Raw genomic sequence first — 288,358 nt, 5'->3', positions numbered from 1 at the left:
GCTGGATTCTCAGTTGTCATACAGTTATATATACATACATATATGCTAGTGCAGTCAAACTATGGCCGATAATATTGATAGTGGGTCTTTTTTATGATATATCGATAGCTTTCGATACTATTGCACCAAATTTGTTTCGCTTTTTTGATCCCTATTGAAACTAATTTTAGAACGTATGCATCTCAAGACAGATGATGATCCGTTTCTTTATTGAAAGGTATATATATACTTTCGGCTTCTCTAACTCCTCTTCGCCATCGAACACGGTTTTGTGCAAGAACTCTACTAGTTCATTTCAAGTCTTATTTGAAGACCTCATTTTCGCCTACGTTGAACTGCGCCAGGTGGCTCGTAGTCTGCCTACATTTCGTCCTATCTGTTAGAAGGGACTCCACCGCAGCGCTTGTTTGGCGATGTTATCTTCACTTTTTCTCTGAGTGTGACCGATCCATTTCGATTTTCTTCTGCAGATTTCAGTCGTCACATCGGATTGATTAGCCTTCCTCAGTAATTTAGTGTTAAATATATTTCGAAGTCAGAAAATTTGCATTATGCAACGTAAGCATCGACTAATTAACATGTGGAGACGCCTTGTGACACCTCTTGCGGTGACCTCTCACGTTGTACAACCGTATAGCAGAACGGACTTAACGTATGCATTGAAAGTTACTAAAACTACTAAACATTAAGTTGGGGAATAAGTTTATAGCGTTTTTATATTTTCTTTTATTTTACACCGATTTGTTTGCTGCTTCGCAAAGGGTAAGTATTTATTCGATAGAAGCCTTTGTGCTCTACAAAACTATGTTGTTGTATTTTTGAGCTATTTAATTTTTTATTAGTTTTGAGGTTTAGAGATGGAATACACAGGAGGCAAAAATCAACAATAACGTCAAGAGGTCAAAAGGCTACCGAAGCAGCGCGGGACATTTGCGATGTGTATGGCGAAAGTATCATCGGCGAGTCTACGGCACGGAAATGGCTTGTAAAGTTCAAAAATGGCGACTTTGACATCGATGATACGTCCCGCCGTGGAAGACCTTCTGAATTCGATGAACAACATCTTAAGTCACTTTTGAAGGAGAAGGGTCGGCAAACCAGTCGTGAATTGACGAAAAAAAACTGAGATCATAAAACGATTCTCAATCAATTTTGTTCAATGGTATTTAACGAAAAATTGGGAGCTTGGGTGCCTCACGAGCTCAAAGAACCACAGCGCTTTTTCTACCGCATCGTCAGGGGAGATAAGAAATGGTGCATATACAATAGTGTATAGGAAGCAAAGCAAGGAGTGGGTGGCTCAAAGAGATACGACAAAGCCAAGAGTCAAGCCGGATCTCATTCCAAAGAAGATCATGTGTTTGGGGGGCTGGAAGGGCATGTAGCACTGGGAAAAACTCGAAAAGAATGACACGGCCAACAACGAGCTCTACATTACCCATTTATGTACACCGCGTGAATGAGGTAAAACCATACCCCTTTACGCCAACATGTTGCAGAAGTCGTTCAAACCGCACTCAAAAAGCTCGAATGAAAGGTCGGATCTTGCATCGACCGATTTCCATATTTTCCGCTCCCTGTTAAGCCATATAAAAGGCGTTACCCTCGATAACAAAGAGATCTTTAAAAACTGGCTCAATAACTTCTTTGACACAAGACTAGGCGATTTTTGACGGAATGGGATCAATAAATTGGTCAATAACAACGGCGAATATATAATTGACTAATTTATTGATATAATTATTATTTTTTGTTCAAATGAAAGCCTTCGGTATGAATTTATTATCCACCCCATTACTTCGAATGTTGTTGATCTGCTACTGAATACTGCTTTCATGATTTTCGTTTTAAATTTTATTTTGACTGGTTTTAACTACTTTAAAAAAAACACTCCTCATTGAACGTGTTTTGAAAACCGATGAACAGCTGGTGAAGTTTGGAGTTATACTCGATGCATTGTTCTATGATAATACGGGTTCTAATGTGAATGGGTTATAAAAGTTAGTTATAAAATATCTCATTTCTTATTTGATAACATTTTTTATTCAAGGTGACGCGAAGTCAACTATGGCTGCTGCCGGGTTTGACAAGTAATTTGTTTCTATTCTTCCATCTTCAGTTGAGTCTGAACGAGTTTTCAGCAAGGCAGATTTAAGAGCTGTAAAACAGTTCGGTGCGAAAGAGCAAAGGAGTTGTTGCGCTTGCGCGAACGTGGCGAATTTCCTAACATTGTGTTTTCTGATGAAAAAAATTTCCCAATTGAGCAGTTCATAAACACTCAAAACGATCGTTTTTACTTGACCAAACGCTCATACGAGAATTTGAGCCTACGTATGGCCGCTCGAAGCAATTTCCCATCGCAAGTAATGGTTTGGGCCACAGTGACCGCTGATGGACGCTCTCCAATCGTTTTTATCAAGCCTGGTGTCAAAGTGAATGCGACTTATTATCGGGAAAATGTGTAAGAAGCTGCTTTAGAGCCGTGGACACGCAAATATTTCGGTCGTAGACCATGGACGTTCCAACAGGACTCGGCACCGTCTCATAAAGCTCGCATGAACCAAGAATGGTTAAGAAATCATGTTCCACACTTAATTTCGTCCACACAATCGCTTTCGAATTCGCCAGACGCAAATCCGATGGACTATTCCATCTGGTCCATTTTAGAGAGCAAAGTGAGGACTAAAAAATATGCCAGTATGGATGCGCTGAAAAAAGCGTTTATACGAGAATGGGCCAAAATACCTCAAGATCACATTCGTGCAGCATGAAACTCATTTTTTGACCGTTTGAAGGCTATGTAGGTAGGTAGGTAGGTAGGGTGGTTGTCGTGAGACACACTTAGACCTTCGGCAGGTCCATTGTGATACCACTGGAGCTTATCCTTACTCTACGTGTTCCCTTTCAAACCATCCGGTTGCTTTAATAAACGAGCAGAGCTTCGTTAGTTTTAGATGCGCTATGTCCGCTACATCGGTTAGAAATGCTGTATCGAGAGTGCGCAGCCTTCTCATAGCTAGGCTTTCACACTCACATAAAAGGTGTCTGACTGTTTCCTCTTCTTCTGTATTATGACAGCTTCTACAGAAATCGAAGTAAGGGAGTCCTAACCTTCTAGCGTGGCTGCCTATTAAGCAATGACCAGTTAATACACCTATCATTTTTCTTATAGATTCTCTGTTGAATCTTAGCAAGATCTTCGATCGACCGCTGTTCCAGTTCGGCCATGTCTGTCTGCTTAGTTCGCATGTTGTGAGGTTTTGCCAGATTGTATTTACCTTTTTGATGGTTTCCCTGCCTATAAGTAATTTACAAGTGGCTATAGGCATGGGTATCAGCGCCTTATCCGGTTCGAGATCGAGCGTTGTACCGGCTCTTGCAAGTTCATCCGCTTTACAATTTCCTGGAATGTCCCTGTGGCCTGGTACCCAGATAAGGTGCACCTTGTAGCACTTAGATACGTCATCTAGTAGTTTAAAACATTCTAGAACTGTTTTTGACGAGTGCGTTTTTGATTCCAGCGCTTTTATTGCTGCTTGACTGTCCGATTAAATGAAGATTTCATTTGTGGATAATACTCTCGTTTTTATTTCTTTAAGCCCCTCTTTTATGGCAGTGACTTCCGCCTGAAATACACTGCAATGATCAGGTAAGCGAAATGATTGGCGTACTCCGAGTTTGTCGGAGTAGACCCCTCCACCTACTTTATTATCCAGTTTTGAGCCATCTGTGTAGATGTTTAAGTCATTTATCTTAACAATGAGCCCGTTATCCCATTCCTCTTTGGAAGGAAATACTGTGACGAAGGATTTATTAAAATTAATGTCCTTGGTCCTACAGAAGGCTGAAGCCTATAGTCAAGGCAAAAGGTGATCATATCGAGCTAAAGTGAAAATATGTTAAAATTGTAATCATTTTTGAACAATTTTGTCTTTGAAATCAATAAAAACTAATTTCACACAAAAACGTTATGGTGTTTTAAAAAGTTCATATCGTTCACCCTGTATAAATGACCTGCGGACAAGCTTGAGGGCCGAATCTGTCAATGCGCTAATCTTTTTTTTAATAAATTTAAATGAGATTTGATTGACATAACTTTAATACATACGAATGTACAGACAAAAAATTAAATTGACATAGTCTATACATCGACTATTGAATACTATCGAAGGTCTCAACTATCGATAGTTTGACAGCTCTAATACATACGTGTACATATACATACAAATATGTGTATGGGTAATCGTGCAACACTTCATGAAAGGATAAAATGCTAATTATACTGTGCTTTGTGGCAAGAAAAGTGATTTGAGGCAGAAAAGGAATTAAGCAAATCGATTGCTGTAATGTCTAGGAAGGTACAAAAAGTAGCCAGTGTTTGCGCTTTACAAGTTTCACAAAAATTGTTTTTAAGTAGAGAAAATTGTTTTGTTCTTCTGCCTATTTGAAGACGCGTAGACGAATAGAGTTTGACGCAACTTTGACTAATATGTATGGGAGTTCTCCGAGTAGGATATATGCTGCTTCTTACTATTTTAAATATTACTCTGCATGCGGCGCTGGTGTCCAAGCATTTATAAAATTCCTGTTCATGACTAGGTAAAAATAAAAAATCTTTAAACAAAATTGGCTGCTTAGATAGCGCTTGTGTGGAGATATTTAGAAAAGTCGTATTTCGAACTTGCCACAATATGGGGCATGCCACGCGAACTTGCCACAAAATATGTATTGAAATTATGATCTTCCCATATACCATTACACATATTCCACTAACTCAAAATTCTCCACAAATTAAGTTTTATGTAAGACCTTAACAATTTTTCTGACTCATAAAAGTTTTATGGTGACTTTTTTAATAAGAATTAAAATGTTTGGCATACGAAAATAAAATTCTAAATAAAACTATTCATTTGCCATACGAGTATAAAGATTTTGATTTTTGTTTAAACAAATTTGTGAAATACTCAGGTTTTGAACAACAGTTGGTTTTTCATGAGGAGTTTTTTTATGGCCCAATCACACTTTGAGGTTTGCCCTTGCCTGCGGAGAGGTGACCGCTATTAGAAAGAACTTTTTCTATCCATTGTTGTCCGGGGTTTCAGGTTTGCGTACTTCCGAATCGTAGTCACGCACAAACCCATTGGGTTACGGTCCCTCCGGTAACTTATGTCTGCGAATGTTGCCTTTGTTACATATGACCAGATTTGTAGAGAAAATGAACCATAAAAGAATTTACGCTTTAATATTATTTTGTATTATTTGCGATTCTCTTTTAATTTCCATCAGTGTTCCATATCTACCAAAAATTCGTCTTTGTCACTGAAATAATTTAACTAAAGGGTTCCGCCGCAAATCTCGAATCAAAGTGTCACTTGTTTACAAGGCACACAAATTAAATTTTTTTGCTACGAATAACAATGACAGTAGTAAAAATGTGGCAACATCACGTAGGGCGTGTGGTGACGCAGTGAAGCAAACACCAAAAAAATAAAATAAAAAATAATAATAAATAAACCAAAACAAAGAAGAATGAGCGTTGGCATGTGCATGTTTTGGTGGGTGAGTATTTGGCTGGTTGACATGCGACAAAAGCTGAGTGTCATTCGACATGTTGATGTTATTACGCTGACATTAATGCATTAAATGGGATTACGTGCCCACAAACATAAAACGAGGGGTGATGAAAATTTGCAATAAGTCATAAAAATAACTCGAATAAAAAAAATATAGTATAATAAAAACAAAAGACAATAAAGCCATGAGTGGCGACAAAATAGCAACAAATGTGCATGTAAAAAAACAACAACACGCAGTGGGGGATAAGCAATAGAGCCCATACAAGCGCTTATGTATTTATATACTTATACATATACATCAACATAATACACGCATTTAAGCTAATGTAAAAGTAAAAACCTGCAACAGGAGGAGCAACGCCTTCTGTTGGGGTAAAACAGAATTAAAGAATTTCCCATATGCGCGCATGCAAATAAATACATAAATATATGTATGTATATGTAATGTAAATTTATATGGATATTGTAAATATATACATATTTACATATTTAAATCGAAATAAAATAGGCGTCACGTTATCGTCACATCACTCACGTCGTAAAACGCGCCGCTGGCAGCAAAACCTCAAAACAGTAACGGCAATACGGTAAACCTTTGCGGGGTATCAGTAAACAGCGGCATAAATTTACTGAAGCCGACAGAGTTAATATGGAGAAGAGAAGTGCAATTGCGTGATCTCAGCATCCATTTTTGAGGGGTTTGGTATGTAGATGTTTTGTAGGCATCACTGCGGTGAGACCGTATCACATTCTACAGCCACCTGCAACAACAATAGGCAATTACCTTCTCAGTTTGATTGTCTGCGTTTCCTTTGATCGTCAATTGGCTTTTTATTGAACACGAATAGGGATAAGATAACGTTTGCTTGTTGAATTCGGATAAGTTAAACGTTTCCGCTGAATTTTTTTTCAGCACATACTGGCATATAAAGATATAAATGTGTTGCGCTTATGCCTTCCCTATTGTATTTAACTTTTTCCCACTCGTCACGACTCCAAGCATGCAAAATAATAGGATTGTAAGTGTTTAATAACAAAAAATAAAACAAAAAAAATCCCAAAAGTAAGAAGAGTGCTTACGAGGTAATAAGTCGCATCATTGCACCCGCTAGTGTATATATAGCTTATTCGCAAAATGATACCCAGGTACACAGCATGGCATAAATGCGTTGTTTTTTCTCATATAAACGGGAGGGGATCACATCACTTTTAAAAGGTTGGATGCAATCATCCGAATGTAAAAGGTTTTAATGACCGTGTGACTGTTCGAAAATACTATTAGGTGCGCAACTAAGTTCCCGCCAACAGTGTATACTAACATAACCGAAATGTCACGAACCAAGCTTAGACATATGGTAAACAAACTGTTTCGATACATTAGTGATTTTATTTTGGTATAATATACTTTTGGTTTTGTGAAAATTTCTGACTTTGTGCCGAATAATCGTCATTTGCGGGAAGTGTTGATTTTCCGCTTTCATTTGAAAAAAAACGGCGGATGCTGCTTTAAGTGAAACGATGTACCGAAATTGGTTCGATCGCTTCAAAGACCGTGATTTTAATGTTGACGATCATCCGTGTGAAGGCCAAAAACCTTCCAAGACGCTGAATTGGAGGCATTGCTTAATGAGGATCCGTGTCAAACGCAACAAGAGCTTGCTTCAGTATTAGGAGTTACACGCCAATCCATTTCCAAGCGATTGCATACTTTGAGAATGATTCAGAAACTGAGGACTTGGGTTCCTTATGAGTTAAAACTAAGGTAAGTAGAACGTCGTTTTTTCGCCTGTGAACAACTGTTCCAGCGGAAAAAAAGGAAGGGTTTTCTTCATCGCATCGTGACGGGTGATGAAAAATGGATTCACTACAGCAATCCAAAGAAAAGAAAGTCATTCGTCATTCGTCGCCTCGGCCGAATATTCACGCTGCGAAGGTTATGAATTTGGTGGAACCAAGTTGGTGTTATTTATTATGAACTGTTAAAACCAAGTAAAACCATCACTGGGGATCGGTATCGACTTCAATTGATGCGATTGAGCCGAGCACTGCGCGAGAAGCGGCCGCAATATGCGGAGAGGTATGAAAAAGTGATAAAAAATAGTGAGAGAGGCTTTGACTGTCTATGTTAATAGATAGTAGCAGAGTTGCCACATATATAAATTCACACACATAGTCGTAGTAATAACAATCCTATTTCCATTTCGAACTTTCATTACGATTCCCATTAGCTATCCTCCATCTTTCTAAAATAGGATTGCTTTCCCGAATACCCTTCCGAATTTTATAAACGTCTGAAGAAGAGTTCATCTGAGAAAGAAACTTGAACGGCATCGACGAATAAGTTCTCATTGATCCTACGATCGAAAGACGGGCCGAATATTGGCAGGCCGAAGATTAAGGCTTTTTAGCTTTTTGGCTTTAAGGGCTTTTGTAGGTGACACTTTGGTCGAGATCTTTCCAAAATTGTATTAATAGTCTAATTTGGATCTTGTCTGAATATAAAAGTATAATATATTAGCTACGTAAAAAGAAATATTTTTACAGAAAACGAAGCCGGTAATTCGCTCTGAGGTCGAGGTATTTAAGATTTATCAAAGCACATTTCTCAAATCGAAAGAAATTTCTTTTTCAATTGTACATAAAATAAAGAACGAAACGCTAAATCTATGGCAAGACCGGTGGAGACGCGATACACGCGGCAGATGGACGGATAGGCTAATACAGCGGTCACTACATAATACAGCAGGATCTTCGGTGAAGTAAATTTTTATACAACCCAAATGGTTTCGGGGTACGGGCAGTTCCAGAAATAATTGTTAAAAATAAGGAAATGTAGCCGAAGATGACGCTGAACATTCCTTTTCCCAATGCACGCGTTGGGATCTGGACGCAGGTACATAAGCATAGACGTTGTAATGAGGAAGATGGAACGCCGCCCTGAAATAATGAGAAAGCGGGTCCAGAGTGGGCGATGGTTCCAAACGAGTGGGAGTTTTTAGTCTCCGGACATACCATTGCTGAAATGATGCATTAGGAATTTTGAACCTCTTCTTCCGCGAAAAAAAACACAAAAGCCGATTTTTTTTAAGTGATTTGAGAAGGTTTGAGAATATACCTCGGGATGGATGAAAAAGTGGGGGTAATACTCCTATAGTGAATCAAGTTTATAAGTAGATTTCTTACTCAGCCTGAACTAAAACGAACAAGAGGGTAAAAATACGACTACTTAACTTTCAGGTGAATGAGACCATAATGCATGTTTACATTATTTCATATGTACTTAGTTGTAGTAATAAGATTCTTATTTCCATTTCGAACTTCTCTTTCGATTCTCATTAGAAATCCTGCACCTTTCTAAAATAGGAATATTTTCCCGAATTCGTTTTCGAAACTCTAGAAACGTCTGAAGAAGAGTCCTTCTGAGAAGAAAACTTCAACGTCGCGTATGAACAAGTTCTCATGGATCCTGCAATCGAAAGACGGGCCGAATATTGCCATGCCGAAAATTAATACTCTCTATGGTGGGCTTTTGTTTTTAGTCCTGCCATAAGTTCTGTTACAAGTTAAGTCCGTTATAGTTATGAAATTACACTATTTATTATAATATTTTTAATGAAGTAAATATTAAAAAAAAAATGTAATTTTCATTCGAAATACTGATCATTTGCTTTTACACAAGCCTTCATACGATTAGGGCATTCAGCTATCGCAGCACGCACGGATTCGGATTGACGTCCCTGTTCAAACCAAAGCTCTCCAAATTTCTATGAGGTATTCGCCAGGCCATGTGCTCCAATTCTGACCACAAACTGTTGTCTAATGGATTCGGATCTGAGCTTCCAGACGGCAAATCTTCTGCGGCTATGAACCTAGAAATATTGTGTTTTAGCCACTGCTGAGTGTTTTTTGCCTTAGGGGCTGGTCCGAAATCTTGCTGGAAGATCCAACGCTCTCCATTGAGGAGAGAGTACTGCTCAACTGCTTCAACACCCCTTCTAAGACATCCGTCTGGTACACTTTTGTCACTTTTTCGTGGAAATGCAGAGATGTAACGACTTTAAAAGGCACTCCCCACCAAACTAACATGGAGGCTAGATGGTGGCCACGCTGATCCCACGGAACAATATGTTGTGCGTCTTTAGAAGTTTTTACATAGATTTTGTCATTTTGCTTATTCAATTTCAAGAGTGGAAATTTTATCATATCTAAAAAGAATATTTTCATGGCCCTCGAACGCGCGTCACCGAAGAAGCTGCTTGCATCTCTCGAGTCTAATTTCCTTCAAGCGTGTTTTGAAAAGGTGACCTTTTGAGGGACGGAAGGCTTTCATGTCAGCTCTTTCAGATTATTTCTAATTAGTCTTGATATGGATCTGGTCGATACTTTCATTTCCCTGGACATGATTTTCTGCTTTCTAAGGGGATTTCTGTGAATTCTTTCTTTGCAGCTTTTATGGCTGCACTGGTTCAAACCACTCGAGGGCGCCCACTTCGTTTTTTTCCTGTCACTTCAGAAGCTTGCGAACGATTAATCGTGCGGTAAACAATCATTCTCGAAGTATTAAGTTTTTTGAGTAATTCGTAAATCTCACTTGCTCTTTTACCACATTTATGTAATGTAATCACTGCAATGCGATTTTCCTTAGCTCCTCACTCCATTGTTAACAAGCGAAATTTGAAACGAATCTGAGTATAGTAATTTATGAGTAGACAAAGCATACGAACAAAAGCAAGCATAACGAAATTCTGCAAATTTGTTCTCGCCGTATGCATTCTAAAATGTGTCACATAATTTATGGCGAGTCTAAGTATATTCATCCAAGCAACGACGGAAGCGAGGGCATAATCGGGTATACGATTATGCTTTGTTGTGTGTAAATTTTTACAAAGTTTGATACTTGGATGTATGCTCTTCGTAAGAGAATAGAATGTATTTTCATAAAAAAAATCAAGAAATTTAAATGAGAAACGAATAAAGTGCTAAATGTCTAAATAACTGTCTTAGCTATAGTTATTTAACGCAGTGTAGAACTACCTACGTACGCTATGTAACTCTCAAGCTAAAAAAACTGAAAAATTTGAGAAATAAATATTTCAATAAGTTTAAGTTTTCTCACTCTATCACAGATAAAGATAAATATCTACATTTCTCTAGAGAACTTAAATCTTTAGATAGAAATTTAAAACGAAATTATATTCCTAAGTGCGAAGCGGACATTAAATTAAATCCTAGTTCCTTATGGCGATATGTTAAATTCAGGAAATCATACTCAAGTATTCCTTCTATTGTCTTCTATAACGAAACTCAAGCATATACTTCTATAGATGCAGCCAATCTTTTTGTTCAAATTTTCAAGTGGACTCTGATTAAATTCATGAATGTCACTCGCACACGAATTCCTCAATCAATTTTGGTTCGATAACTGTAATGCTTTGTGATGTTGAAGATGAAATTCGGCAACTCAAAACATCAAAAAAATCGAATACAGATGGGATATCTTCGTATCTTCTTAAAAACTACTCTGCAATCGCCTAACCACTTTTATTAATGAGATCTTGTGATTTAACACCTTGTGACTTTTTTCTTTGAGGCCACGTGAAAGAGAAGGTCTACGCCAACAGCCCAGGGTCGATTCAAGGCCTCAAAAATGGAATTCGTGAGGCTATCGAAGACATAGGGCAGCCACTTTGCAATTCGGTTATGGAAAATTTCACGAAAAGGATATTGTCCTGTAAGCGTGGTCGTGGTGATCATTTGCCTAATGCTATTTGCCACTATTAGTGGCATGCCTTCCTCTTTATAATGAAATAAACATACTATACGTTCATTTATATTGAAAAATAGGATTTTTCTTTGAACATCAAAGTAACACATCTTATTAAAAAGGTAGGTAGGTAGGTAAGATGGCAAGAGTACCCCAGGTACGCTACAAGTAGCACTTACGTGCCGTTTTGATACCATAAAGTGGACCACTACCTGTGAAAGGATTTAGGGAGGAGATAAAACCGTCTACAGCCATCCAGTGCTGTTGATGTAGCGGAGGAGAGAATAGATCCCTTTTCTGGATCTGGAGGATTTCATCAAGTCATCCCCAAAGGGGACGCCGAGGAATCTCAAGCGCCTAGCCGCCAAAGCCGGACATCTGCAGAGAAAGTGTTCCACAGTCTCTTTCTCTGTAGGATCCCCACAGCTTTTGCAATGGGGGTTGTACGGAATTCCAAGCTTCTCCGCGTGAGTGCCGATCACCCAGTGGCCCGTGATCACCGCAATGAGTTTGGAAATTGAGTGGCGGGGGGTTCCCATAAATTACACCATCTCAAAGAAGCTGGGAATACGTAACTACGAAGCAACAGCTTTGGAGGAGCATTTTGAAGGAAGCATTGACGCACCCGGCGTTGTAACGCTATGAAAGAAAGAAAGAAGAATCTCAAAGTATTATTCCGTACGTTGCGTTTATTCGACGGTTTTGTTCGGACTTTGATACATATACTATTAAGTAGTTATCTAAGTCCCTGGTGCGTTCGAAGTTAGAATACGCCGTCTTTATTTGAAGACCATAGTATGCTTGTCATATTAGTAGGCTTGAACGTGTCCAGAAAGCTTTTGTGCGTTATGCTTTGCGTTCTTTACATTTCACTTATCCAATTCCATCCTATAAAAGTCGGTGCTTGCCGATAAATCTAAAATCACTAGATTTTAAAAGGACTATTCTCTCAATTACTGTCCTTTTAGATTTAATAAATGTTGTTATTGACTCCCCATTGCTACTCGAGAAAGTCAATTTCAATATTAATCAGCGAAGTTTACGGAATCATAATTTTTTCTGGTTAGGGATGGTAAGAACTAATTATGCTTCGAATGCTCCGACTTCTAGAACTCTGGGAGATTTTAATTCGGTTTCAAATCATATTGGCCTGGATTTTTCTTCCACAAAGAACCGCTTCACATTGGTGAAATTGAAATTTGAAAAGGTCGAGCCAAGGAGCACCAGGAGATTTGGTGGCTGCTAAAACACTCAGGCTGAAGAGCCCATAGTCAAGGAGGGAAGGAGAAAAGTATCAGAGAAAGAGATAGGAAAGAATAGAGACAGAGATAGAGATAGTTAGTCCTGTGAGAATTTTCCAGATTCTTTGGCAAATCTGTAAATATCCTCCAGTTTTAGAGAACGAATATTACTCATTCTCATGACATCGGAACCAAATACTCGTAGTCGTGCTCTAGCAAAGGCAGGACACTCACAGAGAAAGTGCTCAGTGCTATCCGCCTCCTCCAAGCATGACAGGCATACCGGGTTCTCGATGATTCCAATGGTGGTCATATGCTGACCCCATGGGTTGTGTCCTGTAATAATGCCGACCATCAACCGAATATCTTTCCTTCTAAGTTTTAGTAGAAAGTTTGACAGTTTTCTGTTCGGACTTGTAACAAAACACTTTGCAGTTCTGCAGCGTTCTAGACCGGACCATCGTTCTTTATGTAGATTGCCTACATAATCACTGATCCAATTCTTGATTCCTGCGGGACTGATTCCGATTATTGGCTCTGGCCCCTGTGGGGGCACCGCTGATCCATGGTTGGCCAATTCGTCGGCAATTTCGTTTCCTTGAACACCGGAGTGTCCCGGAACCCATATAAGTGCAAGCCTGTTTTGTCTTGCGACAGAATTAAGCTTCTTCTTACATTCTTGAACAATCTTTGAGGTTTGCTTCGCGTTCTCCAGGGCCTTCAATGCAGCCGGACTATCACTGAAGACTCCAATCTGTTTCCCGCTCCATCTCGTCTCGATTATCCATTCGGCTACTTTAAGGATGGCAAAAACTTCCGTTTGGAGAACAGTTGCCATTCCCCCCATAGCATTGGTACTAAACGAATTGTTGAACTAAATTCTTAGTATCTATAATATTATCTAAAAATTTTCCTCTGTAAATTATAAGAAATGTTATCTTTTTCTTGTACTCATTACAACTGAAACTTTTTAATTATAAGTTTAATTTTACTTTGATTAATTTACTTAGCATTAATCTGTTTTCATAGTTTGTAAGAAATTCTGTATTTTTTAGACTATTAATTGAATAAATAAATAAATAAATTGCTTAACACGAAATATGAGCGTAATGCTCCTATTGCCCCCGTTGTAAGAGAATACAATGAGATCTCGAGCTCAATTCCGCTTGACTTTTCGGTATCTAAGAATGCATTTTATAAATTTCTAAACTCTTTTTTTAAATGTATTTATATAAATATCTGTAGTAATTTATGCTCATATTAGCTTTGGTGTGTTAAAACTATAGGTATGTTTTAAACTTGAAATAAACGAAATAAGAAATGAAAATAGCATACAACATTTTCGCTCTCGATTTGCTCCTCCAGTTCATCATTTCTTCGTAAGCGCAATTCGCCTTGCGTAATTCTGACTGTGCCAAAGAATTCCTGAGAATTTACCTGACAATTGTCCTTTCAAAGATTTGTAGTTTTTTCTTGTTTTTTCACTCAATATCCCTGTTTCGGCTATACTTTTATAGCATAAAACAGGTCGCACTACTGTTTTATACATTGCCGGCTTTCAAGGTTTCTTCATGAGTTTGGATTTGAATAGTTTTGTAGTTGATGCGAATGATTTATTAGCTGCTTGAATTCGTCGGCTGTTGTGCGAGTCGTTGTGTTATCTGCTGTCAGTTTGCAGCTAGGATATGTGAAAGTGTGCTTTCCAATATCAAATGCTTTTGGTAGTATGTTGTTTTTTAGTTTGAAGAGTCTAGGGAGCAGCATGCATTTGGGATTTTTTGTAATAAATCCAAAAAATAACCCATTTTTGAGTGTAAAAAAATGTTTTTTAAGATTTTATTTAATATCCTTAAGACCCGAAGCTTGCGACGTTTTCTCTAGATAAGTGGCATGCATCACTTTCCAAAAAATATTGGTTAAATTATCAACAACGAATTTCATCCTTGCAAACGCATTAAACACCTACAATTTGAAGCAATGACAATCGTATCATTTGCTATCATATAAAGAATACAGTAACTGCAGGAGCTGAAATTGTGTAACAATGTTTGAGAGTTGAAAAAACAAAAAGAGAGCAGGAAAAAAACAACAACAATGAAAATGAATGAAAAAAGACAAACGCAAACAGATGTGATATGGTATCAAAATTGATTTAAGTCACGAGTCGAAAGCAAAAACACAGTTTGCTCAAAAAAGAAAAACCCAAAATAAGAGTGTGGCGCAAAAAGTGGCAAATTGCCAACAAAAGTGTAGCCTTTGGGCACGTACGTACTTAGGTGTATATGTACAAATGTACATATATACTTATATATATGAACAGGCATAACCAAGTAGCTTCTGTTCGAAAAATACCCGACGGGAAGTTGGTAAAATGATTCGATTATTTATTGACCAATTTTATAGCGAACTTCGCAAAGAAGAAGCCAAAATGTTGCAATCAAGTTAGAACACTTACTATGAGAATATTTCAGGAATATAAAAGCCTATAAAGCCCTTACAACTCTTACACTTTGAGTTTAGGTTGAAATGTTTGCCCAGAGAGAGAGCACACTTGGATGAAAATCAAATGCATCCTTTGTGACGATGTCCCAAACTGCGAAGATACGATTTTTCCATACAAAATATATAATATCAACAACAGTTTATTTAAATCCGAGTACTTTTTCGCCAGAAATTGTGTACAGTGCAAGTATTGAGGCTTTCCATTTAAAAAGTAAATGTTTTAAAAATCAAAATAACTCTAAAAGTTTGAATAATATTAAAAAAAGAAAAACAGAAAATACATAATAAAAGCGTGCAACATAAAAATTGTTTTAACGATTATTTGCATTTTTGTTGACTCTTACAAATTTTACTACAGTGGCTCTGTTAACCAGCAGCGACATTCGCATCGATGCAGTTGTTGACGTCAATGGCGTCAATGCTTGTTTAAATTATTATCCGGCTTTGTTTTAGCAACTTTGGCGATTGTTGATATTCTACACATTTTTATAACTGTTGCTATCTCGCGCGTTTTCAATGGGTTTAGTGCGCTTGTAAGTATGCTTTACATGTACGAGTGAGTAATTTTTTCGATGTGTGAAATTCGCTGTGTATTTATTTTTTGTGTTGGCATTTGCTTGTATGTACAAGTGCTTTAGCCCTGCAGTGAATTCAAGTGGCATTCAACTGGTGGTTCTTGTTGAATCTGAAACTAGCTCGTATTATATGCGTTTTTATACAATTAGCAGGTGAGATTTATTAAATAAAAAAATGTCTATGATTTTTTCGGTTCTTTCTTGAAGGGTGTTATCGGTGTGCGGAAAATATCAAAAAGAAATATTAAAAAAAAAAAATATGTTAAAAAATGGTTATCGATATTCTGTAAATTATTATTAATTAAATATTGTAAATAGGAACGTAGTGCAACCTCATATAAATTAATTTTGTGTATATAAATTTCACGTAAATTATAAAAAATTTATTTGTTCCTTTTCTGTTTGTTATTATATTAATCTATCTACTTAAATTTATTTACTTAATCAAATTATAAATATAAACAAACCTTGTATTAGGCTGCTAAGAACTATGGCATTTGGGACAATTTATTTATTACTAGGAGGTTAAGCAAATAAAGTTAAGTCAAATAATGAATATATAAATAATAAATAAATACATATATATTAAAAATTATAATAAAAAATAGCACGTAGCAAAATTATAAAACCATTACATATGGACAAGTAATGACTACAGTGAACTCTCTCTTAAGCGAATACATAAAAGACTGAAAAATTTGCCCGCTTTTGGGAGCTGTCCGCTTGTGAGAAATGTGTAAAAAAAGTTATTAATATGTTATGGGGGATTGACCGCTCAAGAAAAAAATTTTAAAAAATTCTTAAGGAGGAGTCTTTTGGGAGACGGGACATTTGATTTTTTATGATTTTTAATTTCAATTCGTTTTTTATGAAAATGATTTTTCTTTAATAATAAAAGTTTCTTCTGTAAATAAGGAACCTAGTAATCCAAGGTTTAACATTTTGAATGTATAGTAATATATTACGTATATTTACTTGTTAATTTTAATTTGTGTTTTTTTTTGTTGTTTTTTAATATATTTCATTCTATAAATATGGCTCAACCTTCATATTTTGCACAAGGCTTCATAAAAATTTTCATCAAGATTTCAAATCAGAAATTAAAAAAAAATTAAGTGCGCAGTTTCAATCCCATTGAGGTAGTAGACTGGTGAAATACTAAATTAAATTTTTTTTTAAATAAAATGCGATCGTTTGGATTTTATGTACATATGTTATTATTGACATCAAATAGTATACGAAAACATGTTTTTTTACATATTTTTTTTTTGTAGTAGGGAGGCACCAAAGTATATGTATAATCGCGCCCAATTTTTTTTAAAACATGCGTTGATGCGGTTATGCTTAGGTTAGGTTATGGTGGTAGTCAGTCCTTACGACCAAGACCTGAGACCTTATAGGTCCGTTGTCATACGGGAGCCTTGTTTATTTGACTTCATGATACCATTTTGAGGCTCTTATGAAGCGCAGGATTGATCCCATCCCCACGCCAGACAGTTCTATAAGAGAATTAATAAAATGCTTACCTAGACAACCTGCTCTGATTTTAGCTTGGGCAGGACAATTGCAAAGAAAGTGCTCAACTATTTCTTCCTCATCTCTACAACTTCTACAATATTCGTGGGAGAATACTCCTGGTTTCAAGGAATGCCTGCCAAATATCCAATGACCGGTGACACAAGCCACGACTTTCGAGATATCATCTCTTCAGAGGCTAAGCAATTCCTTGGTTTTTTTCTTGTTTATTTGCGGCCATAGTAGCCCAGCTGTTATATATGAATCTTCATTTCTCCATAACCCATGGGCCTCTTGCTCTGCAGTTGCAGAGCAGTACCTTTTCTAGCTAGCTAGGCTTTACAGTTTCCCTGTGCCTCGGAACGCAAATAAGGCTGAACCTGAATACGACGTTAATGTCATTTAGGACTACCTGGCATTCATGTGCAAACTTTGATCTTAGTATAGCCGCATTCATTGATTTAATGGTCACCTGGCTATCCGAGAATATATTTATAGTCGTTTTTGTTACGGCGTGCGTATTTAGCCACTTCTTTTATAGCTAGAACCTCTGTCTGATAGACGCTGCAGTAGTCTGATAGTCGAACGGATAATTCCTTCGAAAATACTGCATAGCAAACCTTATCGTCTAGCTTGGAACCATCTGTATAAAAATTTAATTCCTCACGAGGCTATGAGAGGGCCTTGGTGCCTGCTACTCCCTTCTTGACGGTATACTCGTCCTGACGAGCTTGTCGAAGGTGAGTCTAGAAATAGAACAGTCTATTTCTTATTTGTGACTCTTCAGAACGTGCAAAATACAGGCGTGGCCCAGCCACAGATCTTTCCATAGCGCCATACTTTTGTGCCTAAGCGCCGAGGCGGCGGCCACGTGTTTCCTTACAAGATTTAGTGTAGGCAAATTGATTAGCACTTCCAGCGCTTTGTTCGGGGTAGTCCTTAAAGCACCAGAGATGCATAAAAAAGCTGTCCGTTGGACCTCACTCATGACTTAAGCGTAACTCGCCTTTTGAGCAGATGTCCACCACACAAGTATTCCATACATTAAGTTTGGCCTAACTGCCGAAGTATAGAGCCAATGTGTAACTCGAGGTGTTAACCACTCATTTAATACCGACCGCTTTTATGCAAGTATATAATGCAGCGTTGGATTTTTTTACTCTTTCCTTAACATGAGGTTTCCACGTGAGTTTTCTATCTAATATGAGCTCTAAGTACTTGACATTCTCTCTCAATGTAATCTCATCATCCTTAGCAACCAGCTGGGAGATTATAGGAAGCCTATGTTTCCTCAGTGATTCGCTATAAAGTCCCTTACTTTTAGTCCAGCTCCCAAGCGTGGCTATGTTAGATCGCAGATCGTCCATAAGGGTATTAGGATATTTACCTTAACATCAATTTCTAGATCATCTGCGTATGCAGCGACGTAGAAACCCCTCTCTCCAGGGTCAGCAATAGGGAGTTTATGGTCAAAATCGAGATGGGAGGGGAGAGGAAACTACCTTGAGGTGTGCCTCTGTCTGCTTAGAGTAGTGCTGCCTAATTTAGTCGTTTCCTTTCTTCTGACGAGTATAGCTTCTATCAGGGCAACAACGTGTGGTTCAACTCCAAAGTCTTCTAAATCATCTGTTATAGCGTTCGCCTTTATATTGTTGAAGGCAACCAAGGCAAACTATTTATTTGATACACCTTTTTCCACCAACCCGACCAGCGAGTGTAAGGCGGTTGTACATTTCCCCTTAGTGTAGGCATGCTGCGCCGAGGAGAATTTATTTGTTGGTATAACGCCCCGTATATACTCGCCCATTATTCTCTCTACAATCTTGAGGAGAAAAGACGTAAGAAAGAGTAAGTAAGTAAGAGGGTATGAAAGAGACTTTTGTTTCTCTCCAGCCTAGCGGAATGTGGCCCATGTTAAGGCAACTTCCAATGATAATTTGAATAAACCCGTGATGCGGCGATACAATAAATAAAAATAAATAAAGACAATTAAATTTTAAAATATTGCCTATTTATTTACTTATTTTTAATATCCATTATTTTTTTTTGTAACATTCATGGTAGTTAAGTAAATAAAACAAAAAAAATTAAAAATCTATTGAATTGTAAAATTTTGCCCATTCATTTATTTGGTTTTTAATTTCCATAATTGTTTTGTAAATGTTTTTTTAAATAAAAATATGGTTCATTCCTTAATATATTGAAGAAGATTTCAATCAGAATTTACAAAAAAATTTGGGCACACATTTTTATAGCCCCTTAAAACTTTTTTTTGAATTTGTTGGTTCAAAAATGAATGAAATTTTTTTTTATTATAACTACTATAATTGAGTAGAAAACTGGATACCCAAAAATTTTCTAAAAAATCTGAATAAAAAAAAAGAGGTTGTCTGTAAAGTCGATTTACTGACGATAGTTTAACGTGATAACGTCATAAGAAAATACTAATTGAATGGTTGCATTTTTCAAAAGAAAATTTTAATTTTATTTGTTTGATAGATATTTTGTATGGATATAGAGATTTTTCATAACATAATATACTTTAACATAACATAACATAACATAACATAACATAACATAACATAACATAACATAACATAACATAACATAACATAACATAACATAACGTCACATAACATAACATAACATAACATAACATAACATAACATAACATAACATAACATAACATAACATAACATAACATAACATAACATAACATAACATAACATAACATAACATCATAATAATCAATAAGAAGGTATATGCAAATACAAATAAGTGAATTTATATATGTACATACATATGCGCATATACATACACATATACGCTCACTTAAGTAGGAGAGAGCAAGATGTCGAACGTTGCCGTTCGTTTGCTTTGTTTGCTTTGTCGTTCGTTCCGCGCTTTCGCTTGCAGTTCATTCAAGGTAACGGCAATGAGCAAGGTAACGACATATGGGAAAGGTAACGGCAATGAGCAAGGTAACACTAATGAGCAAGGTAACGACACATTTTTTCGTGCGTGCAGCCTGTTAAATCGAATTATAAGACGTTATCACGTCAAAATGTAAACTTGCGTTCAAAGTTGACTGAATGTTTAAGAAAAGATTTCCTGATATCCATTTCTTTCTTATACACAACTTAATACATGCAAACATACATTCATACAAATTGATTGATACTGTCATTAATTTCATCCGCATTGAAAGTCAGACTGAATTTTTGAGTTCCTTGGATTTAATTTATCTCAACTCCCTTGAGACAAACAATATCGATGTAACATATTTTTAGAAGCGACTGTAAATGCCAAAGATATGACGAAATATCTAAAAAAACGTACCCTATACTCGGCAATAAATTTTGTTTTTTTTTTCTAAGCAGTTCTACCTAGAAAATAGCAGTATTTCCTTATAAGAAGTTTGCTGACTTCTAGCAAGCTTTAAATTACAGGAATTAGGGTAGTAGAAGCTGAGATTTTGGTTGGTAAGTGCGATGATTAAGGTCAATGAGCCACGAAGCAAAAAGAAAAAAAAAATTGAAGCTGAAGAAAAATAGAAACGAATTCAGTATTGCCTTGCGCCTTGCAAAAACTTAGTATTGTACAGGGGTTGTACGGCAGATTTGTTTGTATCTTCTGGGGTGGTATGGTTAAACTTGAATATTTCGAAAATTAGTAACTTTCATATTCTTCAGCTTGATTGTTTCTGGTAGGCAAATATGCAAAGTTACCCGTTTGGTAAGATTTAATAACAGAAATCTGGTTACTTGACTATCGTATTTACATTTCTGTATTCCTACTCAAAGTTTTCCGTTGTCCTTTAGGAGGTTATTTATCTGAAAAACCTTTTTAATCGCCTTTAAGGCCTGTATCTTTCAAAGCTCACATTCTCTACTTCTTTCTGTTTCTAAATTATATCTAATACACAAATCATTTCGATCGATGAATGTAATTGGCGTAACTCGTAAAAACAATCTGCCTCTCTGGCAGCGATTTTTTCGTAATAACATTAACTCTGGCCTAGAACTTTAATGCGTTTGCTCATTTCGGCGTTTCACTGCTGGGTTGTGTTTGTGTGTACTTGCATGAGTGCTGCATTGATAATTTCATAATTTGAAGGCGTTAACATGGAAAACATCATAAAGTAGCTGCATGCAAAAGTTCATTAAAAACAAAGAAAACCGAAATTAAATACAAACAAATTTTAATGAAATTATTTTATAAGCTTGTTTAAATATTTTCTTTCACTGAAGATATAATATTTTGTAATGTTATTTAATAACGATTTAATTTTAAAATATTTTTGTTTACTTTTCATATTGAAGCATGTAAAGTTGCATATAAATAGCGGGTATTTTTGTTTTTTTATTGATACCGGAGATTGGAAAAAAAAATATTTGCAGGTTAAATAAATATTTTTAAGATTATATTTTGTGTGAAAATTGTATTTGTATATCTTGTATAGTAATAATTAGTTTGCTATTATTGAGCAACACGCAAAACGGTACATTCCACTTGCAGGCAAACATTTAAATTTGCTTATGGATGCATTTATTTGGACCATTAATATTTTCATATTTCTTTCAACTAGGATAATAACCATAAATTATTGTTGCCGAAGATGGCATAAATTAAAAAAAAAAATCCTACAAACAGTGCAGATCGCAATTGCCGAGAATAGGTGATATTCATCACTTAACTGTGAAGAAAGAGGTAGAAGGCCCCTCGAAAGTTTTACTATGCACAATCGGAAATAACAAAACAATCTACTGTAGGCACACTTTTTTTTTGTCGGCACAGACAGCACTCAGACACACTTAAGCCCATTGTACTGCAGTCGAGTTCCCTTTTTAATTTTCTTTATATCTACTCGACCTCCGAAGAAATCGGAGTAGATATTGTGGTGCCAATGAGCCAAGGTGCTCGCTCTTTAATACATCAGTGCCAAAGATCCCAAACCTGATTCGAGCGAAGGCTTGGCAGACGCACTGAAAGTGGTCCGCCGTCTCATCCTCCTCACCACATGCTGTATAGAGTGCACTGTCTGAGATGCCCATGTGCTTTCCCTATAGAAAGTGGCTCGACATCAGTCCAACCGGACTGTTCTTAGTGACATGAGGAACTGCGACAGTCTGTCGGTCAGTTTTGTCCATCTGCAGCCTCCCTCAGCCTGCGAAGCTTGCTTATGGGTTAGAGTAACCCATTTGCTAACCGTGGCTCTGTTGACTGCAGAAGGGAGTGGCTGTGGTAGGTAAGTAGGTGAAATGTTCGAAGTACCACTCTGGCACTCCCAATGGTACCAAGGCGCCATTTTGATACCATTTTGAGACCTCCAACAGCCAAAATCTACAGCCAGCCAGAGTTGTTGATGTATTGGAGAAATTTAAAGAGATTTAGGTTGGCGCACTGCCCCAGGTTGTCGAAGAAAGGAGCGCCCAGTGACCTTAAGTGGCTAGCTGCTAAACACGAACATTCTTCTCCTCTGAAAGTTCTCCATAGCTTCTGTAATGGGGGTTAAATGGTAAACCTATTATAGTTTTTTCTCGTCTTTCCCATTGTTTAATGACCGGTAAACACAGCTAAGAGTTTGGTAATTGTATGGCGAAGAGTCTCCAGACCTTTCTGCAACCTGCGTCCATTCTACTGGGGCTAAAGGGTTTTGAACATAGCAAATGAAGAAATTAAGCTCCATCTTTTCTTTGCGTTCCTGAGAGATAAGTTGTGCGATTCTCCTTTAACAACAGTCAGGGAGATGCCGATGACTTATTAGGAGGTCTCTGAGACTAATTCAGTCGACCCCTCTCGGGCAAACTCATCAGCGATTTCATTTCACCCTATGTGCCTATGTTCTGGAACTCAGGTCACAGAAATGTTTCTTGCACACCCAAGAGATTTGATCTCCTCCTCACAGGAGTTTACTAATTTCGTTTTGCACCATGGCGTCATCAGAGACTTGATCGCGGTTCGACTGTCCGAAAAGTTGTTAAGATTTCCCTCGCTCCTACGTTTCTTAATCATTGTGGATGCCTGTAGGATCGCACATACTTCTGCCTGAAAAACAATAGCAGTATTCGGAAATTTTAAGGAAATAGATAAATTGGCTGATTTAGAGAAAGCCCCTGCTCCGACTCCCGATTGCATCTTGGAGTCGTCAGTGAAGACTGAGGTATGAAAGGATCATATTACTGATAGTACTGATATTACTGGACAACTTGCGCTAGGTTTTCATTGTGTCTCGGCTGCACCATATTTCTATTAATTTGTGGATCACTATGCAAGGAAATTTTGTGGATGTCACTGGAAAGTGGTGATCTGAGTTTGATAGCTGTGAGGTGGTGAAACCGAATACCGTCTCAAAAATTTTTCATCGCGCTATGGTTTTTATAAAATTTCATTCAAAATGTCTTAAGAATGAAATGGGAACAAACAGACGTGTGAAAAAAATTACAAATGACTATTTGTCTGGTCAAAAACATTCTTATCTAAAGTTGTTTAGACTTCTAGGACGGCTACTTGACTTGACGCTTTAGCCATCATAGCCGGTGCATTCCGCGCGATGTATATAAGGTTGAAGCTTTATTTTAACAACTGCTGTTAAATTTTGTGATACAAGTTTAGAATCCTTATCTGTGAATGGAATGAAACCAGTTTAGGATGAAAGTACTAGACTTACATAGTAAATCTCTCAAAATGAATTTTCGAAAAAGTGCAAAAAGCGGTTAAAATACTTAACTGAGCGAAATACCTATGTTAGTCATATACAGTGGAATTCCACGAGAAGTATTTTTCTAAAATATTTTAACCCATTAACTCTCTCAAAATAGGGCCATTTTGACACTTGTTTAGAGAAGTTTGAAAAACAACGCATTTCTAAGGTTGCTAGAGGGTTAAGGTGTTTCAAATATGATTTCCTGGAAAATTTCACTAGGGGTCTTCTCAGAACAAATTTGTATAAAAACAACATCAAATGCTACAGGAACTAAAATAGCAAATAGTTTCGCCATTTCGCCTTAAGATATGCAGTATTTTTTACTCTCTCTTTCACGCAGCTGCTACCTGTACTGGTAATTGCACTTTTAATGCCTTAAAAAGCGTTTGCTTGCTCTTAACTGATGGTTCAAAGTTTTTTGTGTCCGAATTTGCGTACCAGAGTTTCACACCGGTAGAAATTCGTGTTCTTTTGAAACGCTCCATGGACCGATATATTTTTCGACTACTTCATAAGTGTAAAAATGCAGATTTACTATGTCTCATCTATTGAAAAAAATTCTTATTCGGAAATCTGATCTCCATTTCAGTGTTTCTAAGTACGCTTTCATCCTTTTCGCGGCATGAGACCGAGCGTGGAAAATAATTCACAAAATAATACTATGGTCGTTTTTCATCAGTACTCTGCTCAAATGCCTTAATTTCATTTGGTACTGGTCCCAAGTGTTGGCTTCACTTGATTTTAATATAATAGCTCGTAATTTATCACACGCAGTTGGTCCCATTAAGCAAACTTTGAGGACATGCAAATTCGATTTGGCCAATATTGTAGAAAATGCCCAGGGTTTCCTTTACTTCATGATTTTATACGAATCGGATTATTGTAGTACAACCAGAAATGTAGATGTAAAAACTTGGTCTGTTGCAGTTTTTAAAATAACTACTCGCTAGCAAAGAATCGCCTTTCGACTTCATTCGTTCGGCAGTCATTGTCTTTGCTCTAAATCATTTTCATGGACACCTTTTGAACTGAATTTTGAGTCATTCTAATTGTTCTGCCAACTGTTTTTGCATTTGACATGAGTTTTTATCAATTAGTGCTTCGAATTCTGATTTTCAAATTTTCTACCATTCAGAAGCGTTCAAAATTTTCAGCTCAAATATTTTTAAATTAAAATATACTGCCTATAACTCCCTCTTCTTCTTTAAGGGGTTCCTGGGGTCTAGAATTTTCAAAAAATCGATTTTTTTCTAAAGCATAGGAGTTTAAGAATATGCTGTCAAATTTTTCGAAGGATATTCCCAGTATTTTCGATTCTACAGCCGTTTTAGCAGAAGACTTTGAACTCAAATATCTCAAATCAACTTTTTTCGGCCTGGTATTGTTAAAAAAAAAGTATTCAACCGAATCGTCTGAAATTTCAATATGTTGTTCACAACATGAATGGTTATCGTTTGTACTAGAATCATATTTGCATTTCAATTATTCCTTTTTTTTTATTAAAAACTGAAAAAACCTATTTTTAGAGTGTCAATTTTTTTTGTTTTTTTATTCAGGTACGGGACATAGCTATAGTCATACCGATTGAGAGAAAGATTCTGCGGATGATTTTTGGACCTTTGCACGTTGGCAACGGCGAATATCGCACACGATGGAACGATGAGCTGTATGAGCCTTACGACGACATAGACATAGCGCAGCGAATAAAGATCCAGCGGCTACGCTGGCTGGGTCATGTCGTCCGAATCGATACAAACGCTCCGTCTCTGAAAGTATTCGATGCGATACCAGCTGGTGGTGGTAGAGGAAGAGGAAGGCCTCCTTTGCGTTGGAAAGATCAGTTGGAGAAGGACTAGACTTCACTTGGTGTGTCCAACTGGCGCCGGTTAGCATGAGAAAGAAACGACCGCGCTTTGTTAAACTCGGCCAAAATCGCGTAAGCGGTTATCGAGCCAATTAAGAAGAAGAAGTACAGATTTCTACTCATCTGAATTCTACTGATCCCGGAAATCTTTCCTTTCCTCTTAATAACATCTAACCGCCAGACTGGCGGCACCGGCTTTTACGACGACTTTGTGACACCATTGTGGCGGCACCCGAAGGGTTAAAACTCGGAATTTATGGAAACGAATCTGCAATTATGCGTTATGAGAAGTACTGTTTTGATGTACGATTTCTTTGAACCAAAAAACCAACTATGAACCATATTTAGGATGAAAATTTTGACTAAAATTTGTTGAATTTTTTGTTAAATTTGCACAAAGTTTGATGGTTTTTGAAGGAGAATAAAATAAATTTTCACAAAAAAGTTTTTAAAATTGAATAAATTGTCAAAACCTGTCAGTTAGGCAGGTTCTGTAATGGACTTTGTTATGAATTTCATTGAAATTTTTGGGAAATCCCATTGAAATTCTCTCTGAGGTGAATTACAAAACTGGCCATTGAGTTCCAGCGCTATTTATATTAAGGCAGTGTATAGTGAATAAAAACTAGGATATTTTTGTGGTTGAAAAGATACTTTAGAGCAATTACCTTAAATGCTCAACGAAGTGTTTCATATTGTAGAGTTAAAAATAATTATCTGAAATTATAGATGAAATTATACAATAAATTAATAATTAATTTGCCTCTTACAAAAGCCACCTCTTTTGTCATATCGCACTTTTTAGCCTTTATCTGACTGTGACTGTACATTCAGCTCCCTTTCACTGACCTTTGCTGCCTTGCAGTGTAACATGCCTCTGCGCTCATATCACATATACATACTCACTGAATATATGTGTTTATGAAAGTATTGCGTTTGTTTGTTTTTACAGTTCAATAAATGAGTTAATTGCATGGTATGCATGAATAGATGCATCCCTGTAGGAAAATCCATAGATTTTGAATTGACAGTCTTATTGCAAATTGGACGTCTTGCTAACTAATTCGAAATCGTTTTTAAGACTTTTTAGATAAATTTTAATAGTATTTGATATGAAAATTGGAGTTCGCTCGCTATGCAAATTATTTTGTAAAGTTATCGTCTATTCTTAAAAACACAATTTAGTACAATCTTTGCACGAATATTTTGCAGAAGCAAAAGAAAATATTTTCTTAGGAAAATTATAGTAATTTTGAATTACAGTTTTTCTCAATACCTCCTGGGAGAAATACCATTTTGAACCTGGGAAAATTATGGTAACTTTTAGGAAAAATAAAATTTTTGGTGCGAATTTGCATAACTTTATTAATTTTAACTTATAGTGGCAGACTGAAGATTGAATGAAAAACATTTATAGATCGCAAAGAATGCAAGAAAAGTAATTTTTTGGCTTAGAAAATTTTGCTGGAAACAAATTAATTGTATACTTGTGCCCACTATTGCTTAAAAACATTGAAAATTTTTGTGAAATAGTTTTTTCAAACCACACAAATTTAATATTTTTCAGAGAGAACATAAAATATTTTTAAGTCGAAGTGTAGTTCTTCAAGTATTCTATTCTATTATATTTTAATATTTCTCGGATTTGAAAAAATAAGGGTCAAAATCAGCGACATATGTAAGAAATACAGAGTAAAAGGTTGCATAAAGATAAGGGCTACTAAATTCTATTAGAGACTCTTAAAGACATTACTAATGATAAATGTAAATTTATATGAGCTTTTTTTCGAATTATTCAGATCAACATGGGACCAAATTTTTTCAATATATATATAAAAAACCGTATGACGCTGTGAGCTTAGTAATGCCAAGCTATTTCCATCAGAGATAACTCCATCTAGCGAGGAGCCTGCGAGTAAAATGAAACCCTCTAGCTGCCGAAAAAATGTTCATCATATTTTTATTTATTTATTTTGAATAACAATTGTTCTTACTGACTACTTACAACAAAAGTATATTTAATAGAAAAAAATTAAGTTAAGGTAGTAGTCTGGCAACTTACACGTTTTTTGAGGCCATGTTTGGGAAATTTTTTGGAAGGGAAAATAAAATTCAATAGGTTTGATTTTCTGATATGTTATTAAAGGTATCAGAAGGTGTACAAACAAATTTTTTTTTGTTTTTAATGTTTTGATACTATTTTTGTACACTGCAGCAAGCGGCAAAAAAAAAGAGGTACAATGGCTGGCCGGCCTGATTTCGTCACTTGTGGTCATCTGAAACAGAAAAAACAAATTGCTTATTAGTCAGTGTGCTTGTCGTTCTGGCGGGTAGTAAGATCAAATGATTTTGACAAAAAATAACAAAATGGCGGACTTCGTAAGAAAATTGCCTGTTTTTAAGTGAAAATCGGATTAAAAAATGGAAAGTTAGGGACGAAATAAATTAAATCTACTACCCGCCAGAACTATTGATGTGTAGAAAAACATATCTAAACTTCAGCTCAATCCGTTAGATAGAAAATTTGTTTTCACGACGGCCATCCGGAAAAACGTTGTTGTGAGATAAACGCGTTTAAAGTTTTAGCAATTGATTATTTATAGCGCGCGCAAGTACGAGCCGCTCTCATGTATTATATGTGCTATAATTTCATCAATATTTCGAATTTCGGTCTAAAATTTGTACAGTATATTACCAATATATTGCACTTTCAAAATATGTAAAAAACCAAAATTCGAAATTTTCAAAATAAGTTACCAGACTACTACCTTAAATTACAATTATTCTTACTCGCTACATATCACAATAATATGCTTATCAAAAAGTAAAATTATCATATAATAAACGGTTTAATTGAGAAGAAAAACATAGCTTAGGGAAAGCGGTGGTCTAGAATCTTCAAAAAATCATTTTTTTGATATTTATTGTAAGATACTATTACGATATTAAGGATTTAAGGATTTAAGAATATTCCCTGTATTTTCGATTCTATAGCCGTTTTAGCAGGTAGAGTCAGATTCGTCACGCGGTGACATCAATGGTCTCATTATCCACACTCAAAACTTTAAACTGAAAACTTTTTTTTTCGGTCTGGTACTGTTAAAAAAAAAAAACTATTCAGCCGAATCGTCTATCGCCCGTACCGGAGTTATATTAATATTTCATATTTTTTTGATTAAAAAACCGAATAAGAAACCTGGGTTTTAGAGTGTGAAATTTAAAACCGCGCCATTTTGTCAATTTTTTTTTATTCTAGCACGCGACAGTCATACAGTCATACTGATTAATAATTTTTTGGGTTTTTGTGTTTCAGATAAATAGAAAAGCCCAAATGGACAACACCGTCCAGGTAAAATTTTTCGGGAGGGTCAACTTCAGCGCCATTTTTTAAATTATTATGATTAAAAAAAAAATTTTGTTTTCATTTTTGTATGTAAAAGAAGAAGAATTTAAATATCGTTTTTCATTTTTTTTATTGTAAAAAAAATCTTGAAAATACCCTAAATTTTCAAGCTCTACACCAAGGGTTCCTAAATAGAATTTGAGATCTCATTGACTTCAAGAAGAGAACGAGCATCAGGAGCATTGCAGGCATAATTTGTTCTGAAAACCTTCAAATGGAGCAGATGTTTATTACGCAAAGACCTCGTAGGGACCGAAAAGTTAATCATTTCTAGAAGAGAGGAACAGTCCCTCCCTGATAAACTTAGGCAGAAAAGATAGCGACAAAAACAATATTCTACTTTCTAGCTGTTTAAGATTAATTAGAAGCATGCGAAATTTATATGACGGACAGAATTAGAGGAATTTAGGGAAGAGACAGCATATATGCGAATTTCAGCATCTTTGAAAGAATTTGGAAATTTTTGAAGAACATTTAAGCTAGAAATCGCTAGGGGACAAAAGGTCTATGCGTGGCTTATTGCCAACCAGGATAACCTAATGCAGCTACAACCCTTACTTTTAAAACTAGCACTAATCCAAATGGGTCGTAAGCTTACTTTGTGTATTTGTTTTGTTGAAAAATCATTGTCTTAATGACAATTTCAGCAAGCAAGTCTGATTGCATATATGCAGTGTAGGCCAAAGGAACCGAGCAGGCGAAGATTACGTAAAGGCATTCTACGAGCAGACAATCACAAAGTTTTGATTTTTGGGTTATTTTAAAGAAGAAAGTCCATATTTATATTTTTAAAATAGTTTCAACTCTGAAATCAGAAAAAAGCAAGAAAGGAAGGCTAAACTCGCGCACAGTTTAGCAAAATTTCATTGGGGTTGGCTGTTAATTCTTGGAATTCCGAAAACGCATCGGGCAGCTTTACAGCTAGGAGTGAGCTTAATCTTCCTTCATGACTTGTTTTTATGCACATCGATTCTTGGTAACAGTTCTCCAGTTGATTTCTGGGCGCGTGATCTAGTGTTGTTTTGTTTTGTGACGCCCAGTTAACTAAACAATTGTACGCGATCGAAGCGGTAAATGCCAATTACCATACCTTGTGGCTGTCTTCTCTCCACCTTGCGTGAAATCTGCAGATATTTGTTTTTTTTCTGCATTTATTTTGAGTTCCACGGTTAAAAAGTTCGGCCAGGTATTTTTTATTTCTTGTGACTATTGTGATGTCATCGGCATACACAATGGTTAAGTCCTGAGCTGTTAAAGGAATTGTCAAATTTTGCCTCATCTCTAATTGCATAAGGCAGTAATGTAGTAACGAGTTGAAAACGGTTGTAGAGAGAGAGTGTCGCCTTGCTTGACTCCACAGGACATGTGAAAGGGAAGCGAGATCGACTGCTGGACTACTACTTTGCCGGTATTGTTTGTTAGCGTGGCCATAACCAAATTGGCCAGTTAGTTGCTGATGCCCAGTTTTGCAAAAACTTCAGAGAGTCTAAGTTCAGCTCAGGATTTTCAGCTTGCAGTACCAGAATTCAAAAATTTAGATTTAATATAAATAAAGAGTGGGCGAGGATTTTAGCTGTCAGTAATATTTATGACATCAAAAATATTTATGTCGGATCTAAATGAAGTGCTGAGCAATACCTGTACCCACTTAGGGCGAATTTTATTAAGCTCTCACGAATTACAAGAATTTACCCATTTTTCATCGTATCATATTTTGGTTTTTTTTTTGTGTTAATCATTTGTACCGAATTTTAGTAAATTACTTTATTTGTAATAGAAGTGTCAGGGTTTTGCCTCATGAAAGTTACCCTTATATAGGCAGTAAGCGTGGTTATTTACCAATTTTGCTCATTTTTAATGCCAAACTATCCTGCGCACGGGTGCACAGACGGACTGTCGTACAGGCTTACACGGCTAAATCGATTTCTCTCATGATTGTCAGCTTGTTGTTATGTATGTATGTATGATATATCTATCTCAGTTCCATTATGCTGCCACATACAACAGTTAACTGACTCTCTAAATCAAAAAAGCCGAATTTTTTATAATTGGGGTGTCGTAGGTGTCGCATTGTTGTGTGTCAAAAAAATTAATCGGTTCCAAAAATATGTATCTAGGATATTCGTAAGACGTTGTACATGTCATGTTATGTTAGAAGCTAATTGGTTGAGGTTTCAAATCCTCCGAGGATTTATTTAACCATTAATCAAGACAATGCAACCATTACGGTACTTTGTGAAACAAAAATCATACTACAATTTTGATTGAGGCTGTTCCTGCAGAGATGGCACGCAAGATATGTGAAAATAGACATACATAAATGAATTGTTGTTTTTGCTTTTGGCATGAAAGCATTTTAAATTACGATGCCAATCATAAAGCCATGGAAAAAATTCCCAAAGAGTGGAAACTATAGTATGCATCTATGCACTTATGTATGTATGTATGTATGTATGGACAGTTGAAGAGAATGAATTGAATGTTGCCAAAAAAGTATAATTTTTGTTAATTTTAAAAGTGAATTTACGTTATAAAAATACATACGTTTAACAAATGGCATTTTATCTGTGTGTTTTGGTGCAATAATGGAAAATAAAATTCATAAATATTTCTAATTCACAAGGAAAATCGCATTGAGTGAAATATTTGTGGTGAAAGTAAAAAGTTACTGGGGTTGGCAAAAATCCTCGTAGCTAGTTCCTCCCCGTGGGCGCCGACTGGGCAATGGGCACCACTGGCTGCATTGCAGGAGGTTAGGTTTAACCAGGCCTACCTGATTGCAATGTGGACAGGTGATGTCTAGCTAAGATCGATATATGACCACTCCTGTTTCTCCGCGGTGACCAACTCTATATGTTATCCCAAGGGGTGGTCGGGGGGCTAATACAAAGATCATTACTAATGAGGTTCCTGGCGGCTAGGAATAAAACGCTATGGGTTTGAGTTCCCTGAAATAAAAACTCATGTGGAGGTAGACGATGAAATCACACGGGTTGGGATATTAACGCAAACGTCGGTTGGAGAAGAGGCTGCTACCACCGGCGGGCACAGTGAAGACGGAAGCTGTGTCGCCAGCGGCCACACCTCTACTATAACAGGAGCAGGTTATAGTAGTTGTATTGCTACAGCCAACACAAATACAATCGGGAAAAACAAAATCGCTACGCAGCGTGCGGGTGCCATAGTTCAAGTAGACTCAGACCTGGAAAGCACAGCTAGCGTAAATACCTCAGAAGAAGATGCTCTACTTAACTCTCCGGTAAAACTCGATGGTGCGATTTCGGAAGGTACGAAAAGACCTAGAGTAAAGCCAAGTAAGGAGGGGATGAAAGCTAAGTCGCAATACAAAGCAGCGGTCAAGATCGGCGACCGACTTGGTGGCACCGTCAATCTGATGCAAGCAGAAGCGGAAAGACCGGCATGGGCTAGGGAGGAAGTAGAAAAAGGCCGTGCATATTTTGCAACACGTGCTGGATGTGCCGCATCGAACCCAAAGTTCGCCAACAAGGTAGATGACCAAATGGCCTTAAAGAGGCAGCGATTTACAGAAAGCGAAAGGAAGCTGTCAAACACAAAAAGAAGGTGTCAAGGCGACGCTGTAAAGCTAATCGCGAAGCACTCAACCACAGACGGTGAAAAACCATCCACATCTAAAGCAGCGGCACCAGTCAGTGAGGTAGCCAAGAAGCACTTGACCGTGGATCAATAGGTCTATGTGACGGCTTTCAGCCAGCCACGTCAACCTAACCTAACCTAAAAAGTTACTGGAATTTATAAATTCCAAAACCAAAAACAAAAAAAAAAGAAATAAGATTAATTCATCCAATTAGGGATTTAAAAATTATTTAGCTGTTAACTTAGTAAAGAAATCTGGGGGTTTGTAATATTTTACTGCAATTAGAAGGCTTTCCATCGAAAGAAATTTACAAAATACGATTACATAAATATTTAAATAAATAGCAATAATGTAATTTATTAAACGGGTCTTGAGCTCACTAAATAAAAATAATAAAATGAAAAAAAAAATTATATAAATATAATAAATAATTCGGTGTTTGGTCTCATAAAAGGTTTTCTAATAACAGGTGATGCTTTCCATTTCAATTCAACCGGGCTATTCGGGTCATGTTCTTCGATTTCGATGTAACTGAAATATGTTGCTCTCTGGTCAAAATAATGAGACACGTATTTTTTTGTTCGCCCGAAACAAATTTTTTTCAAGAGTTATCGGCAATTTTGTTTTTCGGCTCAAACTCGATTTTTTTTAATTATATAAAAAAAAAATTTTTAAATGCCCATAACTTAGTCAAAAATGAACCGATTTTAATAATTCTGGGTTCAAAATGATCGTAATTACTTACACGAACGATTTCATGTAGAAATAGTTGCAAAAAAGTAGTTGAAATTTTTTTATTTTGCAAAAAACAAAAAGTGCGAAACAGGTTTTTTACTAAAAAATTCATTACTCAAAAACAACTCATTTTAGCTACTGGGCATTCAGCTTAATTGAAGTTTGAGGTGTCCTTTTGATTTGGAAAAAGTTATAAAAAAAAAAAAATATACTTTTTGAAATATTGAATTTCGAAAAAATTTCAATTTTTTTTCTTTTTTGCTAAATAAAAAATTTTCAACTACTTTTTAGCAATTGTTTCTACATGAGGTCGCTTGTGTAAGTAATTACGATCATTTTGAACCCAGAATTATTAAAATCGGTTCATTTTTGACTAAGTTATGGGCATTTAAAAATTTTTTTTCTTATATAATTAAAAAAAATCGAGTTTGAGGCGAAAAACAAAATTGCCGATAACTCTTGAAAAAATTTTTTTTCGGGCGAACAAAAAAATACGTGTCTCATTATTTTGACCAGAGAGCAACATATTTCAGTTACATCGAAATCGAAGAACATGACCCGAATAGCCCTTTTGAATTGAAATGGAAAGCATCAGGTGTTATTTTGAATAGCTCGCTATTTCGGTAGATGTCACTTTTGAAGCTGTCATTTTTTGATATTTGACAAGTAGAAGCTACGCCATTAATAAAAATGGAACGTTGCGCGCTTAAACAACGCACTGAAATTATTAAAATTCACTATAAAAATGGTGAACATTTGGCAGAGACGGTTTTGTAAAACTCGAACATTTTTGGGTCATCGTGAAGCACCTTGTGGGACTGCAATACAGAAATTGGCGAAAAAATCCGAGCTGTTGGGGCAAGTTAGTGATGCTGAGAATAAAACCCGTGCACGTCGCTCAAGAACAGCCGAAAATATTGCTGTTGTAGCCGAAAGTGTTGAAGAAAACCCAGGTTTGTCCATTCCTCGTCGTTCTTTGGAATTAGGGGTTCCACAAACGTCATTACACCCTATTTTGCATAAAGATTTTGGTCTTAAGGCTTATAAAGCCCAGTTAACATAAGAACTGAAGCCAGCCAATCATCAAGAACGTCGTGTATTTGCTGATTGGGTCGTTGAAATGCATGGAAATGATCCGGAATTCCATCGAAAAATCATCTTGAGTGATGAGGGCTATTTCCACCTCAGTGGCTTCGTCAACAAGCAGAATTGTCGGATGTGGAGCTCAGAAAATTCAAGAGTTATTGTTGAAAAGCCTCTCTATTCTCAACGTGTGACTGTTTGGTGCGGTTTACGATCCGGCGGAGTCATAGGACTTTACTTTTTCGAAAATGAAGCTGGAGCAACAGTTACGGTGAATGGGTTGCGCTATCAAGAGATGATTAGCGATTTTTTATGGCCGGAATTGGATGGTATTGATCTGGACAACGTTTAGTTTCAACAAGACGGCGCTACGTGCTACACAAGCAACGAAACCATTGATCTTTTTCAACCAAATGCTATATCAAAACTGTGTAAACTACAAAGGTTGGCGCGCGTAAAGGGGACATGAGAATTACCCCAACTGCTGGCATAGAAGCGCTTTTAAATTTACCACGGCTACATTTAGCAATACAAGAGGAAGCTACTATACAAGCGCTCTCCTTTCATATGAAACAAAAACTGAAACCAGGGGATCTTACTGGACACCTCAATATTTTAAACATGGTTCAACATGCACTATGCACAACCCAGGGGAATGACCACACGGAACCCGTACTCAATTTTATAAAGATATACAAGGTTACCTTCCCGTCTAGAGAAGAGTGGAACACTAACCCAACATGGATAAATGATGATTCACAGAAATGGTACTCAGATGCTTCCAAAACGTTCCAAGGAGTAGGAGCTGGAATAATGGGGCTTAGAGCACACAAATCCCTAACACTAAGTTCTGATACTACAATTTTCCGTGCGGAGCTCTTCGCCATAATGGAAACAGTGGAAATCACATCCAAGAGAGGGTTCGAGAAAGTAAAAATTAAAATACTTTTGGACAGCCAATCGGTTTTCAAAGCCGTGAATAGCTTCACATTTAAGTTAAAAGTCCTAATAGATTGTAACAAAACACTCAACAAACTGGTCACTCATAATCAGGTCTCACTGATTTGGGTACCAGGACATGCGGGACACGAGGGAAATGAGAAGGCAGACGTTTATGCCAAAAAAGGGGCAGAAGGGCTATTTAATTGGCCAACCCCATTTTTCGGCTTTAACAAAAATAATATAAAACAGGAAACCAAAAAATGGATCCAAGCTAAAATCAGGGAACACTGGAACGGTCTTAATCACTCCAAAAAGATTTTGAACTTCAATGCGAACAGAGCAAAGTCTGCTCTAACCCTAGATAAAAAGGGCCTCAGATTACTCTGTGGAGCACTTACAGGTCACTTTTCCTGCAATAAACACTTTAGCACAATAGGATTATCTAGTACAAGATTATGCAGGTTCTGCTGTGATGAAAAAGAGTTCGTGGAACACTATTGTGAAGCATTCGGTCACAGGAGACACATAATCCTGGGCTCGTACCTGCCAGAGGAGGAAGACCTACAATTGCTCCTTCCTGGTTCTATTCCTCGGTATACTATATTAAATAATTACAATTAAGTAATTAGAGGTGCACAATACGGGGTGTGTTCAAAAGGTATCGCGAATTTTCTGTTTTTTCAAAAATTATTTATTTATTCATTAATATCTATTTTGTGCAATCTTCGAATAGTCCAGTCAAAAGAGGATTTAACTTCGTAATTTTAGGAGTATGCGAGTTTATGGTTTTATTATGTAAAGCCCATCACTGTGAACTTAAGTTTGAGTCTTATTTTTCTTAAAATTTTGTCTCACACCATAAGTGTCCTGACTCACCACATCCCTACACTATCTAACCTTTGGGTACCGAGTCACACACAGCCCTAACCCCTAGAAACCACCCCTATCATACCGCGAGCAGGCTTTCCCACAAACTCCAAATTTTCATACTATTAATCCATATATTTCAGGCCCTCAAACCCAAGAAAATTAGTAAGCGACTATATCATGTCTATGTTATCTTAATCGATTTTCAGGTGTAGGAAACATGAAAATTTCAAAATGCGATATCTCTGCGAAAAAAAATGATATTTGAGCAAACAAAACGCCATTTGAAAAAAGAAGGATTGTATTTAAAGATGCCATCCTTTAATTTTGGTGAAAGAAAACATCTGCAAGGCTACATAACCTCAAATATGGGCAAAAATGGTGTTTTTTGCACTTTTAGGTTAGGATATCTCGAAAACCAGAGCTGATAGAGCAATTCTGAGGCCAGATTTGGATTTAGCGCATCATAAACCTTTGGGAATATTTAGTCTGGTTTCTGGGTCTGAATGTTGGTTAAATTTTGTCGGCCTGTGTAATCATGTACGCGCTTCGCTAATGTATTGGTTGCTCCGCTTAGCAGCTCAAAATCATACGACTAAATAAAGATAGCGGAAAAAACTTTTAGACAAAAATGTTCACAAAAGCATGCTCTATAAAAAAGCTCTGATGTATATTTTCCATAAAATCAATAAAAAAAAAAAGTTATTACGCTTTAAAACAATGCATCCCTTAATTTTTCGCGTAATTTTGTTTATAACTTTTTTATTATTAATTTTACAATAAAACGTTTTGAATGAAAGTTGTAGATAATATTATTATCTCCTAAAATTACGAAGTTGGCTATTTTTTTCGTCTCTTTTGACTGGACTAGAAGCACTTCAAAAAATCATTTCGTCGCGCACAAGCAACGATGTGTGAACAGGGGCGTTATCGTGATGCAAGAGCCAATTTTCGTTCTTTCACAAATCCGGGCGTTTCTGGCGGAGTACACGTAATATTGCTTATTGACCGTTTTACCTTGTGGCAAGAACTCTTGATGCACAACGCCCCTGCAATCGAAGAAAACGGTAAGCAAAACTTTTACATTCAACCGAACTTGGCGCGCTCTTTGCGGTCTTTGTTCGTGCGGCAGCTTCCATTGAGATGATTGAACTTTGGTTTCCACGTTATAACCATAAACCCACGATTCGTCACCAGTTATGACCCTCTGGAGCAAATTTGGGTCGTCGCAGACAGAGTCCAATATCTCATTAACAATTTTCATGCGATGCTGCTTTTGGCCGAAATTGAGCAGTTTTGGTACAAATTTTGTGGCGACCCGTCTCATGCCCAAATCATTGAAAAAAATTAAATGGCACGAGCCAATCGATATGTCTAGGTCCTCAGCAACTTCTCTAATGGTGTTTCGACGATTGGCTAATACCATTTTTTTCTCTTCATCAATTTTTTCGCCTGTTGTTGAAGTGCTCGGGCGTCCGGCACGTTTTCGTCATTCACATCTGCTCGGCCTTCTGAGAACATTTTGTACTACCGATAAACGTTGATTTGGTCCAAAGTAGCTTCTCCGTATGACACAGTCAACATTCGGAATGCATCCGCTCACCTAATTTCGTTCTTCAAACAAAATTTTATACAGGTTCTTTGATCCATCTTTTTGAATAGGTAAAAACCGAGCCGAAACACGTGCAAGCAAAGCAGCTGTCAACAATTAACTGAACATTCAAAATGGCCGAACTCGTCGGCATGAGTGAGAGACATGAGTAGTAACATATCACCACAAAAAAATCGAAATTCGAATAGGCGTTACCTGCGAAAATTCAAAATGCGCTAAGCTTTTTGAACACACCACGTAGATCAATCTGATCACAGTGCATAAAGGCCTTTGCCTGACCCTTATAACCATTACCATTATCTTTACCATGTTATGTGGAGTCGCAACCCTCATGACGTAAGCAAATCAGCTCCTAATTGCCGATAAACGGTCTGATGGTGACCACACCTCCACATTTTGTACATCGTGGGAGGTTTTTCGTCCTTCGCAGTATAGTTCAGATCTGGCATCAAGTGTTAATCATCTTTTTATGTATTTGAAAAAACTGGTTGTAAGTGCTTTTGAAAATGAGGTGGTCAAGCTTTCTGCTATTAGATACGATACGTACAAAATCTCTCAGAAAATTATTTTTGTCAAACTTTGCAAAAAAAAAAAAAAAACAATTAAATATTAAGTATGCGCGAATGTTCGTGCAAATTGTGAGTTTACCTGGCTACTTTTGCTTTTTTTACTAATTTTTGTTTTCCGATATTTGTTTCGCTGTTACAATTCTGCGATACTTAGAACTGAGTTGGTATTTGTAGCGTGATATGCTTCATTTTTCAATAATTTCCTGTATGTTACAAAATCAAAATTGTAGCTCGCGGTGAAACGAAAATGCAACATACAGTGAAAACGGAAAAATTCCACCCAATTCATTAGACAACGTTGTATTGTATTTGGATTTGGTATTGTTGCTAAGTATGCGCTTATGGTACAGGTGAGCACGTGGAGGAGCAGTTCCACATACAGAGGCGAGCATAACTGAGTGCATGATGATTTTGTTATTTGTATGTGGGTTTTCGAGTTAAGCATTTTTTTGTATTCTTTTTTTAAATTTCTCTCATTCTTTAACCGCAACTCTAACCACACAAATAAAACTTTACTTTTTAATTTGAAATTTTAGAAAAGCTTCTAATAGTCAGCTTTGTAGTCTATCGAATTTGGATACAATAGCGTACGTTCTAAGGGGGTAAAGAATCAAAATGATTTAAAAAAAAATTGTAGTGAGCGTTACTACGGTTTTTTTTTAATACTTCTGCTCTTCGTTTTCTTCTTCTTCTTCTTTATTTGCCAATTCGATTCCGAATATAGGCGATCATGCAATTTATACAATATATATTACAATTAAATATCGAATCACAAAAATATTTTACGTTTAATATGAATTTGTTATAATTTCATGACAACGGTCTCGATTTCTCGCTCTCTCCAATAAATTTCCTACATTGCCGATTCCAATCCAATGTCTTATATTTCTCAGCCAGGATAGTTGTTTTCTGCCTATGCCTCGTTTGCGTTCTATTTTTCCTTGCAGGATTAGTTTTCTTCTTTTTATGGTGGTTAGTAATTGTCGATCATGCTGAATCCTACGCAGTACTTCAGCATTTGTTACTCTATCTGTCCAGGGTATTCTTAGAATTCTTCTATATATCTACATTTCAAATGCTTCTATTTTATTCATTTCATTGGTTTTAATGGTCCATATCTCCATAGCATACAGAAGTACAGACAGCACGTAACATTTAACGAATCGAATTTTTAATTTAATATTGAAGTCATGATTATTAAGAACCTTTTTGTACTGGAATGCAGCCCTACAAATTTCAATTCGAGCTTTTATTTCTTTTGAAGAATTCCAATTTTCGTTAATCCAGCAACATAAGTATTTGAAATTTTTTACTCTTTTTATGAGCATGTCATTAATTGTTAAGCTTGTGTCAACATAGGTGTTTTTTCTGCTGACAATCATGTATATTTATCTTTATTAATATTGATTTTTGAACCGAAGTTTTTACTGCAACGCGTAACAACATTGACTAGCTCCTGTAGTCCACTTAGACTGTCTGATAAGAGAGTTGTGTCGTCGGCGTATCTGATGTTGTTAATGTTCGTCCCATTTACTTTAATGCCAGTTTCTAATCCTTGGAGTGCGTCTTGAAAGATTCTTTCGGAGAAGATGTTAAATAGTAATGGTGAGAGAATACATCCTTGTCTAACCCCTCTTAGTATAGGTATAGCATCTGTAGTTTCGTTGTTTATGTTAACTTGTGCAGTTTGCTGCCAATAAAGATTGCGTATACATTGAATTTCTTTTGTATCGATCGATATCCATGTTTTGTAGAATCTCAATGAGCTTATCGTGCTGAACAGTGTCAAACGCTTTTTCATAATCTATGAAACACTTAAACGCATCTTTTTGGACGTCTCTGCAATTTTCAACTAACACTTGAATACAAAATAGCGCTTCACGTGTGCCCATGCCTTCTTTAAATCCGAATTGTATTTCTCCCATTGCTGATTCGCATTTCTTGTAAATTCTTTTATAAATAATTAAAAAAAAATTTAATGAATGACTCATCAAGCTTATAAGTCTGTGATTGCAACATTTATTTGCACATTTCTTCTTTAGTAGCGCAATAAAAGTAGATCCAGCCAGTCTTGTGGGTATTTTCCCATGCCGTAAATATAGTTGAAAATAATAGAAAATAAGTACGTCGTCCTTGCATTAAGGGGTTATATACCTTGTGGTCCGGTGAAATTAGCGAAAGTTGGGTTTTTTTTAAAGATATGTAGCAATAATTTTATTGTATAAAAGTTTTTATTATTGGATATTACAATGTTTAAAGAAAAAAGAGGTTGTCTGCAAAGTCGGTTTACTGACGATAGTTTAACGTGATAACGTCATAAGAAAATACTGATTGAATGGTTGCATTTTTCAAAAGAAAATTTTAATTTTATTTGTTTGATAGATATTTTGTATGGATATAGAGAATGAGTTAACATTAACATAACATAATATACTTTAACATAACATAACATAACACAGCATAACACAACACAACACAACACAACATAACATAACATAACATAACATAACATAACATAACATAACATAACATAACATAACATAACATAACATAACATAACATAACATAACATAACATAACATAACATAACATAACATAACATAACATAACATAACATAACATAACATAACATAACATAACATAACATAACATAACATAACATAACATAACATAACATAACATAACATAACATAACATAACATAACATAACATAACATAACATAACATAACATAACATAACATAACATAACATAACATAACATAACATAACATAACATAACATAACATAACATAACATAACATAACATAACATAACATAACATAACATAACATAACATAACATAACATAACATAACATAACATAACATAACATAACATAACATAACATAACATAACATAACATAACATAACATAACATAACATAACATAACATAACATAACATAACATAACATAACATAACATAACATAACATAACATAACATAACATAACATAACATAACATAACTTAACATAACATAACATAACATAACATAACATAACATAACATAACATAACATAACATAACATAACATAACATAACATAACACAACATAACATAACATAACATTACATAACATAACATAACATAACATAACAAAACATAACATTACATAACATAACAAATTACCCCGTATTAAAGCACTTATCAACAGCTCTCATTTTATACCCATATTGTACATACACAACCAAAGGTTACCCGGGTCCACGTTTTGACCTATATCTCGAGACCCCAGTCACGGAGCGGCATGAAAAATACTCTGTACTAAAGCATTCACCAACAGCTTTCATTTGATACCCATATTGTACATACACGTCCGAAGGTTACCCGGGTCAACGTTTTGACCTATATCTCGAGACCCTATCTACCAATAGGTATTCAAACTATACGGAAATCATCTTCAATACCTACTTAACAATGTGTGTAAGTTTGGTTTAATTCGGTTCAAAGACACGGCGGGTCCACGTTTTGGCATATATTTCGAGACCCTAGTCATCAATAGGTATGAAAAATACTCTGTACTAAAGCATTCACCAACAGCTTTCATTTGATACCCATATTGTACATACACAACCAAAGGTTACCCGGGTCCACGTTTTGACCTATATCTCGAGACCCCAGTCACGGAGCGGCATGAAAAATACTCTGTACTAAAGCATTCACCAACAGCTTCAATTTGATACCAATATTGTACATACACATCCGAAGGTTATCCGGGTCCACGTTTTGACCTATATCTCGAGACCCTATCTACCAATAGGTATTCAAACTATACGGAAATCATCTTCAATACCTACTTAACAATGTGTGTAAGTTTGGTTTAATTCGGTTCAAAGACACGGCGGGTCCACGTTTTGGCATATATTTCGAGACCCTAGTCATCAATAGGTATGAAAATTACCCCGTATTAAAGCACTTATCAACAGCTTTCATTTGATATCCATATTGTACAAACACATTCTAGGGTCCACGTTTTGGTCTCTATCTCGAGACCCTAGTCACGGAACGGATGGAAATACTCTGAACTAAAGCTTTCACCAACAGCTTCCATTTGATACCCATATTGTACATACACATCCGAAGGTTACCCGGGTCCACGTTTTGACCTATATCTCGAGACCATATCTACCAATATGTACCCAAACAATACGGAAACCATCTTCAATACCTCCTTAACAATGTGTGTAAGTTTGGTTTAATTCGGTGCAAAGACACGGCGGGTCCACGTTTTGGCATATATTTCCAGACCCTAGTCATCAATAGGTATGAAAATTACCCCCTATTAAAGCACTTATCAACAGCTTTCATTTGATATCCATATTGTACAAACACATTCTAGGGTCCACGTTTTGGTCTCTATCTCGAGACCCTAGTCACGGAGCGGATGGCAATACTCTGAACTAAAGCATTCACCAACAGCTTCCATTTGATACCCATATTGTACATACACATCCGAAGGTTACCCGGGTCCACGTTTTGACCTATATCTCGAGCCCTATTTCCAAAATAAAATATAATCCATGTTACTCGTGATGTAGCTTTCGAATGGTGAAAGAATTTTTAAAATCGGTCCAGTAGTTTTTGAGCCTATTCATTACAACCAAACAAACAAAGTTTTCCTCTTTATAATATTAGTATAGATATGGTAAATATTACCATACATTTTTTCCTTCAGATATAATAAAGAAATAATAATAATAACATTAAAACAACAGGTATTATTAACAAACTTGGTTTTATTTGAAATTCTTCAAGTAAATCAAAATAATAATAATCAATAAGAAGGCATATGCCTATACAAATACGTGAATTTATATATGTACATATGCGCATATACATACATACATATATACGCTCACTTAAGTAGGGGAGAGCAAGATGTCGAACGTTGCCGTTCGTTTGCTTTGTTTGCTTTGTCGTTCCTTCCGCTCTTTCGCTTGCAGTTCATTCAATGCAATGAGCAAGGTAACTACATATGAGCAAGGTAACACTAATATGAGCAAGGTAACACTAATATGAGCAAGGTAACTACATATGAGCAAGGTAACTACATATGAGCAAGGTAACTACATATGAGCAAGGTAACTACATATGAGCAAGGTAACACTAATATGAGCAAAGTAACACTAATATGAGCAAGGTAACTACATATAAGCAAGGTAACACTAATATGAGCAAGGTAACACTAATATGAGCAAGGTAACTACATATGAGCAAGGTAACTACATATAAGCAAGGTAACTACATATGAGCAAGGTAACTACATATGAGCAAGGTAACACTAATATGAGCAAGGTAACACTAATATGAGCAAGGTAACTACATATAAGCAAGGTAACACTAATATGAGCAAGGTAACTACATATGAGCAAGGTAACTACATATGAGCAAGGTAACTACATATGAGCAAGGTAACTACATATGAGCAAGGTAACACTAATATGAGCAAGGTAACTACATATGAACAGTAATGAGCAAGGTAACGACACATTTTTTCGTGCGTGCAGCCTGTTAAATCGAATTATAAGACGTTATCACGTCAAAAAAAAGGCTTTGTTTGTGTAAAAATATTTAAAAATGGCGGAGTTATGGCGTTTTCCCCCAAGACCCTTTTTTTGGAAGAGGCTTGCGGTGGACGCGATTCAAGTCCACCAAGTCAACTGAAATCAAAAAATTGAAAAGATTTCATTAGTATAGGGTTATATCTTCTTAGTGAACGATCAATATATTAAATATTTTGATTTTTGTGAAAATAGGAACATGTTTTTAAAAAACTCCACTTCTACAGTCCTAAAATTGGCATTAAAAAATTCATATCTGCAAAATAAAAATTTATACATAAAAAGTTGATCGTTCACTAAGAGGCGACATCAATTACGAACAATTTAAAAAAAAAAATTATAAAAATCGGTTGAATACTTTTTTTGCAATCGCGTCCACCGCAAAAGCATTTTTGGAAAAACACGTTTTTGAGATAATCGCGTTTAAAGTTTGAAGCGCCGCATGAGGCCGTACGCTCAGGACGTGACGACGCACAATTTAAAACGCTGTAACTTTCGATCTATTGCTCAGATCTCTATGAAATTTTTGGAAAATGTTCTCAAGGGATTGTACTTTACGATAAAGAAATAAAATTTATTTTGATTTTTTTGAAAAACACAAGGTATATAACCCCTTAACGTAATATAATTATTTCATCTGTTATCCACTTGTTTTTAATTTCATATCGTTTTTTACCTAGATGGTTCAACGAAAGAGTATTAAGTAACGTAAAAGTAATTATGGTCTTGGCAAAATTGAACAATTATAAACAAAACTTAGAAAAATTCAAACAATTCGAAATATTTAATTTGAAATTTTAGAAAAGCTTCCAGTAGGCAGTATGTATATAATACTGGTGTAATAAAGCATAAGTTCTAAGCGACTAAAGAATTCCTTTGATGTCAAAACAAATTTTTAGTGATGGTTCCTGCGGTTTTTGTTAATAATTCTTGACGTTCATAAAAAAAGGATTTGATTCTTTTTAATTCTTGTTTGCAACAGTTTTATGCATTTTCTTTCACTAAAAAATAAGGTGGTGCAAAATTATTCATCCATTTTTGGTTTGTAATAACTTTTTTACTACACCAAAAAAATTACTTTGATTGATGGAATTTTTTGTTTTGACCTTCATGCGCTACATTGCTTTTCTAGTTCACCAGTGTCAAATGTGATTGTTGCCATTTGAAAAATTATAAATATGCCGACAAGTGATTAATTTTGCGCCAGCTTGTATTTATACTCATGTGAAATAAAGTATAAAAAGCCATAAAAAAAATTGAAATCAAAACGAAATTGGAATCTAAACGATTCCACTAGAAACTAAGGTGGCGCAATATGAATGATCCATTTTTCTTTTTGAATAACTTTCTTACTAAATAAAAAAATTACTTTGAGTGATGGACATCTTTATATTGACCTTCGCGCACTCCATTTCAAAGTGTCAAATATGATTGATGTACGAGGCCATTTGCGAAAATTATAAATCTGCCGATAGGGTGATTAATTTTGCGTCACTTTGTGTTTATATGAAATAAAGCACAAAAAGCGGATAGAAAAAAATACTAAAAATTCAAACCATATTTGGCCACTTAAAACTCGCATTAAGTTTACTAAAATGCCATGAGCCATGTTACTGCGTACCGGTAAATTTCCTAAAAATTCTAATTAAAATGTTCAAAATTTATAGAACATTTTCTTGATGTTTTTTCAAATTTTGTAAAAAGTGTCATAATCTGATTTATATGGTATTGCTTATGGAATTGATAATAGTAAAAAATAAAAATTCCAACTCAAAAAACATTGAAAATATAAAAAAAAACAAAAACAAACACCATGCACTCACTTTTGCTCGCCACTGTAAGTGCAAATGCAAAGTACCCGTTCATACAAGAAAATGTGAGCACACCGCATTTACACATTCTTGGTGGATGCAACTGATGGCGAGTCAAATGAGCTGAAAAACATTGTCGGCTGCTGCTATAATTGTTGTTTGCCTCCTGACTGTTTTGCTCTTATTATTGTTTTTGTTGTTAGTATTGTTTAGCGCTGCTGTAGCAACGATTCCACTGTGCGCACAAATTAATTTCATCACTGTCAACTCTGTCTATCTGCCCGTTTGTCTCTCTGATGGTTGAATTCGTTGTATACTCGTACATAGTTGGCAGTTGCCGGCTCATTTCTTACACTCCACAAAATGTTAGCTCTGTTTCATACCTAAAGGGTAAATATTAGGTCCTCGGTTTGCAGGCACTGTTACCATTGGGCAAAGCAGGAGCAAAAATAGTTGCTTTTATTGTAATATCTCCATGTACGTCTCATGAATTTTTGGAGAAATTTGGGGGAATAAAATATTTTTAAAACTAGTTCTATTTACAGGGTTTTCCAATAAGAGGTTTTATTTTTTTATATTCAAAGACAAATACTATTTTTTAATATAAATGATCGGATGTTTATTTCATTATAAAGAGGAAGGTATGCCGTTAATAGTGGAAAATAACATCAGGCAAATGACCACCACGACAATATCCTTTTCATGAAATTTTTCATAACCGAATTGCAAAGTGTCTACGCTAAGTCCTCGATAGCCTTACGTATTCCATCTTTGAGGTCTTGAATCGACTCTGGGCTGTTGGCGTGGACCTTCTCTTTTACGTGGCCCCAAAGAAAAAAGTCACTAGGTATTAAATCACAAGACCAATTGTGATCACCACTTCGAGAAATAACACGGTCCGGAAACTTTTCCCGTAAAAGATCAATGGTTTCGTTGCTTGTGTGGCACGTAGCGCCGTCTTGTTGAAAATAAACGTTGTCCAGATGAATACCATACAATTCAGGTCATAAAAAATCGTTAGTCATCTCTCGATAGCGATAGATAACACCTGTTGTTGGAAAACCCTTTATAAAAAAGTGTATTTTTGAGGCATTTTAAATTGGTCTAGCCCACGAAAATCTTAAGGCTCCTTTTGGTCTAAAATTTCGAAAAAATCGATTTTTTTTTATCTTATGATAGTTTATAATACTTTCAAAAATGTACTTAAAAATTTGTATACTGAAATTCGTTGTAGTTTAGGCGTTAGAGTCCTTTAAAACGCGACCGGTTTGGAGTACGACGTCCAGGGATAAGCGCGTTAACCGTATTTTTCTCGAAACTATTTTTTCGGAGTTGGCGTTAGTAGTTTCTCAAAAAGTACTGAACCGATTTATTTGAATTCTTAATATGTTATTGAGTAGACTTGTGGCTCTCACGGGTAGCAGAATTATAATTTTATAATCAATTTTTCTACTTTTTTGTAAGAGCAAGAACGTGAAAAAATCCTTTTTTTTTTTGTTTTTCCAATAAACAGATAAAATATCTAGAGAAAATATTCTTTTGTAAATCTGCTACCCACCGTAGCGACATATCTCCAGATGAATAATCGACCCAAGTTTTTTTTCAGACGTGCCTAAGCAGCCAAATCAGTTACGCCAGTGGCATGTGTTACGACAGGGAAGCAATTTTTTTTATTATTGTCATTGAAAAAACATTTTTTTTTTGTAAACAAAGAATTGATCTAATGAATAAAAACAAATGTTTTTTTTCAATTTTCAACGCCTTCAATTTTCACGTCCAGAACCAGATAGGCGCCTTAGAGAAAAGGTCGAATTTCGGAGGTATTTATAAATTGTAGGGAATCTTAGAATGGCATACCAACCTACGTATTCTCTAATGGTAATGGTTGTACCAGTTTGGCTAAGGCCTTTATGCCCTGAGACCAGATTGATCTATTTTACGCCACTAAGCGCTTAATTTTAGTTATTTAGTATTGCGAGGAATCGAACCAGCTCGGAACCAGCTAAGAGCGAGCATTTGTAAGCCTACACCCTCTAATATGTACGAGCCGAGGATTTCGTGCCTCCTGTGACCTAATTGATCTCAATTGGTGATTAAGTGTTCTATGAACTCCTCTTCATCACAGCAGAACCTGCATAAACCTATGGTATTGACATTTTTATTGCAGGCAAAATCTAATATCTGGGGCCCTTTTTGTCTAGGGTTAGACCATATTTTACTTTGTTGGTATTCAAACTCAGGTACTTTTTGGAGTGAGTAAGGCCGTTGGTGCCGTTCCAGTATTCTTTCACCTAACATACCCGTTACGATCTACAATGGATGTGTAGGATCAGGGTTATATTGCGAAGAGTTTTCTATCAGTGAATCTTTTAAACTATAGGATGGTTAGAGATAAACAGAATATCATCAACAGGTATCAGCATTCTATCAGACAGCCAAGCTGTCCTACGGCCCTGGATGTATTCCAAATAACATCAAACAGTGTTTTACATTGTCGCTAATCTCTTAATGAGATGACCGAGCAATATCATATCACCTTATACTAGGTTCCAAACCACAGAGATTTACCAGGGAACTGTAGGGCTCTCCAATTTGCAAGAGAAGGTACCTGTATGCCCAACATAAGTCATTTTATGGAGGTACCTCTCGCAACTTGTAAGCTTCTTATTAAAGACGCACTAATCAGTTCTGCGAATCAAAGATGGATTAGCGTCAATACCTGTGAAATTGTTAAGCAAACATGGCCAAGGCTAAATCTACGTCTGTCCAAGAGTATTATAAAACTGAGTAAACTTCAAATGAGGACCTTAGTAGAGGCCCTTGCAGGACATTGTCTCATAGGAAATCATGTAAGGAGATTAGGCGTTTACACGCATGATTTCCGTCGTAGGCTCAGAAATGAGGAGGAGTTGGAAACAGTTCTACACCTGTTTTGCACATGCCCAGCTCTAGCCAGAAACAGGAACCGATATTTAAGGTCCTACTTCTTAACGAATATAGATAATCAATACACTTTAGGTATCAACAACCTTTTACGCTTTGCCAAAAGCTCAGGATGGTTCAATATGGACTGAGAAATGTAGCCCATTTCGTGGTCTAAGTAGCATCGCTGTCTCTATGTGCGATGCGGCTGCCAAACCTAACCTAACCTATTTGGTTTCCTGTTTTAAGTTGTTCTTGTTAAAGCCGAATAATGGCTTTGATCCAATAGATGGCCCTTCCACCCCATTTATGGCATACAAGTCTGCGTTCCTATTTCCTTCGTGTCCCTCATATATCAACACGTGTCTGATCCTTGATCTGCTGTGAGTGGGAGTCTGGTCTTAATTAATTGGACAAGGACGGAAGCAGTCGTCCTTCTCGTCGACCCTGCCTTGTAAGCTCGTCCACTCATCTAATACAATGAATGGGCACTTTACTTGGCTCATCGGGTAAATATTTGCTCTAATCTTCCGTCGCTGTAGCCGCATGGGTTGTGCCTAGTCATGCAGTATGCGTTCAGTAGTGTCTGGGCTTTAAACCCCTGGCAGGAAACACCCAATAATAGACATTTTTTTCTAATACCGGTTGCTCTTCGGCCGGTAGTAACAAACCTCCGAATGGATTTCTGCCTTTAAATAGCTCCTCATAAAAATCCATCCGCTGTTCGGAGTTCGTTTAAGACTGTATGCCCCTCCATTTGTAAAAAAACAACAAGACGCACAACACAGACAAGATGAGGAGCTCGGCCGAATACTCAATAAAGGGCGTATATAATCTTCCTCTTACCTCTCCTCCGCTTTAAGACATTACATAGATATTTACATCTATTATTTCTGGTACTAATCAAAGTTTATGGGCAGGCATGAACATCAAGATCATCCAAATGAAAAGTAAAAAATTATATGAGATGTTTGTGCGATGATATAAATTTCTGTATCAGACGATGGTTAAAGTAGATTTGCCACCGCAAAGGCTGGAAAATAAGTAACGAACCTTTATTATCAGTCTATCTTTCTAGGATCAAGTTGTTTATGCGAACCCACGGCTATTTATTAGAGCACAAAAATATATAATAAGTTGTATGAGAACCACTTTAAGTTAAGCTCAAAGCATTATTCTGAATATTCTGTCCCACACCTCGCCACATATTAGTTCTCAGCTTTGGTTGTCTTGTATTTGAGTTCTAGTGCGGTTACGAAGCCCCACAGTTCGATTTATTCCTGAAAAAATCACTAAAAACACAAGCAGGGAGGGAATACTGTCAAACCTTTCCGGGTAGTGTAGCCATTTAAGTGGATGTTTCAGAGTTTGAAAACCGGTTTGATGTGTTTTTTTTACGAACCAATCTGCTAAATTCTTCTTTCGCTTGCTGGATAATTGCAGCGTTGTCTTTTTTGAAGTGTCTCAGTGAAAGCTGCGAGCCAATTTGAAAACCAACCCTCCCGAAAAATATTCGTTGTCACTCTCTAAAAAATTAACCTTTATTCATTTAAGTGGAGATTGCATAACAGATGGTATAAGGATGGTGGTAAGATTCAGTTAAGCAGATTCTTCTTGACACAGAACTTTTGGATAAACTATTGAAGTACCATAATAGTATAGAATAGTAAAAATACCGAAAAAGGCAATTTCACTGTGTGCAAGAATTGGTGGGGCATAAACTTGCTCAGTATGACGAAGAAAATTGTTGTAAAGATCATAAATAGAAGACTTTCTGAGGGGTGGCAGCCTTTGTTAAGACGAGAATAAGGCAGGCTTTAGGGCAAATCATTTATGCATTGATCATATAAATACTCTCAGGGTTATTACCGAGCAGCTGAAATCAGAGCACCATTGTATCATACTTTATATTTATTGACTTTCGTAAAGCTTTTGATACGATTCACCATGCCAAAATTCACAAGGCTCTTGAGTATAAGGGAGCGTTATGTTGATACAGGCTGGCGGATAATGCATGACCGATTTCTGGGTGGCAGGTTGAGGGTACTAACAGGGTTACACCAATGCTGTGTTCTCTTGCCTCTATCATTGAACGGCGTACTAAACGTCAGATGGGAAAAACTACATTTGGAGGAAGCATCACCTCAGAACGTGGACGATATCTGTCCGATGAACCATACGTACTCGGATATGGCATTCAAACTGAAGCAGTCTAAGAAATAGCTGACAAAGCCGGTTTAGAGCTTAACACCTCAAAAATGAATGTTATGCGCATTGATGCGCGAAATATAAGCAAATTGTTAATGGATGGCGTCGAACTGGAAGATGTGCAATCATTTTGCTAATTGGGCAAGATTTTGTAGGCATCAGGCGGTTCAAGTGAAGGCATGAAAAATCGCATCAAAAAACATCATCGGCATTTGGTTCGCTTCTTCTAGTTCGGAATGCTTCACATATTTCGAAGCGTACGAAAAAATCTTCAATTCAAATGTGAAACTGTATTCTGTATGGATGCGAAACTTGGAATGTCTCAACAGCTGACAAAAGTGTACTGCAAGTCATTATAAATCGTTGCCTGAGGAGAAGTTGGAAAACATTCTCGCTGAACGTTGTCTCAAACACCCGTGCTTCTTGAGATAAAAAGGAAATGGTGCTGGATTTTCCATTTCATACGGAGGGAAAGTGGATACCTAACAAGTAGCCATTCCTTTTATATTTTATGTTATACAGGGTTCCCCATATTCGACGGACCCATCTTTTGACAGCGACGTCAGATAGCTTAATGACATACCGCGTTCGAAGCGTCAGTCCAAGCAGACTTTTACCACGCGAGCGCTCCCAAATTGTTGAAATTTACATTCAACAAAAGAAGTCAAAAGAAGAAGAAGAAAAACAAAATCATCATGACCGATGAGGCTCATTTCTTATTGAATGGGACGGTAAGCAAGCAAAATTGCCGTATTTACGCCACTGAAAATCCTCACGAAATTCAAGAGGTACCTCTTTACCACGAAGAAGTCACTGTTTGGTGCGGCGTTAGTGCGAAAACGATTATTGGACGGTTTTATTCGAAAAGGAGCGTTATCGCGATATGATAACCACTTTTGTAATGCCAATTATTCGTCGAAAGCGTATGAGGCAGTTCTGGTTTCAACAAGATGGCGCTCCATCACACACAGCTCGCACCACAATCGATTTTTTGAAGAAATTGTTTCCTCGTCGTTTAATGTCGAAAAATGGCGATTTTGACTGGCCACCGCGTTCGCCCGATTTAACGCCACCTGACTTCTTCTTGTGGGGATATTTAAAATCAAAGGCCAGAGACCATAGAAGAGCTCAAGAACAACATCCGTGAGGAAAAAGCCGCTATTCCAGCCGAAATGTTAGCTAAAACTATGGAAAATGCTGCAAAACGGGCACAACACGCCGTACAGGCTCAAGGCGGCCATTTAAGAGATATCATATTCAAAAAGTGATGTCAACAAATCTACTTGAACCAAATGATTATTATCGTCAACATCAAAAAAATTGTGTTTTTCTTTGATTAAAAAAAGAAAGCACATGGGCCCGTCGAATATGGGCAACCCAGTAGTCCCGCAGAGCTCTGCTATATGGAAACACTTTTCTTAGATATTTTCAATCAGGATATCGATTTAATATAGGCATCACAACAGGTTTCTATATTTGGCTTCAGTGTACCATTGCTTTCTGCGGTAGGCACTGCAATCTGATCGAACGTATACCCAATCTACTCAAGTTTCAAATAAAGGGTGTTTTTTTAAGAGGTTAGGTTTTCAAGATGAAATAAAACGTATATAATTTAATGTTATGGCCAAGAATTTAGCTTTATTATAAAGATAAGGGTTTGCCATTATGTTTTAAAAATGATTTCGGGCAAGTGGCTGGCTCGAATAAATTCCAGCCGAGCGGGCCAATTTTCGACCACTTTTTGCAGCAATTGGGGCCGTATGTCAGCAATAACGCGCCGAATATTCTCTTCTAAGACGTCAATCGTCTCGGGCTTATCTGCGTAGACAAGCGACTTCACATAGCCCCACAAGAAATAGTCCAGCGGTGTTATATCGCACGATCTTGGAGGCCACGCCACAGGTCCACGGCGCGCGATAATGCGCTCACCAAAAGTTTCCTTCAATAAATCGATTGTTGCGTTGGCTGTATGGCATGTAGCGCCGCCTTGTTGGAACCAAAGGTCGTCCACATCAACATCGTCCAATTCAGGCACGAAAAAGTCATTAATCATGGCTCTAAAGCGCTCTCCATTGACTGTAACATTATGGCCGGCTTCATTTTTAAAGAAATATGGACCAATGATTCCCTCTGCCCATAGAGCACACCAAACAGTGACTTTTTGAGGATGTAACGGCGTCTCAGCAATGGCTTGTGGATTATGTTCACTCCAAATGCGACAATTTTGCTTATTGACATACCCATTCAACCAAAAGTGAGCTTCATCGCTGAACAAAAACCATTATTTTCGAACCGCGCGAACCGAACCATTATTTTCGTAATAAATTTGCACAATTTGCAATCGTTGTTCAGGTGTAAGTCTATTCATTATGAAATGGCAAACCAAACTGAGCATAAATCAAGTGACAGCTGTCAAAAAGACCATCTACGAAAAAAGTAGTGCCAACTTGAAAACGTAACCTCTAAAAAAACACCCTTTAGAACACCTAGGATCTTATTACTACCAGATCTCATGCATATTCTAGTCCCACCACCCCACAATGAATGCTTCGTATTATTAAAAAAATGCTATACACACAATTTTGCATTCACTTATGTATGGCTGTGTGCCCGGTGCTCATGTGCGCAACTTCCACACGTAAAACCTCCCTCAATCTCATTTTCCGGCGCTGCGTGCACTTTGTGTCGATGTTTTGTTCATTTCGAGTTCATCACGCGGTCATGCAGCGATTTGCCATCGCAAAAACCAAATGATGGTAGTTGAATAAACAAGTTGGCAACCAGCCCAGTCGGTTAGACAGTCAATCAGGCACACAGTCAGTTAGCTAGTTCCGTTGAAGCAAAACCGAATATTGGCAACAACATCCGCCAACATCAGCCACCAAATGCACCAAGTGTTATTGTTTGGTTAAATTATCCATTTTGTGATGATGTACACACACACACACATACAAAATTCACGCGCCATGCGGAAACAAAATGAAAAGGCAAACAGTTCACAATTTAGCATGAAAATTGCCCTAAATGAATGAAGTTTTTGTTCATATGTTTAATTAAAAATTTGTTATTGCTGTTTGCCGTTGGCGTGTCGATGTAATCGATCAATATATTCGTGAAATTGTTGTTTGCCTATAAATTAAAGTTACGCATATCGAAATTCTAATTTGAGTCTCGAAAAAAATTCGTGCATATTTTAAAGCGGATGAAAGTGAATTTTATATTAAATTATTAAAAATAATTAGTCAGAAATATTTTATATATCTTAGTGACTCCATGCCAAGTGATCCAAGTATTTTGGATATTATTGTTGAATTTTCTAAAAATTGGTTTACTTGTAGACTTGAGTATAACTGGAAATAAAGCGAATATATTAAAGGTGGTATCGGTAAATGAGGTGATTTGTTTTTCTTTTATTTCGTCGTGTCCATGTGGCTATCAGCACATAGTAAAAGAAGGCGAATTCATTTTTGTTTTCATTTTTTTATATCCTTGTTCACTCTGCTCGGGAGCATAGGGCCTCGACAAGACTCGTCCATCGTACATGGCTCTGGACTATTGTTTTTGCGGCGTCCCATGAGATGTCGGTATCTGCTAGTTTGCGCAGCATCGACCTTCGCCAAATGATCTTTGACCGACCGCGACATCTATTCCCTTGCGGGTTCTAGTCCAGTACCATTCCCGGGGTGCTATCTGGTGGTTTTCTAAGTGTGTGACCTATCCAACGCGACTTTCTTTGTTTCATTTGCCTAAGGATGGGTTTCTCATTCGTTAATCTCCACAATAGGTCGTTGCTAATGGTGTTCGACCAGAATATTCTGCAGATGATTCGGAGGCATTTGTGGACGAAAGATCGTAGCCTCTGTATGATGGTGTTAGAGACCAGCCATGCATCACTTCTGTGCAACACACCTGACTTCACACATGGGCCGTGTACTCGCAGTTTAGAGTGCTTGGAGATTTGTAACTCGCCCATATTGTATGCATTCGTCCGAACGCTGCCCCTGTTTTGTTTAGCCTCTATTTGACGTCTTCATCTACTCCGCCGTCTGCCGTGATAGTGCAGCTGAGCTAGCAAAAGCTTTCCACAAATGCCACCAGACACCTGTCAATTATTATTTTTTTATTTTGTTTTTGTGGTGGTGGAGGTGGCACAAAGCATTGAAAGCCGAAAAGTGTGAGGACTTGCATTTCGGCTCACCCACTAAAAACCCACCCCAGCTCCGTTTCGCTCCCGCAGGATAACCGTTAAGTAGTACTTCACGGGACGGGGGAGCGGCATATTGTATCTTCATGAAGATCTGCGGTGTTGTTCAGTGCGACGCAGTTTGGATATTACTATTTTTGCCATATCACATACAGCGGACCAATGTTCTTTGGACTCTATCATAATATGCACAGCAGTAATTGGCTTCCCCACCCTAGTACTTAGTTTCTCTCTTTCAAACGCAAATCGCGGACAGACAAATAAAACATTTTCTGCGTCTTCTGCAGTTGGTGCACAATGAGAACAGGATGGGCCGTCTTCGTGCTTAAACCTATATAAGTAGGATTTAAAGCACCCATGTCCTGTCACTATTTGGGTCAGATAGTAATCTAACTGTCCATGTTCACGGTTAACCCATTTGGAAATTATGGGAATTAAACGGTTCGTCCAGCGTCCATTGAGGGACGAGCTTCATTTTTCCTGCCATGAACGTATTGTCACTCGTTCTGAAGTAGCTTTTTTTGTAGATTTCAGCATACTTTGTTGCCATTAGATGGATTCGGAGTAGTCTTGCTATAACCATAATGGCGTCTTCCGATACCGTGCGAAACGCGCCGCACACTCTGAGGGCACTTAATCGGTACACTGATTTCATACAGTTCACATATGAGCTGTAATTTGTGGCTTCCGCCCATGCTGGAGTTGCACATAGCAAAATCGATGAGACAACAGTATTAAGTAGTCTCCTACAGATTTGCCTATGATTTGTGACCCTAGAGGTAGATTGAGGCGAAAAACTTCAACGTACATGACGCTCCGAAGCAAGGGTCCCAGGACTGAGCCTTGTGGAACTCCCCCAGTTAATTTTTGCGCTTTTACACCAGCATCGGTTTTATAGCGCAGGGCTCTGTCGGAAAGGCTACAATTCTGGCTACAATTCTACAAATGTACATTGGAATGTGGAAATTATCAAGCGCGATCAGAATTTTGCTCCAATTCGCCGTATTGAAGACGGTTTTAACGTCCAGTGTCGCAATTTGGCAATGCTCCTTGCTACCGTATAGCCATCGAGTACCTTCAGTTGCCTTCTGCGCATTGGTTTTGACTGCAGACACAGCATCTCTTGTTGAACGGGCTTTCCGGAATCCAAATTGTCGGGGTGATAGACCGCCTACATCCTTTTTGGCAGCCTCCAGACGAGCTGCAATCAGATCTTCCAGGATTTTTCCTGTAGTGCCGAGCATGCACAGGAGGCCGTAGCTTGTAGGATCTTCCGCAGGCTTGGATCCTTTTGGTATTAAAACCAATTTCTGCAACTTCCACTGGGTTGGAAATGTACCTTCCCTTAGACATGTATTACAGATCTACAAAAATGTCGGTACGACTTTGAATAGCAACTTTTAAGGCCTTGTTGGGGATTCCATCCGGTCCTGGAGTTTTATTATTTTTGATCCGTTTTATGATCATCAGGAGTTCTCCTTTGTTTGAGCGTGAGTAGTCTGGCCGCCTTCATCCGTGGTCCTCCAGGATCCTCGAGATGTCTGGTTAAACTCCATACGATGCCTCTTTTGTGCATACGATGCCTCATTGTGCTCATAACGTCGTGAAAGAAAAGGGGCGACAGGGGGCAATCTTGCCTTACGCCTTGAGCGATTTGTCTGAGAGTGCCATTTGTAGACCAATCTTTGTTGGTCGCAGGATAGCATAGCAGTTGTGCGTTGAATTGCTTAAGTCTACTCAGTGTGTGAGTTCTTTTTTCGCATTTCAGCATGATTTTGACGTCGCCGGTAATTAGCTCGTGGTGACTGTCTATGTCGGCTCTCCTCTTTCGGCACACGGCATAGGTCGCCCCACTTGTTGAGGTCCAGGTGTATTTATGGGCTTCCTTGTGGGGAAAGATTGAGCAGCCAATGAGAAGCTGAAACGTCTGGCACACATCAATTAACCTATTGCCGTTGTTGTAGTCATCCACGCCCATTGTTTGCTTTAGACCAGAGTTTTGTTACCTCTTTTCGCATTGAATTTGCCCATAAAGAAAGTTATGTCGCCTCTGCGGAATTTAGTTTGGCCGTTAAATGTGTGTAGAACTCGTCTTTGGCAGCACAGTGAGCTATGGTAACGTGCCTATGGGCGTTACTGCGGACGTGTGCTAGAGTTATGCGGTCTGAGATTGGCTTCCAAGAGTGCAAGATGTTACGCATTTCCCTGGAAATTGTTAGGCAAACGCCGTTTTCACCTCGATCATCTTTGTTTTCTATTTTGCCGAGACAATCAATCGCACAAAAAAATGTTCGACTACGTCCACCACCTTTGGTAAATGAGAAAAAAAAATTGAAAGGAATTAATAATTTTTAGATTTACTAAATTTTAAATATTTTCGTATAGGGTTTTTCTAAGTGAAATACATAGGTTCGCTTCTTTTTAACATTTCAAAAAATTTGATTTTAATTTTTTGGAATAAAATATCGTTTTTAAAAAAAAAGTTTGGGAAAAAATCAAGCAAAAACCCCCACATTTTATGTATTCGTTAGATGAGTTCGAATGGTATCGACTTAAAGGAAATCGTCTTGATTGGGGATTGATTGAAGTTCCATTGTATTTCAACATTACATTACGACATTATTGAAAAATCATTAATTTTATTCATTTATTGCAAACGATATTTCTGTAAGTAATAATTTCACGATATTCTGCAACACCTTTTTTAATTTAAAAAATCGAATTATTTTCTGTTGTGTCATTTCAAAACTTGAATTTATGTGAATAGGCCACAAATATTTGAAGCTTTGAAGAAGAGCATTCTGCACGTAATTTCAGAGATAGAGCCCGAACTAGGCTTAAAAGTTATGGAAAATTCGAAAAATATCACATAGCCTTAATAAATTGTAGACCCTCAGCTTTAACACCGATAATAATGTCAGCCTGGGAATCCAACGTACAATCTCTCTTGCCAACAAGTGCTACTTTGAACTAAGTAGGCAACTGAGTAGTAAAGCCCTCTCTCGACGAACAAAACTAACACTCTACAAGACTCTCATCATGCCTGTCCTAACGTGTGGCGCAGAAGCGTGGTCGATGACAACAATCGATTAAACGACGCTTGGAGTGTTTGGGAGAAAGATTCTGCGCAAGATTTTTCGACCTTTGCACGTTGGCAACGGCGAATGTCGCAGGCGATGAGCTGTATGCGCAAGCAGTTATCGCGCCAATTAAGAAGACAAACAAGATCCTCTACTACATGCACGCCATTAAACATTGAAAGAGTTCGCATTAACAATAAGTGTTGAATTTGTATTTTAGCCGGAACTCAAACTTGAATAGTCCTGTGGAGGAAAATAAAAAAAAACAAAAATATTTCAAAGAAGATTTACACACCTTTGCTCTCTGGAGCAGAATTGAGTTTAAAGGTCACGCACACTCGTATCAGATAACTCATTTTACTGGAGAAAATGTACGGAGAGAATATTCATATCTACTTTTTTACACTTATTCACACTGACTCGCACTCACTTATACTAATTAACTGCCGTTAAATTCACACTTTTACATGATTCGTATCAATTTGAGCGAAAAGACAATCGCCAGCAGCTTCGGAACCAACAGCGGTTCAATGCAAGTTCGACAATCACGTGTTGATAATTTACCATACATTTCACGAGCGTGTTTTCGTTCATATTTACAAGCATATTTAATGTTATACGTATTTTATGAGGTCATTCAATATTAAAAGTATACATACGAATAAAAGAATGGAGAACAATAAAATTAAAACCTTTAAGCAGCTACTTAAAACTGTGTAATGCAGTCTTTCTGAAAAAAATCTGTTGGGTAATTATAAAATCGGGTACAAATTGAACAACACGAAAAAGGGAAAGAGAACAACAATAAATTAAATATCACACTTACATACCGAAATTCCGATTCTCGTTAAAATCGATAGTAATTACACATAAGTTGGAAAGTATATTTAATTCATTGCCGAAAGTAAGCTTTGCGTTGGCCACACAATCCTTGTCTCTTTATCTACTTACGAGCACAAATGAAAATATACTTGTAAATATATACTATAAAACTTAGTGTAAGCGCATTGACGAACGGCTCAACGGCTTAATTTTTATCTTCTTTTTTGTTTCTTTCACTCTGCAGGGTGCTGCCAGATGTCTGAAGCATAAAACATAAAATTAAATTAAATTGAGTGGCAATAACAGTATTTCACTGAAAATGTACGAAAATAATTTAAATTTAATATAGAAAAAAATTCTAGAGGGTTGCCACTTTTTGAAAAAGATTACACAAAGGGTATTAAAATAAGATGTTTACATATACAACGTAACAACATTATCATAAAAAAAAACTTGTTTGGAAGAATCCCACATCATCATTTTGGTTAGGGTTGCCAACTACATAAACTACCTTGTGCGATTTGATTTTAAAGTTAAAATATTTGATTATAATTTAATTATTATTTGATTAAAATATTTGATTATAATTCAATTATTATTTGGCACTGTGCACTGCAATCAAATTAGATTTATGTATTGTGAAAAGCTTGCTAAGGTACCTTATTTTTTAAGGTTTTCCAAACATTTTAGCTCATTCTGGTGTTTATTGTTCCATAGTTTATATTGAGGTACGGCAGTACCACTAAGGTGTTGTAGCCGTTGTAGGACATTTACGAAAAAATTTGTTCTGAATCTTCAGTGTCCATTTCACAGAATCGGCAGATGATCCTTTCAGAGAGACCAATTTTGTTAAAAGTCAGTTAAAAGTCTACTCTCCTAAGTGAAAGTAGCTTATCCGAAATTCCTCTGTCCGCCGTTAGGAATTGGTTCGCTTGTCGCTGACCGATAGAGTTTCGCCATTGTTCAACGAATTTCTGCACTTTCCACCTCGTGAGAAGTTCATTGATGTGGCTCTTTGTAAGCCCACATAAAGGTTCACGACCAATTATGATTATTACATATTGCTCGGTATTGCCTGTTGAAGAAATTCGGGGATACATTTTTTATCCTCGGTAAAAAATATGAAGGACATACATGCATATATAACGTCTATCAAAAGTGACGCCAAACATATCGCAAAATTCATGATTGGTTGGTGAAGAAATTTCAAGAAATGCTGCCGCGGATAGAAAATGGACTGGTAATGAATGACCCATTCACGCAATGAATTTTGTATGGCAAACATTTGCCTTACATATCTGCTTCATACTTTTTAAAAAGTGTCGATTGGCAGCCCCAACCAATATTTTTGCCGCAATCCTAATTCAAATCAAAAGATTATGAAATAAATAATAGGTCTATGAATAAGTTCGTGCGGTTTTTAAACGTTTGGAAATGGTTGAATGATCAACTCCCAAAGTTTTTGCAACCTCTTCTTGCGTTTGAGCCGGATCTTGATCGAGCAATTCCTCCAATTCGGTATCCATGAACTTTGGCGGCGCGGCCAAAATCACCACTTTTAAAGCGTGCAAACCACTTCTGGCACGTTCGCTCAGCTAGAGCATGCTCACCATAAACTTCCACCAAGATACGATGACTTTCGGCTGCTTTTTTCTTCATATTAAAGAATTCCCCGCAAAAACACATTATTTGGCACGAAATTCGACATTTTCAAGTGTGGTAAAAATATTGTTGTTTACGCTTCAAATAAAAAACTTATACTGACGTTTGTGCCTTACGATAGTAGCTCTCCAATGAATGTTTGGAAATGTGGATCGATGGAATAATAATCAAGTTACGCCATCTGTTGTAAAACCGCACGAACTTATTCATAGTCCTATTAAAAAAACGAGCTTTGCTTATAGAACCAGTGGATCCTATAATTGAATATAGTTGGACGTCTCACAACTATTTAGCAAATGGTTTTTATACCTGAAATGCAGTTGAAGGTTGGCGACCGATATTAAAAAAAAATTACTTTGCCATCCATCGGTTCTCTTGTTTTTTGATCAATAAACTCAGATTGAACTTAACACTTTGGGGCTCCAATCCTTCCAGTCGAAGTACTCCTATTACGATTGCTTTTTGACAAAGTGAATCTGTCCCGGATATTTCATATTGAAAAGGCAATTAAGAAGTTAGGCGAATGCCACAAAGGCATACAATGGAACTTCAGCGAACACCTTGAACACCTACAATGCCTCGATGACATCTGCCTATTGTTAAGGGGGGAGCCTGTTTTAGAGGCTTCAAAAAATCGATTTTTTTTTTTTGCATAAATGTCTTCCCAAACTATCCAAGAATGTGTCCTAAAATTTTCAGAAGCCAATTCAAAATATTTTCTGAGTTACATAAGAAATTGTGAGCAAGCGTCGAGCAGGTATACGAGCGGCCGGATCGCTTTGACGCGCGATTTCTCGGTTTTTTATTTTTACGATTTTTCCTTATTGGCGAGAAAGATAGGGGAAAAGTTAAACTTTCTACCGAAACGAGATAACATTGATTGTATTCGGAATTAAATTCTCTTCTAGTTGAATCTAAAAAACCTTAAGAAAGTTATGATTAACCCACTTTTTAAACAATCTAAAGTGCATTTGTTTTTCCAAAAAAACTAATTTTTTTTAATTAGCGAAAAATTGTTTAATTTCTCACTTTTTGTTTAATTTTCTTGGTTTAACTAGAAGCAATACTATACCAAACTAAAAACTTTTTGGGCTTTTGGTTTCAGATGAAAATTGCGACCTGCATCTTTCCCGCCGCACGACACATGCGTAGTGTGACATATACAATATTTTAATGAAAAAAATTGAGAAGATTGTTGAAATATATAAGAATAAAACCAGAAAGTTTCGTTTCAATCGAATATTTCTTTCCTTCCCAAAAAAGTCCACGAAAAAATTGATTTTTTGTAGCCTCTAAAGCAGGTTCCACCCTTAAGAAAGCACTCCGACATGCAGACGAAGCTCGATGTTTTGGTGGAAGAATCAAAGAAAGTTGGGCTGAAAATTTATTGGGAAAAACTAAATCGCTTAAAGTAAATATCGCGGATCCAAGCAGTAGCTTTAGCATTATGAAATCCAGCATTCCAAACGTCAAAAACTTCACCTACCTGGGAAGTGGTATTCCTACGAACAGAAATGCAGCAGACGACAAAGCAGAATCGCAAAAAAGCTGCGTATTTTCAACTCAAATGTAAAATTCGTCCTTTTGTATGGCTGTGAAGCCAGGCTCATGACAGACTTGCTCTCAAATAAGCCGCAAGTTTTTGTCAATAAATGATTCATTCGATTGGAACCCACAAGCCAGTAGAAAAAGAGGACACCCTAGGTGCACTTGAAAGAGAACTCTCGAAAAAAAAGTTAAGGCTGCAGGGAAATCATTCAAAGAAGTCAAAGTCATCGGGAAGAATCGTGGTCGTTGGAAGCGTTTTGTAGAGAGGCCCTATGCCCCATCAGGAGGACAGGAATTAAGAGAATTAGGAAGGAAAATGGGGTTGTTACAGTTGTAGGAAAGATGAGTCTTCTCGAAAAGGTCATTTATTGGCTTTATGAAACAATTTTAAAATCATTGTTGGATAGTTAAAACACTGAAAAACTAAAGACTTAGTGATAACAAAACCCATATTTTAACTGCTAATAAAAAATTAGTGATAGTGCAATTTAGTGGTGGTATAAAATGCCCAACCCTGTGTAAAATCGGCAGCAGGCATATAGGATATTTGTTAAATAGCTGGGTAGAGCTCAAGATGCTGCTCTCATTAGAACCAGATCTCACTAAGGACCAAACTCACTCTAGTACTTGAAGGAATGCTAAATTTTAACCCCATGGACATTGCAGAAAAAGCCGCCGCTATTAGTAAAAGAGTTGCGAACTAAAGATTTCGTAAATTCTCTAAAAATTACATGCTGCTTCCTTTGAAACGGGCCAGTGTACAACTGTGCTGAACCCTTATGGATCCTTCAAGACTTTCATTCATACAAGAGAGCATTGTGCGGGCTGCAAGACTTGGGCACTGAATCAAGTGAATATTTCACGGATATTTCGAAGTTCGGAAAAATTTGAGGCGAAGTCTTTTATGAGGAAGATTAAATTTAGCCTTTCTAAGTCGATGTACCCGCTATCAAAGAAACTGACAAGCTGCTGACTAGTGCAATATTATTTAAGAAAATCGGAATTTGTGTATGTACCATATCATGGAGCCGTTGTATGTTATGGCTGGTGAGCAGAGTAGGCTCGATGCGCTTGAAGTGGTTTCTTAAGGCAAAGATCGGACGGGAGTTCATGACTATCTGTGTAAGTAGTTTGAATATGGTTGTTTCGGCTTCGACTTAACTCAGCAAGTCCTTGGTGAAGTCGCAAAGTTTTGCAGCCACTGGTGAAGGCAGTCGATGGAGCTTCTAGCCTTTTTAACTTTCTTTAATGGTTTTGAGTTTAAGAGGGCATTGTTCGTTAGCAATCCATGGGTATGGATATTGCGAGCCATCGGATATTTTGAAAATGATGAGGTCAAATAACTACTTCATATACCTATTACTCCATTGTTCTGATTTTACAAAGCCTAGGTTCAGACATCTGAATATCACTTTTAACCAAATCTCAAGCTTGGATAATAGCTGAAAGTGAAATTTTCTTATTAGCACTCAGTGTTTCACGCGCGATTCTAATGCACCCTTGATTTTAACAATTCCGAAGCATGTCGTATAAACGCGTTTTGTTGCGTACCTTTTATTTTATTGCACGATTTGAGCAAATGTCTGCGATTCTCAACCTGCTTGTCAGACATTTTATTGAAAGTGCAAGCAAGGCAGGTGGGAGTAAAGTTTGAGCTGCAAGGGCTAATGAGAAGCTATATTAAAACGAAGAGAATGAAGAAGCAATCGCTCATCTGATACTCCTCTGATACTGTTCTAAGCTATCCAGAAATAAGCTTTGACATCATGGAATTCTATTTTTAGCCAGACTAAATCAGGTGGGTCGCCGCCGCAACCGAATGAGTTGGTGCGTGACTACCATTCGGAGTTCAGAGAGAACATAGGTTCGAATCTCGGTTAAAGCCCAAAAAGAAGAAAAAGTTTTTAATATTTAGCGGTCGCCCTTCGGCAGGCAATGGCAAACATCCGTGGGTATTTCTGCCATGAAAAACTCCTCTTAAAAGATATCTGCCGTTCGGAGTCGGATTGAAACTGTAGGTCCCTCCATTTGTGGAACAACATCAAGACGCTCGCCACAAATATGAGAGGGAATCGGCCAAGCATCTAAAAAGGGTGGAAGTGCTAATTATATATATATATATACCATATATGTATTAGGGCGGGCTGATTTAAAAATCGCTCATTGCTCTGTGAAAATCGTATTCTAGGGATCAAAATAAGAAACTTTGCCGAAGGAACCATACCTCTAAAACGAATTCTGATGTCCCCCAATTTGGGTCGAACGAAAAATCTCACTTTGACCCATTTAGAGTGCCCCAATCGAGTCCAAATGTATGACCGACCCCCACTAACTTTGAACGGCCGATCCACCCATGCCAGTCGCACACCCCCTGGAGCTCCCGTGGGGGGTTCCCCATACAATCATTTCAAAATATCACCATTTTTGGCCTTTACATGAGAAAAGAAACTAAAATGTGCTACCCAAATTGGGAGACCACAGAATTCGTTTTAGAGGTATGGTTCCTTCGGCAAAGTTTCTTATTTTGTTCCCTAGAATATGATTTTCACAGAGCAATGGCGATTTTTTTGCCTACCCACAAATCGGCCCGGCCTAATATATATATATATATTGTAAATCAGGTGGTACTTGGTACTTAGGATGATGGATTATATTTAATCACTGGGTGGTTCAAAGAATAATAGTTTAGCCAATTATGTTATCATAAGAAGTCTCCGTTTTATCTTAAGAGTGCCGCTGGATCTAGTAGCTGATCTAAATTAACTTAACTGACTATTTTTATGCAAATGGGTAAATGTATTAAATTGTTAATCATTTTATTAAGTTAGGTTAGCCAGATTGCTTGTCTAAGACAAGACACCCGGTGATACTTTTGATACCTTTATTGGATTTCCATCCCCTAACTAAGTTGCTTAAACCATATAGATTTTTATAAGAAGGTAACTAGTGTCTTCAGCGAGACGTTTTCCGACTTTTTCCCGGGTCTTCAAAGAAATAATCGCCAAAATATTTGGCACGGCTCCTTTGAAGTGCACGACATTCACAGAGGAGGTATTGTACCGACTTTTTTACTTCTTCATCTTCATAGTTCCTGCAGAAGTCATTGACAGGTATGCTCATTCTACTGGCTCAAGTGCGAATAGTGCACGTTATAACACCTGTGAGGACGCTGGTAGCTGATCTGGTAGGTCCAAGCAGATATTTTGTCTTTTTAAGATTCAGTTTTGGCTAGAGCGCTTTGGAGACCCTCAGTTATGAGTCAGAGACCACCTCCCATTGGCTTACGCGATTACGCTCAAGCCAATCGCTGTCTACAGTTCATTTAGAGGAATGCTTATGTCTTCTACCACTCGTTGAAGGTCAAGGTCAGAGCCTTTCCTTGCACACTCATCCGCTCTTTCATTTCCTTCCACTCCAGAATAACCGAGGCCCAATAAAGTGTAGTGTTTTGTTGTTGGACAAGCGAGGGCGACTTCCTGCATTTATCTAACATTCGATTCTTTAACATTACTTGTATTAGAAATAGTTCGGTGGATTTTCTTAAAAAAAGACAAAAACAAGTTGTTTGTTATGCTTTGCTTTTAGGAGCAATGTGACTACCATTCGGCAGTGTCCTGATTCAAAACCACAATCTTGAACCACCAAATAAAAGAAAAAGTTGTTTTCTAATAGCGGTCGCCCGCCTCGGGCAATGGCAACCTCTGAGTGTATTTCTGCTATTAAAAAGCTCCTCATACAAATCATTTGCTGTTCGGAAGCGGCGTAAAACTGCCTCCATTTCCATTTCCATTTGTGGTACTAAAAATTGGATGAGGAGCTCCCAAAAAGGCTGTAAGCGCCAATATAAAAATATTTATTTTTATGTGGATTATAACAGCTGAGGTGGATTACAGCGAAATATAAAAAATATATAATACTGTAATTGTCACATAGTAAGCGCCTTAAGCGGCAAACTTATCAGCCGTCATTCGTATATAAAAAACTATATTATTTCAACCATAAGTTTCCGCACTCATATCAATTAAATTGAGCTAAAATATATAAAATCACGCTTACACATTTTCGTATTGTGCACGTAATTTCACTGTCACAGACATATGAATGTGTGTGTATATGATTAAAAACGAATAAACGCACGCAAATTCTTATACTCAACCTTAATTATATTAAAAGCGAAAAGAAATTTCATTCGCAGTACAAATTTCATTCACATAAACGACTTACATAAATCGCTGACTGTAAGCTAAAGTATTGCTCATTTATTATATAAAGCATATGTATGTATGTATGTGTGTATATGAGAGTGCGTGCGTGCTCCGGCGAGTGACTCCATTAAAATGGGTACACAAAACCTGCTTTGCGGCATTAAGTGTGCATACAAGCCATAAATAACTCAAGGAAATAATGTTGCTACGCTTTCTTTTGCCAAAGCTTTTCCACAGATTTTATGCTTTACGCACTAACTGCTAAAGTATAAGTACACTATGTATTTTCAGGCACACATACGCACTATGCAATGATAAATATACACAAGTGTGAAACATCTGTACATTCACACAATCAGCTGTTTCGTATTCGCTTGCACTCGCATGAGTTGATGCTGCATTTTCGGCTTCAGTTCCATCGTTCTCAGCTAAGCCTTTTTTCCAATGGACTTATCACTTTGACCGTTTGGGATTATGGCTGTCATCTTGTAGTGAGAGAAATGAATGAGGTAGGGAGTCTACGTGCACATGTATGAGTGTATATACTCTCGTTTACCAGCTGTTTGCATGTGTGCACTGAACCGTCACACGAGGCCATCAAAAGATTGTTTTTTTTTTTTTTTCGGGATGACGCCCATGAAGAGGAAACTCTCATGAGTACTGCTATACCGGCATAGCAGTATGCACGACTTGTAGCCTCACAGCTACACCTACGTACTAAACACCTCTCCACTCTACCACTCTCCCCGCGGAACTGACCAGGAAGGAATTACCTCACGGGGCTGGTTAGCTCATAGGCTGCTAGTTACTTCGTCTACGAACCTCCGCGCGTCTTAGATCATTGTGGATATATTTTGCATGCGCGCAGATTCGCTTCCAGTTATCGCTCGATTTTAGCATAAAATCTATAATATTTTCTCCGTTTAAAATACCACAAGTTTCGGGAGCATAGCGTGGGCATTGGAACAAGACGTGATCAGCGTCTTCTTCCCTATCCGTGCAGATTGGGCAGTTTGGGGAACTGTCATGGCCGAATCTATGGAGGTATTTTCGAAATACTCCGTGCCCTGAAAGAAATTGGGTTAGGTGGAAGTTTGTTTCCCCATGCTTCCTTTCTAACCACGTCGTAAGGATGGGTATTAGCCCATGCGTCCATCTACCTTTCGGTGATCTGTTCCACCGGTCTTGCCAGTGGGCGATCGAACGACGTCTTTCTTCCTCTGCAATAGTTTTACGACTTGCTCTACTGTCGTGTTCAGATAGCCTTATGTACACTCTCTGCATTTCTTTCGCCAAGATGTCCACGGGGACTAGCCCTGCTATAACGAAGGAAGCATCATCCGAAATTGTACGGAAGCCGCAGATAGTTCGCAAAGCGCTTAGCCGATAGACGGCTGTCAGTTTTTTTGTGAAGCTATTTAAGTTCAGTGCATCAGCCCAGATCGGTGCGGCATACAAAAGAACCGAGCTGACTACCCTGCTATATAGCATTCTTTTGCTGTGGCTAGGTCCGCCATTGTTTGGCATGATTCGCGACAGGCAGGCCTGCACACTCGATGCCTTCTTTACAGCGTACTCCAGGTGTGTTTTGAAGTTTAAACGGCTGTCAACCATCACTCCTAGGTATTTTATAGCAGGTTTTGAAGTAATGGTTACAGACCCAACATTTACACTTATAGTTTCTACTATCTTCCTGCTGCTTATTAGAACTACATCGGTCTTATGCTCAGCTAATTCCAGCTTCATAGACCTTAGCCAGGTCTTGATCCTGCTTACTGATTCGCTTGCGATCCTCTCAATTTCGTGGATATGTTTTGCTACCGTTACCACCGCGATGTCATCCGCGAATCAAAAGATTGTGAGGATATTCATTTGTGAGATCTGTTGCTGTTGTTGCGTTTATATTGTTGACAGTGAAGAGATCTTGAAGGCTGGGGATGCTCGTTTGTGGCGTTCGGTTGGGTGAGTTAAAAATTAGTGTAAATATTTTAAAGTCGGGTTTTACACGTATACGATTTCATAGTTGTAGTAAAATGTAAACTATCAAGAGTTCGTGCAATATTCAATGCTTATTGGACTTCTTCCTTATTGCTTTATACCCGCAAGTGCGATCTTGTACTCTTTGACGAGCTTGCTTAGCTATCTGAAGACACGTAAAATCTTCACTAAATCTGTCCTAAAAAAAAGAAGACCACATTGAACTTGCCATGTTGCATTGCACCTATAGGCGTTGGGGCATCAGTTGAAGTGATGGTATGATCTGACTTAGCTATAGGAATTCCTATATCCCGAGTGTATGTATAGTATGCAGCTCATATACATTTTCAAGATATTAGAGAGAAACTAAAGAGAGGGTATTTGAGTTGATTAACTGTAAATTGCTTGCTAAGATATGGAGCTCAGAGAGAAGTCGCTCCTAAACAACTATAAAATCAAGTAATCACTTTAGAAACTTAATATGAAAAATTCGGGCGACCTAGCCGAATGGGTTGGTGTGAGACTACCATTCAGAGAGTGCATTGGTTTGATTCTCCGTGCATGAAATACCAAAACGATAGAGAGTTTTTTCTAATAGCCGTCGCCCCTTGACAGGTAATGGCCATGAAAAAGCTCCTCATAAAAAATACCTGCCGTTCAGAGTCGGCTTTAGGTAGGAGTCGTCTGTAGGTACTTCCATATGTGGAACAACATCAAGACGCACAAAACGAGTAGGAGCAGAAGCTCGGCCAAATACCCAAAAAGGGCATAGGCGCCAATTATTTCTATATTTTTAGTATGAAAAATGGTGATTTGAGGGAAATTACATGAAAACGCATATTAAATATTATAAACAAAGTTAGGTGCCCCTTTCTCAGAAAGAGTTCACTGTGGGCACTTTTATCGACATAGAGGGACTTTTAAATAAGAATCAGTTTGGATGTGCTGTGGGTTATAACCGAGCTCAGGCTTATACTCGAGTCGGCTTATACACAGAACGCTTAGTGATAGAATGGCCGGGGCAGAATAGAGCGGCGCGTCTTCCTGTCGGTAGGTGAGTAGAGACACTCCGCAAGGCGGTGTTCTCTCAACATTACTCTGGGTTATTGTGTTCAATGACTTGCTTAAGGAGTTAGAGAGCACAGAATGAAAGGTGGCTGCCTACATGAATGACGTGTCACTTATTGTCAGAGGGAAACTTTTAGATTCTCTGTTGGAATTCATGTAGGGTTAAGTAAATGTAGTTTTAGATTGTGGTCGCTCGGTTAATTCTCTGAAAATTCTCTGAAGTTCGTCTTATTTACGAGTAAATATAAAATATCTAGAACATAATTCGCCTCAACAGCGTGCGCTCCGCTCTTCGATAGCGTGAAGTACCTGGGATTCATCCTTGACTAATGACTATCGAGAAGCCCAACGTTGAAGAGTGAATAAGTCGCCTTGTATGGATGCCTCTCACCTAAAGTTATGTTCTGGCTATATAGCATAATTATAAAGCCAATTTTGTTATATGTGTTGAGATGGCAACTCTTAAATAGTCAACGTGTATTCTAGTTATTATAAATTCCTTTTTGTTAAGCTTTTCTTATTTACCTATATATGCACAATATTGAATAAACGTTACTTACTCCGCTTTTATATCTTGAAGAAGAAAGACGCATTTCAACAGGTTATGGGCCCAGGGCCTTTCGATTTTGCGCTTTTGAAAGAAAAAAATTTTTGTGAGGTAAGGACTCAAGATGAGTGTACCTAGTCTTCAAATCGACAAATTAGATGACAGAAACTATGATTCCTGGGAAGTGCAGATGAGGAGTGTGCTCATCCATGGAGGCTACTGGAAGATGGTGTCTGGGAAGTTGACCCATGAGAATGCAGAGGACAAATTGAAGTTTGAAGCCGACGATGAAAAAGCGCTAGCAACAATCTTTTTATGTGTCAAGTCGCCGCAATTGGCACATGTAAAGAAGTGCAAATCTTCTAGAGATGCGTGGGTGAAACTGCAGGAGGTGCATCATCCGAAAGGGCCGTTGCAAAAGGTTTCGCTTTACAAGAGACTGCTGAATTTGACCATGGCGCAAGATGGCAATGTGGTGCAACATATTAATGATTTCACAGAAATTTCAGAAAAGCTGGCTGAAACGGGTATAGAAATTCAGGAGGAGTTGCTTTCCATTATGCTTTTATCCAGTTTACCCAAAGAATTCGAGAACTTCGTGGTGGCTATTGAAACAAGGGACTCCCTACCCAATTTCACCATTTTGAAGCAGAAAGTTCTGGAAGAAGGCAAAAGGAGAAATGAGAACAACGAGAGCGAAGTAGCAACAGGTGAGCATGCGTTTACAGCGAAAAGCGTGAAAAAGAAAAAGTTCGGCAACAACTTCAAAAAGGAGCGAAAAGAATTCAAAGGAAATTGCTTCGTTTGTGGTGAGAAGGGGCATTATGCAAATCAGTGTGAAAAGAAACAGAACAATAAGAACAAAGGACTAGCGATGCTGAGTGCTGCTGAAGTCAAAAGTTGGAAAGAGACAGCATGGTATATCGACAGTGGCGCGACATCACATATGTGTAACGACCGCCGCATGTTCACGCGTTTGGATAAACACGACGAGCAGATTGCACTTGCTGGAGACAACTATATAAAAGCAATAGGCAAAGGAGATATTGTGATTCGTCGTGGAATCGAAATGAAAGATGTGTTGTATTCACCAGAACTACAAGCAAATTTTATTTCTGTAAGCAAAGCTGTAGAGAAAGGGTATACAGTGATATTCGACTCGAGCAAAGCCACAATAAACGACAGATCAGGCGAAGTACTTTTACAAGCCGATAGAAAAGATAGCCTTTTTGTGTTAAGAAATAGCGCAGAAAAAGCATTTGCAGCATGCAATAGTGACATAGCATGGCATAACCGAATGGGACACCTAAACTTCAAAAGTCTGCGGGAGCTAAGCCGTCGAAATATAGTGCGCGATATGCAAGTAAACAGTCGTGGCGATACAGGAAATTGCAGAACTTGCATGCTAAGCAAAATTCATGTACTACCGTTTCCTGATGAGTCTAGTACAAAAACAAAGGATTTGCTACAACTTGTACACTCAGATGTGTGTGGACCCTTCCGAACTAATTCAGTAGGTGGCTCAAAATATTTCGTTACCTTTATTGATGACTTATCACGACGTATTTTCGTGTACTTCATGAAAGCAAAGAATGAAGTTTTTAAATATTTCAAGATATTTAAAGCACAAGTGGAACTTCAAACTGGACATAAAATCAAGGCGATCAGGTCTGACAACGGTCGCGAGTACGTCAATGCAGAATTCGACGCATATCTTCAAACATACGGTATAACAAGGCAGTTGACAGTGGCATATACTCCGCAGCAAAATGGAGTGGCGGAACGCGCGAATCGCACACTGGTCGAGATGGCGCGATCAATGATGGTGCATGCTGGTGTTATTCAATGTTTGTGGGCTGAAGCTATAAATACGGCAGCATATATCAGGAATAGATGCACATCAAATAAGCTGGGAGGCAAAACTCCGTACGAAGTGTGGTGGAACAAAAAGCCCACTGTAAAGCACTTTCGCACGTTTGGTTCTATTGCAGTTGCATTAGACAAGTCGCATAAGAAGTCCAAATTCGAGGCCAAAGGTAGGCAGTACATTATGGTTGGTTACTCAACAACAGCAAAAGCTTATCGCTTATATGATGAAAAGAGTCATAAAGTTATTGAGCACCGAGACGTTTTGTTTGACGAAACTGCTTTTAATAAATGTTTTGATGGCGACAACCCTGAAGAAGAGGTAGATTTAGTGCTACTGAATTGGGAGAAAGAGATAGACACTTTGCAGCAAAGTAAGCATGAAGATGCTTATGATACACCAAACAGTGACATCGATAGCGATTCAAGCGCGCATCAGATGAGCGAAGAGCAAGCAGAGAGAGAAGTGAAAATCGGACAAGGCAGACCCAAACTTCCGCGCACGTGCAAGGTAAGCAGACCGAAAGATCAATTCAATGAATTATACAGCATGGTAGGAGAAGGGGTACCGCAAACCATTGAAGAAGCGCTAACTTCTAAAAATAGTAGAAAATGGAAAAAAGCAATGGAAGACGAATATTTCGCGCTTAAGAAAAACAATACCTGGTCAGTGACAGATTTGCCAGCTGATGGCACAGCCATTCCATGTAAATGGGTGTTTGCATTAAAGAAAGACGAACACGGCAAAATTGTGCGCTACAAAGCACGTCTTGTGGCGAAAGGTTGTAATCAGCGTTATGGAATTGATTACAAAGAAGTATTCTCACCGGTTGCAAGATATTCTACTATTCGACTTATGTTGGCATTAGCAGTGCAACATGAAATGCATCTTCATCAAATAGATGTGAATTCAGCATATTTAAATAGTGAGCTTCAAGACACGATCTACATGCAGCAACCGCAACATTTCGTCGAGGGCGAGTCATCGCAGAAAGTTTTGAAACTCCATAAGGCCATATATGGGTTAAAGCAAAGTGGCAAAGAGTGGAATAGCAAGCTTGATGGTGTGTTAACGCGCATTGGTTTTACTGCATGCGAAAATGAGCCCTGCTTATACAAGGCAAATTTCAACGAGCAGCTTACGTTGGTGCTGGTGTATGTTGATGACCTGATCATAGGGTGCAGAGACAAGGCAGTGGTGATTAAAATAAAACTACAACTGGCAGAACTATTCGAGGTAAGCGATAAAGGTATGTTACAACACTTTTTGGGAATTGAGTTTAGTCGCGATGGAGAAACAGGCGAGATGACTATTTGTCAAGCACAGTACATACGTGAAATGTTGTCACAGTATGGTATGAAAAATTGCAAAGCTGTATCGGTTCCATTAGAGAAGGGATATCAAGTCGATTGTGCAGATGATTGCGAGAAGGCAAATCAAACTGATTATCAGTCCCTTATTGGTGCTCTTATGTATCTGGCCATTACAACGCGTCCTGATATACTGCATTCAGTGTCAAAAATGGCGCAGCGTAATTGTAACCCTCATGTAGAGCATTTTTGCAAACTGAAACATATTCTTAAGTATTTGGCTGGCACTGTAGAAATGAGAATGAAATTCCGTGCAGGCGAGCAGTCCATAAAAGGGTTTGTGGATGCTGACTGGGGAGGTGACGTGTTGGACCGGAAGTCGTATACTGGGTTCATGTTTTTCTACGGCGATTGTCCAATATCTTGGGAGTCGAGAAAGCAACATACGGTTGCACTCAGCAGCACAGAGGCAGAATATATGGCTGCATCAGATGCAACAAAAGAGGCTATATATATGAGGCGATTGTTGGTTGAACTTGGAATTGGTCAAAACGAGCCTGTAGAGCTGTATATCGATAACCAAGGCGCTATGAAATTGGCGCAAAATCCTGTTTATCATAAACGTAGCAAACATATTGACATCAAATTCCATCACATTCGCGAAGCCGTACAGAGGAAGGAAGTTGAGCTGAGATATTGTCCTACAGACGAAATGCTGGCTGATATTTTAACGAAGAATTTAGCCAAGAACAAACATTATAATTTCATGAAATTAATGAATTTTGAATAATTTTTGTAAAACAGTATCCACGTTGAGGAGGAGTGTTGAGATGGCAACTCTTAAATAGTCAACGTGTATTCTAGTTATTATAAATTCCTTTTTGTTAAGCTTTTCTTATTTACCTATATATGCACAATATTGAATAAACGTTACTTACTCCGCTTTTATATCTTGAAGAAGAAAGACGCATTTCAACAACATGGAGTCCTTGTCTGATGGAATTTGCTAGAGAGGTTGATATCAGTTAAGAAGCTGGAGAGGGTATAAAGGTCTGCCCTCATTCAGTGGCTTGCTCTAGCGTTTAATACAATGCTGAATGTGGTATCCGTGGTTATCGCGGTCAAAACTGCCCTGCGCGCAATCAAACTGGGGTGTTCTGGTCACAATCTAGAATTACGGTATGGACACTCCAGTATTCTTAGAAACTTTAAGTTCATCCCCGTGATTCTTGATCAATGTACATCTTTGCTGGATACGAGCGGTACTTTCCCCTTCATAGGAGGAGTGGGCGTAGTGCAACATGTTTAAGGAGAGCTAGAAATAGTATTTTGCTAGTATTTTGGGAGGAGTTCGCCATCAACTTGAAATTTAGGCTGCCGGAGCACTAAGGTGTTTTTCAAGCGCAGGTAGCCGCAATCAAAAAAGTTGTGGATTGGTTGCTTACTTCTGTAATTAATGTAAGGGATAGGCAACTACGCTACCCCGACACTCAAGCGGGAATTGGGGCTGAGGGCCCGTTGATTATAATACGGCAATGCCCGATTTTTCTCTCAACTGCATCTGAAGACTTCGATATTCAGCTCATTTGAGTTCCTCGCCCCAGTGGCATAGCGGCAAGCTGCTGGGCTGATGTGCTAGCTAGACAGGGAACCCTCGAGATGGTTTCACCGCGAATTGAGAAAATTGTGGTTTCCCTCAAAGCCTGGGCTCTGCTCTTGGAAAGATAGGCCTCGTGTCAATTCAACAAGCATGCGCAAATGTGCAAAGTCAAGAGATTCTTCTGGTCATGGGTTGATCGGCGTCGCGCGAGCTAACTTGACAAAGCCGCAGCTCTCGAATATGTCCTTACTGAGCATTGCCTATTAGATATCCATGCGGTGGGACTTGGTATTGCTTCAAGTCCTTTCTGCGGAATCTATTGTATATCTAGAGTGAGGTGGAATTACCTCAGCACCTTTCCCCCTGCTGTCGTGCTCTCACGGGGTTGAAACTCAGACATCTTGGCTATAACTCTAATCTAAAGCTTGCTCTTCCTTTTTCCCCTTATTCGGTACTTCTCCTTTGGTTCCTGCCCGCAGTGTGAATGGTAGCCACGCAAAAACCCATTTGCCAGCGGCTACCTTTAACTTGAGTAACTTAGCTGAGACAGATATCCGAGATGAAATGACTTGAATGTATGAAATCGTGTTTCCTAATGAAGGTACAATGAGAACAATTTTCATTATTTACGAGCAAACACGCAAAAGTTAAGTTTATCAAACTCAGACTGAAGAGCTTGTGGATCTTCAAAATTCCTTATGACCGAGTATATCTTAAGATTGGCAGTATTAGAAAAAATGTGGAAGAGCATTTCCTAACGCTGCCTTGCGGGACCCCTGAGGCACCACAAAAGGCCACAGAGATACGTTTTGATCCACTTAAGAAAATTGGATGCAAATCCTAAGCCAGATAATTTGTATAATATAATTTTGTACGTGACTCTGTCAAAAAAATTTGTAGAGATTGTGTCAATGTAAAGCGTCTCAGCAACAAAGCAGCCTATGCGTCTGAGGCTGCGTTTGAAAAGCAACAAAACTGCCTATGCATAAACTAAAATTTTGTATCATTAAAATTAAAAGCCTTTGAGTTTACCAAACCATACCACACCATACAAATGCATAGTCTAACAAATATTTTTTTCTTCAAATTAATAGCTCCTTTACAACACTTTTTAATTTACACCTGCATACTTTCATCTAAAATCTCACTCCTCCTGCATACGCATTTCTTTTATTGCCAAGTTGGGTTCTTATTTGTTTTTACAATTTTACTACGATGATTTTTCATTTCAAAATGTCTGCCGCTAACCTATGTAACTGTCGCCACTTGTATAGGGGCAAAAAACCTTTAAGCTTTTAAGTTGATCGAAAATTTCTCAGACCGCTCACCATTCCATAGTTCAGCCTACCATTTGTATTTGTGAGTAGCACAGCGATGACTAGGAGCAAGGTGCAGAGAGAGAAAGAGAGATAGGGAAAGACATAGTGCTCCGAAAAAGGATGAGTCAGCAGAATTGTTGTATTATACTTTGTGTATAAATAATTTGACACATTATGATGCAACTTGACAGAGCTGACATACAAACAAACGAATATGCATTCGTAAATTAACACACATACAAATACACGTATCCATGCAAAGTAATGATAAGAAATGGAGAGGTGGGTCAATGAGTAGTTGTTAGTTGTTTGAGAATTAAGTGACAAATGCCCGAAGTTAAGGTGGGTAGACAGTTTACTTACACACGTTGACAACATCCACTCAAACAGAAACAACTGCAATAATGTCTTTGTAGGGGAAGGCCCAACTAGTAAGCAAATATTCTAGTTGAGGAACTGGTATTTAATAAGTGAAGTCATACCAGTTCGATAGTGGCTAGAATTGTACCAGTTATAAAATTACCAATTAGAGCTGTGTGCAAAATAAGTGCTCTTCTACTTGCTGTTTTTATGTTTTCAAATACTTGGTGCAAGTATTTTTTCTACATTCAGTTTTAGAAAAAAAATAAATTTTTAAATATGCAAATTTTTCAAAATAAATTCATACATAAGTATGTCTATTTTCCTAATAGCGGTCGCCTCTCAGCAGACAATGGCAAATCTCCGAGTGTACAGTGAGCGAAATTTGCTTAGCAGCGATCACAGAATGAGAAAAAATAACTGGTTATGTGTCCACCTTTAAAATAGTTTTTGCCTTTTAGAAAGTGTTAGAGAATATTGAGCAGTGAGTACAAATAATAGCCCAAAAAAGAACCCAGCTGTATCAAAATACTCAAGTGTTCGTAATTTGATTATTTTATTTGTTCTGGTGGTAAATTATTTTTTAGTTTTTTTTCGTGACATTCTTTTAAAGTTAAGCTTACTTTATTATTTTATATGACTATTTCCAGGTCGCCGTCGTCGAATGGGTTGGTGCGTGACTACCATTCGGAATTCACAGCGAGAACGTAGGTTCGAATCTCGGTGAAACACCAAATTAAGAAAAACAGTTTTTTAATAGCGGTCGTCCCTCGGTACGCAAACGTCCTAGTGTATTTCTGCCATGAAAAAGATCCTCAAAAAAATATCTGCCGTTCGGAGTCGGCTTGAAACTGTAGGTCCCTCCATTTGTGGAACAACATCAAGACGAACAACACAAATACGAGGAGGAGCTCGACCAAATAGCCAAAAAGGCTGTACGCGCCAATTATATATATATACCTATATATTTCCATTCTCACTTAATAATGGAATTTCTCTCAAAAAATGTAAGAGGAATATAAATTTATATTCCGACGTCAACGCAATTCTATTAAAGAAGAAGCCACTCAAACTCGAAAAATTAGTGCATCACAAATAGTGAAAAATTATAATTTTTAATAGGGAAACGACGATAGCAACAAATTTCGTGTGCAGCCCAAATTATAAAGTGGAAGAAACTTTTAAAAAGGCCCAAACTTAGCCAATTAAAAGTGAAGCAATGTGAAATGAGAGTGATCAGACTAAAATTTGCAGAAGAGCACTTGGGTTGTACTGAAAGCTGGCGCAATATTAATTTCTTAGCTGAAAAGTTTAACATTGATGTCCCTGATGGTTTCAGCTATTACTGGTATGATCTCTGCCAAAATAACCCACCAAAAATGAGTCGGAATTTCGGAGGCGATGCCGTCATGATATGGCGAGAATTTTCTTGCCATGGAAAGCTGAAATTATGCTTTCCAAACCTCAAAAATGAACCCTGAAAATATTTTGAGATGTCAAAAGATGTAGATTAGATTAGATTAGATTTGTGGGGAATTGGACAAGTCCACGCATTCAGTCAGGATACCATTGTAGTGTGAAGTGGGTGGTAAGACGTATAAATTAGTTTGAGGTTATTCTTTCACAAATCTCTTGGAATCATTGATGAAACTTAAGAGATCCGGAAGAGGAAGAGAATGATCTTTATCCATACTTAGTATATCGCAACCCAATATCCGGACAGTAAGAGAGGAAATTCTCTGCAGTGCCGTCATCCTGAAGACAGGATAGGCATATCGGGCTGTGTATGACCCCCATGGCAGCCATATGCTGACCACAGACGTTGTACCCTGAGATTACACCCACCAGTACTATCAGATCCTTTTTGCTTAGTTTTAGGAGAAAGGTCGCTATTTTTCTGTTTGGTTCTTTCAAAAAGCACTTGGCTACTCTGCCCGAGTTCAACCCAGACCAACGTCCTCTATGGGTAGACCTCATGAAGGCATCATCAATCCATAGTTGAATCGATGCGGAATTGACACCTAGAACGAATTCAGGGCCTAGTGGCATACTTGCAGAGCCTTCATTAGCCAATTTATCAGCTAACTCGTTTCCTGTAATACCACTGTGTCATAGGAGTACTTAGTGTCTTCGTCTAAGTACCATCCAGATCCGCAATCATCCCTTGTTTTGGATCCGTCGGTGTCGAGAGTGTGCTGATCTCTCGTTAATAGGTTCTCTGGACTTAACCATTCGTCTCTATTCGGGATCAAAGCATCATACTTCAAGATAGTTGCAGTGTCACCCCTTTCAATGTGGATAGTAACAGGCCTTCCATATTGCGTTTTCTAGTAAAAATACTCAATCTTATTTAGAGCTACCTGCATTTTATTGCATATAGGTAACTTCAAGTGATCGTCCTGAGGTTAAAACGCACACATCATCTGCGTAGGCTTGTAATGCTGACGCACTCGTGCAGAACCGATTCGCAAGATTGAGGCTTGAGAGACTTTCGATTTAGAACCCTCGTCCTAATGCGTTTCTCCACCATACGCTCCAGACCCTTAAGCATAAACGATGTCAGGCTTATAGGTCTGAAACTTTTTGGTCAAGCGAAGTTGTCCTTGCCTGGCTTTGGGACAAATATAACTTTCACCACTTCAATTGTGAAACATAAGCGTGCGCAAGAGAGGCCGTAAAGATTATTTTCATAACCTTCATTAGTTGCTCTCTGCCACGCTTGAGCATGATTGGGTAAATGCCATCGGGTCCTGGGGACTTAAAGTTTTCGAATGACGAGAAGGCGAACCCTATCGTTTCCTCGTTAACTATCCTTGCATTAACCTCGCTGAACTCGTCCGTTGCTCCAGTTCACTGCAGAAGGTCCTATAAGAGTCCAATTAAGGTGATCTAATTTTAAGCACATTGAGCACATTCACTGACTATTTTGAAGAGATCGCGGATACTGAGTTTACATTTCAACAAGTCAATGCTAGTATGCAGACTTGCAGGAAGCCAGCGGGGTTCTTTTCTTCCTGATCGATGCCTCTACTTGACTGACCATCCAGAAGTCCGGATCTAAATCTCATTGAAAGTGTTTTGGGCATAATTGCAAGGGCTGCGTAATCTAAATGATGGCAAGAACTAAAAACATTAATTTTACAGATCTGGACATAAATACATGGAAATCAATAGATCCACTTCCAAATAGAATATTCCAGATTATATTTATATAGGAATGAAAGTTCAACGATATATTAAAAGCACAATTTATGCATATTTTTGATTCAGCAAATGCTTCTCATTTTGCTTTCTGATTTCGAAGTATAAGCCATACAAATTTGTCGTGGTCCCAAATTCATTAGAAATACACCACTTGGTAACCAGCGCGATTTCATCTAGGATTCACTTCTCTTTAATTGTCCCTGAGTTTTTGGAAGCGTGTGTGATTTTCACTGTTTGTGTGCGTATGTCTTACTTTTCATGGATAAATACCCTCGTCAGAGGATTTATAACAATGACGTGCCAGTAAAAATGAAGTTTACATTTTCTGTACTCCATTGTTCTCAGCTCTACTGCTTGAATTTGCTTTTTTCTATTACTTACCTATGCATTTTACGATACTTAAATTAAATAATAGCTGAATTTTGTGCTCACATGACTTGCGGTTGCTCATGTTATTGTTGTTATAAATAAATTACAAGTGACAAGTTGCAACAACTGTGCTCTACCTATGTTAATAAAAGAAGAGCAGTGTAATACAAATGTCGGTTACATTTTAATGTACGAGTGATAAAGAGAAACTCTATGTAAGAGTGTACTCGTGCATATAATCGCATATGTATATATTCTAAAAGCATATTACAATAGTGAAATAGGATTTAAATATATCATAGTAAAAGTGGAGATGAAAATTTAAGCTTCGTTGACATTGCAAAATAAAAATGAGGGGAAAGCTCAAGGGTAGCATGATGCCACAGATCGGATGTATAGTGAGCTTTGTGATGCGTTCATATGGACAAAAAAGCAGCAACAAAAATTCAAAACAAAACTTCAAATAAAGAAAACAATAGTTTCGATGGGGTGCTCATTCGTTGGCTTTAAGCTAAAGATAGTTTGGGCAAACAACAGCACCTGGAAATCAGTCACCTACTTTACCCATGTAAATGTTTAAAGGAAAACAAAGACATGTGAGAAAAAAAAAACATGTTAGATCTCCAGATTCCATTAGAGCATTTTAATGCGTATTCTGAAAATTAACAAAAAAAATAAACAAAAAATAAACAAAAAATCAAAAAAAAAAAAATAAAAAATAAAAAATAAGTCGTAACTTTCGAGAGTCTCTCAGCATGAAGCTGACAGTGGATAGTTTTCTTCGAAATCTGTTAAATTAAAGCATCTTAAATACAGTAACTGTTATTAAAAATTCATTTTTGTATATAAATATGTTAAATATGCAAACATGTTTTATCTCGATTAAATGCAACAATAAAATCTTGACTAACACATGCGTTTTTGCCAAATAGAATATATATTTTTTTTTTTTGAAAATCAGAAAAATCCAATTCTCAGCAAGCGAATTTTCTGCCCTCGCTATGTGCCTGGTGTGGTCTCCGACTGAAACGTTAAGGATTTAATTGATTCAATTATATTGAAAATGTGGTGTCAAAAATGTTTTCATTAAAGACTTTATAAATTGCTTTTAATTGATAGTTTAATAAGTTTTGTATGCTTTTTCAAGGCGTTTTATATACAGGGTGGCGCACGAATCGTGCTACAAAAACAAAACGTAATAACTTTTTTTCTAGTCAATGTATTTAACTTTTTGTGTTTTTATTGTATAGATAATTCAATTTTATTTTATGTAACTAATTAGTTTTGAAAATAATAGAACGTAAATGACCTCCATGCTCATTCACGCATATGCGACACCTGATGAGAAAATTGTTCATTGCGCACTGAAGGGTTGAAGTCGGGATCGCCTCAATTATTGTTGTGATGGACTGCTTCAATTCAGTCAAATTACTTGGTTTTGTTTTATACACCTCTTGTTTGAGATAACCCCATAAAAAAAAATCTAGTGCAGTGAGGTCAGGTGACCTTGGGGGCCAGCGGAAAGTGGAATTTCTGGATATCAATTTATTTCTAAATTTTCGTTGGAGCTCCTCCATAACCGGTCTGGCTATATGTGCAGTTGCTCCATCTTGCTGGAACCAAATGCTGTTAAAAGGGATACGTCTTCGCCGCAGTTCTGGATAAAAAAACTCCTTCAACATGTTTAAATAACGGTCCCCATTTACAGTCGCTGTTACACCGTTTTCTTCGAAGAAGTATGGCCCGACAATGCACCTTGATGAAACTGCGCACCACACTGTGACTCGTTCTGGGTGCAGTTCCATCTCATGGAGTATTTGCGGATTTGATTGACTCCATATACGGCAATTTTGCTTGTTTACATTGCCGTTTAGATCAAAATGGGCCTCATCAGACATAAACAAGCAATTTATGAAGTTGTTGTCTTCTTCGGCCATTTCAATAATTTTTTGGCAAAATTCCAGGTGAATAGGCAAATCCAGAGGGTTTAATTTGCTTGTGATTCGAACTTTGTACGGAAACAAGTTTAAGTCATCATGAACTATCCGCTGCAATGACCGTCTGCTAACTCCAATTTGCGTCGACAAGTTACGAGTCGAAACTCTTGGATTTGCCTGAATTGACGATGCTACAGCCGCGATTGTGGCTTCGAGCCGAACATGGGGATCTCGATGGTACGGTCTGCGTGCGATGCCGCCAGATTCAGCAAACATGTTCACCAGCCTCATAATGGTCCATCTGCTCGGGGGAGTGCCGCCAAACTCCCTTTGGACGGAAATGATGGACTGCAAAGCATGGTACGGCTGCACTATCCAAATCCTCTTTTCGGTATCCCAAGCCTCCGTTTTTTGTAAATCTAAATACTAATCTGCAAAATAAAAAAAAAAAAAAGCCAATTACTCACACAGAAAAAAAGTTATTACGTTTTGTTTTTGTAGCACGATTCGTGCGCCACCCTGTATATGTCGTTTGCGTTTAGTTGGCTTTTCAAAATTTGCATTTCAATTCTATATCTAAGAGACTTAAGTATCAATTTTAATATAATATTATATATAAAACCATGATTCAATTATACAAGGTTAAGTAAAGTTTGACAACTGATTTCGGATGCTACTTAATCCATTGATGCAATTTGGAAGCAAGGGAAAAAAGGGAATAAGTTTATCCCCTTTCTGAAAATGTAGTAAAAAATTGAAAAAGGTCGTTGTAAGCCATAGAATAACACTGTGGAACAAATTCAGGTTAGCAAAAATTAGGTCCATTCTGAGAGTGGCGGGTGAAAATAGAGGCGAAATTAGAAGACCCGTATCGCGCCGTTTTTTTATGTTAGTTCGAATTTTTTTTTAATCGGCCTTCGAAGTTCGAAATCGGAGCAAAATTGTTTATATGGTTTTTTGGCTATAACTCGTCGACTAATTGATATTTTTTCAATCTGTAAAAGCCAAATTATTGCTAGAGACCTGTGCAACAATTACAATTTTTGAAAAAATTGATTTCGAAAATTTTTGTGGTACTTATGAAACAATATACCGAAAATCGGCTCCGATTTCCAACTTCGAAGGCCGATTAAAAAAAATTCGAACTAACATAAAAAAACAGCGCGATACGGGTCTTCTAATTTCGCCTCTATTTTCACCCGCCACTCTCAGAATGGACCTAATTTTTGCTAACCTGAATTTGTTGCACAGTGTTATTTGACTTTTTTACATTCAGTTTCATGTTCGGAAAATGAATTTTTAGTAAAAATAAACAAATTAAACTATGAAAAGAAGCTATTTTTTTTGTTGCGGTTACACTGTGCAACAAATTCAGGTTAGCAAAAATTAGGTCCATTCTGAGAGTGGCGGGTGAAAATAGAGGCGAAATTAGAAGACCCGTATCGCGCCGTTTTTTTATGTTAGTTCGAATTTTTTTTTAATCGGCCTTCGAAGTTCGAAATCGGAGCAAAATTGTTTATATGGTTTTTTGGCTATAATTCGTCGACTAATTAATATTTTTTCAATCTGTAAAAGCCAAATTATTGCTAGAGACCTGTGCAACAATTACAATTTTTGAAAAAATTGATTTCGAAAATTTTTGTGGTACTTATGAAACAATATACCAAAAATCGGCTCCGATTTCGAACTTCGAAGGCCGATTAAAAAAAAATTCGAACTAACATAAAAAAACGGCGCGATACGGGTCTTCTAATTTCGCCTCTATTTTCACCCGCCACTCTCAGAATGGACCTAATTTTTGCTAACCTGAATTTGTTCCACAGTGTAATTTTATGTTATTTTATAACTGGTACTTAATTATTTATATTTTTAACTTAACCATTCCCATGGATTTGTGTCATATATATATGTATTTTGACCATGCATCGGATTGGAATCTATATGTGCCACTTGTAAACCTACACTGAAGTAATAAATAAAACAAATAGTGGAAACTCTTAACAAGGAAAAACCACTTTTATTTCGTCACGTCCGCTAATCATACATTTGATTTTTTAACGAGATTACCCCCAAAGTTACAAGTATAAAATCTGTGTTAAAAAAGATAAATTTATATATACGCAGAAACTCAAGTAGACGCCCAAACAATAAAAGCGTAGCTCCAATTATAATCAAATTGAGCTCTGCTGCAGATCGCTCTCAACTGCTGAAAGCTGTAGCTAAATTCTGCAAAGATAAGAGACGAGCACTTTCTCTTAGTGATGTCGGCTTCAGTATTGAAGGGAAGCTATTTATCCACGAATGTCTTACAAGAAAAAATCGCGAACTAATGCGTTTGGCTATGCAGTATAAAAAGCAAAAGCGTCGAACGTCTGTTTTCTCTGTTCGTGGGCAAGTGTTTGTTAGAGCTCGACCCCAAACTGATGCTGATGCTTTTTATTTCAATTCAACCGGGCTATTCGGGTCATGTTCTTCGATTTCGATGTAACTGAAATATGTTGCTCTCTGCTCAAAATAATGAGACACGTATTTTTTTGTTCGCCCGAAAAAATTATTTTTCAAGATTTATCGGCAATTTTGTTTTTCGGCTCAAACTCGATTTTTTTTCATTATATAAGAATTTTTTTTTTTAAATGCTCATAACTTAGTCAAAAATGAACCGATTTTAATGATTCTGGGTTCAAAATGATCGTCATTACTTACACGAACGACTTCATGCAGAAACAATTGCAAAAAAGTATTTGAAAATTTTTTATTTTGCAAAAAACAAAAAGGGCGAAACAGGTTTTTTACTCAAAAATTCATTACTCAAAAACAACTCGTTTTAGCTACTGGGCATTCAGCTAATTGAAGTTTGAGGTGTCCTCTTGATTTGGAAAAAGTTATAAAAAAAAAAATAGAAATGACCTCTCAGTGATATTTGATAAATTAGCGGAATTCCACATCTCCTATGAACATATTATTGTGTGTGGTGATTTAAATGTAGACCTTCTTTGTGATAATTTTTCTTCCAGGAGTTTGATAGATAGTTTCCAATCATTAGGAATTTACTTAATCAATGAATATGCTACTCGCTTTGCACCCCACTGCAAACCAAGTCTTTTGGATGTATTTTGCGTCAGTGACAGAGATTACGTCAGTCATATTGATCAGCTTCCTATGGCTGGAGTTTCCGACCACGAGATGATATTCTTATCTTACAACATCCAGTTCAACAGACGCAATCAAGTAAAGTAGATATTTTTTAGAGACTTTAAGCTTATTCAGCATGATCTCTTAAATAAGGAGACTGCCGAGCTTAATTGGAATATGTGTCGGTTATTCACAACAGTGGATGAAAAACTGCAACATTTCAATGCTTTAGTCAGCTATCTAGTTGATAGGTTTGTTCCGATGCGTAAAGTTGAATTAAAACTTGTTAGATTACTCATTGTTCCTCATTTATCATACGCTGAATTAGTATATTGCAGGCTTGATAATAATTCGAAGCAAAAATTGCAAATCGCTTTAAATAATGCAGCGCGTTTCGTGTTTGAAAAAAAAAATCAAATAAATTGAAATTGAAATTGAAAGATGCGAAAGTCTAAGCAAAATGGAATAGGCAAAACAGTATTGCCTGCTAACTTTTTCAGCAAAAGTTTTAGTTTCTACGCTTTTGAGTACTTTTTCTTTAGAATTTGCTCTGAAATAAAAAGTATTTAGCTTTTCCAAGAGGACAACACGGATTTGTTAAGTAGCTTCAAGATGGCTAACACAGGGTGAAATTAGGCTACTTACATCACCTTTAATTATTGCTTCATGATATAAAACCAGTAACCACTTTCAAAAATTTCTTGAGCACAGTATTTTTGAGTACTTTTCATTTGCTAATATTTTACACACTCTTTTCTCATTTTAATTTTCTTTATATCCGACTTTTGATTAATAAAATTTTCTATTATAACTTTCTCAAAATTTTTTTCCATTTCAAAATTTGTAATTTAGTTACTTTTGTTTTGTTTTAACTTTTTGAATAAGTGGTAACTCTACTCAAAGATATTTCTAAATTAGAAGTTTCGCAAATATCTTTCATTTGACATCCATATTGTAACACGCTTTCTCTATTGTGGTGGCGAGTATACATTTTACGTCTTCCTGTATACAATTTTGACATCTCAGGAACCGTTAGTAATATTAAAGCGAAATATAGCTCTAAGCATTTCTCCTTTAATTGGAAAATATGTCTGGATTAAAACGTTTTTAAGGGGGAACCCAGTTTAGACTTATCAAAAAATCGACTTTTTTTATTGCATAAATTGTTAGTATAGCCACTCAAGAATATGTGGTAAAAATTTTAAAGCGAAATTCGCATTATTGCCGATTCTATGAGCACTTAAGTGACTGCCCTTCGGTTCCGCACCGTAGCGCCCGTTAGTTAGAACGACGTTTTTCTCGAAACTACTTTTTTTCAACTGGTGGGCATTCTAGTTCAAAAAGTTATCGACCAATCGTTATACATTTTTTCGGAATATTTTTTATTCAATGCTCAGTCATATGGACCTAATTCTGGGATTATATTATCATTAAAAATATTTTTTTAAGCAAAATAGATGAAAAAATATGGTATGAAAAAATTACTTTGTGTTCAAGCGCTTCAAAGATATGCAATTTTCAATATTCTTTTATCACAATTAGGTTCATATTTTTAGGAAACATGTTGTTAACGAAAAAAAAAAATTGTTGTTGATTACGGAGAAAAATTGCAACTTCTGGAATGCCCACCAGCAAGATGCTCGGATGGCGATCATCCATGGACAACACGCTCTAACGCCATTATTTCCGGCGGAAATGGCTTGAAAGAATTTCAAAGTGTACTTAAAAATATGAGTAAAATACCCTCTAAGTTTAATCAATTTCTGATTATTCCTTCCTTGTTCAAAAAATTCACGAAGAACACCAAAATTTCGGCCTCCTAAACCGGTTTCCCCCCTTAAATGACCTTTGCTTGATAACCATAATGAGATATTTTACTTAAGGGGGGGGTAGGGTCACAAAATCGAAATTTTTTTTCTTCACTCATCTTATAGTAAATCATTTCAAGAATGTTGTGTCAAAATTTTAAGTGGATCGGAGCAGAACTCTCAAAGTTATAGCCTTTGTAGGCACTCTACCTCGAATGCGGAGCATCGATAATTTCTCAGAGTCATTTTTTCAAACGCGTTTTTCCCGAAACGACTTCTTAAAAGTCGGTGCCAATCACAACTCCGAAACTATTCAACCGATTCTTTTCAAATTTGGCACACGTTTTCTAAATCAAAAATACCTCCCCCCTACACTGTTTTTTTTTTTATTTTTTGTTTTTTAAGGTTGTTTTTCACTTACAAATATGGCGAAATTTTTCGCCAAAAATGCTCGTTTTACGTTTTTTTGCCACCAAAACTACAAAAATGAAAAAAAAAAATTTTTATTAATGTAGGGGGGAGCATTACGTCATACTTTAACTGAAAAATTCGACTTTTTTAGTTTCAGATGATTCTACGACGAATGCCGATTGGCACCGCAGAGCACCTCTCGAAAAACATATCTCCAAAAAAACTCTGTCATGGGCTTATTTGTCAATATTTTATTATTAATTTTTTTTTAAAAACTTATTGAAAAGATGTACAATAACATGTAACTGATTTTATTAAAGTATCTTAAGCCATATTTCTGTAAAAAATTCACAAAAAAAGTGTTTTTTTTTTAGCGCTAAACCCTACCTCCCCCTTAACTTACATGATTAATTTATTTTAATTTTTTATATATGTGGCAGCTCTTTTATTTAGCGGGTCAGCTCTTGATTGAACCATCCTTAATCAGCTTCTTTGATACCAACTTTATTTACATTTATTTACATTTATTACTTTATTACTAATTTTTCAGATGGGTGGCAACTCCTTTTATTTATTTTTATTCGATCAGCACCAAACTTCACAGAAACAATGCGACTGAGCATTGCTGAAAATTTCGTCAGAATCATTTCATTCGTTACGAAGTCTATAGGGAGCACACAAACCCACAAGACCTCCTCTTTTATATACATATGTATGCATATAGTAAACTCCTGTTACAGTTAAGTCACTCATATATGTTAAAACTCTGCAACATATCTCCACAACACTATCTCAGCAGCTGAGCGAATAGGCTTGTAAATAAAGAGCGACAGCACACCTCACTACACTGCACTGAAGAGAGAGGCATGTATGCTTTTATAGTTCAGTGTACTCACAACTTGGAAGGCAATTGATTCGAAACACACGAAACAATGACACACACGCCAGGCAATCACATCGAATACAACAATAAATTTATATTTACAAAAATTAGAAAACAGAACCTATGTAATTAAAAGAAGTAGAGTTGTATTTATTCTGAAATTTTTTGCATTCTGTATAATAATAAAAGTACATTTATGTCATACTTTTTATGTTTATTTTTTTACTTTTTATGTAATTAGACATGCAAAAGATGATTGTAAATGATTTTTAGTATATTCAATATATTTATTTTCACAACCAAAATTATAAACTTAATTCTCGGCAAAATCAATTTGAAGAACGAGCTCGGAAGGCTGTAAGTTAATTTTTGTTTCCTGAAAATATTTTTGCTGAGCTGTTTTTACAAAAAAATGGGTTTTAAATGATGGTAATTTAGTTTCCGTTTCAGTGACTAACTCAGATAAAGTTGAAGTTGTATTTGACAGAGCTATGTGGTTATCTATATGTATGTACATATTTATGTAAAGTTAATGTTCTTATGTACGTAATGTTAAGTGCATGCATTTCAAAGCTCTGCAAATTTTAACTTTGTCTCTGGTAAAGGGCTTATACTTTTTATTTATTTTTATTACTTTTATTGCACTTTGTTCATTTTAACAGTTTCAATTTTGAAATGTACATAAGTGATGTTTTGTAAATTGTAAATCAAGAAGAAAATTTTTAAATATTCTAATATTTTCTATTTTATTCTAATTCTATTCTATTCATAAAATTTGTTAAATAAAAATTAAATTCTTAAAAAAAGGTAATTATTCAATCCTTTCAGAAATCAAATGTTTCTGAAGGGAATTTTTGTACTACGCACGAATAGAGAGCAATTTTCCGAGTTTTTAAAAAATTATATTGTAGTAATCAAACACAATACACAAACAACTAGGATATTATCAGAAATAAAAAGCCTAAAGTATGCCCTTCAAACGAGGTATAGGCAAAACCCTTCAAATAGTGAGACGTCTTTTTTTATTGCATATTTGGTATTTATTATTCAAAGTTGTCGATTTTATTTTGGAATTTTTTATAATATAATATATTGGGTGTAAGCAAAATTAATAAAAATATGCTTATAATAGCGGTCGCCCCTCGGCAGGCAATGGCAAACCTCCGAGTGTATTTCTGCCATGAAAAAGCTCCTCATAAAAATATCTGCCGTTCGGAGTCGGCTTATAACTGTAGGTCCCTCCATTTGTGGAACAACATCAATACGCACACCACAAATAGGAGGAGGAGCTCCGCCAAGCACCTAACAGAAGTGTACGCGCCAATTATTTATTTTATTTTTAATATATTGGGTAGTCGAAAAAGTCTTTTCGTATTTCTAATCAAACTTCAACTCATTTTTTTTATATTTACAATGAACTTTATTAAACCTGATGGAAGACGACGCCCTTTCTGCTGATCAGTTCTGGCCGTTTTTTTCGATTGTTTGCTTCAATCTCATCAGTTATTGACAGTAAAGTGTAGAATCAATCGTTCGAGCAGGCTGGAGCAGCTCATAGTGGATGATTCCTTCCCAATCCCACCAAACACACAACATAACCTTTCGAGGCGTCAATCCTGGCTTTGGGCCATTTGTTGAGCTTCACCACCCTTGCACCATGATCTTTTTCGCACATTATTGACGTATTTGATCCACTTTTCGTCTCCTGTTACCATTCGCTTCAGAAATGGTTCGATTTCATTTCGTTTCAGAAAAGAATCGCAGATGTTAATTCGGTCCATTAAATTTTTCACAGACAATTCATGTGGTACCCAAACATCGAGCTTTTTTTTGTAACCAGCCTTTTTTAAATGGTTCAAAACCGTTTGATGATGAATGTTTGGTGCCTGGCCGATCTTTTCCATAATTTCATCGACTTCTTCAACGATAGGTCGACGGGACCGAGGTGCATCTTTCACATCGAAATTCCCAGAACGGAAGCGAGCGAACCATTGTTGTGCTACACGAACTGATACAGCATCGTCTCCGTAAACTTCACAAATTTCATTGGTGGCTTGCGTGGCATTCTTTCCTTTTTTATATTATACAAAAATTTCAAAATATAGCGAATTTCTTCATTATTTTCACTCATTTTTGAACAGCTATAACTTTTTTTCGAATTTAATTTTTTTTGGTTAAATGAAGCTTAAAATGTCAACTTTCTAACACCATATGATATGACACAATGTGATTGGTAGCACTGGAGATAGATGACTCCAACGACATCTATTGACAAAATACGAAAAGACTTTTTCGACTACCCAATTTAATATAATAAATAATTTCATTTATTTATCTATGTACGCACATACTTAACTAAAATTACAATTTTTACCAATAAAATAAACTTACAGCTTTTTCCATTGTAGTATCGCTTTTTTCTATTATTTGAAAAGCAAACAAAAACAAAAGGTAAGGCACAAGCAACGGTCCAACCGAATGAATGTTATTTTCTCGTGTTGTAAGTGTTTTTCTTTTACTGTTACCTCGCTCTGTACTCCAAAGTCTTATATTCCAGAACATATCGCTGAAAATAGTTATAACACCAGTCATTCATGCTTTAAAAGAGAAGAGTGAACTTCATTCCTCTCAACTGTTGCTAACATTTGTTGTCGTGCAAATGTTGATCGTCTGCTAAGCCGAATCAAAGCTAACATCGGTAAGTGCACTGAATCACACTGCGTGCAAGGACTAACGAATGAGCTTGTGCAGGTGTTTATACTGTTATGACAGGTGTGGCTCTCTCATCAGATGACCTAAACAGTGGGTGGTAACAAGCAGATGCTACTTTCGACGTATTGCATCAGGACAATAACGTACGTTGAGCTTAGTGCTCAAACCGCCTCCCGACGAATACTTAACGGTTGTACCGGGGGGATCGGTACTTTGACGTTAGGAGGTTTAGTTCGGGTTAAAGTCCCACACTGACGGGGTTAAGCTTTCGATGCTTCCTCCTCGTAAAAAAAAAAAAAAAACGGTGTTTAATACTTACTTATATATTATATATAAATTAGTGTAAATCTTAATATTGCCAATATCAATACCAATAAGAGGGACTGCAGTGCGCCTGTCGAACGGCATACGATTTTTATAAGAAGCCTTTTCATGACAGAAACACACTAAGATACAGCTTTTTCTGCCATTTGATATCCATAGTGGTTATCGAACACTGCAGTGGCCGAATTATAAATAAATAATAAAAAAAACTATATGATAATAAAATGCCTACGCCTTCTAGTTGGAAAACCAGAATCACCTCAATCGATTATGATTTCTTTTAGACAGAAAATAGTTCAATGTGCTGTCTTTAATACTGCATCATTTCCACTAACCTCGCTACACCCAACACCGATCTTTCTCTACTTTCTTTACTTGCTTCAAGGCGGCTGCCAATGTTTAGAGGCAATCATTTATCAGTGTGTCAAAAATATTTTTGAAGCATAATTCTACTCTGCGCTTACTTGGCACGAAGAAGGGAGTAAATATTGATATATCGCGAAGAGGGACAAAAAAAGTAGCGCAAAAACTCAAAAAGAGTAAAAAGAAAAGAAATTTAACAAAAAGGGAGTCTTTGCTAAATGCACCTTCTATATCTATCATGCAAAACATAAGTACGCATCACCGTTACCGCGCAGTGGCAAATGTGAAATAATAAACTTTTGGCAAAGCATTCGAGGTTGCAAAAAAAAAAAAAAAAATTACTTATGAGCGTGTGCACTGAGCATATTTACATTTAAGGAGCGCTTAGTGGCAGTCCATGCAAATATACTAATTTTTTTAGAGAAAAAATTATACATGGCTACATGGGCCTATGTACCTACATATATTATACATATGTGTTTGCATGGGTATGTGAACTCTACATTTGGCTCAAGTTGAAGATGCGACTTCCAACTGCGACATCCCAACAATCAAAAATGTTCGAAAACGGGAAGAAGTGGTAAAAATTTTATCTCCTATATTCTCTTTGTATTTTTCCCTTTATCATAGCAATAGAAATTGTCCACTACTTCCAAATTATTCGAAGCTATTATTAAAGTACTGTCGGTGGTGTGGTACGGCTGCGAGTGCTGGACAATGACAAGCAAAGACGAAAGAAGCTTAAGAGTTTTCGAGCAAACGCTGCAACAATGAGTTGCTGAGCTTATGCCGGGGAGAGGATGTCCTTAAACACATTAAATTCCAAAAACTTCGATAGTTGGGACACACTGTGCGCATGGAGGACAGCCCCCCTCAAAAATCCCCTTTAACAACAAACTCTCTAACGACCCGGGCCCGAAGACGTCCAAAGTCAACTTAGCTTATCTAAGTCATAGCCAACCTGAAAAAGCTACTCGTTGACCTCATGGTCCGGAAACGAATCGATGTGTGGGACACCAAGAAGAAACACGTCACCATGCTGCGGTGGCAAAGCCGATGTGTCATTGAACCGACTGGCAGATGGGCGGCGAAACTTATTTCATCAATTGACAAATGGGTCCACTTCAGGGAAGTGAACTAGTTCTTAACTCAGTTTCTCTCGGGCCACGGATACTTCCAGAGATACCTATACTGCATGGGCAAGCTAACCGATTCCAAGTGCATATCCTGCAAAGCGCTGAGCGATGACGCTAAACACACGACTTTTAGTTGTAACAGATGGCTCGCGGAAAGAAATGTTCTGAGGGAGCAGATTGGCGACATCGCGCCGACCATTATAATCAGCAAAATGCTTGAACGCGAGGACAGCTGGAATACGGTAAAGAAATACATCGGGAATGTACTACGAAAAAAAAATATTGATCTCGACACAGTGCAACGAAGCGAAGCCGCACAGATAGAGACACAAGAAGACGAGCCTATAGCATGAAAGCTGGCTACAAATATGTTGGACCCAGACGTTGGTGAATAGAATTGGTCCTTTACGGATGCCAGTTTGGGCCCTCCCGAAGTAATATAGAAAGCAGTTCCGGGAAGGGTGTCTCCCCAGAAGGAGAGGAGGGATTGTTTTAGTGGCCCCACCACACGACGCAGTAGACGACGGTCGCTGTAAGTGTGAAGGCATGTTGAACCCTACCACACCCACCAAAACAAAAAAAGAAACCTGGAAAAGCTACGAGTTGTGAGCTGGAAGTCTATTGCTAGGAACTGTGTACATTGGAAGAGGATTGTGGACGAAGCTAAAGCTCACACTGAGCTGTAATCGGTACTTGATGTTTATTATATTAAAGAAAAATTATACTTTGCTACAATGATCCTAATTTCTTCCTACCAGAATGGTTCTGTAACAGGTAGATCCACTGTATCCAACCGTTTTCAGTGAATATTGTTTAGAATCATTTTCGTCTGGACTTTAAGTTGATTACACCTACACTGACTTCTCCAAGGCCTTTGTAACTATGAGTCATATAATTCTTTTGTGGACTCTCTTGGTTTTTACTCGGTTTTCCTTTTATGACTAATATCTTATCTAAGTGAAAGGAGTTGTCTTCTTACAACAGCCACTTCTAGGCTACCTGAGGGTAGTGTTTTCTGCGCCCTACTTTTCTTGTGTAGTCATCGATCCTCCTTGCCTGACTCATTTAACGATAGGCCTAGGAAGCGTGCTGTTTCAAGAGGTTGGGTCCAGAGGGAGAGGGGTGTTAAGTGAGTGGTTTTGAGAGTGCATGTAAAGTGGTGGTTAATATCGTGCGTACTACAATAAAGAATATAATAAAGAATAAGAATAAATAAATAATAGAATAAAGAACGTAATTGAGCCAAAGTTACGCGGGTTTCGCGAGGCAGCTGAAGCTTTTCGTCTGCAATAGGTGGTGGTTGGCCTAACGATAACGGTATTCGGGGTTGGGTGCTTAGGAAGATCGTAAGGGTCTCCCGTCCAGTAGTTGTAGTTGTGCTTTGTCGTGGAACTCGTGAGTGTAGTTAAAGCGATGCATCTTGATACGCCTGGGAGGTGGCTTAGGCTCTAGCAAATGTATGCAGGGGCGATTCGTTCGGTAGCACCCAAGTAGAAATTGATTGCTAAGCATTTTGCTCTGCCCCTTAACTGGGAGCATAGAGTCCTCGTTGTGAAGATGTTGCAAGTGGCCACACACATAGTGGTCCTGATTCCAGTATTTTGATAGGTCTGAAGTTTGTCCACTGTGTATTACTGGTGCCAGGTGAAGACGGGCGCAAAATAATTCAGAACCGGCCGGCTAATTACAACGTGGCTAGCGATTTGAGGACCTTGTTGCGGTTTTGGATCTTAGTGCTAATTGCGATTGTGTGCGCTGAAAAGGAGAGCAAACTATCGAAAGTGACACTCAAGATTTTGGGGTTGTTGTCGGTCGGTGATGGTGTGTCATCAAATATTACTTTTAGATGTCATATGATCTCCTTCGCCCAGATGGTAATGGGAGGCGCCTTGGACTTAGTCGGGGAAAGTTGGAGATTCCTTGCAGTGAAAAAGCGTGGAAAGCTGGCGAGACAAAAGTTTACTATGGAACAAAAGTCATCGATGCCATTGCCCGACGCCATTGTCGAACAATCGTCAGCATAGTTGACCAGTGAGACTTCGGAACTTCGATGTGTAGAAATTAGAAAGTAAGGGCGAAGGACACCACCCAGTGGTACACTTTGCTTTATCCTCCTCTGTTTTGATCTTTGATCTTGAAGAATGACTGACGAATGTCGACTACTCAGATAGTTGCTGAAGTAGCTGACTGTGTCAAAAGCCTTCGACAACGCTACTAAAACAGTCCTCTCGCAGGGGCGATTTTATTAAGCTCGCGGTTGATCTGGGTATTTATGGCGGTGAGTGCTGTGGTAGTACTGTGCACTTGGCAGAATTCATGCTGCTGTGTCGCTGGATGCTGATGTTTCGTGTAGAATGGGAGCAGGAGGACCTTCTTTCTCTACTGGGGAAAGAATAGTAATCAGACGATAGGACTCCTCTTGGTTGGGGGATTTCCCAGGTTTCAGTACTCCTGCTTTCCACTTGTCAGGCATTATGAGAGTGACCATAGACAAGTTGAATACCTTTCTGAGATAACCTACTCCCAATGGACCCAGGTTTTTCAGCATCAGTATGTTAAGTCCATCAGTGCCAATGGCTTTAGAAGCTCTTACGTTTTTGATGTCTACCTGAATCTCATCGCTGGAGAAAGTAAGTGGCGCACGGTCGTTCCGCAGCAGTACGTATGAGGTAGCATTTTACTAGAATAGTATTTTTCACAGATTCGCTGTACGTATTTGAATATAAAATATGTAATCTTCGCTATTAATAAAAATATATGAAAAAATTAAGGGGGTGGAGTTGGGAGTTTCTTTGTCAAAAATGGAATAATCCTTGATACGAAACTACCCTGGAAGGTGCATGTCAAGGAAAAACGTGAAGAGTTGGAATTGAAACTAAAAAATCTTCTTTACCTCAGTAGCAGACACTTTATTCTGTCAACTCGCTACTATATACTGCTCTACAACTAAATTCTTGAACCGGTATGGACATATAGTATTCAGATGCTCAGCTATGAGGATGTTCAAGCGAATCTTGCATTACTATTACTCAACGATTCCAAAATAAAGTTTTGCGCAACATCGTCAATACTTCATACTATGTGAGAAACCTCGACCTCTATCGTGATCTAGGTTTGCTACTCATCACTGACTTGTCGGAAAAGTGTGCCATGGCTCACAGACAACATTTAAGTGCACATGTCGACGTTGAAGCATTGCCTTTGCTCCAACCAAATACTCATCGTCTGTAGCTCAAGCGCTCCAGTAGCAGCTTTACCTTAGGTAAGCATTTATGTATTCATTCTGAACTTATAAATATTGAGGCATCTTATTCTTAAACGTTATTCTGTTTATGCTTACAGATACGTTAGTAAAAAAATTAAAATTAAGGGGTTAGGGGTAGTCAGAGGCCCGAAAAAATGGTGATTTTTAATAATTTTTTTGCTAGTCAGTGCCTTTTTTTTACAAAAATAATAACATAGCATTAATACATGATGTTTCGACTTGACTTTAACAAAATTTCAAAAAAAAAAATATTAAAAAAATAATAATAATAGTTGTAAAAGTTATCATTGTTTGTGTGGAGCCCGTTTCTCCAGAAGCCCCTTGCAGTGATCATCACAAGTCCTTGGAGATTCATCTAAAATCAATCGGACAAGAGATATTATTTTTATTAATAGATAATCTTGTGCCTGATTGAACCTTGTTTCAAAATTTAAGAATATGGCGACCTCAGCAAATATTTTCCAGATTTTTGAGATAAAAACCGACAATTAATTGTAAAAAAAAAATCGAAGTTAAAAAAAAAAATCCTCGATCAGGCATGAGTTTTTTACTGTTTTTCAAAAGCAGTATAAATTTTATTGAAATCTACTTAGCGGTTTTTAAGTTACAGTGATCACCAGCTCAAAAAACATAGTTTTGAGAAAAATGCATTCAAAGTTCTGCTATCGCTCCGGAGCGCCCGAACGCCTTTTGTTAATAACTCGGAAAGTATTGACGGATTCACTTCATATTTTCACACAATATTTTTAAGATATTATACTTTAAGAAATTGCAAAAAAAAAATCCAGTTTTTTGAAAATTTTGACTACCCCTAATCCCTTAAAAATAACAAGAAAATTAAGAAAAAGTAAAACTCCAAAAAAAAAAAATCATTAAAATGCCGAAAAGCACCGAATATATGTGACTCTAAAAAGTGCCACACCAAAATTTTCAACATTGAATAAATCGCAGACTTATTAAATTTTTTTCAAAATGGTTCAGTTTATTTCTTACTACATTCCAGTTTGCAAAAACAAAAATTTAGGAAAATTTAAGACCATGCCCAAATTACTTACTCTTGGCCTTTGAATTACTTTGGATACTACTTGCCAATCGACCCGGCCTAGTGGACAGTTAAGCAGCAATAAAAGCAATAAGCTCATATTGTATGAAGTCCAAAAATGTTCAACGGAGCGGGGAGGCCATAGAAAGGCAAGCCGCAAACAGTAGGCGGCATATCTATTAGATACCTGATCACAAAGGCATTATGGGGAACGAAATAGTAGATGAGATAGCAAAAAGTGCTGTTAGACTACCTTTTGAACAAGAGAACGACATACCTAAACCGCGAAATGCAATATACAATGAAATGGCCGACTACATGAAAAGGCGAGTGGAAGCTAGGTGGACTAATCTGACCACATGCAAAACAGCAAAAGTCATGTGTAGAACTAACGACAAAGAGATAACTCAATTCGTACTTACGCTCTCGCGAAAGGACTGCAGAAATATCATAGGCATGCTTACAGGTCATAATCTATTGGCTGCATATACGTACAAGATAGGGATTGCTAACACGGACAAATGCAGGAAATGCAGAGAGGATGTTAAGGCAACTTTGGAACACCTTCTGTGCGTTTGTCCGGCATTATTAAAAACGCGTTTAAAATGCCTGGGTGCCCCATTGTTTGAGGGTCTGGAGGACGTCTCAAAAGCGGATCTCCCAGCGCTGTTTAGATTCGCCAAAAGCGCTGACATCCTACATGATGTCTTCATTAGGTATTCATAGATGTCGGTCTCCATCTGGTATCGCTAAGGACCAAAAGGTCTATGCGTGGCTTGTTGCCAACCAGGCTAACCTAACCCAATAGCATTGCGATAAATATATGGAGCTGTAAGACAGCAAGACGGTACCATGGAAATCCAATTCGATGCTGGAACTTTTAGCAAAAAACGAAACGGTAATAAGATTTGCAAAATCTCAGAGGATAAGTTGGCTTGGACGCGTGATTAGAATGCTCAATAAGAGAACAACTCGAAAGGCAGTAGAATTACGGCTTATTGGAGGCCAAAGAAGAGGACGCCTCAGAAAAAGATGGCTCGAAGACGTGGAAATTCACCTTGAAAATCGAAACGTGCGGCGGTGGAAGGAAGTAGTCTTAGATAGAGACAGATGGCGCGATGGCTGCGAATGAAGCAATAGTTCATCAAGGACTGTGACGCTAAGAAGAAGAAGTGATTATAGACTATCTACTTACATATATTTTTACCCAACTGCATGTACCTATATCTTAAAAATAAAATGCTGATATCAGCAGTAGGCACACTTCTTTTCCTGAAACTTAAAAAAAAAGAACATTGTGGCGACCACGAGAACCAAATCTTCATTTGCGACGTCACCTTTAAGGTGTTAGGGGTAGTCAGAATTTTCAAAAAATTAGATTTTGGTTTTTTTGTATTTTCTTAAAGTATAATACCTTAAAAATATTGTGTGAAAATTTGAAGTGAATCCCACAAATACTTTTCGAGATATTCAACAATTAACAAAGGACGCTCAGGCGCTCCGGAGCGTTCGTATGCTGAAAAAATGGATGCTGCACGTGTGAAAGTGGCAGATAAGCGTGCTAACGATAAAGTAGAATTTACGTAGGCAACAGCAAATCGATATTTTGGAAGCTGCTATGACGGCTGAGCTATTATATGGCCCAGGAATAGATGACACAGTGTAAGTAATCAAATAATTCGTAGAACTCTACATAAATCGATAGCAAAACTTTAAATGCATTTTTCTCAAAACTATGTTTTTTGAACTGCTGACCACTGTAACTTAAAATCCGCTTGGTAGATTTCAATAAATTTTATACTGCTTTTGGAAAACATAAAAAACTCGTGCTTGATCGAAGGATTTTTTTTTTAATTTTGATTCTGTTAACAATTTGTCGGCGTTTTTCTCGAAAATCTGAAAAATATTTCCTGAGGCCGCCATATTGTTAATTTTGAAAAAAGGTTCTATCAGGCACAAGATTATCTATTAATAAAACTAATTTCTCTTGTCCAATTGATTTTAGATGAATCTCCAAGGACTTGTGAGGATCACTGCAAGGGGCTTCTGGAGAAACGTGCTCCACACAAACAGCGATAACTTTTACAATTATTAATTTTTTTTTTGTTAATTTTGCTAAAGAGAAGTCGAAATATGATGTATTAATGGTATGTTTTTATTTTTGTAAATTCATCAATTGACTAGCAAAAACAATTTTTTGAAAATCATTATTTTTTCGGGCCTCTGACTACTCCGAACCCCTTTGTTTTTTACAGGAATTGCGACAAATCATAGTACGTCAACATTTCGCCCAATTTTGATTATTTTTATTATTATTATTTTTTATTATCTTATGTGGCTACCCCTAATTTTTTATCAAATTATATTTCAATGGCTAACAAAAACCGCGTACATCCAATTTTATAAAAAAGATTGGAAAAATTCCACAAACTTTTCATTCCAATTTTACGACTTTATGTTAGGTTAGCGACTTTTAATTCGAATTTTTATTCCATGGCATGCAGTTACGAGTATTAGCTTTTTGAATTTTAGTATAATGAAATGCAAGATTGAAGTCGCTAAAAAACTCGTTGATTTTTTATTACTTTATAAAAATTGACCGACTTGTTTTTTTATATGGACGCAAGTGCCGGTCGTACGGAAACTATTCCATGAATGTATCGCTCCTGTTAAGCTAAGATTTACTCTAAATGAAACTGTCGTTAAGAGAAATGATCAAGAATAACAGACCAGGGCAGGGGTTGGAAAAGCGCTACCTGTTTTGAAAAGTTTCAAACCTAAAAAATCTACCTGCTCGATGCTTTCGACTGCGCGCGTTGTTACGAGTTTGACGAAAAACTGCTGCATACCAAATCGAGAAGAATGAATATCAATACAATTGTGTCGATAGAGGTTTACTTAGAGCCTGCGGATACTTTGCCACTAAGCATTTATGAAGAAAATTACCAGAGTGTATGCAAATTCATGTGATTTCCTCTTACCAAGCAGACTTTAAGCTTTTACTAAACTAATGAAGATAGTAGGAAAAAACGTATTTTCAAAATTTCAACAAAATACTACATAGTCGCTAAAATTTGTTCACTGGCATTATAAACGTGCTCATATATGTACATGTATTTGTGCATGTAATTCAGTGGTTAGACGGTTGGTTGGTTTGCTGGCAAATATTGCCAACTGCGCGTGGCTGGCAACTGGCATCCAATTGGCAGTATGGCGACTGTTGACTCCTTTGAAAGTGAAAAAACAAACGTTACACATTTTTTTTTGTTGCTTTAAGATTGTTTTTAGTTAAGCATTTGCTGCATGTGATATTTTTAACTTTTTCTGAGCTGTACTGATTTTGCTACCATATCGGCGGTGATATGTCGTAAATTTTTCAACGCATGCAAATGTTGTGGACTTAGTTAAATTTTGCTTTATCAGTATTTATGTTTTGTGGTGCTCGTTTTTAAGGGCCCAACAAAAAGCGGCAATATTTACTTAAAGCAAACTTAACAAACCCTGAAGGAAAACTATTCCGGACTTTAATCCATTCAACAAATACTAGCAGTTTTTAATATAATTATGTGGGGTATGGAGTTTCACCTAACATCTTGAGAACCGGGACTTCGGGGATGATATCTGCATCCTCTCTCGCAAACTCACTGACATGCAAGCGAGGGTGGACAGACTAGTAATGTTGGCACGCATTGTCGGACTGGATGTCAACATCGCCAAAACAAAGGTAATGAGAGTCAACCACAATAAAGCAAGACATGGAACGGTTGGCTGGTGCTCGGTGGAATTTGTTGAAAGCTGCTGCTACCTCGGCATCACTATCACGGCAGACGGCGCTGCAGATGAAGGCTTCAACTGCAAGCTAAACCAAGCAAGTCCGACGTTCGCGCGAATGCGTACAGTATGAGCGAGTTCGCAAATCTCCAGGCGTTCTAAACTGTGAGTATTTAGCTCATATGTGAAGTCAGTATCGTTGTACGGAATTGAAAGTTGGCTGGTCTTTAACATCATCACACCGAGCATACAATCTTTCGTCAACAAATGCCTCCGCATTATCTGCAGAATATTCTGGCCGAAAACCATTAGCAATGACGCGATGTGGAGATTAACAAAGGCGAAACCCATCCTAATGCAAATCAAATGCAGAAAGTGGCAATGGGTGGGTCACCGGCCTGGATAACCACCAGATAGCAACACGAGAATGTCCAGTAGACTGGAGCTCGAGGGAGCAAAGCTCGCGGTCGGCTAAAGGTTACTTTCCCATAGTTAAGTTGCGACAAAGGCACTGACGACGCCTTGGTGCAGATCCAAGTCAAATCGAGTAGATTAAATCTCTCGAGTAACATCTCTCTAACTTGGGTTCCAAGACATAAGAACATAAGGAGAACTGAAGTTGCTGTTGAGAAGGGTTATCTGAATTGGTCTCAGAGACCTTCTACCCAGACATCACACGATCAACATGCGGAAAAGCTAGGTTTATCACTTAAACCCCATTGCAGAAGTTTTGGCGACCTTTCAAAGAAGGATACTGTTGAGCACTGTCTCTGTGGGTTTGACAGCAGAATGATTAATGTCACTCCTCCACTTTCGGCGAAGCCTCCCTTCCTGGAACTCCTTCTTGCATTACAGCGGGAGGTCCCAAGACGGCGTTCACTCCACATAATGGAGGTATTGCATTATTTTTCTGAATATGTCTTAACAGCATTCCAGTTGTTGATTGAAGCACACAGGGCTGGAATCAGATTGTTAACCTGCAACGGGAGTCCAAGTATCATCTCCAATGTCTTACGCTCGTCGCGAAAACGGTCACATTGGAGGATAAAATGCTCTTCATCTTCCATCGTGTTGGAGTAGTGTGGGCAGTAGGGAATATATGCCAGCTTCAAACGGTGGAGATACGACCGAAAGCATCCGTGCCCGCTGATAAATTGTGTTATATAAAAATCAAAGACGCCGTGTCTCCTAATCACCCACGGCGAAATTTCAGGTATAAGACTATGGGTTCAACGCCCGTTGTCTGATAAATTCCATCTACGTTGCCATTCTTCTATGGATTGAATACGTTCTGTAACTTTTTTCTCCTTTGATGGGCTTGCTCACTGCCTGTCAAATCGCGGCGTCAGAGACGGTCCTGAATGTACAAACGACTCTTAGTGTATTATGTCGTAACACCCGAGCTACTTGTCGTACGTCAAATAGTTTAGCTCCTGCCCAAATAGCAGCAACATAGAGAGCAACAGCATATAATATACCACCTTTGGCAGGCCGCGCCTTTTTTCACCTTGCGAAAACCCGATATTTGGCAGAATTCTTGTGAGCGCTCCGTTTACTGCTGCCGCTTCGTAGCCCACAGTAGTTAGATGATGCTTAAAGCTGAGTCGTGCATCAATCAAGACACCCAGTTGCTTAGTTGCCTCTTGCGATAGTATTTCGTGACCGCCAATTCCCTACTTCATCTGCTTCTTTTCCGTTGTCTTCCGTTGTCTGTGCTGCCAGTTTAAGTCCGCACCCCATAGCCAAAGTTGTACTCTTGCTGCTGCATCATTACATTTCTCCTGCAGATTATCTAACCTCTTATCCCTCACTACTAGTGCGATGTCATCGGCATAGCCTACCAATATTGCTTTGTTTGGCAATTGTATCCTTAGCACTTAGCATTCCACAGCGCAGGTTCTAGAACTGATCCTTGCGGAACGCCATCGGAAATATTGTATGTTTTTAATCCGTCGTCTGTATCGTACTTATGCGCATCAGGTACCCAGGAGTGTGAAGTTTTTTAAGAGACTGCAGTATGTTGGGCCACCTCGCCGAATTGGCCGCATTTTTGACGTCTAATGTGATGACTGCACAAAGCTCCATTCGGGTGCGTCCTTCGATGATTTTTTCGCGTTCAATGTTTGTCACCATGCTGATCGTATCTACTGTTGATCTAGTCCGTTTGAGACCATATTGTCTTTCAGACAGGCCAATTGGACACCCCAAGTATTTTTGCAGTCGGCTGCATATAATGCGCTCAAACACCTTGCTTAGTGTGTCGAGCATGCAGAGGGGCTTGTATGCTGAGGCTTGGTGTGGGTAAGAGGATTATCCGTTGCAGCTCCGTTACATATTGGTTTCCTATCACATGGACATTTTCCCGCGCTTTAGCCAATAATTTTTCACTTCAGATTTCCTTTCCTTGTTCTAATAAAAATTTCTCACTGGCCATTACCTGAGAGAACCGAGAAGCTCACGCACATAAATTTCAATTAGCTTTTTGCTCAGCAGCCTGCATCTTACATACAAACGTACATATTTATCGGCACAACATTAAAAAGAGTGCACACTTATAATAAAAAACAATCATTTTGCCTTATCGGCAGCGCATTTATTCCGTTCAATGAACTGCAAAATATTGTTTACCTCATCGGTTTCCTGTTGCCAATAAGCGCGCCAACATACCAAACAGACATAAGCATAAACAAATTCACCGATCCCGATGTCTCTCCAGCATATGGTTGCTTAGCTTATGGAAGACACTTCCTTGCATCAGTGCGTCACAGCGCACACGCTCATTGGCTTTTATCCTTTCTTCGGTGAACTAACCGAATTCTGCTCTTTTTCTATGCTCTGCTCCTTCTTCTTTATTGCCCTCTGCGACATTTTTCCTATCAATTGCAAACTGATGCTCGATACTTTATTTGTGGACTTGTTTTTGTATGTGTGGATGTGCGGGGCATATCTTTGAGCAAATCCTTGCATTTTCTTGTTACGCGCTCCGACATTTGCCTGTTACGCTCTGTTTCGTCGCATCGCTGCTAAATCGCGCGTCGGATTTACTTCCCCATAGCTTTTTGTGCTTTGTTTTTGTTTTGGTTTTTCTTCAGTACATATGGGTATGGTGGCTGTATTTCGTTGTTGGCATTTGTGTTTACTTTATTCATGCCATTGCGTTTCGGATTTGCCAAACATCAGCACACATCCATCTTGCGGGGGGTTTTCTCTGCTCAGCCGTAAATTAGTAACCTTCTTTGCTTGCCGTTTTCTTTCATGTTCGTTTATTTGAAACAAAACGGAGGAAGTTTGATATATATACAAAGGTGTTTACAACAAGAGCCTTGCGAGTTTTTCTATTTCTTTAATAAAAATAAGAACACTAAATATTTTGACGCCACTAAAATAGTTTAGATTATTTAACTTGAATTTAAGTATTTTTATTTTCTTATTAAAATTGTATAAGGAGAAGCTTAATTCTGTTGCAAGACGGAATAAGCTTGTACTTATATGGGCTCCAGAAAACTGCGGAGTTCAAAAGAATGAAATGGACGATGAATTGGTCAATTGTGGATCAGCGGTTATCCCACAGAGAGCAGAGTCAATAATCGGAATAAGTTCTGCAGAAATTAAGAAGTGAATCAGCGATTATATACAAATTTACATAAAGGGCGATGATCCGGTCTGGAACGCTGCAGAACTGCAAAGTATTTTGTGACAAGTCCGAATAGAGAACTGTCGAACTTTCTTCTAAAACTTGGAAGAAAAGACGTTTGGTTCATGGTTGGTATTATTACAGGATACAATCCATGGGGTCAGTATACGATCACCATTGGAATTATTGATTTGCTCGATTTGCCTGCCCTGGTTATAGGAGGCGGGTAGGTAGGTCTAAAGCGCCATTTTGATACCATTATGAGACCTCCAAGAGGCAGATATCTACAGCCAGCCCGAGCTGTTGATGTAATGGAGGAGATTGATGGGATTTAGGTTGGCGCACTGCCCCAGGCTGTCGAAGAAAGGAGCGCCCAGTGACCTCAGTGCTCTAGCTGCCACACCCGGACATTTACAGAGAAAATGTTCTACAGTCTCTTTCATCGAGAGGTCCTCACAGCTTCTGCAATGGAGGTTAAATGGTAACCCTAGCTTTTCCGTATGTATCCCGATCGTCCAGTGACCGGTAAATACAGCTACACAGTTTGGAAATTGAATGGCGAGGAGTCCAAAGGACGTTCCGAGTCCTTCGTATATTGTACTAGGGCCAAAGAGATTTCGAAATAGTACATGAAGAAATGGAGCTTCATCTTTTCTGCGCTTTCCTCAGAAATAATTTGTGCAGTTCCCCTTTAACAACTGTCAGAGGGATGCCGATGACCGGGTAGGAGGTCTCTGAGGCCAATTCAGTCCTCTTTCTGGCAAGCTCAGCAGCAATTTCATTTCCCTCTATGTTCCTATGTCCTGGAACTCTGATAAGAGAATTATTACCTGCACACCCAAGAGATTTGATGTCCTAATTTCGGTCTGCACCATGGCATCGTCAGAGTCTTAATCGCGACTTGACTATCGGAGAGAGAAAATGTTAATATCTCCCTCGCTCCCACGTTCCCTAAACATTTTGCATGCATGCAGGATCGCAAAGACTTCGGCTTGAAAAACACTAGCAGTATTCGGCTTTCGTTTAAAAGAGTTAGATAAATTGGCTGATTTAGAGAAAACCCCTGCTCCAACTCCCGATTCCATCTTGGAACCGTCAGTGAAGACAGAGGTGCAAGCTTCGGTGCAGATTTTCCCCTCGATCCAATCCTGCCTATTTATAAAGATTGTCCTCGTATTACCCTCAAACTCTAGTTTGCGAATAGAGAGATTTTTTCGAAGTTCGGAGAAATACGGTGTTAACTGCCCGAAAATGCTACCATGTTCCTTGAGAGATTGCCTCCAGAGGTTAAACTCTTTTAATCTGATTGCACTCTGCGATGGAAATAACGAAAAAGTCGATGGGAAGTAAGTGCAAAAGGACATTCGAGGCAGCACTGGGGCAAGTTTTACATGCTCCGGTAATACCAATGCATGCAGTCCTTTGCACCCTTCTCAGTTTAGTGTTATTACAGCCCTTCCGAAGAGCTTCCGACCAAACTAGGCATCCATAGGTTAAAATTGGAAAGCCACTGCGTTGTACATCCACTGCGTTGTACATCCACACCACGACCTGTGGCTTGAGTCTTCATTTTTTACCAAACATAGATTTGCAGGAGTAGAAGGCTATACTGGCCTTTTTTGCCCGAATTTTCATGTGTAGCTTCCAATGGAGTTTGGAGTCAAGTATCACTCCAAGATACCTAACCTCCGATGAGAGCGGAAGAATGTGGTTGTTTAATTTGGGAAGACGGGTAGCACTGAGCAGTTCCTCTGTTTGTGTTCTGCCTTTGCTAGAACAAGACTACGAATTTTGGTTTCCGAAGTCTTGAGAATGAGTAATATTCGTTTTCTCAAAGTGTAGGATATTTTCAGATTTACCAAAGAATCTGGTAATCTTTTCGCACACGAGAATAGAAATAGCTGCCTCTGTTTCTATTCTATTCTATCTCTTTTTCTATTACTTCTCTACTTTCCTCCTTAGCTATCTACTCTTTTACTTTTCAGAGCGTTGAATACAATGGGATTTTAGTCTGAGTGTTTTAGGAGTTACCAGTCTGTCGATGCTTTTTGGTTCGACTTTTCCAATTTCATTTCAGACAAATGCGCATGACCGCCAGCAACAAAAAAATTATCAAAATCCTAAGCAGTTTTCCAGCTGTTTGTAACTTGCACTTTATTATAGCCAAATTAAATGGGCTATAAAACTGTATACCTACAATTTTTCTAAAAACTCTGTTAAACAAGTTTGTTAAAAATTTGCTGAATTTTTCAAATTTGCACAAATTTTGATACACGGATTTTAATAGGTTTTATTAGGCTAAGGAAATTCATTTTCCCAAAAAAAGAAGAAATTTTTTAATTAAAAGAGAAACAAATAAATAGTCAAAACAGCTTAATAAGTCATAGTGCTACGGTTATTTAACATAGGATTTAATAATATTTCAAGCCTAAAGTATAGTACTAAGTTCGAGTTCCACGCGAAATTTCGGTAAAAATTCATACAAATTGCATTGCCGTCAAATAAGCTTGAAACTTCGTTAGTATCTCAAGCTAAAGTAGCACTACGTTCACGCCTTGAAAACTCCGCGCAACATGCCAGCAACATGATGCCAGATGCAAGTGAAGCGCCTGAATTCGAATGCTCCAAAGACGAAACGTTTTCGCAAAGAGAGTAAGTAAATCTTCCTTATAGTTTTTGTGTCACTATATATGAGTGTTAATTTCTTCAAAAACATTTTTCTTACCAAAATTTGTAATGGTTTCTGGGCGAAGCTCATAAATTTGACTATTTTTCTCAATTGACAATCAATGTTGCGAGCAACATTTCACGGCTGCGAAGTTAGTAATTGCCTTAAGAGTTAAAGTTCACGATGAAGTTGAACAACGGGAAATGGCGTTGATCAGAGATCAACTAAAACTTATTCACACTTGAATGTATTTAATATTTTTAATTTTATTGCAACTTTTAAATTTTGTAATATTTTTTTAAGTCAGTTTACCCTACTGAAAAATTGGTTAGATTATTTACATATAAAATAGATGGAATTTTTCCAGCCATACTCCAGAATCTAATGGTACTACGGCTAAAAGCGATATATACAGGTTGCTTGAGGTTTAACTATATACCTGAACTTTGGAGAGGGGCAAGCGTTGTTTTCTCACTCTCAAAAGAATACAGGCTCATAAGCTTGATCGTATTCCTCCTGAAGATGCTTAAGAAAATTCTAGACGCCTACATTAGAGAAAATTGGATACCAGACCTTATGTCCAAGTCACAACATGCATATACCAAAGGCAGAGACTGCGTTAAACTCACTTGTGATAAGTATAGAGAAAGACCTAGAGCTTAAAGAATATGCTTTAGGAGTAATTCTAGACGGAATAAAACGAAGCTAAACTCACTAAATCAATATGTGAAGGAACGCTTCAAAATGGTGTTACAACACCACTTCACTGGTTACGCAGTTAATCGACTTTGAAAGAAATTTGAAGGCACAGCATCGAAACTAGTAGCCCATGCAGCTGACATAGCCATAGTAGTGACGGGTAAATATCTTGACACCATAAGCGACATAACGAATAACACACTAGCAACAGCGAATCTATGGGCAACACCGGCAGGCCTGGGTATTAACGCTGATAGTACTGATAGGACATAGTACTTTTTACTAGAAAGTACAAGGTCCCGAATTGGCTCTGCCCGAAGCTGAACGACATGGAAGTGACACTTAAAGACAACGCTACGTACCTTGGAGTAATATTGGATAGCAAATTATCATAGAAGCACAATATATTTGAGAGGAAGAAATAGGTCAGTAACGCACTATATGCAAGTTAACACGCTGCAGTCGCATTTGTTGCGACGCTCCCACGGCTGCTCGCTACACGTGCCGCAGTGTCAGCATATTTAAATTTCACAATACAACGCAACAGGAGACGTTACCTGTTGCACAATTACATTCAATAATGCACCCGTGGGAAGTCAAGGCCAAGTCCGGTCTCAGACAAATTACACAACGACTGCGCCGCAGCTGGGGAATGAAGGTGTAAAGTAAGCGACCGTCACCACGTCCAGTCAGTGGAGTTTGAGACGGGTTCCGGGATAGCTGTATTAGATTAAGCAATTTGTGTAGAATAAAAATAATTGTGAACTATTATATTAAAAGAATTATAAGTGTTTCTTTCCTGGGCAGCTGGCCCTTAATTTTTTTTAGTGTAACGGACCCAAAATCCGTAACTGGCGCCCGAGCAGGGACCCAGGAGTGTTAAAAGTGAGAGTGGATAAAATAAAAGAAAGTGTATTAAATAATAACAAAATATAAATAAAAAATCGATTGGCAAAATTAAAAAAGTGAAAAAGGGTTTTTGATAAACCTGCTCAGCAAAGAATTAAAGGATCATAGGGCGTAAGGCCAAGGAGAGCCACAGTACGCTGAACATACAATAAAGGCGCTGATGAAACTAGAGTGTATCCTTGCGTAAGTTGACTAAAGAATTTCCTTTATATTTTCTTTTAAAGATGGAAGATTTGAGGGCCACGGTAACAAATTTAACGGGGGCAGTTAACGCCCTGCTTGATAAAATGAACACCATCGAAAGACGGGTATCCCGCCTGGACTCAATAAGCTCCAGGATGTTTACACCAACCGCCAATGACCAGACGGAACCCAGTGAAGAGATGGTAGCACAAGCCCCTAAAACGGAAGCCGACATAAGGGACATCAGTCGACTCCCTGACTGTGTCAAGGAGCTGCAGATTTTTGATGGGAATCCTGTCCACTACGTGTCCTGGGTGCACTCGGTAGAAGTCATCCTTTCGGACTTCGAGGTCGTGAGGGGTAAGCCCCTATATCGGGCAATTTTACAGCACATTAGACAAAAGGTGAGGGGTGCTGCTGATTCCGCACTAATTTCGTATAACATTTTCGATAGCAACTGGTCGAAAATCAAAGAGTGCCTTTCTCTGCACTATGCAGATAAAAGGGATATTCGCACCCTTGAGCACCAGTTGCATCAACTTCAGCAAAAGGGAATGAGAATTGATGAATTCTACGCGAAGGTAAATCATCAATTCTCTCTCATTATCAACAAAATAAAAACCGAGTCCTACACGGACGAAACAGTAAGAGTTTTAGTTGAAACTTACCGCAACCGTGCGCTAGACGTATTCATACGCGGGTTGAATGGGGAAATGTCGAGAATGATGCTTATACAGCGTCCTAAAACATTGCCGGAAGCTTACTCGGCATGCTTAGAGATCCAAAACGTCGACTTTAGAAATTTTGCAATTCATTCTTCCACGGCTAGCAATCGTGTGGTGGTGCCCATAAACAACTTACCGAGCACCCCTTACTCCCCAAATAGGTTCAAACCTCCACAATTGCCACCAAAACCTACATGGCACGCTCAAGAGCAGCGGGCACAATACCCAAAAAATTATCGTCCTTTTTCAAGAGATGACATCCAAAGTTCCACGTCGCGTCCGCCAGTTGAGAGGATGGAGGTTGATCCTTCAGTGCAGACACGCAAAGTAAACTATATCAATCGACCCAATCCTTTTAAACGTAGTGCGAGGTCTGAAAATCTTCCACCCATTTGCGAATAAAACTAACAGTTGCGCTGCACTACTTCACAGTGCCACGGGCTTTAGTTATGGACAATGAGCGCGGATTTTTGACACCACTTGTATTAAACTATATTAGATCCTTAGGAATAGAGGTTTACCAAACGCCAACGCAGCGAAGTGAGGCCAATGGTCAAGTCGAGAGATTACATTCCACTCTGATTGAAATATATCGCTGCCTTTGCGTTGAGTTTCCTAGATTAACACCCGAAGAGCGCGTTGCCATAACGGTAGACAGGTACAATAATACAATACATTCGGTAACAAAACGGAAGCCCGCTGATATTTTCCTTAACAGAACTGCGAGAATAAATTACCAAGAATTGACAAACTTTAGGGAACATACTAATGATGACGTAAAAGCCCTTCTATTACACGAACAAGAAAGTAGAAATACAAGACATAATAAAACTCGCTCGCCCCCTCGCAATTTTCATAGTGGTGATGAATTATTTATCGCCAACAAACAAATTAAAAGCAAAAAGAAACCGCTTTATAAAAAAGAAGCTGTCGCTGAAAATAGAAATGCGACTATTATCACGCAAAGTGGGAAAAAATTCCACAAATCAGACATAAGAAATGTCTAGTAATATAAAAAAAATACTAATGTTATCCAAAGTGGGAAATCCCACACACAAATGAGACAAAAAAATGTCAAGAATATTCCAACCAACATTGGTCAAGAGACAAAAAACTCATGCATAGATCCTTAAGTCCCAGGCGTTTGGGTACAAATTTTGTTTGTATTCGATCAAGTCATATTGGTTCAATTCCAGTTTACTCGATGGTTCGAGTGACGACAATCGAAGTGGTTCAACTCCACCAAAAGGCTATGGCTTTAATTGACGTGAAGTCACTCGTGCCATGAGTAGGCCATTTGCAATCATTAACGCTTATGGCTAAAAGGGATAACCGCGAGCCTTCCAATGTCATCTGAGTTTACGTCTGTATTCCTATGGTTAAAGAAAAAAAAAACATAAAAAAAATAAAATTGTGCCATGGCAAACAAAAGCGATGGAAATATGAAAGGTTTAAGACCATAAAAATAAAAGTGCATGAATTGCACACGAATAAACGCTACAAAGCGCAAAAAAACAAAAAACAAAAAAAAAAAAAAAAAACGGGAAAGCATTCCTAAAGAAAAAAATAAAGAATCACTAACTCGCTAACTAAAACTAAAAAACGAAACTAACTTATTAATCTACAGAAACTACTACAATAAAATTGGTCTAACTTACTAACGTTTACTAATGAAACTAACCATAGTAATAAAATACTAAAAAATAATTGTCAAAGAAAGTTCCACTCTTAACATCACTTCCTGAGTCCTCACGAACTTCCGATAACCCTTAGCCTCCCAGACTCCACTCACTAGTAATAGTATTAGAAATTTAAGGCCTTATTATTAAGTTTGATTGCCAATGAATGGAGAAATGTTTTCGAAGGTTGTAACTACAATAAATTTCAAGTAGCTATAATTAAGTTCAAAATCAATTGCATTCTATTTAATTGGTATTTACGTTTAAATTTCCCTCTGTCGTAATTTCCAACCAAATATGTAAACATTACTTAGTCTAAATTCAATTTATAAAATGGTAAACTGTGTGGAAAATAAAGTAGGATTAAGATAACATTTTGTAATTTAATTTGTAGAATCTGCCTCTGTGCAAACGCACAAGCATATGTTGTATTCAACCTAGATTCCCCTGTTCTAACTGTTCGTGATGGGTACGGCTGGATAATCAACGGACACTTCAAACTGGTCCACATCATCGACTTAATGCGCTACGAGAGGGTTGTAAACCGGCTAGAATATGAAACTGCCAGGATGAACGAGACCGATCCAATCACAGATGTCACCACTTATCAGTTACAAAAAATTCGAACTCAACTTGAGGAGCTGAAGGGTCCTACAGCCAAAAGACCAAAGCGTTCAATCAACTGGATTGGGTCAGCTTGGAAGTGGATTGCTGGCTCACCTGATGCTTTAGATTGGGATGAAATCCTGCGGAGCCAAAATGAAATAATAGACAACAATAACTTACAGTATAAGGTAAACTCTGAAATTTTCAAGAAAACTGAAGAGTTATTACAGGTTGTGAACGGGATTGCAACGGCCACGAACGACGTCCTGGGACGTACTCACCAAGCCAAATTTTCACAGGAGATTCAGCACAAATTGATGATTCTCAAGGATGACGTTAGTGAATTAATACGGGCATGTCAAATGGCCAAAGCAGGCGTAGCAAACAGCAATCTTTTGAATAAAGAGGAAATAAATAGCCTAATAAGCGAAATCGAAGTCCTTCCGTACAGTAACGTCGTCGAAGCCATTGAATATAGTGAACCATCAATCTACACGAACGGCACTCTTCTACTTTACGTGCTGTCCATGCCAAAGGTGGCTCAAACGAGGTTTAATCACTTGATCACGCGCTCTATTTTGAAGGATGGTCATAGAGTTGATCTGAAGTACAAGACAATCTTAATTAATAAACAGCTGACATATGGTATTAAAAATAGCTGTCTCCACCTCGCCACCGCCATGGTCTGCAAGCAGGAAGCCCTAGATTTATTGTCCGAAGATGAATGTCTACCACGTCTACTCAAGGGTGGGCAAACAAGTTGCCGCTACGTAATTGGCACGGAAACAACGGTTGAGGTGCTCAAGGAGGACACAATATTCTTGGATAATTTCAACAGCAGCATATGGTCAGGTAAAATACCTAAACACTTATCTGGCTCTTATATTCTGCAGATGGAGAACGAGACTATTACAATAAATAACCAAACCTACTGGCGTACTAGCAGCTCAGGCGTGCAGGTGCTCCCACCCGTGTTGTCCACCATAACAAATAGAAGCCTGGCAGTGGATCTCAATCTCGTCCACGAGATGACCTCCGGAAACATACGACTCTTGGGTTACCTGAAAGATAAAAACAACTGGTTTGCAACATCCGAAGCCCTAGGACTTATTTTGCTAATGGTCTTCATTTTGCTAATTTGGAGAAAGCTAACAACTGGAGCAAAACTTCCTGAGCTGAATATGTCGATACTGCAATCAAGTTCTCGGAACCGACCAAAAAACGTCACCTCTCCAAATCATGATCTGCGGGACGCAGATCTTTAGAGGGGGAAGAGTTAACACGCTGCAGTCGCATTTGTTGCGACGCTCCCACGGCTGCTCGCTACACGTGCCGCAGTGTCAGCATATTTAAATTTCACAATACAACGCAACAGGAGACGTTACCTGTTGCACAATTACATTCAATAATGCACCCGTGGGAAGTCAAGGCCAAGTCCGGTCTCAGACAAATTACACAACGACTGCGCCGCAGCTGGGGAATGAAGGTGTAAAGTAAGCGACCGTCACCACGTCCAGTCAGTGGAGTTTGAGACGGGTTCCGGGATAGCTGTATTAGATTAAGCAATTTGTGTAGAATAAAAATAATTGTGAACTATTATATTAAAAGAATTATAAGTGTTTCTTTCCTGGGCAGCTGGCCCTTAATTTTTTTTAGTGTAACGGACCCAAAATCCGTAACTTGCATGTAAAAGGATGCTGGAACTACATGGGGTCTCTCTCCTTCCATAATGTACTGGTGCTATTCAGCAATAGTAAAGCCAATATCACTCTATGGTGCTCTAGTGTGGTGGAATGCATTGAGAAAAACGACACACAAAACACCTATGGAAAGTATTCAACGTCTTGGTGCACCCTGCAGATGTATTGAGAACTACGGAGCCAACGGCAGCACTTGAAAGAATAGTCAACCGATTGACATGCGCCAGAATGTCTAGCTGCTAAATCTGCCGTAAGACTTAGCGTAGCAAGTAAGTTTACCTGTAAAATATTCGAGCACAGCTCAATAGGCAGGCATCATTATAAGGCCAATACAGACTATATGACTCGGAAATGCAATTGGATGAGAAAATTCCGAACAATAATAGAAGAATAAGGGTGGAAAAGAGGAATGAAACTTAGCCCCAATACGTTTGAGATATTTAATAACGGCTCGAAAATGTTAGATGGGGCAGGGATCTACTGCGCAGAGCTGGGCAAAAGACAGCCGGTCAAGCTGCCCGATCACTGCAGTGTCTTTCAAGCAGAAGTCTTTCCTGTAAGAAAGGCTGCACCATAAGCAATCGCATAGACATCGAGCAACTCTAAAATAAATATATTAGTTGGCAGTTAAACAGCGATAAATGCAATAAACTCATATGAAATTTCATTCAAAAATGTTCTCAAAAGCAGGGAGGCCATATAGAGATTGGCCGCACACAGAGATGTATTGGGTATTCAGATATAGGGGCATTGCAGGAAATGAAATTGTAGATGAGATTGACAAGCGCGCAGTTTACATATCATTTGAACTAGAAAACGACATATTAAAATCCCTAAAGACTATCTACAATGACATCGTTGCGGACATGAAAAGACGAATGAACAGAAGGTGGAACAACCTAGCCTCTTGCAAAACCACGAAAACCATATGTATGGTAAACAGAATGCAGATAAATAAGCCAGATTCGTACTAGCTCTATCTAGAAAGGAAAGTAGAGCTATCGGAGGTATACTGACATACGAGATGGGATTTGCAAACAACGATACCTGCAGATTTTGCAATGAACTGAAAGAGAGAACACTTTCGGTTCGTGTTCTGCATTAGCTAGAACCCGGATGAAATGCTTAGCAGCTCTAAAATATGAGAAGCCGCAATGTATCTCGGGGTTAGAGTCTCAGACTTTACTTCGATTCGCAAAAGACACAGACTTATTTCAAAATGTTTACTATAGAGAAACGTAAAGGTCTAGCTCTATCTGGAACCACTAAGGGCCAAAAGATTTATGTGATGGCTTTCAGCCAGCCAAGTTAACCTAAACTAACCTTTGCATATAAAGAAAGGCAGAGACAATTTCAAATTAATTTCTGCCAATATTTTATACCGAAAATCTTCCCATTATATTCAACGCATCCGGTAAATAAATAATACGCAACAGAGCGACTCCTACGTTACATTTACAAAGAAATATGTGCTCGTGCAGCTTTCTGCATAGTTGATGCGCATACATGCATACATACATGCACACATACATACATGTAATGTGTGCTCGCAAAATAATATAAATGTATTGCACACTTTTAGGCGAGTAAGCAATAGTATGCTTTTGTATAAGTATACTGGCAACAACATGCAGTCTAGGTACCTGAGTGCTATTTGAATTATTTGCATGAGAGCTTTCTGCCAAACTATGTGCGCATACATACATTAAAATTTGAAATTTAATAAATTTTTCATGATTTCAAGTGAAAAAGGCACACAAAGGCGTTGACGTTGTGATGCATTTTTTAAACTGCTTTATGAATATATAAAATACATGTATGTATGTGTGTATGTATGCAATTCATCCTTTGGAAAGTCTGTTTGCAATTTCGATATTTTTGTACCATTTACACTTCGTGCGCTCTGCTGGTGCAGTTTTTACGTATGTTACATCATCAGTCCGGCTGTCGATCTGTCGGCGCGAGTTCACTTGAATTAATAAGTAGGTGTGCTTGAATATTAATTAACTTAACGAATGAGTTTACTGTGTCGGAAATAAATATGTGCATGCGTTTTTGCAAGTGTCGAATAAAGAACATCAAAAGGTTTGACTCAAATAATAGGAGAAATCCATAGATGAATGCCCAGTGAAATCAAATAATAGAAAGAAAGCGAAGGCAATTTAGCAGTAATTTTAGATATTCGCATAAAACGTGCGTACGTGCATGTGTGTGAAAAAGCTGTGACATAGAGAATTGAAATGAAATAATATTTTATTTCTACTGGACATGTATAACACCGGGCTTCAATTAAATTTCATAGAATGTGCACGAATGAAAATAATTGAAAATCATTGAAAATAAATATTATAATAGCATACGACATGATGAAAATATAGTGAGGAAAAATCGGTGAGAGACAGTTTTGGCAATTTTGATGTCGGCCAATCATTTAACCTTTTTACCATTTAAACACTTTCATGTCCATTGTTTGTTTTGATTTTTTTTTCGTTCGTATAAATTAGAAATCAAAAAATATTTATATATACATTTAATTCTTCTATGCTGTAAAATTCAGGTAAAAACATGATAGTTTCATATTAAAGTTTAATATCTTGCAAATATGTAAAGTGAGTCAAAAATAAACTGGGCCACTTGTTTGTTCTGACTTCAGTCCTTTATAAATGACAACGGTTCAATCAATTTTCAAAAGGCAAAAGCCAATATACATATGTAAATATTCAATTCAGTATTTTATTACAAAAAACGAAAATAATATAACATTTAAATTATTTGGAAATTCTCCTATAAACAAACAATAACTTAATATTTTTGTTTTTGTTTATTTTATTTATTTTTAAGACAACAACTAGTCATGACTGACCAACGAGCTGCTTACATCGAGTAACATAAGATTTTAAAATCAATATATATATTGCGCGTCTTCATGTTGTTCCACAAATGGAGGGACCTACAGTTTCAAGCCGACTCCGAACGGCAGATATTTTTATGAGGAGCTTTTTCATGGCAGAAATACACTGGGAGGTTTGCCAATGCCTGCCGAGGGGCGACCGCTATTAGAAAAATGTTTTTCTTAATTTTGATGTTTTCACCGAGATTCAAATCGACGCTCTCTCTGGGAATTCCGAATGGTTGTCGCGCACCAACCTATTCGGCTACGGCGGCCGATTTATTGAATATTATTGAGCATCAATCGTCTTCTTAGATTGCTAGTATTAAGCAAATTGCTAGCTTCTTGATTTGGGTGTGGGCGAAGCCTTTCCTGGTGAGACGCTGCCAATTTGTTAATTTCTGCGGTGATGGTCGGTACTTTTAAGTCACGATGAAGGTCACTGTTTCTTATGTACCATGGGGCATTTACTATAGTTCGGAGTGTTTTATTTTGGAAGCACTGTATGACTTCTATATTGCTTTTCTTTGCACAACCCCATAGTTGTGCACCATACATCCAGACCGGCTTTAGTATTTGATTGTATTTGCTTGCAGTGAACAGACAGTTGCGAGTTTCTGCTCAGGAGCCAGTGGTGGTTTCGCAATTTCATTTCCAATTCATCTTTTTTCATCTTGATGTGCTCCTTCCATTTAAGTTTCGCGTCCAGTGTCATACCGAGGTATTTTGCTGTATTTGAGTTCGGTACTTGTTTGCCGAATATGCTTATTGAGGGACATGTAATTTTTTTGGTTGTAAAGTTAATATGTGTAAATTTTGAGTTATTCAACGCAATTTTCCATTTAGTCGTCCAAGCCACTATTTCATCCCCCTGTCGATGACAGTTTCTGTGTTGATTTTATTTCTGTGTTGTCAACAGTAAGGATTGCAGTGCCATCTGCAAATGTGGCTATGAATGTATATGTAGAATAAGTATAGAACAGGTCCAAGTATGCTGCCTTGTGGAACCTCTGCTTTGATTGGCTTTAGTTCAGAAAATTCATTTTCATATTTTACTTGAAAAAATCTGTCTTGTAGGTATGACTCTATAATGTCACAGAAGTCAGGTGGAAGAATGCTTCTTAATTTTTTAACTAGACCTGCGTGCCAAACTTTGTCAAAAGCCTTAGCTACGTCTAGAAATATAGCAGAACAAACATGTTGGTTTTCAAAGGATTTTTCAATTTTACTAGTTATTCGATGAATTTGCTCAGTGGTGGAATGTTGAGCGCGAAAGCCAAATTGGTGTTGCAGGATAAGATTCGATCTTTCAATAGAGAGCTGTAAACGTTCCAGTAGTACTTTCTCAAAAAATTTTGAAATCGTCGGTAGTAACGATATTGGCCTGTATGACGTCGATTCGTGCGGCGGTTTGCCTGGTTTAGGTATCATTATGACTACCGCAACTTTCCAGCAGGTGGGTAAATATTTTAGTGCAAAGCAAGCATTAATTATGTCTGTTAATCTACTTATAGCTTTGTTAGTCAGCTTTTTTAGAACCTCTGCAGTGATATTATTAAAGCCTGGTGATTTTTTATTTTTAAGTTCACGTTATATAACGTGTTTTATATCTTGCACTGTGACTTGAGACAATATTTCGTTGCTAGGCACATTTCATTCACTTCTATCTTCTGGCTTGTTAACATGGAAAATGTTTGTGCTTTCTTTGAGCACCATACATGTCACTTTGCATGGACTTTGTGAAACTTTCCCAGCACGATTCTTTTATTTCTTTTATTCTTTTATTTGTTAAATTTTTTTGTTCAATGAAACGTTCTTTTCGTTCGCCTGTTTTTGCTGTCTGGTAGTCCAAAATTGTTTTCTTTTCTGTTTAGTTATCCGTTTTATTTCTTCGATGAACCTGGGGGCTTTGTTCCGTTTAGCCTTAGAAATGTTTACTAGCCGTTTGCCTAGAGCTTCCTCTGATGCTTTCACAATGTTGGATTTAATTTCTTTCCATGCTGCATTCGGATTATCATTTTCACTTCCGTAATTTTTTTAGTAATTTTAGTAAAATCTTAGTACTTTCGGGATCAAGAGCCTTTAGGTTGTTCTTTTCTATTTTTTCTTTCGTTTCTGTTTTTAATGCAGTTATGGCCTCAATTGATCTGACAAGGATTCCAAAAGTTATAGTTTTACCCAATACTTCCAATTTAAATAGAATAAAATCAATTCGTATCTTGAATGTAGTTAGATACAAATATTTACATGTATTTGTGTGTATCGCAGGTTGTGAAATCAAAATTAAAAAAAAGACATTCTCAATCATATTTGCATGCATAAAATAATCTTTTTCACTTGCATAGGTAAAATATTTTTGATTTTGCAATTTTTCCACTATTACCACAAGCACAAAAATAGTGCCAAAAGTTGCATATACATACATACATATGTATTCATGCATTTATGTGCATATGCACATCTAAATGCGAGGAAGAATAAATTCAGCGCGCATTTGAAATATTTTGCAATAATAAAACAGAGAAATATATGAAAATATTTTTTTGTCATTCGTATTGAAATATTTAATGCATTAGCAGCTTCGACGAGCAATGAACGCGATGCCAGATGCAAATAGAAATGTGTACTTGTATATGTATGTTTGTATATATGATGCGTAACAGTTGCAGTATAAATATATTTATGTAAGCGCGTGCAAGCATAAAAATATAAAGACAAACCGTGTGGGAAAATTTGAGTTAGTTAACGTAATAAAATTTACTGTCACTAAAAGCCGATAGTCTTAGCTACTAGCCGGGCACGTAATGTAATATAATTATTCAAAACTATATTTCTAATAAATAAATAAAGACTGCTAGTGCTTATGACTAGTGCACTTGGAAACTAGAGATTGGGTCCAGCGATAACGGAATACGAAGAATACGAACAGGATAAAAAACAGCTGAGGCAAGCTATAAGCCAAAGCAAAAAAGACAAATGGGAAGAGCTAATAAAAGATTTAAACAGTAACCGATGGGGGTTGGGTTACAAACTCTTTATGAAAAAGCTTGGAGCCAAATCTCCTACTGCTGACAGGCAAACCGAAGTGGTAAGCAAAATTGTCGACACACTCTTCCGAACACACTGTGTTGAGAGAGCAGAACTCGAGAATGAAGCAACGGATTCTGTGCCATTCACAGAAGAAGAACTAATAATACAAGTACAAGGTGGCGCAAAAGTAACCTTGCGATGTTTTTTGGCTGTAATTTAAAAACAAAATGAAAAACTTTGATTCTTCTTGTGGATTATTTTTATTTGGTCTTTTAATTTATTTTACATCAAGTCGAGAATATGATGTCATGTAAATGGCCGCCGCCACAGTTGATTGCCATTTGAGCCCTTTTTATGGCATTTTCCATCACTTTGGCCAAAACTTCCGGCGATAGGTCCTCACATTCTTGACGGATATTGTCTTTAAAAGCTGCAAGAGTCTGAGGCTTGTTGACATAAACCCGCGACTTCAAAAAGCCCCACAAAAAGAAGTCTGGAGCGGTCAAATCAGGCGATCTTGTTGGCCAGTGCAAATCGCCAAAACGGGAGATTAGGCGTCCGGGAAATGCATCCTTCAGCATATCGGTTGTGGCACGTGCAGTGTGTGCCGTTGCACTGTCCTGTTGGAACCACATGTTTTCCAGTTCCAATTCATCAAGTTGCGGCAAAAAGAACTCGTTGATCATTGCTCTGTAACGCTCACCATTCACAGTAACCGTTTGGCCCGCGACGTCTTCGAAGAAAAAAGGTCCGATGACTCCTCCAGCGAAAACAGCACACCATACAGTGACTTTGAGCGGGTGTAATGGCTCTTCGTGGGTTACAGGCGGATTTTCAGTGCCCCAGAAGCGTAAATTTTGCTTATTTACGTACCCGTTAAGAGGGAAATGGGCCTCATCACTCATGATTATTATTGATGAAAAATCATCTTCCTCGTGGTGGTGATTAAGGATGTCTTGAGCGTATGTTAGACGCGATTGGCGGTCAGCAGCTAACAGCTGATGCACCGTCTGGACTTTGTACGGAAACATCTTCAAATCTTGTACCAAAATTCGCTGTAAAGACCGTCGACTGATACCCATTTGCGTGGCACGTCGTCTGGTCGATGTCGACGGCGCTTCCATAACATCCTCGGCTACAGCAGCAATATTCTCTGCAGAACGGCTACACCGGGGTCTGCCACGCCTGGCAGAATCTCGTGTTGTGCCAGTCTCTTCAAGGCGAGCGGCTAAACGTCGCAGTGTTTACCAAGTAGGCATTGGATGGCGAGGAAATCTGCGACGAAATTCACGTTGTGCCAAAGTCACCGACCGATTATTGGTCAAATAAATAGGCTGCAATATTCCGCGTTCTGGAGCAATGTAGCGTAACATTGTTTATTAACGTATATTTCGCATGTGTTTACTACACAAATGTCAAAACAGAACTGACATTAGGGGCCAATCGCAAAATCTATAGCATTTTCTGATAGGAGGATTACTTTAGCGCCACCTGTTAGATGCTGCAAACGCAATGAAATGCAATAAAGCGCCAGTACCTGATGGCAAAGTTGCGGAAATATTGAGACAATTGGCAATTAGACGCCCTCTTTTGCTAGTCAACACCCAAGTCTAAGAGAAGCAATTTTTCCAAAAATAGGGAAAACGCAAAAATTAATACTAATCAGTAAGGGAAAGGGAGACCCAACACCAGCGTCCGCTTATAGACCGCTATGTATGCTGGATAGCGCAGGAAAACTCTTTGAGAAACGGATAAAGCGTAGACTTAGCGAACTGTCTGGCAGGCAGCATGGTTTTAGAGCTGGCAGATCTACTTTAGGAGTCACGCAGGACGTAATAGCTAGCGAAGAACAAGCTCAGGCAGGTAATCGAGAATCTAAACGTTTAATATTACTAGCCTTACTGGACCTTAGAAGTGCTTTCAACAGTTGAAGATGGGGCGACATAACTGAATCCATAAATACAAAATTCAACAAATCGAATAACCTACTGAAAATTATTTGGAGCTATCTAAGCAATCGCGTACTCAAAACCCGCGAAAGATGCAAGACAAAACAAATAAAAGCAGGTGCGGCGCAAGAATTAATACTCAGACCTTAACTTGGGAATATAAGTTACGCTGAAATTCTTCGAATAAAGAGGCCTGATGATGTACATGTAATTGGCCACGCAACGACATTGCTGCTGAAATAATTGCTCGAAACACTAAAGAAGCCAAAAGGCAGTTAAATCAAGTGATGATTGGAGTACAGACATGACTAGAGAACCACGGACTAAAACTGGCCACAGAGAAAACAGAGCTAATCCTTCTAATAAGCAGACGTATTCCATTAGAAGTGGCTATGCAAGTACTCGATGCCACTATATCGGCAAAAAGAGTGGTCAAATACCTAGGATTGCAACCAGAAGCAAAACTAACTTACTGGGTGGACATAAATCATGCTGCCACAAGAGCTGCCAAAGTAGGCGGCATGTTAAGTAAGCTCATGGCAAACCTTGGAGGTCCAGCTCAGTGCAAGCGAAAACTTTTAATGGACGCGACGAACTCGATTCTTCTATACGGATGCGAAATATGGGTACATTCGCTAAGAGTGCAATGCCGGCGAAAAACTTTTGCAATCGGTGCAACGCACCTGCGCTCTCAGTGTGGCTTCTTCGTACAGAAGAGTAGCTGAAGCAGATTTTAGTTAGCAGCGGAACCATCTCTATAGATGTTCGAGTACAAGAGCGCAAACGGAGATGCGAGGAGAAAATCTTTGGTATCCCAGGACCATGCTGCTCCGACATTGGAATTCAAACGCTCACACTTTGGCAAGCAAGAAGGAACTCTGAGTAGCACGATTTAAAAAAGTGGATAGAAAGAAAAACGGTGAGGTTAGCTATTACCTCAACAAGTTTTACTCCGGGCATGGGTCCTTTTGTAAGTATTTGTGGCGAATGGGAGAGTATACGTTTTTCAAAACAGGCCACTCTGGATGCAGGGTGAGTCTGTGTTCTTCTTAGAATACCGTCTTGGATCTCTACCTCGAAGCAATGCGGAAGTAGTTCCGGGGTTGAGGAAAAAATCCAAGAGAAGAGGTGGGATGTTTTTAGTGAAATCACCATAAAGGCAAAAACGACAGTAACTATATGATGTGAAGGCATTTGAAACCCAACCTCACCACCAAAAAAAAAAAAAACAAAAAATGCAAAAAGTGTACTTGGAACTCCGAGTCGAAGATGGGAGCAGGTACCTACAGCGCAATTCAATGTGTGTTTTAAAGATATTAAGTTAAAGAGAAATCATTTCATACATACCCGCCTAGACATTAATTTATTTTTTTTTAATTTTGATGAAATTTATGGAAAATATTCCACTGTACAGTAGCGTAAATGGTGCAAATTCTTTGAATTATAAGTCAAATAATTGCGTTTTTTAGAGAAAACAAACTAAATACTTTCTGAAGGATTTTTTCGAAAAAGAATTAAAAAGAAAAAAATAGTTCGAAAATTTTTTTTACTATTTTTCAAATGACAATATTTTATTTTTTCAACTTTGCTCTATGATTCTTTTATTTCTACTTATATTTCTATTTTAATTTCTATTTTTATTTCTATTTCTATTTCTAAGGTTTCATAATCATAAGACACCTTTGGTATACAATTTTTGAACTACCATAAGCTCGCTTTTGCTTCTCGGAGTAGCTTTTATTTGACATCATTGGCATGACAGTTCAATAACAGTTCTGGTGTGAAAGATCACTCTATTTTGTAGAACCGTTATCAGTTTCCAAGAAGCTGCACTTTTGCTAGTCTTTTTGGCCTTTCATAATAAGACACTAATCGAAGGGATAGAAGGTGCTGATTGTTGTTTTGGATGACTTTAATTATATTATAATTTTGGTCAGTTTAACCTAAAATGCCGAGGTGTTCAATATTATCACAAGAGGAGGGTGGAAAAATTTTGGCCTACACGGATTCAGGCTTCTCAATCAAATTACTTGCAAAAAAACAGGCAGAAATCGTTGTGTTCTCCGCCCGTTGGAAGAAAATTATCACTATCAAGCAGAGAACAGCGAGCAATTATAAGAAAAGCTTCTAATTCGACTAAGTCTAGCGCCAACTTGGCCGCTGTGGCTCAAAATAAGGTTTCAGAAACAACAGTTTGGCACACATTACAGAGGTGCAATCATTTAAAAGTATCAAAAATAAGAAAAGGACCACATCTTTTGCCACGGCACAAGCTGACGCGTCTTCAGTTTGCAGAAAAACACCTGGACACCAACTGGGACACATTAAGATATTTGGAATATTTTTAATGTTGCCCAATTTCATATTATTTTTTAAAAAGTTTATATTTTCGGATGAAAAAATGGGGCCTTGATGGGCCATATGGTTTTTTAAATTAATGGAGAAATTCGCGCAAGAGTCCCTCTTATTTTCCAAGCGCAACTTCAGTGGAGGTTCCGTTATGGTTTGGGGTACATTTACATTGAAAGCAACTCTTGATATACAGTTCGCGATGATGTAGCGAATGAATAGTGGGGACTACGAAAACGTTTTGGAAAATAGTCTCCTTCCTTTTATTACCTTTGTTTTTCAGCAAGTCAACGGCCGAATTACCGTAAGCAGGGAAACAAGGCAGTATTTGACCGATTGTTCCATAAAAACTGTGGACTGGCCGGCGAGTTCTCCGGATCTAAACTCAATAGGAAATATTTGGGGTATATTAGTCAGAAGAGTTTACGCCAACAATGGCCAATTTGACAACACCAACGAGTTTAAATACACAATTAAGGCAGAATGGGCTTCTCTAGATGTAAACTTGCTTAAAAAGTTAGCAGAATCGATGAAAAAATATTCTAGACGACAGAAAAAAAAATCGAAAAAGTATAGTTTTGTTTAACGATCACTTTAATTAAACAGTGTCTTAGCATTTTGAAACATCTGAAAATAGGTTTTTGCTAAACATTTTCTTTATGAATTAAAGAAAGTTCTAAATTCTGTAATGAAATAGATAAAATTTGTTACTTTAATCGATGTGTAAAATTTTTATTTTCCTTTGAAATCTATAAATTAAAATACTTTGAAAAATTAGGGGTGTCTTATGATTATGAAGCGCACCTTATTTTTATTTCTATTTCTATTGCAATTTTTATTTATATTTTGACTTAGATTTTTATTTTATTTTCGTTTCTATTTTTATTTTTATTTTATTACCAGGCATATACCTATGAAATGAGACTTTCAGCTATTAGCCCATAGATGTCGTAGGAGTATTTTTAAACCTTCCCAAATGTCTTGTTTTTTTCGTCTGTCATCTGTCAACAATATTCAGTTCGTTGTTTGTTACGTTTCATACAACATTGCATATTTGTCGCTCTTAAAAATTTCGAATTTTGTGCCTTCAAACTACGATTTGCGGACATCGAAAAACAACTTGTGAAATGCTGCTCTCCCGGTTCAAAAGAAAGTCTGTTTTGCATCAAATCGTTATGGGTGATGAAAAATGGGTGCATTTCTCCAATCCCAAGCGTAAATGATCGTATGGTCCGCCTGGCCACACGCCAAAAACAACGGCCAAACCAAATCGCTTCGGCCGCAAGGCAATGCTGTGTGTTTTCTGGGATCAGCGTGGCATGATTTGGTACGAGCTATTAAAACCAAGTGAAACAGTTGACGGTGCACGGCACGCTACCAACGACCATATGGCCGATTTGAACAGAGCTATACACCGAAAACGCCCAGAATATGCCGATCGGCGTCACAAAGAAATTTTACTTGATGACAATGCACCGCCACATCGAACAAGAGCGACCCGGGAATTGGTGGAGACGGACGATTGGGAACAGCTGGTGCATGCGGCTTACTCACCAGACTTGGCGCCTTCCGATTATCATTTGTTTGCATCGATGGGCCACGCACTTTCCGAGCAGCGCTTCAATTCTCACGAAGAAGTCAACAAATGGTTCTATGATTGGTTTGCGGCCAAAGACGGCGAATTTTTTTGGCGCGGCATCCACAAATTGCCTGAGAGATGAGAAAAATGTGTGGCTAGCTATGGCTATTATTTTGAAGATTAAATGTGTAACCATTTTTTGTTAATAAATGTAAATTATGGCGGTGTGTTTAAAAACTATTAATTTGAATACATCTCTCGATTGAAAAATTTGTTCAAACAAATGGATTTGCTTCACAGTTATTGACAAAATAATAGACAAAATAATTGCTTGCTTCAATCATATGCCGAAAAGGTAGGTACTTATAACACCTTTTAACCTCTGTGGCCGGTAGGAATACACTATAAATTATAGAAACTTCACTCGCGAAATTCGTTATCTTTCCCCATCATGCAAAGACTCGTTCTGATGGTTGTTTCCTCACACATCTGACATAGAACTCAACATGCAGAACTACAAGCCAAATACAGTTTCCTACTCTTTCTTTCTTTCTCGCTAGATGAGACCAGCACAGTCCAATCGGTTGATTTCTCTGCAGGACGGTTGTACTAATGCATATACACATACACACATACACACCGATTCATATTTGATGAATAATTTATGAAAATGTGTATTTGTTTGCTGTTTGTTGTTTGTGTATTGCAAATTGCAATGTCATTTAAAATGCAAGTGCACTGTATGCTGTTTACTATCGTATGCACGATTGTTGTTGTTATTATTGTTGGTGCCATTAAATTGGTTTGCAATTTTTTTTGGTTTAATTTAATTTGTATAGCTTGAAATGACGACGATTTTTTAAATTTGCAATTTTTCAAATTACCCACATCTATTTGACTTTCGATTCTTGTATTGCATTTATTTATATTGCACACAATTTAAAGCCGCTTTTCAGCTCGCAATTGCTCTCAATAGCGCTACTTCACACCGATTTAACTTTATGATTTTGCATTAATATTTGATTGCTAGCGATTTTTTGCAACTGTTTGAAATCACTTTGAATTAAAGAAAAAATAAAAATAAAACAAAAATGTTCGTTATTATTTTGTAATATTCCGTATTTTGCTGATGCGACAGCTGCAATTTTAATTAAATGCCATCAGTAAATAAAATTTAATTTTGCAGCGATGCTATGGCGGCGTTTAATTTGGTAAGCGTTATGAGAGCTCAGAAATAGATTTAGTTTAATGGCCAAATATAGTTAATCCGATAAAAGTTTTTCAAATTCAGTTATGGATATACGTGTGTTTGTGTATAGATTTGTTAAGTAGTCTCAAATGGTTGAAAAAAAAATATTTATATACAACTCGTGAAAAAGCTACAGCTCCATAGCTTTTTGTACAGTTTCCACTACTATGCACTTTATTTTTTGCCTCTTTTAATTTTCCTTATTTTTATGTAAAAATAAATGAAATATCGTTTATTTTACAACAAATAAATGAGGGTATGCACTTTATGAAAGACTTACAAAAATTCGACTAATTTTCATCTAAATTTCAAGCGCGTTAACCAAACCTAAAACATAAAATTTGCGCATACAAGTTTGAAGTGGCTAAAAATTCTAATTGATTTTTGATAATTTTTTCCTGTTGATGCGGCACAGTTTCTTCATACAAAAAAAATTATGTGCATTTGTAGATGTAGAAAATGAGAAAAAAAATTTAAAAAATCATCGAAAATTTTGAGCAACTTCAAACTAGCACTTTGGTATGCTAAAATTTAATTGGGTATAAAATTGCGTACTTGAAATTAAAAAAAAAAAATTCGAAATTCCGATGAAAAATTGTTGAACATTTTTAAAAATTTCCTAATATTAAAAAAAAACAAAGTGCGTGTTGGGTAGTACACATAACAGAAGTGAAACTTTCAAGGCAGACAAAGAAAGAGCGAGAGACCGAGAGAGAATGAGAGAGAGAGAGAGAGAGAGAGAGAGGGAGAGAGAGGGAGGGAGAGAGAGAGAGAGAGAGAGAGAGAGAAAGAGTGAAAGAATATATATCTAAATAAATTCACAACATTTGCAGAGAATACAAATAGACAAAATTTACAAAAAAACGGAGAAGGGTCGACCGGTGTAGGTAAACGCCGGATACAAACCGTGGTAACTACGCGCACTATTCCGAGCGTTTATCACCCGCACAAGCGCAGCCATTCCAGGACCGTAGCAGCGGCACAAATTACCGCAAGGCAATACTAATAAATCCGACGCCAGAATGGATAGCACTTTAGCAAGGAAACGGAAATAAGCGCCAAAATGTAGGCAACAAAAAAAATTGCCAAAAAAAATTGGGACCAAAAAACGCCCCAAGCCGTTGGCACCGAGGAAATATAAAGCCAACAAGTTTGCACCAACAAACAAGCGCCAAAAATTAGGCAGTGTTATTTCTCACTAGAAATTAGCAACCACAAGGAAAACCTCAGGAAAAATAGCCTTAAGTACATCTAAGATATATATAAGGTATAGCTCTCTCTCTCATTTTCCTCTACGGTAAATCTTTTTTCTCTCTCGCGGAACGGAAATGACCAAAACGTCGCATGACCTTGTAATTTTACTCTCCATTCTTGCTCGTCCATCGACGCCTAAGAAATTTCGCTTCAAAAATGTTCATGATATTTATTTTAGAATGAAATTTTTCGAATTTTTCTAAGCTTTCTAAATTCGAATTCTTCTAAATATTCTGAAAAGTTCGAAATTTGAATGAAAATTTGTTATCTTCTTTCATAATTTCCTCAAAATTTTAAGCCAACATTTTCATGATATTTATTGTATGGGGTTGTTCGGAAAGAAATTGCCGATTTTTTTAAAGGAAAGTAAATACATTTTTATTAACACTTAGAATGAACTTTAATCAATTATATATGTATTTCCATTTCGATATCCTTTTGCCATATTTCCGGCAAATTCATTATTCTGCTCTTCATAGAAACAAATGGTAGTCTGACGGTCCAAGGTTAGGGCTATTTGGCGGATGCATCAAAAGTTCCCAGCCAAACTCTTTCAGTTTTTGGCGAGTGACCAAAGATGTATGCGGTCTAGCGTTGTTCTGATGAAATCTAACACCTTTATGATTGATCAATTCTGGTCGCTTCTTGTTGATGGCTGTTTGTTACTTCTCGTTGGTCCAATTGTTGGCAGTAGACATCCGAATTAATCGTTCGGTTTCTCTGAAGCAGCTCAAAATATACCACACCCTTCCAGTCCCACCAAACGGACAGCATAATCTTCTTTTGGTGAATATCAGCCTTCGAAGTGGTTTGTGGCGCTTCATCATACTTGGACCATGATCGTTTTTGATTGACGTTATTGTAAACAATCCATTTTTCATCACCAGTGACAAACCTCTTCAAAAACGGATCGACTTCGTTGCGTTTAAGATGCATATCACAAGCGGTGATTCGATTTGTTAAATGAATTTCTTTCAATTCATGTGCTACCCAAAGATCCAGCTTTTTAACCGGTTCAAGACTCTTTATATGTATGCTCATGAGCAGTTGGTTTTGGTATACTTAACTTCTCTCCAATCTCACGCAACGTTATATGACGATCCAATTCGATTAAAGCCTTGATAATGTGGCTCATCTTTAAGTGAAAAATCTCCAGAACGGAATTTGATAAACCAATTTCGACATTGACTTTCTTCTACAAATCACGCAATCTTTTTAGCAACCTTCTCTGCGCTTTTTCCTTTATGGAAATAATAAAGTAAAATATGACGAAAATGCTCTTTTGAAGATTCCATATTAAAATTGACGCCAAACAAACAAATATAAACAAAATTGTGCGCATTTTTTATCTGAAGCAAACTAAAAATGACAGCTAATAACTGTCAAAAGAAAAAATTTAAATAAATAATCACAAGCTGTTCAAAACAATTATCGACGCCGACTATATGTAAAATCGGCAATTACTTTCCGGACAACCCAACAGAACAGATTTCTCAAAAAATAGTTCGAAATTTTGATGAAAAATTCTTTAAATTTTTTATAATTTTCCCAAAATGTTCACGATATTTCTTAAATAATGAATTATATAAATGAATGAATTATTATGTATATACTACTGTGGGCAAAAAGTAAGGTGAATTTGGTTGTAAAATGAAAAATCTTTATTTATTCTTGTAAATCAATTTCATCCCCTTCAAAATAATCCCCTCTCGATGAAATACAGTTATGCCAACGATTTTTCCAATCCCCGAAACATGCCAAATAGTCCATTTCCGGTATAGCCATCAGCACCTTCTTCGATTCAGCTTTTATCTCCTCAATCGACTCGAAACGCGTTCCCCGGAGTGGTCTCTTAAGTTTTGGGAATAGCCAGAAGTCACACGAAGCCAAATCAGGAGATTACGGTGGTTGCGAAACGATATGCGTGGTCTTTGTACCACTTATAAACATTTTTCTGTGACATGGTTGAATCACCAAATGCCTTCTGTAACATGCTAAACGTTTCCACAGCCGAAATTTCATTCCGCAAACAAAATTTGATGGCACTTCTCTGCTCAATCAAATCAGATATTGTAAAAATCGAAAAATGCACTCTTGGTCGTTTGGTAAACACAAGCGTAAATATATTACTGATAATGACATTCACATGAAAGTTGGCCCAGATGTTATTAACAGTGCTGCCAACTCATGAAAAAAATAACTAGAGCGAAATTTTAATCCCGCGAAGTTTGACAAATAAATTCACCTTACTTTTTGCCCGCAGTAGTATATATGCTCATCAATCATCTTAACATAATATCGATACCAAACCGCATCAACCATCACTCTCACTCTGAGTGGCAGAGCATTAAGGCTTCATTTATATGCAATATGTTTAAATACCAAAAAAAAAAATAACACTAACAATAACGAGTATATACAAATATTTAACGAATGCGCTGAACCTTATAAGTCAGAGTGGGAATTTATATATACCGACGGCTTCAAATCCGATAACCACACCACGTTTGCAGTCACAAGCGACCAGAATACGACCATAAAAGTTGGCGCCCTGCAACAGTACTGCTCTATATACACAGCAGAGACAGCGGCACTGTATGGAGCGGTTTCCCTCGTCTCGCGATCAGAAAAAAAAATGTATAATATAATTTGCACAGACAGTAAATCGGCAATAGAGGCTCTTCTAAACCAGAGGAATAATTCAATCCTGATAAACAATATTCGCGATATCCTATATCGCTGCAAAAGCACAATAAAAATTATGTGGGTTCCGGGTCACGCTGGTATCCGAGGCAATTACCTAGTAGAGGAGCGGGCTAAAGAAGCAGCCAGAGAACCGCTGGAACTGTTTACGTATATTACAACGAAAGATATTCGTAAGCATGCGGCAAAATACTTCGCTGCTAAACATAATATAGAGTGGAGAAACTACCAACATCATTACAAAGAACATAACCCTACTGGTTTGAAGCCTTACTACCCACCAAAATGTTTATGCAGAGATTTAAGAACGTTTACTCGCCTTAGAATAGGCCACACTATAAAAACACATTGCCACCTTTTAAATGGTTCCGACAGTCCGAACTGCTCACAATGTAACTCAAGCTCCCTAACTGTTATTCACATCTTAGATGAATGTCCTGGCTTGGACCGATTCAGAAAAATTTTATTCGGAAATCTTCAACCATCCAACCTTCTTAAAGCTACCACCTAAGAAAACATCAGTGCCATTAACAAATATCTTAAACTATGTAATATTACAGACATTTATATATATTTCCATAGACATAAGGTATTATTATAATATAATATCAGTTTGTAAACCAATTTTATATGTAACGTAAGCCGAAGACCTTAGCAGCCAGTGCTTATTATCTCATTGTATCAACTATTTATAGCTGGTTCTCTTGTAAATAAAGTAAATATATATATATTATATGTATATATAAATGAGAATTAAAACAATTACAGAAATTAGTCAAAAGTGGTGAAAATTGTGAGCTACTATAAATTTTTCATTCGCGGCTTTAGGTAAAAAAGATATTTTTAACATAAGAATTAGTGGAAAAATATTTTGTTAAAAAAAAATGGCAAAACCACAAACAGCAATAAATCACAGCATACAAAATGTTCAAATAGATTAGAAATATTTATATTAATGTTTTATACCAAATTTTTAAATCTTATTTTATACTAAATTTAAATTTTATGCTACTATACCTATAAATCTATATCTCAATGAGCTTCGACGCCAGTTAATTCACCATCACAAATGGTAACAGTGACTCAAGAGAACATCCAGGATGCCTTTAGTATTTTTCAACTCTTTTTATATGCTGCATTTGATTCACTTTGCGTCAGTTCAAAATTTAGACAAGTGAAATACTCCTGATGAGGATAGCATTCGGAATATAACAGCAACAAAAGTCTACAATTCGTCTTTGAAAGAATTCAAAGATAGTTGGAAGCTTTTACATTTTAAGAGCGGAACATGATTTTGGCACTTCTGCAAGATGTTAATGTATCTAACAAAGATTTTATCTTCAATGTCCGCATTGCTTTGTCCAGCGACGTTTATTCGAAGGTTGCAGAGAGAAGTAGCTGTGAACGGCTTTGGTCGATACAAAGCTTGCCCCAATTTGGCTAGCATGCCCGACCGCTCCCTCCATTCATTTCTTTTATATCCCGCACATGCTAAATAGTTACTTGAGAAATATCTCTGTGATGTCTCAAACTTCTTAATACTTACTTAGCGCCGTCCACCCTAACAAGGCATCATTGAGCATTATAAACCTTCTAAAAACTATGCGTAACTAATATCGCAAGGATGCTTATGAGATATCCCCTGGCCCAACATTTTCTAACATCCACATACGTCAACTATTTAGCTTGCACATCATGAGCAATATCTGTGCAGGTGTCGCGTGTACGAAAGCGAGTGAACCAGTGTAGCCGCCTGAAAACTGCATCACTTCCATTTTGACAAAATTTGTTGAATATACTCTAGCTCACTGTCGAATAAATTATGCAAAAGGGGGAGGAAGTATTGAGCGGTGCCGAGATATAGAACATTTTAATTTTTTTGCCCAAGTTTTTTCTTTGAATTGTAAGCCAAATATTTGTCAGCATAAGAGAAAATAAAATAAAGGTTTTCTTTAAATTTTTTTTTCATAATTTTCGATATGAAATGTAATGTATTTTTTTTTAGAAGCGCAATGAAAGTTAGGAGTAATAGAATTTTTAAAATTATTTATAGAATTTCAAAATTTTCTTGTGAAGTATTTTTTGTTTTCTACTTTTTCGAATGTTCACATTTTATTAGGTGCGTAACTAAGTCCCCGCTGTTTGTCAAAGATGCCAGCAGTGTGTGCTAGTCGATTCTAACATAACCTAAACGTTATAAACCAAGCTTAGACAAACTGCTTCGACACATTAGTGATTTTGTTTTGGTATCATATATCAGGTCAGTCCATAAGTTCGTGCGTTTTTTAAAGGTGGTTTTAAAATTAATAAAAAAGAAGTTTAAAGTATTTATATTTATATTTATTTTTATTTATTTTTATATTTATATTATTTATATTTTCCGTCATTATATACAATGTCTTTCCAACGTTTAGGCAAATCTTTAATTCCCTGCTCAAAAAATTGTTTGTGCTTGGGGCCAAAATACGTTTCGATATCCCTTTTTATAGCTTCTTTTGAGAAGTAGTTCTTGTTACTCATATAGGAAAAGGTGATAATCACAAGGTGCAATATCCGGAGAGTATGGTGGATGCGGCATTAGCTCACATCCGAGCTCGTTCAGCTTGCCTAATGTTTGCCTTGCGGTATGAGGTCTTGCGAGGTCGTGGTGAAACAAAACTTTGCGTCTATTCATTAAATATGGCCAATTTTTATTTAAGTGCCTCATTCAGGTTTAATAGCTGATGGGAATAATAATCAGCAGTTATCGTCTTGTTTGGTTCCAGAAGTTCATAATAAACAGTACCGGCAATATCCCATAAAATAGACAGGATAATATTCTTGGGCTGAAGGCCATCTCTAGGGATCGGTTCTGGTGTTTCATCTTTATCTAACCATTGGCGTTTGCCATCAGGATTATTGTAAAGGACCCATTTTTCATCACCAGTAACGATACGGTTCAAAAAACTTTCATTTTCAAGCCGTTGAAGCTGATGCGAACACACATTCACTCTCTGCTGAAAGTTGGCGACGGAAAGTCTATGCGGAACCCATTTTTGCACCTTTGAAACCTTTCCCAACTGAGCCAGGTGCCTGTGAACTGGCGACTATCAAATTTGGCTCACCTTCCACGAGTTCGAGCAAGACGTCGGAGTTAAAGACTTCAGGACGACCAGCGCGCGGGGCATCTTCCACGTCGCAGTTACCACTTCGGAATTTTGAAAACCACTTTTACGCAGTCCTTACACCCACGGCATCCTCTCCGTGAGCAGTGTTTATTTCTGCAGCAGTAGTTGTTGCATTTTTACCACTTTTACAAAATAAAATATGCCTCTGATCTGATTAAAATCACTTGTTGAATGCGAAATATATCAAAGAAAATATAAATAGTTCCGTTATATTCTGCGCATAATTTTTTGTATGCAAAAATCATACAAAAGTGAAATGATGGGTAAAACACGCACGAACTTATGGACTGAATGATCCTTTTGGTTTTGTGAAAATGTCTGATTTTGTGCCGAATAATCGTTATTTGCGGGAAGTGTTGATTTTCCTCTTTCATTCGAAAAAAACGGCGGCTGAAGCGCATCGAGAGCTACAAAAAGCTTACGGAGATGCTGCTTTAAGTGAAACAACATGCCGGGATCGGTTCCGTCGCTTCAAAGACGGCGATTTTAATGTTGGCGGCCGTCCGCGTGAAGGAAGACCAAAAACTTTAGAAGACGCTGAATTGGATGCATTGCTCAATGAGGATCCGTGTCAAACGCAAGAAGAGCTTGCTTCAGTATTAGGAGTTACCCGCCAATCCATTTCCAAGCGATTGCATGCTTTGGGAATGATTCAGAAACAGAGGACTTGGATTCCTTATGAGTTAAAACCAAAGGATGTTGAACATGGTTTTTTTGCCACATTTTTGGAATTAGCATCATTGAGTTGCTCAGTGTTCTTTGCGAAATAGCTGGCAGTCCTGCTTCGGCTAAAATTACCTTTATTGGGGACTTGGGGAAAGCGCGGATACTTCTCCTGGCTGCAGCGCGATATGGTGTTTGTAGGCGTTTGATGTGTCTACTGGCGTAGTGTTCGTATATTGTGAGTCCGAAATCGGTTTTAGAAAGTATTATGGCTTTTGTTATATTGACAAGAGTTCTTATATGTACTAGACAATGTTTAGATGAGAGGTATTTTACAATATTAAGTCTAGAGAATAAGCTTAGTCTAACTTATTCACAATGACCTTTGAAAGTATAATATAATATATTTTTGATGTTTTATGATGAGGCACCAACTACAGTCAGACTAAGAGTCAAAATGTGACGCATTGGTTATGGTGGTAGCTAATATGACACCCAAATATGTGCTCTTCCCATTACCCTCAATTATCTAGTGAAGTGAATTTTTTTAATTTTTACGACTTGCTAGCACTTAAAAAGTTCGGTAACAAAATAGAAAAAAAAAAATAAATTTGATATATCTTGTAACTGCAGTGCTCCTTAAGTTCAGCGTATCGTAATTGAAACCGTTTTGCGCGACCCCAGTGGCAATAATTTTTGGCATATTGACAGGTGTTAACAGTCTTACACCTTTTTATAAGCAATTTCCGTTTACTTTCAATTTTAATACCCCATCAATATTCAAAAGTTTCATTAAATTTTCTTTTTTCTTCTTTCCTGTTTTTTTTCTCCTTTTTTCATTTTATCTCTTTCCGCTCCCGAATACCAAAGACTTTAAGTATATTTCGTCGTCATTGCCAAGGCGCTTGTATTTTTAGTAGTTGGTTAGCTCATTAATTTAAACAAAGGTGGGTGGGCTTTGATCTTTACGACCACAAACCGATGAGCAATTAAGCAACTTTTGCATGGCAGAGTGGTAAAGTGATATACTTGCAAGGGGGCGGAGGGTGGATACGCTTTAAAAGCGCATTGAATAATGTTAAAAATGAGCTCCATGGGAAATGAGAGAAAAAATCCAGACAATGCTTTATTTACACTTGGTTACAAAATTAAATGCGTGGAACATCTGGTAAGTGCCCGTATGTACATATGTATACGTGAACGTCTGCGCGTATGCTTGAAGGTAGCAGTGCGTAAGTTTAGACATATCTTAGGGCTTTCGAACTCAGCAAAACATCAAAAAAGCAGCTTAAGTGCGTCTTGCCGACACCCTTTTCAGAAAACATGCAGACATATTACACAAAAAAAAAAATGTGTACTCGTACACATACATATACATAAACGTATAATACTCACAGGTACATGCGAGTGTGCACGTACACAACATATGTACGTATGTATGTGCGAATCTCAAAATATTATTTTGCCCCTGTTCATCTTTTGTAGCTCACAAACTTTCAACCTAAAAATGTCTTTAAAGAAGGAAATCATTAAAATCTAAGCAGATCATGGAAGGCCGTAATGACAACGAGAAGGAAGTCATTAAAAAATGTTTATATTGTATTTTGAATGTGGGCTCAGAAAATTTGTTGCCAAGCAAGTACGAGTAAATGTCTGTTGGCATTTGTAAAGTTGTTGGGGTTTTTACAAAAAAATACCTACATTTTCGGGAAGCCGCAATTTGACGAAGTTTTTATGCAGCCTTCGCTGTCTTTTTATTTATTCTTATTGCTTTTCCATCTACACATCTATGTGTGTACATAAATTATATGTAACTATATATGTAAAGGATGGTTAAGTTTCAAGGGCCGGTGTTGATTTTGAATGAACTACAATTTTTTTAAGAAATTATTGTCACTTCTCTTTATTGTGACAATACTGGTATAGCTCAATTACACGTAGAATAAAATATTCGCCAAATGGCCGCCGAGGCCTCGGCTTCACACATCCATTCGATGGTCCAAATTTTCGATGACGCTAAGACATAATTGAGGTTCTATGCCGTTAATGCGCCGAATTATCTCTTCCTTTAGCTCTTGAATTGTTGCTGGCTTATCGACGCATTTACACCTTTTCTTTGAAATAACCCCAAAGAAAGAAGTTCAACGGTGTCATTCAACATCGGCCCACCTTTTATAATAAAACTGTTGCTGTTTTTGAAGTAAAACTTCTTAGGCGTCGATGGACAAGCGACAATGGAGAGTAAAATTTCAAGGCCATGCAACGTTTTGGGCATTTTCGTTCCGCGAGAGAGAAAAAAGATGTAACGTAGAGGGAAAGGAGAGAGAGAGCTATAACTTATATACTTCTTAGATACACTTTAGGCTATTTTTCCTAAGTTTTTCCTTCTGGTTGCTAATTTCTAGTTAGAAATAACACTGCCTAATTTTTGGCGCTTGTTTGTTGGTGCAAACTTGTAGGAAATATATATTTTTGGTGCCTACTATTTGGCGTTATATTTCCTTGGTGCCAACGGTTTGGGGCGTTTTTTGGTCCCAATTTTTTGGCGTTTTTTTGTTGCCTACTTTTTGGCGCTTATTTCCTTTTCCTGGCTAGTGCTTGTGCGTACTATAAAGTGCTATCTATTTCGGCGTCGGATTTATTGGTATTGCCCTACGACAATTTGTGCCGCTACTGCGGTTCTGGAATTGCTGCGTTTGTGCGCTCGGAGTATTGCGCGTTGTTGTTTTTTTTTTTTTGTTTTGAATCCGAAGGGGGAATCTTTCATAGATACCGTCAGCATAGGCGGCATGCACGATTCATACTGAATGCTAAAGGTGCACCTCATTCGGGACCACGCACAGTCAGTATTACTACTAAACTGGACGTGCGAAACAGTACACCTACGTACTAAACCCTAACTCCGACCTCTATAGCTTTAGTGTGTCCTGCGGTACCGCCATTTAAACATTGCCTCGCAGGGCCAAGCTGGCCAGTATGGCTCTTCGTATTTGTTTCTTTCTTTGTCTACCCTTCATTAATGGCTTGTCTTCTTTGTTTACTGCGTTCCCATTCCTTTTTCCTCAGTCCCTATAGCGCCTTTGCGGACCATTCTCTCATCTTGGCCCACACCAACTTCGATTGCAGCGTGTGATTTACAATGTTGCTTTTCCTCTCTCATTTTTTCAGTGGACATTCTTTCAGATGTGTATCTCGGGCAGGAGAAGACATGTTCCGTGTTCTCACTACTGTTGCCACAGAACGAGCAGTCTGCTGCGTCTTCGTGGCCGAGTCTTTGAAGATACTCTCTATAGCATCCATGTCCCGTCAAGAACTGTGTCAGGTAAAAATCTGTGTCACCATGTCCTCTCTTAACCCAAGCCTGTACGCTTCTGATAAGCTTATGCGTCCATCTTCCTTTTGTCGCTAGGTCCCAGCGATTTTGCCACTCAGTTATGCTCCCCAGTCTTTCTTCTTTACGCTCTTCCGCCGTTAATCTCCCGTTTAGGCTTTTGGTTTTGTCGTACACTCTACCCAGTTCAGAGGCCATTATATCTGGTGGCATGATACCTGATATGACACATACTGCTTCAAACGACACTGTCCTGAAAGTACATGCAACTCTAAGGGCACTTAGTCTAAAACCATTTCCGCTTTCTTCCCGCATGCTTTTTTAATGTGCTCCTTGAAGCTTAGTCGAGCATCGATCATTATACCCAAATACATATCTTAATGCCGCTTGTGTCGTGACGTTAAACCCATCAATGTTTAGTGTGGTCATTTCTAATTTTTTTCTACTCGTAATGAGGATTGCTTCTGTTTTTTGCCCTGCTAGCTGGAGTTTAACTGCTGTTAGCCATTGTTTGACCTTTGTTGTTGCCTCGCTGCAGATACTCTGAATCTGAGGGATTGTTTTGGCGACTATGGTCAACGCAATGCCGTCTGCGTATTCTATTATTTGCACTTCCCTCGGTATTGGGAGTTGCAGTACGCCATCATATAGTACATTCCATAGGATCGTGCCCAGTACAGATCCCTGCGGAGTAGTGCGCGTTGCTGCCCGGTTTGTGTCCAGCGTTTACCTACACCGGTCGACCCTTCTCCGTTTTTTGTAAATTTTGTCTATTTGTATTCTCTGCAAATGTTGTGAATTTATTTAGATATATATTCTTTCTCTCTCTCTCTCTCTCTCTCTCTCATTCTCTCTCGGGTCACTCCCTCTTTCTTTGTCTGCCTTGAAAGTTTCACATCTGTTATGTGTACTACGCTACACGCACTTTGTTTTTGATGTGCGCATCACGCAAAAACTACTGAACTGGTTTAGATGCGTTTTGGAAGGATTGTAAAGAAATACACAGAGAAGATTCTTTTCAGAAAATGCCCGAACTTTGGCTTCGGCTTCGGTCACTAAATTTAAATACGGTTTCAGCCAAAAAATAGTCGAACTTCGGCCGGACTTTTTTGAAATTTTTGTTAAAAAATTTAATCAACTTTTGTTTTTGAAAAATTCTTTGAATATTGGCATCAGTAACCACATTTCTTTTTAATTGCTTCGAAATACATACATACATATCAAATGTAGAAATGTAGTCAACTAATGAGTGGTTTTTTAAGAGCTCCAGAACTTAAAATGATAATAAAAAAACAGAAATAGTTTTGGGATGATTTTTTGTATCTGAGAGATAATTTAACCTGGTAGATAATTTCATGGCGTTTATTTTTAGACTATGATATCGCGCGTTTGTCCACAGCGGCTATGAGTTATATGGTCCATTCGATCAGTCTGACTACTTTTTCCAATAAAGCTGAGCGTATGGCGTTAGTGTCAGCATAAACCAATGACTTAACTTAGCTCCCTAAAAGTGGTCCAGAGGTGTTAAATCGAACGTGGAAGTCGATGAGCAGGAAACTTGTGGAAAGAAAATTTCACCAAATTGATTTTGCAATAAAATCTGTTAAATCAGGTCCATCTCTATGCAGATAATCGGTCTGCGAAATCAGCTCAGAGGCTAAAAACAACCGAAAAGCTTAACTATAGAACCTTCGCATATAGGCAATGCCACAGTCAACTCGGACTATATGGTTCCAGTTGTGAGTTTTGGAACACCACTAGAGACCATCATAGAAGAAGATGGATGGCGTAAAGGCTTGGTTCCAAGGAGTAACACCTTCAATGTATTCACTGATGAATCAAAAAGGGCAGAGGGGGTTGACGCTGGCGAATATTGTGCGGAATTAAGCTTCAATAAGGCGTTTAAGAAGAAGAAGAAGAACTATTGCCCTGTGTTTCAAGCTGAGATATTTGCTGTAAGGGAAGCCGCAGAACTCGTATGTACAGACGCAACAATTAACTGCGCCATAAACTTCTACGTGAATAGCCAAGCGGCTATAAAAGCGATAAAATCATACTGTGTATCATCCAAAAATGTCCATGAATGCAAGAAAGCAATCAGCAAGCGCGCCCGTAACCACAGGCTTTGTGTTTATTGGGTCCTTGGGCATAAAGACATAGAGGGAAACGAGACAGTGAATGGAATAGCTAAAGAAGGTGCGAGACTTGCAGGGGATTAAATAAGCCAGATACTTAAACCCCTGCGCATAATCCAAAAAGAACTAGAGCAACGCATGCTAAGAAAGGCAAAAGGCAAATGGCTTAGCTTAACCAATTGCAAAGTTGCTATGATCATGGGTAAACACACGCATATGGTGAGAAGTATACTAAATTGGTTATATCATTCGATAGAAGGAAGTCTAGAACTCTAGTTGGTATACTAACAGGGCACTGTCTAGTTGTAGCACACGAGTGCAGGCTAAATTTAATCCTTAACGACGATTGCAGGAAATGCAATGAGCCGAGTACAAGAGAAACCTTAGAGCTTCTTCTATACTACCGTCTGACTCTCTCGAAAACTAGATTATGCTACCTGGGTGTTTACAGCTTTGAGAGGCTAGAATCTATCTCTGAACTGGAGCTCGACCGACTTCTAAAATTCGGGAACAGTACGCGCAAATTGAGTGATGCATAGTTTCGCTAAATAGGACTCTGATCTGGTATCGCTATGGACCGAAATGGTCTCTGCGTGACTGCGTCCAGCCAGTATTATCTAACCTAACTTTTTCATGGCAAAAATACCATTAGGTATGCCATTGTCTGTCGTGGTATTTGGTATTTAGTTTTATGCTCAGAGTTTCGAGCCTGTACACTTCCGAATGGAAGTCAAGCACCAACCTATTCGACTACGGTGACCACCAATTTTCAAGGTTGGTAAAATTAAAGTTCAATTTACAATTAAAATTCATGTGATGGTTCCAAAAGTATTCTCTTATCTCGGACTGCAGACATGTCAGATGGATAAATGCTATCCAAGGTTAGGAGGCGAGATGTTTATTGACCATCCCACCCACTCATGTGCTCATATTAGTTTGATTTCCCCAGGCTTACCTGCCTGATGATATATCTAAGCAAACCGATGCTACAGCCCAGCCTTTTATAGATGTAGCCAAGTCCAAACAGATTTAGATACCTCAGAAGTGGTCAAATCTGACATACAAAATTTTTACATTTTTAAAATTAATTGTAATTGAGTGATACACCAACACCTGCTTACTAGAGAGGTGCGTTTGGTAAAGGAAATGAAACTGAAGACGTTTCATTCCCACCGTGGCAATGCAAGCTTTCACGCAAATCGACTCAATGAAGTGAATGCTTGAGCATTAAAATTATCGAATTGATGAGTTATTCGCCCCAATTCGTTATTATTGCATCCAAATTTTTTTTCTTATTCTCCGCCATTTTTCGACTACTGAGGCAGACATTTTTGAACTTAAGGCATACACATGTTTAGGAATTACTTGAATCTATGAGGCAGTATTACTTTGAAAGGTGCGTAGGGAAAAGTTTGAGCTGGTCACTAACCACGCGCGGAAGAGTTTGTCTCTCGTTGCCCTTTTGGCTGTTGATTACAACCCTATCTGGCATAAGTGGTGAGTGAATGGTAGACCATTAAGGTAAACACATTGATCACGCCCTACGTCTGATGTCCTCAACAATCGTGTTTGATTATAAACATTTATTTTTATTTTCTATCTCAAAACTACCTTCGCAATAGGTTGGCTATAATTTCATTAAAGTCCTCCACTTAAAGCTAACAATAACTAATAATATTTTATCTCGACTTTCGTAATATATGAATTCCCAAGAGCATTGATACATACACAAACAATTTCGCTGAAGTGTTGCAATGAAAATGTTAGTATCTCAACACGTTTCGTTTATCTTGAAGTGATGAAAGCAAGTCTGCCATTTTGTATGTAGTTTTATTGCTTTTAGTAACAATACGCGCTAGTATAGTCGCCCTGCTGATAAAAGGTGTCGCTGTGACACATTATTTATTCTCAGCTCATTTCGAAACTCACACTACCATAGCCACCACTTAACTTAGCTACCAATCAGACAATCAAACACAAACACATTCTCACACTCATTACTCCACCAATGGCGTGAGTGGATATCAGCAGCTATACTGCAACGCAGTTGTGTGGAGGGGAAATGGTAACTTAACTGTTGGACCTTTTGTTATTGTTTTTGCTACGAGTATATATTCGGCATCGTAAATAAACGCAACTCAATAAATTGTTATTTTAGTTGAAAGTATTAAGGCACTTTGCCTGTCTAACTGTTGATATTGACTTTTTTTAGCAAACACGTTTGCGTGTATGAACTGTGGGTACGTATGTATGAATGGGTGTGTGATTTTATATCACGCATATGTGAATTCTGGTGTAAGAGTGTGAACGAGTGGTAGTCTAGCAATGACTGTGACAAATTGTTAACAAATTCTGGTCACGTAAATCACATATACTTATATGTATATATCTACTAGAAAGAGAGCAGAAAGTGTTTGTGATGATATGAACCCTATAGAGAGAAAAATGAATTTAAAGTGCAATGGTCAACGGTTATTTATGCAATAGACGGCCACTCTTTGTAAAAAATTGTAATAAATTTATTTAAATATTTATTCAAATATTTATTTATTTTAAGTACATATATACTATTTCACAAGGTAACTCCAGGTAACAACACAATATATATTTTGCCTTGCAAAAATCTGTTGAAAATATGCGGGTTGAAATTCCTGGGCGGAAAGCTGGGCTGGATATCCAAATGTCTTTGGGCCTCGTTTTCAGTTGCTAGTACGCAAATACAGTAGATTTTCTGTTACTTCGTTCATATTAAAGGATTTCAATTAAAAACAATGCTTGTTGCTCACACCTCGTGAAAAACGATTGCACATCTATATTTTGACTAGTCTTGACTAGTTCTTTTTTTTTTGTTTTGGATGCTCATTATTTTTGTATAAAAGTACAGCTCTTTGTCTAACGAAAATGCAGCTTTAAAATTTAACACAGAAATTAGTAAGATTCCAAAAGGTATACTTAGGCATATCTACGACTTTATTTTTATATGGAGCAAATGCTCATTCGAGGAAAAAAAAATTATAAAAAATCAAAGAAATTTTCCAGCAAATTCAAACTTGCTCTTTGTTATACTAAAATTATAGCATACCAAGAATTTTTTAGAGATTACAATTAAATAGTTTCGTGCTTTGCGTGCGATTATAAGTTCGTGGAATTTTGTGAAAGTTATGCATAATATTACAAAATTGAATTTATATGGTTTCTGTTAAGCAAAGAACTAGAAAAATAATGAAATTTAAATAGACAAATTATGAAAATTAAACAAAAAAAAAAAAAAAAAGCAAAAACTTCACAACTGGTCAAACGTCGATGTGCTATCAATTGTATTATTGAGCTATTGGGTTATACGAGTATTTTGATATCACATTTTTTCCCAAACACTACAACTTTTGCTAAAGTGGAAAATTTGAACCGGAAAATTCAATCGGCTGTCGATTTACAAAGGATTATCTTAGTTTGGGGTGTTTGGCCGTAGATGGTTTTAGTGATCGATGTCTCGTAAGGAAGCCATCAAACAATTTAAAGTTTATGCTCCTTGTCAAGGCAACATTTTACACTATAAAATTCTTTTGCTGTTTTTTGTGTGCTCTATTCAGTTGTGAGTTACAGGGCGTTAACAATGGAAGTCAACAAAGAGAAAATTCGGTACATTTTAAAGTTTGCCTTTGATAATGCCGAAAATGTAAGCCAGGCCGCAAAAATTGTGAATGGTGCCGTTACCGTAATAACTAATTACGTGCCATTTTAGTTTCGTCGATTCAGGCAATTTTGATATTAAAGAATTTCGATAATGTCGATAAAATCTCAAAAATAATCGATGTTGATCGGCCTATTAGTAGTTGTGGCATCGCACAGGAGCTTAAAATAAAAAATAAAAATTAAGGTTTTCTTTTTCCCCAAACTAATATTAAGAAATATCTTTCAAAACTTTTAGTCTTCTTAAATCTACCATTTTGATTTTTGAAATCAAGTTCATGCTCAATATGGGAAAGCTGCTAAAAATATTGAGTCACTGTCCGCCATTTTTAGTTTTGAACTCCAAAATTATTTAAAAAAAAAATTCTTAAAATTTGGCATATAATCTGCGTAAGTGTATCGAGTTTCAATGAGGTTAAACTTTTTTCGCAAGCACAGGCAGTTATTTTTAATTTTCGGTGTTTGAATTCAATATCTCAATCAACAACTTCGGGAGGGTTAGTATATTAAATATAATAAAATTCCGCTGATCACTTCAAATTTTGAGCAATTCTTTTTAACCATAGTGACATTAGGTCCGTTCAAATCAAGAAACTTTAAAAGCCAAATGGCTGCAAATGCAGTTATTTCCAACAGCTTATTCTGGCACTATAAATATTTGCGCAGCTCTTAGTATTAATTGCCAAAAAAATAAAAGTACGATTTTTGGACTTGTCCAGCTTACTGCTGGGTTATCAGATGCCATAACACGTGTATGAGTTTCTTTTCGCCTATTATTAAATTTTAACAAAACATTACGAACCGTATAATATGAAGTAAATGTGTATGGGCTTACAAAAATACACGAACTCGTATGTATGTTAGTGTACACTGAAGGTATATGGCACAAATGTAGGCGAATTTAACTACCATACATGCATACACACACACATAGAACATACAATTACTCACTTAGCCCAGCTCATATATCAATGGCGCATTGCTGCTCCAGTTTTTCTTGATTCAGTACGAGTTGACACCCGGACGACAATATTTCGGTTGTTACTTTTTACTCGTGTGCCGAATTGCTTGGTTGAAATAAAATGCAAACAAAAAAATCTGCTAAACGTAGTAATATTGAGTTGAGAAAAGGCTGCTTCACACGTGCCCACTCACAAACACACACACATTTGCACTTGTTTGCGGATCAACTCACAAATCGCACGTAAAAAGCCAATCCATCCAAATCACAATGTTCGAGAAAAAACGAAAAACGAGGTACCGCAGATGGAAAAGTGTAGGCCGTCTTGAGCCATCCAAAAGTAGGCAACATATAAATTGAGGCGAAATATTTGCTGGTGTCGTATGTTTTTGCAAACGATTAGATATACATCACAATTTGTTTCGGGGGTTTTCTTTTTTGTGGAAATAGCAGAAGGTTACAAAATTTCATGTTGTAAAACGAAGATATTTAAAAAGTCGTGTTCTAAAATTTATATAACAATTCAGCTAGTTGGCACTAGAGCCTTTTTATACCTAGATGAACCATTAATCACATTCTTAGTTTAAGGGGAGCAGCTCCTCCAGCACTTAAAAAATTTCCATTTGATTTTTTTTTGCTCTAAAAATTTTTCTTTTCTTCTTTCTTTTCAATGTTTTAAGCTTAATAGAAAGCCTAAAAAGCCCGTATAAAGTGAGTGAAGTGATAAGCGTCGAACGAAAAATGAGTAAAAACCCAAAGTTTAATCGCATTTTTCTCGAAATAGGCTTTTTCCGCGCTGTCGAATATAACTCAAAAAGTAATCAAGATATTAACTTAAGCAGTTAGGGGTAGTCAGAGGCCCGAAAAAATGATGATTTTCAATATTTTTTTTTTGCTAGTCAATTGATTTTTTTACATGAATAAAAACATTTCATTAATACATCATATTTCGACTTCTCTTTAGCAAAATTTACAAAAAAAAATTGATATTTGTAAAAGTTATCGCTGTTTGTGTGGAGCCCGTTACTCCAGAAGACCCTTACGGTGATCATCACAAGTCCTTGGAGATTCATCTAAAATCAATCGGACAAGAGAAATTAGTTTTTTTAATACAGGGTGGCGCACGAATCGTGCTACAAAAACAAAACGTAATAACTTTTTTTCTAATCAATGTATTTAACTTTTTGTTTTTTTATAGTATAGATAATTCAATTTTATTTTATGTAACTAATTAGTTTTGAGAATAATAGAACGTAAATGGCCTCCATGTTCATTCACGCATATGCGACACCTGATGAGAAAATTGTTCATTGCGCACTGAAGGGTTGAAGTCGGGATCGCCTCAATTATTTTTGTGATAGACTGCTTCAATTCAGTTTGAGATAACCCCATAAAAAAAATCTGGTGCAGTGAGGTCAGGTGACCTTGGGGGCCAGCGGAAAGTGGAATTTCTGGATATCAATTTATTTCTAAATTTTCGTTGGAGCTCCTCCATAACCGGTCTGGCTATATGTGCAGTTGCTCCATCTTGCTGGAACCAAATGCTGTTAAAAGGGATACGTCTTCGCCGCAGTTCTGGATAAAAAAACTCCTTTAACATATTTAAATAACGGTCCCCATTTACAGTCGCTGTTACACCGTTTTCTTCGAAGAAGTATGGCCTGACAATGCACCTTGATGAAACTGCGCACCACAGTGTGACTCTTTCTGGGTGCAGTTCCATCTCATGGAATATTTGTGGATTTGATTAAGGGGTTAGGGGTAGTCAGAGGCCCGAAAAAATGATGATTTTCACGAATTTTGTTTTGCTACTTAATTAATTTATTTAACAAAAATAAAAACATAGCATAAAAACATCATGTTTTAACTTGACTTCACCAAAATTTCAAAAAAAAAAATTAATAATTGCAAAAGTTATCGCTGTTTGTGTGAAGCCCGTTTCTCCAGAAGTCCCTTGCGGTGAACATCACAAGTCCTTGCAGATTCATCTAAAACCAATCGGACAAGAAAAATTAGTTTTATTAATAGATAATCTTGTGCCTGATCGAAGCCTTTTTTTTCAAAATGAACAAAATGGCGGCCTCAGAAAATTTTTTCCAGATTTTAGAAAAAAAAACCAACAGTTAATTATTAAAAAAAATCGAAATTTTTGAAAAAAAAAAAATCCTTCGATCAGGCACAAGTTTTTTATGTTTTTCAAAAGCTGTATAAATTTTATTGAAATCTACGTAGCGGTTTTTAAGTTACAGTGTTCACCAGTTTGAAAAACATAGTTTTGAGAAAAACGCATTTAAAGTTTTGCTATCGGCTCCGGAGCGGCCGAGCGCCCTTTGTTAATTGTTGAATAACTTGAAAAGTATTTGTCGGATTCACTTCAAATTTTTACACAGTATTTTTAAAACATGATACTTTAAGAAAATGCAAAAAAAAAAAATCGATTTTTTGAAAATTCTGACTACCCCTAACCCCTTAACTCCATATACGGCAATTTTGCTTGTTTACATTGCCGTTTAGATCAAAATGGGCCTCATCAGACATAAATAAGCAATTTATGAAGTTGTTGTCTTCTTCGGCCATTTCAATAATTTTTTGGCAAAATTCCAGGCGAATAGGCAAATCCAGAGGGTTTAATTTGCTTGTGATTTGAACTTTGTACGGAAACAAGTTTAAGTCATCATGAACTATCCGCTGCAATGACCGTCTGCTAACTCCAATTTGCGCCGACAAGTTACGAGTCGAAACTCTTGGATTTGCCTGAATTGACGATGCTACAGCCGCGATTGTGGCTTCGACCCGAACATGGGGATCGTGCGATGCTTCCAGATTCAGCAAACATGTTCACCAGCCTCATAATGGTCCATCTGCTCGGGGGAGTGCCGCCAAACTCCCGCCTAAATTCCCTTTGGACGGAAATGATGGACTGCAAAGCATGGTACCGCTGCACTATCCAAATCCTCTTTTCGGTATCCCAAGCCTCCATTTTTCGAAATCTAAATACTAATCTGCAAAATAAAAAAAAAAGCCGATTACTCATACAGAAAAAAAGTTATTACGTTTTGTTTTTGTAGCACGATTCGTGCGCCACCCTATAGATAATCTTGTGCCTGATAGAACCTTTTTCCAAAATTAACAATATGACAGCCTCATGAAATATTTTTCAGATTTTCGAGAAAAAACCGGGAATTAATTGTTTAAAAAAATGGAGTTTTTTGAAAAAAAATCTTTCGATCAGGCACGAGTTTTTTATGTTTTCAAAAGCAGTATAAATTTCATTGAAATCTACCAAGCAGGTTTTAAGTTACAGTGATCAGCAGTTCAAAAAACATAGTTTTGAGAAAAATGCATTTAAAGTTTTGCAGCTGTTAGCAGCTACTTGCTCTCGGACGCTCCGGAACGCCCGAGCGCGCTTTGTTAATTCTTCAATAACTCGGAAAGTATTTGTCGGATTCCCATGAAAATTTCCCATAATATTTTTACGATTTCATAACTTAGGAAAATGCAAAAAAATCCAATTTGTATTGTAACTACACCTAACCCCTTAAAAATTTACAGAGATATTCTTTAACATAATGGACTTTGCATGCACCCCAAATTTTATTTAATTGTCATTAAAAATATGGTTTTGATCAATTTTTTTTATAAAAAAAAGTGTAATTTTTTCCTTTACACTTCAAATTTTAATTTTTCTTTTTTTTTCGTTAAAATAGAGCAAAGCGTGACTTATTTTAATGAAAAAATTTTGTCTGGTAGATTTCAGTTGATTGCAAGAGGCTGTACATTCCACGGCGCAAATTAAAGTAGCCACGTGTGAGCAGCTGTTTTTTTTTTTTTTTTTTTTTTTTTTTTTATTTTTATTATATATTCATTTAAGCATGAAAATTAGTATGTAATTTATTTTCATATAATAAATACTAAAGGGTGTAACAGGTGTTATGGATTAATGGATTGCGCTATCGAGAGATGATTGGCGATTTTTTATGGCCGGAATTGGATGGTATTGACCCGGATAACGTTTATTTTTAACAAGTCGGCGCTACGTGCCACACAAGCCACGAAACCATTGATATTTTACGGGAGAAGTTTCCGGACCGTGTTATTTCTCGGAGAGGTCATCTCAATTGGCCACTGATTTGAAAACTTGTGGCTTTTTTCTTTGGGGCCACGGAACACAGAAGGTCTTCGCCAACAGCCCAGGGTCGATTCAAGACCTCAAAGATGGAATTCGTGAGGCTATCGATGGCATAGGGCAGCCACTTCGGTTATGGAAAATTTCATGAAAAGGATATTGTCCTATAAGCGTGGTCGTGGTGGTCATTTGCCTGATGTTATTTTTCACTATTAACGGCATACCTTCCTCTTTATAATGAAATAAACATCCGATCATTTATATTAAAAAATAGCATTTTTCTTTGAATATCAAACACCTCTTATTGGAAAACCCTTTATTAGTTTTTTGCAAAAAATGAATGAAAAACGCGTTGTCTTCCCGCTAATAATGGAAAAGCATTTCTTGCAAGACTTCTGCAATTTTAAATTTAAATTTAAATAAATAATATTACATATTATTATTACTTCGTCTTTAGGAGTAACCACACACTTACGACATGAAAGGTATGAATTCATACCATTAAAAAAATATCAAAAAAATGGAGTGAAACTCAAAACTATGGCAGATTTTGCAGATGAAAATTGAGTGAAAAAATTCGGATAAAAAATTAAAAAAAAAAAAAAATCTTTCAATTTATGCATTAAAACAGTAAAACTTCATTCATAAATCCATTGCTGGCATGCCGATACTGTTTTGTTATATGCACCGAGTTATATGTGTGCCAAAAATTCGGAAATTATTTTCAAGCAAATTTAAAAAAAATAAATCGACTTATGCGTATAGCATTTCCAAAGACATTTTCAACTATAATAATATAGAAATTTGTTTTAACTTTTCATTATTCTAACTTTGATAAAGCCACCAAAGAATAAAGAAAATTTTACTAGAATTTTTTTTATTAAAAATTAAGTTTGGCCATTTTTTTGTTTGGGGGAAAAGAAATCCATTTTTTGTGCGTAAAATTTTGCCCAAATAGCTTAAAACTGTTTTATGGTCGACCTTAAGCTCCACGACAATTATATACGTAAAATTAATTTATTTAATTCACTTCCTACAATTCTTGTTAACAAGAAATGTATCAAGGATCAATAGATTTCGAGACAAAAATCTCTGAAAAAACGATTTCTCAAAAGCAATAATTGGCAAAAAAATCCGAATTTTGCAAAACCGTGTGACACACTTTAAATGCACTCAAAGACAACAAAATTACCAAGTGCCAAGCAAATCTGAAATTCCAAAGTCCACCGGCAAATGGAGCGCCACATGTAGTTTTCCAACCTAACCACCTTAATGCTCAGCTCATCCTTACCCCATCTGCACACATAGCAGACTCCCAACCTGTCCTTTTCTCATACTTCCTCATGTCTTCCAGCCGTTGTCCCCTCAATTTTTACACACACTCGGCTATCCCAATACGTTCACGCTTCCGGCCGAACGGTTATTATAACTGGTAGCTCATCAAATGCTCGCGGCAGCGCCCTACATTTTTTTTCACACCATCACCAAACTATAGGCACTAACAACCGCCTGCAGGTGTCAAATGCCCTCTGGCAAATGGTAAGCAAAAAATGAGCAACATATGAACCACGTTAGTTTGTTTTTGTATGAAGCTACTACTACTACGAGTATAAGGCTTCAGGGATTCACTATAGCAACATGTGAAAAACTACACGTACGACTAACTATCCATATGCAGGTATTTGTATTAGTGCCCGTCTAGTAATTTTCACGTTTTCGCTGGCAACGCTGTAATTTGGACCAACGCCTTAGGCGTACCGTTTTGAGAGCGAGTGTGAGCTGGCAAAGCATGTAATAGACAGCGAAGTATGTAATAGCCAGGGCAGAGTATGCAACCAGTCAGGCGATTCGAGGCAATAAAGCTTGTTGAAAGCCTTGGTTTTTGCTTTTTTGTTGCGTACTTTTAGGCGATGTGCTCTTCTTTTAGAAATAGGTGTGCTCTTGTTTGTTTTTTTTTTTTGTGTGTTACTTGCGCACAGATAGCCTTGGTTTTTATTTGTTTGTGCTCAGAGGCCTTTCGATGTGGCATGCTGGCATAATTTCGCGGATTACATGATGCTGCATCGTACGCGGTACAATGAATTCGGTCAATTTCTTGGTTGCTTTTGTTCTCACTGCCTCTGTGGAACGATTTTCAGTTTTTTTGCTCTTCTAAGTTTGTTGGTAATTTTTTTTTTTTGTAATATTTTTCGCACGTTTTTGAGTCATGCATCACTTGTTTGAGTTGTTTTTTTTGTAATTTCACTCGCGATTTCTCTTGCCCTGCAATGGCAAAATGAAAAGTGGAAATCATTTAAAAACTGTCAAGCCAAATTCGTTCGTGGATATGAAGTGCGTATATCTCACGGCAACATACCTTTATTGCAACATCTATCTTTCAGTAGGTATGTGTGTATATGACTTGAGTGCATCTTTTTGCCAAAATATGCGTGAATTCCTCGTAAGAAATAAAATACAACCCTAAAGGCAAATAATTTGAAAAAAATCACTGGCAAAAAGTTTGGAAAATTATCCTATTTTATATATATATATATTTTCTCATGTAGAAATTAGGGCCTTCCACGAGTGTTTGATTATGTGAGTCTATCAGAATTTAATTATCTGAGTTTATCAAGAATTCTTATTAAATATTGAAAATATTAACTTTAAATATCAAATAAAGAAAGTTATTCAAAAAAAGTCATATCAAATGAAAGTCATTAAATGCTTCTAAGGGGCGCTATTTCCAGCAATATTTGATTTGTTATAGTGACCAATAAGGAATATCCTGGGTAACCGGAAAAGTCTGAAGGCTTAGAGATACAGCCAGCTCAGAAAACCAGAACAATGAATACCCACGAAGAACTTGCAGTTTAATTAGAAATTATTTAGAAACCATTTAAAATCTTCTGAATGATTAAATAGCCAGGAAAAAGGAATCCATGCGAACTATTACCGCGACCGTTCAAAAGTGATACATCAGTAAAGAAACTATTCCTGCACCGAACTGTGATAAAAGAGGTTATTATACATCACGATAATCAACACCGGAAAAGCTTGTACACAGATCGGTCCAAGCTTGCGGATAGTAGGACTGGTGCAAATATTTTTGGGCTGAATTTTAAAGATCGATACCTATTGGCGGTTAACCCACAATCTTTTATGTAGAGATGTATGGCTTAGAAATTCGTGGCAGAGATTGCCTTCAAAGAGGTATCACTTTGTAGTAAATCTGCATTTTGTCAGACAGGCTGGTAGTCTTCTGTTATGTGCAATGCCATTTCATATAATAATATCTAAACTGTTTGTGGAAAGCTTTACTGTACTCAATACCCTGGGAGCAATGACTGATTACTAGCACATGAATGGCAGGACCTCAACGAGTTCGACTGTGCCGTACGAAATTAGGTACCATGTAAAATCTTATATACTAAACATCTTTTATGAGCTAACTAAAGCCTAAAATAATTTAACAATAAAACCTTCTAGAAAAGCATCAACAAACCTTCTAGAAGAGCATCAATTAGGCTATGAATCCTATAGTAAAGGTTTGAATAGTATCGGCCATATATTTATAGGGTGAACGCTATGAAGTGTTACCAACTTCACACTGCTTGCATCTGTAAAACAGCACATGACATCAACGTCAAAATTGTTCTAATCACAGTTTAATATATTGTTTATAAGCCATCAAAAGCATTTGCGTCTCAGTTTTGTTGAATTTTTTTTTTCTGTGATAGAATTCAAACGTAATAGTGTGATTGCGTTATGTTTGGCTGGAAAATCTCAACCAGCCATTGTTCGTGAGCTCAGTCACCTCAAAGTGAATAAAATGTTTTTGTATCGCACAATAAAACGTTACAATGATACTGGTAGCATTGCAAAATGCTATGGAGGTGGACCAAAAAAAAGCCGCAACAACGCCAGAAATGGTTCGGAAAGTGAAGGCTCGACTTGAACGAAATCCACGTCGAAGTGGAAGAAAAATGGCCAAAGATCTCAAAATATCGCAACACAGCATTCGACGCATATTGAAAACTGAGCTCAAGGTCAAGGCTTACAGGTTCCAAAAAGCACACGATCTTTCACCCCAGAAAAAAAAAGTTCGGTGCGAAAGAGCAAAGGAGTTGTTGCGATTGCACGAACGTGGCGAATTTCCTAACATTGTGTTTTCTGATGAAAAAAATTTCCGAATTGAGCAGTTCAAAAACACTCAAAACGATCGTTTTTACTTGACCGAACGCTCATACGAGAATTTGAGCCTACGTATGGCCGCTAGCAGCAATTTCCCATTGCAAGTAATGGTTTGGGCCGCAGTGACCGCTGATGGACGCCCTCCAATCGTTTTTATCGAGCCTGGTGTCAAAGTGAATGCGACTTATTATGGAGAAAATGTTTTAGAAGCTGCTTTAGAGCCGTGGACACGCAAACATTTCGGTCGTAGACCATGGACGTGAACCACTTCATTTCGTCCTCACAAACGCTTTCGAATTCGCCAGACGCAAATCCAATGATCTGGTCTATTTTGGAAAGCAGTATGGATGCTGTGAATTATACGAGAATGGGCCAAAATACCTCAAGATCACATTCGTGCAGCATGCAACTAATTTTTTGACCGTTTGAAGGCTATAGTCAAGGCAAAGGGTGGTCATATCGAGTGGTGTTTTGAATAGGTAATACTTCATATCGTTCACCCGGTATATACGTAGAAAAAAATGAACAGTGCATCAAAAGTTGTCAAAGAAATTTAAAATTTTTTTCTCAAAATCCCACAAGACTCATACAGAAAAATGTCACTAAAAAGACCCATCGCGAGTAATAAATAAGTTTAAGGAAAATGTTAGTGTTAATCCGAGCAAGAGTAATAATAGGAAAAAAGTCTTCTGGTCAAAATTATAAAACGGAGAAGGTGGCGGACATGCAGCAAAAAAATCCCAATCTAAAAGAAAAGAAGCCTAATAGCAGATTGTTCTCAGCCAGTCAATTGTATGGTGAGTCAAAATTAATGCTTAAACTCTTAATGAGTTTTAACGTTCAAAAAATACCGGATCGTAGTACAGAAAGGAAAAATGATAAAAAAATATGAGCCCAATAATTTATTCCACAAAAATTCGATTGCTGGCTACTGGAAGAAGAAATATATAAATATGTATAATTTTTTTCAGCTTTCAAGCCATGAATTTTACGACGCAGATATTAAGGAAATATTGAGGACAAGTTGAGAACTAAAAGAAGTTTAGAAAACAACAGTTCCCAAAAGAGTCTCTCATTTGGCAGACAACTTCTAGTTGTGGCAAATAAAGCAAAGCTTTCATAATATCTGAAACTCTTTATGCAGAAATTTTTGAAGAAAATTGCTTACAAAAAAGACTTTTAGCATTCAGAGTTAGCCTAATATCTGAAATTGTGTTAGCCTGGTCTGGTGTCACGCCAGTACACTACAGGCTTTGGAATAGTACGAGAAGAACAATAAAGAAGTTGTACTCCGAGAGGTAAACAAAATTAATTGTACTAAGCTCTGTCAAATTTAGTGATATTTAACTATGGTGAAAATGAAGTTAAAGACAACGAAGCAGATCTCAAAAGAGGTCAACGATTTTTGCCTGAAGTGGTTATTTGTTAGTTATTAGATTACCGAAGATTGGAGATCAAGGCTTTAATCATAAAAGTTCTAGAAAAAAGGTAAAGTTGTACATAGAAAATGTAAATATTTTTGAAAAGATCTCAATCTTAATTCGCTGCACTATGGCTATGTCTTCGTAAAGCTCATACAGCTCATGGCTCCATTACGCATACGATGCTCGCCGTTGCTAGCGTGCGATGAAGAAATACTACCATTGATAAAGTTCAGGTCAGAGAAATACTTTGAATTCATGAAAGAGGCACACAAGATTTTCCAGGCCACACTGCCAAATCTTAGTTATTGCAAGATGGCCTAGAAAATAGCCCCCAGGACCTCAGAATCAGATGAAAATTTTGAAGAAAATTATTCTGGAAAATTGTCGCGTAACTATTGAGCAGGATAACGCGGAGGGAGTTGGAGTATCGGTCGGCTCATGACATGCAATTTTTAAAGAATGTTTTGGGCTTGAGGTGTTTCTCAGTGAAGAATTTTGAAAAAACAATTCATGGCTTTTGCATCACGATAATGCATCAGTTTACTCAGCGTTGGCTGTGAGAGATTTTTTGAACTAAGCCAATATCAGCCACGACCCCAGCCAATATTCACCATATTTGGCTCGCTGCAACTTTTTCCTTTTCCTAGAATTGAAGAGGCTTATTAAAAGACGGAGATTTGCAATGACAGAGGAGATAAAGACGGGAAGTCCTTGCTATAGCCTCAAGGCAATACCAAGAAGTGTTTGTTAGAATGTTTCAGTATATGTATTATATCTGAGGTGATTGCTTCGAAGAGCACCAATAAACTACTACTAATAAACGAATATTGAATGATGAATGAATAAATGATGAGCAAATTAATATTTTTTGAGAAAAATAAAAAGTCACCTTGGATTCGAAGCAAACATCAGCTATCAAGTGGCTAATTGAAAAGTTAAACAGCATAAAAGCGTGTATTTCCTTACATGGTCGTGTGCCAAATCGAAACATAACTGCATTCCAGAGCGTGTTTTTTCTTTCTATTATTCATACATACGCACATATGTACGTGTGAACCCAAAAAATCACTTTGTTTCTTGCACGACCTGAATTGCTTCTGTCAAAATGCATATTTACTTTGTATACGTTAACGTGAGAACTCGCACTTTTTCTTCCTCTATCCCTCAATCCTCCTATCCGTCTATTCTTCTATCTCTCTATCCCTCTCTATTTGTTTTTCTCTTTCCACGCGACCTGCAGGGCGTATGAGCGACATTTCGCATATGCAAGCACTTTCCTCGCGCTGCTTTGCTTCTACAGAAAACCAACGAAAAAAATGGTGTTAATGAAAATTTCCATACAACATCAGGCATATGAGTTGTTTGCTTTGTTGCTTTTTGTTCTTCTTACAATCAATGTTTTTGTTGTAGTTTTCATCGTGTCATGACAGTAGCAATAATGGCTGAGAAGCAAATGCTCACATGCCGAAAAAAATTGTACAAAGTTCGGAAAAGTTTTGAAAGTTCACATTTCATATGAGTTTCCTGATTTCGTACGCGTTTGTTGTACACTATTACTCCGATTTTTGTTTTTTTTTTGTTTTTGTGCTTTTTGCTATGGTTGCTGTTGCTTTATAATGCATGTAGTATGCAGATGTTGCGCACATTTAATATGCTTGCGCCTATTGTTGTTTTCTTTTTGACAACACACGCACGACGTGTAGGTACTTCATTTTAAGCGACAGTCAATCCTTTGCGTTTGGGTCACACACCAATCATCTGCTCGAAATTCACTTTTCGTTTTGGTTATGTTTTGCTTTTATTTGCATTTGATTTAACTGCATTGCTTATGTTTGTTGTTGGAACTTTTTCATTGTTACCACTGGTAATAAATCACCATCACATGTGCATACCTATGTTTGCATGTATATGTATGTATAGTAAATATTTTTTTTCTGCCACACTTTTTACTCATATGCGCCGTGCTGCTCATTTATTGTCTGTTTTTATTTTAACGCGTTTGCTGTTGCATGCCGTTGGCTCGTTGCCATAATTGCCAATTTTGACACATTTTTGGCGGATTAAAGTGGATTTATTTAAAAACAATACAATCACCTGAGGGCAAATAAAGAACTCCCTTTTTCATGCAGCTCGTTCTTTTTGTTTTAATTTTGTAAATACACTTTTTTTAATGATCTCTTTCTCTTATCTTCTATAAGCAAATTTAAGTGCGATTCTCTTTTCTAGTAGTGGTTTTTTGTTAAGAACTGGTAAAATTCAATATCTCTTTTGATGAGTTTTAAGTGAAAAATCGGCAAGTAACTGAAATAAGTTGTATTTCGACCAAGTAAAGGAAAAGAATTCATAAATTTATCGATTTTGCTCAATTTTGGATAAGTTTGGACCGTATGAGCATCTAATAGTGCCTGGTATAAAAAAGTTAATCGAAATAACGGGTGATTTTTTAGCTATTATCTCTTTAAACAGTTGGTTTAAACAGCTGACGCACGTTTCGTGTTTTGTTTCATTGTCAAACATATTCAGTTTGGTCTATAATTTAACCATGAACCGTCTTACAAACCAACAACGCTCGCAAATCATTGAATTTTATTATAAAAATGCGTGTGCTGTTAAGAAAGTTTATCGCGCGCTTCTTCCATTTTATGGGCAGTTTAATTGACCCACTGAAGCGACTATTCGAGTTATTGTAACTAAATTTAGAACCAAATTTACATTATTGAACATCAAACCACCAACACGCTTACGTAGAGTGCGAACTCAAGAAAATATCCCACCTGTATCGGCCTGTGTTAATGATGACCATCAATTATCGATTCGTCGCCGTTCGCAGCAATTGGGTCTCTGTTACTCAACAACATGGAAATTTTTGCGAAAGGATTTAGGTGTGAAGCCTTCCAAAATACTGCTGGTGCAGGAATTGAAGCCGAACGACCTACCGCAACGCAGAATTTTTGGTTAATGGGCTCTTGGAAAGTTGGCCGAATATCCACTTTTTCATCGAAAAATTGTTTTCAGCGACGATGCTCATTTTTGGATCAATGGGTACGTAAATAAGCAGAATTGTCGCTTTTGGAGTGAAGATCAGCCAAAAGAATTGCAAGAGCTAGAAATGTCTCCAGAAAAGGTCACAGTTTGGTGCGGTTTATGGGCTGGAGATATCATTGGACCGTACTTCTTCAAAGATGCTGCGAATCGTAACGTAACTGAATGGTGAGCGCTACCGTGAAATGATATCCAACTTTTCTTTGCCCAAAATGCAAGAGTTTGACATGTGGTTTCAGCAAGACGGTGCCACATGCCACACAGCACGCGTAACAATGGACTTGCTGAGAGGCGAGTTCGGTGATCATTTTACTTCACGTTCGGGACCTGTCAATTGGCCACCCAGATCGTGCGATATAACGCCTTTAGATTATTTTTTGTGGGGCTATGTTAAAGCTCATGTCAGACAAGCCTGCTTCAATTAACGCATTGGAAGACAACATTAAAGCATTTATATGTGAGATACTGGCCGAAACAATGGAAAGAGTATGCCAAAATTGGGCTAAGCGGATGGAACATTTGAAGCGCAGTCGCGGTCAACAATTGCATGAAATAATCTTCAAACATTAAATTACATGGACTGTACTATCGATTTAAATAAAAATTTCATGAATTTTTCTGAGTTTAACGTGTGTTTTTTTGAAAAACTTTCCTGCAGCTCTTATTAAATCACCCTTTACTAGCAAACTACCTGAATAACAAAATACACAGATTAAAATTTTAGTGTAATTTTACATAAGGAGGTCTGGCTCAGAAAACTGAAATGTTGCCTTTGATGTCTGTTATAAGAGGCCTCTCATAAGACGCACCTAAAAGTAGGTTTAGTCCGATTTACTAACACATTTTAACGATATTCACATTGTTCCATCTTTCTTTAATCACAATTTTAACGATTTGTGTATTCGGTAACCCAGTTCATAACGACAATCGACAAGACAAACTCAGCCGTTTGGTTAACATGTCAAGAATCGGAAGCTAAATGACAACAATTTTTTGTGGTTAAATTTAACGAGAAATCAAGAATTAGTAGTTTGAATTATAACTGTGTAATTATATTAAGTGGTCAGGGGTGGTCAGAGGCCCGAAAAGCTAATGAGTTTCAATAATTTTTGTTTGCTAGTCAATTGCTTTATTTTACAAGAATAAACGAATAGCATTAATACATCATGTTTCGACTTAACTTAAAAAAAAAAAACAAAAAAAAAAATGATTAATTGTAAAAGTTATCGCGGTTTGTGTAGCCCGTTTCTCCAGAAGTCCCTTGCGGTGATCATCACAAGTGCTTGGAGATTCAACTAAAATCAATTGGACAAGGGAGATTAGTTGTATTAATAGTTTATCTTGTGCCTGATCGAAGGTTTTTTTTCAAAATTGACAATGGCGGCCTCAGGAAATATTTTCCAGATTATCGCCTCGAGAGTAGCCAAAGATCCGTCAGATAGTGAATCGACGTTTCCTCCACGATGTGGACAAACCTTTCCATTTGATTGCACGGAAGTTCCAAACATTATTTCTATTAACTCCGGGCTTTACCGGGCACCTAATTTCTCAGCTTAACAGTCATCTTCGAAATTCCAGAATAACAGTGATTTTGACTGAAAAACAGGTAAATCTTCAGGTACCCTTCAAGATAATTCTAAATTCTGTCTTTATATTGCTAGGTTCCAGTTGCCCTACTCGTAATTGAGCAATGGGCAATAGCCATGAGCCAGTCGTCCGTTAGGCGTAGCATACATCGCATAATACATAGATGCTATCCACCGCTCCACGTTTTGCGCAAAGGTGAGATTTCCTTTAACTCAACTGGAGCAGCAATAAAATTTTTAATCGAATTGCTGAGCTGGCGCGGCTCCTTTCAAAAGCTGTTGATGATATCCTAAAGCATTATTAATCAAAAAGCAGTATTCAGTAAATATTAATTTCAAACAAACAATGATTTTATTTTACTTATCTTGGGCAAATATAATCGAAAAAAAAACTGCAACATTTAATTTAACAGCTTGGCTAGTATGTCTTCCAGTTGTTCTTCTAAGCGTTGTTCGCACATTTTGATATTTAGTTTGACAAAGATGCCACTCTTTATCAGTTTGAATAAAAACAAGGTGACAGCTGTTTAGTGTTAGTTAACATAAGTTTGTGATTAGCAAAATCGTTAGTGCAAACGGCAAATATTGTAGACAAAAACAACAATTGTCGAATCGTTAAACGTTAGGGAATCGCACTGCAGGTCTCACTATTTTTATCCAAATTATAAGCAAAAAATTATATTATATAAATTAAATGCCTACCTAGAGAACGCCTGCAGGGTTTTCCCGTGTTGTGTGACTTCTGGGTCCATCCTGTTCAAAATAAATACCGTCTATTAATACGTTCACACATAAGTACCATAGATTATCTACTTTTTCGTTCTTAACTCTAAATCTGTGATTAAAAAGCGCGTTTAACCATACAAAATTTCTCTCCCGAAATCCGGGATTATAAAATAATCTTAGTTTATAAAGACACTTTTTTGCAATTATTTTTACGATTGTAAGGAGAAACGTCAAAATAAAAACTAAATAAAATGGACGTCGGCAAAGCAAACAGGAATGTAGACATAATTATAATCAAATGTTTGTTAAATATTAATAGGTCTATGAATAAGTTCGTGCGGTTTTTTTTCGAAATTTGAATTTCGGATCATTCCCATGGCTTTTAAACGTTTGGAAATGGTTGATTGATCAACTCCCAAAGTTTTTGCAACCTCTTCTTGCGTTTGAGCCGGATCTTGATCGAGCAATTCCTCCAATTCGGTATCCATGAACTTTGGCGGCGCGGCCAAAATCACCACTTTTAAAGCGTGCAAACCACTTCTGGCACGTTCGCTCAGCTAGAGCATGCTCACCATAAACTTCCACCAAGATACGATGACTTTCGGCTGCTTTTTTCTTCATATTAAAGAATTCCCCGCAAAAACACATTATTTGGCACGAAATTCGACATTTTCAAGTGTGGTAAAAATATTGTTGTTTACGCTTCAAATAAAAAACTTATACTGACGTTTGTGCCTTACGACAGTAGCTCTCCAATGAATGTTTGGAAATGTGGATCGATGGAATAATAATCAAGTTACGCCATCTGTTGTAAAACCGCACGAACTTATCCATAGACCAATAGGAGTTACATATGTCCAGAATTTTCAAAAAATCGATTTTTTACAGATTATTATTCTTTATAGTTCTAGGCGCATTTCTGTGGGAGTCGACTGTAAAAATTCCTCATAGATACAAAGTTATAGTAGAAAATGTAACTACCCGACGAGAGTTTCATGCGCACAGGTAGCTGTCCTTCATTTGAGACAACGAAAATGCACTTGAAAGCTTAAACTCGTTTTTCTCGAAACTACTTTTTGCGGCACGATGCAGACCGTGTGCAGACTACGTTAGGTTGGCATGGTTGCCAAAGGAATGAGCACACTTGGACGAAGATTCGTCCTTTGTAATACCATTATGAAGGAGGTGAGGTGAAAGACAAAGACCGATGGGATACAGGGAGAGGGCGGGGAGAGGTGGTGCTGGGATGGTTAGGAGCGTGTGGACTACGACCGACGACTATGCTCCGTTTGCGTCAACCGCTTTGTGCTGCTGATGAAATTCATCAGAATGTGAGTGCCAGCTATATCATCAGGCGCAGCAAAGAAGTAGCCCGCCAGAGCAGGGCATCTAAGGAGAAGGTGCTGAGATGATTCCACCTCATTCTCAAGTTCCTATAGGGGGATCTTATTGGACGAGTTTCAGTGAGAGAGAACTGAATATATCTATGGTCCGAGAAGGAGTGAGCACCATCCAAGTGGAGATTCGGTTTATCAGTGAAGAAGAAGCCAGTGAGGTCAAGCACCTCTTCTCTGGCTGCGGTAATAAAAGTGGGGTCCTTACCCCTGTTACATATAAACAAGTGCTCGATGCAGACTAATACAGATTTTAATATTTGTTATGCTTTTTTTTAATATTCGAAGTGTTCTCTATAGTCTGTCGAGACGGATTTTTGATATTTTTTGACATTTATGACGTAAAACGCATACTTTTTATTTAAAATGCTGTAAATTTAAAAATTTTTCGAAATTGGAAAATCCGGCATACTATAACTACAACTTCGTTTTTTTTTCAAGAATTTTGAAGAATTTTCTTACTTTGTGAAAATAATACATAATTAAGAATCAATTTACTTTTGCTCGATATGACCACATCTTGTCTTGACTATGGCCTTGAGATGGTCCAGAAACGAATCGCAAACTGCCCGAATGTGATTTGCAGGTCTTTTGGCCTAGTGAGTCTTTTAGTTCGGACCTTGCTCTCCTAAATGTACCAAAGAGAATAATCAATCAGATTCGCGTTTGGTGAATTTAACAGTCATTGTGTGGACGTTATGAAGTTCGGAACGTTATTTTTTAGCCATTCTTGGTTCATCCGAGCTTTGTGAGACGGTGCCGAGTCCTGTTGAAACGTCCATGGTCTGCCACCGAAATGTTTATCTGCTCACGGCTTCAAAGCAACTTCTAGAATACTCGAACATTTTTGCCATATATTGGTTTCGGATTTGAATAATTTGATTTAATAAGAACTGCTAATAAAAATACCTGATATACTCTCAATCGCTTACGTGTGTTCATAGACGCTTTGGCCTGTTCCTGCTTATTATAAAATGTAATATAATATCGAATTTCGCATGCGTATTACTTCAGACCGCTCGCACGAAGTGGGCTAAAAGACATAATGGCTTTTAAACGTCCACACTATTAGGCATTATATTTGGTTAGAAAATCACAACCAGCGATTGTTCATGAGCTCGAGCACTTTAAAGTAAATAAAGTTTTTGTTTATCGCACCATTACTCATTACAATGACGTTGGTAGCATCGCGAAACGTCATGGAGGGGGTCATTAAATGGATGCAACGTCACGAGAAAGTGTCGATCAAATGGCGAAAGAACTGAAAATATATGACCGTAGCATCCGTTGCATACTGAGAAATGATCTCAAAGTCAAGCCCTATAAGATCCAAAAGACGAATGATATCATACCAAAACAGCAACAAGTCAGACTTGAGAGAGCGAAAGTGTTGTTTCGCTTGGCCGAAAGCGCTGGGAGGCCAAAATTTCGTTATAACAATTGCTTCAATTATTGTTGTTTTAATATAAGTTAATACAACAACAAAAGTCAATACTCTTTTCAAGCACAAGTTGAAATTTATCAACCATGGCCCAAGAGTTTTGATTTTATTTATTTATTGTTTTTTATTATTATTTTTTTATTGATCTTCGGGACACGAGTAGTGAATCCGCCTTAAAACTTTAAAATTAATTAAAGCAAGAGTTTATGAGCGTCTGATATAATTGTTTTTTTCTCTTTTCATATGGTATAGTGGGAGGAATATAGTTCCTGGCAACCGGCGTAACTCCGTGGCGCCTCTATTTTCGCTTTTGCTCGAAAAAGGCAAGTTATTTTGTCTGCACTGACTAGACAAAGTAGTTGAACAGCATCAAGTTGCACGTAATCGGTGGTCATTAAGGGGGTATTTTAGTGTAGAAGTTTGAAAAAATCGAAAATTTTTTTCCATATTTTCAAAGTTTAGACATGTATGAATATGTCATTAGGAGGATTTTTTAAATTCCTATTATATCATAAGTTACAGTCTTTTTGGTGACATGGCATCGGTTCCAATCCGACTGCTTCTGAAAGCTTTCAACGCTAAAACTACTTTATTACAGGTGGTGGAAGGATATCTCGAGTTTAAATGGACTGGTTTACTTCAAATACATGTTCCTTAATATTCCTTCTTTGGATGACTCTAGCTCGAAACTATAATTTTTCCTTAGTATTTTAAAAAAATTCGGAATTGCTGAAAAAATATACAAAGAAAACATTTTTTTTCAGACAGCCGCCATATTGTGAAAAGTTTTTTTTTAACTTGTCCAATACTAATCCGATAGCGGCATCTTTAATATTTAAGAATCCGTTTGGTTTTTATTTTCCAGATCACCAGGACGGTTGGAACCATACACGCCAAGACACCCTCTTGTTTTGGACCCCCTACTTTGACTGCGCATAATTTTATTTATTTATTTATTTATTTATTTATTCATCAATTAAAGTATAACTTAAATAGATTACTAATATTAAAGCTTAAATATAATATATAATAACAATACTGTGAGATACATTAATCACAATTCAAAAAGTGTATCTCCAGATTAAGTCGTGATTTGAAAGTCTCTCGTGAGTTAGAGAATATATCCAAATGTTTGCATAATTGGTTAGACTGTCTTATACAACGTGCAAGCGGTTCATTTCGACTAAAATTGGTCTTGTGATAAGGTAAATAGAACATATTGTTGAGTCTTAGGTTACGAGTGGGACAATTAAAGAGTATTAGCTCCAGCAAGAAGTGACATTTGATATGATTCGTAACTATGTCTCTTATAAACATTACCGATGAAGTTTTTCTCCGCATTTCTAAAGTTGGCAATGCTAACAAAAGACATCTACTTTTGTATGCAGGCAAACTGCAAGGCCAACGAAGTGACTGAATAGCAAATCGAGTGAAACGTTTTTGAACCTTCTCAATTCTTAAGGATGAACCCTTATAGAATGTATCCCAAATGATGCTGCAATATTCGAGGTTTGATCTCACAAGAGAAAAATACAAATTTTTCAGCGTAGAGATATCCTGGAACTCCCTTGAATTCCTTATTACAAATCCAAGCATAGACCTAGACTTGGCAATCATAAAGTCTATATGTTTGGAAAACGACATTCTAGATGTAAATATGACCCCCAGGTCTTTCTTTTCGTAAATTTTTGTTAGGGTGGTAGTGCCCAACTTGTAAACGAAATCAATCGGAACTTTTCGTCTACTGAATGACATGTGCTGGCATTTACCAGCATTAAGAGGTAAGGAGTTATCATCACACCAAGCTTCCAATCTGGCTAAGTCTTCCTGAAGTCTTATGCAGTCAGTTACGTTCTCTACCCGACTGTAAATTTTCAGGTCATCTGCATACATCAGACAACGTGATGTCTCGAAAACGTCTGGAATGTCATTAACAAACATTAAGAACAATAGTGGCCCAAGATGGCTACCTTGAGGTACGCCTGAGGTAACTTTGATGGCATCAGATTTTATGTTATTTATACGAACGAATTGAGTTCTATCTGTTAGATAAGATGCAAGCCACTTGAGTAAGCTAGGATGAAGACCAAATGAACCCTGCTTTTTAAGTAGGATACTATGGCTGACTCGATCAAACGCTTTCGAAAAATCGGTGAATATGACATCGCATTGTTGGCCTGTTTCAAATTGGTTTAAGACATAATTTGTAAATAATCCTAAATTCGTAACAGTAGATCTACTCTTAACAAAGCCGTGCTGATTAGGCGATATGAGATTTGAAATTTGGAAGAAAATCAAATCATAAACTAGCTTTTCAAAGAGTTTAGGTATGCAAGAGATTTTGCAGATAGGGCGATAATTTTGAACTTCCGACTTACTTCCAGACTTATGTATCGGTATGATAAACGATTTTTTCCAATTACGTAAAAACTCACCAGAAGCTAGTGATTTATTGAAGATAATTGTTAATGGTTTTGCTAGCGATGTAGCACAGTTTTTTAATAATATAGGAGGGAAGCCATCTTCTCCAGGAGTTGGGTCATTTGCCAAAGCCGATAGGCTCCTGAGTACATCATTAGATGAGAGCTGGAAACCTTTATATATTCGTGAGCTGTTAAAAGAGATATCTTCTTTTCCGGTGTCGGATTGACGAACATAAACAGATCGAAAAAAATCTGCAAAAAGATTACTAATTTTTTGAATGTCCGACAACGTTTCCCCCAAATAATGCATTTTTTCTGGAATTCCTGTGGTTTTCTTTTTACCGTTAATGAACTGCCAAAAAGATTTACAATTTTCTTTGATACCACTCTCTACTTTAGAAATGTAGTTCTGATATAAAAATTTGTTCAGAACATCGAATTCTTTTTGCAAACGACTGTACGCTTCATAAAGTTTTGCGTTATTTTTAGATTTGCGGTATAATTTGTATGCTTTGGTTTTTTTATTGTTAAGATTAATGAGCCTAGAATTATACCAGGCCGGTTTGGACTGATTTTTTGCAGACACTATTGGAACAAACATATGAATTGCCCTTTCTAGTCTTCCTACGAAATCATCATACATCTGTGATAGTACGGGTTTGTTTAAGACAGTTTCCCAATCTACCAAATCCAATGACCGCGATATCTGGTTGAAATTGGCTTTATAGAAGTTATAATTTATGCAATTATTAATAACTGATTTGATATAGCTTATATATTTAAAACGTACACATAACGCTCAGAGAACGTTAAATATAGAGAATTCTCACGAGCTACGAATAGTGTGAATTGTCAAAAATGAAGTGAAACCGCGAACACTATTTCACCTCGCTTAACTCGACAGCGGGGAAGTTCTTAACAGACCTGATTACAGTGAATTATGTACAAGTACATTGGCTCTGCTCAGTTTTTGGTTTCTGTATGAAATCAAATTGACAAATGCCGACGGCATTTTGCAAGGCATTTGCTTGTGCATTTTTATGTTCCCTTGATAAACGAAAATTTATTCAATTTATATTTTCAAACAAATACAACCAAAATCCTATATTTAAAATCAAAGTAACTTTAATGCACATATTTTGTTGTGTGAGTTTTAGTAAATTTGATGAAAATTTTTACTGATTTTTCGAGTCGAAATTAATTTTAGACAAAAATTCAAAGAGCATATTGGTATATTGATGAATATATGTACATATATGTATGTCAATATATGTATATATACATATATTTTGTTAGTTATATTTGTGCAAAAGTTCAACGGCATCTTCAATTCTTATAGTGCTAGAAATGTATGTATGTGCACACGCACTGCAGCAACAATGACCTACCTCACGACGCATTGCCTTATCATATTTATGTGCATTTGAATATGCATTTTTTGGTCCTGTGCCAAACGAGAGTTTTTTAAATTTACCTATGTATATTACAGGGAATAATTCATATATGTATGCATTTTATAGATAGTACCAAACTTTGAAATTTAAAATAAATAAAATAAAACTTCAAAGAAACGTATTTGCATACATATATGGGACAACTAAGTTCTATTGCATCTTTAATAAATATAGTGTTGCACGCATACATATGTATGCACTGAAGCAACATGACCTACCTCACGAGCCTCGCCTTATCATATTTCATGCAATAATTAGGGAGTAAATATTCGAATTATCGAATTCCTGCAAATGCTAAAAGAACTTCTTCTGCATATGCATCGACGTATGTGCATGTGCGTATATGCACACTTGATGCCCTAACTATATCTATCTATGTACATTCAATTGATCAATCAATAAATTCTGTATACAAAACGCTTCATTACCAGGCACACAGGAAGATGGCATATGCAAATATAAATATTGAATTCAAGCAAAACAATGCTTATTAATATACACATATGCATGTACATACAACCGCACACACAGGGCATTCGCTTTATTCCTCAAAATGCGTATGTCGTTCAAAGCTAAAATTCTATGCCCAGCGACTACAAGAACAAAATGCAGTCATAGACGCAGGCGTAGCGGCCATCATTCTAGTTGCCATAGCGCTGAACAGTCGCGGCGGCGCCGAACAGTTTCAACTATTGTTCTGTGCAACAAAAACTCATCTTCAAAAAATTCATTGATAAATTCGAGCTCATAGTTCTAAGAGCAAGAACTTTCATTCATAAAACGAGCCGCCCATATGCCAATTTTCTCGACAATTTGAAATTAGTCAATATTGGAATATTTCGCGAAGAATTATTTGCCAATATTTGATAAATCTTCAATTTTTGTCAAGTCGAGTGCCCGCGGCATCGTACATATGTATGCAAAAATATATGTATGTAAATATGTCGTTCTAAATGCTCGACAGCCGCAGCTGATGTGCGTCAAGTGCGCGCATGAGCATACAGTAAGTTGCAGAAGAAAACAAGTAGCTTAAAAAAAAGGTCTGATTCAGTATTAAAATGTACTAAGATAAAATTTGGAAACAATTATTTTATGTTAACTGATAGTAGGCAAATAGTTAATTAGTAGATTACTTTACGTATGTAGTTTTTCAATGATAAAAAGTGCACAAAACATATGCATATATCTGCAGTTAGAAACTTACTCTGAAATCAGAGCATTTGAAGATGCCTGTAACATTTCAAGCTTACTGTACATACAATGCTGTGCCAATGAATGTGCGCTGCGCCATGAGTGCGCGCTGGATTTCTTGCGAAGTTTTACCGTTTTATCTTGAGCTGTGGCTGGTGAGCACACATACACACAGCATATACATATGCGCAAATGTATATAAATTCACAAATGTATATAAATTCACAAATTTACATTTGCATATGCCATCTTCCTGTGCGCCTGGTAATGAAGCGTTTGCTATAGAGGATTTTGATTCAGTTGAAGGTAATTCAACAAAGTTTTACAGACACCAGACAGACAGACATAACATATGTACATAATTTGGATGATTTGGAGAAATTCAAATATATAGGTCATATTAAAAAGCTACCTAACATTCTTTGCTTCTAATCACCAACAAATTCTTATCGACTGCTGCTAAATTTACATAATTCAGCCCCTCACTGTTAATTTTTGTTGAAAAATCTGTCTATGGTGAATTGTCTTCGCGAGACGAGTACCCCTCGAAAATGAACACTTTCCAGTCATTAAGACTTCTCTATTCATTAACGTTCTCTGTAACGCTTTATGGTGTATGGAGTTAGGAAGAGGGGGTGAAGAGAGCGACTCGACATCGGACTTTAGATCATTGCTTATGAATACTAAATCGAGTAAGCGATTCATATCATTGTGTACTCTGTTAATCTGGCAGAGGTTATATTCGGCAAAAGTGTCAAGTACCTCACATTCACTCTCGCTTGATACTCCATATGGTACTAATTTCTTAGCATCATCGTCGAAACACCAATTAACATTGGTTAAGTTGAAGTCACCCAAAATAATTATGTGTTGACCGCCAGTTAGACTATCCAGTATTGTACAACAATTAATTACATGCTTTTTATATAATTCAATTGGGCTTGAAGGCGGTATATAACTTACACTAATGTATAATTCATTCGATTTTCCTAAATTAATTTTAATTATTATTTGATCAACATCAAAATATCCGTTGTCGGAACTCATACTTGATGACAAAGTGATTTGTGTACTGGGTAGCCTCGAACTTACAGCAACAAGTACGCCACCACCTTTAGAGAGACCAGTAGTGCGGGAGCATCTGTCTTTACGAAATACATTATACAGTTGACAGTCAAATATTTCTGCTGTATAATGGCATTCAGAAAGCCAAGTCTCTGTTAAAACTATGATATCATAGACAGATGAAGAGGAGAAAAACAACAATGGTAGCATTTTGGTTCTTATGCCGCCAGCATTCTGATAATACAGGAGAAAGTCTGCCGTATTTGATAACTTATTAACGTCGGTACACGTTAGGTGTGCGGCGGTTTCGTCTCTTCTCTTTGAAAATTTTTAAACGGACGCACTTTTATATTCTCTTGCCAAAGAGAAGCGTCGGAAATCTTGTTATAATTTTTTTCAGACACACCAAGCTTAAATGATACTCTCTTTAGTCCTTTAAGTTCGACGTCTTTCTTTACTAGCATATAACAAGAAAGGTCGCTCTTATCGATCGCTGCGTGGTTGTGTACATATTCGATTATGCTTTCAGCGGTTACTGTGGGGTTGAAATATGACAAATGTACCCACTTCATAGCTACAATTACATCTAGTTCACGGTTTGCATTGCAGCCAACAACAGTGTTTTTCGGTTTACGTTTTGGATTTTTGTTCTTAGCACCAACAGTTGTGAACATTTCATCATTAACCGACTGCTGCTGCGAATCAGCAAGAGAAGGGTTATCCGACGGCACTGCTTGATTGCTTAGTGATAGCAACGACGTAAGCAGCGCTGGAGAGTGCATAGCATGTTTTTGTTTTTCTAATGTTTTAGATTGTTTGGCATTAGGCGGAGCAGCGAGAAGGAGCTTATTGCAAACCTTAGCATTTCGTACGGTATTGACTGGAGAGTCGGCAGCGGCTGCAGCAGCGGCAGCATAAGAGGTAGATGGAGCAGAAGAGATAGATGGTGGTGTTGAGTTAGAAACAAGTACTGCATCTTTGTTTTTTGTTGTTGCAGAATTATTGTTGTGTAGTACATGTAAATTGTTGTGAAGGGCTTTTATATCATTAGCCAAAGCGGGAATAGTAGCAGCGACATCGAGATCGCAAAGTTTGTGACGAACGGCTTTTACCTCAAACTGTAGTTCTTCTACCTTTTTAACTAATATAGATTTCTTATGTCGGTTTGCAAAGAGCTAATTACAGCTATCATTTTCTCCTGAGCATATCTAAGAGATTTAATTTCGTCGAAAACAGCTTGCAGGTTGATTTCTTGCTTGCTGCACTCCCCTGATGGATTCGGGCTTACGGGTACCGAAGTAGCTGGAAGCGATGAAATATTGATGGTCTCAGAAATATTTTCATTGTTGTTGTCTGCATCTATTGGCGGAGAAACTGAGCGAGGCGACAGTAGGATCGAATTACGGCGCGCTTTTGTGCATTGTTTACAACAATACTGCTTATTTATTTTCAGCAGGTACTCAATGTCAGCAGGCAATAAATTTTCACAAGTAAGATGGTAAAATTCACTGCACTTAACATACTGGATTTTTTTGTTTGGCTGCCCACGGTCAACCTTTTGACCGCATATGCATGGCATTGTGGATAAAAAAGTGTCCAAGTAAAACGATAGGTTAAATCGAGTCACTGTCGCACGAACGATTAGGTATATTACCAATAAACTTAGTTAACGCGGGAGGTCGGAAAAACACGTCCGTTTACGTTCAACGTTGAATGAGATCTTGTCCATTAAAATTTTTTTGGTTAGTTTTTAATGTTTAATGTTTCCTTTTGTACAGGGCTTCAAAAACCGGGCGAAATTCATGCCTCTACTCTAGAATACCCCCTTAAATATCGCGCGCATCGTAAATAGCAGATAATACCACCGGATCAAAACTCCTAAAAAACTGTATCCATTCAAAAATATTGCTTGTTCATAATGCGACTTAACTAGAAATGACACACCTCACTGAAGATGATTTTCTTTTCGAAGTTGGAAGGCGCACTAATTTTGATTATAAATTTTAACAAAACCAATGGCGGCGGCGTTGTATGTGACTACCATTCGGAGTACGTAGGTTCGATTCTACGTGCATGAAACATCAAAATTGAGAAAAAGTTGTGTCTAATAGCAGTCGCCCTTCAGCAAGCAATCGCAAACCTCCCAGAGTATTTCTGCCAGGAAAAAGCTCTTCATTAAAGCTCGTTGTAGACATTAAATTTATAAATTTTTCAAATATAATAGTTGAGAGCCTTATTTTGAATAAAAATAGTGAAACCAGAGGGAATCTAAATTTATACATGTTTTATTTTAAGACAACATCTAGGCACGTCTTTTGAGATTTCCTTTAAAGAGTTCTACACATCTCAAAATGTGCACTACATATACACTTCCAAGCAATTGGCTGAAGCTATAGAACTTCCGTGACTCCTCAACAGCTCTACGCATTGTTAACTTTAATACTATATAAACAGATTTAGTTCATAGTTAAATCAACCAAACAATTCCTGTCTGATAGCTAGCCAGGTTCAATGACCCCTTATTTGCTGCGTTTACAAAAATCGCATCTACTCTAAATTCAGTGACAGAGCTGAATGTTTTACAATATATTCATTTTATTTCAGTTCACAAATCGACAAGTCTGAAATCGCATTAATTTTTTTTCGCAAGAAAACAAAAAAAAATTATCACAGCAACTCACATTAGTAGAGTCTCAATTGTCGAAGGGCAAATCAACACCCATACCCATAGAAATACTTGCACTAATACACACATATTTGCGAGTAAAGTTTACAAAAAAATTGGCCGACAGCTGCAGTGGGAAAATAACGAAAAAAAACAACACAAATGTTATCGAATATAACAAAAAGAATGTTGACAACTGCAACTGCAATTTCTTTGATTAGGGTTGGCGTGTAAAAATTTTCAGCGCGAGTCGTTGACACCGTGAAAATATGCAAAAGAGACGAATGTGTTTGTGTGGCTGTGCAGCATGGAAATATGTGTGTATGTTCTTTTGCTGAGTAGAATTTTCGGGGGTGTGCCACATATTTCTTTTCGTACAACATTACTTTAAAAAATAACAAAAATGGGAGGATATTTTTGGGTACCCAAGTTGGTATTGACAGCTTTCACGCCCGATTTGAATATGTGCGAAATGCGACGCTTCTCTATTTGGGAGAACAGAAAAAACAGAAAAAAAAACTGGAACGGAGAGTAGTATTCGTAGTTGTTGTCATTTGTTGTTGGCAGTGTTACACGTGCCACTTAGGGAAACCATTCCGTTGTTGCATGTCAACGATTAGTTTTTCCTGTTCGCATTGATTTGCGACGTTTTGGATTTCTGTTGGAACTGGATTACATGCAAGAAAGCTGCTCTTAGGAATAGTTGTGTAAGAATGGTGAAGAGCCCGACTAAGGGAATAGGAAATATTAAATATAATTTCGGTGACTCATTTTCTTGTTACTGATAACCATAGGTATTATAACGGTTATCATGAAAATCGGTTGTAAAACCACAAAGCTAACTGTAAATGTCTTGGCTATACATGACTGTGACTACAACCTTTCAACAGTTATTATTTTACGGTTTTGAATGAACAATAAAATTCTAAATATTGTAGAAAAGTTTTGAATACCAGGTAGATACCTATGAAATGAGACTTTCAGCTATTGGTCTATAGATGTCGCTAGGAGTATTTCTAAACCTTCCCAAATGTCTTGTTTTTTTCGTCTGTCATCTATCTACAATATTCAGTGCATTTTTTGTTACGTTTCATACAACAATGCATTTTTGGTCGCTCTTAAAAATGTCGAATTTCGTGCCTTCAAACTACGATTTGCGGACATCGTTGATTTTCTGTTATCAATTGAAGAAAAACGCTTCTCACGCTCATCAAATGCTTTTAGAAGCTTATGGTGGACATGCTCTAAGTAGAGCACAGTGCTTCATGAGGTTTGAAAAATTCCGAAGTGGGGATTCTAGCGTGGAGAACGAGGACCGTGACCGGCCACCGAAAAAGTTTGAGGACGCCGAATTGCAAGCATAGTTGGATGAAGATAATGGTCAAACGCAAGAACTGATGGCAGAGCAGTTGGGAATGACTCAAAGAACCTTTTCCAAACGTTTGAAAAACATGGGCATGATTTTAAAGCTCGGAAGATGGGTACCACATGATCTGACAATGTGACAGTGCACCGCCACATCGAACAAGAGTGACCCGGGAATTGGTGGAGATGGACGATTGGGAACCGCTGGCGCTCATGGCTTACTCACCAGACTTGGCGCCTTCCGATTATCATTTGTTTGCACCAATGGGCCCCGTACTTTCCGAGCAGCGCTTCAATTCTAACGAAAAAGCCAAAAAAATGGCTCGATGATTGGTTTGCGGCCAAAGACGGCGAATTTTTTTTTTCGCGGCATCCACAAATTGCCTGAGAGATGGGAAAAATATGTCGCTAGCGATGGCTATTATTTTGAAGATTGAATTTGTAACCATTTTTTTGTTAATAAACGTTTGAAATTCAAAAAAAGTTTCATGTCAATATAGATATAGATAATATATATATAGCACTCACTAGAGGACTAACGAAAATTTGTTAAGTTGAGCTGAAAAAGGCATGTAAAAGTATATTTAATTGAATACTTCTAATAAACTTCCGGGTATCGAGTACACCCAACTCTTTTTACACTGCATGTAAAAAACAAAAATCTGATAAAATGAAAAAACCCTAAATATTTTCCCAAAACCGTGCAAAATAATTATAAAACAAAAACAATTCAATTTTAATAAAAAAAAATGTAAATTAGTGTGTAGTGAAAATCCGATCCATAAGAACAAATTGAAATTGAAAGTACAAAAAAATTCAGTTTTGAAACTACTCATCGCTACTAATAACAAGCGTGCGCGTTAATTACGGACTAGACCAAAAATGCTACTATTAGTAGATGTGTCAGATGTGTCTAGCCCTTCTCTCCGGTTTTCAAATTCAATTTTCGTTGTAACAAAGTCTGTTCATAGTCATTGTTTTTTGCTTTCTCGAGTTGTTTATTCAATGGAGCCCAAAATTGATGAAATTAAGTTTATCCAATACATTTTCAATATTTTAAATTTATTAAAGGAAAATTTATGAAAATATTTTCAATGTTCCATAATTTTAGGCTATATTACATTTTTTTAAGACGAGCACCATTTAAATAAACAGTGTGCCAGTTCATAAAAGAAAAATTAGAGCTCGCGGGGCTTTTAATATAATGGAAAATTTTATTCTGGAGAGAGCCAATTGATTTTCACAATGCATTCATGTGCAGATCCAGCAAAGCTTGCAAAATTCGCACTTTTAGCTCCTACACCACTGAATATTCACGACCATTTAGTTAGACAGCCTTTGAAATTAAGCCCCAATCGTTCTCTGTGGCCCGGACTTCTAGCTGCCCAGTCAACAATTTAGTGGCAGCAATTTAGCAGAAAATACATTTTTGACTTTCCAGAAAAGTGGATATTGAGATTGTTGAAATGTAAACTCATGGTTCGGTTTGTCTTCCAAATAGTGAATGAGAACATCATCCAACACCAAAAAGGTCGGTGTACATTTGTTTCTGAGTTAATTTTTTGTTGCAATAGAGCATATGATGATTTCGGCTTGGAAAAAAATGCTCCCCAAATCATTACGAAGCCACCTACAAAAGTGCTTCTAATTTTATGTGGAACATTCTGACAAAGATGACGGCAGTTATAACTGAAACAACCGGGGTCAGTTTACCTGAACTTTTTCCATTCAAAAATAATACAGGACCAGCTTCTAGTTCCAAGACGTAGGCCGCAAATAAGTGGAGGACTTCTACCAAACACCTAACAGTGTACGCGCCAATTATTAATATATTGGATATGGTACCCTCGTAAAAGAGGTGTGGCTGCTGATACTATTTTTGCGTTCGCTCTTGTAATATACTGGTGATTTGAAAGTGTATATGTGAGATATCGACCGCAGTAGTGGACATTCGTTTAAAGCGTAAAGATCCGTTTTTATCTGATGTCAAAAATGTCTACGTTCGTCCCGAAAAACAGCATTTGCGAGAAGTCATGCTGGAATGGTCCCGGAACGAGGTCACTGGGTAACTGGATGCACATCAATTAAAGGGGAGGGATATCTAGAGAGGTTTGGTGGCGTGTGAGATGTTTCTTGAATGGGAGAAAATAAAATGGTTTCTGCATCGCATCCTTACAGGCGCTGATAAATTGATCAATTATGATAACCAGGTCCATCGATAGCGAAAAAAAATATGCATGCTTCAAAGGCTATGCTGTGCATCTGGTGGGATCAGAAGGGTGTCATCTATTATGAACCCTTATACCATCTGAAACCATCACTGCAGCTAATGCGTTTGAATCTTGCTCTCAAAGAAAAGCGGCCGGAATGGTCGGTAGGCATGACACACTAATTTTGCTGCATGACAACACCAGGCCACACGTTGCTAAATCGCTCCAGAAATATTTAGAGGGACCGAATTGGGAAATTGGGAAATCTTGCCATCCCTGCCATATTCCCCAGACATGGCATCTTCGGTTCACTTTTTACGAGAGCATCGCTAACTAGCTCAATGAATGGATCAAGTCAAAAGAAGTCGAATTTTTCGTCAGAGGAATCCGTATGCTGCGTGAAGGATGGAGAAAAGTTGTAGGTTACATTGGCACATACTTCACATGATATCATATTTTATTTCTTTGTTTAAATAATTCGTTGCTTTGGCTAGGAAACGACGTAAACTTATTCCCTTCCCATAGCTAACAATTCATATAAGGTTTCTTCCACTTTACACATATTTTATTTCGAATATATGATACAATTTTTTGAATATTTCGGGACTAGTATGTAAGCCCCGAAAATCGGGTGGGCTTTTTTCCCACGGAGAGTAAACAGCATATGTGACACTTTTATATATAATATTAAAAGTTATTATGATTAGAAAAGTGTATATTTTTATTCATATGTAATATGTAAGAACTTATGCAAATAACATTTTTAAAATTTTTTTCAGTTAAATCAGTAATTTTTTTTTTAAATTACTTCATATAAACTACATTCAAGGTCAAGTTTTCGTTATTGCCCATTTGAACTCGTATATTTTCCCAGGATCTAACCCGGCTTAACGCAACATAAAGTTGGCCGTGAGCAAGGCAATCCTCCTTTAAATGAAGCCCCACCCTTGATAATTTTTGCCCCCTGGGCCTTATTTATTGTTATGGCGAAGGCTATTATAATGGGAAATTGGCGGCGCTTCAACGTAAAAGGAAGTGTGGTTTCGCTCGGCTGCAAATTTATACGAGGCAATAGAAATCGCCTTCCCTGAGCCTCTCCGCATAACACTTCCGCGTGCAAACAATTCGGATGCATTTGTTTTATGATAAGTCATGTGCCATTCACCAATTCTTCTGCTGGGCTTAAATTGCGAATCAATATTATCACTGTTCTAATTTTCAATTGAAGCTTATGCGGCGGAGTTCCACTAAAATTGAGGGAGTGTAAAAATTCCACAGGGAATCTTACCTGATCTTGTGAATCTTGTGAAACAATCGTATCAGCGCTGAGATATTTGCGCTCTTGACCAGGTAGCATATCGACTATACTCGAGTTTATGATGGCACATTGATCATTTTTTGGACATAATATGGCTCGGTCTTTTAAATTATCGATTTTTATTATTCCATTATTTGGTTGGAAAACCCAGTCAATGAGATTTCCGTTTTTTAAAAGAATTTGATCAGGAATTTTTACTCTTGATGCATTGTCTTGCCCTTCGCCGTGTCCTATGCGCGAAAGAAAATTACAATAGTCGGGTTCTTGATTACGCATAAACATAAGAAATTTCCATAAAGAGCAACGCTTTAAACAATTACCAACTATGCCAGTTCGCGTACTTCTCGGTATCACAGGCAAAACTTGCCTAAAGTCTCCACCCAGAATAATAATTTTCCCACCAAAAGGCGTCTCATTTTGGTGAATATCGCGCAAAAGATTAAAGAGTTCTTTGCCCAAGCAATGCTGTGCTCATTAGAAAGAGAGCTAAACAAAGCAAACGTACTCATATATATGCGTATATTTGTGTGTCATCCCTCTTTGCATAGACATCGCTGTTATCAACATGAAAATTTTGATAACTTTACACGCAAATATTTCATGAACAAATTAACCAATTTTAATTTTTATAATTTTCCGGAAATATGCTCATCAAAACCTTCTTTTGATATATATTTCATATCTGTACATATTGTAGTTTAGTCAGAATAAGCGCCATGTTTTAAAATAATACTATAGATATCTTTGCATTTGTCATACATTTTGTAGGAGAAATGTCATATATTTGTTGACTTCAATCTACAGAAAATGTTCTTACAGACAAATTCACTTTATGATTTATGATAAACAGATCAAGCCTAAATTTTACAATATTTGCATTGAAGTTAATGGCGTTAAAATAATTGTTACAGCTTTCGGATATCTTTCTAAAAATAATTTTCTATCGATTCATGAATATAACCGTTTAAAAATGATCTTCGAATTGGACGAAAAAGGCCAGCCTCGGATACCTAACCGAAGGTTTTAAGAAGAAATGTTCAGCGGAGGGTCAAATGCGTAATTGGTGGTAATATTCGGAAGGCTAAATACACAATTAATTCTTCGACTGTAAAGTGAAGTATGACTTTAAAATTGGCTCAATGACTCCTTGCAATTGATATAACCATCAGTGATATTATATACAAAGATTGTTGAGGAATATATTTGTCTATCATGTAATGACTGTAAATCAAGTAATTTACGTCGTTACTTATATAGGGGCAGAATTATCTTGCCAGCTCGCTTTAATGAACGCTATTTTTGTAAACATTTTTGGTAATTTTTCAATTTTCCTCGAAAAAACCTCAAAGTACGGGTTCCATATTAATGAATAGTACTCAATGCGAGAACGTATTAAAGTAACGAAAAGAGATTTCAATGTTTGAGGGTTGTTGTTGTTGTACTAGGAAAAAAATCCCCATACGTACGAGTAGTGTTGCTGAAGTGACAGTCCTTGGCCACAAATATAGTAAATCCGGGTCGTTCCGGTAACGTACAACCGACTATTGGAGGAACGCCTTCTGCAAAGTTTGAGGTTCCCTAAACTCATTGGAATTTCTTCTGATGAAACCAAACATGCATGCTTTGGATGTCACATAATAAATGTACTTGCTGAGTAAGAGTTTAGCATCAAAAATAACACTAATATAACATTTTTCATTTCCCACTTTCGACTTAGGATACAGGTGTTTAATTTATGGTTAACAGAAAAGATTTCTTCATTTATTTATTTAGTAAGTCAAGGAAAGACTCAGAAAGTCCTTTGGACTTCTCGGCATTCAATTTTCAAACTAGTAGCTGTGTTTACCGGTCACTGGACAATCGGCACACACGCGGAAAAGCTAGGGTTACCATTTAACCCCCATTGCAGAAGCTGTGGGGACCTTTCAGAGAAGGAGACTTTAGAGCATTTTCTCTGCAAATATCCGGGTTTAGCAGCTAGATGATTAAGGTTACTGGGCTTTCTTCGACAGCCTGGGGCAGTGCGCCAACCTAAATCCATTCAATCTTCTCCATTACATCAACAGCTCTGGCTAGCTATAGATATCTGCCTGTTGGAAGTCTTCAATCAGATCGTATGAATGAGACAGGATTCGTACAGTTTAAAAACTTTTAAGTCATCTGCATCTAAAATAAACTCGGAGAAATGAAGACATTCAGATATGTCATTAATGAAAATTACAAAGAACAAAGGGCGCAAAATATTGCCCTGAGGGACTACAGAAGAAGCAATAAAGGGATCGGAAGATACATTATTTACAACAACTACACATTCACGATTGAAAATGTACGACTTTATCCATTTGAGGAAAGTAGAGTGAAACCCCAAGACTTATTAATTTAGAGATTAAAGTTGAGTGGCACACTTCATCGAAGGTCTTGAAAAAATCCGTATAAACTGCATCAATTTGACGAATATTATTGAAAGCCGATGTTTTAGCTACAAATACTATAGAATAGTTTCTAAACGCACTTACACTCAATTTGTAGCTAAAACGAGATTAGAGCAGTTCGATCTGCCGGAGAAAAATCCCTGCTGGTAGTGCGATTTAATCTTATTTGTGTAATGCAATAACTTCTTTCGTGTTATGTGATCAAATAACTCAGCAATAGTGCTCTGCTTGACAATAGGCCTATAGCTACAGACAACGTTACGATCACTGATTTATTTACTGGTTCAATCAAGCAAACTTTCCATGAATCGATCAAAGTTCCGTTATTAAAACACATTTTGAAAATCAGTATTGAAGGATAAGCCAGAAGGTCGGCGCAGGTTTTAAAAAGATTTTAAAAAGACCTTAAGATTCTAAAGCGCTAGATCCACATCCTCATTACCACCCTCAAAGCAACTGAGAGTGTGTAAGGGTGAAGTTGTTAGGGTAGTAAGTAATGTGGTATTATATCTTTCATACACTTTCTGAAAAAAAAAATCGAGAGAATAAGTCACATGAATTTTCTGTATTATTGGAGAAATTCCACCATAGCGGGAAAACTAGTAGTTTTTCTTATGGTTTCAAAGAAATGGCAGAAACTAGAGGGATTGCACTTAAGTCTCGTTTCAATAGATGGCATACGAGTATATTGTGTGAATAAAAAATTGTGAAAGGAGATGAAATTTTACTTCAACTTAAGAAACTGCGCGTAGTCTTCTTTAGAATTACTGAGTTTAAACATTTTGAAAGCTTTGTTTTTTCTTTTTTTTTAAGTTCCTAGGTAGTTTAGCGTAAGTAGTGCACTTAGCGTAAGTTAGTGCACCTCTGCCAATCCAAGAGGTTGTGGGTTCTTACATTCCAAATTTACCTACTTTCCCTGTTTCTAAAAAACAAAAAAAATAGTTCATCCAATTCCATTCTTCAACTCCATCCTCTTATCCTTTCCATCCTTACTCCCGCACAATAGTCTGCGCATTATTTGCATTGAGACTGCTAAAACGAGCAAAGAAACAAAGGCTAAATGCACAGTTACACATTGCATCTACGGCGCCAGTAACAGGGGGCGGGCGACCGCGGTAAAAGCGCAGACACATGAAATTTAGCGAAGTCCTCAACCATCTGTGCGATCCTTCTGCCAGAAAAATGTGAGACACAGATGGCGCCCCAAGCAGTAAGAAGACGTTGTTCCTAAGCAATGACAGGTGGGATTACCACTACTTAGGACTGATAGCGGTAGGCTAATCACCTACCCTGTCAGAAATCAAAAACAGGTTAACGAAACAAACGCAAGACTGAGTTTTGTCGAGGCCCTATTCTCCCGAGTGGAGTAAACAAGGAAAAAAAACCTAGAATTAGGCCATGATGGTTTATTGTTGGCTACAGATTTTTTACCTTTTGTAAGTTCATATAAAGGCTCAGGACTAATTAATGGCATGTTTGCAACAAAAGGCTAGATTGCCGATCATGTAGTTTCCCTCATAGCCCTCACGTCCAGAAATCCAATACTTTGTTGAACATCTGTAACATTTTGAGATGATTCAGGCGGTTATATACCATTTTTGAGGTGTTTACTGCTCATAGATTTTCAAATCCGTTTGACTATCTGAAAGTATGTAAATGCGGGTTCCCTCACTTTCTTCCCTCACTTCCTTACACATATCTCGATGACATGCGTTTCTGCCTGGAAGATTTTTTGGCAAAAACACATTATAATCGATTTTTTTAATATAAGCGCATTGATTCCCGCCCTCTGTTATATATGTATATATATATATACTATATATAGGTATACCCGTTCTCGGTGTTTGGCCGAGCTTCTCCTTCTATTTGTGGTGCGCGTCTTGATGTTGACTGCGAACGGTAGGTATTATTTTTATTAGCAGCTTTTTCATGGCAGAAATACACTCGGAGGTTCGCCATTGCCTGCCGAGGGGTGACCGCTTTTAGAAAAAACTTTTTCTTCATTTTGTTCTTTTATCGAGATTCGAACCTACGTTCTCTCTGAACTCCGAATAGTAGTCACGCACGAACCCATTCAGCTACGGCGGCCGCCCCTGTTTTACCATTCACTTATTCGACCTATCAGAAAACCATATCTGTGAGCCAGGTTTGAAGGTGATATAATTACTTTTCCAGGTTGTACGCTAGTTAATGAAAATTTTAAAGTTCCTGAAGATAATGGGTTGGGGTGATAATGTACCAACCCTATAAAAACATGAGTATATCGAAAGTCTTCTAAGATCTTTAAGTGCACTTTCATATGCCCACTTTTTAGATTGGATGTGCCTTTTAATCTTAAAAAGTTCATTTACCGCCTTTCATTGCTTAACTTTTGGCCATCCTGCTGGATTAGTAAGTGTCCAATAAGTTATTCTGGGGCTCAGTCCCTATATGTTTTTCCAAAAATCCTTGTATAGGCAAATAATGCTCTTTTGGCTTTTGTAGTAACTTTCTCAAAATGAGAGTTCTAAGTGAGCATTCCATGAAGATTGATGTCAAGATAGTTCGGTTCTGTGAAGAGTTGTTTCATTTAGCAAAAATGTTTACACTGTTTTACTCGCATTTCCTTTGACATCTCATTTTTAAGCAACTGTTTTGTCATTCAGTTCTTATTTCGCTATCAGATACTTTAAGAACGCTGAAGATTAGAATTAAGTTAAATAATTTAATAACAAATCCAATTTACACAGAAAAAAAATGTTGCTGAAAAGAACTTCCTCAGAAAAGTGCTTTGGACTAATTTACGGTTACTGAACACGAAAACTTTAAGTTCACTAACCTAGAATTAAATCTTGGCGGTCTATTGGTTACAGATTTTGTTTTCGTTACTGGTTTTTTTGCTATTCGCTCAAATTCTGCTGATATTTTTCTCTATTACAATAACAACAATGTTTAAATTAATCACATCAACTGTTATGTTTTCCTCCCGTGATTTTCTTTTGGATTGCGGCTCATTTCGAAGACTTCGCTCACTGTACATGCATTTTTATGTATTTGAAAAATAATGTGCCACATGCAGAGCGGCAATAGCATCACTTGACAGAGACATTTGGCAAAGTAGACAACTTCAAACTGCAGCAGTTGTTAGAAACCAATTGCAAACGTTGCTTGAGGAAATGAAATTCGTAAGCGAGAGACTGAATATGTACAAGTGTGTATGTGTGTATGACATACTGGCAGGATAACGAGAAAAACTGCCAGACAGACAGGGGCATAGATTGGTTTTGAAACTGGAAAACGGTACACTGCTAAGAAGGTGGCAAAGCGTGAGTGCAACTGATGAAATAGGCAAATCACGTAAAGCGAGAGTGCATATACATACACATGTACAATATTTATACTTACCCCTTGCACACAACAGATGTGGGTGTTTATATTAGATAAGTTTATTCGCTTGCCGGTCGCAGAGTTATCATCAATGTTGGCACGCACGTTTGATGTGCTTGAACTCAGTTGAGACTGGAAGAATGAAAATGCGCCAACAAATATCATCCATATACCTCAGCTATGCACAGCGGTTGCAACAATGCTGGCGGTAATAAAATAGCTGGCAATAACAAACAACGAGCAAATGATAGAGAGAGGTGAGAAAGGTAGAGGAGAGAGTGGTAAAGGGTAAACACGTCGACAGCAGCGTATAATAAGCTGCAGACAATGTGCGCACACCTCAATGCATCTTGACAGTTTAATGGTATACACCAAGCCACCACCAAACACGAGTTACCATTGCTGCCGACATCGCGCACTACACTGCGTATGGGTAACCGAGCAACTGAAAGCATCGTCATGATTGCCATCGTTAACGTTTGAAAAACTCGTATAATTCTAAAAGACGCACGACGTCGACAATATCATGAATTGTTGTATTGTTGCAAATGCAAAGAAAAATTAATATAGCTACTTGTCGCTACTCGTAGCGTGGGAAGATACCTACTACATACATAAAATATCCGACTCTATGCACAACCAGCCAGCAAACAACAAAAATCTACACAAAGCAAGCGAGTGACATTTTGCAATCAGCTATGCGTAAACGAGCGTCACAGCTGACGTTCCTTTAGTGAGGTGCTTGCTTACTTTGCCGCTTTATGCTGATGCTTCTTATCCATGGCGGCTGCTGCAGCTGCTTTCACATGTCATGCATGGTAATACTTAAAAGCCCCTGTGCTCCCGTCATTCCAGCTGCTGCACATGCATACCTACATGTATGTATGCGTGTGCTTTCCAGCCCCGCTGGTGATAAAGAGATGACAGCGGTAGACGTGAGCGACCAAAATGGCACACCACATGCCACATACAAATGGTACTCGCGCATATTCAACTTGTGCTTGTTCACGCTGCTTTGGCAGCTACAGCGGAGTTATGCGAAGTAATAGACAACCAGTTAGAAGTTGGTTGAAATTTTGTTGAAAATATTGCCATTAAGCGAATGCGAATTATGCTATGAATTGGCATATTTATAGGCATCATTGAGTGCTTAAGGTAATACCGATATTAGCAGTTTGATCGAGGCATAGCGTATATGGAAGGATAAAAATGAAAATCGAGAATGAGAAACGCAGGCAGTACGAAGGCTTAAGTATTAATTCGCATGGATAATTCAGCAGTTGAATGCAGCAGCCAGCTGATAAGGGAGTCACTCTTGGCTTAGATAAATATTGCGCAGAACTTTAAAAATTGTGCGCATTAATAGCCTGACCCCTGGAGTTTTAACTGCAGTTTGCGTTCAGCTACAGCTAAGCAGCGCTTTTAAATACTTACGCTTCCTTTTGATTGTTGTCGTTTTAGAGCTTGCAAACTCTCTTCCAGAACTGAGTTAACTCAATTTACTAAATGGTTGCTAATATCGAATTTACATTGAGCACAAATTTGTGATTTGAAATGAGTTATTTATTATTATTATAATTATTATTATCTTCATTAGTATTTATTATTATTATCTTCATTATATTAGGCAAAGTCTGCTGAGGTAACCTATATATCGGGTTTTTCAGTAAGAGCGCTTCAACTTTTGAACTTTTTGAATAAAACACAAACGGTTTGACTTTTTTAACTAATTTTTTTTTTATTATCGAGTTTGAACACACATTTAAGTATGAAATTCGATTTCTTTTGCATGACCACCGCGTGCACGTTTTACGAAGTCCAATCGTTGAACCCAATTTTCAACCACTCTTTTGCATAAATCGGCCGAAATTCCAGCAATTTCACGTTCAATATTGGCTCTGAGCTCACAAATCGTCGCCGGCTTGTTACTGTAGACCAATGACTTCACATAACCCCAAAACGGGACGGCTTGTTAAATGGACCGTAAAATGGCCGTAATGCTCTTAAAGTAGCAGCAACAGAACGATTATTTTCATAAAAAATTTGCACGATTTGCAATCGTTGCTCAAGTGTGTAGCGTTCCATGATGAAATGTATACTAATGAAGTTTACAAATGACAAGCGAAAAATAAAAAATATTGCGTCGTTCGCCCTCCCTATCGGAAAAAAGTTGAAGCGCACCTATTGAATAACCCTATACAAGGTGAAGTCCTGGCTTCATAAAAATGTATTTGATGGCACCATCTTTTTGGTGAGTTATTGCGTTGGAAGTTACATCCCTAGCCGACTTCCAGGGAAAGCTTGGTGCCATTCGGTTTAGTAGAAGCGAAGTTATTGCGTCTAAAGTGTCAGTATATTTGTGTCATCGGTACAAAAATTAGTTTGGAACAAAGAGCTAGTATTAAATTTTGTTCTAAAATCTGTAAAACGTTTACCAAAACATTTGAATTGATGAAAAAAGTTTATGGTAATGATTGTCTATTGCGCTCTAAAGTACATGAATGGTTTATACGTATCAGAGATGGTTGTGAGGACATAAATGACAATGAGCATACGGACCACCCAAATTCAGTAAACACCGAAAACTCCATCGAGCCGAAATCATCGTGGAAATTCATGGAACTGGAGTTGAATATCTCAAAAACAAGGGTTTCTCGCATTTGAACTGATCATTTGGACTTACGAAAGGTCTGTGCACGTTTCATTCCGCACAAGTTAACTGAGGACCAAAAATTATTCAGAATTCAACATTCGCAAGACTTCATTAAAGAGGCGAGAAAAGGCGAGAACTTCCTTTACAACATTGTATCTGGTGATGAAAGATGGTGTTTCCACCATGAACCTGAAACTAAACGGCAAAGTGCAGAATGGAAGGCCCCAGATGAGCCACCACCCGAAAAATCGCGCTTGGAGAAGTCAAAAATCAAAACGATGTCATTTGTTTTTACGATTCCAAGGAAATTGTTCACAAGGAGTTTGTGCCAATGGGCCAAACCGTCAATGCAATGTTATATTTTGGCGTTTGGAAGCGTTTTGTTGTATCGCATTCATCGAATTCGCCCTGAATACCGCGAAGGAGGAAGCTGGCGCTTATTGCATGATAATTCACCACCTCATCGATTCACTCTTGTGAATAATTTTTTGACTAGAAATCACGTTTTAATCATCAATCATTAACCGTATTTGCCTGATATGGCTCTCTGTGGCTTTTAGCTATTCGAAAAATTGCATTTGGCCGTGAAAGGAAAACGTTTCTCGTCCATCCAAAAGACTTGCACCGACATCCTGAAGGACATTCCGGTCAATGACCTGAAACACTCTTTCGAAAAGCTTTTAGAACGCGCAAAACAGTGTATCGAAGCCAGAGAGTACTATTTTCAGTAAATAAACTCGAAGTTGACAAAACAAACTCCTGTCGTTTCTATTTTAACTCATCCTTTTTTCTTTTGGACTTCACTTTGAATTTCTTGTTTGGCCTTTTATTACATACATGGCAGGGCATATACCTTATCCAAAAAGGGATAGAGAAACGAACTGAATGGGTCTGGTGGTGCACGAGAGCAAAACGAAGTATCTCCTATCATCGAACAATCAGTGGGCGCACTCGCATATTGGCGCCCACGTCATTGTTGACAGTTATGATTTCGAGGTTGTAAGAGACTTCGTTTATTTAGGAACCAGCATTAATACCGATACAATATCAACCTTGAAATCTAATGGAGAATCCCTCTTGTTTTGAACTAAATATTCAATTGAGCAGTAAAGTTCTCTTTCGACGAACAAAACTAACACTACAAGGCTCTCATCATGCCCGTCCTCACGTATGGCACAGAAGCTTAGACGATGACAACATCCGATGAAGCGACGATTGGAATGTTTGAGGGAAAGATTCTGCGGAAGATTTTTGGGCCTGTTCACGTTGGCGACGGCGAATACCGCAGGCGATGGAACAACAACAAAGCTCGGCTACGTTGGCTGAGTCATATCGTCCGAATCTCTAAATGTATTCGATGCGGTACCAGCTGGTGGTATCAGAGGAAAGGGAAGTCCTCCTCTGCGTTTGAGAGATCAGGTGGCGAAGGATTTGTCTTCACTTGGTATATTCCACTGTTATCGGTTAGCACGAGAAAGAAATAATTGGTGCGCTTTGTTAAATTCGGTCAAAATCGCATAAGTGGTTATTGCGCCAATCAAGAGAAGAAGTTACACGCTGGGTATCACTAAGTGAAATTCAAATATTAAAGAAATATTTTTCTTTGCTTGATTTTAAACATACATAAGTAAAAAAAGGAAAGAAAAAAAAATAATAATATAGAATGAAAATTTTTAAATGAATTTAGTTTTTAGTTCAGTATATTTCCACTCAATTTCAATACCCTTATTCCACGGATATTCCAATAATTTTATACAATTACTGTAATGGTTTTTCGGCAGGTCTGCAAAATATTGTTCCTGGGCTCTTTGCTGAATTGGTAACAAATGCACTCCTGCTTTCCGAACAGCCATTTGATAAGTGATTCCCCATGTGAAATATGTAGTAGTTCTTCATTTTGAACTAGTGCATCTGCAATTTTATGCTTAATCAAAATTGAATATTAAAAAACAATATCAGAGACTTTATCAATATACACATCAACGATTTTTAAAGTTGTTGCACTTTTTGGACGCCCACCACAGGGTTCTACTTCAGCGCCTGAGCGACCACTTTTGATCATTAAAACCCATCAATTAGTTGAAAATAAAGGACCTGATTTGAGAAATCACTCTCATAATTTATTTAGGAATTCCTGTTGCTGGTAAGCTTATTAAAACAAGAACTGTTTTTCTACATAAATATTTGACTCCAACACCTTCCAGTGGCTCAATTTTATTGTAATATATTTCATACATTTTTACTTAATAATATTCTGAATATCAAACTAATCGGAGTATAAAGAGATTAGCTTATATTCTATTTTCCAGCTCTTTTGTTTGCATTAATTTCAATTAACTTTTCTTTATAGATTTCATTCTTCAAAAACAATATAAACGAAGTTTCGAATTTTGTGTAAGATTATTTAAATATTCATCGAATTTGCATCGAAATTACACACTTTTACTCAGAAGTTTTAGTAAATTTTATAAAAAAATCTTAGTATGCAGTTTTATAGCTCATTTAATTCTAGAATAACAAAGTGCAAGTTTCAAGCGATTACGAAATACTGTTAGTTTTGAGATTTTTTTTATTGACGGTGCGTTGCTTTTTCTTCCTGATAAACAACTCGAGCAGCAGCTCAGCGATAAAAAAATTGTCAAAAATCAATGGTATTTTCCAGTCACCTGAAACCTTCACTTTGTTATAATAAAATTCTATGAGCTATAAAATTGCATATCAAAGAGTATTCTAGAAATTAATTGTTAAAAAATTAAGGGGACAGATACCTGTAAAATTGCGAAAAAAAATGTTTTTTCTTAAAATGTTAATGTAATCCTTAAAAAATATGTCAAGCAATTTTTAGAACGTAAATTTAAGTATTTTTTATATTATGGATCGTCAACCGTGACGACTCTAGCCTTTGCATTCGAGCGCTGGCAGAGGTACAGATACGTTGCCGACTGTAGATGCTTTTTCTCAAAACTATATTTTTCGAATTGGCGTACATGATAACTCGAAAAGTTATTGACCGATCTCCCTGAAATTTTGCACACATATTTTTTATGATATTACTTTCTATGTGTTCCCAGTTTTCGAAAATTTTTCAAAAAAACAATTTTTTCGAAGCAAAAATAGTAGGAAAATTCGCCTCAAAATAAATATTTTTAAGCATTTTATTCGGCGAATTTTTTCCCCCATTTTTGTTTAATTCATAGAAATTATAACATTATTAAACAAAAAAATTTTTGGTTGTTTGTGTTCAGGTCACTGACGCCGATGCTACAATGCCCGCCGATTGAGAAGCCCCGCTGCGACATTCCTGGAAGAAATTAGTGCACATCCGCCATTTTAAATGATTAAAATAAAAATAAAAGAATTTATATAATTTAACTGTATGCCAATTTTGAAAAAAATATATTGAGTTCTTCATTCTAAATAATTTTAATGAAAGTCAGGGAAAATATGGCCGTTTACAGGTATCTGGCCCCTTAAGGGCTTTCATGAAATTTTGAAAATTTTTAAAAACTTTGGTTGTATGGTTTCTGTTGTAGTATAAACCATATTCTTGTAAAACAAACATACATATATATACAGTACATATCTACAGGTATATAGGAAGATATATATGTATAAATTATAACTGGAAATGCAATAGAAAGTAGTATTACAAATACACAACACTAAAATGAAATTACCAAAGCGAAGTGAATAGGGTGACAAAAAAAGCGTGACGAAGGAAACGCTAAAACAGAGAGTCAGCGAGGAAATCATTTAATTTATGTTGACATGCAGTAATTGCGACTTAAGCGACTCAAGTGACTGGCATTTTAAATAAACCAGCAAGAGATTTTAATTAACACCAAGTAATTAACTACGCGGGCAGCTAAGTAGGGAAGTGCATAAGTAACTAGAAAAAGTGTCGAGTATGCCTCGCAACAGCTCGAAAAGGACACGCGAAATAAGTAGTAAATGAAAATGAGTACAAATATTTACAAAATAAAAAAATAATTGATTGAAAAGTCAAAGCGTTAAACGCGGGTGCACATAAGCACGTCATGGTGGCTGAGTGATAGTTGACGCCTAGACAACCACTTTATTTGGCTATAAATTAGAGCTGCTCCAAAATGTGAGTTGATTGCGCGGTTAGTTAATTGTTACGTAGATGGTGAGGAAATTGAAAAGGGTACAAGGAATATGCTTGAAAATTTGGGAAACAGGAGTGATTTAGATTTCAGCTGACTAATTTCGTATACACAAAGTCGATAGAAAATATCTTTGATTTGATTTCCTTCTTTTATTTTTTTCTTATACTCGGGTGACTTTTTTTCTAACTTGAAATTTAATTAAACAAATTGTTTTTAATATAAATGTTAATGTTAATATAAATGGAATTTAATTTAAATAAACATTCTTTTTCAAAGTATTTTCTTTTTAATATTATTTTTACCCTTACATCATTATAGGTAGACTCACCATTTTGGGTAGTCAATCCTTTAATGAATTGGAAGATCTTAGTTTTGTCGAGATTAAGGGTCTTCTAAAAAATGTGAAAAGTACACAGTGGTTTTAGGAGAGATAAAGACAAGTTCTCCATGCGGCATCACACTGGGCTGTGAGCCTGAGCGTGTTCCACAGTGGACAACCGCTTCAACCCAACCCCACCCTCCAGCATTAGAAGTACTACTAAATATTTCTAGACTAATGCATATAAGAAATTGGGGGAAAATATAAATTTTTTTTAATTATAAAAAATAATACATTCAAGTACATAAATAAATTATTTATATAAAGTTATAGAGTTAATGGCAATGAAATTAGTTGACGAGTGAGTGGCGTGATGTAGATTTCAGCTTACCCATTTTGTATTCATACCTAATGTTTTTGACTTGATTTCCTTCATCTATTAATTACATTTTTTTGTTTGAAATTTTGTTTGAGCTAAATTATATTTTTAATTTTTTTTTTATTTCTAAAGCTTAAGTGCTATAAGAACTAAATCTCTCTTAGAGGAATACCGAAAAATAATAATAATATATTTTTTAATCAAGTAATACTACATAAATAGAGGTGTATAAAATAATGCATTTATATGAAGTTAAAGTTGAAAAATTGACAGATTACCAAATTTTACGTTGCAAATCGTTTAAAGTTTTCGGGTTTAGTGATTTTACTGAATTTTGGGGTATTTTTGAAGTTATGACCAAATCCTTATGTGATGAGATTTTGGATTCAGCGACATTAGTGTGAAAGACAAAATTGAAATTTTAACTCTTATAAGAGAAAGAATTTGTCTGTCCGGGGATTAGCCAGTAGGTAAGTTTTGCTAATCAAATTTTGCAAACATAATTTTTCCAGATAAAAAAAAAAATAATTCCGTACATTTGTATAAAGTCATCACTGTATAACGCTGACGCGACAGGCTATTTCTTCAGAGCATTATCAAACAAAATTTAGCTTTAAACGATTAGGTATACCGTTGGTCCTACACAGCCATTGTAAGGCCAATACTAACATATGCGGAACTAGTTTGGTGGCCTACAACAGAAAAGAAATACAAAAAAACTAAGCTGAACAAGATACAGAAACAGCGTGTATCATAACTACAGGAGCGCTCAATGTACTAACTTATCTACCATTAGATTTACACATTAAAACAGTCGCTACTTGCAGCGCGGTGAGGCTCAGAGACATAGGAAGCTGGACAACAAGGTCGCACGGTCACAGTAAGATCCTCCTACAGGGCCCCTCATTGCTCAAAAACAGATCAGACTATATAGTGATTGGAAGATACCATATCAAAATCTATACCGATGATTCTAAGATGAACTGTGGTGTGGGAGCTGGCTTCCATTCGGAGCCGCTCAACCTATCTCAGTCAATTCGTCTTCCTGACTATGCCAGAGTGTTCCAGGCAGAACTGTTGGCGATCAGAGAAGCATGCAAATCACTAAAACTCTACAACGAAGTTGGTGCAAGAGTAGCTGTCTTCTCAGACAGTCAAGCAGCTATAAAGGCCTTAGACTCCAACTCCATTTCATCCAAACTAGTCCTACAGTGTTGAGAGGAGCTGAAAAGGCTTAGTCATTGGCTTGAAACCACTTTGATATGGGTTGCCGGTCACAGGAACATACGGGGTAATGAGATAGCGGATGAGCTAGCAAGAAAAGGTTCGACACTAGACTTTAGGGGTGGAAGTCTCCACCCCACTGAACACAAAGAAAGCATCAATTGCGTCACACTATCATGCTTTAGCCGAAAGAAGATGGAAGCAATTAACTACCTACATGTATTACAACAAAAAACACATTACCGTCATACAAAATCCAAAGGACGAATGATCTGTTAGGATGCTCTCGGCCAAACATCTCATGCATTACTGTAACCCTTACAGGCCATTGGAAAGTAGGGGATCATACAGCTAGACTGAACCTACCCTTCAATCCCATCTGCAGAAGCTGTCGAGCGGAAGGAGCGAAGGAAAGTCTTTTCTACTACTTATGTGAATGTCCAGGGCTAGCTAGGGCACGACTATATAAAGAATTTGCTGCTATACTTGGACCTCACTAAATGGATCTGACTTAGAATAAAAACAAAAACCATCATCACACGAGGACAGTGGTAGTAAAACGGTGCTGGTCACTAATTAGGATGATTTCAGTGGAAATACTCAACCATTTCAACAACAACAACAACAACAACAACAACAACAACAACAACAACAACATACCGTACAGGTGAATTATCAAAGCAATAAAAAAACAATTGTTATTGGTAAAGCTGCTCGTCCAAGAGTGTTTGCGCCAGTTACTTTAAAGAACTTTCTGTAAATTGGCAATCAAATAAGAAGGCATGGCTGACACGTGAAGTGATGACACAATAGCTGATGGAATGACCGAGAAATGGAGTTGCAAAACAGCAAAATACTATTATTTCTGAACAAAGCAACATCTCACTTTCGTGATATGCGTTCAAAGGATATCAACATAATTTTTCTACCTGGTAATATAAGTAAATGTGCCAGCCTTTAAATCAAGGAGTGATTCGAAACTTTAAAATTTATTATGGCAAACTTCAAGTTAAGCATATCTTGGTGAGCTTAGAGACTGGATCGTTTAAAAAAAATATAAAAGTCTATATTTATAGAAATGTCCCAACTGAATTCAAGCCCGAAGATCATTTGGCACTGGTAACACTGCTTTCGTTATTTAAATTTTTAAAAATCTTTTTGGAATCGATAAGTAATGCATAATACATGGACCCAACATCTGAATTTCAGGTTGTACATACTGTCAAAAAAGTGCCGGTAATTGTTCAATAAAATGCAACATAATTGTTTAATAATCAAAATTTATTTTGTCGCGTTCAAAATAGGCTCCATTCGCAGTAATACGCATATGCCAACGATTAGTCCAGTCATCAAAGCACCTTTCAAATGAGTTTGAAGAGATCTTCTTCAGCTCCTTCAGCGAATTCTTCTCAAGGGGTTACATGGGTTTCGTCGGGTAAAAAGAGGCCTATTTTCAATATTTTTTTTTCTATGTAAAAAATTATTTATTTAATTCAAACTTTTTTCTGTCTTATAGATACATATTTAAAGAATAATTTCTGAAATTTTCAAAAAAAAAAAAATTAAAACTCCTCCATTGTGACGTCATTTCCGGTGACCCCTCGAAAAAAGGTGCGTCCGCGTTTTCAGCATAATTCCTGACAGGCTCAAAATAAGTGTTTTAGTTAAGACCATAAACTCGTGCTTGAACGAAGGAAAGAAAAAAAAGTAAAAATTTGAATCTTGGCAAACATTTTTCCAAGAATGAAAATTTCGATCAAATTTGCTTGACATTTTGTTTTTTTTAAATAATTGTAATTGAAAAAAAAACAAAATCTTTCGTTCAAGCACAAGTAAATTGTATTTCAAACACCTGTGTAATATTTCATCAAGATCGGTTGAGTAGTTTTAGAGAACATTTGACAACCGACTTGGAAAACACGGTTCCAAGAAAAACGCCTTTAAAGTTTTGAGTAACAATAAAAGTGGCTTGGAGCGCACACATTCCAAAGGCTGTATCTCCTGTATTATTCGGATCGACTTGAAAATTTTGGACCATATTCAGGAGATGTTGTAGAAATTAATAAGGAAAAAAAAAATCGATTTTTTGAACCAACGAAACCCATGTAACCTCTTAATGTCATCTATCAACTGAAAGCGACGTCCGCGGAGGGGTAATTTAAGTTTTGAGAAAAGGGAAAGGAAAAAGTCACAGGGTGATGAAGCCGGTGAATGCGGTGAATACGGTGGTTGTACGTTGATATTTGCAGAGTTTTTGGTCAAAAAAGTGTTCACAATATGAGCCTTGTGAGACGGTGCGCTATGATGATGCAAGATCCATGCGTTTTCTTTCCACAAATTGGGTCGTTTCCTACGCGCATTCTCTCTCAAACGTCGCATAACTTCCAAATAATATTCTTTATTTACCATAGAACCATTTGGAATGAATTCTGAATGTACAAAACCACCTGATTATAATCAAAGAAGACGAGTAGCATGACTTTCACTTTTCACAGGCTTTGACGTGATTTTTTGGGTTTCGGCTCATGTGAATAGCGCAATTTAGCCGCCTGTTGGCTGGTTTGCATGCCAAACTCATACTTCCACATCTCATCACTTGGTTTTATGCGCTGGATAAACGATGCTTCCGAATTCACATGCGCAAGCATGTCTTCAGCCCCCTTCGCCAATGAATTTTTTGAAAGAAATTCAACTCTCTTGGAACGAGTCGAGCAGCCCCGCGTCTCATGCCCAATTGATGTAAAATTGGTGTAAAATGTTGCAAATTGATTCGTGAGACACGCTAAGGTCACGAGCTACCTCCTTCCAACTTAAGTGATGGTTTTTCAGCACCGCTTCCTTGACTTTGTCGACCTTTTCATTCGTTGAAGACGTTGATGGGCGACCAGATCGGGGAAAATCTTCGACGATTTTTCGGCTCTCTGCAAAAGCCTTATACAACTATAGACCCGTGTTTTTGATAAAGCACACTCGCCATAGGTTTTCGGCAACATTTTCAATGTTTCGGCATACGAAATCCCGTTCAAAACACCAAATTCAAAACAAAGTCTTTGTTCGATATTTTTATCCATAGTGAAAATCGCAGATCACACTTCCGGTTGACTTATATAATTAAATGCCAAACACAAGCTAATTGACAGATCGCGCTCAAACTCTGCGACACTATAGAGGACAGTTGTGCCAACATTCAAACAAAAAAAGTTGGGCATATGTGTAACGCGCGCTTTTTAAATGAACAATTCCCGATATTTTTTTGACAGAATGTATTTTGCTACTGATGAAAACATATAAACCATTGACGATAATAGTACTAACACAGTTTCAAACTTAAAGCAATTTTTCAGCCATAATTTAACTGCTTTGTTAAATTGTTAAAAAAGATGGAAAGCCAAAATTAACTTAGTATATTTTATTTTATGTAGTTTATGGACTGAAAAGTTTTTGATGGATTCTTATTTTCGTGAAATATGAAAATGAAATGAAATATGCACTTTTGAAAAAATACATATACGTTTTTGTGTGAATGATATAATATCAATAAATTTTATTTAAATAAAAAAAAGTATGCAATTAATTAAAAAATTAAAAAGTTACAAAAAAGCGAACACCTCTCTTGGGCGGACAAAAGTTGAGTGACCACCCAAGGAACGTTTCACTGTAGTACTTAGCCAGATTTTCAGCACGGATTTTTTTATGTGACAATGTGAAACGATTAAGACTGGGATGGCTACCAGATTCAACTTCGAAGGTTTAAAAATTGTACTTCCTAGAAATCGATTTGCCCTAATGTCCATAAGTGTAAGTGCGCGCAATGAATTCATACCAAATGTGTTAAAATTAGCTTGAATACAACTTTGTTCCACACTTATCCTAACCCTTTTGAGTTTTCATCTTTCGCCACCCCCCATAAAATTGTCTGCTAACATTTTTTGTGAAATATTTTAACCTTTTTATTGTTTTTTTCACGACCTCTCATTGTAGGGTTAGAGAGTTGCCATCTGGTATTAAAAAAATTCTTGTTAAATTCTACTGCAGAAGTCTAGGATAGAAATTTTATTTGAAGTCCTTTTATAATTATATTTTTCAAAAATTAATTGCATTTTCGGCCAAAGTTTTAAAACTTTAACCCCAGAAAAGTGGAACTTAATTATTGGCCTTTGTTCCTGTTCTGTAATATTTTTGTAAAATTGTTAGACTGCGTAGTATTATTATCATAATTAATATTAGGTAATAATGCCCTGAGCCCTCTGATGTGCTTGACCGCAAGCTTAAAATTTGAAGCGTTAATTCATTCTGATTATTTTACAAACAAAAAAAAAATCATACATACACACCTTCTTAGTAGAAATAGTTTCTACTTACAACGCAGAAGAGCTTATATTTTAACCTTTAATCAATCTTTATCGTTTCTTCTAAGCGTTTATACAAACGAGTATATTTGTATATGTGTGTCTGCATACGAGTATACTTCAGGGAATCCTTTTGCTTTTGCTGTGACTGCTTTTACGTAAAAAAATACTGTCATAAACCGCATCAAATCAGTTGGGTTCACTCATTTTCTCGCTATTATTTATTTTCACTCGCTTCAAATGCTTTTCCGACTCTCAACCAAGCATTACATTTGTCAAAGTACGAGTACTACACAAGTGTGTACTGTATATACATACATGCATTAAGGCGAGTCACTAGGTATGGAATGATTTTTTTCGATGTTATTTCTAGCAGATTCGGATTCTACATGAAATACTAAGAAAAGAAGTCCAATAGAGCATAGCTCTAAAGTCAATTTCGAACTTTAAAATTTTAAGAGACGCTACCTCTAATTAATACGAAAAGTTAGAGGGAGTTTTGGCAGTGAAGATGTAAAGTAGAGAAAATTTCACCACCTGTTGGAAGAAAAAAGGAGCTTAGATATTACGGAATAAATAAATAAATAATTGTAAAAAAGCTTATATTTAGAAAAAAATATTAAAAATAAATTTTCAAAATATTGTAAAATTTTAATTGTTTTTGGTAGAGGTAGAGGTAGAAAACGTTGAAAAAATACACCTCTTTTTCGAGTGAAAAGTGGCTAAAACCGAAATAATTCTAAAAAATGTTTTAATTGTAAAAAACAGTTTATGATTAGAAAAAAATGCTAAAGAAAATTTTTGGAAATATTGTAAAATTTGTAAATAAGATTTTGAAAACTCTATGACCTCAATACGATAGAAACAGAACACTTAAGGTGTTGGGAATCCCCCGCCATTCAATTTCCAAACTCACTGTGGTGTTTACTGGTAACTGAGTGATCGGTTCTCATGCGGAGAAGCTTGGAGTTCCGTACAATCGCTATTGCAGAAGCTGTGGGGATCCTGCAGAGAAAGATACTGTTGAACAAATCTCTGTAAATGTTCGGCCCTGGCGACTAGGCGCTCGAGATTCCTTAGCGTGCCCTTTGAGGATGACGTGAAGAAATTCTCCAGCCTAGATCCCTTTTCTCTCCTCCACTACATCAATAGCACTGGATGGCTGTAGGCGGTTTTCTCTTTCCTAAATCTTTTCACAGGTGGTGGTCCACATTATGGTATTAAAACGGCACGTAAGTGCTAATTGAAGTGAACTTGGAGTACTCTTGCCATCTTACCTACCGACTTAAAATTTTATTTCTTTTCGCTAGAGGTAGAAGAAAGTACAATAAATAAATTTTTTTTTTTGAGCGTGAAAAAGAGCTAACACCGAAATAATTGGAAATGCGTTGTTAATTGTAAAAAAAAGTTTATGAATGGAAAAAAGTGTTGAAACGAATTTTCGATTTTGCAAAGTTTAATGTAAAATTTTTGTAGACGCAGAAGAAAGTACAAAAAATACATCTCTTGATGAGAGAGAAAAGGAGTTAAGCCCGAAATAAATTTGAAAAATTTTATGATAAGGAAAATATATTATATATACATTTTCGACGTATTGTAAACTTGTAATTGTTTTCGGTTGAGGTAAAAGAAGTACAAAAAATATATCGCCTATTGAAGGTAAAAAATTATAAAAAAAGGTTAAAAATTAATATTGGAAATGTTGAAAAATATAATTGTTTTTGGCTTTTTTTGTAAGATGTAATTTGATTTACCGATATATTAATACCATAGATAAACTATATATAGTACAATAAATATTAAAACAAAAAACAAGAACCAAAAAAATTACTGAACCAAAAAAACCCACGGCGCGGTATATATTAAAAAAAAGTGCGTATAGCATAATATACATAACAGAAGTGAAACTTTCAAGGCTGACAAAGAAAGAGGGAGAGACCCGAAAGAGAGAGAGCCCCAGAAAAATAATAAGAGAGAGAGAGAGAGAGAGAGAGAGAGAATGCGAGAGGGAGAGATAATGAGAGAATATATATCTAAATAAATTTAAAACATTTGCAGAGAATACAAATAGACAAAATTTACAAAAAAACGGAGAAGGGTCGACCGGTGTAGGTAAACTCCGGACACCAAGCATGGGAACAACGTCGAGCGTTTATCACCCGCACAAACGCAGGCAACGGCACAAATTACCGCAAGGCAATACCAATAAATCCGACGCCAGAATGAATAGCACTTTATAGTACGCACAAGCACTAGACAGGAAACGGAAATAAGCGCCAAAAAAATTCGGACCAAAAAACGGCCTAAACAGTAGGCACCAAGGAAACATAAGGCAAAAAAGTAGGCACCAAAAATATATTTCCTACAAGTTTGCACCAACAAACAAGCGCCAAAAATTAGGCAGTGTTATTTCTCACTAGAAATTAGCAACCACAAAGAAAAACTCAGGAAAAATAGCCTAAAGTGTATCTAAGATATATAAAAGGAATAGCTCTCTCTCTCCTTTTCCTCTATTTTATATCTTTTTTCTCCCTAGCGGAACGAAAATGCCCAAAACGTTGCATGACCTTGAAATTTTACTCTCCCTTCTCGCTCATCCATCGACGCCTAAGAACTTTCACTTCAAAAATATTGTAATATTCATATTAAATACTTTAATTAATATTAATCTTCATACTAACTTCGTAATAATGGTATTAACAACCTCAACACTGACTTGGTCACGTCAACAAGAGGGCCTCTGAGAATCATAGTGAGTCGCAGTGCATTGAGCAAAATTTTCGAAGAATACCATGCTCCGTTCATTATGGGTTCTGTTCCAAATTCGACTGTTTTTATCTAAAACATTTATGTTACCAACCTTATGGTATAGATGTGAATTGTATGCCAATTGTGATAGTCTCTGTTGTAGTAAACTTAGTGTCCTCTACATACATCGTCAGACACGTGACTGTCATGATCATATATCAGCTTTTACTTTAAAAATATTTTCTACAAAATTTTATGATTTATTTAAAGTGAAATTCGTAATGCTGCTTCACAAAGTCATTAACTCTCGTGAGCCCAAATACTTGGCAGAGCGAATTCAGATCGGCCCGATCACTTGACCTTAGTATGAAATACAGTTGCCTTGTATTTGAACGACAGTTCTTCGCTTTTGCTGTTCGTTGTTTTTCCCTAAATCACTTCTATTTTGAATGTTATGTTAAAACTTTTAGAATTAAACTCAAACACTGTAAAACACTGTTTGTTTAATATAAAAAAAAAAAAAAAAAAATAAAAATTAATAAATAAATAAATATAAATAAATTAAAAGAAAGCTTCTTTTTAAATTTTGGCGGTACAAATTTACCTTACAACTTTGCGCAAGTTCATATATTCTTGGAATTCTGTGCGGCATCCGAATCTGTTTGGAACGAAGTCGAAAAAAAATTGACCCACCCTAATATACACACGCACATATAAAAATATATGATACCTATTTACGTGCATGTGTGCATTTACGGCTTTCCCGCTGCTGTTGTCCATTTGTTGTGGACCATTTCACTACTTCGTTAACATGATTCGATTTTTATTGCGTGCAAGGACTCGCTCCATTTACTTTTAGTACGAGCATCTCAAGGCAGACTCGCACACAAATGCACACACACTCATACCCATATCTTAGCAAACAGTTAGCTGGGTGCTAAGTTTTTGCAAAGTGTAAAGGCGATTGAACGCACTGAATTAAGGATTCTCGATTTTTTACTATCACATCAGTTGATTTTCTATTTTATACTTTCTGTTCATTTGGTTTGCGTGTTTGGTTTTTGTCCTTTGAGATGTGCCTGTTTGCTGCTCTTTTACTTTGGCCTCTTGCAAAGGTCTGCTAGTAGGTTTGTATGCACGAGAACTATTGGCGGTAAGAAATTTAAGTGAAAAGTTGTGTTCTTTGTTTTCTTCAGGTTTTCTATTGTTACAATTGCTTTGGTTCTCTGCTGACGCTTTGTTGTTATTGTTGTATTTTTCTTGCTCTATTTCAGTTTCTATTTATTTTTATCTTATCTTATTTTCTATCGATTATTCAGCCATGACCAAAGAAAACACAGAGTGAAAAAGTTTGCTGAAATAAGGTGTGGGAATTTAAAAAGTTTGTTCAGAATTAGTGTGAGCTTTTGTATAATAATTTCCTGTGCCGGAAATGAATGACAAGAAATTCAGAATCTTTTAGCGTATAGTTAATATCAAAGCTCTAAGATAGTGAGTATTTAAAGTATCTTTGAGTGAAGCTCAGTGATTACTTTTTAATGCGCGATCAAGTTTGTTCTCCAGCTGTTTTCTCCATTGGTTGCATTAGTTGGTGAACAAATACTTATTTGATATAATCTCAAAACTTCACTGAATGTTGTGCAACAAAAACAACATGTTATTCCAGCCATCTTATAAGTCAATGTGCCACAGCTCGAGCCACTAATAATTTGCTGCTGATCCTCAACAAGCTAGAATTTCGCACCACTTCCAACCCCCAGAAGAAATTCAAAAGAAATTGAGAAGAAATTCGAAGAAACTCGTTATGGTGAAATTCAAAACACAATGTGTCATTTTTATGTAAACTGTTTATTTTTAATGGCAGAATTTTATTTCTATATTACATTTATTCATATCCGATTCAAATGAAATGGGCGCCATTTTTTTCGTAGGATTTTGCCAATTTTGAAAGTGGTACCCGTCCATATTGGTAAACAAATTTGACCACCTCATTTCCTTAACCCTTTCTGAATACCAATTTTATACCAGCAAGAAAATTTTGCAAATGTTTGAAAAGGTCATAATCGGCTCACGGCGATTTTACCATGATCTTTTCGGTTATTCAGCCGAGAGTCAAAATCAAAACCAAAAATGATGAACATTTTGTTTTTGTGCTATTGCTATCACCTTGAATAGATCCGTCTTGATCCGCAAAAATACTAATCATCAAAATATTTAGTAAATATTTCATTGCACTCAATTCTGATTGTCCTAAGAGGATTGTAATTTGTTTTTCAAATATGCATTAAAAAAGCTAATTAAGTAACCATCACACAACTTTGAGCTTTTCAGTTAATGAGATATTTAAAATTTCAAAACTAATTTTTGTACTAAGCAAATGTACAATAACCCATTGGCAAATTTCATTATTTCGTGTATAAGTATAAAATTTGTGCCAAGTAAAGAGCCCTCACAGACAGAGCAACATTACTTTCTTTTAAGATATAAGATTGAAGCGTGATTTTATTTGTGAATTCCATTTGTAAAGGTGGTAAAAGTAAACTTGAGCCCATCATCATTCGCTAGACCGGATCGCTTTGCTAGGAATACAATCAGATTGATATAAAGAAATTCTTAAGAGCTGTGAAAGCCAGATGAAGTTGTTAATATTTGTAAAAAATATTGGTAACAATTGATTGATTTCCACCTTTTACTGCTTAAAATGTAATCAAAATGTGAAAAACAAAGCAACCAAATATAATTTTTCATTCGTGAAAATGAGCCACCACATGCGTCCACACCGATTTACAATACATTTAAAGTACCCAACTGAGTAGTCCCAGGCCATTCACGCTGTTCATTCTGTTCAGGGCCCGCCATTTATCGTTACGCATTTGAACTAGGTATTATTTGAAGAATGGTAACACTTAGCTGTCATCTGATTTGACAGAAAATTAGTTTTATTCTTCCGCTGAACGAAAATGGTTGTGTATATACTCAAAGAACGCTGGGAAATATTGCGACATTACTTTGTAAATCATGGTAATGTTGCAGAATGTATACGAAAATTACATACGGCAATGGGAAGAAGAAAAGCACCGAATGAAGCGTATGTGTGTTACTTTGCGAAAAAAGTAAGAGAAACTGGGTTGCTTATTGACAAACAACGCGTGACCGACCAAAAACCGTGCGTACACCCGAAAATACTGCTGATGTGGCCGAGAGTGTTCGTGAATCAACAGGATCATCAGTTCACCGTCGTTCTCAACAATTGGACATTTCAGAGACATCATTGAGACGATGATGAGATGGGATCGTGCATGGCTAGCCGAGGCAGCGATATGAATGAAGTTGTGTTCCATCATTAACCGGAAGGATTGTACTTCAAAATAAAAAGAACAGTTTGGAAAAATATTAAGTAGTTCCTTTTTTATAGCATTTTTAATTCCGTAAAGTTATATGGCGGACCCTATATAACCCTTCATATTTGACTAGTAATTATTTATTTCAGGTGAAAATATAAAGAGGTGACATCGTAAATGGTTCGACCCATAACAGGATGTTTTATCAGCAAAATTATTATTAAATAAAATATAAAAATATGAAAAAATTAAAAAAAAAATCTTTGACTTGAAAGTGTATGAAATGCATATTTTTCGTTTAAAACTCGTTTATATTCGTATGACCCAAGGCGTATTTATTGAAGGTGCTGGCACTAGACCAATAACAATGTTCTGCACGTTTGATTGTCCAAGCAAAGTATTGAGAAACTAGAAAACAAATAGTGAATTCGCCTTGTTTTATTCGGAGCTGATAGCCACATGGACACGGTGAAAGAAAAAAGTGCATGTAGCTTAGTACATATAAGAGAAGTGAAACTTTCAAGGCAGACAAAAAAAGAGGGAGAGACCGATGAGAGAATGAGAGAGAGAGAGAGAGAAAGAATATATATCTAAATAAATTCACAACATTTGCAGTGAATACAAAAAGACAAAATTTACAAAAAACGGAGAAGGGTCGACCGGTGTAGGTAAACGCCGGACACAAACCATGGTAACAACGCGCACTACTCTGAGCGTTTATCACCCGCACAAACGCAGCGATTCCAGGACCGTAGCACCGGCACAAATTACCGCAAGGCAATACCAAAAAATCCGACGCCGGATTGGATAGCACTTTATAGTACACACAAACACTAGCCAGGAAACGGAAATAAGCGCTAAAAAGAAGGCGCCAAAAAATTGGGACCAAAAAACGCCATAAATAGTAGGCACCAAGGAAATATAAGGCCAGAAAGTAGGCACCAAAAATATATTTTCTACAAGTTTGCACCAAAAAACAAGCGTCAAAAATTAGGCAGTGTTATTTATCACTAGAAATTAGCAACCACAAGAAAAAACTCAGGAGAAATAGCGTAAAGTGTATCTAAGATATATATAAGGTCTCTCTCTCCTTTTCCTCTACATTATATCTTTTTTCTCTCTCGCGGAATGAAAATGCCCAAAACGTTGCATGGCCTTGAAATTTTACTCTCCATTTTCGCTCGTCCATCGACGCCTAAGTAGTTTCAAAAAGAACACAGCTGATTTACCAACACCACCTTAAACGAAAATAATTTTTTTATGGTAAACAAATTGTTTACTTATTTGTCACCTATGACATCAGGAAAAAAAAGAGAATATAAGTAAATAAAAAAATAAAGTGTTTGGCGTTATGTTTGCCTAAAAATTTTTCATTTATCCGCAACACAAATTTTTTGTTTATGAATGCAAAATTACACATCTGCACAATTTTTGAAAAACTATAATATATTACAATGGCTGGTCATAAAAGGAAAGAAAACCTATTATGATATTCGGAAAATATCTGGTTATTATCCAACTTAACGCAATTTTTTGAGAATATTTAACTTTTCAATTTATAATAAAACTACACGCGAATACTCGAAATTTTTTTATATGGAAAAAAACGCCCAACACCGTCAACAAAAAATGTTATAACAAGTTAACTGAGTTTTTGAGTTACTTCAAACATGCCATTTATTATACAAAAATTCAATGGACTGATGCAAAATAGCAGACTCCAAATATTTTTTAAAAACTCTGATGAAGAAATGAGAAATTTTTATGAAAAGTAAAAAAAATTTTTTTTTTTAATTTGCACAAATTTTGAAACTGTTGGGCTTTTTAGAAAAATGACCTATATTTTCATAAACAAATAATTTAAAATAAATACAAAATATAAACTGTCAAAGCTTCACAATAAGTCCCGGTGCGATAGCTATTTAATGCTTTATATATATATGGCAAGTGGTTAAGTCAAGATAACCTGAGAGGCACGAAAAACTGTGAAAAAAAAATTTCAAAAATGTCGTTCGATGCTTTTTATTGAAACTATGACTTTTTTCTATTGAGGGTCTCCCGTCAGTTGGCCAAGTAGAACGAGTTGAAAGCATGAAATATCAGATGATAGAACAATTTTGTTTCTAATAGCGCTCGCTTTTCAGCAGACAATGGCAAACCTCCAAGTGCATTTCTGCAATGAAAAATCTTCTCATAAAAAACCATCTGCCATTCGCAGGCTGCATAAAATTTTATGTGCCTCCATTTGTGGAAAAACAATGCGCACCACAAATTAGGAATGATGCAAAATTAAAGGACAATTTATAATTTTTTCAAGTGGGGTTGCATGTCAATCATATTTGACACTTCTGAATTTGTGAAAAATAAGCAACAGAGTGTAAATTTTTTTACCAATAATCGGTGGTGGGCGATGGTGTTGGCACAGCGTGAATATCAAAGACGATTTCCTAAACGTGTCACGCCAACTGTGCATATATCCGGCTTAGCTGCTTGACTCGAGCAGACTAGAACTACGCGAGACCTTGCAGGATGTGGCCGCCACAACTGATTGTTCAGCTGTATTGCGATTACAGCTGCCGATGTCGCTGAGAATGAAGAAACATCAACAAGACGATGGGCCACGCAATTGGGCTCTCTAGACGACTTCTTACTGCAGGAATTGGATGAGCAAAGCTTGGTGAACATATGGCTGCAGCAAGACGCCGCAATAGTCTCGCGTAATCTCGCATTTTATTGATTTGGTGTGGCTAGCAAGATCGCTCGACTTAAACATTCCTAACCTTTTTACTTGAGACTATTGTATGTCGTGGGTTTCTGTAAATAAGTCTTAGAGAATCACGAAAATTTCACCTATTTTCACAATTTGTCATTAAAAATTAAAAAACCGATATTTCAATTTTTCGTGCTTAGTACCACATCTATTGAGCGTACGAAAAAAAAATTTATTTATTTTAAAAACAATATTTACTATTATAAAAATGCCGCGAAAGATGACCCTCTCACAAAATCGGACCGGGAGGGCGTAGGTGATTTTGAGACTTCAACTAATCTGAAACACCAAATTCAAGAAAATTCTTATTCAGAAAGGGTGCAGCTATGTTCGGAACTAGAATACATTGAAAAAATTAAAAATTCACAAAATGGTGCGCTTTTGAAAAAAATGTTCGTAGAATCGAGTCTTTTTTATTAGTTTTTTAATGTAGAGAATAGGAAATTATTTATATAAAATTATAATTCTAGTTCCGACGATAGCCATACTTGCTGGGAACAACGTATTCAAATTTCAAGTGATTCGATTGAACATTTTTTTTTTCATCCTCAACGTGCCGAAAGAAGTCGTTTCGAGATAAATGAGTTTAAAGTTTGAGGTGCAGGAGCGCGCGGACCGCAATCTACCTAATTAATGGGCTGCAGAAGCCATTAATATATTCTTAAGATACTAAACTTTCGAAATACCAAAAAAAAAACGATTTTTTTTTAATTTCTAGACAACTAGGCCCCGTTAAGGATACTATTCGAGAGGAATGCGACCAGTTATCGCCGAAAATCTTGCGGAAAGTCATGAAAAATGCGATAAAATGGGCACAAAGGTGTATCAAAACTAGAGGTAGCTACTTGACGAATATCATATTTTCTAACAGAAAACACTTTAAAGGTCCAAATAAAGATTTTCATCCCTTAAAATCATTATTTTTTTTCTTTTGTGAAAAAGTTAAAAAAACGGAATTAGATGATTGATTTCGCGCCACCTAGTATATTTATAAAAAATTATAACAGAAAACTATCGAATACCATCAATGATCTCACTTATCGATAGTTTGACAGCTCTAGTGTACCAAGAATGCCATATAAATATTTTCTTTTCGGGACATTGACAATATATCGCAGACAATTCTTTCTATATTTTGTTTTTTGACGTGATAACGTCTTATAATTCGATGTAGGCTGCACGCCCCCAAAATGCGTTGTTACCTTGCTTGAATGTTATATTATGTTATGTTATGTTATGTTATGTTGTGTTATGTTATGTTATGTTATGTTATGTTATGTTATGTTATGTTATGTTATGTTATGTTATGTTATGTTATGTTATGTTATGTTATGTTATGTTATGTTATGTTATGTTATGTTATGTTATGTTATGTTATGTTATGTTATGTTATGTTATGTTATGTTATGTTATGTTATGTTGCGTTTATAATTTATGATTAGTGACGGCTAGTTGTTAATAATACCTGTTGTTTTAATGTTTTTATTATAATAATATATATATATATATATATTATATACATATATTAGTATACAACATATCTTATAAGGTATGTGGTAAATATTAAAATACATTTGTTCCTTCATTTATAATAATAAATATATATATTATTATAAAATACATTTGTTCCTTCATTTATAATAATAAATATATATATTATTATAATATATATATTATATTTATTATTATAAATGAAGGAACAAATGTATTTTAATATTTACCACATACCTTATAAGATATGTTGTATACTAATATATGTATATAAACATGCATACATATATATACTTTGGTGCAATTTATAAAATATATATTACATATGTCCCGTGCCAATACATACAGGGTTTGATTGAAAAGTAATGAGCCTTATTTTTTTAAGCAGTTTTATTAAACCTTTTGGCTTATACAACTAATATCCACTGCAGGAAACATTTTTTATACTCATCCGCCGGAATCGCGTTCAATTCGGGTGTCACAGTTTTTTGGATCGCCTCGATGGAGTCAAAACGTCAATTCCATTCCAATCCCCTTTAACTCCTTCTCTATATCCATACAAAATATCTATCAAACAAATAAAACTAAAATTTTGTTTTGAAAAATCCAACCATCCCATCAGTATTTTCTTATGACGTTGTCAGGTTAATCTATCGTCAGTAAACCGACTTTACAGACAACCTCTCTTTTTTTTAATTTTACAGTAAGTTAAAACAACATAATCTAGGAAAAGTTTAAATTTTTCCAGATGATTAGTGTAGAGAATAGTGACAATTGTAGTTAAATATTTACATCATTATTCTAATTTTAAAATATGTGTTTATATGGAGAAACCCACTAAATGACAAGTAAATAATCAACTTATTTTCATAAAATTCTTGTTTCTTAAACCAAATCAAGTTGAGAAAAAAAAAACGAATTTAGCAACCACAACTTTAATGCCAACTCACACGCGCTACTGGTATTTGAATTTTAATTGCATTGGCAGCTTTAAAACCAGCAAAGCGTGCATTTTGCAATTGAATACCCGGAACTCTGTGCGCGTGGGTATGCTGCTGTTGGTAGTGTTTAAAAGTGCATAAATTTTCACGTAACTTATCCATGTAGGTTTGTATGCAAATAAGGATTCATACATGTGTGAATGTGTGAATGCGCATGTATGGCTGTGCTGTCCTTCTGCATCTGCAACTGTCTATTTGCACTAATTAATTTGCAGCAAAAGTAATGCTGAAAAAAACGGGTCAGCTAAATGAAGACAAATATAGTAGAGGAAGAGTGTTCGCAGTAAATAGTAAAAAACTATGTTCATATGTGAGAATGTGGTATGTAAGAATACTTGCAACGACATCTAATTAAATATATCCGCAATGACACTTTGAGGCAAAAAATTGCAAAACAAGAAAAAAAACAGAACTACAGCAAACGGAAAGATTCGTTTAGAGGCTGGGGGCAGCTGTGCTGAAGTTGCTATGCGAAATGAGAAGAGCAGACCGGATGTCAGAGCGAGTTAGCGGAAGTGATGGCTTAGAAGTTGTTGGGTATTTTTTAAATATGTCAGCGTGTTGCTCCGTATGAGTAAAAATAATCCAGCTGGAAGTTATTTTCCGTAGTACAACGAAGAGTAAGTTTTGCAACAAGTTTGTTGCCAGTAGACAATCTATTGACTTGTTAGTGTGAAACACAGCTGGTATCTTCATTAAAGGGTTCGAAGGCTTCAGTTTTAAGTTGGAGACATTATTTGTAAAAACTGTTGTACAATATATAATACATATACAGTTAGTAACAGAAGTAAGTATACACCGGACACGTTTTCAATTTCCCCCCAATCGATTCCTTCAAACAACCTAAGTTATAACAAAATTGTGTTTTATTTACATGAATGAAATACAAAAATCATCAGCGGAGCTAAGATATCCATAGCCAAATCTAATCATTTACATATATGCAACAGACATACTTCCAAAAGCTTTTTCGTAAACACAGAAGATACACACATAAAAAATGTTACATCATTTAAAGTATTAGGTATATTTCTTAACAACAAATACAACTGGAATGATCACACAAACTATTTGCACAAATCACTACAAAACAGACTTAATATAATAAAATGTTTAAGCAACATCAGACTTGAAAGTAATACAAATGCACTACTTAATATTGTGAGAGCTACCATTCTCTCGAAAATCGATTATGGATTATCTCTATACGGTGCTACATCACAAACAAATCTTTCAAAAATTTCATCTATATACCATTCTGCGATTCGTCTGGCGTTAGGCGCTTTTCGCACCACTCCCATCCTCAACATTCTCGCCGAAGCGGGATTTCCGCTAATAAAAGATAGAATCAGTTATATATCTGGACGAACGGCAATCAAACTAACAAAATGATGACCCTGTCTTAAAATCAAATAGTAAAAAACAGGCTGAAACTAAAACGAAAATCACATAAAAAACCAGCAATAGAAAGGCTAATAGAGATAGCGAAACACCTTGACATGCCGTTGGAAAACAATATCACCTCCAACATGAAGAATCCTCCATGGACACTACCGACGAACAACATTCTACTACAGTTAACACAATATAAAAAAGAAATAACTCCGGTGTCCGTATTTCTGCAAAACTTTCAACGCATACGCAACAATTACCATAATTGGTCCACACTATATACTCACGGCTCGAAAAATGAAGATGTACTCGTCTTCAGCATTGTTAAAGAAAATGCAACACTATCTTCCACCTTATTACCATATTATGCATCCGTTTTCACAGCCGAAGCAACTGCCATCTATAACGCCTGAAAATAGCAGAAAAAAACGGAGGAAAATGGCTTATCTGCAGTGACTCACTATCAACTTTGACTTCAATAAAAAATATAAACAACAACGATATATTGATATCTCAAATCAGAGATACGCTAATTTCAAACCCTGAAAAAATAAAGTTGTTTTGGATCCCTAGCCATATTGGAATACAGTAGGTTCTGTTTTTATGCGGCTTTTTTTATGCCGTTTTGAAATAGTGCGGTTTTTTTTTAAATTACAAAATGCATGTCGACCTATCGGGAATTGTACATATAAACAAGATTCTAAACCAGCTAAGCAAAAACTCATCACAGATTACATCAGAAATGCTAACCCTACAAGTATGGAAGATATATAAAGATATAATTTTCAAAGATACAATATTTTGTTTATGCGATTTTATTTAATTATTTCAGATTCATGCGGTCTATGGAACGTATCTATAGTAATAATATGGGACTAGTGCCCTTTTTTATGCGATTTTATTACATTATTTCAGATTTATGCGGTTTTAGCATTTGAAACGTATCTATAGTTTTACTATAGAACTAGTAGCTTTTTTTATGTTGGTTTTTTTATGCTGTTTCTTGCGGAACGTATCTACCGCATAAAAACAGAACCTACTGTACGTGGAAACACCTTAGCAGACGCAGCAGCAAAACTTGCCACTAAGTCGCCGTTACACACAATATACAGTTTTAACAAGGTCGACCTAAAAAACGCAACTAACAAAGCAAATCGACAACAAATGTTACGACGATGGCAAAACATAAACCATTATTATAAATGCATTAATCCAAGCTTCAACCCTCCAATCTTCCCAGCAACAACCACAAGGCGAAACACGATTATTTATACCCGTTTTCGGCTTGGACATACACGCCTGACCCACAGCAACCTCTTTCAAAACAACAACCTACAAAACCACGTTTGTCAATTCTGCAACGAAGAGACACTTTCTATCCAACACATCGTTACAAATTGTGAAGCATTACATTCAATAAGACAATCAATATCAAGCCACACAATAGAAGAACTTCTGTCCGAAGTTAACGCAGAAAACATTATAAGTTGTATACACTTTATTTACAAAATTAATTTGTATTTTGAAATCTAATTTATACACGAATATTATTATATAAATATTTATGTTACGTAAAGCTGATGGCCTAGTCGCTAATGCTTTTTAATTTATTGTGATTGTAATTCATTACTTTTCCAACTTTCAAATAAAAAAAAAAATCATATTTAATCCAAATAATGACAAAATTTTAAAAAGGAACAAAATTATAGCTTTCATGTCTCAAAAGTAAGTATACAGTTCATAACATTATTAATTTGTGAAATCAAAAACATAATTAAAATCAAATCCTAGTATTTGGTAGGATAACCATTAGACTTTACAATCGCTTTAAGTCGTGATGGCATTGATTTCACCAAGTTTTTAGTTACTGCTGGTGGTATTTTATTCCATTCCTCTTGAAGGACGTTTTTCAGTTGTTCCTTATTTCTAATCGGATGTTTACGGATGTCGCTTTAAATGTTCCCATAAATGTTCTATGGGGTTGGTATCTGGGGACTGTGGCGGTGTTTTCAGCTGTTTTCGCACAATTTATAACAGCCACTCTCGTACAATGTTGGATGTGTGCTTTGGGTCATTATTCTGCAGCTTTCTTTTAAATTATTTTTCAAAATATTTAAATATCCATATCGGTCCATAATATTTTCGATAAATACCAAGTTCCCAACCCTGTTCGCAGCCATACATCCCCAAACCATGCTTCACAGTGCCGGTCATATTGTTTGGATCCAATTCCACGTTATCTTTTCTCCAAACTTTTTCACGGCCATCAGATCCACAGATACTGAACTTACACTCATCAGAAAATATGAATTGGTTCCAAAACGTTTGGTCATAGTTTTCATGATCTTTTGCGAATGAAATCCGTTTACTCCGATTGACACTACTCACGAAGGGCTTTTTCCTAACAGTGAGCCCATGATAACTAGCACTATGCAAAACTCGGCGAATAGTTTAGGTGCTAAATTGTTTTCCAGGCTCATTTTTAAAGTCAGATTTCAATTTGGGGCACTTACTTTGGGGTTTGTCCTGATTTTCCGTACGACTAAGCTTTTTTCTCTGGGGCTTAAGAGCGGCGGACGCCCACAATGCTCATTATTAGTGGTGCTTCCCGCACTTTTATATTTATTCACAATATTTTGAATATCATCAAACGAGCGATTTCTCGCAATGATTTATATTCCTTGTGTAATTTTATAGTCAGTTTTTTTAAATCATCAGAAAGCTCTTTTCCTCTTGGTGCCATTACTAAAAATGTCGCAAAAATTAATACAAAACGTACTTCCCTAAATTTTTATACTCACTTTGATTATTTCCTTTTAATAATATAGTTTTAACTTTTTTAATCAATGCGTAAAAATAAATGTTATGCTAACTGAACAATCGTTTGCTGTATACTAACTTTTGTGACATAAATTTCGCTGGCATCAAAGACAAAGCAAAGCGTAGATAACGGTACCTAAAATGTACAGCTAAATTAAGGCGCATATGAAAGCTTATCCCAGTACACAATTACCATGTGTAAAATATTTTGATTACATATTAAGGAAAGCGTTAGCGTCAAACAGTTCCATAAATCAGGCTCCTGTATACTTATTTATGTTACTAACTGTACATAGGGTTAATGGAAAAGGGGCTGCAAATCTACTACGGACGAATCGTATGAGCAGACTAAAGGAAATAATGAAAGATTAAAAATCAGTGAGGCCCGCCTCTTTCGATTGTTTAAAATATGCCACGTTCTAAGCAAGTAGTGTTTTCAACGGAAGCTTCGTTATGCCCGATTCAGCTGCCCGCTGATCCTATTCAGTTAAATTATTCTTCGAGTATTATGTCTTTTTGGATAACTCAAAAATATGCTAGTTTAAAAAAAATAATTTGAGTACACGATAGAGAGAATAATAAGATGGCATCTATCACGGTCCTATTACTTTGGTGTGGGCAATTTGACAGTACCAGGTCATTTTTGTGATATCATACTAGCCAAATTAGTGATCAGTGTTACCAGATTACCATTTCAGTAACTTGAATAAGCTTTTTTTTTTAAAATGATTGCCATGTATGATATTTATTTGTACGTAAAAAGAAGGGAGGAGAGGACGAAGAAAAAAAGTCGTTCAATTTGGGACTGGTTTAAAAGGCGACCTGAGTTTTCACATTAAATATAATTTATGTTTTCGCACTTTTTAACTTAGCGTTTTTGTCTAATTCTTTCTATTTTATATTAAAATTTGCAACGATTTTAATTCACATTTCTGTTCTTATATTTTTGGCTCTTATTTTTTCACAATGATGGCTGGCTTTTGAACAAATCCATAAGTTCCACAATTAATTGCTTAATGCTGCCATTTGTCCACTCATGGTCTATACTCACCTCGCCTTATAAACCAGTCCTGCACCCAACGACTTAAATGACTTTATTTACTTTTTCTCTCCTCTCTTATTTTTACGCATGTTCCGCGTTCACTTAGCAACGAACAACGCCAAAATAAAATCGTCAACAAATCCGGCGAAATGAGTATCAACCGATCGTTTTGATTTGCTTCCCGCCTGTAGTCTGCTTTGCTTGTGTGGGACATTTGTTCGCTTCATTTAAATTTTTTTGTTTGTTCTTCTTCCCCTTCAAGCAACAAAATCTTTCTCTCGCAAGCGCAGTGTTGCCTTGTTTTGGATATAAAAAACACAAAAATACCCATTTAAACAAAAAAACCCCAATTTTTATTGAGTTAATTAAAGAGCTTTGCATGCGTGACAAATTGCCTTTAAAATGTGCGTTTTTTTAAGAGGAAAACAGAGTTTTGAAAATCCAGCCTTGTAAGAAAAACTAATTTTAATTCGATTTCTTTTTCTAAAAAAAGTTCGATACAACTTTTTTGCTATATTTGAGTTTATGTAACAAGATAAGGCACTCCTTTCTTCAAAAGGTCGTGATGATTTCTTCAATATTATCTGGTATTTTTTTGTGTTTTTTACTATATGTATAGAGGTGTATAGCTTTAATTCGTATTCAGTAAATTCAAAGCCTGTTTAAAACGTATAAAAAGGCTTTAAGTGTTATGAAAAGTTGAGAGAAGTAGATACAATATTCTTGCGTAACATCAAAAGAAGCAAAAATGAGACTTGAACTTTTAAACTTCTTTTCAAATTTTCAATAGCTCTAAAATTTAATTTTTTAATTTTTTTTTAATTATATAAGTTTTTTTTTTACTTTACAATTTTGGTAGCTTTAAAAAAAGCAACTAACACCAAACTCAAAACTTTTCGCATTTTGGGTATAAAAAGGCACTAAATTTATTGCGAAGAGCAAAAGGTTGCTAACACTACACAACTAGGTTAGTGTAACGCCACGCACTTTCTGATGGGCGCAATCTTGTTTCTATCATTCTTTATCTGAGGATGTTTTTCTTCTTTTTTCAATGCTGTGAAATAGAAAACTCTTAGTGAAAGATCGTAAATTCAAAGCTTTATCTGGTAGTCTTAACTGTCAGAAAATGGTTCAAATTTTATTGATAATTTCTATTAATTTATTAATTAATTGAAAAACGATAAAAAAACCTTGAGCTTGCATTGAAAAAAATTGACGTAAGCAAAATAGATGTTGTTTTTTGAATAATTTTTATAACCGAATATCTGCGGTTTAGTTCCAGACAAATTATATCAAATAACCAAATTTATTAGAAATCATCTAAATAATAACATCTTTACGTAACCATGACGACATTCTCGGCAGCGGCGACTTCAAAATTTATTGACAGGTTTGTGCTGTGTGAAACCAGTTCTGCGTTCTTCTTCTTTTTTTATTGGCGTGATAACCGCTGATGCGATTTTGGCCCAGTTCAACAAAGCGCGCTAGTCGTTTTTTCTCGTGCCAACCGGCGGCAGTTAGACACATCAAGTGAAACCAAGTTCTTCTCCAACTGATTTTTTCAACGCAGATGATGACTTCCTCTTGCTCTGTTACCATCAGCTGGTATCGCATCATACTGGCTCTTGATTTGCTGCGCTATGTCTATGTCGTCGTAAAGCTCATAGAGCTCTTCGTTCCATCGTCTGCGATATTCGCCGTTGCCAACGTACAAAGGTCCAAAAACCTTCTACAGAATCTTTCTCTCAAGCACTCCAAGGGACCTCATCGGATGTTGTCATCGTCCAAGCTTCTGCGCCATACGATAGAACGGGCATGATGAGAGCCTTGTAGTGTCAGTTTTATTCATCGAGAGAGGACTTAACTACTCAATTACCTGCTTAGTCCAAAGTAGCACTTGTTGGCTAGGGATTCTCCGTTGAATTTCAAGGTTGACATTACTATCGGTGTTAATGCCGAATAAATACCGCCTTAAAAAAAAGGCTTATTTTTCAAGGAATCTGATTTGAATTCACACAGGTCACCATTTTCGAGGTCAATGAATGTTGACGGAATGTTGACTTCAGTTTCTCAAAGTATATATGGAGGTGGGTTTCTTTTATGCTGTATAATAAATATCTTCTTTGAGGACAGTTAGCAATACGACCTGAATGATCTATAGTACTGTGCCACTTCATGGATTCAGAGTGTTTCTCTGAGCCTAACTTTTTCAATAAGTTTACGTATTTGTTTTATTTTATTGAGTTTTATTTCATAGTTATAGTTTTTTTTATACTAGAGCTCCTCCTCCTATTTGTGGTGTGCGTCTTGTAGAGGAACGTACAGCTGACTTAAGCAGACAGCTGATACCCATATTAATACCAACGAGTAGGTATAAGTTCGCAAACGCCAATGGTTAGATAAAGATGAAACACCAGAACCGACCCCTAAGAGATGGCCTTCACCCCAAGAAGATTCTCTTGTCTATTTGGTGAGATATGGGCGGATTTAATTATTATAAACTTCTGGAACCAAACCAGACGGTAACTGCTGAATATTATTCCCATCAGCTATCATACCTGAATGAGGCACTTAACAAAAGTCGACCGTCTTTAGTGATTAGGCGCGAAGTTTTGTTTTACCACGACAACGCAAGACCTCGTAGGTCTTCGCAAGGCAAACATTAGGCAAGCTGAACGAGCTCGGATGGGAGCCAATGCCGCATCCACCATACTCTCCGGATATTGCACCTTGTGACTATCACCTTTTCCGTGAACTTCCCCACATGAGCAACAAGAACTACTCCTCAAAAGAAGCTATTAAAAGGGATATCGAAGCGTATTTTGGCTCCAAGGACAAACAATTTTTTGAGCAGGGAATTAAAAATTTACCTAAACGTTGGGAAGACATTGTAAATAATGAAAGAAAATATATTATTGATTAATAAATACTTACATATCTTTTCATTAATTTTAAAACAGCCTTTAAAAACGCACGAACTTATGGACGGACCTGATATTTAAAACCATTTTTTTTAAGTTTAGTCCCTTGAGACTTTAAAATCCTTAAAAACGTAAATTGATAAGGAAATGAAAAATTGATTATTCTATATAAAAATCTATAGCTTCACTTGCATATTCAAATATAATAAATTGAAAACTTTCAAGGAATTTTTCCCAATATTTTTTTTTTTTGGGTTACGACATTCTTGCGGCAAATGAACGATATGTTCTTATTTGCATATACAGCTATAATACAAAACTTTTTGTTAAGCTTTAAAAAAATTTACCTCAGTCTTCGGTTATTTATGTAAATGGTTATGGCATTCACTCTGTAAATTCGATAAATTCTCTTTGAGTTTCGTAACGCCATTGCTACCATTCAGTACCAACTTAAACAATTTGTATTCAAAGGACCATTTATGTGACCTTTTCTATTTTCTATTTTCAATTTCAATTATTTTATATATGGAAGTATTTATGCAAACTATGCGGTACAGGATCGTCAGGGTAAATTCGAATTGGTGAATTTAAAAATAAAATCCATGGAAATGTACTCAATCTGCTAACCAAACTGACGCTGGTGTAAGACAGCGCTGCATTTTGTCACCGGTTCTTTTCTTTGTTGCGATTTCAATGCGGAGTCTTGAAGCTCTGGATTTTACCTATGACATCGTAGTACTCTCTCAACGCAAATCGGATATGAAAAGCACGTTGAACGACCTTGTGAAACGCTCTAGTCCTGCTGGATTTGAAGTCAATGTTAAGAAGATTCTTCAATATTGGAGAGGAAAATATTGAAAAAGTAAATATTTTTCAATATGTTGGAAGTCAATTTACCGCAGATATATGATATATCTACAAGATTGCAAAAAGTATGAAGTGTATTCGCTATTCTCCGCAATAAAATTTTCAAGTATTTGTGAACCACTGCCTAAGGCGCATTCTACGTATTTTATGACCAAACAATTGGATATTTAACGCTGAATTTCATAGGCGTTGCCATCAATAACCTATTGCAAAAGAAATAGGAGAGCGCAATTAGAGGTGGATTGCCAATAATTTGCGCAAAGGCGGCATTGAGTAAATCCTGGTGGACTATACACTCCCGCCATTACAACGTGCACGACCCTCCCACCCTCAAGGGAAGAGAGGGACCGAGGTGATGTAAGACAGGGCGTATATAGTATGTATATAGAGATGACTCAAAGGTCGAGGGCAGAACAGACGGTGGTGTATATTCTGAATATTTGGGAATCTTCCTTATTTTTCGGCTCTCCGACTACTGTACTGTCTTTCAGGTTGAACTGATGACATTACTGAAAGCCGCGGCACTGTAACAGTATGATGCGATAGCTGGACACGATATCTGCATATTCTCTGAAAGCCAAACGGCGATAAAATCCCTCACAAAGCAGTTGACAATCTTCAAGGTAGCCATTAAATGCCGCACATCTTTTAATGAGACCACTGAATGCTTTCACCTAAAGTTAATATGCGTCCCTGGGCATTGCGACATCGAGCTTAACTGCAGAGCCGATGAACTAGCGTGACTCGATACCAAATTGACTGATAAGTACACAGACGATGACATAACCCTTGCAAACATACAACCCTACAAGACAGCTGACTATCATATAAGTACTCATATTATCATCATCACTATCCTCATCCAACTACACATTTTTGTTCTAGCCATGGGAAAGTTCAGAGAGTTTCCCTTTGTCGGTGTGCTATTCTATCTCTCTTTTACCAATAGCAATTTCTTATAACTGAAAAATATATCTACTATGCAACTTCTCATTTTTGTTCTCAACAAGTAATCAGCACTGATGGGTCAAACTACTCATTTTCGTCATCAAAAAGTAATCAGCACAAACTGCTCAATATCTCCTCATTTCCGTTAAAAAGTAATCAGGCTGAGGAGTTTCGTTAAAATGTTTTATTTAGAAATTATAAAATTTATAATTTTACGGAGATCCGAACTCACGAATTTTCAACCTTTAGCCAAGCATCTACTAATTGGGCTATGGCAACCTTACAACAACGACAGCCAAATTTCACACTATAACTTTTTTCAGAGCAGCCACATTATAAGCTTACAAATGAGTTGCCTCGGCGTTTAAAGTATATTACAGTAGATATATTTTTCACTTATATGAAATTGCTATTGATAAAAGAGGGATAGAATTCACACCGAACAGGGGAAAAGAATATCAAATGAAATATTTGGTTTTCCCATAAAAAATTTTGTATATGCTATTCTGATAATGCGCATGTATTAGAGACTAATAAAATACTTTTAAATGTGTTAGAATTTTTGTCGAAAGTGCTCAGCACTGTCTTGTAGGGAAGTTGCTTGTTTTTGAGGAAATTGTAAGAGCAGACAACAAAAGACGGCGTAGTGAAACCACTTGAAGAATAGTCCGATAATTGTGGCCGAACGCCAAACGCACACTGATCTTTGTTAATATATAACGGGGCACTGCCTAATAACCAGGCACGCCTAAAGAATGGGTGGATGTGCAAACACATGACTTCTGTTATAAATGAGGAAAGTATGATTTCGGATCTTCTGTGCTAGTGTCCTGCTCTATCCAGACGTAGATTTACTATTTACTAGACACTTTTTTAATAAATTGGAAGATCTCAGTTCTGCAGAAATCAGGAATATTCTAAGATTGTTTAAAATAACACACTGGATTAAGGAAAGATAAGGACAAGTTCCCCACGTGTCATCACAATGAACTATGACCCTGAGTGTGTCTCACAGAACAACTGCTTCAACCTAACCTAGCCGAACCTATGCTGATGCCTAAGGAATGATGGTGCTGATGAAATGTACTTAAAAATAATTATATTCGCATGTTTGGTATATTGGGGCAATTGGAAATGCTTCGACATATTTTCGGTCAGCACAAAAAACTTCTCCAAAGCACCTAAATCTTATGCGTGCAGTGAACCTTATTTATCCATTGATATATGACGCTTTGCGTTGACTTTTGCTTCAACTACGCCCTGCATATAAAGGGTTTTCCAATAAGGGGTCTTATTTTGATATTCAAAGAAAAATGCTATTTTTTAATATAAATTATCGGATGTTTATTTCATTATAAAGAGGAAGGTATGCCGTTAATAGTGGAAAATAACATCAGGCAAATGACCACCACGATCACGCTTACAGGGCAATATCCTTTTCATGAAATTTTCCATAACCGAATTGCAAAGTGGCTGCCCGATGTCCACGATAGCCTCACGAATTCTATCTTTGAGGTCTTGAATCGACCCTGGGCTGTTGGCGTTAATCTTATCTTTCATGTGGCATCAACGAAAAAAGTCACAAGGTGTTAAATTACAAGATCTCGGTGGCCAATTGTGATCATCTCTTCGAGAGATAAAACGGTCCGGAAACTTTTCCCGTAAAAGATCAATGGTTTTATTGCTCGTGTTTGGCATGTAGCGCCGTCTTGTTGAAAATAAACGTTGTCCAGATCAATACCACCCAATTCCGGCCATAAAAAATCATTAATAATCTCTCGATAGCGATAGATAATACCTGTTATTGGAAAACCCTTTATTGCAATAATCGAGAGGTAAGCAAGTTTGCTGAGAAGACAAACCTGAGTCTTACTTGCCTTATCCACAATTGCCAGCGGCTTTAGCATCGTCCTACACTTGTCTTCTTTTTGTAGCCAAACTATTCAAGATTTCCGCAAGGCTTCTTTCGGCGAAAAACGATTTCACTATAGCAGCATTTCCAACCCTGCTCTCGACTCATTAGCTACTACTTTACTCTACCGTCAATCAGCAATTAATGCACTAAAAAATTGCCCCTTTATCAGCAGTTTCGGCCCAAGTACTTTTACACCAGATTTCCCTATATGTTTTCCGGATTTACCGTGACGGCTCTGTAAATGCAAATATTTATCATATAAATGTCATTGCTATTCCTGCGAAACTTCATCTTGTCGACATAAATATTCATGTGCATGTATCTTTGTAGCAGTAACGGTGCTGCACTGATTGCTATCGTTTCCAATTTATTTCGAGCAAAAGTAGCTGAATTGAAAATTTTTAATGAGCTCAAAATTGTAAGTTGTGAGCAAAGAAGAAACAAAAAGCCGGTAATAGAGAAAAAGTAAAAAAGCAAAATGCAGAAAAAAGGCTGTAAAAACCAATCTTGCGACAGTTGTGTGCAGGAAAAGAAATATAAAAAATATATGAGATGCATGTATAAATTGAAAATATATAAAGTAATTGAAACAAATATGACAGGAAATGAAGAGTATACGGCGACATGTCCGTGCACTCGCAATCATTTCCTTTCTATATATTTCATATATGGGATGTCGATGTATGAGTGCACATACGTAGTAAATATATTTTTGTATGAAAGGTAATTTAATGCTCACATGCATAGCTAACCATTAGCTTTTTCATAACGGTTAACTTTTAATTGGTTTCAAAGTCATGCAGAACTCAATCGAATACAATATTTATGGAATATTAATTTTATAAAAAAAAACAAAAAAAAAAAATCAGATCGTACATACTTTCTACATTGTGGAGTTTAAGTTGTTTTGTTTTGGCATGCATTCATCTGCATATATTTTTGATACATGGGATATATATATATTATATGAAATTCCATAAAGGACGATCAGATTGGAGTAACTTTTCCCAATAAGATTTTTTTTGACAGATCTCGAGTGACTACTATCAAACTAAATTAATAATTTTATTCCGTATTCATTGGCAATTCATCATGGAAAGATTTACGCCTAAACAAGGTTTACAAATCATACAGTTGTATTACGAAAATCGACGCTTTGACAAAAGTTTTCATCGGGCGTTCGGGCCAATTTACGACGTACATAACCGTTCAGCGATGAGTCGATTTCCCCCCAGTCGATAAGCAAACTTATCCTATTAGGCTGAAGAGTAATCTGAAGCCATTCAAGAGCATCCATTACATCCATTGAAAACAACCTCATATTTCTTCAAAGGCGAGGCTGGCGCCAATGTAAGAGTGAATGGCGAACTCTATCACACCATGACAAACGATTTTTTGGTGTTGGAAATTGAGGCCCGTGATCTGCACAACATTTGGTTCTAACAAGATGGCGCTACTTGCCATACAGCCCGTGAAACAATGGATTTACTGCGTCGTCGATTTGGTGAGCAATTTAACTCTCGTCTCGGACCAGTGAATTGGCCACAAAAATTGTATGATATCACACCTTTGTACATTCATTTGTGGAGGTTTGTAAAGTCTAAATCCTTTGCGGGTAAACCAGCTTCGATTGAGGCATTGGAAGCCAACTTTACTAATTCACGAGATACCCACCGAAGCTCTTCAGCGCGTCATTCAAAATTGGTGCTTACTGGTAGCCGAATTATGACGCAGTTGCGACCAACATATGAAAGGGATTATCTTTCAAAAATAAATCTCATGAATGGTTCTACACAAAAATAATAAAAATAGCCCAATAAATTTTAATTTTCGTTGTTTCATTTAAATTTAAAATCCCATATCCCTAAATTGAGCACCCTTTATATAGCATATGCTATTTATTTATTGTTTGTTTTTTTATATTAATTTTTTAATGTTTATACTCGAATGAATATATTATTATTTGAACTGTTAACAATCCCAGCGCTAGCTAGCTGGTGTGAGAGGACTTGGTCAAATGCGTCATAGAAAAATCTTTAAAAAGTTGTAGATCTTGAAGATGTTACCATCCGTTTCAATCATCCAGATTCCTTAGCAGTTGAAAGGGGAGGTAGGTGGGTAGTGCTAGCTTATCTGTGAAAAGATCTCACTTAGACCTTAGACCTTAGACTAGGGTGCATTGTGTTACCAGTGCTATGCATTTGGAGTAGAAGGTATAATTTTATGTAATTCTTAATGCACATCTTCAAGAAAGTAATTTGCACTCTCGGGTCAATGATGGTGCATTGGAAACTGCTCAGAGAATGCCTGGCTTCATTTTCGATTGCATCCGAATTCTTCAACATTAGGCTCATCTGGGTTCCTGGTCATAGCGACATTGCGTGAGGCGGATGAGGTGGCCAGACAAGGGACAAGTGAAGTGATTTCCCTGCGAAGGGAGAGGATTGGGACTCCCTCGGTCTGCTCCTAGGCAAGTACACAAATCAGTAAGGTCGCGAAATCCTGGCTATGTGTGGATCGGAGGTGCTCAAGTGATCTTCTGAGGTCGTGGGTGTTCTCACAGGACAATATCTGCGAGATGTGCATGTTGTGAGACTTGGAATTACCTCGAGTGTTTTTTGAGTCGGATGTATGGAGGATGAAGTGAAATCATCGCAACACCTTCTCCTTAGTTGCTCACGCGGGGCTAAGATTGAGGCATCGTGACTCCTACTTCTTTACGACGCCTGCTGATATAGTACAAGCCATTAAAAATCTGATCCGCAACAGAGTCACCCTTCATAATCCACACTTAACCCATCTCTCTAACCACCACACCCCGACCTCTCTCCGCCCTCTCCTTTAGTCCCACCAGTCTTCCTCCGCCTTACTTCTTTCGCAATGGTATCACAAAGGATGAATTCGTTTTCTTCGTCCAAGCGTGCCTACTCCTTTTATCAGCAATACCCTTGAAGGATGGAACATATTTTGATCCTTGGCACATTTGTCGAGTCCTACAAAGAGCAGGGCAGTAGCAAAGTATGTGTTCCAAAGAACTTCTAGCACTCGCTTCATTGCATGTGTTACGCACATCGCTCTGGACTAATCTCATTTTGGCTGCGTGAGACAGTGCCCCGTCAGTACTCCAACCAATATCTTGAAGTTTTTTCTAGAAAGTGATAGAATAAAGTTTGTAGTTCTCGTATTCCAACTCCTTAGCATAATTTTGGTAGTCTTGTACGAGATTGAATGTTTCCATATCTACTGTGTTTCCAGAGCAAATTCCTCATTTAGTTTTGTTTTCAGAAAGGAGAGTGATGGGTATATGTCTGACGCCCTCAATCTCGGCGAGCGAATACCTGCCTTAGCGAGCTCATCGGCTCTCTCATTCCCTCCTTTTCCTTTGTGTCCTGATGCCCAATAAATAGTGACCTGCTCATTTCTGTAGAGTTCATCCATTGTGGATATGTCCGAGTTAGTTTAAGGAGCCATAATTGATATAATAGCCGCTTGGCTATCAATAAAAATGTTTGTTCGAGTATTAGATGAGTTAATTTCAAAGCCAATTCAGCTGCTTTTGTTGCTGCTTATCTTTGATGAAATTAGCAGCAAATGAACGACGGGTCAATGAATCCACCTAAAGATACGTACGTCAAATGTGACCGACTCCAAGCCAAGCCAAGAAGCACAGTCTTGGTGAACATAGAACTGATTTCAGTTATAGACACAGAACGCTGCCTATATGAGGAAGAGGAACAGTCGATCTCGCACATTCTGTGCCATTATTCTGACTTTCCAGACTTAGATTTACTATTTTTGGTATAAAATTTTTTAATGAATTGGGGGAGCTCAGGCCTGCGGAAATCTGAAATATTCTAGGATTTTTGAAAACCACACATTGGTTACCCTACGCGGTATCACAATGGGCTATGAGTCTGAGTGTATCACCCAGGGGACAACCGCTTCAACCTAACCTAATTACTGCTTGCGTCGCCTGTTTGCTGATTAGGCGCATTTAGATTTATTAGAAAAAAGTAGTCAAAAAATGGACTGATCGAATGGACCATGTAACACATAGCAACAGCGGACATACGTATATACGGATATTATATTAAAAAAAGAAATGCCATGAAATGATCTACCAGATTATAATAAAATGCATTCCAATAATATTTCTGATAATTCCTCTTAAAAAACACCCCTTTAAAGGAGCGCAAAATTAATCGAACTATCGGAAGATAGTTTAAAAATGTACGTCCCAAGTCAATCATATATGACATTTGTGAAGTGGACTGCTGCAGTATACAAACAGACAAGCTGTGGACCAAATTTCTTTAACTCAGAATACTCACTTTTATTTTGCAGAAAATTAGATAATTAAATATGCGCCAATTTGTGCTAGAGCTTTTGCGATGAACTAGATTTTTATAAACAATTAACGAAGAAGGTTTTGCATGGAAAATAATGCGAATATTGTAAAAATTTAAGGTGATATACAGGGTAGGCCATTTAAAGCGGGCCCATCTGGCAACCCTATAACTTTTGACAGGAACGTCAGATCGACTAATGACATAGCGCGTTGGAAGCGTCAGTCCAAGACAATTTTTACCATGGAGCAGTACACTCCAAAAGAACGCGCTGAAATAATTCAGCTTTACATCCAAAATAACTTCTCAATTGTGAAAACTCAACGTGCGTTTAAAAAAAAAAAATAAAGTTAAAAGTGCGCCATCCAAAAGCACTTTACAGCGTTTATACGCAAAATTTATTAACCACGGTAGTCTCAGCAATACCAGCCACGCATCCAGACAACGTACACGACGTTCTGCTGAAAATATCGAGGCTGTACGAGCCAGTGTTGAGGAGGCTCCGCGAACATCGAGTTATCGTCGTTCTCAGGATTTTGTTATGCCAATCATCGAAGAAAATGACATGGAAGGCTACTGGTTCCAACAGGACGGGGCCACATGCCACACTTCACGCGCTACAATCGATTTTTTGAAGCCATTGTTCCCTGGAAGGTTGATTTCGAAAAATGGTGATTTTCCGTGGCCACCGAGATCACCAGATTTGACGCCACCGGACTTTTATTTGTGGGGTTATCTGAAATCCAAGGTATACATCAACAAGCCAAGGACTCTAACTCAACTTAAAAACAATATCCGACGCGAAATCGCCGCCATACCGGCCGAAATATTGGCCAAAACGATGGAAAACGCCGAAAAAAGGACACATTTGGCCATCAAGGCCAGAGGCAAACATTTGAAGGATATCATTTTCAAAAACTAGCTGGAACAAATCTCCTTGAATCAAAATAAATGATTTTTCATATCAACACAAAAAAAAATGTTTTTTTCAATGTTTTTTTTCAGAAACAAATGGGCCCGCTTTAAATGGCCTACCCTGTATATTAGTTATGTGAGCATAGGTATAAACCAAAAATACGTGCATCGAAACACAAGTTAAGAGTACCAACTGGCAGGGCTTACTCTTAGTTCACTGAATTGGCCTCCATGGTTTTACGAAGACGAACACATACCAACTTTCAGCCAGGTCGGTCTATTGCTTTATGTGTTGGCATTCGTTTGAATCGAGGAAGTCGAATTATTTTCGTTTTCCATCACGACATTCCAACAAACTAGCTCATGCCTCAGAAGTTTTGATGGCAAAATCAATGTAAATAGTATTACAACTCATTTCATATCCCCCCTATTCTTCAAAGTTGTTTCCCTCGGATCCCTCAGACTGCTATTTCTTCACCAATTTTTGAAGAAATGGCTGGAGGGAACAATATTTTATTCAAGCGAAGAGATGATCGCAGAAACGAATGACTATTTTTCAGACTTTGACGAATCCAATTATTTGGAGGCGATGAACAAATTAGAACAGCATTGGGCGAAGGGCTCTGGGCTCTGCCTAAAAGCAGACTGTGTCGAAAACAAGAAAGGTTTACCCCAACCAACTAAATGGTTTTTATTTTTCCGCGGAGTTTTCAAACGACTCTCGTTTATAAGACCTGAACGAGTGTGTAAAGAACAGTCTCATAAAATGAAATGTTGACATTTTCGCAAAATTTTTCTATTTTTCACTAATGGCAGCGTGTTTTACATTTTTTTTGTGGGCAGAACAAATTTTAAACGCTAAAAGCAATTCGAAGTTTTTCAAGAATTGTAAACTTCAGCCGCAGCAAATACGCAGTGCACGCCGAATTTTAAATCAGAATCCTTGTTTAGCCAAAATGTTTAATAAAATGTTTTAAATAGTCTAGCCGAAAAATCTTTTAAACATTTTAAAAGGTTTCAATTTACCAGCCAGAAGCACAACAAATGCCAGCCATTTTAAAGAATGATAAAATCCCCAAGGATGCAGCATGGCAGGGAACGTATGGCCACAGTTTAATGTCTGTTCAGAGCACTTAATAAATTATTTAAGGTAAAAAATGGACAAAGAAAAAAATTAATACCATAAAACCCAAGAGGAAATAGTAGACGTTGGAGTAAAGGGTTGCAACTTGCAATAAATGGTCAACCGAAAGGATATCAGAACGAGCACATACACACACACACGCGCGCATGAGTACCACACACTCACAAAGAACGTAAAGCGAAACCGCAACAAATACAAAGCCAAGCAGAAGAAAAAGGGGGGGGGAAATATAAGTATATATAATATATATGTGTGTGTGTGCGCGTATATGTATACGTATTAAAAGGCAGCAATTGATAAAAAATGAAGGCAAGAAAATGAAAAATATTAACGGTCAGCAAGAAGTACCTATATGTATGTGTGCAGCAGTAAAATAGAGAAGCGATTGGCAGTAACAACAATAAAATACAATAAAAAGCTGCAATGTGTTGAAGATTTATGTGAGTCGAAAGGTGGATTTATATATATATTTGTATGTATACATAAACATACATACGTATGCAGGCAAAGAGATCACAAGCATTGAGCGTACACATACATACACATATTTTCGTTGGTATTGTATATCACTTAAGTGCACATACGCCGGTAAGTATGCTTTTACCCTTTTAAATGTCCACTTGGTGTTGGCTTTGCGGCAAAGGTGTGTGTCGAACAAATGAGTAAATATAAAAATAACTGCTATAGACCAGATACCTGGGGAGCCAACAGCAGTGAATGAATGTCGCCAAAGAGTAGACAAAAATTTATTCATTCAATACAAAAAAAAAAAAAAAAATCAGTTAAGCGGAGTAAAAATTTATATATTTTTTTAAATTGCGAGAAATGGCAAAAGCAAAGTAAAATCTAGGCAAATAAGCGACTGACCTTAAAGGCTTAAGAAATTGCCCTCAGACAGTACTTGAAATGAAATATTTACTCATAAAATTGTTGCATTCTTTGTAAATATTTACATGGATGAGTGTGCGTTAGCTCTTTGTAATGTTCAATAGGCTCTTTGGCGGCGTTTTAATTGTATTAAAAAATATATATATTTTTATTACTCTTCTTTAGTGCTCTTAAATAAACAGTCAGCGCACGCGCATATCGTCACCCACGTTACTGTTGACACTTGTGATTTCGAGGTTGTAAGAGACTTCGTTTATTTAGGAACCAGCATTAACAGCGATAGTAAAGTCAGCCTTGCAGTCCAATGGAAATTTCTCGTGCCAAGAGGTGCTCTTTGAACTAAGTAGGCAAATGAGTAGTAAAATTCTATCTCGAAGAAGAAAACTAACACTCTATAAGGCTCTCATCATGGCCGTCGTAACATTTGGCGCGGAGGCCTGGATGATGACAATAACCGATGAGGCGTCACTTGGTGTATTTGAAAGAAAGATGCCGCGGATACTGCAGCGAATAAAGATCGGCTACATTGGCTGGGTCAACTCGTCCGAATGGATACAAACGCTCCGGCTGTGAAAATATTCGAAGTGGTACCAGCTGGTGTTGGCAGAAGAACGTGAAGATTTCCTCTGCGTTGGAAAGATCAGGTGGAGAATGACTTGGCCTCACCTGGTGTTTCCAATTGCCGCTGGTTAGCACGAGAAAGGAATGGCTCGGCCAAAATCGCTTAAGCGGTTATCGCGTCAATCAAGAAGCAGAATAATTTATATGTAAACATAGTTCTCATCATACCAAAAGCATGAATATGTAAATTTTCTAATTTTGAGTCTATGGATTAACTTGATTAACCTTCGGATGTTCTATGTTATACAAAAACGCAAAATACCAGGCGTTAAAGGAGACCACAGATATTTTTTTACACCAGAAACCAAATCTTCGAACTTCACGCGAGCAATCAACTTTGAAGCTTGATTTCTCGACTTTGTATTTTAACAAATTTATGTTTCCTACATGAGGAGGGATGATATGCAAGGGTTAACGAATTTGTAAAGAGTTAAGTAACAGCGTCGTTTGTATTTGACAGAAGCAGAAAAAGCCATTTAAAAAGAATTGAGTTACAACCAAGGCGGATGTATTAATGGTGGTATCATTAAATCAGTTGATTTTTTTTATTCCGCCGTGTCCATGTGGCCCAGAATAAAGCAAGGCGAATTCATTCATTGTTTTCTGCTTTACTTTGACAATCAAATGTAGAAAACATTGTTTTTGGTCTAGTGCCACCACCTTTAATGAGTGCACTTTTCTTGCAACATAAAATTTTTCTGTAATAGATCAGAATTCTTTGGAGTAAAAGCAAAACCTGCTGAGGTCAAATTGGATACCTCATCGCGAGCGCAAAGATATCTAACGAAATTACCCGCATTTCAGCTATTCGAAAGATTTGAAACTATTACTTAATTCAGCTCCCACCAACCTGAGAACAAAACACAAAATCCACTGCAGTTCTTGTAGGTTACCTAAAATCTCATTAATCATAAATGCCATAAAGGGATGAACTCCATAATTTGAAAAATTTTGCAAAACAATCTAAAACATATCCTGCAAGCGAATTCACTAGCACAGAAACTCCGTGCGGCCATTACGCCGTTAGCACATTTTGGTGAAACTCTCGTACCATCTGCACCTGTTGCAGTAACAGAGACTTGATGCGTCGCAATGTATATACGGTTTTGCGCAAAGTTTTGTTCATTGATTTCAGCGAGCGACGTATCTGGTTGTGGCGTTGATGACCACCACGCCCCCCGTGTCCTCGATGTCTGCGCCGTCGACGACTGCGACTGCGTCTGTTGTGCTGCGTTTGCTGTTGCAAATAATTTTGAGTTACAAGTTCCATCGCTTCGGCGAGGGCTAATTGGTTGAGTACATTATTCGTGTTGTTGCTGAGCTCGCTATTAGGCGTAGCTATTATGCCCTGCTGGGGTGCAAGGAGCAAGGGTGAGCTTTCGCCGTCAATGCCATCTCCGCCGCCTGTCACATTACCGCTGCAGGCTCTGTCCACTTGTGGTGTTTCTACTCCCTCAGCTCTGTTAACTTCAGCTATTGGGTTATGAAGAACATTACCAGCCATCGTATCGAAAATACTTGAATGTGCATTGTCGGAAAACTCGGAAATGGTGCAGGATTGTATTTGTCCGCTTTCCAGACGATTCGTGCGACTTCTTGGGTGATTGTGGTTGTGTCTTATATGTATGTCATCAAAGTGCATCAGTTCGTTTTCGACGATGCTATTGTTATTGTAATTGTTGTGTTCGTACTGCAAAATCACAGCGTCATCGATGTTATGCGTGACACGAGAATCGGCAGCAACAGCGGCAGCTAACGATCGGATTTCATGCACCACGTTCGCATTGTTGTTGGTGGCTGTGGTATCATTTACAAAATTGGTATTCTCCAAATTGAGATCAACCACAACCAGTTCGTTGGCAGTATTTGTTGGCTGCTCACTCGTCTCTGCGTGCATTTCAGCGTTATTGTTTTCACGTTCCATCTGCTGGCAACATTGCTGCCGTGGCTGCTGCGCTTGCATTGCGGCACTGATCTCCTTCGGCGGCGGCATCGCTTCTACGTCGAATAAGTTTCCGCTTGGCGTTTGTGTGTGGGCTCAAATATCGGTTTCAGGAACGCCTGTTTATATGAAAATTTTGATAAATCAGCAGAAAATATATACAAACATATGTATGTATTTATAAAATATAAACTAGAAAATGAATCCGAAACCAGTGCGTCAGCAGCTTTGTCGTTTATTATTTATTTTTGCTTATTTGACAAGAGAATTTTTTTGAAATTTAACTGAAAATCTGTCAGTTGGTGGTAATGTTTTGTTTATTTTTATAACCACTTACACAAAGATTTATTTGTTAAAATTTCTGTATAAATGTAAGATTGTAAGGCGTACGAGGTGTGTTCAAAAAATAATGTCAAGGCTTCACAAATCGTCGAACACGTAAAACACTTGTCTTCTTTATGCCTCTCATAAGCAAACTGAACACAGTGAACATATCTTCGAGACGAGTGTACCAATACAAAAAAAAAAAATAATAATAATCGAGGGTCGAACGTCTTTGCCGCAGACAGTCAGAGCATGACTTCACTCTCTAAGATTTTACTCCTTTGGAAGTCTGGCTCTTGGAATATGCAGCCATTCAAAATATCGCAATGCTTATTAGAGCGACGAAGTGGTTTCACCAGATATGGAATCAAAGAAGGAAACATAAGTCCAAGCAAGTGGTATCACAATGGGCCTCCAAGTCCAAGTATGGTAGCAATCACCGTAAGCCAACCTATCCTAGCTTAATCTAGGTGTTTTTTTTTTTGTTTTGGACATAAAGGGTTTAAACAACTGGTAGGCACAGGCCGCTTTTTTTTAATAGTACTTGTATTTTTCTTAAATAATATATTTCTTTAGCATTTGAATGGATTTCCTTCACAAAAAAACCTAAGTGTTTGGCCGAGCTCCTCTTCTTATTGTGGCGTGCGTCTTACTCTTGCTCCACAAATTGATGTTTAATGCACGGATATTCGAACCTACGCACTTCTAAATGGCTGTTACACATCAACAGAAACGGCTACGGCTGCCACCGAACTGAACTGAATTACTTTTACAAATATCTAGGTGCAATATTTTCATTTTTCCAAACAATGCACACAAACTTCCATTTGTCCGCCGATGATTTGAATGCTTTGAAACTATTACATTTTAAAATTGTTTAAGAGCACATTTTCTTCTGGCTTGGCGCGAGAACTGCTTATGCGATTTTAGCCGAATTCAACACAGCGCTCCAAGCATTTCTATCTCGTGCTGAGCGGCGCCAATTGGACACGGCAAGGGGAGCCAAGCCCTTCTTCACCTAATCTTTCCAACGCAGAGGAGACCTACACCTTGTTCTGCTACCACCAGCTGGTACCGCATCGAATACTTTCAGAGACGGAGCGTTTGTATCCATTCGGACGAGATGACCCAGCCAACGTAGCCACTGGATCTTTATTCGCTACGCTATGTCTATGTCCTCGTAAAGCTCATCGTTCCATCGCCTGCGGTATTCGCCGTCGCCAACGCGCAAAGACGGCAACAAAAAGAAATTGTTAGGTGCCAAGTCAGGCCATTAATTTGATCTTTTGAGTGTTCAAAAACTCTCTTGTGAAAGTCGATACGTGAATACGAATCATTGTCTTTGTGAAGGATGATTCGTCTTCGGCGTTTAACTTTCCCAATGTTCCGGAAACTTCTGGCAAACAAATGGTTGTGCACCACTTATTGTAGAATTTATTGTTTTAAGTTTCTCTAGTGGTACATTTTTAACATGATCAGATTTTCTAGTTTGTGCGAAAAAACATGAAAAACAATTTGCTCTGAGCTGCTTCTTCGCGAACAACCTTTGTTGGATAAAGTTTGTCTGGAAAATCCATCCTGTGCATTGCTCGTCAGCTGTAAAGACCATGATTCAATAATAAAAGGTTTGCTCTGTAAACAACTTTCTCGTTCCCTCTTGACAAACCAAGAGAAAAAATGGAGGAAAAGTAAAATTTGTACTTCAGAAAAAACATTTCATTTTCAGAATGGTGTGCTTACAACTCATTCAAGAGTTTGCATCGGTATGTCCAGGACTAGTATTACATGAAATACATACTGACATATCGCTTAAGACAGGACAGGATAGGAGCATTGGGGCAATCAAAGATCGATACATTTATGGGGAATTTAAAAAGCTTTAGTTCTTATTATATGAGGATTTAAAAGGAATTCATGTTTTGCAAACCGTCTGCACTTCCCAATGAGTTAGAACAGGGACAATAATTGAATAGTCTCGAACCGATCGATAACATTGCAGGCTTCATTATAAGGAAGTAGTGATTGACGAAACTTGTTTTTAGTGAGCCTGCCTTCACATGGGTGGATGAAGTGTCCAGAGGAGGCTAGCAAGGCCCGGTACCAGCTTTCTGAGTATTGCTAAAAAATTGAAGCTAGTATTCAAAGGTTTTAACGGTATAACTTTTCAGTATGCAGTGGCTACTGAAGCTTTTTTCAAAAAAAAAAAAAAACGACAAGAAGCTTTTTTCAAAAAAAAAGAGAATGCAGGAATATAGTTAGTAATGTAAGAATAATTGTGAATTGGAGGACAAAACTCCAAAATTACTTTGGCAAAACGTAGTAAAGTAAGGTGCGAATATAGGGTGGGCCATGTAAAATTTGCTTTTTGAATCGGCTATAAAAAAAAACTAATCAATATTTTTTCAAACTTTTTTTTTATTTTGAAGATTGAACAGTGTCATTTATGAATGAAAGATAATATCGTTCAAATGACTGCGACGAGTGGCTTTACAGTAGGCCATTCGATCAACCCAATTTTTAACCACATTTTCGATTGCTTGGGCTCTAATTTCATGAATGGCAACTTCGATGTCGTGGCTTAAAGCATCAATCGTCTCTGGATGGTTCGCATAGCATTTGTCCTTAACGGCTCCCCACAAAAAATAGTCCAACCGGCTTAAATCACAGCTTCGAGGCGGCCAATTGATTTCGGAATTTCGGCTGATTATTCGGTTTTCAAAAACGGTAGCCAAAAGTTCGATTTTAACTTTGGCAGTGTGACAAGTGGCACCGTCCTGTTGAAACCAAATGTCGTCCATGTCATTCTCTTCAATTTTTGGAAACAAAAACTCGTTGAGCATGTCACGGTAACGCTCGCCATTTACTGTAACCGCGGCTCCTCGCTCATTTTCGAAAAAAAATGGCCCGATGATGCCGCCAGACCAAAAACCGCACCAAACAGTGACTCGTTGTGGATGAATTTGCTTCTCTACAGTAACGTGTGCATTTTCTGAGCCCCTAATCCGACAATTTTGCTTATTGACGTAGCCACCGATGTGAAAATCAGAAAAGAGGAGGAGGACTAACCACTTTGGAAATAGGTTTTCAATATTTCCCAATTGTGTTCAAGCGTATAGCGTCCCATTTCGTAAATGTCAAACCTTTAAGTAAATTATGAACACATTTGACATGTCATTTGTGTTACCATTCTCAAAAAAATAGGTGGTTCAAAAAGCAAACGCTATATGGCCCACCCTATATGTTGAAAGTTGCTTTTAGATAATTAAGTTTATGATGAATCTCTTTCTGCTATGAAATAATTCATTATGACCTTATTTTGCTTAGGTAACACAACATCTTCATATTGGCGAAACTTTGCAACTTCGCGATCGGGTTTAAATTTAAAAAATAGTTCACAAAATATAATTTTGGATTAAGTGTAAGCATAGGTATTAATATCAGACTTGACCATTTCCGCTAATAACTTATATTTGCAGCATATGAAAATTCATGCTCATAAATATGGACATACATACATACATATATGAAATATGTGAATTTGTATTGTCCATAAAATATGTTATTTATATTCAAATATTAATTTAAATTTATTTTTTAAGTTATTCGCAGTTTTTTCCATTTAAGTAAAAAAATACTTTTCTGCTAGTGAGCAAACCTTTAATAATTCCATCATAGTCATAGACGGGCTGAATTTCTTTCCTTTACTTCAAAAGTCCTTTTCGGGCAACTGCCAAATTATGCGGTATCCAACGAACGAAAATCTTCAATTGACACACAGCATCAAGTTTTTCTGGCACAACAACCAATTTTGTACGGCCTTCATGAAATTCATCTTACAAGGATTGATGGACATCGATGGAGCTCACCAGCGTTTCACAGCTAATAGCGTTTCACAGTGGCTAAGTGTGGCACTTCAACGTCAAAAATCGAAGTAATCCATGTCAAAGTAATCCCGATAATCCAGGTCGGAAATCGTAATAAACCATTTCGGAAAAAATTCAAAATTTCTATCTTTTGGGCGAGATGAATTTTTCAGCTATGTAACTGAGCAACGTAGTGTTGGAAAGGCGCAAAATATAAAAAGCAAGCTGATGTTTACAGCGAATAATGCCTTTCTGTTTTTCGGAATTCTATGATTATCGGTCATAAGATTGACAAAAATAATATCCTTGCCAGAATAAACGTCTGCTTATTTTGCTAAAATATTCCGTCTCTATTGCATTTTGTTCTGCTAAGAAAAGCACTGAAAAGTCGAGGGCCTAACAAAACACGTTTTTTTTGTTGTGTTCAAAATTATTTTTATTCATCAACGTAATTTGCATCAAGAACAACGCAATCGTCTCAGCGCCGCTCCAACATTTTAATATCACTTTTGTAGAACGATTTATCTTTTGCCTCAAAATACGCCTCAGTTTCAGCGATAACCTCTTTATTCGAGTGGAATTTTTTACCGGCAAGCATTTCTTTCGGCTCTGCAAACTGACAGTAGTCGTTGGGAGCCAAATCTGGCGAATACGGTGGATTTGGGAGCGCTTCAAAGTTTCATTCATGTAACATTGCCATTGTCTTGATTGACTTGTGACATGGTGCGTTGTCTTGATAAAAAAAATTGTGAGCACATGCAGCATCCACTTTGAACAGAACTTTCTCATAGTCAAATGTTCATGCAATATAAAGTCAAAATGTTCTTTTGATATCTCTACGATGTCGGCTAATTAACTTTACTTTTCGATCAATCAAAACGATTTTGTGGATCTTTTTGATGTTTTCTGGTGTTACCGCCTGATTTGGACGTCCACTGCGTTATGCATTATCCCCGTCTCTACGACCGCGTTTGACGTCAGCAAACCATCGTTTAATTGTTGTTTCTGATGAAGCGGCATCTCCATAACTCTTTTCAAGTCATTGCTTTGCTTGAAAGGTATTTTTCCCATCATGAAGCAACGTAAAATTAAAACACCAAATTCTTTTTGTTCCATTCTTTTGAAAATCACAAAAGTAGCGTCACTCTTAGCACAATAACTCACGAACTGAATGAAAATGAAATTTTAACGGCTGTCTTTCTAAGGTTGGTCCTAACTGAAAAAGAGGTGAATACAATAAAACTAGTGCCATCTATGTGTTAGACCCGGGACTTTTCAGCCCATGTGTTATGCAATTTCGTTGGACTCCGTTTTATACTTCGAAGGTTTGCTTAAAAAACAACAACAGCAAGCGAGTTAGTCAGCCATAGATAGTAAACTCCATACTTTATAAATCAACTGTATGAAAACAATTCTATGCACCCTTTTCTTGCACTCTGATTTATAATATTTAACTGCTGCCCTTTCATTTTCTTGTCGCGCAAGTGCCGCTTTGGCTCCTTAAGATAAAACGAGAGCTTTACAGCTGTTTCATTTTGCCAGTAAAACAGGAACTATAGAAACAACAACAACACTCGTAATAATTTCCTCAACATTATGGGACACCACTTTGTCGAGAAAATAATTTTTCAACATATTTGTCACACATTTGGGAGCATTTTAACTTCATAGAGAGACTAAGCTAAAAACAAAAAAAGGATTGCCAAGCTCGGCTAGCGGAACAAGTTAGTATGAGTTTGTATGAGGAAATGCCGCAGAAGGTAGTCGAAAGAGAATTTTTGGCGCATAGACAAACACAGTCACACAATTCACATCGTAATCGCTAGTAATAGCAAAAAGTCAAACAGTACGACATATCCGGCAATTCACTTCATACCAGCACATCTGTATGTGCATACGCATGTAGCAAGCAAGAAAGCGGAGCAGCGGTTAAAGCAACGAAAAACGTATACATGCCACAATCGAGCGCCAGCAAAAAAAGCGGACTCCAAGCGCTTGTTTACTAAAGCAATTTCGGGCTGGGGCATAAACATATTTAGATAAACCGACGCTAAGTAACCTCTTGACATTTGTTTCTGCCATGTATCCATGTACCAGGACGTGTGTGTATGTGTGCATCTGTATGTTTATGTGTGCTTGTCAAGTGGCTGGCATATTTAGTGTACATATTTGTGTACTCTAAGCACTTAGTAACATAAATGCATACCTGCCTTGGGAGTGGTGATTGTGTGCTACATTTTGTAAAAAAATTTTTTGCTATTGCCATTATGGCGCTTTTTTAGTTTTTGCTCCTTTTTTGCCAAATTTGTTACGAAATTCCAAGTATTTATAGCATTTTAAGTGGGTAGCTGCTGGTGGAAGCAAAAAACGCTCATACGAACGTACACACAAACCTAGAGATTGACATGCATATGTACATATGTAAATACATGCCAGTGGGCTTAGCACTTTAAAGTGTGTGTGCTAGTGGTGGTCATGGTGGTGGTGATGGTGACGGTCGTGTGTGCGATAACTAACAAATTTATGTGTAGCGTTATTAGGCCAAATTAGCAAAGATTGCCAAACGCATATTCATAAACTTTCTTAAGTTCTAGTACTACGAAAAGTGTAGACTAGAAATTGACAAAAAAGTAGAGGTTGCCATGATTCCATAATTTTTTAAGTGGCATAGAAGTGTATATATGCCTAACTGGACACATAGCATAACATGAAAAAAAGCATAACACACATACACACATATAATATGAGCCATTTTCTTTTCTTTTCCCCAGCTTTCTTTCGACTTTTACTTTTAAAAGGTACGAATTACTTTACTCCCAAAGCTGCACTATGAAATCACAATCGGTGTTATGTAGCTCTAATCAGCACTGTGGACCGTCGTAGCAGTTGGATTACCATTCATTAGGACCCGGGTTCGAAATCCATTGTATCCATCAAATGATGGAAAGGTTTTAACTAACAGCTGCCCCATTTCGGCAATGGCAAACCTCCGAGTGTATTCCTGTATTGAAAGAGGAATTTTTCCAGTACTTAGCGTTGGAAAAATTTGTCTATTTAATCATGCAAAAAATTGCAGAATTAATGTCGAGGTCATTTAATTTACTACCATAAACTCTAGTTAGTTGTTTGTTTAATGAATTTGGAGTAGTTTATTTGTTGTAAATGACTGTTTTCCTTAACCTGATTAATTGTTCTGAAATACTACGTTAGCCTCAGATTGGAAAACTAAAATAGATTTTCCAGGCATAAATCAAAGCTTCTCCTCATTATTTTCGACATGATTATGTACATTAAATGAGAAAATTATGCATTTTCCAAAATTACAAAAATTTTGCGTTTCGATTTATTTTAGGTCTTTAAATTGAATTTTGAGCTTCGTTGTGACAAGAGATTTATACGCAACGTATAGAATGTAGAGTGAGTGACCAATATCAGGCCGTTAATTGGCTCTGAGCGATTCTGAAGGAATCAACTCATTGGCTGACGTAATCGGGGTCACGAAAAACTGAGATTGTCTTAGGATAAACGAAAATATCAGCGCAGCCTATACTCGAGTCACTTCATTGACGTGGTGTGAACAATGACTGGTTGTTTTTGTTTTTGTTTTTTTACGAGGTGGAAGCATCGAAAGCCTAACCCAGTGTGGGACTTTAACTTTGAGCACTAAACCGAACGTCCGTTATTGTCCTGATGAAATACGTCGAAAGTAGCATCTGCTTGTTACCACCCACTGTTTAGGTGTGATGATAGAGCCACCCCTGTCATAACAGTACTCCTTCATCCACCATGCCTCTATCCATACCATAGAAAAGTAAGTTTCTATGTACGGTATCGTCAGTTTACCTGCATCCAAATAAATTAATCTAGAAAATGCTCCTACAGCAGAGCCGTAAGTTACTACATCGCAGAAAAAGTGTATACTACAGGGTTTGATTGAAAAGTAATGAGCCTTATTTTTTTTAAGCAGTTTTATTAAACCTTTTGCCTTATGCAACTAATATTCTTCAAAATAGGACCCTTGAGCGTCAATACACCGCTGGTAGCGGTCCTTCCACTGCAGGAAACATTTTTTAAACTTATCCGCCGGAACCGCTTTCAATTCGGCTGTCACAGTTCTTTGGTATCGCCTCGGTGCAGTCGAAACGCCTCCCCTTCAGCTTTCTTTTCAGGCGCGGGAACAAGAAGAAGTCCGGAGGGGACAGGTCTGGGCTATAGGGAGGGTGGGGACGCACCGGAACTCCCATCTTGGCCAATGCAGAGGTGCAGGGGAAGGCGGTGTGCGTCGGCGACGCGGTTTTTCAGCCGAAGGAGTACTTCTTTGTAAAATGCCGCGTTTACAGTCCTTCCTGGAGGTCCAAATTGTTTAGCTTTACGCAAAATTTGATCGAGTAACGTTGCTCCAACGATCGCTGCATTTTCGCCACTGCAAAATCCTAACACACTTTTAAAACAGCTTTCACGCGCGGAGCGATGTTGACTGCACCGCTGTTGCCAGTGAACTGAGACCGGTTTCTAGTGGAAGCGGAAGGTCCAACGATAATTTTCCCCCACCAGCCGATTCGGTTGATCGCTTGGCAGATGCTCCGCGCGGGAAGGTTCATTACTTTTCAATCAACCCCTGTATTATGCTACAGAACTGCAACTTTTAGTGCTATGTTTTCGCTTTTTCGCCTTCTCTCCATTTGTCTGAAATCAGTACGAGTACGAACGCCGACAATTTTTTAATACAATCCCATACTTCTTTAGATTATAGCTGGTGTGAAACAACATCGTCCGGTGTTATTCGTTGTGCTATTTTGTTTTCCAAAAACTCTCGTTCTTTACTACATCTTTGGCAGTAAAATAATACATATGTATATGTTCCGCCTTTTCATTAGCCTCGGCACAAAATGAGCATATAATTCCATCATCATGGCCATACTTGTGGAGATATTCTCTGAAACAACCATGTCTTGTAGGGAACTGCGCCATATAAAAGTCGACATTATCATGTTTTCTATCGACCTATGCCTGCACATTTCTAATTAGTCGATGTGCTCATCTCCCTTCGGTTGTTATATCTCAGCGTCTTTGCCATTTAGATAGACTCCCGTATCTGATTTCTTTGCGCTCGTGAGCTATTAACGTCCTGCCAAGGTTTCGACTTTTGTCATATTATCTTACTTCCCAAAGCCATTATGTCTGGGGGCTTTATGCCAGAAATTACCCGGATAGCTTCATGGGATACAGTGCGAAAAGCGCTTGCGATTTTGTAATCTTGCCGTATGTTTCGTATTTTAATGCTTGTCCCCACATAGGTGCAGCACACATTACAGTGGATTGGGTAACTTTTGCCAGTAGTAGCCTTCTGTTCTGACTTGGCCCGCCTTTGTTATTATTTATTCGAGATAGCGCCGTATTTACCCGTGTTGCTTTCTCACAAGCTTTTTCTATGTGAGCTTTGAAGTTTAAGCGTGCATGAATCATGACTCCCAAGTATTTCAAATACGGTTGGGTGTTGATATTATGCCCGTCTATGCTTAGTGTGATGTTCTCTATTTTTTTCCTGCTTGTGATCAAAACTGCTTCAGTTTTTTGGACCGCAAGCTGTAGTTTTTTAGTTTGCAAACAGTTGCACTACATACATATAGCATCAATTTGCTGCAGCTCTTTTGCCACTATTTCCTATGCAATATCATCCGCGTAACCGATTTATTCGGCTGCCTTTGATATTGGGATGCAGAGGATTCCGTCGTAAAGCACATTCCACAATGGAGGACCCAGCGCGGAGCCTTGTGGTACTCCCCCAGTTACCCTATATTGCTTAACTTCTTCGTCTGTGTCATAGAGCAATATTATAGGTAGCTTTTTATCAAACGCAAAAGGTATGGCGGCGTTTCCAGGTTCCCTAAAGCTTGTATTATGTGGGACCAGCATGCAGAGTTAAATGTATTTTTAACGTTAAATGTTATAACGGCGCAATATTCTTTGGTACCATGCATCCATATTGTTCCTTCAATGGCATTTTCCGCTATTGATGTAAGCTTTTTAATTGATTCAATAGTGGAGCGTCCCCTGCGGAAACCATATTGATTGTCGGACAAGCCTTCTTTTTCACTAAGATGCTGCTCGAAACGATCAGCAATAAGTCGTTTTAAAATTTTGCCCATCGTATCAATCATACAAACTGATCAACGACTGATTGTGTGAGTGTGAATACGTGTGAAATGAGCGGGCAGAAGTCTGCTGCCGACCCCCTGATGATGTAGCAACCGAAGCTACTCTCACTTGTGGTGAATTTTTAGAGGAGTGCAGTTTGCCAGAGCGTTATTCTGCACTGAGCAAATTTGGCAAGCCTTTTGTGTTTACAATAAACGAACCGAGGTTGTGTTGGTGATATACGAAAAATATCAACCAATGACACTTCGTTGCCGGCTGAACTACGACTGATTGGACGAGTCTGTGAGTACATGTAAAATGATCGTGCATAATTCGGCAATATTGGGATATCTGACGTGGCAGCCGAAGTTCCCCTCACAATTTTTTCCACCATAGTAGCAAACTTATTATATGTTGTTTCCATGACAGTCGACCCACGAAAGACAACCGGAATGATCCGGATTTATATCCGGCCAAGGACTGTCACTTCAAAAGCATTCCCCGTATATGTGTGTGGAATGTTTATGCTGCTACAAATAATTAAATCTCTGATTCTCGCATCTCTCGCTTCGGATGACCGAATCTTTTAATCTATCATATGGGTATGCAGTGATTTATATCATTCTCATGTCACTAATTTAAGATTTTATGTTTGAGACTATTTTTGTGACTTGAGACGATTCGACTTGAACTAAGACTCGGCGTGTTGGGAATATCTGGTGGACAGAAAAGAGTAGTTGATAGACCTACCAAGTCTGAAACCACACTAATAAGGTACAATTAGGTCATTTACGGTGGACTTCAATGTTTACACAAAACATTCGACAGAGCCTTATATGCGAACTTCAGAAGACTAATTAAGCAATAGCTGGCGCAGATTGCGGAATCACCATAAATTCCAATTTATAGAAATGCAATTATTTTGCACTGGTGCTAACAAGCCCTTCCGCCGTACTTCAATAGCTCATCCAGCAGTCCGTTGGCTCTCACAGTTCTTTTAGTCTTTAGCTGTCATTTGTACTTCATCATCATCGGATAGTGGAATCACAGTTGCATCGCCAGCGATCTTCGGATTGGGGCCTTCATCTTCTTCCGAATTACACTGCTTTCACCATACAGAAGTGTGGAGAAGTTTCCCATCTACATTTTAAGTATTTACCCTAGACTTCAGTCACCGAATCGCTCTCTTTAATCTTATGGTAAATCACCCATTCCCCCGGCCTTTCAAACATATGCCATCTAACTTCCTAGTGGAGTTTTAAAGATTTTTCACTGCACCAAGTTCTTCGAGTCCAATTTGCATGAGTGCAATGTTTACTCAGCAGGGCTTTCTGAGATGAGAAGTTCGTGTATTTGTTGCACCGAGCTGTGTAACAATCTTGGCTGCAACAAAGTGGTGGTTGGAGCCGTTATTCAGCATTCGAACTGTACGCATTCTTAAAGTAGCAACATCTGTCTGTCACAATATGATTGATTTGGTTTTGAGTTTTTGACGTGATAACGTCTTATAATTCGATTTAACAGGCTGCACGCCCGAAAAAATGTGTCGTTACCTTGCTCATATGTCGTTACCTTGCTCATTGCCGTTACCTTGCTCATTGCATTGAATGAACTGCAAGCGAAAGCGCGGAACGAACAACAAAGTAAACAAAGCAAACGAAAAGCAACGTTCGACATCTTGCTCTCTCCCATTTAAGTGAACGTATATATGTATGTATATGCGCAAATGTACATATATGTATAAATTCACGTATTTCTATTTGCATATGCCTTCTTATTGATTATTATTAATTTGATTTACTGGAAGAATTTAAAATAAAACCAAGTTTGTTAATAATACCTGTTGTTTTAATGTTATTATTATTAATTTTTTTTACTATATATGAAGGAAAAAATTTATGGTAATATTTACCACATACCTTATAAGATATGTTGTATACTAATATATGTATATAAACATGCATATACATATACAATTTCGCTCAATTTTCAAAAAGAACAAATCTATATGCAAATATGCATACAAGTCATATGGACATATCAAATATATGAATTTGTTCCGTACGCAAGCAAATGTAAGCTAATGTGCTTGAACTGCAAGCGAGAGCGCGGAACGAACGACAAAGAGCACAATCGGTCCCCGCGTTCGGCAACGTTCGACATCTGGCTCTGTCCTACTTGAGTGAGCATATATATGTATGTACATATATGCGCATATGTAGGTATATAAATTCACATACTTGTATTTGCATATGCCTTCTTGCTGTGTGCATGGTAATGAACCATTTCTCTGTTGAGAATAGGACGATGATAGAAAAAGTAGGAAATGAAAGGGAGTGTTTCAAGTGTAATGTGTATTGAGAAAGTCAAATCGATGATGATGCATCTTAGTGTTGTTGACTTAATAACGTCTGATGCACAATCGAAATTGAAGATATCTTTCATGAATTTGATAAATGTTTCGTCATTTTTCACGTTTGTGTAAATGTAACTTGACCTATTCCATTGCAATTCCATTTACCTCCTCCTCTATATCCATACAAGATATCTATCAAACAAATAAAATTAAAATTTTGTTTTGAAAAGCGCAACCATTCCATCAATATTTTCTTATGACGTTGTCACGTTAAACTATCGTCAGTAAACCGACTTTACAGACAACCTCTTTTTTTTTTGGTCAGAAGATAGCAATGTAGCCTGAACCTTGTTTGTGCTAGAACCTGGTGCTAAAGACCACCGTTCAAGCGAGAAGCCCGAAATGAATGCAGATGTTTGACTGCGTAGTCTTATTCCCAGCACAAATCCGATACCGAATTTGCATTTATGTGGTAGTCTTTGCAAGAAGTAATGCATTTTTTTGACACAGTATCTGGATAGATGGTGATGATAGCTTACGAAGCCTTCAAACGGTTGGGACCGTATATTGAAAAAAATACTGAGTCTGAACTGAAACTTATTCAAGCTTTTCCTTGATAGATATTGATGATGATTGCATGACACACTCTACTGTGATTGAAGTGTCCCATATAGCCCATAACAGGCGTCCGCTTACCGCAGAATTTACTGGTGAGCAGATGCTACAAACCTCGCTGGAACCGGGTGAGCACTCGGTTCTGTGTAGCCCCTCAAGTGGTAATACGTATTTTCCCTTTACCTCGCCATCAAGTTGATGTTGGGTTGCAATCCAGAAGATACTCAACCGGAAGTAATGAGACGCTTCAATCATAAGCTAAATTATTTTTTTCTTTTTTCATATCCAATTGAGTTGCAGCGGAAAAGTGTTTCTCTAAGCAGTTCATACGATGATCTGAGGAAAGCTATAAAACTGTAAAGTTTGCAAGATTCCAAGTAATTTTATTGCCTTTCGCAGGCAACAAGGCCATGCTTGCTTCGAATGCTACGCAGTTTTCAAAAAGTCGTTGGTTACCCTACAAGCGTTGCAAGCATGTTTATGAAGCCGGATCGGTCGCAATACAACAACAATATTTGCAAAAGTCCACCCTTGCACCTTTTTTCCATCCACCTCCAAATTGTATTTGTGGTTTATTTTAACTTGGTTATTTGTTAAATAAAAAAAAAGTTGCGCATTTAAATGTTAATTGTTTAATATGAGATTGTAAATGTTTGAAATGCTGTAATTTTTGCACTACTTATTTCTAAGGAAAGCTCAGAAAAGATGGAACTCCATTTCTTTATGTGTTATTTAGAAAACCCCGTGGCCCCATTACAATAGACGGAGGACCCAGAAAGTCTTGGGGACTCCACGCCACTCAATTTCCAAACTCATAGCTGTGTTTACAGGTCATTGGACAAGCGACACACACGCGGAAAAGCTAGGTTTACCATTTAACACCTATTGAAGAAGTTGGCTTTTCAGAGAAAGATACTATTGAGGATTTTCTCTGTAAATATCCAGGTTTGGCAGTTAGACGATTAAGGCCACAGGCTAGTTGTAGATATCTGCTGTTGGAGGCCTCATAATAGTATCAAAACGGCGCTCTAGCGATACTTGAGGAATACCAGAGTGGTACTTCGACCATTTCACCTACTTACCTCTAACTGTTTTATTCAAAAATTTAACAAAACAATTTAACAGCTAACTTTTAATGAACTTTGATGGTCTTGACAAAAAACAAAAATCATATCTCAGGTGGTGCAACTCAGGGTAACTGCCACAATTTATGTGAAAATGATTTCGGATCTTAAAAGAGCAGAAGAACGAAAAATAAGACTCTTCAAGACAAAAATAATAACATACGGTTTTTGAAAATCGTATAACAAATAACGAAGCTGTAATAAAAAAAGAACAGCATTTCGGTAACATTTTTTTTTGTGGTACCGACATCCTCTCAAAGTAGGCTCTAAATACAGAGCTGAATTTTTGCAACAGTTCTTTCGACCCAGTGTAACGCATATACTTACACATGGTAGAAAAAGTCTGCGTTCACCCACTGTTATAAAGTATTAAAATAATTTAACGTGTTTATCTTAAAACTCTCAGTTATTTCTTTTCACTTATTTCAAAGAAAATTATTCGTAGAGGGTATGAACAAACTTTTTTGGAGTTTGAGCTGCGTCGTGTTCAGATAGCAGGATTGTAGTACAGTTATATTACTTAAATAGGCTGAGCAGAAAAAGTGTGCGTTCATTTCGAATAGTGACGATTATTTGCATGGCAATTACGTTAAATTTAATTTTAAATCATTCATGTAGTTGACGCGCTTAAGAACAAATCTAAAGAGGGAAAAATTGATATTAGAAATACATTTTTTGTTACTATGGAGCAAAGGCGAAAAGAAATAGATATTGGTGAAAGGAAAATCATTGTAAGTTTGTGGCAAAATAGGAAGAGCTATCGTGAAATCGCGAAAATTGTTGGGAGGCAATACTCCTCGGTCCAAAGAGTGATAAACAACTTCAAGCAAACGAATTGTTTGGAGTCTAAGTCTCGTTCTGGGCGTCCAAAAAAACTGACGGAAAGAGAAGAACGCAACATAACTAGTCTTGTGAAGTCTAATTCACGAGTAACAGCAAGCCAAATTTCAAAAGACATAGAAGTAAAATACCAAAAGAAAGTACATCCAGATACAGTAAGAAAAATTCTCAAAAGAATCGAATTTCACGGCAGAGTGGCCCGAAAAAAACCCTTCATATCGCGAGTAAATCGACTTAAGCGGATGGCTTTCGCCAAGGAATACGTAAACAAGCCACCTGTGTTTTGGAATAGTGTGATTTTTTCAGATGAGAGCAAGTTTTGCATTTTCGGGATGAAAGGTCGTAAAATTATTTGGAGGAAAAACGGAACGGCACTTGGAAAGCAAAATCTGGTACCTACGGTAAAGCATGGGGGAGGAGGTGCCATGATATGGGGGTGTATGGCTAGTTCGGGCGTTGGAAATATACAGTTTATTGAGTCGATAATGAACAGACATGATTATCTCGATATTTTAAAAACGAATTCGAGAGAAAGTGCAATCAAACTGGGACTCGGTGAAAGATTTGTTTTCCAACAGGACAACGACCCGAAACACACAGCAGAGATTGTTAAGTTGTGGTTGTTGTATTATGTTCCAAAACAACTTCGCACACCCCCACAATCACCTGACCTTAACCCCATTGAGCACTTATGGGACGTTCTAGAAAAAAAAATACGAGAGCGTACAATAACTAGCAAGGAAATGCCTAAGAACGCGCTTAAAGAGGAATGGAAAGCCATAAGTCCAGAAATAACAGCCAAACTAGTTGGATCAATGAAAAGACGCATTCTAGAAGTCATAAAAAGGCGTGGATATCCAACTAGCTATTAATTTTAAAACATTTCTATGATCTTAAGCCTTTTATTTTATTATTATTGAAGTGAACGCAAACTTTTTCCGTTTAGTTTGAATGGCCTTTTTTATTTTATGTGATCTCATTTTAAATTTGATTTTGTTATTGGTAGCGAAATATGTGTGATAGTTACGGTTAAGTGAACTAAATAAAACTCATTAAAAAAATGTCTGAAATATTTATTGTTTTGAATTTTTTCTAATGCAAAGAATATTTGCATAGGTGAACGCAGACTTTTTCTACTATGTGTATATGTATATATATTTTTCCTCTTACGCCCTGACATCCCGTGTTCTACTCCACATGAAAAGCACTTTTGACATTATGTCTGTGGCATGCGTTTATAGTTAGACAGATGTGTGCCATGTAATTATCAGGTAAATCTTTTAGAGCACATAGTAGATGCCGCTACTTCACCCTTTGCACTTTGCTTGGCTAATGTAATGTTGTCAATGGACATAGTCTAAGTGGAATAATTTAATTGCAAAATCATGTTTGCGGAGATTAGGTGCGTACATTTGTGAATATGTATGTGCATATGCGTGCTTAGATAGATCAATTGGTAGACAAGTGGCAAGTTGATAAGCGGCAGGTGTTGGCTGGAGGCTGACAAGCATAAGAATCACTGCTGGTTGAGTAGCTTAAGTTGTAGCCGAACCGTGTAAGTAAATTATCTCAAAACCAGACAAAATATGCACTTTAAGTGCGAACTGTGAATGATGAGGATAAATCGAGTTTAGAGTAAGTAGGCTTGGCAACTGACGGCAATTATCGCATTGAAGAAGGGTCTTGCTAAGAAAAATGTACTTATATAAATATATGGACTTGTCATATTTTACATATTTTTACTGGAATGTTTAAGAATTATATAAATTAATTCTTGTAGATCGTAAAAAGTTTTTGCATTTGCTTCTTGAGAGCTGAATCGCAGGCAGGCACCTGAAAACACCAATATTTAAAGAATTTTTTTGCGAAAGTAAATTGTAATTTCTTAACGTAAAAAAGGAAAATATATACTGTTCAATCTTTGACATGATGACCTAGGAGACAGTGACCTGTAATTAAAGCAAAGTAACGCCTTTGAGTGCCTGACGTTTTGTAGTATTACATCTTAGACTATCAACCCATCTCGTGTAGACTGAAGTGACAATGCCCAAGAGAGAAGCGAGTGGAAGTGCCATCTCTCGCTAATTTGTCTGCCTTACAATTCCTTGTATGCTACTATGCCTGGCACCCATATCAAATGGAAGCGGAAATATTCCGCCATCTTATTAGGAGACGTCCGGAATTGGCGGGCAACGATGGAATTAACGACCACTCCACCAAGATGGCCGCTTGGCTAATAGAACAAATATATATAGATTTCTTTAAAGAGATAGTCATATTTTTGCTTAACTAGAGAGCTACATAATTAATGGCTAGAATTTAAGCCTACAATTTTATCATCCAAAATTAATCCTTTTTGAAGTAAGCTTTGTCGAATTTTTTTCTCATATTCGTTAGCGCTAAAATTAATACCGCTATCTCTGAACGCTTCTCATTCTTCACGCCTGCTGACAAACATCATCATCAAACCAGATAGAAAACTTAGTTTTAATTTCTTCTCTTGTGTGACTTTTCTAGGCTGAATAGCATTTTAGTTGAGATCAATTGGAAGGTTTTGCTCTCTGAGTTGAATGATAAGTGCTGTTTTGCCCCTCAAATCAGAGTTACGCGTAATATTTATACCACATATTGAAAAAAAAAAACATTTTAAGGTAAGGTCAAAAATCTTCAAAATAAGCCAAATAGGTGAACCAGACAGCTGCAGTATACAAATAGGCAAGTAATGGAGCACGCAGAGGCCAAACTAAAAATTTCCATTATTAAAAATAACTTTTTATCAAATAAAATTCGAAAGAAATAAAACTGAATGATTTATTTTGCGCCATCTTGTATATTCTTATGATTGAAGAAAACATTAATCCTAATCCTAAAGCCCATCCTTAGGGCCAAGGGAGGCACTGAGATCAGCAGGCAAGCACTAGACTGGAATTTCAAATCTCAGCGGAATCGGAGCTGACTTAGGGGCTCATGGCGTCGTTGCATCGAAAGTGAAATTAAAACTGTGAATAAAAGCCTGACGTGGCTGCTAGTAAAAGCAAATGCAGGGAACAGAACAAAGTGGAAATATATTAGCTCTATACTCCGCATCGGAGCTCGAAGAACTATGATGATGGTGAAGCCCGTTTGGCAGTTTATTAAATCTACAAAATCTAGCTCTAGAGTACCTTCTACGCTTCGTTTTAATGCCAAATCTGCTACCAGACCTACGGATGTACCAAATTCGTTTGCCGATCTTTTCAGACCAAATTTCACTCGTGACAATCCCGACTCGTTTTCTTCTTGCCATGTTAATCGAATTTCATCAACTGGACTTGCTGCTCTGGACAACGAAAAGGGAATCCTGGGCTTAAAAACCTCCGCACAAGCGCATAAGGACTACTGTTTCTACTCTCAAACTATTTTTAATATATCTTTATCTTCTAGAGTTTTTGTCGAAGTTATCACGGGCTACTCCCAGAATAACCATAATTGATCATGTTGTCAGACCGGTGACCCAAGGTATCGGGTCATTCATACGAGTTGGAGTTTCGCTGACACGACACACGTGAGTCCGGTGAGATTGGGCGCACAGTGGGAACTGCGATGTCAGCTTATGGATTATTATCCTTAATAATATTTAGAAGCTAGATTTTAAGTGAAGCGACTTTTACAAATGACTTCTTTTTGGTTAGGCAACCAGCACAGATATACATTTTACAGGGAGCGTGTCATTATTCTGTTTTACAAAATTCTGGATGACAAAATTCGGTAAATTGCAAAAAAATGCTGCTTTTTAAAATTCTGCTTTTTTAAAATTCTGCTTTTTAAAATTCTGCATGTTTAATGCGAAAAATTCTGCTTTATTCAAGTTTTGTGATTTTCGTCATACAAGAAGTAACAAAATAAACATTTAATTCATAAATATACATATGTATATGTTTAAGCGATAACAATATTTTAGTTTAGCCAATTACAATATTTTTTGCAATTCTTTTTAAATATGTAGTGTGACTTAATTCATTTCTTTTTGTAATAATTCTTCGCAGCTGTTCGTTTTTTTCTTAGAAGAGTTCTACGCAAAAATACTGTGGATTGCGTAGCCGGAGTTGGACTGATGAGGGTTATTTTTTTGAAGCGCGGCCGAAGGCCGCCCACGCGAAAAGAAGTTCTACACAAAAATACTGTGGATTCCATCGAAACTGAAGAAAAAATTATTATTATTTTTTATTTAATATCTCGAATAATAATAAAAAATAATAATAATAATAAATTAAATAATTACATTACCTCTTTAACATTGTATTTTAATACAGAATTTTCAAAGCAGAATTTTAGAAAGCAGAATTTTAAAAAAGCAGAATTTTAAAAAAGCAGAATTTTAAAAAGCAGAATTTTAAAAAGCAGAATTTTGTTTTTAGAATTTTGTACCGACAGAATTTCGACACCAACCCCATTTTACAACGTAGCCTATTCATTGCCTTTTATTTATCAAAATCGGTGATCGTTCGCCGCAAATTACCTTTCTTTATAATATTATTAAGTTTTAATATCGTTCGCTTCCATGATTGGAAAATCAGAAGTAATATCACCAATTTTCAAAAATGGCAAAAATAACGATGCGTGCAATTCTAGGTTGACCGGAAGCTTTCTACTATATCTAAACTTTTCGAGGGAGCCATAAAAAAATATGTACAATACTTTCCTACTAAAACTTTTATTTTGATAAATCAGGGTACATAGAATTGTCATTGGTTGGTCTACAGTTTCCAACCTAGCTGCCCTATTTGAATATTGTTTTTCAACTTTTGCTAAAGGCTTCCAACTCAACTGTGTTCATATGGACTTTTCTAAAGCATCTGATAGAGTTTCTCACTCAATTCTATTACGTAAATTAGTCTCCTTTACTTTTCATTTTATTTTCTTCTTCTTCTTTCAATATTTGCAATCGTATTTATCCAATAGGTGATGCGCTGTAATGATTGAGAATGAATGCTCGGAACCTTTTGCTGCATCTTCAAGGGGACCTTAACGCAGTATTTTGGAGCCTCTACCCTTCATTTTATTTATAACCGATGTTAGTACCTGTTTCTCGTTTGCCAATTTTCTCCTATTTGCTGAGTATTTAAAAATATTTTTTGCGATTAGAAATACAGGGAATGTTCTTATGCTACAAGCGGATATTAATGCGCTCGCTCGTTGGTGCAGTAACGATGACATCTTTTTAGATATGAAGAAACGCTTCCACGCCGCTTTCGCCAAAGCGCAAAATTTGAATTTTCAATTGTCCTGTCATATTGCTGGTATTGCACTTCAATCTGGTCATGAGTTCAAAGATTTAGGTGTAGATTTTTGACTCTCATTTTCCATTCAATAACCACACTAACTTTGTTGTATCCACTTCTCACTCTATCTTAATTTCTGCACGGGGTAATAGCTCAGAGCTCTCATCTAGCAGCATTCAATCACAAAGCAGTGGCTGTAATGGACAATGGCAAGGCGAAAGAAGACGATTGTTAGCAACAGTCGTGGACCGCAATTGTGCTCTACGCGGCATCGGTATTGGCAGAGGCTAATAATATCTGCATGCGTGAAGCGCACATAGGTAGAACGCATTATGGATATCAGTAGCGGCAGGCTAAACACTTATCGTGTCAGAAATCAAAATAGATTAACGAAACCAACGCAAGACTGAGTCTTGTCGAGGCCCTATGCTCCCGAGGGGAGTGAATAAGGACAAAAATATAAAAAAAATTCACGCAAGAGAGCGTCGCCTCCTCTAAAGCGAACAGTGAGCAAAACCAACGACAACAGAGAAAGTCATCGAGAGAGAGTGATCAATGTTCGAGTGGCAAAGAAGGTGGGAAGAGTGACTTAAACCACAACTCGAAGAGTGGGTGAAAAGAAAGCATGGGGATACTGATTATTACCTTACGCAGATACTCACCGGTCACAGCTGTTTTATGGAATATCTACACCGCTTTCAGCTGGCAGATAGCCCATTTTGCCCAATATGTCCTAATGCAATCGAAAGAGTGGAGCACGTGAGTTTTCATTGTGAATGCTTCGCACGAGAACGTGCAATACTTCAAAGAGTTTTGAGACACTCATCTACTCTTATTAACCTCATACGGGACATGTATTCATCCAGTGCTAAGTGGGAGGCAGTTTGAGCGTTTGCTGGAAAAACAATGCTACGACGTCAATTCATTGAATGGGAGCGCAAGGCCCAGTAGCAGCAGCTACAGTTTTATTAGATGCGCAGCTAAGTTCTCACTGTTTTTTTGATGAAAATATAACTTTATTCTGAAAAAATGGTTACAAGTGAACCATTGAAAGTATTACCCATTGCTGGCTACTACTTTTTCATATCTTTTTGGTAGATCTCGTATACCGTCGCGGTAAAACTGTTCTTTTGAGGCTGTTTACGGATCAAGCCATTTTTTGATGTCTTTATATGAATGGAACTGCTGGTCAGCTAGACGATGTGCCATCGATCGGAACAGGTGATAATCAGACGGCGGAATATCTCGAGAAGAATTTTTCATTTCAGTGTTCCCAGGTAGGTTTTAACGGGCTTGGCAACGTGTGGCCGAGCATTTTCATGCTGTATACCCACTTTTTCATGCCTCTCCGCGTCAATGGAAGCCGATACCGATCCCCGGTGAAGGTGCCGCTTGGTTTTAACAGTTCATAATAAATAACACCAACTTGGTCCCGCCAAATACATAGCATAACCTTCGCAGCGTGAATATTCGGCCGATGCGACGGCGTAGAAGCATGACCGGGCAGTCCCCATGACTTCCTTTTCTTTGGATTGCTGTAATGAATCCACTTTTCATCACCCGTCACGATGCGATGAAGAAAACGCTTCCTTTTTTGCCGTTGGAGCAGTCGTTCGCAGGCGAAAAAACGACGTTCAACATCCCTTGGTTTTAGCGCATAAGGAACCCAAGTCCCCTGTTTCTGAATCATTTCCAAAGCATGCAATCGCTTGGAGATGGATTGGCGGGTAACTTCTAATACTGAGACAAGCGTTTGACACGGGTCCTCATTGAGCAATGCCTCCAATTCAGAGTCTCGAAGGTTTTTGGCGGACCGTCGTCAACATTTAAATCACCGTCTTTGAAGCGATCGAACCAATATCGGCACGTTGCAACAATCCCGCAACTGACGATTATTCGGCACAAAATCAGACATTTTCATAAAACCAAAAGTATATGATATCAAAACAAAATCACTAATGGTCCGAAGCAGTTTGTTTACCAAATGTCTAAGTTTGGTTTATGACATTTAGGTTATGTTAGAATCGACTAGCACACACTGCTAGTGGCATTTATTGACAAACAGCGGGAACTTAGTCGCGCACTGTTTCTCGCATGGACTGTTTCTCAAAAGGTCGACGACAAGCGAAGACATTTGAGCCAATCGCTCACGATAACATCGGGTAGAAGATATGACGATAGTTAGCAAATACTGCGCAATTGCAAATTTTCCGATGTCCATTTCCTCCAGGACTACTTACGATAACAGGCTGTACTATACAGATACTATGGCTGGCGTAAAATCTCCATACGTCCACAAGAAAGGCACCTGAGCGCAGGTACCTGGTTGTATGGATAGACAAAAACGCGGCTCCACCTCGATGACTTGATCACAGCGGTGAAAATTTGAGAGGAGGAGGAATACATATTATAGCGTTAGTGGGAACATGCCCCACATTGATGATGTTACTGGAATTTTGGTTTTAAGCTTCTACCAACAAAAACCGAAAAAAAAGGGGAAAACAGCTCTGATCTCGCACCCTTATACTCTTAAGTTACTATTCACTTTCTTTACGTTAGACTTACCGATTCCATCTTAAATTGCTTAGCTTATCAAATAAATTATATCAAGTGAGTGGATTAGTGCACATCAAAGGATTGGAATTATGTTACATATTTAGGGCCCTCTTAAAAACAAAAAAAAAAAAATTAAATTGACAAAATGGTGGACGTTCAAAGATGAAAACCCGGTTTTTGACTTTAAAGGTCAGAAAAAACACTCAAATTTTTTTTCCGAATGATCGTCGTTCACTCGATAACAACATTCATACTGAATAAGAACCTTTTTGTCTTTTTGATTACAGACACCTGTGAGTCGCGGAATCCACGAAATACCTTTTTTGCAATACCATTTTGTGAAGACCGACAATTTTTGGAACGAACCTTGTATGGCCAAAACAAAAATTTTTATTTTTGAACAATAAAAGAAAAAATATAATCCTCAAAACAAAAATAAAAAACATTTTTTCGTTTTCGTTTTACACGTCTTTAAGAAAGCATCAAAAAAACGCCATTTCAAATGAGGGCCTTAATAAAAGGTTTTCCAATAACAGGTGTTATTTTGGAATGGATTGCGCTATCGAGAGATAATTAACTATTTTTTATGGCCGAAATTGGATGGTATTGATCTGGACAACGTTTGTTTTCAACAACCGGCGCTATGTGCCACACAAGCAACGAAACCATTGATCTTAGCTACGAGAAAAGTTTCCGGACCGTGTTATGTTTCGAAGAGGTGATCACAATTAGCCACCGAGATCTTGTGATTTAACACCTTGTGACTTTTTTCTTTGAGGTCACGTAAAAGAGAAGGTCTACGCCAACAGCCCAGGGTTGATTCAAGACCTCAAAGATGGCATTCGTGAGGCTATTGAGGACATGGGGCAGCCACTTTGCAATTCGGTTATGGAAAATTTCATGAAAAGAATTTTGTCCTGTAAGCGTGGTCGTGGTGGTCATTTGCCTGATGTTATTTTCCACTATTAACGGCATACCTTTCTCTTATTAAGAAGCACCAACTGATGTACAAGCGGCGCAAACACCTGGGTAAACATATTTTACCAGTGGAAACAAATAAGACTCAATAAAAAAGGGCAAATACTAAAATTTATTGAACAATTTTGGGCTCAGAGAAATAATCTGAATATATGAAAGGAGTGCCATAGATCTTTCAGGTCACAGTGCTAAATTCCTTGGTAATAATAATAAGTATTTTCTGCAATTCTGGAAATCTCATTTTACCTATCTAAATAAATACATACTCGTAAAGCTGCAGCCTTTCAAATAATTTTTCACCGAACTATTTACGAATTCTCTAAGCTAATTTCACTTGAGTTATTTGCTACACTGTTGGCAGATCTAAGCTTTGCACTTTTAACACTCTGAATTCTCTACTGCTGCTCACACTCAATCTTACCTCATTTGTTAAATCTGCCTCTATGCTCTGAAGCGTCAATCCATGCTTGACCTCAGTCAGCTTTTGCTTCAATAACAATATGAAAATGCCACTACAACACGAACAACATTTGCAGGCATTTCCCCTTTGGCTTATGAAGGGGGAGAATTGCGGTATAGCAAGGGGAATTGGGAGAGCTCAACTTCTACTGCACTAATCAAGGCTGCAAAGAAGATGTGCGTGTGTGTGTGTGTGAGTGGCTCTGCGGCGGTGCGTCTTTAGTAGCTTTTGGCAAGCAAACAGCATAAACTTACAGCTGACAATGTGTGTAAGTATTCTTTGGTTGTTGTTGTTGTTTTTGTTAATGTTATTGTCGTCAATCGAAGTCAAAGTTTGCGGTTTTTGTCGAACTAAAATGCTTTTGCTGTTGCCACACAGGCTGCAGCATTGTTATACTCACCTGCTGCGTAGATGCACGCCCACATACGTGCAGTTGTCGGATTAGTGGTAACACTAACTAAAAAAAGTGCAGGCAGCAACCCCAGCAGCACGTGCGTATTTATCCTCTTGTTGCATGCAGTATGAGGCATGCAACATGCAGGTTTCAAGCCCCTTTGTCAAACTTAATCCCACATACTTATTGACTTGACTGTGATGGCAGTGCACTTGTTTGATGTTTTTACTGTTGTTGTTGCATTGTTGTATACATTGAGTGTATAGCTTTCTTTTATTTGACTTTGTTGTTGCAGCATGCAGGGTATCACAATAATGTTGCCGTTATTCTTTGTGGAGTTACGCATGCGTGTGTGTGTGTGTGTGCCACACATGCACCTTGTCGTTTCTCAACTTTTTGGAAAATGTTGCTAGACTTTGCTTCGAAAGAGCCCAGCTGAAGATTGAATGGGATTTTGTGTTGCAGCTTTGTTATTTTTCGCAGCTAACTACTTTGAAGTTTAGTGCAATTGTTGCTGCAAATTTTTCTCATCCATCTGTGTTTGGTGTCCTCAAAGGCCAACGAAGAATGCAAACTCAAAATGGAGTAAGAAAGATTGTGGACGTGAAAGTTTTGTGTTTGAAAAAAAAGAGGAAAAGTCCACAAACAAGGGACGCAAGTATGTGTGAATGTATATTTTCCACATGAGTTCCATCTTAAGCCGTATTTAATGAAAGCATTTTTTGTAGTGTAACTTCGCTAAACTAAGAGCTTTGTGTGCGAACCATTAAGCGCGTCTGGCGTGGCTTCTGAAGTTAAAATACGATTCCATCGTCACTATTCTGCTTAGAATTGTCTGCTGCGATTTCTGCCATTATAAATTAATAAAACCGTGCCTCATATTGGGTTCTCTAAATAGTAAAGTGCACCTAGTGGTAAAAATAATTCATAGCACTTGGTGGTTTTCTATTGGCGTTATAAGCTTTATGCTACTCTTTTACTTAACCAGCCTTTCTATAAGCTTTAGTGAGCTCCTAGACAGTACTACTGTCACGTTACTTATTCAATTGGTTTACCAAAAACAAAAAAAAAAAAAATTTGGGGTCTAGTAGACGGGAAGCGGAAATAAAAAATACGCATATCGAATATTTGAAAATTTCCGTCAGATATTTATTTTAGGGTGTTCCAAGTTTTCACACTTTTGCACATTTATATGGTTTCTCGGCATGTGAAACTAGGTGACGCTTACATTTCAGTTATATGATGGATTCAGCAGTTCTATGTAAAACATAACGACAACAATTTTTGTGGAATATTTTAATGCTCTAACTTTTAACAATTTTTGTCTATTTTGCGATAAAGGGTCACACAATTCTACTACAAGTTCCTTTATCCACCAAAGCTAAAAATTCAACATACACTCTAGAAATAAGTCAAAATAGAAAATGTGCGCAGTAACTTACGTTATTAGAAATCAATCAATACTCGTTTATGAAATTAACCCTTGACCTTTTTTAATTTTTTTTTTAATATTTTAGATGAGCCATATTTTAATTGACCACTTCCTGAAAAAATTAAAGAAGTCCCGCTCATAAGAAGTCATGATTTTGCTAGCTAATTAGAGGCATGATAAGATAGTTTGGGTGATTACTGAGCTAAAAGAAACCAAATACAGTAAGTTTTTTCTAATCGATGTCGCCCTTTGGCAGGAAATGACAAATTTCTGGGTATATTTTAACTATGTACCAGATTTCGTCCTATCGGAATCGCCATAAAGCTGCCAGTGCCTACATTTGTGGAACTTCTTCTTCTTAATTGACGCAATAACCGCTTACGCGATTTTGGCTGAATTTAACAAAGCGCGCCAGTCGTTTCTTTCTCGTGCTAGCCGGCGCCAATTGGACACACCAAGTGAAGCCAAGTCCTTCTCCATGTGATCTTTTCAACGCAGAGGAGGCCTTTCCCTTCCTCTGCTACCACCAGCTGGTACCGCATCTAATACATTCAGAGCCGGAGCGTTTGTATCCATTCGGACGACATGACCCAGCCAACGTAGCCGCTGAATCTTTATTCGCTGCGCTATGGCTATGTCCTCGCAAAGCTCATACAGCTCATCGGGCCATCGCTCCAAGCGTCGCTTCATCGGATGTTCTCATCGTCCATACTTCTGCGCCATACGTTAGGACGGGCATGTCAACCGTCTTGTAGAGTGTTAGTTTTGTTCGTCAAGAGAGGACTTTACTACTCATTTGCCTGCTTAGTCCAAAGTAGCACTTGTTGGTAAGAGAGATTCTACGTTGGATTTCAAGGCTGACATTGTTATCGGTATTAATGCTGGTTTCTAAATACACGAAGTCTTTTACAACCTCAAAATTATAACTGTCAACAGTGACGTGGGTGCCGATACGCGAGTGCGCCGACTTTTTGTTTGATGACAGTACCTTCGTTTTGTCCTCGTTCACCACCAGACCCATTTGCTTAAACTTTTTATCCATTTTGGAGAAGGCAGAACTAACAGCGCGGTTGTTAAAGCCGATGATGTCAATATCATCGGCATACGCCAGCAATTGTACGCTCTTATAAAAAATTGTGCCTGAGCGATTAAGTTCTGCGGCTCGTACGATCCTCTCCAGCATCAGGTTAAAGAAGTCACACGTCACCGAGTCACCCTGTCTGAAACCTCGTTTGGTATCAAACGGCTCGGAGAGGTCCTTCCCAATTCTGACGGCGCTGCTGGTGTTGAGCAACGTCATCTTGCATAGCCATATTAGTTTTGTGGGGATACCAAATTCAGACATCGCGGCCTAAAAGTAACTCCTTTTCGTACTGTCGAATGCAGCTTTGAAATCGACGAAAAGATTGTGTGTGTCGATTCTCCTTTCATGGGTCTTTCCCAAGATTTGGCGCGTTGTAAATATTTGGTCGATGGTAGACTTTCCAGGTCTAAAGCCACATTGATAAGGTCCAATCAGTTGGTTGATGGTGGGCTTCAGCCATTCACACAATACGCTCGCTAGAACCTTATAGGCGATATTTAGAAGACTAGTCCCGGGGTAATTGGCACAGATTGCAGGATCGCCCTTCTTATGGATTGGACAGAGCACACTTAAATTCCAATCGGCAGGCATGCCGCCATGTTTGAATAGCTCAGCCGGCTCCATAATTTAAGTATGCTCTGGATATCAGTCACCAGATCGCCATCTTTGTTCTTACAGGAAAACGCCCCGGTCTTGAAGCCTTCTGTAAGCCGCCGAACTTTCTGGTAGAATTATCGGGCATTGCTCCTATTGCCCAGCATCTCAAGCTCTTCGCACTCACGTATTTCGGCCTCTCGTTTCTTCTGTCGGATAATATGTCTCTCTTCCTCTTTGTAGCGATCCCACATGGCTCGCGTTTCTTCCCCGATCGCAGCGTGGCTCTATAGGCGACATCTTTTCTTTTTGCGGCAGCATGACATTCCTCGTCGTACCAACGGTTTTTTCGGGCTCATCGGTATCCGATTTCTTCTTCGGCGGCGGTACGTAGAGAACGAGAAATGTTGCTCCATTGCTCGTGCATGCCGGTTTGTTGCGCAGTGCTCTCTGGGAGCTGGAGTGAGAGTCGAGTGGCGAATCTTCTGACTTTCTGTTGTGATTGCAGCTTTTCCACATAAAATCGCGACACTTAAAGTACAGGAGAACTTCGGCCAAATACTTAATAAAATATTTACGAGCCTATTAGAAAGGATTTGTTAAGACGCGTCTATATTTAAAATAAAAATGAAAAAATGTAGATGCTTTCAGGTTTCACTATTTCCATTCAAAATACAGTTCTTAACAGTTATACGAGTATTCGAAAAATGACAATATTTAAATGTCCACCATGCGCACATCTACAGCCTGCCATACGAGAATTATAATTTTCAAGTTTTGTATTGACTTCAACAATCGCGATCCGAATTTTGTGTCTCAAATCTGAAATTATTGTTGGCTTATTCATAAAGACTTTATATTGCAAAAATTCTGACATAATGTAGTCTGCTGGAGTTAGATCGCATGATTTTAGTAAATAGTTTATGTCACCATTACGTGAAATTAATCGACTGGGAAACCTACATCGCAATAATGCAAGATTTTTTTCTCCTTGACGAATCTTAAAGCTGACTTAAAAAAGTTACCGTCAAAGAATTATTCATTACTAAAATCTAGACTTCACTTTCAAAATACCGTTTACTTATGTGTACCTATACATACATAGTGGAGGGTGCGTACGGTATTTCAGGTCAACGTGGGAGTAAAACTTATTAGCTTTTATTGGGTATGGGAATAGGTTTCCGTCCTCGTAAACGAGGTGTCGCTGCCGATAGGTACTATTTTTGTGTTCGCTCTAGTATTATCCTAGTGATTTGGAAGTGTATATGTGAGATCTCGACCGCAGTCGTTTAGAGCGTAACTGGACATTCGTTTAAAGCGTAACTATCCGTTTTTATCTGATGTCAAAAATGTCTACATTCGTCCCGAAAAAACAGCATTTGCGAGAAGTCATGCTGGTTTGGTGGCGTGTGAGATGCTTCTTGAATGGGAGAAAAGAAAATGGTTTCTGCAACGCATCCTCACAAGAGCTTAAAAATTGATCTATAATGATAACCGTATATATGATAACCAGGTCCATCGACAGCGAAAAAAAATATTCATGCTTCAAAGGTTATGTTGTGCATCTGGTGGGATCAGAAGGGTGTCATATATAGTTTTCCCAGTCACAAAAAAGACAAATGCTATTTATGCTGGTGACTAGAGACCTATCAGCATACTGCCCACATTTTCCAAAGTTTGCAAAAACTTGATGGCACGCAAATTTCATCATTTGTATGGGACACTCATCTACTCTCTTCACTACAATCTGGTTTCAAACAAAGTCACAGTTGCTCAATAGCAATGGTTAAATTACAAGACGGTATTAGAATTAGTTTTGACGAAGGAGACTTAACTCTACTTTGTTTACTTGATTTTTCTAAATCATTTGACTCAGTGGATCACAAATTGTTATGTTTTAAGCTTAAACACTATTTCGGCTTCAAAGACAGTGAAGTTCATGACCAGCTACCTTGGTGGCAAAATGCAGAAGGTTAAGGCCGGAAAATTAACAGCTCAGATATGTACACACTGGTGTTCCGCAAGGGTCTATCCTTGGTCCACTTTTATTCAGTCTTTTTGTCAATGATGTTTTTACCGTTTGTCAGTATGTGAATGTCCATCCGTATGCTGATGATATACAAATGAACTTTTCCAGTCGTACTGGTCTCGTTGAAGATGCATGTTTCAAAACAAACAGTGATTTGTCTGCTATTTGTGGAAAGGTACCAGTTCCCTTTCCTTGGGCTTTATTCTTAACACAAAACATACCTATGCTGACCAAATAAATAGGGTTGTGGGGAACATTTATGCTATATTGCGTAAGTTGAGAGTCTCTACCACATTCATACCAGCGAAAACGAGGCGCAGATTAGTTCCCCAGCTAATTATGCCCCTCATTACCTACTCTGAGGTGGTATACAGCAAACTTGACTCCACATCCTGCCATAAACTTAATGTGGTCTTTAAAATGCCACGCGTTATGTATATGTGATTGGTAGATATGATCATATCTCTGCCTGGCGAACAAGGTTACTGGGCTGTTGCCTCAACAGTTATTTGTCTGCTAGAAATTGCATAGCTATGTGCAACATTATTCAAGCCACCTCCCTACCTGACAGAGAAGTTGATACCAGTAAGGTCTCGCAGACACAACAAATTCATCGTTCCAACATTTATGGTAATTACCCAGCAACATCTAGATTATTTTTCATTAACGCTGCTTAAGTGTGGAACTCATTACCCGACACTGTGAAGGCTGGACTTAACAGATTTAACTATAGGGCACAAGTCTATAATTACTTTAAAAGTGTTTGATTGCATGGAATTAGGGCATTAAATTTTTCGCTATATTCTCTGATTACTACTTTTTTTCTAAATCCTTCTTTTCTTTTCGTACTACCAAAGCCTTATCTGTTTATTATTACAGTTATTTTTTTTTATCGGGGCAACTAGCAATTGCAGCACTTAGACATTAGTTAAGTCCACTGTACTATACTTGGATTCCCTTTTAATTTTCTTTAAATCTACCCAATCTCCGAAGAAATCTAAGTAGATCTTGTGGTGCCAAGGACCTCAAACCCGATTCGAGCGAAGGCGGGGCAGACTCACAGGAAGTGGTCCGCCGTCTCATCCTCTTCTTCACAAGCTGGTCAGAGTACACTGTCTGAGATGCCCACCCTTTCTATGTGCTTTGCCCACAGAAAGTGGCCCGTCATCAGTCCAGCCGTCTGCACTCCCTTCAGCTTAATGACAGAAGGGTTTGCGACAGTCGATCGGACATGACAGGTAACATCAGTTAAGTCCATCTGCAGCCTCTCTCAGCCTGCCAAGCTCGCTTGTGGGTTGTAGTAACCAATTTGCTAACCGTGGCTTTGATGGCCGCAGAAAGGAGTGGCAAAACGAGCTCTGGGCCAAAGAAGTTGGCCTCAGAGCCCATCTTAGCTAAGGAGTCAGAGGTATCGTTTCCCTACGATCCCCACGTGTCCCGGGACCCATGTTAGCATCAGGCTGTTATGTCTACCGACATAGTTCAGCCTAATTTTACAAGACTCGACTACCCCTGATGTGGTTGGGGGGGTCGCTTTTCCACAGCAAAGTTCATCGCTTCTTGAACTGCATACACCTCCGCTTGAAACACAGATGCATGCATTCCAAGAGTAAAGTGCAGTTTTATCCTGCTGGATTTCCCGTAGACCTTAGAGCCCGAGCAATGCTTGGTCCTGGAGCCATACGTGAAAATGGGAAAACAGTGTTTGCCGGGCTCATTTTCAGAGTTTGCCCACAATTGAGCCTCTGACAGCACTACACTGTATCTCTTTTCAAGTACGACTCTTAATGGCATAGAGTCAAGGAGCATGGAGAGAATCATTGGATCGAAGTCCATGCCTTCTCTGTTTTCCAATGCCGGACAGGGGCCGTACCAACTTCCATTGTGTTTCAGCCTGCAGATGGCCTTGGAGGCCTCTCCTTGGATGAAAGCATCAAGTGGTGGCAAACCAATCAGAGCATCTAATGCAGGGCCTGAAGTAGTCGGAAAAGCTCCGGTGGAACAGATGGCTACAGTGCGTTGTAGTTTCGGTAAGGTCCTCCTGACTCCCACGAGAGAGAGTCTACTCATCCAGACCACTGATGCATAGGTGGTAATAGGTCTTATCATAGCCATGTAGATCCATAGTACCTTACTAGGAGAAAGCCCCACGTCTTCCCAAAGACACCTTTGCACTGCCAGAGAGCTTGTCACCAAATGTCAATCATACCTAGTGTTTTCTGTACTTTTCTACAGATGTTCATAAGCGAAGGGCCCATTGAAATAGGCAACGTCGTCCGCATATGTTTGTGTATAGACTCCAGCACCATTTAAAGTGGTGAGTAGAGGGTCGATCACCATACACCAGTGCAATGGAGACAGCACACCACCTTGGGGGCAGCCTCTATTAACCCCGGACGACACCAGCAGATCCTCCTCCGACCGCACCGTGACGATTCTTTGGGCTAGCATTGAACGAATCCAATTCACCAGCACCTGGTCTACACCATGTCTGCTGGTATAGCTGCACATACTGTTGAAAGTGGCATTATCAATAGCCCCCTCTATATCCAAAAAGATGCCCATAGTGTATTCCCTTCTGTCGATGGCTGCTCTATCCTAGCAACCAGGTTTTGTAGTACATGATTTTCCGCTTTGATAGGCATGCTGAAATGGAGAGAGTGGGTGAATCCTCAGCGTCTTCTGACGCGTATGCAACTCCACTAGCCGTTCGAGACTTTTCAGTATGAAAGAGGTCATGTGCTAGGTCTAAAGCTTTTGGGGCTGGTGTAATCATCTCTCCCAACCTTAGGGATGAAAGTGACCCTCACCATCCTTCACGAGCGTGGAATATAAGCCAGTGCCAAGTATGCAGTAAAGATTTTCTTCAGGGTTGCAGTCACTGACTCTATGTCTTCCTTCAGCATGGCGGGAAGACTTGTAGCTGGGGGGGACTTGTAGCCGCCAAAAGATTCGATGGCAAATCGAATGGCGGCTTCATTTACCACAGATTTTGCAACGTACCAGTAGCACCGAGAAGGTGTAGCAGCTCTGACAGCAGCCTCTTTCGTTGAGGGCTGTAGCCGGCCAATGCTTATCTGGTTTCCTGGAAAGAGAGAGTCCATCAGCAAGCTGAATGTCTCACTTTGCTTCTCCATGAAGGAGCCATCAGATTTCCTAAGAGATCCCAGCTTTGCAGTTGGATCCCTTTTCAGGATCCAAACCAATTTTGCCGTGTCACTCAGTGATTCAATGCCGCCGCAGAATTCCCTAAAAGAAGCCCTTTTCGACTCACGAATTAGCTTCTTGTAGTTCCTCTGAATATGACGGTATAGCTCCCAGTTCTCAGGAAAATTCGTCTTCAGGGCAGGGTTTAGAAGTTTTCTCGACTCACGCCTCAATGTTTGGAGCTCTCCGGTCCACCACCGAACGGGAGTCCGATCAAGAAGAGGTCGAATTGGACAGGCTGACTCAAAACATTCAACTAAGGCAGCGCTGAGTTTCTCAACTGCCACCTCAATCCCCTGTTCTTTCCGAAGTCTTGGTGGCGTCACGTCAAAGCCCCGCAACGCCTTCCTAAACTGCTGGCAGTCTGTTTTCCTGGGCTTTCTGGAGGTCAATGGCATTTGTGCCTAATGAACTGGTGTAAAAATTTAGATTAAGAAACTTCCCTGTTAAAATCATTCTAGCTGTACGAGAATATATTAATGTTGAAGTGCTATTAAAAGACTTTAATCGTACTCTGTACTATTCATATATATAAATAAAAAAAATCGAGGTTCAAATACATGCACCCTGTATATGCAGCAGATGCTGCTCTTCAGTTCTCCTTCATTTCTCCTTTGTTATATTTTAATTAAAGTTTGATTGCAGTTGTAAATAAAAAAGTATTCAAAATATTGTTCTATGTAATCGATTAATTTTACCTTTTTTCCAAAAAATAATTAAAATACAAGTTATTTCAATTTCATATATGTATGTAAGTATGTAGGAGTATGTATGTATCTTTGGTTAGTCATCTTGCTGCCACATGTGTGACCCAACTAAGTGCAGATAATTGAAATCTGCTTCCAAAGCGCCAGTGTCTTTTTCATAAACATATCTGCTATTATTTGCTATGTTTCCTTATGCCATTGAGATTATTTGTCAATAACAATATTGTTTTACTGCTTACCACCGTATTTGCGGATCAATGTGTAAGCAAATTATGGTACTGTGGAATCTAATGAAAATTTGTTATCTGTTATTGTTGCAATGACAGCAGAGACCGACACAAAATTAATAATTTACGAAGCGGAGTAGAGGAGTTCATTAAGCAAACGCACATACACGTACATGAATATGGTCAAAAATATATTAAGAATAAACCACAAAGTTGAATATATAAGTACGTATGTACATATGCATGTGAGATTGCAAGATTAAATATCTACACACAAAATCAGCAATCAAAATGATTTCGGTTCAGGTGTAAACAATAATTGAATTTAAACTAAATATGATACTGATATGCAGTAAGTCCACACATACTTATGGGATTATCTGAACACATATACACATATATATGTATGTATATACTACAATAGTACAACACTTGAATGTTTAACTATTTATATATTTGGTATCTTTTCTTAAATACTTTCCTCAGAGAGATTAAAGAGCTGCTTAAATTCAGTGTAAAGAGAAACAAATTTTGGATTATTGTTTTACGTGTCGATATACATATAGAAATGTTACTATAACATTTAGACCGAATCGAGTTTTGAAAGTTGTTTTTTTAGGTTTCAAACCAGCAGTATTTTGGTTTCATCACAAAAAAAGACATTATCCAAATATTCCACTGAGAGCGAAATGTGAGTTGGAGCAAAAGAAAGTAGATTATCAACGTTAGAATGCGATAGTAATGACTTTTTTCTGGCACCTCTAGAAAAAAATTTGAGTTTTAAGAGAATCCTTCGGACGATTTCGTGACCTAGCACTCTTTTGGTCTTCCAAAACTGCGACTAACATTTTAAGACGGAACTTCGGGTTTTGATCAATTTTTTTCCTATTGACCTTTCCAAAGTGACCTAATCGTGTATCGGAAACGTATAGGCTTGCCATGAATGCGCTGTTTGGTCCTGTGTTTACCAAAATAAGGCACCATAGACACAAATAGACAAATGCTTATCTCCGGGAAGAACTTTTGCCATCGTTAATTTCATCATAAAGGGGTTTCCAATAACAGGTGTTACAGGTGAATGGATTGCGCTATCGAGAGATGATTAACGATTTTTTGTGGTCGGAATTGGATGGTATTGATCTGGACAACGTTTATTTTCAACAAGACGGCGCTACGTGCCACACAAGCAACGAAACAATTGATCTTTTACGGGAAAAGTTTCCGGAGCGTGTTATCTCTCGAAGAGGTGATCACAATTGGACACCGAGATCTTGTGATTTAACACCTTGTAACTTTTTTCTTTGAGGCTAAGGTGGTCGTGGTGGTCATTTGCCTGATGTTATTTTCCACTATTAACGGCATACCTTCCTCTTTATAATGAAATAAACATCCGATCATTTATATTAAAAAGTATCTTTTTTTTTGAATATGAAAACAAGACCTCTTATTGGAAAACCCTTTAGAAGTGGAAAAGGGTAAATCCTTGCAGAACACCAGTTTGTGCATATCTGAGCTTTTAACTTTTTAGCATTTTTGTTTAAATATCAAGATAACACCTCTGTTTGGAAAACCCTATATATTAAGAATGAAACAGGATGGATGGATAGAAAAACGGATGGTTATTAAACGTTAGTAATAAGTATTATCAAGGGGTTACATGGATTTCGTCGGGTAAAAAAGACCTATTTTCAATATTTTTTTCTATGTAAAAAATTATTTATTTAATTCAAACTTTTTTCTGCCTTATAGATACATATTTAAAGAATCATTTTTGAAATTTTCAAAAAAAAAATTAGAACTCCTCCAGTGTGAAGTCATTTCCGGTGACCGCTCGAGAAAAGGTGCGTCCGCGTTGTCAGCATAACTCCTGACAGGATCAGCAAAAATGAAAAAACAAAAATAAGTGTTTTAGTAAAGACCATAAACTCGTGCTTGAACGAAGAACGAAGAAAAACAGCAAAAATTGGAATTTTGGCAGACAGTTTTCCAAAAAAATGAAAATTTCGGTCAAATTTGCTTGACATTTTGTTTTTTTTTAATAGTTGTATTGGAAAAAAAAACAAAAATCCTTCGTTCAAGCACGAGTAAATTGTATTTCAAACACCTGTGTAAAATTTCATTAAGATCGGTTGAGTAGTTTTCGAGAACATTTGACATCCGACTTTGAAAACACGGTTCCGAGAAAAACGCGTTTAAAGTTTTGAGTAACAGTAAAAGTGGCTTGGAGCGCACACCTTCCAAAGGCTGTTGAACTGTTGAACTTTCTTCTAAAACTTGGAAGAAAAGACGTTCGTTTGTGGTCGTTATAAATACCGAACACAATCCATGGAGTCAGCTACTATGACCACCATTGAAATCATTGAGATTCCGATTTGCCTGCCTTGCTTCGAAGAGGCGGAAAGCACTAAGCAGTCTCTCTGTGAGTGTCTTGCCTTTACTAGCGCAAGACTACAATTTTTGAGTATCGATGTCATGAGAATGAGTAAAATTCGTTCTCTTTAACTGGAGGATATTTTCAGATTTGTGGAAGAATCTGGAAAATTCTCACAGGACTAGTTATTTCTGTCTCTGTCTGTATTCTAAACTATCTCTGTGTTGCCTTTACTTCTATGTACCCTTTTACTTTCCAGAGCTTCGAATACAATAGGCTTTTAAACCTGAATCTTTTAGAAATTACCAATATCTCGGTGCTTCTTGGCTCACCTTTTTCAAATTTCAATTTCATATGTTCAATTAATACGATTGAGACTTATGTACAGTGCCGGTCAATATAATAGCCCCAGTTGTAATATTCAGATTCGAAAGATGTAAAAATTTGATCTATTTACTATATTATTTTTTGGAGGCTCAAAAACAGTTACATTTTTTATTTTACCTCAGAGCGTGTGCATTTGTTGTCAAATTTCGTAACTGTTAATCAGTTATAAAAGATTTTTTGTCAATACTTATCATTTTGTGCATTTAATAAAATAGTACCAGTAGGCTTTTTGTTTTTTTGTTTTGAGTTGAATCGGCCCAACACTTAAACAGATGTAAACGGAGTCAGTATAAATTTGTGCGTGGTGCTATTACATTGACCGCAGCTGTATGTATGCACCATTTGTGCATTTTATTAATAGGAATTAAAAAAAACATGATTGTTTATTGCTTTGACCCTTTAAAAGGTTCGATTCGGTTTCGATTTGAACTGGGCTGAAGTTGGGCGAAGTTCTGTCAATTAAAATCGATGTTCGGTTGCTCTTTTGTTAAATCTATTATATTTCATTCTTCATGATACACTTGTCAGCCTCACGCATTATTGAAAATGAACCAGCATCCAACATGAATTTCAACTCTCGCTGATAGTTTATGGTTAGAGGTGTAGATTCTCACACACAACCTGCCATTCGGATTTGTTATTATATTCACAAACAGGAGATGAAGTTACAGTGGTGTTTTTGCATTAGTGATGCATTTTTTTCTACAAAGGCTGATTGCATTTCAATTGCTCTTATGTCGGTAGTTGTGTTAGCCATAATGGATTTGCAGAAATTATTTCTCTTATTTCATTTAAGAAATATTCAGTTCTTATACAAAATTTTTAGGTGTATTTGAATATTTATGCTCTATAGACGTAACGGAATTGCAAATTTCGAGCAAAAATGTATTGTAAATGTATTTGATTTTCCTTGAATTACTCCTTGTAATTTGTTTCACAAATTTATTAGTATGTGCATACATTTGAACGTTGAATTTCCTGACAATACTAATTTTCTTTCTTTAACCTATTACCCTTCAACTTCTGCGTTAGAAAATATGCAAAACAGACAGGCAAAAGTGCTCCATTGGAATGCTCGCTTGCATGTCTGAGAAGGTTTCTGAATGTTAGCCAAAACGTGTTCATATTATCAGTTGTTATTGTTGGTTTGTAGAATCATACTTTAAAATATGAATTAATTCGCATGTATGTGTGTCCACAGCAAGTGTGATAAATATACGAATATTTACGAGAGGAAGACAGATTTTCAAATCCATAAAAATGAATTATTTCAGAGAACGTAAAAAAACTTGCAACATGAATATATTTCAAATGCATTTCTATTAAATTTTCAATTTATTATACCAAGTAGAGCAAAGAATTCTGAGCACTTTTTTCACTTTACTGATGAGATTAATTTAGTTAGTATTATTCGATTTATATCAAATATGCGGCGTTTTGTTCTACAACTTTTTTCCATTTTGAAGACATAAGTAGGTATGTGATTAAAAAACTCCTCACGACTGTTGGGGGAAAAAGGCTCAAGTCCAATTTTGTTCCAAAAGAAAATTTTGTAAATACTATAACAGGGGAGCTGGGTCTTCTGGGCTACACCTGGCGACCAAGCTCCCTAGATTTTGCATGGTCTCTATGTAGTACAACACCTTGCCTTTTTGGGTTTGCACTCGTAGCATCATAAATATTCTCCATCCATGTGTGGAGTATGCTGCTGAAGTTACAATCTTTGGCTGGATATAAAACCGCTTATTTCGGTAACGTAGAGCCGACTGTCGTAGGAACAACTTCCTCTTCGTCAATTCTGCTCACGTTTGTTTGTTCGCCAGCCGCATGCACCAGCGGTTCCCAATCGTACTTCTCCACCAATTCCCGGGTCGCTCTTGTTCGATGTGGTGGTGCATTGTCATGAAGAAAAATTGCTTTGTGACGCCGATCGGCATATTCTGGGCGTTTTCGGTGTATAGCGCTGTTCAAATCGGCCAATTATCGTTGGTAACGTGCACCGTCAACTGTTTCACCTGGTTTTAATAGCTCGTACCAAATCATACCACGCTGATCCCAGAAAACACACAGCATTGCCTTGCGGCCGAAGCGATTTAGTTTGACCGTTGTTTTTGGCTTTTGGCCGGGCGGACCATTCGATCGTTTACGCTTGGGATTGGAGAAATATACTTGGGATTGGAGAAGAATACTTCCTTTTGAACCGGGAGAGCAGCATTTCACATGGGGTTTTTCGATGCCCGCAAATCGTCGTTTGAAGGCACGAAATTCGACATTTTTAAGAGCAACAAAAATGCATTGTTGTATGAGACATAACAAACAATGAACTGAATATTGTTGGCAGATGACAGACGAAAAAAAAGAAGGGAAGGTTTAAATATACTCCTAGCGACATCTATGGACTAATAGCTGAAAGTCTCATTTCATAGGTATATACCATATATTGAGAAGCCCCGCTGGGACCTTCCTGGATGAATTGAGTGTACATCCGCCATTTTAAATTATTAAAACATGAAAAAAGTTTACTTATATAATATTTATTATTTTAATGTATGAATAAACTGTATGCCAATTTTGAAAAAAATGTATTGACTTCTTCATTTTAAATAATTTTAATGAAAATCAGGGAAAATATGGCTGTTTACAGGTATCTGTCCCCTTAAACTCTTAATTTCAACTGCCATATATCTTTCATAATTTTTGAGGACCAATAAAATTTATACATTCTATAAAAGTTCACATAAAACTTTAATGTGCCAAATGCCGACCAAACAGTAGCTGTGTAGTGTGATGTCATCTCTTTCTAATGCAGTAAACTCCCTCTTCTGTATAGGCACATCCTACATAAGAATTTAAGTTTTTTTTTTTATTTCGGTAGATATTTTTTTAATTCTTCATATTCTATTCATATGTACAATATGTATGTATAGCAATTATCACCGTTAGAATGCATAGCTCAACAACTTCAACTCAACATGTCTCAAGATTAATTAGACCATTTAGGCTGTGAATTATGTATCTCCAAGAACAGCAGAAAAATCAGCATCGAGACTTAAATAATATATTTTTTTTGATTCCATAGAACAGAGCAAAATTTTTACAGTTCTACTTATAAAACAAAAACTATTAAAAAAGAGTAGCTATCTTTTCAGACAGTCAAGTAGCTATTAAGGTCTTAGATTCCAATTGCATTTCATCGAAGTTAGTTTTACAATGCAGAAAGGAACTAGAGCTACTTGGTCGTTGGGTTCAAAATACTCTGATATGGGTTTCCGGCTATAGGAACATAGAGTGTAATGAGATGGCAGGCGAGCTAGTAAGAAAAGGTTCGGCACTAGACATAACAGAGTTGGTGGCGGTTGCAACCCCTTTTAACACAATAAAAACATCCATTGCTTCGCGCTATTATGCTTTAGCCGAAAGAAGGTGGAATCAGATAAGTACGTGTAGTACTACAAGAAAAACATGACCGTCGTACAGCATCCAGATGACGAATTATCTGTTAGGACGTTCTCGGCCAAACATTTCACGTAAAACTGCAACCCTTAGAGGTCACCGGAAAGTAGGGGATCACGTAACCAGACTTAACCTCCCTTTCAATCCCATCTGCAGAAGCTGTGAAGCGGAAAGACTCTTTTGCTACTTATGCGAATATTCAGGTCTAGCTAGAGCAAGACTTCGCTCTTTAGGCAAGCCCTTCTTACAGCAAATTAATGAAATCAGACATAGAGATATAAAGTTTTCTGTTAGCTTAGACGTAACGAAATGGAGCTGACATCAAAAAAAAATACAAAACATCATCAGACGAGAACAGTGGTAGTAAAACGGCGCTAGTCGCTAATTACGAATATTTCAGCAGGAATACTCAACCATTACAACAACAACAATATCACTTGGTAAAATAAGAGTCTTCTTATTTTTCTGAACCTAGGGGAAAAATATTATGAGGTCCAAGGGTTCAAACTTTTTTTTCATTTTATCGCACAATGTAATTTATTAAAAAAAAGAAAATAATAATAAATAAAATAATGCCATGGAAATAAAAATATATCATGAGTGTTTACTTTTGAGTAGTCTAAAAGTTAACGCGAAGGCATAGAAGATGATTCACATCCGTGCCGTTCTTTTGCGTTAAAAAACGGGTGATAATGTGGAACAAATTGGTAATCTGGTCCGATTAGGATTATTAGTATTGGGTAGTCGAAAAAGTCTTTTCGTATTTCTAATCAAACTTCAACTCATTTTTTTTTTATATTTATAGTGAACTTTATTAAACCAAATATGTACCATTTTGGTCGACCACCTTTTGCCAATTTTCTTCTAGAGACATTATTCCATCAGTGTAAAATTTTTGTGGTTTCTCGGCAAAAAAACTGAGACAAGTAATTTTCAAAGGCTTCTCTTGAAGCCAACTTTACTCCATTAAGGGAGTTCTGCATTGACCGAAACAAATGGTAGTCCTATGGTGCAAGGTCATCACAACTTCCCAGCCAAGCTCTCCCAGTTTTTGTCGAGCCTTGTCCTGATGGAAGACGACGCCCTTTATGCTGATCAGATCTCATCAGTTGTTGACAGTAAAGTGTAGAATCAATCGTTCGAGCAGGCTGGAGCAGCTCATAGTGGATGATTCCTTTCCAATCTCACCAAACACACAGCAAAACCTTTCGAGGGGTCAATCCTGGCTTTGCGACCATTTGTTGAGCTTCACCACCCTTGCACTATAATCTTTTTCGCACATTATTGTCGTATTTGATCCACTTTTCGTCTCCTGTTACCATTCGCTTCAGAAATGGTTCGATTTCATTTCGTTCCAGCAAAGAATCGCAGATGATAATTCGGTCCATTAAATTTTTCACAGACAATTCATGTGGTACCCAAACATCGAGCTTCTTTTTGTAACCTGCCTTTTTTATATGGTTCAAAACTGTTTGATGATGAATGTTTAGTACCTTGGCGATGTCATGGCAGCTTTTGTGACGGTCCAGGTCAATCTTTTCCATAATTTCATTGACTTTTTCAACGATAGGTCGACCGGAGCGAGGTGCATCTTTCACATCGAAATTTCCAAAACGGAAGCGAATTTCATTGGTGGCTTGCGTGGCATTCTTCCCTTTTTATATAAAAATTTTAAAATATGGCGAATTTCTTCATTATTTTCACTCATTTTTGAACAGCTATAACTTTTTTTCAACTTCTCCGAATTTAATTTTTTTGGTTAAATGAAGCTTAAAACGTCACCTCTCTAACTTCATATGATATGATACAATGTGATTGGTAGCACTGGAGATAGATGACTCCAACGAAATCTATTGACAAAATACGAAAAGACTTTTTTCGACTATTCAATATTATATTTCAGAATGTCACACCTTAGTTAACACTACAACCTTGACGCTGTGGCTAACCTCCGTGAATGTATGAAGGAAAAATTAACGGCATTGTATTCGTTTGGTTTCAATAGTTTGGTAACTCAGCATTTGCAGTTGGCAGCATTGACAAATCAATTTGAAATTTTAAATTATTTGAAGTAAATTAGAAAAGCTTTTTTCCAAAGATAGATTTCATGTTGCATGAGATTTTCAGCAAAAATGCTTTGCTAATAGGCATAAGCTTTTATGACAAACTGACCGGACTTGAATTGACCAGTTTGTGATTCATCTTTAATGCTGTCATCTTCCAAATAGCAAATGTTATATAGAATACATCTACATATAATTATTTTAACCCTAGAGCACACACCCGGGTACAAATGTATCCACTTCAACTTTGAAGTGTTGTAACTTTTGAACCGCTATACCTCTATACCGCTAACTTCGAATCTAGAAAGATTATTTAGTTTTGAGTTCAAATTCAAAATTTTAATCAGATCGGACCATTGGTTCAGGAGCTAAAAATTATAAAAATGCATCTTATATCTAAGGAAAATTATGGCAAATAGAGCAATTTGTTGATGTGACCGAATGTTCAAGACACATTGGCTTCTTACATTTGGCGCACAGCTTTCTGGGTTTTCTACGGCGTTTTTCCTCTTGTGCGTAACATAAATAGCAAGATCCGGACACAGATTTTGGCGTGCGCGCTGCGGCAGATGTTGATGCTGCTGTTGACACCATTGATTCCAGCGGTCGGTTGAAATATGCTTCAATAGCAATTTTAGTCGAAATACAAAAACCAGTTATACCAGTGTATTTGCTACCTACGTACCCGTACCTTGCGCGACCTTTTTGCACATATCTTTTGAACCAGGTAGAATATTTCAATGAAATAAAAACCAAAATGTGTATTCGTTGTTACTCTACAAGTATATTATTATAAATTATATTATTTTGTTTCGCATTCATCAGGACAACAACAAAAACAAAAATCCACTGTTGCATGTCCTGACTTTACTTGCCCATATCGCTGGAACCAGTAGGAATATTCGAATGAAACAAAAGACAAAATACTTGTTATATATTAAAATATACATTTCAAAAAAAAAAAAATCATAGAAATCGGTTGAATAAGCATTAAAAAAACCGCAAAATAAGGTCCCGGGTACAAACGTATCCCGGGTGTGTGTTTACGTGGTATTTTCTGGGTGTGTGTTCTAGGGTTAATGATTGAGACCAAGTCTGTGTTTCCCTTGAAATGAAGTATCTGATCGCCTAAATCTTGTTTTAAGTAACCTGAATGCATTTGGACAAAATTTCTTGGTATGAATGTATGGAATTGCTTATGCTTCTTTTTCTTCGTACTACCAAAACTGAAGTTTTATATCAGTACTGTCAGCACCCATAAAAATTATGCGGATCCTTTCAGTGCGAATTAATCGATGAGCTGGATAACTGAAGGAAATACTCCAGTAATTTATCGTTCAAAATACGCGCCTAGAGTAGTTTTAAAATAAAACATGTACAAATTTAGATTACTTCATGTTTCACTATTTTTATTCAAAATAAGGCCTTTAACCGCTTGACTTATGAGTCGAGCGACGACTTTGTGTGCCACTTTCGATAAAAGCCTTTCTGTTGCGTTAAAGGAATATATATTTGGTAAGAGGCTCTTCTTTTAGGCACGGAAGTAGGACGAGCACGTCTACGCGTAAAATCCGCCAAGCAGCCCATTCAGGAATGCTTAGTTGTTGGGAATGTCGGAATATCGATGTTGAAGGTTGTTAGGTAGAATTTTGCGCTAGAGTTGTTATATTCTCCACAGAGCTCCCAGTTTTTGGTTTTCCAGTCCTTTTTCTATCCTCGACAGAACCAGTTACTTGAAAAATGTTCCCCAACTTTTGAATTACTGACTCATTCGTATGATTATTTTCACCAAAAAAAGCACAAAATTTTTGAAATGTTTTTCTTAAAGAGCGACCATTTTCATAATAAATTTCGATAATTTTTAATTTTTCTGTCTTGAAAAATTATACATTGGCGAATTTTAAAAGTAACATAAAAAAGCTACCGTCCTGGAATTATTCACTATTGACATCTAGGCATCCCTTTTTAAACACTCTTTATTTGACGATTATTTCAGTGATTATATGAATACAAGGCAATGCAAAATTAATCTTCGAATTTTATTTTTTAATAACTTTTTTTACTATATAAATATAAAAAATAATTTTTTATGATGGAAATATTTTGACCATTAAGCGCTCCATTTTTGTTTTTTTTTTATCGGGGCAGACTAGCAATTACAGCATTCAGACAGAATTAAGTCCATTGCGCTGCACTGAAATTCCATTCTTAATTTTGTTTAAATCTACTCGACGAAGAAATCGAGCGAAGACTGGGCAGACGCACAGAAAGTGATCCGCCGTCTCATCCTCCTCTCCACATGCTGAGCAGAGTGCACTGTCTGAGATGCCTACCTTTTCCATGTGATTCGCCCAGAGAAGTGGCGACATGACAGGTAACATCTGTTCTGACCATCTGGAGTCTCTCTCAGAGTAACCCGTTTGCTAACCGTGGCTTTGATGGCCGCAGAAAGGAGTGGCAGAACGGGCTCCGGGCCAAGGAAGTTGTCCTCAGAGCTCATTCTGGCTAAAAAGTCAGAGATCTCGTTACCCGCGATACCCACGTGTCCCGAGACCCATGAGAATTATGTCTACCGACATAGTTCAACTTGGACTTACAGAACTCAACTACCCTTGTAGTGGTTGGGGGGCTGCCTAAAGCCATGAGCGCAGCTCGGCTGTCGCCGTAGATGCATATAGATCTACGTACCTTTCCATCTGTTTTCCACAAGAAAGTTCATCGCTTCTTGAATATCATACACCTCCACCTGCGTGGATACTGTGGCTGTCTAGTTCACAAGTCTCGCATAAGATTTTCATACGATGCCGCTTAGAAATCTTCCGAGAGTGTGATTAAATTTGCGCCACTTTGCAAAATAATGTTATGAAAAAAGATATAAAGTGATTAAGGATACAATTTTCTTGGATTTTTTTTAAATAGTAATGGTGGGAGGATGGTTCCATGTGTAGAAGTCCACGCAAGTGGGGAAAGTTACTGATCGCCATTCACTTGGGAGTGGCCAGGACGATTCTTCTACATATGGTTCAAGCAGCTCACAACGTCCGGGATTAGCCCACGTATCCTCTGGTTAGCTTTCGAACACCCGTTCGGGAGTGAGCTAACGTGAGAAGGCGAAGCATCCCAGCATAGCTGGTTGTGCGCTGGGTTTGGGACCCGCCACTTAAAAATCCCCCCCAATGAAAACAGCAACAAAGCCTCGGATGAGAACTTCCAAAACTGATGACGACCCCTGCAAACGAAATAAGGAATACGATTTGAGGGCATGCACCTGGAATGTCCGGTCCCTTAATGGGGAAGGTGCCTCTGCCCGGCTGGTTGATGTCCTCGTAAGAGCAAAGGCTGACATCACTGCCATCCAAGAGATGCGATGGACGGGGCAAGGCAAGAAAACCATAGGACCTTGCGACGTCTACTACAGCTGCCATGTAAAGGAGCGCAAATTCGGTGTCGGATTTGTTGTGGGAGAGAGACTTCGTCGCCAAGTACTGTCGTTCACTCCGGTGGACGAGCGTCTCGCAATAATCCGCATCAAAGCACGTTTTTTTAACATATCGCTAATTTGCGCCCACGCCCCGACGGAAGAGAAGGACGATGCGACCAAAGATTCCTTCTATGAGCGCTTGGAGCGTTCGTATGAGCACTGCCCCCGCCACGACATAAAAATCGTGATTGGCGACTTCAACGCCAGGTTGGGCAAGGAAGGAATTTTTGGTCCCACAGTCGGAAAATTCAGCCTGTACAACGAAACATCCGGTAACGGACAGAGGCTGATCGACTTCGCCGGGGCCCGAAACATGGTAGTCTGCAGCACCAGATTCCAGCATAAAAAAATTCACCAAGCTACCTGGCTGTCCCCTGATCGAAAAACGCGAAACCAGATCGATCATGTTGTGATAGATGGAAGACACGCTTCTAGTGTATTAGATGTACGTACGATCCGAGGACCCAACATTGACTCGGATCATTACCTTGTTGCAGCCAAACTGCGCACACGCCTCTGTGCAGCAAAAAACGTACATCTACCTACGCAAAGAATGTTCGACATCGAAAAGCTGCAATCACAACAGACAGCCAGAAGATTCGCCACTCGACTCTCACTCCTGCTCTCAGAGAGCACTTCCCAACAAACCGGCATGCACGAGCAATGGAGCAACATTTCTCGTTCCCTACGTACCGCCGCCGAAGAAGAAATCGGATTCCGGCGAGCCCGAAAAAACAATTGGTACGACGAGGAATGTCATGCTGCCGCAGAAAGAAAGGATGCCGCCTATAGAGCTACGCTGCGATCGGGCGCAACGCGAGCCATGTGGGATCGCTACAGAGAGCTGAAAAAGGAAGAGAGACGTATTATCCGACAGAAGAAACGAGAGGCCGAAATACGTGAGTGCGAGGAGCTTGAGATGCTGGCCAACAGGAACAACGCCCGAAAATTCTACCAGAAAGTTCGGCGGCTTACAGAAGGTTTTAAGACCGGGGCATTTTCCTGTAAGAACAAAGACGGCGATCTGGTGACTGACGTACAGAGCAATCTTAAATTATGGAGGGAACACTTCTCGAACCTATTAAACAGTGACAGCTGCGCATGTCGTAGAGAATGTGAAGATCCCGATACCCCAATCGATGACGACGGAATTGTAGTTCCGTTGCCCGACCGAGACGAGGTGAGAATAGCAATATCGCGGCTATAGAACAACAAAGCCGCGGGCGCCGACGGACTGCCGGCTGAGCTATTCAAACATGGCGGCGAGGAGCTGGTAAGGTGCATGCATCAGCTCCTATGCAAAATATGGTCGAATGAAAGCATGCCTGCCGATTGGAATTTAAGTGTGCTCTGCCCAATCCATAAGAAGGGCGACCCTGCAATTTGTGCCAATTACCGCGGGATTAGTCTTCTAAATATCGCCTATAAGGTTCTAGCGAGCGTATTGTGTGAAAAGCTGAAGCCCACCGTCAACCAACTGATTGGACCTTATCAGTGTGGCTTCAGACCTGGAAAGTCTACCATCGACCAAATATTCTCAATACGCCAAATCTTGGAAAAGACCCATGAAAGGAGAATCGACACACACCACCTTTTCGTCGACTTCAAAGCTGCATTCGACAGTACGGAAAGAAGTTACCTGTATGCCGCGATGTCTGAATTTGGTATCCCCGCAAAACTAATACGGCTATGTAAGATGACGTTGCTCAACACCAGTAGCGCCGTCAGAATTGGGAAGGACCTCTCCGAGCCGTTTGATACCAAACGAGGTTTCAGACAGGGTGACTCGCTGTCGTGTGACTTCTTTAACCTGATGTTGGAGAGCATCGTACGAGCCGCAGAACTTAATCGCTCAGGCACAATATTTTATAAGAGCGTACAATTGTTGGCGTATGCCGATGATATCGATATCATCGGCCTTAACAACCGCGCTGTTAGTTCTGCCTTCTCCAAGCTGGATAAAGAGGCAAAGCGAATGGGTTTGGTGGTGAACGAGGACAAAACGAAGTACCTCCTGTCTTCAAACAAACAGTCGGCGCACTCGCGTATCGGCACCCACGTCACTGTAGACAGTTATAAATTCGAGGTTGTAAAGGACTTCGTTTATTTAGGAACCAGCATTAACACCGATAACAATGTCTGCCTTGAAATCCAACGTAGAATCTCTCTTGCCAACAAGTGCTACTTTGGACTAAGTAGGCAATTGAGCAGTAAAGTCCTCTCTCGACGAACAAAACTAACACTCTACAAGACTCTCATCATGCCCGTCCTGACGTATGGCGCAGAAGCTTGGACGATGTCAACATCCGATGAAGCGACGCTTGGAGTGTTCGAGAGAAAGATTCTGCGTAAGATTTTTGGACCTTTGCACGTTGGCAACGGCGAATATCGCAGACGATGGAACGATGAGCTGTATGAGCTTTACGACGACATAGACATAGCGCAGCGAATAAAGATCCAGCGGCTACGTTGGCTGGCTTTGAAAGTATTCGATGCGGTACCAGCTGGTGGTAGTAGAGGAAGAGGAAGGCCTCCTCTGCGTTGGAAAGATCAGGTGGAGAAGGACTTGGCTTCACTTGGTGTGTCCAATTGGCGCCGGTTAGCACGAGAAAGAAACGACTGGCGCGCTTTGTTAAACTCGGCCAAAATCGCGTAAGCGGTTATCGCGCCAATTAAGAAGAAGAATGGTGGAAATATGAGGATAGCTAAGGCAGCAATTGATAGAACTAAGATCATAACTCCTCCGAACGGAAGATACAGGGTGGGCCATATAGCGTTTGCTTTTTGAACCACCTATTTTTTTGAGAATGGTAACACAAATGACATGTCAAATGTTTTCATAATTTACTTGAAGGTTTGACATTTACGAAATGGGACGCTATACGCTTGAACAAAATTGGGAAATATTGAAAACCTATTTCCAAAGTGATGAGTCTTCTTCTTCTTCCGCGGTTACAGTAAATGGCGAGCGTTACCGTGACATGCTCAACGAGTTTTTGTTTCCAAAAATTGAAGAGGATGACATGGACGACATTTGGTTTCAACAGGACGGTGCAACTTGTCACACTGCCAAAGTTACACTCGAATTTTTGGCTACCGTTTTTGAATTCCGATATCAATTGGCTGCCTCGGAGCTGTGATTTAAGCGCGTTGGATTATTTTATGTGGGGAGCCGTTAAGGACAAATGCTATGCAAACCATCCAGAGACGATTGATGCTTTAAAACATGAAATCGAAGTTGCCATTCATGAAATTGGAGCCCAAACAATCGAAAATGTGCTTAAAAATTAGATTGATCGAATGGCCTACTGTAAAGCCAGTCGTGGCAGTCCTTTGAACGATATTATTTTTCATTAATAAAGACAATCTTCAATCTTCAAAATAAAAAAAAAGTTTGAAAAAATATTGATTAGTTTTTTTTTTATAGCCGACTCAAAAAGCAAATTTTACATGGCCAACCTTATATAATTGAACGTATAACCCGAGAAGGTATAACCCTAACTACCAGCTAAAATTTCGTTTAAATAAGAATTAGCAGTGCCAAAATAACTTGGTTCTGAATTCAGTCATCTGAATTTTGACTAAAAAATTTGATGTATAAGATTAAAAACTGTAGGTTTATGTACGTCGAACTCCACACTAAACTAATCCATTCGGCTATGCTGGCTGCCAACGAATAGTTATTGTTAAATTATTTTATTCGTATTCTAAAGTAATATATTAAAATGGAAATTTAATAAGAAACTAGAAGTGTCCTATGCAAATAGTCTGCATATTTTCAGATCAACCACAAAAATTTGTATGTGGTTTCTGTGACAAGTATAAATATATTCATACGTATCTATGCGTATATTAATTTATGTAAATATTGGGGAATAAATTTTGGCACCTGATATTTTGATTGATGAGTCATCCTCTTTTTATTTAACATCAATTTATCACTTCTTCGTACTTTTACACAACCACAAGCGGTCCTGCGAAAATAGCTCAAATTCGAAGCAATGCAGATACTTCACATACCTCACATACATATGCGTACATACTTACACCTTCTATTGAAATTTCTGAAATGCTGTGGTGGTATAAATAAATGTATGCACGAAAAAAGTTATTCATTTATCTTCATGCAAATTTTTCACTGTAGACTTCTCATCCGAAAAATCATTGACAAATTCATTCACGTGAGTTGAGATTTAAAATATCTAAATAAGAATCTTAAAAGTGACAAATCTGTTTTTATTACATTCTCAGTTCTGTTGAATGATGGCAAATTTGTGTTTTCATTAAATGTAACAGTTGTTTAGGTACTTTGACCCAATAAAATCACCCATCGATGCATGCGAAACACAAGCAAGTCAAATGAATGGAATGCCAGATTAGTATGTACTCGAAAATATGCTTTATAGGTATGCATGTATGTGTTCAAAATTGCCAAGAAGGTTTGTAATATTGCATATGTTTATTTGTTTCTCTGTTTGTAATGAGTGTTGCATGCACTTCGCTTAGTTCATTTAAGTGCAAAAGTTAAGACTTGCCGTCAGTTGGCATTCAGGCAGTCTTAGATTCACATTTGAATGAATTCAATGAATTTGAATTCTTGCAGATATTTGTATTGAGTTTTAGTTGCAGAGCAGAAAATGTGGAGATGGAAACAGTTAGTTAATAAAAGTTTAAAATAGGCTTAAATTGAATAGCTGAATTGTGGTTTTTGTAATGAAGCAGAGATATGTGTGGAGTAGCATTTACTTTTGAAAATTGGTCATATTATTTAGAGGGAGTTGCTATTTTTATATGCTATATTTTTATGTATGTATGCTATATTTTTACATCAATTCAGGCAAACACCAAAGCCTTTCATCAAATAATAAATGAAAATAAAACAAACTCGAAAGTGCGGCAAATTTCGACTCACTGACTATCGGTATTTGCCAATAGTATTCGCACCCCTTATCGATATATCGATACAATTTTGGGTGACGCAGAGTTTAAAATGCCATCGCACTGACAGCGACCGTTGCCTACTGCGTTTTGTGTGATGTGGTTACTAAAACAATTCCTCCTCTTCGTTTGGGGAGACTCCTTTCGCGGGACCACTTTCTGCACTACTTCCGAAGAGCCCTGACCGACGTCCATGGAATCGACCATTGCTATTCGCCCACGTCTGGGTCCACCATGCTTGTAGCCAACTTCATGCTTCATAGGCTCGTCTTCTTATGTGTCTGTTTATGAGGCTTGGCTTTGTTGTACTGCGTCGAGGTCTATTTTTTTTCTTCGTAATATGTTTTCGTCATATCTCTTAATTGCATTCCAGTTGTCCTCGCGTTCAAGCATCCTGCCGATATCATTGGTCAGTGCGATGTCACCAATCTGCTCCTTCAGAGCTTCTCTTTCCACGAGTCATCTATCCCAATTAAAGAACGAGTGTTCAGCATCATCGTTCGGTGCTTCGCAGTATATGCACCTGTGGTCACTGACCTCACCCATGCGGTTATGTATTTCCGGAAGTAACCGTGGCCCAAGAGGAACTGAGTGAAGAAGTAGCTCACTTCCCCGAAGTTCCTTTGAAATCTTTACCTATTGTAGGCAGCAGCTTCGCTATCCGTCTGCCATTCGATTCAGTGTGCCATCGGCTTTGCCACCGCTGCATGTTTCGATAGCTTCATTCCGCGGCATGAGTGGTGACGTGTTTTTTCCTGGAATCCTATGCATCCACTCGTTCTCGGGCCATGTGATCGATAGGTAATCACAAAAAACTGTAGGCTCATGCAACTTCCAGTGTCGCTGATCGTTGTAAAGCCTCCAGTGCTTTGCGATTGATTTTACAGTTAAGCAAATCCAGATATTTCGCTGCCGTGCAGCAGTATTGCGTTTGTGGTGGTCATGATCAACCTTCTTTTACTCCACCGATCCTACTCTGCTCAGCATTCCCATAATCTGCTTTATGCTGCTTTAGTAGCTGCGTGCCGTATCTGGACCCAGAACGTAAGCCTGCAATCGAGTTGAATGCCCAGGTATTTCACCGCTTTTTGAGTTTTTAGAGATGTGCCGCCTAGTTACCTGTTGACCTCGAGTGTCATGTGGTCTCGTGTCATCAGTATTACTATAGTCTTATGTTTTGCGAGTTCTCAAGCCAAAATCGATACTATCGACCAAATTTAGATCAACATATTAAGTCTTTTAATACTAATTTTTTACATGCTTTTGGGATGCACATCTCTATTTATGAAACAGTATTTTTATATATTATAACAAAAAACAGTGACCATTGTTGCCTTAGGCTTGATGCGTCTATCATTGCTAATATCTTCTCTACTTCGACAGATGAGGCAAGGGGGCAAAGGTATTTCTTGGCACAATATGGTAAAGGTTCAAGAGAAAATCATTATTAACCTTGAAGAGTGAAGATATTTAATAATCTGTTGGAAAAATTTGTCTTCATAATGTTACCTTCCAAAAGGTAAATGGATCAGAATTGCATTTGTGCTGCTCCAAGGGCTTTTTTTGTGCTGTAAAAAGCTAACTAAAGAATTGGATACAGTACTGTTTGATTGCACGAGTATTCTGTGTTTTCGATATTTTCGTTATTTGCTGGCTTCAAAAAAGCAGATATTAATATTTCGGATTCCAATGCCTTCTAAAGCCTTTTTGAAACGTTGAGCCAATGTTATACATACATACATAGGTATATATACCCGGGGCAGGTTTCGTTTTTCATACTCATTTCACAACCGCTTTTGAAATACCTGCATAAAGTATTTCTCCTTCATTTCATTTTCATTGAATCAGATATTTGTTGAGTTATATCATCAAAATGCTTCGAAATGTTTTCGGGTTCTTTCAAATCACCAATTTTGTCACTTTTAAGAGGTTTCGGTGCATTTTTGATTGATATATATTTCCAAAGGTTTATGATGCGCTGAATCCAAATCTGGCCTCAGAATTGCTCTATCAGCTCTGGTTTTCGAGATATCCTAACCTAAAAGTGCAAAAACACCGTTTTTGCCCATATTTGAGGTTATGTAGCCTTGCAGATGTTTTCTTTCACCAAAATTAAAGGATGGGATCTTTAAATACGAGCCTTCTTTTTTCAAATGGCGTTCAGTTTGCTCAAATATCATTTTTTTTTCGCTGAGATATCGCATTTTGAAATTTTCATGTCTCTAAATTTTCCTACACCTGAAAATCGATTGAGATAACATAGACATTTTGTTCACTTCATCAATTTTTTTGTCTGTTGTTGAAGCGCTCGGCCGCCGGTACGCTTACATAAGTATTTGACTAAATAAAATATTTAAAAAATAGTACTTCATCATCTCTGTTTATTTCACTTAACTAATGTCTTTAATAAAATGTCTATGTATTTAAAAATTCAAGTATGTGTATGTAAGTATGCGCCCATGTAATACCGAATGCCTTCCATTTGACACTACCTGCCAGCAGAGGAGGTAAAAATTTAAAAAATTCGATTGGAGGTTGCAAAAACCATGAATTTTCTGTTCTTGTGCGCACGGGGAGTTTCTTGCACAAAAACAATAACAAAAACACATACAAAAAGTGGTGCTGCATTCTGCATTTCAACACTTTTTTGCAAGTCGCCAGTGTTAAAAAAAAATAGAAAAATCTGAAAGCAACTTTATTGGTAACGGCATTCCTTATAAATTGTGAGAAGAGAGGAGAAGGCAGACTACACATACTCTGAGCGTCAAATGTGTGTTTACTCCTATGAAGCTTTTTTCCCGTAAGTATGAAAAAGAAATTTTTAAGTAAGTAAAATAGGTAAAATAGCCTTCCTATGTTCAGTTCGGGCTCGTGCACATTTTCGTAAAGTTTAATTTGGTTTGGTTATTTATTTTTCGAATCCAAAAAATGCATTGACAATGAGAGTCATAGACTGTAATGTCAGAGAGAAGGACGGAAATTTAAAGCTAACACATGAAAAGTGGGCGTTGTTTTTATCCGATCACAATATTATTTAAGTCAATTCTAAATGAGGTAGAGGGAAATAAGGGTAACAGGTTTGGGCGAGTTTTATTCAATTGTTATCGAGATATATGCACTTACCAAAAAGTGGAATCGCCCATTTTTCAACATTTTACTTGCGTTGTAGTTTATTTTTGGGTGCAACATTTGCGTTCTATCTCAGTTTTTTCGTAAAAACCGGTTCATAACTCCTGCTACGTCAGCCCATCAGCTGATTCTGTCAAATTCGCTGAGAGCGGGCTAATAGGCTGATAATGGCCACACCTGTATAAGTCGTTTTACGATGCTCATATAATAACTACATAGTCCGAGCTCCTCGTCCTATTTTTGGCGTGCGTCTTCTTGATGCTGTTCCACAAATGGAGGGACCTACAATTTTAAGCCGATATTTGTTTTTATGAGGATCTTTTCCACGGCAGAAGTACAATCGGAGGCTTACCATTGTCTGCCGAGTGGCGACTGCTATTACAAAAAGCTTTTTCTTCATTTCTACGTTCCTCGAATTCCGAATAGTAGTCACGCTCCAAACCATTCGGCTACGGTGGCCGCCTCTCCACTTACCCCCCTGATATCTGGAGTACATGCCATTCTCATAAGCCCACATCTCGTCTCCTGTAATGATGCGTTTGATGAATTTTGGGTAGGATTTATCTTTGGAAATCATGTCTTTGCCGATATTGACACGGTTCCTTTGGACCAACTTTGCAGCAAAATAATCAACACAGCGCAAATCCGAAGCACTAACTACAATATCTTGAACGAATCCATAAGCAATGCTCAAGTGTTCTGCAAAGTCTTCATTCGCCATCCTCAATAGACTCACGATGTATACAGAAGCATTCGTAGCACTCATAAACCACTTTTTTCTTTAGAGTACCATTACGGAAACAGTTTCCCGGCATGGGTAAGGTCTTTGTGCCACTGAACCCATTTTTAGCACAACATTTTCTACAACCTCGTTGTTCCGTATTCATATCCATTTTTAAAACTGTAGAAAATCAAAAACACATGCAGAGGTAGATTTATTCAACACGCCGTAACTCTTACAAATGTACAGCAATGGCAATAAATTTGGTAGGAATGACATTCACAGATATAGCAAACTAACAAAAGAACAGAACTCAAATCAGCTTAGAGCGTCACCGGGCGATTGCCCTGGGCACTATTTGAGGAAACCGGTATAATTCTTAGAGTATTAAACTTTTTTGGATAGCCAGATTGACATATAGTATTAGCCTTTAGAATACAATAATTTCAGAATATTTTACTTCCTTTTTTTAAATAAGAAGTAGTAAACAGTTAGTGAAAAATCGTAAATTGAAAACTTTACGAAACAGGCACTTTTAACTGTCAGGGTTGGGCTAAAATTTTATAGATAACTTTATATAATTCACAATCCCTTTAACTATCATAGATGACAGAAAAAAGTCGGAACCTTAATTGAACTTAAAAAAAGTCAAGGTACAGGCAAAAGAAATATATTTGTTAAATAATCTCTGAAATCGACTATCCCGAAAATAGCCGTATTTCAGTATGCAAATTGTAAATTGAGTTCATATGACTAGATCCGTTCGGGTGAATGCGTACAGTATGGGCGAGTTCGCAAATCTCCAGGCGCCCTAAACTGCGAATATTCGGCTCTTGTGTGAAGTCTGTATTGTTGTACGAAAGTGAAACTTGGCTGGTCTCCAACACCATCCCACATAGGCTACAATCTTTCGTCAACAAATGCCTCCGCATCATCTGTAGAATATTTTGGCCGAAAGCATCACAAGAATGGCACTGGACTGGAAGCCGCAAGGGAGCAGAGGTCGCTGTCGGCCAAGCAAGAGTCTTCTCGAGGCCCTATGCTCCCGAGCAGAGGGAACAAGGATGTAAAAAAGAAAAACATCACTAAATACATCTAACGGAAATATTCAGAACTTTTCACTTCACTTCACTATTAACGATCAGGCACCAAATTTCGAAGGCTTAGATATTAAACGGAAAACAATCATACTTTTAAGCTTTTTTTTCTGAAAACACGTCCAACTCAACAGACCTCTGTAGGCTAACATTATCTTCGCGGCAATACTGAGAGATTGGTCAAGAAGAGATTCCTAAACAAGTTTCCCATTCAACGTAATGTTCAGTTTTTTAAGCTCGTCAGCACTATCAAGCACTGCCTGCCCAATAGTAACCGAACCATAGTTGGATTGATATCCTGTTAGTAACGGTACAATAGGAGATTTTGTGCAATATTTTGTATTGATATCTTCATAACATAAGGAATAGGTGATAAGAAAAAAAAAAAATTGAAACTATGTAGTTTAATTTATATAATTAATCCATTCAACTACTTTATACGTTTGACGTGAGTTTTGTGAATAAATTACAGTGATTTGTAAATGCTGCTCTGTCATATACTTAATTCTACTGCACTGCATAGAAATGCCAAAAATGTGTTCACTTCGACATGTAGTGTGACAAAAATCTCTTCCAAAAGCGTTACACAACGAAATAAACACCCGTTACATGTTAGCGAAAATGGAGCAGAAATTCCTTCACCACTTGGTGATATTTCTTTTCCATCGCTGATTTATCACAATTCGCAGGCAATAGGGGGAGCGAGAGCTTCTGTACCACTGCCACGTTCGAATACCACAAAACCCTGTCGGGAATTGTGCTGACAACTACTAAAAAACATAGCTCTGAGTTCACTTATTGTAGTTAACCACTAAGTTGGTTCAAAATCATGCAGCTGTAATGCAGAGCACAGTTAAATACAGGTGACTTATTTTTCAACAAAATACCAAACATATCTAATATCACTTTTAAAAAAAAAAAAATTAAAAAAAATTGATATTTTCGTTATAAGTAATTTTTTTTTTATTTTATTTTATAAAGGTTTACATAACAATAAAATTATTATACAAACTAAAAGTAGTTCAGCGCTAGCATCGGAGGCTTTCGGCTGGCAGGTTGATTATGGCTCGATTAAATCCGACGAAGCAGATCAGTATCTTTGAGATAGTTATATAATATAGATATGTTGTCTTCGGTTGGATTTTTTAATATTTCAAGAGGGTCAATGTTGTGAAAGTAATGATGTTTAATCGATGCAAGGTTAGGGCATGAAGACAATAAAATAATAAACAATGTATACAATTTGTTATAACAGTTCTTGTTTTAGCGTATTTTTGGCGCTGCTGGACGTATGTAACTCCTTAATTGTTTTAAGAAAATTTTATTATAAAATGGCTTTTAATGTGTAAAAAATTGCTCTATAAAGGGTTACCAAAAAAGTCTTTCAAATACTTATGTACAAGGCGGCGCAAAATGTCCATCGTACGTCATATTTGAGCTAAAGAGCTGCAGTATACATATTCGTACGCAGTAAACAAACAGGCAAGCAATGGAGTGCGTAAATGTCATAATAAAGATTTTCAACTCTCAAAATATTTTTTTTTATTTAGTGAACAACTTATTCAAAATAAAATCGGATGACTATTAGGTGCGCAACTAAATACTCGCTGTTTTTTTTTTATGAAAATACAACATTATTCTGAAATAATGGTTAGAAGTGAATCATTGAAAGTGTTGCCCATCGCTGGCTATTACTTTTTCCCATATTTCTGTTAGATGTTTTATACCGTCGCGGTAAGACTGTTAATCTTTTGAGGCTATCCACTGGTCAAGCCATTTTTTGATGTCTTCATATGAATGGAACTGCTGGTCAGCTAGACCATGTGCTCGATCGGAACAGGAGGTATGATTTCCCATTTCAGTGTTTCCAGATATGTTGTAACGGATTTGGCAACGTGAGGCCGAGCGTTGTCATGCTGTAGAGTTAATTTTGCATGGCTCTCCGCGTATTGCGGTCGCTTCTCGTGCAGTTCTCGGCTCAATCGCATCAATTAAAGTCGACACCGATCCCCAGTGATAGTTTCGCTTGGTTTTAACAGTTCATAATAAATAACACCAACTTGGTCCCACCAAATACATAGCATAACCTTCGCAGCGTAAATATTCGGCCGATGCGACGGCGTAGAAGCATGACCGGGCAGTCCCCATGACTTCCTTTTCTTTGGATTGCTGTAATGAATCCATTTTTCATCACCCGTCACGATGCGATGAAGAAAACCCTTCCTTTTTTGCCGCTGGAGCAGTTTTCACAGGCGAAAAAACGACGTTCAACATCCCTTGGTTTTAGCGCATAAGGAACCCAAATCCCCTGTTTCTGAATCATTTCCAAAGCATGCAATCGCTTGGAGATGGATTGGCGTGTAACTCCTAATACTGAATCAAGTTCTTCTTGTGTCTGACACGGATCCTCATTGAGCAATGCCTTCAATTCAGCGTCTTCGAAGGATTTTAGCCTTCCTTCCCGCGGATGGTCGTCAACATTTAAATCACCGTTTTTGAAGCGACGGAACCAATCTCGGCACGTTGTTTCACCTCCATAAACTTTTAGTAGCTCTCGATGCGCTTCAGCCGCCGTGTTTTTCGAATGAAAGAGGAAAATTAACACTTTCCGTAAATGACGATTATTCGGAACGAAATCAAAAAACCAAAATTATATGTTACCAAAACAAAATCATTAATGTGTCGAAGCAGTTTGTTAACCATATGTCTTAGTTTGGTTTATGACGTTTAGGTTAGTCAGAATCGACTAGCACACACTGCTAGCGGCATCTATTGACAAACAGTGGGAACTTAGTTGTGCACCTAATAATTTTTCGTCAGCTTGTGCATTATTATTTAGAGCACATCCAAACCTTAACCGTTTGCGTTGTATTTTAAAGATTATTTTGAGATTTTTGATTTGTTTTCACCTCTACGTGCACTTATAAATTGCAGTCCAGGGGTTACATTTTTAGTACAAGTATTGGGTATGGAAATAAGCTTCCGTTCTTTCTTAGCCAAAGTTACGAATTATTTAAGCAATGAAATAATATATGCTATTATGTGAAGTATGTGCCATGGGAAGCTACAACTTTACTTCATCTTTCAGGCAGCGGACGGATTCCTCTGACGAAAAATTTGAGTTTTTTGACTTGATCCATTCATTGAGCCAGTTTTCGATGCTCTCGTTATGAGTAAAACGCTCTCTAATAAGGGCTGGCTGCATGCATAGGAACAGTAATCCGAAGGTGTAATGTCTGGGGAATATGGAAGGTGGGGCAATTTTTTCCCAATCCAGTCCCTCTAAATATTTGTTTTTTTTTAAACTCCCGTCACTTGTGGGTGATATTGGGAACTTAAGAGTTAAAAGGGTTATGAAATTGTGAAAGTTGTGCCTTAGAATATTCTATGCTGTCGCTTGTGGGTGACGCTGTAGACTTAATTTATAAGATATGCATTTAGTAATACATATATATAAAGAATAGTCTGCGCTTCTGCATACACATTTCGCCTCTAGGTGTTGTCTGGTCTCCCGCATATTCGACTCTCTTGGGGATTCCAATCAAACGCAGGTCTTATGATATCGTCCAGGCGTTTACGCAGTGCATGGCTGATCCACTACCATTTGTGATGTCGTACTTCAAGGAGGATGGGTAATTGCTTATTAATAGCCCATAGGTCAGTGTTGCTTAGGGTTTTAGGCTAGAATATTCGCATGATTGTGCGTAGACAAGGATTAAAAGGGCTTGCAAAGTTTGCAAGTCGCATGTGTTCAGGTTCCACGGCTTACAACCTAATGGGATCACCGATTTTACGTTGGCATCGAAAATCGGCAACTTCCTACGTTTGGATATGTTCGCCGATCTCCAGACTTTATCCAGCATACCAAAGGCAGAACGTCCTTTTCATATGCGATTGTGAATATTTGCTACTGATCCGCCATTTTTTGGGGGGGCTGGCAGTCTGAATGACGGGCGTATCATTGGTGTTAATACACATTAGTTTTGTTTTGGCAACGTTGATTTTTAGCCCTGTTTGAGCTTCATAAGCATTAACCGGTCTGACCTCGGTTTGTACTTCAATACTGGCACTCACAGCATTTTCATGATTAACACGCATTATTTAATGCTACTATGACAAATTTAAAAAATTTAAGGTACACAAAAGTTAAACGGAACACGAAACATTTTTAATGAA

The 288,358-nt window shown here is 37.4% G+C and overlaps 1 protein-coding gene across 1 annotated transcript; it reads left to right on the top strand.

Moving 5' to 3' along the window:
• Positions 1–112,102: 112,102 nt before the first annotated feature.
• On the top strand, positions 112,103–113,404 carry LOC129252967 (uncharacterized). The gene has a single exon (XM_054891174.1). It carries the CDS (start codon positions 112,103–112,105, stop codon positions 113,402–113,404), a length of 1,302 nt encoding a protein of 433 aa, XP_054747149.1.
• Positions 113,405–288,358: the final 174,954 nt, after the last annotated feature.

The sequence above is a fragment of the Anastrepha obliqua genome, chromosome 1 (assembly GCF_027943255.1).
Source record: "Anastrepha obliqua isolate idAnaObli1 chromosome 1, idAnaObli1_1.0, whole genome shotgun sequence".
Taxonomy (NCBI): domain Eukaryota; kingdom Metazoa; phylum Arthropoda; class Insecta; order Diptera; family Tephritidae; genus Anastrepha; species Anastrepha obliqua.
Note: the sequence above shows the minus strand (reverse complement) of the source record. Positions and strands in the feature narration are given on the sequence as shown.

What these genes read in the sequence shown, in the direction of transcription:
- LOC129252967 (XM_054891174.1), top strand. Translation starts at nt 112,103, where the DNA reads ATGAACGAGACCGATCCAATCACAGATGTCACCACTTATCAGTTACAA.